General features: G+C 40.6%; 6 protein-coding genes across 7 annotated transcripts; 2 read left to right on the forward strand and 4 right to left on the reverse strand.

Moving 5' to 3' along the window:
- Positions 1-84,455: 84,455 nt before the first annotated feature.
- sorl1 (sortilin-related receptor, L(DLR class) A repeats containing) lies at positions 84,456-155,705 on the reverse strand. The gene is made up of 48 exons (XM_053422492.1): positions 155,346-155,705; positions 140,664-140,780; positions 139,168-139,302; positions 138,035-138,196; positions 137,470-137,537; positions 133,321-133,501; positions 122,056-122,157; positions 121,264-121,433; positions 116,396-116,588; positions 115,795-115,912; positions 112,454-112,527; positions 111,652-111,740; positions 110,967-111,145; positions 108,958-109,144; positions 107,593-107,721; positions 107,191-107,276; positions 106,510-106,682; positions 105,943-106,074; positions 105,413-105,504; positions 104,855-105,101; positions 104,582-104,720; positions 104,240-104,413; positions 104,006-104,119; positions 103,767-103,889; positions 102,949-103,068; positions 102,535-102,660; positions 101,555-101,665; positions 100,293-100,424; positions 99,132-99,263; positions 98,860-98,994; positions 98,598-98,753; positions 98,076-98,243; positions 97,025-97,153; positions 96,344-96,470; positions 96,014-96,183; positions 95,189-95,301; positions 94,544-94,648; positions 94,343-94,409; positions 93,229-93,311; positions 93,043-93,133; positions 92,733-92,923; positions 91,798-91,917; positions 90,198-90,362; positions 89,209-89,383; positions 88,697-88,803; positions 88,239-88,431; positions 87,881-88,093; positions 84,456-86,985 (listed from the first exon to the last, which is right to left on the reverse strand). Exons 1-48 carry the CDS (start codon positions 155,640-155,642, stop codon positions 86,918-86,920), a joined length of 6,678 nt encoding a protein of 2,225 aa, XP_053278467.1. The 5' UTR covers positions 155,643-155,705; the 3' UTR covers positions 84,456-86,917.
- A 6,938-nt stretch (positions 155,706-162,643) lies between these two features.
- LOC128440785 (carotenoid-cleaving dioxygenase, mitochondrial) lies at positions 162,644-183,457 on the reverse strand. The gene is made up of 13 exons (XM_053423619.1): positions 183,399-183,457; positions 167,141-167,274; positions 166,818-167,016; positions 166,224-166,435; positions 165,930-166,090; positions 165,644-165,746; positions 165,376-165,504; positions 164,591-164,751; positions 164,337-164,504; positions 164,091-164,225; positions 163,446-163,628; positions 163,096-163,206; positions 162,644-162,760 (listed from the first exon to the last, which is right to left on the reverse strand). The coding sequence occupies exons 2-13, from the start codon at positions 167,175-167,177 to the stop codon at positions 162,644-162,646; spliced, it is 1,716 nt and encodes a 571-aa protein (XP_053279594.1). The 5' UTR covers positions 167,178-167,274; positions 183,399-183,457.
- Positions 183,458-189,619: 6,162 nt separating this feature from the next.
- Positions 189,620-197,616, reverse strand: sdhdb (succinate dehydrogenase complex, subunit D, integral membrane protein b). The gene is made up of 4 exons (XM_053421949.1): positions 197,520-197,616; positions 196,558-196,668; positions 193,200-193,350; positions 189,620-191,250 (listed from the first exon to the last, which is right to left on the reverse strand). The coding sequence occupies exons 1-4, from the start codon at positions 197,566-197,568 to the stop codon at positions 191,085-191,087; spliced, it is 477 nt and encodes a 158-aa protein (XP_053277924.1). The 5' UTR covers positions 197,569-197,616; the 3' UTR covers positions 189,620-191,084.
- A 2,093-nt stretch (positions 197,617-199,709) lies between these two features.
- timm8b (translocase of inner mitochondrial membrane 8 homolog B (yeast)) lies at positions 199,710-203,539 on the forward strand. Its single transcript, XM_053421950.1, has 2 exons — positions 199,710-199,925; positions 202,804-203,539. The coding sequence occupies exons 1-2, from the start codon at positions 199,824-199,826 to the stop codon at positions 202,969-202,971; spliced, it is 270 nt and encodes an 89-aa protein (XP_053277925.1). The 5' UTR covers positions 199,710-199,823; the 3' UTR covers positions 202,972-203,539.
- Positions 203,540-204,458: 919 nt separating this feature from the next.
- On the reverse strand, positions 204,459-209,831 carry il4i1 (interleukin 4 induced 1). Its single transcript, XM_053421948.1, has 8 exons — positions 209,787-209,831; positions 209,501-209,606; positions 208,537-208,751; positions 207,288-207,400; positions 206,725-206,926; positions 206,359-206,427; positions 206,121-206,257; positions 204,459-205,260 (listed from the first exon to the last, which is right to left on the reverse strand). The coding sequence occupies exons 1-8, from the start codon at positions 209,829-209,831 to the stop codon at positions 204,492-204,494; spliced, it is 1,656 nt and encodes a 551-aa protein (XP_053277923.1). The 3' UTR covers positions 204,459-204,491.
- Positions 209,832-210,612: 781 nt separating this feature from the next.
- Positions 210,613-241,172, forward strand: LOC128439602 (sorting nexin-19). Of its 2 annotated transcripts, XM_053421946.1 has the most exons (14): positions 210,613-210,709; positions 212,634-212,919; positions 213,072-213,266; positions 213,577-214,773; positions 215,757-215,955; positions 216,182-216,282; positions 216,383-216,502; positions 216,709-216,833; positions 217,728-217,821; positions 217,952-218,111; positions 221,067-221,196; positions 235,302-235,486; positions 236,092-236,179; positions 239,555-241,172. In XM_053421946.1, exons 2-14 carry the CDS (start codon positions 212,716-212,718, stop codon positions 239,676-239,678), a joined length of 2,922 nt encoding a protein of 973 aa, XP_053277921.1. In that variant the 5' UTR covers positions 210,613-210,709; positions 212,634-212,715; the 3' UTR covers positions 239,679-241,172. The 2 variants fall into 2 exon arrangements, with proteins under 2 accessions (XP_053277921.1, XP_053277922.1); XM_053421947.1 differs by lacking the exons at positions 221,067-221,196; positions 235,302-235,486; positions 236,092-236,179; positions 239,555-241,172 and adding an exon at positions 218,762-219,281.
- Positions 241,173-288,358: the final 47,186 nt, after the last annotated feature.

Raw genomic sequence — 288,358 nt, forward strand, 5'->3', positions numbered from 1 at the left:
GGCGGCTACCGCAATCCCCTCTGATTATGAGCCTGGTTTTAGGTAAGTCCAGGAGAAGCTGAGTGGCTGACATGCATTCTCCAATTCCCACCTTGCTGGATTGGTAATACAGTGGTGGATATACCAGATATGCCCAAAAAGCATACTTGTCTTCAAGGGAAACTGGTCTGTTGATCACAACAATTGGCAATTTCATTCATCATAATCGCACCATGTCTCTTGTGTGTGTAACAAGCAGAATGTGCTGGCGTTGGGAATCCCCCCTAGGTGCATGATACTATCTTGATAATTGTGTCCTTAAAAGAGCAGTGGAATACTGCACCACTGACTTCACACCAAGTTATTTTACACTATCTGGTAAAACAAATTATTTCTTTAGTTCTAAAGGAAGTGCCTGTGCGATCCTTACAATTCTATGCTAGAGGGTGAGTGATCAACAATTTTTTTAACTTTCGAAAACCAAGAACTTCCCAAGAACCAACGTCACACAGTGATTGGCCAGGTGTCAAGGGAAGAGATTGAATTTCACTCTCAAGCTCTATGTTTTCATTCTCCGCACTTCTGCAACTTTTGTCTAAACCATGAATACCTTTGAGGAGACTGTCCACAAGTTACCCCCATTTCAACAAATCTGATACTATGACTGCCGGTTTTGAGTGTGGCCATTTTGAATAGCGATTAGGTCTGCCTTCAGACATGTTCTGATGACTTTAGGTGCCACAACTAGTATGTCAGAAAGTGATTTTTTTTTTGTTCCATCACATAATCATAACTACTGTATAGTTTGTCTACAGTTTATTGTGCATATATTTCCTTTAGCCAAATATGCCATTTACTGATACTGTAGACATTTTAAAATACAATTAAGAAAAACGTCATTCAGGGTTTTCTCAGCTTTCTTATCTGGTAAAAGACTTGATAATGAATGGAGACTGGAGAGGAAAGGGAAATACAAAAAAAGGAAGGCCATCAAACACTTTCACCAAATACAGTCCTGAGAAGCTATATGGAAACAGGAGGGAATTGCCCCACACATCCAGAATCATATCCATGTGTGGGAAGAGGAATAGATGTTAGTATTTTCCACAGTGAAAACGGTCCTTGGACTTAATCTTGAGCATTTTGTTGGGCGATTTCATGTAAGGATGCCTCCTTAGCTCTAAGGTTCGTATTTGGCTTGCTTTATTCTGGCCCTGATTTAACCCGAGTGACGATCAGACATTTCTCTTTGTGTTTTGTCTCTGGGTCAATGCCAGACTCCCTCGCTGCTGGCTCTGTGGAATTTTTGTCAGCGTACTTGTAGGGCAAATGTCACATTGTATTTTCTGAGGAATGTGAATACCACTGATAGTTGAAGGTATTTTTCTATTTTCTACCAAGAGATGGATTTAAGCTGCTTTATGGGGTGTAGCAGTAAATCTGATTAACTACTACGCCCAGCTTTTGAGCTCATTTTCAGAATGTGCAGTTCATTTCATGGAAAGCTCTAAAGCAGGAAACAAATTTGTCTTAATACAAGAAAATTAACACAAGCACTTGAACTCAAATTCAAGACAAGGTTTTTATCTTGAATTAATTTCAAAGCTCTGCTACAGCAGCAGCAAGCAGACAGTGTCTGGAAATGCATGATGGGTATTGGTGTGTGTGTTGGGGGGGGGGGGGGGGGGACGTCAGAAATCGACTGGCAGAGTAATGAATGGCAGACAGCCAGGTTGTCAGCTCACAGCAGCTGTCCTTCATGGGGGACTGGTACATGAAAACAACAGAAAGAAAGAAGGAGCAAGGGGGGGCGAAAGAGAAGGATGGCAAAATCCTGCAACCAGATCAAATGCATTGGAAAGATAGCTATTTGCTACGTTATGAATAATAATTAAAAGCAAGTTAAAAACCTGTTTTGTCCATTTAATTTAGCTAGATTAATTGGCCTCACATTTATTTGGTTACACGTAGCAGACTATATTTCGGTTAAACTTATAGTGCTATCAATTTTGACATGCAAGGTCATGTTTTCTTCTAGCTTCAACCTACAGGTTGGGTAAGTTGCTACTTTTCAATAAAACATATACTGTAAAACTAAACTAGAACTACTACTTTACTGTAGGGGTATTGAGGAGGGAACTCCAGTTTACTTGGTGGTTATTGAATTGGCTTCAAGTTTACAGCCAACAATGGTTTTAGGAATTTTAATTGCAACCAAATATGCAAAGTGTAAATCGTGTTTCTCCTGACCTCCAGTGGTTGATGTAAATGTGGAAGTCAGGGTGTGGTCGCTGCAGTCTGACATCACTGCTGACTATGTTTATAGGCCTAACCCCCAACAGCCACAGTGGGTGTGGTAGATAAAACAGGACTGTGGGCTTGGTTGGCCAATCACAGTTTAAAAAATACAATTCAAAAATGAAAGCATGTATACATTTTTCTCACTATTTATTGGACTGATGGTGGCTGATAGTGTGATTTAAGAAGATTGTTGCATCATTTTTTTTATCATAACATGATGTACACTATCATTATATAGATTTTTTTTTATGAAATATCAAACATTATCCAGTCGAGTTAGGGTATCTATAGGCAAAAAAAATACACTAATGTCTTAAGTTGTTTCACACTTAAAATGTTGGTTAGCAGAAATATATTTTAAATAGTAGAGTTTTGAAGAGTTTTGATTAAACATTTTTTTGTTTAATTCTTAAGCAAACTCATCTGTGTAGTGATCATATTTGTTTTCTGAACCGATGTGAAAGGTTTCCATTTAGCTTTGGAGATCCTCCAGTTCCTGTTGCTCTCTTGTGTCTAACAGAACATTTCGCCCTAGAAAAACCACTTGAATGTGTTTTACTTACCAAAATGTCTTGAAAAGAGAAAATCAGCTATTTATCATTCAACCTCTCATAGTTAACACAAAGTGCAAAGTTAACTGTTTGAAGACCTTCAAACATACAATGGATATTCAACATCTATATTCTAAATGATTGAAGCTGGATGCATCCAGTGACCGCTATGAACAGGATTGCTGACAACAAGGGAAAGACTTTGTGACGGCGAGGAAAGACAGCTGACTGGAGGAAATAGACCCCACCGGGGCTGGCATGGATTAGCTACCCATACTGGCAGGATCCAATACAAATTGGTATTTGGAGACACCCACTAATGGCTACGAAAGCAACTAAATGAAAAATACCCCCAGAGTCTGCGAGAGTGGAGTGGAAGACACTAACAGTCCACACGGCTAATGACCCTGAAATGGAAATGACTAAGAGGAAGGCAAACACAATTCAAGAAGCTAACACGACAGAATCTGACAAGAAGCTCCAGGTGTGGCTATGTGGCTGGAGGAAAATAACAGTGGCAAAGGGCCTAAAAATACACCAAGGAAAGAAGAAGTGCTTGATCTAAATCCAGCAGGCATCGCACTTTGATCAGTACTTTCTAAGAAGTCAATCAAGTCAGTCGAGTGAATTCCAGCCACTGGACTCTCTTCCTCTGCGTCTGAGGAAGTTAAGCACAGAGGCAGTAGCAGAAGACGGTATAGAGCCCACGCAGCCAGGAAAATCAACAAGGGAGATGAAACCTTTACAAACCAAACCAAAAGTTAATTGGCCTGGAGCTTCAGGAAAAGCTAAATGGGAGGCCGTCAATGCAGACCTAAGAACTATCCGGGAACAGTTGCGACAAAACTTGATAGGATGGGTAACTTCATCTACGGCTACGGAGCTGAACATTTTGGAGTGACACAGAAAAAACGGGTAACATGAACAATGGAAACCAAGTCCAGAAGGCAGCTGGAAATAGAAAGCTTGGTACAAGAGTGGAAGGAGGCAGCTAAAAAAGCAGTGGAAAAAAGCCTCAGAAGAGCAGAAGGAAGGGAATTAACATACTGCAGGAGAATATCAAGAGCAGATTGACAACCTTGAGGCGAGCAGAGCATCTAAGATCAGCTCGGAAAAGAAAAGGACGAGCAACATCTTGTTTCTTTATAGACCCCTTTAAATTTGCGAAAACTCTGCACCACAAAGAAGGGAGGAACCCTGAGGACCTCGAAGCAGGACGTAGACCTGGAAGGAACACACTCTGATCGACAGAGACATGATCCTTTTCAATCTGATATCCCATCCATTGAGCATCCAGAACACCAAATGGATGTGAGCCCCTCCGAAAGAAGTGGCGAACTTAGTGAGGTTGGCAAAAGTGTCATCAGCCCCAGGCCCAAACGGTGTCCCGTACAGGGTTTACTAGAATGCGCCTGATGTTCTTGCTTCTTGTGAATAATGAGAGGGGCATTGGTGAAGCAAACAATATCCAAAGCTTGGCGGTGCTGGTGGAGTACTGATAGCAAAAGAGGAGTCCTCAAACATCAGCCTATGTCCGCCCATCAGTCTCCTCAATGTAGAAGGCAAGAAAGTCTTTAGCGTCACAGCCCAAAAGCTGGCAAGCTATCTGGTGAAAAACCAGCTGGTCGATACACCGGTCCAAAAAGCTAGAACTCAAGGGTTCTCTGGATGTTTAAAAGACACTAGCATGACCCGGCACCAAATCTAATCAGCAAAGAGTGAGGAGCAACAGAATTCGGGGGACCGATTAGCACCGATCAGGGCCTACATGGACGACGTGACAACCCTGACCACAACAGCACCATGCAACTAGGGAATACAAGGGCCAGAATGAGGATCAATCCACCAAAATCCAGAAGCATCTCAATTGGCAGAGATAAGTGATCAGACAATAGGTTCTACATTTATGGAGAACCCATTCCAATGGTGTCCGAGAAACCTATAAAGAGTTTTGGACGATGCTAAGATGCAAACCTCAAAGACTTCGAGCAGGTCTACCAACTGCAGGATGTTAACAGCGGCCTTAAGAACTTCAACCAGTCTATGTTTCCTGGCAAACTAAAGCTCTGGTGCTTACAGTTTGGCCTGTTACCCCGACTGATGCCCCAATATGCTAGGGACATGCACCCAGGTCTGATCAGCCTGTGGTGCGCGTGTCCTGTGATTACAAGACCAAAACACTTGATGATGCTAAGGTACACAACTGAGGTTATGTCCCTAACATCCGCTGGTGGCCACTAACACCTGCTGACATCTACTGGTAGTTGGTAACCTAAATTGTGCAGAAGACCTACGAACGCACAAAGGATATTCAACATCTTGTCCGATATTCTAAATGTGCCACAGTCTGCACTCGTAGGCACTCAATATAGGACGAATTACTTGCATAGCAGAATTACAATAATTATATGAATGTATGAAATTTAGATATTACGATTTTAATGTTATGATTATAAACATTATTATCAGAATCAGAATCGGAATTCTTTTATTTGGCAAGTATGATTGCACATACAGGAAATTGCCTTGGTGTCGTTCGCTGGTGCACTGAACATAAAACAACAATATAAAAACAAAAATATAAAAACAACATATGGAACAAAATATATACAGTACCAGAGTTATGGGCACGTGCGGTGCTAAGGGGCAGAGATTGGTGATAGTGCCAGTAATATATCAAGTATAAATTATGTGCGGGGGGGCAGAGTCAGTGTGATGCAGAGTCAGTGTGATGCAGGGGGCTTGTTTGTTAGCCCCACTGCCATGGGGAAAAAACTGTTCAGATGGCACGAGGTATTATCACATTAGCTAATAAACTTGGGTTTAACTTATAGTTAGATTTTTACTACAAAGCAACTACCACATGCAATGCATGCCCACCAATCAGAAGTCAGAAATATTTGTTTGGTTTGTTCTTTATTTTGTAACATAATACTGATAATATCACAAGATCTTAAAAAAAATATCCATTATTTTATTTAGCAATTGAACTAATTTTTCTAGAATATCGGGCCAATAAATCTGGTTTATCCACACTTTGATCTAATGCTGTTGTCAACTTTATAATAATTTTTTCAAAAACAGCGAGGTCGGTGTTTCATAATTACCAATGCAGTGGTGAAAAACAACATAATTTCTTACCTCCATACTTCCTGAATCCGCACAGCTCCTTTGATTGTCAATAAAAGAAGTAATTGTGATTTAAAATCATCCTTTACTACACATTATACAAAAAGATCCACAGACCGGAGCATTAATGCTACCTGACAGGCATGGCTGAGCACCAAATGAACCCTGGGTAGGGTTTAGTCGAGCTGCACCTATTATTTTCTACATGAATTTGCACGTCCATTGAGAATAAAAGCAATCTTCGAACATTACTATCCCATTAGGTGCTCATATCAATGTTTTACATTAATATCACCTGTATCTGTGGACATAAATGTCTTTAACTGCACATGCCCCATTAAGTATTGCATTTGATTATAACATTTCGATGTATACATATTATCATTGCGTATTTATGAACACTGCATTGAACAATTGCTATGAACATGTGCTTTTCTTCTCTGCTCTTCACAGCAATCTTTGGTTTTGCTCCTTTGCTTTCGCTGAGTTTAACGGCAGCTGGCACACAGTGAGCCATCGCTGCGGCGCTGGCGCTCTGCTGCAGACACACTCTGGTTTTTATTGACCCATGATCGGACAGCACGGACCACAAATGCCCCCTTTCTTCTTATCCCCACTTTGTATTGTCCTTTCATGAAATAGCTGACATGTTTATGTTTATTCTTCCTATCTTATTATTCTGTCATTTATTCCCATTTCCTGGAGGGTGAATAAGATAAAGCTTAAACTATCCCCTAGGGGAAGGGTGAAAAAAAAGATTCAACACAGAAAATAAGGACCTACAGGAAATAATCTGAGAAATCGGGCTAATACCATTATGAAGACGTGTCTATCAGACAAACAGGCAGACCGAAGGGACCGGAGACGGCGGCGGTAATGGCATTCGGCTTTCGGCAGCAGCACCAGCTGTGCCCGATCCAAATGGGCACCAGCAGCGATTCAGGCCAAGCAGGGTCAGATGAGGACACAAACACAGAGGCGGGAGGGGGGAGGGTTGCGGAGGGTGGCGAGGCGTGCGGAGAGATGGAAGGAGGAGGAAGAAAGGCAAGGAACGCAAAACGGGATTGTGAGGAAGGGGGGAGGGATGTCAGAGGAGAAGATAGAACGAGGGAGTGTTTGGTATAACGGAGGAAACAAAAGGACAGCAAGAAAGCAAACAAAAGATTGGGCGTCGCGTTGGACAGATGAATGTGTTTGCCGTTGCAAACCCCGAAAGACGTTTGGGTAAACACTGACATCATGGAGTCAGATTATTTATGTGATTTCAATCCCTCATATTAAATTACTTGTATTACAATGAAATTCAAATACTGAGGGGAAACCATCTGTCGTTATAATTGTATATGTGTTAAACACTCAGCTAATCTGCTTCATCAGGTAACCAGCCCTTCAAGTTGTCACATTCACATTCAAATATTGCAAAATCCAGATTGGTGCTAGTTAGTACGTGACATCACCTTTCTCCAATAGAGCTGTGAATATTGAAACCTGTGAAAAAGACCTGCAAAATCTCTCACGTGAGAAAAATCTGTGCAAGCGTCAACAAACGTCAGCAGAAAAACGTTATGTTCAAATAGAACTTGTAGTGAGAACCTGATTGATGCACCAACTTTAAAATAAAATCAGTCCAGAACCCTCAGGAAGTACGTACACACTGAAGGACCAGAGGATTTACTCCTCATGTCGAGGCTCAGCGCCACTGCAGGAAGCAGTTTGTGTGGAAAGGCTGGTTGAATGGGTACTAGTTGTGAATTGGCAAGTAGTGAGTCTGACAGGAGACCAGAGGTTGCATTCAGGTTGACAGTATGGTAAGGGCAAATCATAGGTGTAGGAAGGGAAAAGGAGTTATGGAATGGTTAGAGTAAGGCATCTAATATATGGGTGGGAGGGACATGGATGTCCCCTCATAATTACATCTCAATAAAATCAAACCCATTGCTTATAGCTGAGCTCTAAATGAACTTTCGTTTACCACAAAGACTTTCATTCTACTTTCTATCTACACTTCCCATCATGTCTGCCTGCAGCTCTGAATTCAATCCTCTTAGCTTTGTCTTTCCCAGTACAACAGAAAGATTCCCAAGACCAGAGCCAAACAAGATCACAGATAAACGTTAAAACCCTTATGAGGAAAACACTGTCAAAGGGGGGACTACACGTCCAAGCCAACAGATACTGATTAGTGGCTTTGCAGAGGGTCTTTTTCTTTTCTTGGAGTCTAATGCCGAAGAATAAATTAGTGAGCATGCCATAAATTAACAACCGTGCAGCACAAGAATGTTAAGAGCTTGGCATCCCAGTGAAGATTATTTAAACAATTGATACGTTGATTCCGTGGGGGTCCCAAGCAGATTCCCCTTCTGCAATTATGATTTACTTCTGTGATCCTCCTTTAAAAGTGTTGGTTGTTTCTCTTCTCAGTAGTAGTAGAATCCTTTCCATACAATGTTTACGGAGCTTGATTTTCAACCCTTTCTACCCTCACTGTAAAAAGTCTTAGTTCTCGTCCCCTCTAGGGGTCCATAACAGACATGCACCATTAAAGATATACAACCTGGAAAATCAATGGTTTCCAAGAGAGCACTTTACTAAAACATCAAACTCTACATGTTGACATGCTGTCATTCTCCTGTTCAACCACATCACAAAGGTTCTACTGGATCCACATCTGGTGACTGAGGAGGTCACTGAAGTTCACTGAACTCACTGTTGTGTTCATGAAACCAGTTTGAGACTTTTACTTAGTGACATGGAGCATTACCCTGCTGGAGGTATCCATTAGATGTTGGTAAACTGAAGCCATAAAGAGATGAGCTGTTACATGTAAACCCTGATTGATGTTAAGGCCCAAATCGAGACAAGAAAACGTTCTCCTCACCATCACATCTCCAGCAGCAGCCAGGACTGTTGACTCAAAGCAGGGTGGCTCCATGGATTCATGTTGTTGATTCCAGATTGTGACTCTTACATCTGCAGCCTCAGCAGAAATCCACATTCACCAAGCCACGTTTTTATATTGTCAAGTGTTGGTCTGTGGCGCTGCAACCTCAAATGTATGTTTTTTGGCTCAGTGGATCATTACTTTTACAATTGTATCCCATTTGTCTCAACGTGAGACTTGTTCTAAAATTCTGAGATGGTTTTCTGCTCATCATAGTGGGAAAGAGCGAGAGAGAGTTATCTGAATTACCACCGATTTCAGTCTGGCCTTTGTATAGCTCCGTCCTTAACAAAGCGCTCTCAATACAAACTTAGAGTGATGCTATGGTGGTCTGATGTTTAATGTGAACATTAACTGTGTCCTGTATCTGTATGATTTTATGAATTGTGCAGCTGCCACCTGATTAGTTGACTGGATAAATGCATGAATAAGCACCTCTACAAGTGTTTCTAATAATCCTGGTTGTATACACTGTGTTTATATGCACTAAATGTAGTAATACAATTTTTGAGGAGGGCCCTCCCCTGTCTGGTTCCAAAAGCGATATCTTACTGTACCTTTGGTAGGTTTACCGCATGTCTCCTCTGGCTGCATCACATTCTGATCTTTTGAGGCTGTTGTGAAGAGCTTGGTCTGTTTGCTTTCTGTATGATGGGAATTTTTTAAAACAGCAGCATGAAACATGAAAGAAAGAATTTCTTGTTCCTTCAAAAACAGACACAAAAGCAGACAATTACCAAATTATATTCTATGAAAATCACTTTGAAATATTTTGCCAGTATACGGAGAAAGATCATCTAAACAAGATCTAGATGCTGAAATATGTGACTGAAACCTGTTTTCTCAGAATTACAGAGGTTTCGATTTTACAGGTTTTTGTGTGCTGGGATTGCACAAATCTTGATTAATGGGATCTGGGCCTTGTATATGGGCCTACAATGGGTTCGGCAACATGAAAATGTTTGAACAATTCCGAAAAAAAAAGAAGAAGCTTGTAGCGCTACTCTCTAACGTTAGAGGAACAGCCAGCATTGGTCGGTTGCGGTGCCGCCATTTTATGTCAAATGGGCTCAGAGGAAGATTAGGAGATACTTTTGTCAGACAGGCCTTGGCTGAATAGAGAGAAAGAAAGGGGCAGAGCAAATGAAACTGGACGATGAAGAGCCATGGGGAGACCGGGTGAAAGAAAAGGGGCTGAAGAGGGAGGGAGAGGAAAGCGATAGAGAGCAGGCCAAATGTGTCTGGGAAAGTTTTGGTGCTGAGGTACATTGTAGGAGACCAGACTGTGTGTCTGGGGGGTCTGAGGTGTGGATTAATGCCAGCGATTGGAGGAGGGCTGCCGCAGTTGTGCGTGACCAGAATATCAGGCAGAGGGAGAAGAGAGAGAAGAGAGGAGAGAAGATGGAAAGAGTACAGACGCTGAATTTTGGAAAGGGGTGATATTGTGTGCCTGAAGACACTTAAAGACAAGCCCCCCATTTTGTATGAAAGAAAAGTGGCAGTAAACTTAAAAAAATGTGGAACTGTTTAAGGTGTTGTTTGGATGAAAAGTTGGACGAGGATTAATCAACTCTTAAAGTAGGAGGACAACATAGGGGACAAGGAGGGCTCAATTAATTCTTCTATAATTCACCTCATTTAAAGTTGTTGGTCTGCTACAGTCACACCAGCTACGGTCCAGCATAGTAAAACCCACGTCTAGGTTCATCAGGTTTGTTTGAGGCCCGGCTGTAATCCATCATCTTTGCAATGACACAAAGCACCTTTAATTTCCTAATAGGAGGCAACGTGAAGGGATTATGGAGACCGAACCCTGACTCATGCCAAAAGCTTCGACAGTGAAATTTAATTAAGGAATATGTTTGTCTTTGACATTCCCTGAAGGAAACTTTAGGACAGTTAGCTTTGTGCTCGAGGCCATGTTGAAACCAGTAAAAGTACCAATACGGCTTTGCCTTTAGCCTCTTTTTTTTGTTGCATGGTATGGTATTCACATATCCATGCTTATTTGTTGGATTAATTTAGAAACTTTGAAGTTTGAAACTGATTAAGGAAAAACATTACCCACGATGAACATACATCATGTTAGCTAGCAGAGCTGCATGTGGTATTTTAAACACACATCAAAAAGTTGAAAATGTTAGTGGTGTCTATCCAAAAGTGTAATCGTTACCTCATTATCCTTTAAAATTTTAAACCGTACGAACTACATTTTCATGCTTCTTTTTCTGGATAAAAAAAAACACAATGGATTTGAAGATTGCTAATTTTAACATACCCTGAGACATTGGCAGCTTATTTGTAGATTTAAAAAAAAAACTGTTCTAGTGTTCAGTTATTTCACGAGCATTGAGATTTATTCTAATTGAACATAGCTGCGACTAAATATTCACATGGTCAAGAATCACTTTCTAACTTGTTTCTAGATATTTGGGGCATATTCTTTAGCCCCTTGCAATATAAGTATAGAACACAGATGCCCTCATGTGCACCCCGTGTAACAGACACAGAGTAGACCAGTAACAACTTGATGGGTTTTCTTAAGCAGTGGCCCACATGGGATTTGCCCTGGTACTCTCAATGGTCAATACAACACCACCATGGTGATTCTCTGTATGGGTGTGTCCCACCGCAACAGCTAATAATCACCAAAACATACTTTCATCCACACATGCATAGGTAGCTACTACATAGTGTGCTTCAATACACAGACACAGGAGGAGTTTTTATCGGAGTGAATGGAGGTGATGCCTTCTGCAAACAGCGGTTTCACTCTACCCAGCGTTTTCACAGGCTTTCTTAGCGAGCACAGTGCGTAGCTGTGTCCCACATGACTGCACCACTAATTGCTTACCCAGCAAACGTTGGATCCCACACTTGCAGAAATGTTGTTATTTTGATCAAACTCAGTAATTTTAAAAGTTAAACAGAACATGTAAGATATTGTTTATAGTTTGGTAAAGGTTTGGACTAGTTAAAATTAGGTCAAGAATGCAGGCTTGGCTTTGGCCTTAGAATATAACTGCAATGGGATCCATAATTACCCAGATGAGTACTGTAGTACATTTTATTTTTGGGCGCTCCACGCCGTTCACGTGAATGCCCAAAATTCCTGGAAAGTGATGTCAGCACACAGCATGCGCCTGTTTACCAAACGAGCCAGACTGTGACGCCCTGTACCAAAGCATACTTTGAGTAAGTCTTACGGAAAACGGGTTAAACCTGCAGCACCGTAGTTTATCTATCACCTTAAATTGAACCTGCCTCTCTATCTCTGAGTGTTTTATTGATTCACTGGGCACACACTTGTGTACGGCCGTATGTGTTAAACCTGAGAGTAAAAAACATGAACCGGCAAGTCCAGCCTTTCTGGTTTTGCCGAATATCAGACACTCTCACGGTGCTATTGCGGGAGCTGGATGTTATCGAAAGGTATCGGTGACCGAGGATGTTTTTCACTGTATTATGTTACAGTGAAATGTGGAGCTGCTCCGGAGCTGTGAAAGGCAGGCATATGGGGAAATGGTCTGTATCTATTCCTCTGCTAAACCAGAGCCAAGTCCCAAACTGACTCCTTCTTTTCTATTCGCAGCTGAGGCTAACTAAAGATTGGTATTTGTTTTGGTGCAGGGAAGCTTTCCAAGAAATGTGTGGGTGTGTGTGTGTGTGTGTGTGTATTTCTGTATATGCACTTTTGTTAGTGTATCCACGAGTGTGTACGTGCAAGCCAGTCAGTCTGCTTCTGGCTGTGTGGGACGCTCTGGGAGACGAGGATACAAGTGCGTGGGTCCAAGTGTTTATGTGTCGGAGTAATGGGGCGTTTTGGGAAGAGAAGGACTCAGTGAGTAGTAGCTCTACCTGAACTGGACTGTCCCTATTGCATTCTGGGGGGTGGGAGGGTGGGGTGGCAGAAGAAGAAGAGGAGGAAGAGGGAGTGTGCAGGGAGTGGGGGTTTGTGGGGGGAGAAGAGAAGGGTAGAGATTCAGGGGTGACAGGAGGACGGCTTCATGGCTGCATTTTCTCTTCGCCGAATTTCCTCACTCCCTTTTCTTTTCTCTGTTTTGCCTGATTCAGCTGAGCGAGGCAAACAGACCAGGAGAGTTTGCAGTTCAAGACTGAAAGAGCGAGAAACTCAAGCCAATTTTTTCCCCTTTTTTTTAAGGCTGGGATTTTGGGTGTCTTACAAACAGATGTTGCTTGTCATTTGCTCGCAGTGCAGGGAAGCAGCTTGTAGAATGCAGAGGTTTGCCTCTCGCTCGTTTCTTTATAGTTATTATTACTAGTAGCGCGCGGTAAAGCGAAATCGTAAAAACACCACAAAAACTAGTCTATTTTTTCTGTTATCATTTACTTTTTTTTCCCTTCTCTTGCCCCAACACCTTCTCTCCCTCTTTCCCTTTGCTTTTTCCTTTTGTCTCCCTCTTTCCCACCCCAGCTGCCTTTCGGGGTGATTCTGTTACTGTAGTTTTTTTTTTTTTTGGGATGGGCCACATTGGACATGACTGCCTGTACTTTCTGCCAAGCACCGTAGGCCCTTGCAGAGTAGAGAAGAGAAACTTTCGGAAGCTATACATAAAGGCGAAAATGGGGTAAGTCACCACGCTACCTATGTGCTCTGAGCTTTGCTTCGTGTTTCCACTTCTCGCCTTTGCTTTTGTGGCTCTTGATATTCAACAGTGTGGTTTGTTGTGTTTGTCCTGTGGCAAAGCGTTTCTGATGTTTACTGTACATTAGCTGCGGTGGAAAGGGCCTCAACTTAACCATACCTGTAGCCGGGGCTCTGTTTACACTGCGTGGTATTATGATGTGCTAACGACATGTCACATCCTCAACTCTCACATCTTCAACCCCATTGAACCCCTCCTTCCTTCTTCTTAAATGTACACACACACACACACATGCATTCACACACACACACTTACTACCGCTGTTGCTGGGTAGATTTGGGCAAATAGGGCGGGTAGTGCTGCTGGGTTTGGCCGCTGGCGCTGTTCAGTGTGGAACTATGCAGGCGGTGGCCTTTAGCTGGTCTAAGCTTTGTCGGTGCTCTCAAAGCCCTCCTCACACACACACATGATGGTTTAGCGGTGGCGGCATTGGCTGGCAGGGTGCTGTGGACCCCGCTGACCTCTTTGTTCAGCCAATCTCAAGGTGTCTTTCAGCGAACTGGCAGAGACCCACTGACATACTTTAAGCAACTTGGCGACAGCTTCAAAGTCAGACGTCTCATTTAAATTCAGGCAGAGGGAAGAGAAGGAGAAAGAGAAGTTCAGATGGAGCCTGGGTGTTGAAATTGGACCTTATTCATCCGAGCACAGCAACAACTCTATTCACGTTAAACAGGAATGTGTTCGAATTTCCTCTGAACTTTTTGTGATTTTAAGATTTGATAGAAATGAGTGTGGATTTGTGGTTTTTATCTATATGAGACCTGTAATGCAAATAAAATTATTGTGGAATTGTTTTAATGTACTATTTGTTAAAAATAAGAGTCTGGTGGTTAAAAGTCTGATGGTTAAAAGTTTGTGAGAATTTGAAAATTTGGATCTGTTCAGGAGTCTCATATATAAAATACTATAAAAGATCATGCCTTGATTCATCACCATTTCAAGTTAATGCAAATAATAATTAGAATAAATGAAGAAAGTTTTGTGAAGAAAGCAGTGTTGACTTTATGCCATTGCTGTTGAATAAGAAAGTTTTTATGAAGGAAAATTCCTACACTCTTCTTTTATGGGGAAAAAAGTTCTGCAATTTAAAAAAAAAACCCATTTTGCATTACTTTTGTACATTTGAGCTCAGTCATGTGCCTCTTAAAAAATGATCATGAATTGTTTCTGTCTGCATCTCACTGAAAGGACTCCTTCACAGTGAGGAAACAGTTATTTGTAGTTGCTGGCAAGACTATAACCTGCATAAAAATAATGAAGTCGAGATATTGTTCAGTGTGTCCTCAGAAACGACACGTGTTGTGCGATCTGTCAAGATGTAAGACTTCAGTCCACGTAATGCAAAATCAAACACATGTAATGATTGTAAAAAATATATTGGTTATTGCTTAAATGTCTACAGTCCATAATCTGTCATTTGCTTTATTAGCAGCCAAGATACTCTTTCCTTTCAACTTGGTAAATTATGGAAGAGTTTGAATGGGAAACTTTTTACAGTTTGTTTAATATTAGGTTCAATAATTGCATTGGATTTTCTGAAATAAGTGGTGATGATATGTGTTGAGCTTTAAATCTGTTTAAATATAACCTAACTTTATCTTTTTTACTGGCATTAGAAATTATCTCTGTGGTCCTTGGTACAACACTCAGTCCGGCTACACACTCAAATACACACGCACGCACACACGCACACACACACACACACACACACTCTCTCCATCACTTTGAGCATAAAAGGTTTTACTGAAATAAGAGGCTTATTTCTCATCATGCTGATGGATATGTGAAGTCATCTGCTCGCAGCCCCGAACCCGTAGATCCGAACTTGTGTTAACTCTCCCCACAAGCTTGTATCTACAGGTCTGTGTCTGTGCAGCCTCAACAGCCTGAGCAGCATCAACACAATACAGCAGCTCCTACCAACTTTAGTGACCACCTCAGATATCTCCAATCAGGACCCTAAACCTGAGAGAAGTTGGGTTTCAGTCTTCCAAGGGTCCTTGACGCTTTCCAAATGTTTTATCTCTAACGTAATCAGAGTTTGATGGATTCAAAATGTGGTTTTATTTAAAAGGGTAAATATACGTATCTCACGGATCTCTTTCAGTCATTTAGATGCAGTTTGGCCACAGTGTTACGGAAGCAGACATTGGCTCAAGTAGAGAATGCAAAAGATGGAATGACAGTTGCAAATGGCCATAACTTCCCACGTGTTAGCCTTTTCCATTGAGGGAGAAAACTTGATTGAAACTTTATCTGGATTAGTCAGACATGTCTAACATGTTGTAATTACTTTGTAGATTGAATTCAAGTTTGCAACAATGAAAATACGTGTTTCTCCCTGTTCTGGTGCAAATGTTTGCTCCCTCGTTCTGTTTTTTATTTGCCAAACTTCTGAGCCATGAAGCCCTGGTGCCCAGTCCCGCTTGCTCCCAGGCTGAGGTAGTAGGTTGTATAGTTGAGAATTACACCGCAGGAGATAACTGTACAACTTCCTAGCTTTCCCTGAGGTATGCATGGCACTCTGCACAACTGGATCGATACAGTGCAATGTGATTGCTGCACAAATCACACCCCGAATACAAGAAAAGAAATCAAGCTGACTGCCTGATACCACACGCTCCACGTGGCTGATGGAGCGGCAGGAGAGTAAAAGCCATGCTTCCAACTTTTGGGTTATAGATGCCAGATTGTGTGTCAATGATGTGTTTTTGTGCATTAAAGGATCAAATTCATCACTGGAACGTTTTGGAGACTGACATAGATATTTTGGGGACTGACATCAAAATATTTAAAGTAATAAATATTACATTAAAATATTACTTTAAAGACGAGGCTTTCAGCTTTTCACCCTTATTTTTCCTACCTCATATTGTTATTATTATTATTGTTGTTTTTATAACTATTATTATTAATGTTATTATTGTTACTGCCATGATCAGTTGTTTTATTATTTTTATTATTTCTTTAATAGTAGACCCTTGAATTAGCCGTAAAACGGTGATAATGACCATTACAGTTAACCATGGTGACGTCTTCAAACAATTTATTTTTTGGATGTAGAATTCATGTTTGATTAGCTGGACTTGAAAAAATATGTGGTATTTTATTTTCCTAATTAAGTATCAGAAAAGCTTTACAATTTATATTAAATAAAATCATTGTATTGTATTACGATGTAGGGTCTATGTAATAAAGGGTGGACAGCTGTAGTTGGTAGATGTCTGATTATTACTTAAGGCCAGGATGCGTCTTTATGTTTATGTTTCAATTTGACATGTAAGATGTGTAGTGTCTTCTGCTTTGGCTGATTTGAGGTCAGAAACATGGGTGTGTGTTCAGTAGGCAGGTAGAGACAGTGTTGTACCGTCGCAGAGCGCTTGGCACTGACGTGAGGGCTTTTGAAAGCATGCTGCGTGTTGGAGGCATCAGTTCCTTTCCATTCTGAGGTGACATTTTATTATTCGCTCAGTGATAACCTCATGAATGGTGACGGCTGTGTGGAAGAAGTCCCTCTGCTTCACTCCTGCTGTTTGTGCAATGACAGTTATAGCAGTTATAAAGAATATCAGACACGAAATGAAAAAACCTCAGTTGAGCCTCAGTCCATTTACAAGCAGCGGAATCAACTGTCACCGCTAACAATTATTGTCAAAATGTTTTCAATCAGGAGACGCACACTGCTGACAAAATATCAGACTGTGGAGAATTGTGACACCCAGTCAGGAATACGTCGAGATCAGCTCACCGAAAAGTCCTCAAAGAAGAGTTTAACATAGGGTTGCTGCTTGTGGGCCGCTACTGCTCCACCCTTCTCTCTACAGCTTTTCAGACTTTCATTTTATCAAAGCAAACCCTTTCCTCCCCTCTACTCTCTGCAGTAATACAACTGTACATGAGACTTCATGATTTGGGCAGAAGAGAAGGGAGCTGCTAACACTCCCAGTGCAGATGCAGTATCTGAGCATTAGCCCTGACAGCGTTTATACCGTATACATCGATGCCGGCCAGTCGTCAGCCTCAACATCCACCAGTATATGTGTTGTGTGTGTGTGTTCAGCTGAGGTAAAAGGTAGCGGAGCAATAGCCTGCCCCCTGTTGGTTGTCTCTGGGAAGTGTCCAGCTGTGGGTTGGCTCTGATTTGGTGACTTTGCAAATGGTGGAAAATGAAACACAGGGATTTCGTAGGACATATGGACATATCCTGAAGTGAGATGCCTGTGTGGCTTTTTGTGAATACACATGCTGTATTTCTAGTGTGTGTGTGTGTGTGTGTGTGTCACGACGCAATAATCCAAACCAGAGCAGAAAGTGAGAGCTTTGTGGGGTTTCATGCGGTCTGTGTTCTCCTCCTTCTCCCTCCTTCTTTTCTTCTTTTTTCTCTCTATCAGATGTAGATACTCTATTGTAAGTAACATTGTTTGTTGTTTTGTTAGCAACAGTCTGCACTGCATACCCAGACTTTTTCACGTCCATTTATGTATTTCCCCACTTTGTTATCTATATTGGTGTGAAATATGAACGTTCAAAGCATGTAGTAATGCTAAATTTAATACTTTTATAAAGTGATCGGTAATGGTTCCTTTTTCCTGCCTCTTCAGTCTTGGATACTTCTTTCACAAAAACATCCTCTTTCTTTTTCTTTTTCTGCCGTAGCAATGATTTCAATGACTCATCCTTCATCTCTGACAAGTTGCCCATCAGTCACTCAGGCCAACGGTGCATCTGCTGCAGCCATCCAGAGGGCGCGTCCTGCTCGCCACCCTGGTCCTGCTGAGTGTACAGACATACAGCGACCACACTGCTCCTTCAGACCCTGCTTGGGCCAGGGTGACAGATCTGGGTCTCCACTTATGTACTGCTTGGCAAGCTGAGGCTGATTCCTGGCCATTACCAGGAGATAGTACTTAAAGAGAGTGAAATGGGATCGATAAATCAATGGCGAAGAGCCATTTAACATAATACAAAGTTTATCTTTAACCTGGTGAAGGAGTTTGGTCTCCTTCAACTAAAATTAATTTATGCATTTAAATCTCATGATCATGAATTCTCTCTTCTAATGTGTTTTCTGTTTGTGCAGAGCTGCTGCACTCACACTGCACCTGTCTCTTCATGTGCATGTGTCTGCATACTATGCACATGTGTGTGTAAGCCTTTGTCTGCCTGCTGCAGACTCTCACCATCAAAGCAGGCTAATATTAGCACCTCGCCGAAGACCGTCTCTAGCTGGACACAAAGCCGGTGATAAATGAGGGTAGCAGTGTTCGTGTGTTTGTGTGTGTGTGTGTGTGTACATATACATGCTTTTCAGGGTTGGGAGTGTAAACGGAGGAGCATGTGTGTAGATCCAGATGCAGGTTTTCTCCAGTAGCCGCAGCTGTATAGAGATAGAAAAACGGCACAATACTCCGTCTGCCAGCAGAAAGGACTGGAGATTAGCCGGGCTGCAGACACAGTTGGTTGATCAGTCAGTCAAGGAGGGAGGGAGCAGAAGAAAAGCAAGAGGGCAGTGTGGTCTCAGAGATTTCTCTTTTTTTCCCTTCTCCCCAGTCTCTCTGGGCTCCGTCGCTGATTTGAGCCTACAGTCGGTTGTACGTCGCCACTCTCCTTCTCTACTCCATCTGTTCCTCCCCCCATCATCTCTCCTCTTTCTCTCTTTCCTCCCTCCCTGACTCTCAGTCTCTCTCTCCCTCTCTCACTCACTCTCTCTGTCTCTCCATACCAAAGCCTGGGGGAGAAGTGGAGATTAAATGTAGCCTCTATAAGCCAAATCACATCATATAGCAATGTTTCTATAGCCCCTTCTCTTTCTGTCTCTCCTCTCTCTGTCTGTCTCTCCTTGTCTTTCTTAAGGGATGGTATGAATGATGGCAGCCCATGTATGTGAGACTTTTGTTTTTGCATGCATGCAGAAGACACAGAGAGAGAGAACACTGGATTTATTTTATTGGTGGAAAGCGGACACTGACAAGGTGGAAAAATCAACGAAAGGAGGACTACTTTCTCTCACTACCCCATACCCCCAAACTCCCTCTCCCTCTCCCTCTCTTTCTCTCTCGCTCTTGCCTGATACAGACGCAAAGAGGGCCTCTGGCTGTAAGCGAATACAGCTGTGAGGCAAATTAATGGATGATATTTCTCTCCCCCTTTCTCCTTTTTTGTTTTTCCTTTCTTTTTTCCCCCTTTTTCTCCTGCCTATCAACAAGGGAAGATAATGAGCCGGGGGGGGGGGGGGGGGGGGGGGGGGGAGTACAGGAACGAGTACTAATATTGGACAGAATAAGGGGGGTGAGAGAAGTGGGGAGAAGAGGGGGAGGTGTTGGGGGGATGTCATGTTTTTTTTTCCTTCCTTCCCTCCATTCTCGCTCTGCATGTGATTGAAAGAGGGAGAAAACAATGTGAGGGAAGAGGGAAAAGACGAGAGAAAGCGGAGCGAGACAAGAGATCAGCAGGCGCATTCGTTTTAACTTGGATTTGTGCATGAGAGAGTGAGAGAGCGTGTGTGTGAGAGAGAAAGTGTGCATGTGACTAAGTGTGTGTGAAAGTGTGTGTGTGTGTGTGTGTGCATTTTTCTTCCTCCCGCCAACCTGCCTCAGACCTGCAGGTTTGGATACAATGTAAGTAGAGGCTAAGGAGAAGGTGCAAGGAAAGGCAAACGAGTTTATGTGTGTGTGTTTGTGTGTGTGTGTGTGTATGTGTGTGTGTGTGTGCGCCCCCCCTCCTCGACACCCTCCCCCCTCCAGTGAGGCAGCATACTGGTATGCTTCTGGCTCTGTGGCCCTGGCTGCCAGCTCCGATTCTGTGGCTCGATGCTGACTCTTTTAATTCAGCCCTCTCTCTCTCTCTCTCTTTCTGCTTTTCCTCCGCTCTCTCTGGATTTCTCTTGGTCGCTCTCTTGCCACCTACCTGTTCTATCCGACCTCTCTGCGTTTCGTTTTCTGGGAAGAGGAATCGTCTCGCTGACTCTCTCTCGCGCGACTCTCCTCCCCAGACTGCTCACTCTCACTCTGTGCTTGTGTGTGTGTGTGTGTGTGTGTGTGTGTAAAGAGAGAGAGGGAGAGAGAGAAGAGATAGAGGAAAAGAGAGCGTGCAAATGGTTCATTACAGCTCGGTCCTACCACCCATCCTCATGCCTTTTTCTTTTCTCTGTCAGTCTCTCTCTTGCCATTTCTTTCGCCCGATTCTGAGCAGCTCGCCAGACGGGTCAGCCTCATCCTTGCATCGTGAGCTTAACTGGAAATCTTGTTGCCGTGCTGTAAGTTAAAATCTGAGCTTTCTGTTTCTCTCTCTGTCTCCTATTTCTTCCTCTCCTGAGCAGGCGGCAGGCTAGAGGAACAACGAGTAAGAGGAACATCCTGGATCCAAAAGGTAGGGTGAGTCGGTACCGATACTCTTCCCCTCAACTCCCCCTTTAAGCTCCCCATCTGTTTCCTAAGCTTTAGACCACCGTGGTAGCACGCCGGAGCCGTAGAGCTTTGTTATCTTGCTTGTCTTTTTCTCTGAGCAGCCTCTCCGGAGGATTCAGAGACGACGCTGCACGGGGATCTGCGCTAGAAAATGATCAAGCAGGCAGGAGTGATTTCATGAACAGTGCACGATGTGACAGTCAGACGGGCACGCAAGTCATTGTGTCGGATGGATTGTTTGACGCTGTGCGGTCCTAGCTTCAGATTTCAATGGTGTAATGGACGCATCCACACAGGGCTTTTGTCTTGTACATCCGCGGCATTGATTAGAAATGATCTGCTGGTTGATTGTCCCTGAGACAGCGGGAGATCTCTGGTTCATACTGTACAGCGGCAGGCTCTGTACCTGATAGCAGGAGGCATTTTTCAAAGTGCGGTATTGTTCAGCTGAGATGGGGGAGGGGGCAAGGGAGAAACAGAAAGAGAGAGTGATACAGAGAGAGAGAGAAAGAGAGTCGGGGGGGGCTGGCCAATGTTGTGTCTGGTTGAGGTTTGCACTTGTATGTTCACAAATATACATGGGGGCAGTGGAGGTTGCAGTGAGCGTGCTCAATAAATGTATGTAATTTCTGAGTGTGTGTTTGATTGATGTGTAGCTGCACGTCTGTTACCGGCAGAGTTCGCTCTGCGTGCGGGAGATCCTCGCTCGCTCTGAGTCCTCGTTTGACTCAAAGACAAGTTCAGCACGCGGACGCTCTCCGGCTCAGGAACATGCCCGGTTGCTTTTAATGCCGCAGCAGAAAACAAAGGGATCAAGAGAGGGATTGATTCAATCGTGTGAGACAGAAGATGTGTCTCTCTCCGTCCCTGAGACCCTAACTTGTGACGTTGTGCGTTCATGTCCACGGGTTAGGCTCTCGGGAGCTGGGAGGGATGCATGGCCAACACTGTCTGCCGCACGTTGCTGATTCGAACAATGGCGATCAGAGGAGGAAGGCCGTGGCGCAGTGAGCTAAGGCGTTCACCGCGCACACTCACCGTGGTACCCCTTCTCAGTGTGGCTCACATGCTGCTGCTACTGCATGTCACCTGGGCCTTTCCTGTGTCCCTCCGTTGCACCGTGCATATGATGGAATTTGGATTAAGCAGATACTGAGGACGGACTGGTCTGCGGGGGCATCTCTGGGGTTGGGAGGATGGGGAGGATGTGGCACGCTGTTTTATGGGTCATGTGACAAAGTTAGGGCAGGATGAGTTGAGGTGTCCAGAAAGATGAGAGAAAGCTATCATCTTTCAGCAAATTGATTGATTGTCTCTAATTATTAGCTATTTCCCTTTGCCTGGACTTTAACATCAATTGTCGGTCAGTCAGTTTTGGCAGCCCTAATGTGATAATGTCTGACTGGTCATATAGAAAGCACTTAATGTGGCCTCATGCTAATTTAGTATTTTTATCCAATTTCACACATGAATATCTTTAATACTACTCTTCAATGGAGACATACTCTGAATGCTGCTTTAAATGACTTCCCACTTCAGAGGAATAAAGTCCTCCGGCTAAAGTAGTGCATACTTTAAAGCATCTATGCTAATTATAACAGCTTCAAGTGGGAATGCTAACTGTATAGCAAAGCCTGTTAGCTGTTAAAGTAACGGCTAAACAGCTGGTTAGCATGTGTAGCTTATTGAGAGATAATGCTAATGCTGAGGTGATGGCCTTAACCTCTTCACACACCACTAAACAGTGTTAAGTAAAGAAGCATCTGTTGGTGAGAGGCTCTTTGTTTCTACCGCAGGCCAGTCTGTCTGTGTGTGTGTGTGTGTGTGTGTGTGTGTGTGTGTGTGTGAGAGTGTGCGCGTGTGTGCGTGTTATTGCACCTTTATGGCTTGAGAGCAGCACAGAGTAATGCTGAGCGTGACGTTAACAGCTCTGTACATTATGTGCTTGACCTCAATGAACCCCCAGCGATGTTAATGCTCACTGACTCGTGCTAACCCAGACGTGAAGGTGGCTGGAGGAACATACTCACAGCGCAGCAGACTGGGACCGACCCGCAGCGCCTGGTTTCCACCCGGGGACACGTCTGCATCCTATGATTCATGTTAATAGTGCTTCCCCCGAATGCGACAATCGGATTGGCGTCGGGCTGCGACCAGAGGGAAGGCACACTTTGTCATCAGTAGTAACAAGCGATCCCACTCACTGACTTTGCTACCATGACCAGCCAAATTGTTATTCAGAGCAGCACATGGTGGCTTGTCAGGGCCCACGTTCGTTTCCGTCTTAGCCCTGGTGTTCTTTTCTCCTCCGACTGGTTGTTGAAGGCTTAGTTTGCCATCTCATCTTCCCATGCTCGTTGCAGGTTGTTCTCTAGAGGCCATCACTCTCCCGAGACCTATTTCCAGCAGCAGCTCTTAAACAGCATGATTCATCGAAATTTGACTGAGCAGCTAATATCAGAGTTTAATGGGGCATGGAGTGAATGTTGATAAATCCGTTTTCCGAGGATGTTTACCTTTATTTAAATTCTTAATAGACTCCAAACACTTGTTGATGTAAGATTTGAACAAATGGATCCAATCTTCAGTCATTAGTCATGTTAGCGGTTAGTGAATGGCCTTTCCCACGTATTTGTGTGAAAGTGTTCTTTGTTACAGGATGTTTGAAGACTGTTAAATACTGAGATTTGTGCGATTGATTGGCCTGAATCCAAAGACTGCTTTGCAGCATGTTCGGTATATTCAACAGAGAATATGGCTGACTTCTCCAATCATTGTAATCGTGGATATTCCTCTATTTCGATCGATACATGACATCATCAGCCTGACGGTTCGGCTTTTTAATTTTGACCTTCTGAAGTTTATTTGAAGCACTCCCTCCCTCTGTGGAATCCGTTCAGCCGACGGTAGCTGGGCATGCTGTGTGCTCTGGCAGGTGTCACCTCTGATGGGGTGGATTCCCTGAGATGTTTCCGTCCTGATGTTAATGAACTAATATGGATTTTAACACCCCCCCTCCCCCAAACCCTTTTCACTGGTAATCTGCTGCTCAAGCAATTTTCTTATGTAATGCCTCCCTGAGCCCTGTCTCTCTCTCTCGCTCTCTCACTCTCTCTCTCTTTCTACCATTACCTCTGCCTCAAAATCGTTTTTTTTTTATTTGTTCGGCTTGGTGAACAAACACTAACCTGGAGCGACTCAGTGTCTGGCCGGTAAGCTCAAAAAGGGCTGCAGGCTTGCTCTCCATTGTTCGGCTGCTCTGCGCACAGTCTGTACAATGTGTCCCCACGGCTGAGGCAGACACCGACGATAGACAGACAGACAGACAGGCTGGTGTTGAATTTTATTTATCTATTTGTTTATTTTTCCCCCCAAAAGGATGTGGGCCAATCGACATGATGCGGATGGTCCGGTTGGGAGGCTGCGTCTGTTAATACATATCTAACTTAAATGGGAATTGATTGGGCGAGGGTTATTTTACCTGACCACTTAACTAAACGTATTACTTCTGCGTTTGTGGTTCTAAATATCAGATATTCCTGTATTGGTTGAATCCAAAGCCAGGAGGGAGCTTTTGATTTGGTGTACTTTTGTTAAGGTTGACTGTTCTCGATGCAGAGGATGTCTCAAACCTGGTCAGCAGAACACTTCAGGTGTAGGGCACAATATGCAGGGTCTCGCCCACGACCACGTCAAGAAAATGTTTGAGGAATAAGCCTGCTCGTTCTAGAAGGAGTCCATAAACTGATCAGGAAAAAAACTAATCAATACATTTAAAAAATAATAATCAAGGTGAGAGATGATAAGACAGCGGGGGGGGGGGGGGGGGCTTCTCTCTGTGAATTGACTGTAACCATTCTGCAGTTGTTTTTTTCTGCCACTCCCTTCAATGCACAGCCTGCTCTCGGCTGCTGGCGGGAGAAGCACTGGCATCAGTAATCAGAGCTGGTCAGTGTATATGTGTGTGCGCTTCCTACAGTGGCTGTCGCGTGTTTGTGTGTGTTAAGCAGTGCCTCACACTGCAGAGGGACTCACTACCCCCTCCTTCCAGTCTGTCGTGTATGAACGAACACGGCGTTGCAGCACCACCCGCCCCCTCACGCTGGCTAATGCCCCCTACCTATAGCTGAGAGAAGCCAGGAGGTCATTTTTTGAATAGTTGCATACCTGTGGCCTATTTACTTGCCACATAGCTGAAATCGCTGAGGCATTTCTCGGTACTGTAGCTTGGCCGATTTGACCAGATTTAGAATTTGGGGCAGCTCCAGTCCTTTCATCATTTTTTCTTGTTGTTTTTTTCACTGTCTGTTTCAGCTGCCAAACTGTTAGCTGTTTCAAGTGCAGTCTGAGCAGTTTTTAATGTGCTGCCGGGGCGGATGAGTCTGTCGTGTGTGTTTGCCCTTCCTGACTGGCTAAAGCCAGTTTAAAGGAGCTCGGGAATTGTGCACCCAGCCACATCACACCAGCAGATTAACCAGACTACACACTAACCTCATTAATCTGAGAGAGACTAATGTCACCAACAATGTGTCAGCAGTCACACACACACATGCACACACACACACGTTTAAAGCTGTTCCTTTTGTCTTTATGGAATAGGAAGCCAGGTATTGATGACTGGAGGCCAAGGCAGAGCCCGTCCGCTCTTCCCCCCCAGCGGGCCTCAGTATCAGTGTGTAAAGATCGGCTGGAAATCCCCTGATGATTCAACATTTAACACTTTACTGCCCCACTAACCCAATAGCTGCAAATGTTTGTGTTGGATTGTTTGAAGGAATGTCTTAAGCATGTTGGCTGCAGTTAGTGTTTTGGATGTATTCACTTTTTTCTTCAGCAGGCTTGAAACCAGGAAGTTGTGCAGATGTGGGCCTGCGAAGACATTTGACTTTTGGTTTCCAAGTTGGATTCTTTTTGTTTTTAGGTCGAGCTGGAAAGGTTTGGATGGACTCTCTGACCTGCTCTCAGTCCTTTGGAAAGTCTTACAACAGCATTAGAATCTTTTTGCAACATTATGGAAATTACTTTTTCATGACCGGCTGACTTTTTCAATAACTTTGTTTCAGTCTTTGGTGAAGAGCTGATACGGTAGCTTATGATGTGTTGATAGATGTGATAGTTATGATAGTTGAAAAACAGAAAATTGATTGGCAACTCTCTTGGTAATCATTTACCCATTAAGTTATTTTATCAAACAGAAATCCCAAAGATTTGCTGATTTCACCAAGGACTATAAATTGAAGTAGATATTAGTTTGGACAGTATAGTTTTTATATTTCATTTAACAACAAAATGTCTAATGGATTAACTCAAATGTATTTTTGTGTTTCTTATTTTTGTTATCCCACTCAAGGAAACGGCAGTGTAGGAGGAGATGTTACGCATTGTGTAGAGTAATATTGTCTCCTCACTTGTGTGTGACTATTTTTGTTCAAACACTTTAACATTATTGCAGCTGAATGTTTTACATCTGCTTATCTCTGTTAGCTTTCTGTCCTTTATCTTTATGTGTATCATTACCGCACATTGAGAGGCACTGGAAACACGAGTCACGTCCATGTGGGTCCAAACATTCTGGGCAAATTAGGTTGACTCAGATTTTTTCTTAAACCTACTTAATTTAATTTAGTTTTACTTACTTTAATTTGTCATGCTATATTTTCTGTGTAGAAGCCACTTAAAATGTGGGTACTATTATTTTTCAATTTCCCTATGTGAGCTCAAAGGGGAGATTGTCTTATTTACTATTAAATTCTATGTATACCAAAAATTATTTCTTTCAATTTTTAAAACCACATTGTTATATCCCTGACCTGTTGTGACCTATGAACAGCCTCAGATCAGGAGAATCACCATCAAATGACTTCTTACAACAGTCTTTGCTCATTTGTGACTTTATTACTGTCTTTTGATTTCAGAGGGTTTACTCTTTTACCTGTGTGAACTGTGACTTCAACATATTGCACAATGTCAGCTAATGTCATATTCCAATAAATTGAATGTGGAGTAAAATGTTTTTCCTGTTTTGTTTTCTAAAATAACCAAACAAACACGACAAGGCATATTAATTATTGCCTTTGTAGGACATTTTGCTAATGACTGGATGAATCGCATTATGACCGAAGATTACACAACTTTTCAATATTTTATAATATGGCAGTGGTGTGAGAGCAGAACAGTGAGAGCAGTGTGAGACAGAGACGTCTAACAGTCGTGTCTAAATAAAGTCCCCCTCCTGTCATTTCCCATGATTCTCAGTTCTTTCCACTGTTGTGCTTATAAATAGAAGCTCTAAATGAATGGTGAGATTTTGCCATTTGACGTGTTTTACATTTGATCTTTGGGGGTATCTTTTATGCCTTTTTAAGAGCTTGAATCTTTTTCAACAAGATTAAATCCTCGGCATGATGTGTGTTTCTGTGGAGCTGCCAAGATGTATTACAACCCCTCCTCTGCTGACAGCATACATCAAGCAGTAAATGGACCTAAATAAAGACATTCAAAACGTCTCCTGACACCCAAGTTCTAAGAAGTCAGTGTGCTTGTAGAAAAGAGTCCATATGATCTGGAATGGGACGTTAGCATTTGTGTTTGGTTATCTGTTAAATGGGTTATAATACCAGAATAATTCATTATTGTCACTTACATTATTAATTAATGTGTGTCATGGTAATTATCTGCATAAATACATTCAATAATTCATTAGTAATGCAATTTTTATTTAAAGTGTGCAAATGTTAATAAACGTCCCCCCCAGTCTGCTTCACGTGTTTCTCCTGTCTTCACACTCGTTTACACAACGGTGCTGTGTGAATGGAGTGTACAGTGCACGTGTGGTTTGTGCTGATTCTGCTCCAGCAGCTTTGTCCTCTTCTCACTTACAGCTCATTAAAACAGGTCAGGACATGTCCGAATGGTCCGAGCACATCAGACAGATATGACACACTGGAGCAGGCCTCACCTGCCCATTCACACATGTACACACATTTTTGTGATGAACAACACATCCCGACCTGGATTTACATCTGTAGCACACTAACGGACAGTCAGATGAAGAAATGCATTTGTTTCATAAAGTGGCCTCAATGCTACAATGTTGAGGTGCTCTGCATAATTCTGTCTAATTTAAATGTCTTCCTTTTGTAATAAATTATTGATTGTTATAATAGCCCTTTGTTGTATTTATTGCAATGCTCAGATTTTATCATACATAACATACTTACTACTTGGTATATTAGTACTAGCAAAATGCTAGTGATAGCATTAGCGATTTCTCAATACTAGTTAAACTTTCCAATATATAATGTTTACATTATGCTGTGTGATAGTATGTTGCATGCTAACACTTAAGCATATGGATGCTAACTCTCATGCAAACACTTTAGCATAAAGTACTGTGTGATGGTGGCATTAAGAATGCACCTTGCTAATTAAAAGGCCCAATGCTAACAATTTAGTGCACACTTCAAGATAATAAACAATGCTAAGATAACATTTTAGCCTACACAGTGTCGGGTGTTAAATGGCTTCTATAACAACTCTTCATAACTGATTTAAGAGATGTGATGGAGGTCGAGGAGGTGCGTGGAAATGGAGTGCGGTGCAACTTGTACCTGTTGGTCGCCCACTTCTTTGTTTCGATGGGGAATGAATGAAAGTCGTCTTGAAGAAGATGCTGCCACAGCCTCGTCCACAGCCATCCTGATGACAGTGCTGTCAACAGTCCAGCAAGAGGAACCCTCTGCCGACCTGAATGCTCTGCAGGCGAACTGTCTGTGCAGGGGCTGAATGATATATGCTCACGTCTCATATACAATCATGCTGGGTGTGTAGCAAAACTCAATTATCTACCGATATAAATTCATGACCCAAGAGAGCACAAGCACATGACAAATCATGACACATTCCTGAAGTTGTTTGGGATGAAATAATGCCATTTATGTGGCATCCCTTTAACCCAGGACCTGCCTCCTTCACCTCACCTATTTCCTAGAATGACTTTTAATAGAGTTCCTGTCAGGACCTGTCACAGGCAGCTTTGGCTTTTACAGTGAATACAGTGATGACAGGGATTTGGACATTAAAAGCTGAAACCGCAAGACGGTTGTAAAGTCAACAAATGGAGTAATTTAAGAAAAGGAGATTTTCTAAATCGACACAGTCATGTCTTCTGTTCAAAACTCAACACGCCCGACTAATTGTATTATAAACCAGCCCCTGCTGCAAAGTAACCTGATGCCCATTGTTGTTTCTCAAATTAATGTTTGTTTTTTTAATTCTCTTTCTCTGAAATCTCTCAAAGAAATATTTTAGTAGTTCATTATATTGGATTTGTGTTTTTTCAAAAACTTGAATTTTCAAGAATTGCGTCCATTTTGATCACAGAGCTTCAACATAAACAAAGAAATTTACTCTGCTGCATGTGATATTGTCAATTATACCAAAATAAAACAAGAATTTATGAAGTATAGTACAAATAAATCTGATATCTTAATCTTAAATATATAGTTCTAAATATATAACTATTAGTTTATTTATATTTTCCTTGTAATCAAAACTTATTTAAATATTACAAGCAATCAAAATACAACAAATAAAATACTTTTATTTGAGTTAAATGTATAAGGGTTAAAGGAAAATAAATAATTGGATGTCACACACACATCTACATTGGTTTTCTCTAAACATACACCTTGGAAAGCCTAATGGTAGATTTACAACCCTCTTTTTGAAATCTCACACTGACACTATTTTTCTTATGAATTTGATTGTATTAAATCTCTTCAAGTTTAAGAATCTTGGACAGCTACAGATGCCACAATCACCAGACATCTCTGAATTTTCAAAATATATATTAAATTAAACAATAAAATGTATTTGTATCTGTCTCATAAGTGGTTCTCCCTCCCTTCTTTTTAATTATGTTTAGTCAATCTGCAACTTTTAGGCCAGCATGTGTACAAAATAAGATGACATTTTATTAATTTGATTGTAATATTTGTTGATGTATTTGTACTATGTGAAATAAATATTGGCTCTATTCTGCTGTGGATATTTTAACCCTTTCTTTGTGAATATACTCAATTGATATATGACAACATTAAAATGAAATCATTGACCACCAGATTCAATAAACAGTAATATATACAGTTGGCATTACTTTTAAATGATGATGTATTATTTTATCTGCTGTTAGGGTTTTATCTCGTATTATACCATTTGCTGCATTTGATTTTAACTGAGATGTTTTGCTTCTTGATTCTGATGTGTTGTCCTCTTTGTAACAGATGTTTTAAAAGGCACTATATTAATTAAGTTATTATGATTATAACATTTCTATTAGTATTTTACAGTGTTCCTGTGGACATAAAATAACTGTCTATCTTTCAAGTAATTTACAAGAGTAAATTAGATTATTCTAACATTAAACAATCATCGTCAAATATTTAACATTTTCAGATAAAGGGAGGTGATGAGGAAAACATACATTAACATCTGATCATGTTAGATTTATATGGTTTTCTCTTCAGTTCAGTTTGCGATAAACTGAGAGTCTACATGCAGTACATTTAATGTGTCACCTTCTTTTAGCATTTTAATTTCCCAATCTCCTCACCTCAACATAACTTCATTAACAGTTATCTTGTGAGTTGACTCCCTGTGTGGTCGTCATGGAACCCTCTGATTATAGATCTGATCAAAAGCAAAGTGGACAAATGAGTATTAGAAACTGCACTGGGCTTAATAGATTGAAATGATGCGTAGTATTTAATTTATTGCGATCGCATTTATGTCTTAGTTATTACCGTGGTTTTTCCATTTTAGTCAGACATGGGTGTTGTGAGCTCATTTCACCAGGTTTTAGATCAAACACCGAGTCGACCGCATGAGTGTTGGAATAGAGATATAAAGGCCGAGAGAACAGTGACAGCACAAAGCTGAATCTCTCGCCCTCTCTTACCCTCCATCTCTCGCTCGCTCTGCCTGTAAATCCATGGTGAAATTTGGCTCTCACACTTTGGAGCTCTCTGCAGCCAGAAGGAGGCCAAAAGCCATCTGAGGACAGCGCTCAGAGGGAGAACGAGGGAGAGACCGAGCGAGGCAGGGAGGCAGCCGGCCGAGAACATGAAGGATGTGATTGATATTATTTTAGACCTTGATTGATTTTCATCTCCGAGATGACACAATTTTTGCGATGATAATTGTTGGGTTTTAAATTAATATTTTTATATTCATATTGATTGGCATTTTATGAAAGAGTGATATTAATATAATGATTCAATTCTACACATAGCACAGTATCTCAAACGTCCGCATGATGTTAAATATTTAAGAACAAAAGGTTATTGTGGGAAAACAAAACAATATAGAGTATGAGTTAAAGCATAAAAACCACAAGATATTTTAAATGGTCTTTGTTATATTTTTGTGGCTTCTAAGACAAAATAAAAAAGGTTCTTGCAAGTAGACAATTTAGATAATTTTATTTTGAAGCGACTATTGCTTCTGTGGAATGTACAACTTCACTGACTCAACCTTGTGCAACTCAAACAGCCCACAAAATTTGTATTCTTCCTCGCCACGTTCTTGATCTTGAGGTTACAAACTTGTCTTTACATGTTTTACTTCTGCAAGATCCAGTGTTTTTCTGTAAATCATTTGTGTTCGCAGTTTGTGTTCCTGTTCCAAAGCAGCTAAGGTTACATTGTTCAAACCCGACTGTCCACTGAACATCATCATCCTCCACGTTTCTGTGCATGTTTAATATTTGAGTTTAAATCAATAACATGCACTAAAGATCAATGCATATTAACCGATACTTCCCCAATCAATCAGAATGTAATTAGCATATACAAATTATATTCTGTATTCTGTCAGTGGATTGGGACAAAGAAGGATACAATACACTTTAAACAGTCTCTACTTAATTCTGATCTGCAATAAACAAAAAAAAGATTAACATTTTTAAATTATGAATTATTTCCCAAGGCTGACTTTAGAATTTAGGAATCGAACAGAGTTGTTTTAATTGCATAAACTCAAAGACCCATGAAATGGAGATTTTTTTTTTGTCAATTGTTCATTTATCTCTTTCCCAAATTCATGTTAAAACACATAATAATTTAAAATCTAAATCTGTATTCTCTGTTAAACCTTTTTAACCATATGATGACTCTTCCTGCACTCAGAGGAGGATACTCATTTTGTGTCCTCACACCAAAAAAACATTTTATCTTCCATTTCTTCCATTTCGTCTGATTCATCAGTTCAATCTGCAGGTTTAGGTGAAGATGGTGGTAAAGAAGAGAGAGCAGGCTTCTCTCGTGGCTCTCAATGTTGAGCTGCGAGTTACTGATAAATCTGTGGGACGCATATTCAGCATTATTGGCTGCTGTACACCTCAAATCATATCCACGACCCTTCCCTGCAAAGCTTCATCTTTCTACACTGAACTAAATAACACTGCAACTGTAAATTTTTGCTCAAATGTATTCAGCTATTTAAAGAAATAAAGATTGTCTTTAACATGAAACCTTAACCCAACCCTAACCCTGCTTTTACTATTGAGTATGCAGTTATGAAAACACTGTAGTATATACTATAATCAGTATATAGAATAATCACAGTTTTTTTATTTGAGCATTTTAATAAAAAATGTATTACTGAATCTCATTCATTGAACTATTCTACTTTGGTTAACTTTGTTTATTCAACTTTGTTAAATATATTTCATTTTTTTGTATTAATGTAAATAACAAAAAATGATTTTCTATTAACCCTTTGCAAAATGATTCGCTGCCAAAATTTAAAAAGAATATGATGCTAACATATCCAAATTACTACTTAGTTCAGATAACACACATTTATGGTTTAATTAAAAGATATTACACAGTGATAAATGTGTACAAGATACGTCAACGTAAAAGTCAGGATGACAATGATTTACTTTGACATGAGTTGCAAATGACAAAACGTATGTTAATCAGATGAGACCTTGAATAATAAGACAGAATTTTGTTTTACTATAATTGGTGGGGAGTAAAAAGCTTTACCCAGAATTATAATTGACATTTGTAAGAAGTAGTAGTTCCTGGTTGGGTAATAAATACATTAGTTGTACCGATAATAATGTCAGAACAACTTGTGGTCTTGTTGGGTTCTGAGTCGTGGCCTCAGCTTTGAAAGGACCTGGAGCTGATAGAACCATGTTATTATCTTGTGAATGTTTCCACTAAACCTTCCAGAGACAATGAGCTCAGCTGGCTCAGTTCCTCATTCTGCTGAAAATCACTCCTGACACAATATGAACATATTTAATCAAAGGACGAAATGAAAACCACGCACGCACACACACACATACACATATCCATTCAGATGAATTTGATTCTATGAGATGATTAATTACACATTTTTCTTTTTCATAAGATCCATTACATGTGTATCAGGCAGCCACAGTGAAAAAATAGGGTGAGTTTTCAACATTGCTCTCAGTGCCCAACACTGACAGAAGTCCTGGCCGGGCTCAGTCCTGCCATTTATCAAGGCACTTATACGCATATCAAGCCAGTTTTATTCCGAGACTTCAGTTGTTACCATTACAGATATAGTTCTCCTTGTCCTCTTTATACCCCGGCATGAGCCACATGGAATTTCATAACTACAGACATGTTTTAACACGCAGTTAATAATTCAGTTTAGCTTTTTTATGTATTAGTACAGTGAAATACTCTAACCAAAGTTGTATGTCTTCGGCCCTGTCCATTTGTGTGTTGTTTGTTTGTTTTATTAGCGGGATTATTTAACAACTACTGAAGAGATTTACACAAAACTTGGTGGAAAGTTGGGACACAAGCCAAGAAATAACCCATTACATTTTGGGATGGAGCCAGGGTTTTTATCTTTTCGTTGAAAATGGCAGGAAACAATTTGTTGACAGTTTTTTTTGTCCTTTGAAAAAGAATCTGGAATATTTAGTGAACTGAAATCTTTGAGTGTCTGCAGTATGGTGCAGCTCCATTGAATTTATGCAGAATGTGGGACCTTGCCAGAGTTCTGAGTGACATTGTAGTTTGTATTACAATTGTGAACATTTGAATAGTTACCGTTTAGTTTGGAACAAGTTTTGTGTTGTTGTCGTTTTACAAATGCAAAAATAAACCCCTGACCCCTATTTTTCTTTCTGTAAAATCATTGGTATTTCACTTTGTCCTCACCCCATGTGAATTCCTTCACAAATGAAAAGCCTTGAGGCCTTTCCTCACACAGTCTCTCCAGATGTAATACCTAGAAAGATGTGTGTCTTGCTTCCCTTCGAGGTTCACTTCAACATTTCTCCTTCTCTCTCTCCCTCTCGCCGCTCTGGCTCTCAAGCAGTTGCAGAGGCTCCTCCGGACATTAAACACAGCTTTCATTTCAGCCAGTTCCCGCTGTAATGAAACTGTAATGATGCCCATTCACCGCTGCTCGCTCTGCCAGAACAAACCCAGTGACCTCGAGGTAGTGCATGGCATACGGGCCCCATCCCTCCAGTTGTGAGTCCAGGGTACTGGAGAGGGACTTCTGGAGCACTGGCTGGATCGGCTCCCAAACACGCTGAGGAGCTGGGCTGAGGGGAGGAGTGGAGGGAGATAGAGAGATAGACAGGATAGGTGGATAATGGAGAAATGGAAAACAAGAGAGAGATTTCCACCTCAACTCAAACATCACCCACCCCCTCATTTGCTTTCAGACACGAACTGAACTCCACAGATAATCTGTATTTTCTCTGGAGGAGGTGCCTGTGTGTATGCAAATCTCCGAGTGAGGCTCCACAGTGTAGAAAACAAATATATTGTGAAAAAGCAGTGTCACATATGTCGAAGACATCGACGAAGATGCAAAGAGAGTTTGTGGTGATGAGAGCAGACACTGCTGTCTGTGTGTTTTTTACGAAAATCACGTGCTCGCCACAGCGGAGTTAAAACGTCACTTCCTGTCTCCACCTCTCGCCTGAATAATGCGGAGGATTTGTTGTTGTTGTCTCCAGCCTGCAACTCCATAGCCAATTCTTCCGATTTTACACGCGGGTCATTAATTTCTCATCCTCTGCTTCCTCCTGTCTTCTCCACATTTCTCAAATCTCTCTCCTCTTTTCTTCTTCAGAAAAAACAGTAAACTCAGTTGAAAATATAGATTATTTAAAGGTTTGTGTGCATGGGCCCAGTATACTTTTATTTCATTGTTGAACTGTGTGTGCAGTGCAAGCAGATACATTATATGAGGGAGAGATATTTTCCATCTCTAGCCTATAGGACAGTAGGTGTGTGATAACTTAGGTGGCATCCTCATCTCTGTGCTTCTATATTCAGAGGATTGGATAGTTGCTGTGTGGACTGTATACTGTACTTTACTTAATTATTTATATTTCATATTTTATAGACTATAGGTGCGGGAAAAAAAGTCTCCTTAACTAAGTTAGCAAGTAGCTGTTAAAACCATTAGTTTCAATAATTTAAATCTATCTATGTCTTCTTCATTTTTTCCACTCCTTTTTCTCCCATTACTTTCAGAGTTGACCCCTCCAGGCCTGCTATTGTTAATAGGTTTTTAACCCGCATTCTGCTTGTGCATGTTGGGCTTTCACAAACTGCAACCACCTCTGTTTATCTTATAGTGACATTCATTACGACTCAAAGTTGTCATGAATGTGGGGAAACCTGGTTGAAAATGAGGAGTATTAATCAGGCTGTGGAAACAGTTGCACAATGTCTTCTGTTGTCCTGCTGATCTCATCAACAATCTTGTGCCATGTCGAAGTGAGAGCCCCTTTTAGTTAATTTAGATAATATTGTATGTATTAGTCCAATATGGTAAATGGTTTGTATTCAAAAAGTACTTTTCAAGTCTTGATGACCACTCAAAGAGCTTTAAAGTACAGTTTATTGTCATTAACCCATTCACACACGTTCATACACTGCATCTATGGGCAGCACTTTTTCTTTTAGGAGCAATTTGCTGCTCAGTATTTTGCCCAGCATGCAGATGGGGGGAAGACTGGGAGTGAATCATTAGAAGATGATCGCTCTACCCCCTCAGCCATAGCAGTGCCCCCAAAACGTAAACAAAACTATTGAACTATCATAGATATGTTTAAAGTATTTGATTCAGTTGATCGTAGTATTCAAGGGAAAGAAATGTATTTATGACCGTCTCTCTGGTAGTTATTTATAAATGGTCTGTATTTATATAGAGCGTTAATCTTGATGAGCGCTCACAGAGCTTAACAGCAGAGTTTTACCATACAACCATCCACACACACATTCATACAGTGCATCAATGTGAAGAACTTTCTCACGGCCATTCAGGGCAATTTGTGGTTCGGTATCTTGCCCAGAGACACGTAGGCACGTGGAACAGAGGAGCCTGGGATTGAACCCAACCCTCTGGTTCTTCTGGCTGGTAGACAACCCGCTCTACCTCCCGAGACACTGCCGTCCACAAAAAAGATCTAGCTTTCATGTATTTCCCATGCGTTTTAATCAGATGACGCCGTTGTTTGTGCCATTGCAAATCTACAGTGTGTTGATACGCTTCAGATCTTCATGAACTCAAATAATCCTTTCAGGTTTTGATAAGACTTTATGTATACGTTTTTCTAGGTCACCTAAGAATATCCAGCTGCCTTTATTAAAACCCTTCATGGTTATGAAACTAAAACTGTCGAGTGTTATAAATACTAAAGTCTCTGGCTGTCCACTTGTTGAATTGGACATTGCACTGTGTGGTGATATTGTACCTTAAAGCCTCACCTATCACTGTGTGCCTTGTCTCATCACAGGCGCTGCTTTTCTCACTTACCATTGCATCTAATACAGAAGGTGGGATGGTCCTCCATAACTAGAAGAAAGGAGCAGGGTCACATGATGTTTATATCTAAGGCTAGACTGCAAAAACTGCCCTGTTACCTCTGCTCTCTGGTTACCATTCGTAAATGGTAAATTATCTGTATTCATATTGTGCTTTTCTGCTCTTGATGACCACTCAAGGTGCTTTCCATTACAGGTTATACCATTCAGCAATTCACATTCCTGAAGTGCATCAATGGGCAGCAACTTCTTTATAAGTTTACAATGTCAGCTCGCAGCTCATGCTGCGAGTTACTGCATGCACCCATTGAAAGTTACATCCTTTTTAATAACACCTTTCACAAGGTCGCGCTTAGGCTATGCATTTACAAATACACATGCAGGTTTTTCAATTTTTTTTTTAAATCTATGTGTTTTTATAAAGATCCAGAAGTATTTAATAAAGCACAATTCTTAACGTCTTGCTCTGAATGTTGAGTATTATTAGTTTTAACCTAAGTAATTTCTCAGTTTCAAGTTACTGAGTATTGTTGCAACAATCAGCACTGGCCTATAAGCCACACAGGGCTCTTGTCATGTGAGGTGAAGAGAGGCAGCTATTTGTTCTTTTTTTTTACCTCAGTTCATTTGACTTCACAGATCTCTGCTCTCAAAGGTAAGCAGGAGGCCTGACCTCCGCCTCTCTCTCTCTCTCTCTCTCTCTCTCTCTTTCTTTCTCTCCTGCTGAAGTCAAATCCCTTCATAATACATGAAGTTGGAGAATAATGGTCTGCTGTTGTCATAGAAACCAGAAAGCAGATCTTTGCACTACTTTGTTTTCTCTCTCTCCTGTCGGTATCTCTCCAAGCTGGAAAATGACGATCAGAACTGAACTCTGTGCCCCCCCACCCCCCTTGCCTTCCCTCTCCTCCCGCTCTCCTTTCTCACCCTTTCACAGCAGTCCTCACCTCCCTCTGTGACTCTTCTCTCCCCCCATTTTTTTTATCTCTTGCTCTCCGTCTTTCCCCTTCCCTCCGCTCTCTGTACTCTACCTCAGCCCCCACGCTGCTTCTCCTCGGAGCTTAATCTCTGCGCGCTGAGCTGCCGACTGCTACGCATGCAGAAAGCAGGGTCACGATGAGTTTATACTTGTGTTTGGGTGTCGTACGTCGCTGTCATATCGGAGGAATTGAGGCTGGGTGGAAATGTATGTGATTATACTGTATGACAATGGGGAACGAAAAAATGTCCCCCTGCTCCCCCTGCTCCCCCCCCCGTCTTACACCCGCATCTCGCCGACCCCCAACCCTTGAGCTGCCGACGCTATTGTGATGTGGATGCTCCTTCTGCTGGTTCCTCCATCCAGAACAGCCTGATCGGGTCCATGTCACTTTTGAGTTTCAGGGGGAACTTTGAGTGTTCTTTCCACCAGCACATAATGTATCATCAAAGCTGGGATTAAATGTTTTTTTTTCTCTTTCCTCTCTTTTTTTAATCTTCCTGCAGCTTTAGCTGCGGGAAGATTTAAGCTTATTAGCTTAAAGAGCAAGGGAAGGGAGTTTTCAACTGATGTATGGCAGACTTCAAAGATGGTTTAATCTGTCAGTACACATGCCCTGTACAGCCTATTTATACTGGGGAGCCATGTTTTTTCCAAATGGCTTCCTCTAGCTACCCGCCACAGCTCAGGGTGTTCTGTTTGTCAGATGGCTAAGATGGCTCTTCCTGCGTATTAACACCACTCCCCTAGCTAACACTTTTTCTTTTTTAACTACTCTGAACGATGAATTACCGTAAGTGCAATGTATGCCATTGTTTTTTAATATGTACTCCATTCATAAATGACACTGGTGTGTGGGAGTGAGAGTGAAGTTCAAAGGCAAAAAGGGAAATGAAGCAGTTTTATTTCACTGCTTTTTATGTGTTCAAGTTTTACTAGAATTTTCTTGGTTTGCTGTCAAAGCACTTTATTATTACTATGAATATTATTATTAATGGATCCCTTCATTCACATCATCAAGGCGGGCTCCATTTCCACATCCTGTATTTACTCCTGATCACCATAAACAGCGAAAGCCTCATGATTGATCACCATTATTATGGATTAAGAATGCATTTACATTCTATCCCTGTTAATACACAGCCCTGATTCCTCTATGCTTAGTAATAGACCTTTAATGATCCCCTTTCATGATAGACTGTCAAATGTTTTAGGATCAGCATGAAGATGTGGGTGCTGTGTTCATTTCAGTTTTGAATTCCAAAAAAGACAGAAAACAACGAGTCCTTAAATAGAAGGATAGACAAAGTTCTGCTCTGTATTTGTTACGTTTAATTCAGTTGTTTCTGTGTTTTTGGCCTTGCTCTTCCAAATAGCACTAAAGACGCTTTTACACTTACCTTGTTCGTTCTGGACCTTCGAACTTTTCAGTTTAGTCCAATATACTGTAAGAGGTGTTAAAGGATCTTCAGACCACATTCTGACCAACGAACCAAAATCTGGTCCGACCAATAGGTTCAGACTTTCAGACCAGTTGTTGGAAGCTGAATTAAAGCAGGAAGCGGTTTAAAGTATAGCAGTCATCACCTCCGATTATATAATGTTTGAACAAATAGGGCATTCATTTCATTTTTATAATATCATAACATTGGCAACAAAATAAATGAAGTGAACAGGTTCATTCATTTTCTCCAGTCAAACATATAGACTACTTTTTTCATTCAAAGAAGTTAGTAATTACGCTCAAGCCAAATAACTGACACACCAGCCATAGTGTTCCAGTCTTACTTTCCTGTTGTACCTTTTTTTACGTGCCTGCTTTGACATCCTGCCTGCTTGGTCTGGATCCCTCACCATCACTCTTTAAGGCACTGGGGAAATGTTAAGCATATATTTTCAATGGCGGCTGGGGAGGATGGCAGGTGAACAAATTGCATGACTATCACTTCATAGGCCGGGATTCTGTATCAGGTTAGGTTTAGGCAACAAAAGCACTTAAGCTAAGGTTAGACAGATACAGTGCGTGTGTGGTATGATACAGTGAAAGTTCCCTCTGACTTTAAAGCCCATTAATGACAGCAGACAACTGGTTGCGGTCTGTTTGACTCATACATCAACTTTGAACAAAGAGCAGTGGAAGTTATCATAGGACCCTGCATGTTGAAAAATTAAACTAGAAGGAAACTCTGGGTTAAAAAATGACATCAAAGGGGTCCTGACTTACTGGGGGGGCGGCACCTTCACCTGCACCATAGAGGATCAACCATCACAGATGAGAGCTGTTTGATGATACACTTCTGATCAAAATCTTAAGACCAGTTAAAAAATTGCATGAATTTGCATTTTGCACTGTTGAATCTTAGGAAGGTTCTAAGTAGAGTTTCAAAATGCAAAAAGAAGAAATGGGAACAAGAGCCCAAAAGTTGTGAGCAGGCAATTTATTGAAAACAACAATTTAACTGAAGTAGGCTGTTCATCAGCTGATCAAAAGTTTAAGACCACAGCTAAAAAAAATCCAAAAACCTCCTAAAAAAGAAATTAAAGTGTCAAAAACTGACTCAGTAATGAGTAGCTCCACCATTATTGTTGATCACTTCAAAAATTTGTTTTGCCATGCTTGATGCAAGTGTTTCCAAAAGGCTAGTGCGAATGTTGCGCCAAGTGGTGAAGATGGCTTCACGAAGGGCATCCACTGTCTGGAACTGAAGTCCATTTTTGTAAACTTCCCTTGCCATCCATCCCCAAATGTTCTCAATTGGATTAAGATCAGGGGAACACGCAGGATGGTCCAAAAGAGTGATGTTATTCTCCTGGAAAAAAGTCTTGGTCAGACGGGCATTGTGAATTGGAGCGTTGTCCTGCTGAAAAACCCAGTCGTTACCACACAGACTAGGCCCTCAGTCATGAGGGATGCCCGCTGCAACATCTCCACATAGCCAGCTGCTGTTTGAAGCCCCTGCACAACCTGGAGCTCCATTGTTCCATTGAAGGAAAAAGCACCCCAGATCATGATGGCGCCCCCTCCACTGTGCCGCGTAGAAAACATCTCAGGTGGCATCTCCTTGTCATGCCAGTAACGTTGGAAGCCATCAGGACCACCAAGGTTACATTTTTTCTCGTCAGAGAATAAAACTTTCTTCCACCTTTGAATGTCCCATGTTTGGTGCTCCCTTGCAAAGTCTAAACGGGCAATTTTGTGGCGTTGAAGGAGACGTGGCCTTTGAAGACGTTTCTTGTTTTTGAAGCCCTTCCTTCGCAGATGCCGTCTGATGGTTATTGGGCTGCAGTCAGCACCAGTAATGGCCTTAATTTGGGACGAGGATCGTCCCGTGTCTTGACGGACAGCCATTCGGATCCTCCGGCTCAGCGCCGGTGAGATTTTTTGGGGTCTACCACTTGATTTTTTTGTTCCGTAACCCTGAGGATCTTTTAGGAAATGCAAAATGACTGTCTTACTGCGTCCAACCTCAGCAGCGATGGCACGTTGTGAGAGGCCTTGTTTATGCAGTTCAACAATCCTACCACGTTCAAAGACGGTGAGCTTTTTTGCCTTTGCCATCAAGAGATCTTCACAGTGTGATTACTTGACAGGAAATGACATGGAATCTAAATTTTTGCACAGATTTTGGCTTTTAAAGGCTGTGGTCTTAAACTTTTGATCAGCTGATGAACAGCCTATTTGAGTTAAATTGTTGTTTTCAATAAATTGCCTGCTAACAACTTTTGGGCTCTTGTTCCCATTTCTTCTTTTTGCATTTTGAAGCTCTACTTAGAACCTTCCTAAGATCCAACAGTGCAAAATGCAAATTCATGCAATTTTTTAACTGGTCTTAAGATTTTGATCAGGAGTGTATATCCTCATGCTTAAAAGGCATGGTCTGAGCTGCCTCAGAAGGACACTCTCAAGACACTCGGGGACTCAGACACTCAGGACAGAGCACACAGAGGCACGAAGGACAGAGCTGCAAAGCTACTCACTTTGGGTCAGTTTGTTCACGTGTGTGGTTTTTAAGTTAATAAAAGCTGTTAAAACCTGAATGGTTTGTCTCTGGCTGCTGTGTTGAGAGCCCCGTGGCATGACATTTTAATATGAAACAGTTATCCTCATATTCATTCCTAATAAACAATTCCAATGGAAGCTGACCCAGGACCCTCATTTTGTGGAGATCTGACCAGAGTCTGTTGAAATGCATGTTGGTTCGAAAGACCATTAAATATGGTTTGAGCGGGGTTAGGTGATGGCAGCAAAAACACTTTGACAGTTAATGATTTTTATTTTGAATATATTAAATCATACTTCTGGGATAGGATGTAATGATGACATGGAATTAAATTGTTCAATGTTGACTCTAGGGATAATAGCTGCTGGGGAAAAGGCTGGAAGGATGGACGACATCAAACATGTTCAGATCTAAAAGAGAGATCGGCATAAAGTGTGAGAGGATAGCCCTCTTCTGTTCTTGACTTTCTATATCAGGTCACCAGGATGAAGGATCTGCAACCTCTGTCAGGATCTCACATCACTTCTAGCACCAACAATAGGCTAAAATGCTTGAAAATAGCCAATACCATTTTGACAACGTAATTGTACCCTACTGAGCTCCCCTGAGAAGAAACCCTTTCACATTTAGACACTGTTGCTTTTTCTCAGGTGCCACCTTCAGTAAATATGTCAGTATCTGCTTCTTATAGTAATGAACTCCTTTGTTTGAGTGACTGTGCACTTACAGTACATTGAGTATGTGTACAATCAGTCTTTCAGAGGTAGAGAAGAATGAGTAATGTTCACTTCACACTGATTGATATGTCATTTATTCAAACAGAAAATGTAGCTTTTAATTAAAGGGCGAGCGACAGTTCCAGTAAACAGGATATTTTTTTAAATAAATAAACTCAATTATAAAATCAAATTCACAGTATTTCTTCTGCTAAATCTCTTTATGAATATTCTGGAGAACAAAATGGAAGTCTTCACTCAGACAGAACTCCTGGAGGCTCCTCTCAGAAGGTTGTGGCAACTTGTGTCAGTTTTACTTATTTAACATGAAGTGTGACATTGCAATTTCATGCGTCTCACTGTGTGTATGTGTCACGTTTGCAAAGACATGAAGGCTCTCGAAATAGAGTTCTGTCTTCATTTGCCTTCATTACCCACCCACCCATCCACCCCCCCCCCCCCCACACACACACACGCACGCACACACACACACACACACACACACACACACACACACACACACACACACACACACACACACACACACACACTGGCACATGTCTTAAATCTATGATTTCTAAATATTAAAGACCTTATTAGTTTTATCATTATTTTTTCTCAAGAAATTACTGTGAAAGAACTAAATAAAAAACAGCATTTTTTTCATGCGAGAACAATGCAATGAGAAAAGTTGCCATGTAGTTAAAACAAGAATGCAGCACTGCCTGAATAGACACTGTACCTAAGAACAATCACATACATTTACATTATTAAAAATCATTTAGCACTATACGGATTGTGTGGTCATGTGTTTTTATGTATCATGTTGGCTCACGCTTTGTTTATGTGTGCAGTAAAACATTGGGCATATTTGGCGTCACTTATTCTCAGTGACCTGGTAACCATTTTGTCCCGTTCAGTGTTGATGTTAAAGTTTCTGAACAGACCGGACCTTTTCTTCCCTCTCACCTCCAACTACTGACTGACTATAACACAGTGATATTAGAGATGAGATAGAGATGACCATGTGCTTAAATTAGCATTCTTCTCTGTCTTAAGACTGTACAGTCCTTTTAAAATGTAGTCTCTTATCAACCACCACCCAATCATTTTGCATGTATCCCTTAGGCTGTGCATTATGTAGCAAACAAGAATAAATGAATAAGTGAATACAAATATGACCACATGCTATTTGTCAGTATAATGGAGGGCAAGGGCTAAAGAAAAATATGCAGTAATAAGCTTTGAAGCTCCATTTAAAAATACATTAAAGACACAAATATTCAGACGAGACAATTCTGGACAGAATTATTTGGCTTTATTATCATTACACTACACTGTACATTTTGTGGCACATTAAGTGGCACAAGCCCCTTGAGGACGATGAAGATACCTTGATGTCTTGGTTTTAATTTGAGTTTCTCCTTCAGTCGGCGTGGACCATAGATCATGATTGCGGTGGCATCTGATCGTGGATTATGATACAAAAAGATTGCTTAGATAGACATATGCCTACTCACTTTATCGCTATTACTGGCAATACTTTGAGACACTTTGATACTTCTCTGTGTTATAAAATGTCTTTTCTCATGAATTATGTAAATATTGTTATTTTGGTGTTGTGATATCTATTGCCTGTCTGTCTGTCAGGTAGTGGGATCCCTCACATGCTACATTCATGGAGGTTTCATTTTTTTTCTCTTACTTAAAGGCCGAGGATGTTGCACCTCTTAAAAGGGATAGTTCACCCAAAAATTTAAATTTTGAGTTCACAAAACACTTTTGGAGTTTCAGGGTTAAACAGCCTTGCGAACAAATCCAATAGGATTGGAGTTACTGGAGGATCACTTCTTCAAACAGAAAAAAATAATTACTGCTCCTGTGGTGTCATCTAAGTGTCCGATGATTTGTGAATTTGGATGATATTTATAAAATTTGATTGAGTCTCGGTCACTCTTTACTGACCATTTGTGTATATTTCTTCTCCTTTCATATTCGTTCAATGGAACCAACTCTACGGATGTTAGCTGTCATCAGGTTTACATTTACAATGAGTGTGTGTTTGTATGTATCTCAGCCTTTTGTTCTTATCCAGACCTTTATTTTATATTTCAGTTTGTTCAGTTCTGTTAGCTGAATTTCTTCTTATCGCTTATATGCAGTGCCTTTAAAATTGAATCAGTATTGGAGTAGCCTCCTGTCAGACTCTAGTAACACATCTAATGAAGCCATTTAACCAGCTCCACTGCAAAGTCTCAGCTCACTGCCTGTCTTGAATACACCAAATAATTATCAACTGAAGGACTTTTAATTAAAGTATGTGTCGGTGTCAGCATTCCAGAATTGGCAACTTTAGTCCACCTCCATTATTCAAATTCTTGTCCGACAGAAGAAGAAATCAGTGTGTACGTTGAGGAACCAGCAGGAGTTCTGAACTTGATGATTTGTTATTGAGGTCTGAAATTAGATTAGTCTCTTAAAGCGAATATGGCATATGTTCCGTAGCTGTGGTCCACATCTCATTCCCCGGAAAACCAGGGGGAGGACTCTGACAAGCAGAGGTGACACACAGTGACTGATGTAAGCAGAACGGTAGCATGTGGTGTCTCAGAAGGTCTGAGGCCACATTTAGCTCATCTCCACATCTGATGGCTGCTCTGCTGGGGTTAGGAGTGCAGACAGAGTGCAATGCATTGTTCAACATGAAATATTTATTATAGTGCCAGAGCTGGTTTAACAGTATTCCCAGATCTCTGAAGCGGCTGAAGTCAGTGGAGTTAGATTTTAAAGTAATTCCATGTGTCTTTGACCATTTTAATTAGCGTTTCAAAAAACTGCAAAGTGAGGTAGTGGTTGCTTTGAATCTCATAAATGTAAAAATATCACAAACTTTCAGTTTTCCTGAATCAAATTATGATTAGATTAATGAAAAGCAACAGTGATAACCTTCAAATAATAAGCTGTTTACTGTATGTTTAATGTTAGGGATGCCCCCTAAAACTTCATGATTGGAATAATAGGTCGTGGACCTATTCGACTGAGATTCTTCAAGTTTGTGTTGGTTTCTCTGTCAGTCAGTGAGCAGCTGCAGTAGGAACTACGCTGCTCTCCAGGTAAAACCCTTCTAGTCCTGTAAGTCGTCCTGTCCACTTTGGGTTGTCTACAGGTAAAGGTAGCTGAGAGAGCAACTTAGTTCAGTATAGTATTTGGCTTTTGTTTGATTTCGAGTGCCGGCACATTTCAAATTTGATCTCAGCGTAGTTAGCTCAGAGAAATATTGGGTTACGAACATACTACTACATTTAAGTTTGAAAATGCATCAACTCAGAACAATGAATAGGCCTGGCATCCACACCACAGCATTTTAAAACAGTTGAAACATAAAAGTATTGGAAAAAATCAAACCCAGTTTTAGTCGGAAAAATGCGTTTTAGTCTGCACAGGCTGAACAGGAAATGTCGTCTGGCTCCTAGCCTTGGCTACCAGTTATATCAGTGTAATATAAATAATCAAATATCAAGTGTTGCAGACCCTGTGTTCTGCATTGATGATAACCATTAACTTGCGTAGGAGACAAGCTGTTAGTTGAGAAATCTGCGACAGTTCTGCAACTTACAAAAAAATACTTCCTGTTTACACCAACATGTGCATGCCCAGTCAACATGAGTGGTCAAGTGATATGTATTTTCAGCCATGTGTAGTAATGACAGGGAATAAAAGTGATTGCGAACATATACAGTTACCTGCATGGCTTCAGAGAAAGAATTTTACCTGATAAAAAAAGATAAAGAAAATTAATGAGAAGGTTACAGGTGGCAAAGATTTTTTTCTTTTTTTCAGTTGTAGCTTGACTACCCTAGTTTACAAAGAGAGAGAGAGAGAGAGAGAGAGAGGCTACTGTGTGTGGCAATTGGCCTGCTTTGATCTCGCTCTCTCTCTTGTCCCGTTTCAAAAGAATCCATTAAGAAAAATGTGTGTGCTGGAGGGGAAGGAAAAAAGGTAGGAGTAGGAAGAAGAAGAGGAGGACGAGGAGGAGGGATGGAGGCATTGAGGGGAGGGGGCTGTGTTGACCACCGAAGTGTGAAGAGTGTGCAACTTCCTCCCACTGTCTTTCATTGCTCTCTAAGACGTCTATTATGTCTGTGGAAAGTGGGAAAATGAGCAGGCTCTCTCTCTCTCTCTCTCTCTCTCTCTCTCTCTCTCTCTCTCTCTCTCTCTTGCTCTCCCTGTGTCTCCCGCCTCAGTTTTCTCACTAAAGGAAGCTGGTTCCCACAGGCTGAACAATACGTTAGCCAAGTGGAGCAGCATTGTCTGATGGGCGGATTGGGTGGAAGCGAAACTATATGACCTTATAGGAACTGTTAATGGTTACAGGGGACGTGGGAGCTCTATAATACGCATGAAGGCACGACCGCAATCGCTTTCTCAAAGCCGCTTTCTACTCAACTCGGGTTAAGCTGACAAAGTTCGTGTCACGTGTTCGTATAAGCACTTTTGATGAAAATATGATTTTTGTTTTACAACAGTTCCTCTTGAATGATTTTACAGAAAGGAAGACCTTGAAGCTGCTTAGTAAAATGAAACATAAAACTAAGATTGTAATTGTGATAAAATAAAATTGTAATGGCAGCTGTGGCCCCCGGAGTTAAAGCAGGTTGTCCACTATCCAGATGGTCGGCGGTTTGATCCCGGTCTTTCTCATTCCACGTGCTTGGACAAGATATGGATACGGGGCGTGATACTGAAGGCTGTGTCTGCAGTGTGTGAGTGATCTGTGCTCGAAAAAGTGCTGAGCTGTGTGACTGAGTGTGTGAATGGAAAACTGTAAAGTGCTTTGTTCTGCTGAAAACAGCTGCTTCTATGATCACATTCTGTGAGTCTCTGAAAGTCTTGTTGTGTGTGCTTTGGAACCTGTAGGTAAACCTTTGTCATATTGTTCTAGAAAGACTCTGGATCATATACCAACCTTCAGAGACCTTCAAAGACTTCACTTTAACAGAGCTTTCTCAAACACACAGAATAGTCCAATAGAAATTCCTATAGCTGTCGTAGCTGACGTAGCTGACGTGTTTACTTAAGTGACTGATGTTCCATTCAGCCTTGAAGCAAGCCAGAGAAGTTGGAGCAAATATGACGATGATTTCTTTCTGCCAGTTTGCAAATAAAATGAGTTATCCGAGTTATCAATAATTGCCATTGTGCCATATATACATTTCATTCGTAGCTGCTATGCAGTTTGCTGTGACAGCTTCATGGACTAATGTGCTTATGTTGATTATTTTAGTTTTCATAGAAGTTCAAATTTTCCATTTTATGTTGTTGGCCACATGTTGATTAAGAGTCATCAATACAAGAGGAAAACCCATGTTGACAAATACTGGAATTTTCCTGTTGCATGTGTGGTCCTGCAGAGAGTGTTTCTAACACTGTGGTTTCTAACACCTCACATCACCAATGGGGGAGCAAGCGCCCCACTCTGTACAAGAATGTATGGGGAGAGTGCTCTCTGAGGTGCCTCCACTGTAGAGTGAACATGATTGAATACCCACACAGCAGAGAAAAGATAACCAAGTTCTGGCTGTCTTAGCCATTGGTAAAACAGCATGAAGTGCCCTTCAGAGTGCATTTACATGTGACAGTCTGGAATGAAGTGCCCTCATGGGTGCCCTGCCAAGTAGCCCCACCAGTGAGAAACCATGATTTAGAACCCTTTAAATGGAGGAGATGTAATGCAGTGCCCTCTGTGTTGCCATAGAGAGCTGTATGTTTGCTCCTCTGGTGAAGAAAAAGTATAAGTGCCGTGTAGGGTGCACCTATGTCTGACGTACTGAAGCACAGAGATGGCTTGTCTTCTCAATGAAGAAAAGAAATACATGATTTAGCACTCTAGTGAAGTGTTCGTCTTCTCTATCATGGTAAAGGATTAAACACGCCACACTCTGGTGCCCTAAAGTTCCCTGTGTGATGAGAGTCGCATCATGATTTTAGGGATTTAAAAGGTATTACACATCTGTATACATACGTTTCTATGATCTACTCTATATCTTCTTGTATGGTTTAATGGCTCAATGGATCCAACAATGCAGCGTAGCCATTTTTTTTAGATAAACATTATCCAAAATTTTGCCTTTCACACATGAGCCAAGTGTAATAGTGAGGGTTTGTGCAGCAGGCAGAGGACGGAACCTATTCATTCCACTGCAGAGATCTTGTGGTTGTATATCACCGTCACCTGGGTTAGCCCTTATCACCAGAAGCTCTCTTGACATCTTCTTGGGTCTCTTCTACATGTAAATGTTTTTACTCTTCTAAACAATTCTTTGTTTGTTTTTCAGTTTTGCATCTGTTCCATGTTCGAAATGTCATCAACGCTCCCTGTGGCTGACTGTAAATCCTGTGGATAATCTCTTGCTGTGTTCTATTATCAGCTCATTCAGACATTATCCAGAGTTTTTACCAGGGGACTTGCTGGAGATACTCCGGAAGAGTCTGGAGCCTTTCACTCGGACACTTGTCTTCTCACACACAACCCCTCCGGAGAATGTCCGGAGATTATCGGGAGTTTATGTATGAAAGCAGCTTAATGAAGTTTTATTCATTGTAAAACACCAAACACTGTATGTTCAGTAGACAGTAGAAGTAATTGATTTTCATATGCCTGACGATATTTTTGGCTATTGTGTCGACATAGTATTGCACACATGTATGTAAATATACCTAGCTAATAAGGTTGATTGAATTCTATGTAAAGAAAGCAAATGTTCTTTTCTCCCTCTCTCTCTCTCTCCCTCAGATCAGGGGGTGGGTCCCGTCAGTTAGAAGCCAGTGGCTGATACATATAGAGGAACAGAGGAGGAGGAAATTACACGTGCTATCAACCGAGTTCAAGAACATTCTTCTTTATCTCTCTCCGCCCCCCCCCCCCCCCCCCCCCGACCTCCTGTGATTCTTTTTCTCTTCTTCTCTTCTTTTTCTCTTCTTCTCTTCTTTTTCTCCAAGCGCTGCTGCACAAACAGCCGTCAGAAAAGGTATGCGTCTCACCATTCACAGCAGCCGACAGGGGGTCCCTCACCTCAAATCAGCCCATGGGATTTACCCCCCCTACACACACACACACACAAATACTTATCCCCTCTACCAGCTTGCCACCCCGCCTACCCCTCGCCTCCACCTAAGACATGCATTGCTCACAACACACAGTGGGATGAGCATGACTTTGAACTTGCGCGCGTTAGAGTGTGTTTGTTTTGACCTTCTGTCCCAGTGCAGGTACTGGTTAGCTTGGACTGTAACATTAAAAACGTATAAATGTTAGAGTGCAATTCTGTCCACATCAGAGCGAGTCCTTTAACAACAATAACAATGAAGAAAACTCCATGTAACAAACACAAGCTCCGAGCTCAGAATGTCTCCCGACCTCTTCACTTTTTGCACTTTTATTGGGTTTTAGATAAAAAGATTTAAAGGGATAAAATCCTAGTCTACATTCAATAACCCTTAACAACTGAGTAAAACATGTTTTTTTTTTTTTTCAAATAATGAAGAAAGAAAACTAAAATCAAACAAAAAATATTAAGTATTTAGATCTTTTGTTGCAGCACTTAAACTGTTATCAGCTGCATCCTGTTTCCTTCAATGGTCCAGTCTGTAGGATTTATGAGGATGTTAATTATAATTAAACGTTTTAACTTGTGATTGATCACCTAAAAATAAGAATGTTTGTGTTTTCTTTAAAATGATCCCTTCACTTATATAATATTCCCCCGTGTTGCATGACCATGTTTCTCTAGCACAGAATGGACAAACCTCACACTGCTATGATGTTTTAATATTTACAATAACATCGCGTTTTGATTATTTCACACTTTAAACTATCTCTGCTCTGTGCTCAGAACTCGATTTCACAACTGATTTGAAGTAGACGTAGTTTAGAAAGACATAAACGTGTGTGTAAGGGCTGACAATTCACCAGTAAATCCAGTATACATCAATTAAGACACTTTCAACTTCAATATAAAATAATAAACAAAATGTGAAATCTGTGCAAATGTATACAAAACTAGATCAAAAGATTAAAATTTGAGAAGAAACTCCATCAAAGGTCATGTGATGCAAAGTTATCGTCCGGATTCCTGCCTTGTTGCAGATGCTTGTCCACTGCTTCCCTGCAGTCTTTAAGACGTCGCGTGCAGCTGAGCACACCTCTCGCTTGATTTAAATCACACTGAAAACCACCCAGTGTAAAACAATGCAAGGGGCTGTGTTGATGGGGGAGTGTTGCTTCAGGTACCAGCCACACTTAAAATATGATCCAGGAAATCCAGCAGAAGTAACAGATACATGAGTTAAGTTCAAGGCTGGTATGAAACCAAACACTCTGCTCAGTGGTTTATTACTATGAGACAGGATTTTACAACCCTGGACAGTTGTAGAATCTTGTTTTATCGTTCAGCTCGACAATCGCCAGGTTAATGGTGGAAATGCAGTGTTCACGTTTCAAACTAATCCACCAGGAATGTGAACTTGCATATAATTGATTGTAGCTTTTCCTACAGTAGATTTGAACAAAGTACACACAGTACACCATAAATGATGCAGCAGCAGTGCACACACACACACACACACACACACACACACACACACACACAGCTGCAGAGGAAGTGCCCTGTGCGTCAGCTAACATCTTTAACATTACCTCCCCACCGTCACTGATCTTCTTCCACTTCTCTTGAATCCAACTCAAGATAAACTTCACCGTCCCCTCACCTACCAGGGTCCGGGGAAGTGGCTGCATTGTACCAGTTGTGTCATCACCCAATTAGAGGCCGACCAATATGGATTTTGGGGGGGCGAAACACTTATACTGATATTAGGGGGTAAAAAATGTCTTCAAAAATCAATTTGAATTTAAAAAAGTGATTCCTGAGAGGTCACTATCCCACTCTTATGACAACGAAATGTAAATTGGGCTTGATAGTTTACAGTTTAACCATGAACTTTATTATAAATAATAAGAAACAAAGAGAAAACTAATACAACCAAACATATATACCATTTCATGCAGAGGTCATACATGTTCACAGAGCCATACTTTTTTGGTACCGGTTTCTCTAAAATAGTAAACAGCGGCAAGAAGAAGGACCCAATGAAATGACTTCATATGTCAATCAATCATAAACTATGTACAAACAATAACAGTGCCGGATAAAAAAAGAAGTTATGTTTTATTGGTCAAAGTAGCTCTAATTCACACCTTCAATATGTTTCAATGACTGGACTTCAAGTTTGATGACTCCTGACTCCACTGTTATTAGCACCTGACCATGTTTTAGGACAAATGTACACTCAAACACAGATAATAATTAAAGCAACACTATATAACCTTAGTTGAGCCACAGCGCCCTCTGCAGCCACACATGGTGATTATTTCTCTTGGGCTCCGTGTCCAAGCGATTAAGTGGTGAAGAAAAATGTAACTCTGTCAAATGTTCAGAGAACTGAAACATACCTTAATGGTGGGTATTGCTCATGATCCCCGGCTTCCTGAACCGGGAGACAAATCTTTCTTGATATTTTTTAAAGTGTCGTCTCTGAATACTGGAGATTTATTTGACCTGGTTTACAGCTTCACTCTCGAGCTTGAACCTGATTCTGCCAATTTCAACTGCGTTGATCAGTCACTTATTCTCACCAGAGTCACAGAGAGCCTGAGCAGACGTTCAGGGTGAACAAATCTGGCTCCTTTTGCAAAGTCATTGTTCCAGCAAACTGAAATACAAACCGCTTATTTTAAGGTAAAATAGTCGAATAGTGGAGCTTTAAGTGATTTTCTTGTAATGACAGGGAACAAGGTAAATAACCAGAGAATGACATACTCCAAACAAATTAATAAAACATAATCATGGGCGATTTACACACAAATTACACACACTCCAATACACACACAGTTCCCTCTGTTCTCCTCTTTGGGAACTTCATCTTCTTCTCCTTCTTCCTTTCTTTTTCCTATTCTTCTTCTTCTTTTTTCTTCTGGGGAGAGTTTCGGGGGGGGGGGCTGGCACTCCTGTGGCCCTGCAGCTGCACTCTGGGTTTCCTCGCCTGTTTTCAAGGGGCAAATAAAACCCTATTATATATTTGAGGGAGGGCCGTATTCAGGCTGCAGACACTCAGATGAAACACAGCCGCAGCCGCACAATCACAGGCCGTGAAGGTATGAATGAACAGCACCCATTAAAAACCTTGCCACCCCCCCTCTCAACCCAGTGGCTTTTTTAACTGAATCTACAGATCGCTGAACTTGCTAAGTTCAGGATGATTTGTGAAATAACTATATCCTGTAACTCATTCTTCTACTGAAAACTTAAGGTTGTTCATGTGCCATGTTGGGGCATGAAGCAAATTATCCTCCATTTGAAAGTTCGACATTGCTTTTTCATCATCACTTAAGAATCAGCCTGAATTTCTTAAAATGGATCACCCATGACCATATCATATTCAATTAGACCCTATTATTAATAATGTGGCAAAAGATATGACTGCTTCTATTTAGAGCATAATTCAAATCTATTGAATAGTGATTGATTCTGATGAACCCTCAGAAATCACAGGTATCAATCAACACCTCCTCTTTTAATCATTTTCTTACCCAAACCTCATCAAATGCAGAGGTGCAGATTCCAACACAGATTTAACAATGTGATGTCGAAACACGTTTCCAAGCAGAAGCAGAATGATTCATGGTAATAATGTGAAGTGAAAATGTCGTTCTTTGTTTTGGCCTCTTGTGACCTGGAAAATGTTGAATGTGGGTCAATATGAAATCAAGATTTCAGGGCGGGCTGCAGCTCTTCTGAAACGTAAATATATTTAAACAGGTCGGGTTCAATCTGAGACTGTCCCCAGAGAACAGCAGCAGTATCAGGAATGTCAGCGGGTGCAGCACACACTCAGCTGCCAGTTCATTAGGTAATACAGCACTACTGCAATTATAATGTTTAGATTGTGTGAGTAACAATATCTCGATTACAGAGTCTTTTTCAGCAGCTGTACAAACTGTGTTCCATGTGGTAAACAAAATGTAAAAATCAAAGCAAATTTTCAAAACATTGACCCTCTGAGAAAATGGGATTTTTTTGATGCGTGAAGCTCTTTGCTTGAATGCAGGGCAATGTGTTGTGTAAACTTGTATTATCGTATTTTGAAGTTACAATCATGAGTGCAGGGTTCACTTTCCTATGTCAGGTCTGTGTGTGTGTCCTCTGAGTCAGTGTCAGAGTTGTGTTGATAACAGTGTTCTCCCACATACAGGCCGCTCCCTGCTGCTGACACACTGCAGCCGCCTGCTCTAGATTGCAGACACGGACTGTTTTTCCTGCAGAGAGACGTTGGGGTTATTTAATGCTCGGATGAACCACGCTGCCTGATACAATCGCTCTGTGTGTGTGGTGTGTGTTTGTTCAGTGTATGTCATGCTATGCCACGAGCAGGGTATTTCCGTCTCAACCGAACCGTAAAAGGCTTTTCATTACAAACTATTTATATCCAATTGTGTGGAACTACATAAACAGTCTTTAAGTGTTTTGTAACTTGTATTTTATCTCTCCCGCACAACTAAATGTTCCTTTTCATCCCACACACTTTGAGATAAGTACAATCACAGGGCACTTATCAGTCACTACAGACACTGAGGAAACCCACAGAGCCTTTATCCAAACAGCCAATTGTCTGCTACACCCATACTACATCTATTACTGAAGGTATTTCCTCGTGTTCACAAAAATAGTGTATATATATATATAGATAGACATATATAGTTATATTCATTTACATTCTATTTTTTCTTATATATTGGAGTGGAATTAAAATCTTATCAAACTAATAATAGCAAGTATTATTGGTCAATATTGCTTCGTGATTACATACTTAGTGATTAAAGGTTCTACAATCAACTTTTCATTTTGAATATATAGATAGCGAATCTATTCGCTATCTATATAGATAGCTATCTATCTATTCTCCTTTATTACACTCACACCTCCCATTCCATCTATCCCTCTCTATGCCTCCACCTTTCTTCACTCAGCTGCCACGCTGAGCCAAGCCAAGCTGCTGCATCCCTCTTTTGCATGATGGCTCATTTTCATGGTGAAGTGGCCTTACACTGTGCAGAGTAGGGAGCCTGGGCCAGTTTATTGGGAGTTGCCAGGGAAAACTAAATCTCTGTGAAGTTCCAACAGAGTACCAAGTCGCGTTTTATTTCAAATGGCCTGAAAAGAACCAGACTTTCACACAGGAGACCACTGTTTGTTTCCATTGTCATACCGATCACATTACTGTTTCTTATATCCATGGCAGTTCCACAGCCCTGTGTTTGTGACCAAGGGGACATAGGTCTTCAAATTATGAGGAATTGTGTTTTTTTTTACATAATCATCTAGTTTTGTTAACCTAAACAAAGAGTGTCTGTTCCACAAAAGTAACATTGATGATGTATGATAATATGGTTGGTTGATTTCAGTGGATCAACAGGAAGCTACCTAACTTCACATCAATGAAGCTATCATCAACGGTTTGATGGCAAGAGAGATTAGAGTCAAGGGAGTCTTGCTCATCTTTGATAGCCTTCAACGGCTCCTTGAGTCCGCGAAAGACCGTTCCCTTCAAATTGAATCTTCCACCTGGATTTTGCAGCAGTGATACCGAGTGCCAGCTACTATACACTGCAGAAGCCACGACAAAAAAAGAGGAACCAGTGTGAAGCACTTCTAATTCCTATATCAGATTGTCAAAAAGAGCAGCAGCGAAGGAGGAATTGACATTGATAGTTTGACAATCTCAGACACCATGGTGTCCTCTCAGGTAAAATATATTTTCTTCATCAGTAGTCTAGTAAATAGTTGCTGGCCAAAGAACAGAGAAAAATGAAGTAATAATAAAGTAGCATAATTACATTTTCCTAGATTTCCAGAGTTTAATTTAGAGCTGGAAACATGAGACCCCTTAACATTTGAGCAACAAGTGAAAATTATGGTAGCAAAAATGCAAGATTGGCTGCCTGACTGGAGTCAGTCTGCTTGGTGTGTCGAGAAGAGATAGAGGAGTTTTCAACTTTAAGAGACTTGACCTGATGGTAAAACAGCTCTACGTATGTGAGGCTCTAAGCTGTCGGTCATGCTGTCTGAGGACTGTGCATTGACACAGTGCAGAGATTTAGGTTGAGCAAAATCAGCAAAATGGATTTTAAAGGTAATGCATGCTGAGCAGGTTTGTGCTTAGGACTGGAGATAAGGGAGAGGTAGGCGGAAGCCAGTAGCAGGGCTTGGAGATGTTGGGCAGCAGGAAGGTAGGCAGGAAGAGATTCAGTCTTGGAAATATAAGGTTAGTGAAAAAGACTAAACATGAGGAAGCAAAGAACTTAAGGAAGAAGGAAAATCTGGTGTATAACTGGGTGTCATCCACATAGCAGTGGACATTTACAGAGTGTTTTCTTCCTTGTGGAAGAATATATAATGAAAATAGAATTGGGCCGAGCAAACAACCTTTAGGAACACTGTGGATAAATTTGGTGTGCGCAGATTTATGCAAATTAATTTGCACAAATTGGAACCGATCTAAGAATGATTTAAACCTGGTAAGGGTGGTTTCTATTAGGCCAAATAACTGTTCTACTCGCTGTTATAAAATGTAATGATCAATAGTGTTGAATGCTGCACTAACATCTATCATAGGAGCAGAATTTCTTTAAGTAATTTTGTAGGTCCAAGTTAGAAATTGTGGGTTTAAACAATGAGAATATTGTGGTCAGCTGATCAAGGGTGATTAGCTGATCAGAAGACATTTCGGTTCTTGATGATGTATTAGTGTCAACTTAGGGCAGGAGATGGTAGATTATATTTATAATTTTTTGTTATTGTTAAAGACGTTCATAAAGATATTGGGTTGGAGCATTCAGCTCAGTTCCATCTGCAGTCCTTGGGCAGTTTCACACTAAATCTAAAACACCGCGAATGAAAAAGAACATTAATTTACAAAACCGTCAAAGTCTCTATGACACAAATAGAATAGTTATATAATCATATCTATGAGTACACACCGACATATACCAGCACATTCATTCAATACTTCGGAAAAATTGCAATTCAACAAATACAAAATCTGAATCGTATCTGTACTTGAATAAACACAAAAATCAGCTTTAAAATATATTAAAGTGTATTACCATGGGCTTTACTGTATAACATATGATTAAATTGCTAAAGGTATACACTTAATCAAAGTTGTTTTCCATATTTTATATTTAGTATAAAAAAAATGCAAGATAGGGAATGTAGGTGGATATAGGTCTGTACATATACTTTCAATGGAAATGCTTGACAAAAAGAAGAAAACATCAGTGAACTCAGTGTTGATTATCATAAAATCATCATCAAATGATGAAAAATGACACACGGGAGAACACACAGGATGCAGGATGCATGAGGGCGCACACACACACACACACACACACACACACACTCACACACATGGGAAGAGCTTAGTGGGGAGAAATAGCCAGTTTTGCCGGCGAGCCGCACTTTGGGAATGATTATGTTATCTATTCAGACAAATCTCCTGGGGGAAATATTGGAAGCCATAAAACTGCCAGTTATCCCCATCTGTGTGTCTGTGTGTGTGTGTGTGTGTGTGTGTGTGTGCGTGTGTGTCTGTGTGTGTGTGTGTGTGTGTGCGCGCGTGCGAGTTCGATGACATTGCTGAGCGCAATGAGCCGATGGCATCTGAAGGCTATTAGCATGGAGAGAATACATTCCGGAACTGGCTGGCCAATACAAACATTTGGCTCGCCATAATGATGTGTGACTAGACTGCTCCGTTGCCATGGAGACCCTCAACAAGCCGGTGTGTCTCTCTCTCTCTCTCTCTCTCTCTCTCTCTCTCTCTCTCTCTCTCTCTCTCTCTCTCTCTCTCTTCATCCTATTTCCTACTAACACTTAATTGGATGATTCTAAGTAGTTAAGCATCAGTGTAGCTGCTTTCAATATCAAAATCATGTCTACTTTGATTTTTCTTTTTAAAGACCACTGCGAGCCAAATATTCTGTTTCAGTGCTAAACTTTGAGGGGGCACAGAGTAAGGAAGTCAAAAATATGGGTGCTCTAGAGGATGTCGCACCATTTAAGCCCTAGGAGACAAACTGTGATTTGGGAATACAGGCTATACGATAAACATTTGATTGGTTGGTATTATTAGGGATTGAAGTGGTAATTTATCCTGGTATTTACCGGGTCTGGTCCTGTAAATGCATCAAATATTTTGAATATATTGAGTATTATCTAACAGGCCACAAGAATGCAGGGCACACTAACAGGATGCGTAGGTATGCATGGGGAATAAAACAATATGATCAATTACCCACCCAATATACTGGTAGATGAATCAATCTGTCAAGCTCTGAAACCCCCAATCAGCATTTCTCAGTGTTCAAGTTCTGCACTAACAGAAAGTGTTGAGTGACGATACGCGAGCTGTTATCAGCAGTGACTCGAGTGCACAGGTTTGCAGTCCTTTTTAAAAGGGAAAACCTGATCTGTATTTAACTTTATACAAATTACAACCATACCAAAAGTTGTATGGTGTGCCAGTGCTGTTCAACTTCTTCTATTAAACATCCTTAAAAATGAGGAATGTTCACAATTATGACACAAAGTTCAGCAACACAAATAACATGTGTATAATTAAGAAGGCTTACTTACTGACTGGTTTGAAAGTTAGTGCCAAGTTCACTTAACTAAGTGTCGGAGGTAGTGTTACCTTGGAAGCTCTGTGAGAAGTCACCATACATCATGAAGCTTCCAGCGGTGTCTGATTAGTGAGGGTTCATGGAGGAATGTTGCGTGTTACCTGGTATGTGATATAATCGACAGCACATGATGTTAGTTGATGCTACAATACCCATGATAAATTGGAATATTTACAGACAACTTCTCATCTTGTGTTCCAAGATGCACAAATGACAATTGCACAGGCTCATTTAAATGCCAGGAAAAATAAACTCTCCAAAAGAACTAATATTATGGCAAAATGAAAACTGACAGGAGATCAGTTTTGTTGACTCAACCAAGTTGACCTTTATGATAAACTTTTTTACAAAGTAAATTAGCTTTTGTAATTCCTCTATTGTTGTGATGTTACTTAATATTGGTCTTGCCGTCAAGCATAACTCAGCGACCTTTGGTAGATGAATCTGACTAGATCAGAATAACCCAGGCCAGGCCAGGCCAGGCCAGGGAAGATTTCACTCCGTCAGGTACATTCCACCCTCTTGGCCAGTCTTGTGTTTATTTCTAAGGAGGGCTCTCTTTCCCAGGTCTCTCTTGGCCTCAGAGCGAAGGCTCTTGGCTGAGGTCCACGTTGCACAAAGGGCCCGGGCATTCCAGCTGTCTGCCTTTAATCCAGTGTGTCAGCTCGTGTTAATGTTGCAGCGTGAAATCTGAGGGTGCAAAGCGGCGTGGAATATCTACAAGGAAAAAACCCACCCTAAGAATTCCTCTGGAAAAGGCCACCGAGAATCGAACCGGCCACACTGCAGTCGGCTGGTGGTAGAGTTAATGAAAGGTGGATACAGCAATGTTGAGGATGATTGAGTGTGTGTGTGTGTGTGTGTGTGTGTGTGTGTGTGTGTGTGTGTGTGTGTGTGTGTGTGTGTGTGTGTGTGTCCATCAGTCTCTGAGCCTGCCAAGCAGGTGGTAGAAAGTAACATTTGGGAGGTATTTTTAAATGGAGCCACCTAACATCCGAGGAGGACGCTGGTCTAAATCAAAAGGAAAAGCGAGGAGAAAGAGGACTCCATGGACTAATGTGAGACTAAATCAGCATTTCCGCTCCTCCTCAGGCCCCCCGCGGCCCACTCTGACACACAATAGAGGAATGACACGCTTCTGTGGACGGTTAATTATCTTAGACACACACACAGCGCACGTGCATGACCGCGGACATTAGGGCAGATGTACATATGCATATTCCACAATGCACACACAAGTTGGTGCACACACACTCTCAGTGAATACACATAATCACTCCACGCCCTGTCTGCCTCACCTCACTCACTGCTGTCCAACTATTGTAAGCTGCATCTACTCAGCTTTAGCGCAGCCCTCCATTCTCCAGCTACTGTAACTCCTGGACAGTTAGTGGCAGCAGGCATGTATAGGGGTCCAATCACCTTTTCTCTGGTTGATTTTATCAGTGACGGGACCTAAGTCTCCTTCTGCTGATCCGCCTCCCACGTGAAGGTGCCACCCAAGACGTCCTGACATTCTGCCAACCTGAGCTCTTCAGAGCCATAAAAGCCGCACACAGATTTGGATTTTATCACTTCATGAAGCAGCTCCACAGAACGACTGCACTCTGATCCGCTGCTTTTGTTTGTTTCTACACAAACCAGATTTTAAATGTAAGGTAATCTTTCTTTCATGAGTAAATGTGTTCATATAGTTAACCTTTATATTAAAGAATACTAACATAAAAATTAGATTTTGCTCTTGGGTAAATGAAAATAAAATGCAAATGCTCTTGCTCACTTGCCTGATTGAGAGGTGACTCATGTTTATGGTATGTTGAACAAATATTTAAGGTTTTGTGCTTCAATCTCCAATGGCAACACAATTCAAAGTGCTTCACGTGGGAGACATACAAAGCCACAGGTATAGAAGAAACGAGGTAATGAAAATTACACCAGTGAGTGATCAATTAAAACATTTAAAACAGCACATAAAATACTGAAACAATAAAATAGACAATAAGAAACGAACTAAATAATATATAAGAAGATAAAACCCATCATAGATTATGTGATATTAGCGCAGGTGCCCCGCGTACAGGGGCTAGAATCTTCCTGCAGAGGCCGCAGGTTCAGACCGGTTCAGACCCGTTCCTTTGCTGCATGTTAAACACTTTCATTCACTCCCCACTTCACATTTGTACTGTCCTCTCAACAAACACTAAATGACCCAAAATGCCTTGAATTCAAATAGATGATATGTTTAAAATCTTACAGAAAATAATTTCTTCTCAAGTGCTGTTTTCAAGAACAGTGAACTTCAATCTCAAGGAGGACTTGAGGAGAAAATGCACAGAATTACACGTTCCATAAATTCAGGCAATCCAAAATCTAGATTTTAACAATTTAAAGGTTGGTTATTTTGGAGACAAGTGAATTTCTGCTTAGACTAAAAATAAAAAGTGGGTTAAGCCAAATCTTACAACATAGAGCTGAGCCTGACAAATTTGGAATGTGCTAAAATGGTCACTGTGCAGATAATAAACCCTTTCAATTTAGGTCAACGTCACTGCTGGCATCCTCCTCAGGGTTTGGGTTGTTCATTTTCATTTGTTGCAGCAACTAAGAATAGGAAGTAAGAATATAAGTCAGTGTCATAATTTCTCATCTCTCTGACAATTTTGTTTTTCTCATGACCCAGATTCAGAATGATATCCTCAGACTCATTCTTTGAATTTCATTATCCATAATGTCCACAGCAAATGAACATCCACGCCACTGTGTATGGAAAAAGACACTTATCATAACTTCCCAAAGAATCATCACGCCTTTGAGTTTTTAGGAGTATCAAAGTATTGTATGTATACACAAAAACGTAGGCTCTATTTTGCATGGTGAAATTGGAGATTATTACCTGCTGTGAAATAACACTTTCCCATGCAGCGATCTGATCAGTCTATGACTCTATGCTGGTGTTACTGTAACAGCAGATGATGGAGGATTTGAAGAAAAATATGAAAAAAGTGAGGTGGAAAAAGCCAGAGTGAAAGTCAAGGAGGAGAATGTAGGTCATTTTTTAGAAATGATAACTTGAACTCTTTCACCGATAACCGATAACAGATTCAACCGATAGCTTAGTGAAGTAATTCCAGAGACAGTTCCACAATGCTGCCATGAGTAATGGAAATTTATAAAGTTCTAATAAATGAGTACAAATAAAACAAACAAATCAAATGTAGCAAAAGTGACACGAGATAATATTCTTTTCGAAATAAGACAAATCTGATATAATGTATAGAAAGTTTGATCATATTACACACTGCAGGTTCATGAACTTCATCATCAAAAATGCCAGCCATGTTTAACTTCAGGCATTCTGCGTTTAGACTCCAACCCCAGAGCATAGGTGGTCCGAGCATGGAGTATAATCAATCTACATTTGTTTGTGTTGTACCTTAGAAAATGAGTATTTCCAAATGTTATTGTCTTTCGTGCACAGATGGAAATGAATGTTGACATATACACAGTTTCATCAAATGAAGACGTACAATGCAATTCCGCACAACACTGAGACCACTTGTTGTCTTTATCCAACAAAACGCTTGGACATTTTATTTCTTCTTCTCCAGGAGCCACAGGGTGATGTTCTCATTATCGCACCAGTGTCATCTTTCTCTGTGTTCATCACACAGCCATCAGACACAGAGAAAGATGCACGCACGTACACACACACACACACACACACACACACACACACACACACACACATGCACTCACTGGTTCACAGCCTATTACCGCTACCTGTTTGTGTGCATGAATCAGCATTGTCATGAACACTTCCTACTTGCTCAACAGGTTGAGTGGTTGGTCATGATGTTGGCATTTCACCAAACAATTGTTTAATTTGAAATGTAACCGTGTAATAAAATGTGTTTGTCCTGTTTTTAGTGAATATCAAATATAAAAATGAATCAAATTTAAGTTTTCTTGTGATTTTGTTTTTTGATTTGCTGATATTAATTTATGTGTAATCCGGTTTTACTGGCATTATTTCCAGAAGATTCTATCAGAAATAGAATCTTATTGCCTATTTCAGATTTTCTTTATTTAATTTCTTCTTTTTCCTGATGTATATGTGATACTGTGTTTTAATGGTAGACTCATTTGGGAACTACAATTGCGATTTCCTATGTTTAATCAAATAATACAGCAGGTATGGTCCAAATCCATTTCATTTGCATTTCTACAGCAAGGTTTATAAATTGTAATGGAATGTTTTAAATTATATAAATAATTATCCTCAGATAGTTGTCTGCAACTGGGTCAAACCACAGTTCTAAATCGCCACCAGATCACAGACGCTGATCTGCATTATGGCAACAACATTCATAGAGTCACTTCCTTTTTGCTTATTTGTCTTTGTGTAAAAGCACAATGTTTAAGGTATTACTTTTATGCTTTATATTGAGCCAAATTACACAGCTTTTATTTTTTCAAAGTATTGAACTTGGGTCTGACGATGGTGTCAATTGCTTAACAGACCCCGGAAAAAGACAACATTAAATTTAAACGAATCAAATGTATATATAAGCCACACGTGAACAGTAATATAGAAAAGTATGTTTTATTTTATGAAAAACAAGCACTATAAAATCTTCATTGCAGATAAACCAGGTAGGATGAACACAAAATGTTTAACTTCACTCTGCGCCTTAGACTGTTTCTAAAAGGCTCTGCACATAACATCAAGTAAACACAAACAATTAAAAGTACAGTATATTGTAGAACTGTTTGAGGAGGATTGTACATCAGATTGAATGAAACTGACTACAGACCATTTACCATTCATGTATTTGTAGTAAGCCATACGCCAAGGTATACATGAGAGTGGAAAATTATGGCATTTGATACAAGATATTCCATCAAATTGGTATTTGCTAATGTTAATACCTTTAATACATATATATAGATACAAGCGATATATTAAATACATACAATACCAATCAAAACTAACCTGTGATGTGACAATGTGAAAGTCAAAAGTTCGACTTGCCGATCTACAGCCCAGCTCCAGATGTTGATCTTCCACCCAGCAAACCACATCTTGCACTGGCACTGGATGTAAACAGTCAGGTGCCTGCTCACCCAATATAGACGTAATCCCTAGATGGACTGGGCTGTATTGAAAAGTCTTTGATTCCCCTTTGACTGATGATGATCTAAAGACCCAAAGCTTTATTTTATCGCTCTGTGAGCTTGTTACTACATTAAGGAGCAGGATGTACTGCGCCTTAAACTTGTGCATTCTTGAGTATTGTGGACAATGACGTCAAAAAGTCTTGATCGGTTATTCACTATTTGACTAGTGATGAAGAAAGATTAGATATAGTATCCTGACCATTTAGCTTAATTATCAGGTTAATGTCACCAAGTTAGTCAAAGTTTCTAAGGTCTTTGTAATCATGAGACCAAAAGGCTTCCTCGCTTCCTCCCTGTGCTTTTGCTCAAATGTGCTTTTTCAGTTGTCTTATCCTTGTCTTTCTTTGGCATGCTCAGCATTCAGTCGACTGGTGACTCCTTTAGGCCACGCGCACATCTCAGATACTTTCACCTTTACTGCTTTATGTAACAAGGTCGGATCTTTTTCATATGAATTTGACCTCAATCCTGAGATCGGAAGTCATCATCCCAGGACAAATACCACGTATTCAGTCCTGTTGGGTAACCCTTCTTTGAAGAGCAACCTGATTTAGTTACTTTCAAGTTCATCCCACCCTGCACCTTTCTGTATCCTTGATGTTGAGAGAACAGTCTCGAATGCCCAGCTCTCTAATCTGTCAGACTGCTATCTGGGCTTCTCATCTACACCCTAGATGTAGAATCCAGTGCAAGCTAACCTGCTACAAACAAAAAAGGAGGAGGAGGCAGAGGGAATGGGAGGGAGATAAAAAGATCCCGATAGGACAAAGCTGGGAGTGGGGAGAAACTGAACACAGTGTCTGTTGTCTGTATGGAGGAAAGGACTTGGCACAAACACTGGCTGGTCTGTAAGAGTATCCTGTGCTTGCTCCCTGCTCCATGCCTGCCTCCTCAATACTGTCTTTGTCCTCCCATGGTGCACAGTGACACTAAGAATCCACACACAGCAACACCTGCCCCCTGTACCGCTTTTACATAGGAGGAGGCAGGACAGAGCGGGACAATGTAGGACAACACAAGATTGGGCAGGATAGGACTTTTTTTCTGTCCTCAACAGAAAACCGTCAGCTTTGATTCTGCTCTTCAGGCATTTATCTTTACAATTTCTTCTCCAATACACCCTTGTGGCCATGGTAAGAAAATAAGTGTTATGTTATGAATTTTCTTTCAGTATGACCACAACATTTCCCTCCCCTGACACAAGTAGAATTATTTGCCCTAAACTTGATGTCCAAGAATTGTAAGATGTGTGCAGGTGTAAAAATGTGTAGTTTATATTAGGCAGAGAAAAGCTGTGAACACATGAGTCTTGTTGATAATAGTGGACCCTCTCTATTCCTAACATTACAACTATATTAGTGGGGGTCACTTTGACAATTCTGAAAGCTGTGTCTTTGTGTCATAAGCTATCTGAGCTTCACATTGTAATTATGATCCATGGCATTGTTCAAAGAGTTAGCTTCAGTTTCTTTTAACCATGATCCCCATGTCACAATGATAGCAAAGAACCTTCAGTTTCATAGCCTTTATTAAACTCATACAGCATATTTATTAACTTGTGGAAGGCGTCAGGAGGGATTCACAGACTCCCACTTGAAATGCGCTGAGTGAGTATGGAGACAGCTTTTTTGCAGATGAAGGGATAAAAAAAGTCCCACTTTTTGACATTAACACACATTTTATTGTAAGACACACATATTACAACAGATACTTGGTATTTTTGAAATGTAGGAAATCACAGCCCAAAAAGTTACTGGATCTTTCAATATTCTATTTGTAAGAATGCACATATTACACAATTCAGCCAAAACACAGAAACACACACTGTGGCCTGTTTAATTCAATGATTTTGAAGAGGTGGTTCCATGGTATTGGGAGCTCACAGAATTCAGCATGGTCAAATATTGACTTCAGAACAAAGCAATAGGCGGATCAGTCTTGTTAACTGGTAGCACTTGTGTGCTATATTTAGTGCAATAATACATATTGGATGAGTTAAAAATAAATATGGATGAAGTCATGGCTGAGAAGATGCAATCAGCATGGCTTATACATTTTGCAGCAAAAGTTGGAGGTGAGTAGGAAATTAGTTTTTTTAATCGATCTCAACCAGGGATATATTGCAGGTTATTAGTACAAGTTAATGCTTTTTGTACGCAGGTGACAGGAAAGTGAAACGTGTGGTCATTAGGCTACTTTTTCTCCTAGTGTCCAATACTATGGAGATGCTGTTCCATATTAATATGACTGTGCTACGTTCAAAAGAGGACACCTTAATGTCAGCTCGCTCTTATTGGCTATTGCGTGTTTCGTTACATTTTCAAATATTGGGGAGCATCAGTACGTTAGGATTATGTCTATGAACCTCTCACACTACAGGATCATTTGGCCAGATAATTGGTTCTGACCTGTCTCAAATTGCGAACGCCCACACTATTGTCGGGAGGGGCAATCCAGACCCCAAATCTACCCAATTATCCTGTAGTGTGGGGCAGAGGCCAAGTTGGAAGCTTAAGGCTCCCACTTCATTTGTCTTGCTTGCTCTCTCTCTGTCTCACACGCACACAAACACACACACACACACACACACACACACACACACACACACACACACATACACACACACACACACACACACACACACACATACAGACAAGCTCCACACACTCATTTGCTCCAGGAGGTTTTGGTTCATTGGTTTGTTTTATGTTAGGTTGGTGTTATTCGTTTATTTTTATTTGTATAATTAACATTATTAACTATAACTGATGATGATACTGTGAGGCGAGTAGACATTCCCAGATTGCACTAAGATCTTTACACCTTGTGGATCACTGGTCGAGTCACTTTGGGAGGAAAACCAGTGTCATAAAAACCGAACACATTTAAAGTCGTTTGGTCTCTTGGTGGCTGATAATTAAGTTTTACTTGATAAAAATGGTGAAAAAATGCAAACATTTTCCTATAAAAATGCAGTACTTTAACAACAATAGTAATAATAAAGAAGAAGGTGATTTAGCTGAAATCATTATCTGTGAGGTTGATGAGACCAATGAGACCGTACCGTGACATAAACACTGAGTATTGGTCAGAGTATTTTAAGGCAGCCAAGAGAAAATGTACTGACACCATCAACACTGGGTTTCAAAAGTCAGCACTAATCTTTAGAGTGTCATCATATTTATTTTCAACACCTGTCAGTCCACAGATAAATGTACTGTGTCTGTTTAATGTTCACAGAAACTGTCATCTGCATTCAGACGTATCGAGTTTCTAAGCTGACGGCCTCATCGCCCGGCTGTCTTCTTATCCCTCGGCAGCCATCTTGTGTCAGCTTCCAGTGTAGGAGCACTGAAGATTTTTATTCAATGGGAAGAAAGTGGTTCTTGCCGTCACAACTGAGGCCTAGAGAAAGAGGGGGGATTGCAGGGGGGCATTGAAATAGAGAGTTAGTGGCAGGCAGCATTTTTCTTTTAGCAACCTGATCTGAGCCAGGAGTGGAGCAGGACGAGATAAAAGGAGAAAGGAGCGTTGTCCGAGCCCAGCTACAGGAAAGGGACGATTAGAACAGAGCTGGGTATCAGGTATGCGGGCTGGCGGTTCCAACCAATCACACGGCTCGTACATTAGGCCAGATGGCAGCTTGACTCCACTGCACTAACCCCCCCCCCCCCCCCAGGAACCCGCCCAACTCACCTCCCACCCCTCCAAATACCTCTCTCTCTCTATCTGTCTCTCTCACCCTCTCTCTGTCCCTCTTGGTGTTGCACTCCTCTCTCTCTTCTCTCTCCTTCTTTCTATCTATCTCTCTCTCTCTCTCTCTCTCTCTCTCTCTCTCTCTCTCTCTCTCTCTCGCTGGATGATGGCTAATCAACAAAGCTTTTTATAACCTATACAAACAAAATTGGTATATTCAAACCATGAATGTGAAATGACTGGTGATTTGGTGAAATCGTTGAAACAGGACAATTTCACCATTAACTTTAAAGCTGTACAAATCACAATTTTTATATAACATCAATAATATTATATTTTTTCTATCAAGCGTCAATGTAAAAGGTGTCACTTAGAACAGACCTGTAGAGAATGTTCACTCAGCAGTTCCCCTCAGCTCAAAGAAGAATAATGATGAACTAACCCCTAACCCTTTTTAGGCCCACAACTGTTCTATGCTCACCGTCAAAGCTCTCATCAATCTCATCAGTTTCCCGCCACAGCAGAAAAGCTCTGATAACCTCAGACGCAGTCAGAAAACATAGTGGAGCCTTTAGGGGCTGCGATGGGAGGGAACATTGGATTTCTGATCATCACAGGGACAAACTTAATTTATGAATGCTAATGTTACTCCATGTCTGCTGGCCCAGTAAACAGGCAACTGTTAGCCATAACAACTTTCCTTCCAGGTGACCGACATGCTGCGGTTACAGCTCACTGCACTGCCCCCAAGTGGTCCAAAAAGAAAACAAAATCAGGTGCATGACATAAGAGACGTTTTCCGAGCACCTTCAAAATACATGTGTATTTTTCAAATTGCTTCTGTCTCACTCATCTCAATTGGTGTGAAGTCATTCAGAATATACATAGCTTCTGAGTGTAATGAGCTTCTGTTTCTCTCATTGTCTCGGTCATTGCTTTGTTTAGCTCTCTGTTTTCTTTCCATCGCTCAAAACCCAGTCAGAACGCTGCAGAGGGAACCGCTTAGCACCCACAGTGTCCCACACACATTCATCTTATGTGACTACATCATGGCCCTGCAGTGTGTTCAGGTAGTTTCAGAATCTTACTGGCAGCAAATTATTCCTCATCTCCCTCTTTCTTATTGGCCCTATTTTCTTACACAGAATCTTGTAGGTGATGGAGAGGGACAGGTATCCTTCACAGGTCAGTTCAAGCTTTAATCCCAGTTTGATTTAAGTATCCAAGTAATTCCTTTATCCTAGAAACAGTAGTTTGATCACGTAGGCTCCATTTAGTTGACTGATGCATTTGAAGTGAGATCCATTTTTCGATCTTCTGAGCACAATCTGGAAAGCTTGATCAATACAATATAGCACAATGCAATTCCAAAGGCAATTTAGCTTAGGGCAAGTAAAAGACAAACATCCACAAAAACAATAAGAAAATAAACCACAATGAAAGAGCTGTTTAATTGCTTTGCGCTAAGATTGCAATTTCTTTAAAAAATAAGAAATGTTTGGATTAATAATCCTGGAAAAAACAAGCAAGTGCAACCGATACATCCCATGAAGCCATTAAAGCTACGGCCCCCAAAACACATGAAAGTGCAACTGCTAGAAGCCGACCTGTCTGTGACTGGCAAGCTAATTCCTGGTTACTGGGTCTGCTTCGGTGTATGTCTGTAGCTCCAGTCATGCACAGTGAGAGCTCAGGCAGGGTGAGCACAGACAGGCAGGTCAGTTAGTGACAGACAGGTACATCAGCCAATCATTTCATTCAGTCTGGATGAAATTATTGGTCGTGTTTGTTTCAGTCCTGAGAGGACTGACAGCTTTCTCCTTATTTTTTTCAGACGATGTGACAAGGATTTGAACAGATAAGAGAAAAAGAGACAAAGAAACTTTTGACCAACCCTGCATTTAATTCACTTCTTGACCTCTCAGTCATATAATTTCATTTTATTCTATCATTCTTGAAATAGTTCACCGCCTTCGGCACTTTGAGGACCTTTGGTTCATGCTGGATCAAAAGTTAACATTAAAAGTTCACTCTTGATCTTGTATAATTTGACAAAAAGTAAAAGTATCAAAAGCTCCAGAACAACTTAGGTTAATTGACATTGTGGTTAAACTGTTTTCGTTATCTGATATTTGCAAGGTCAAGCATGAACGTGCATTCCCAGCTTTTATGCCAATGTTGAAATTTATATCTAGTTACACTGAGGGGCTGATGGCGAAAATCCAGTTAGCTGGAGTCTGCCAGAATGCTGACAAGACAAATGCTATGTAGTATAACATCTGAAGCCAAAGTGATGTCCAGTGGAATTAGTTTTTATCGCTGAGGACACTGTATCACTGAAAAAACTGGCAAACATGGACTTTTGAAAGGGGCATACACAAAATATCCTCCTATATTTCTGCATGTCATAGTTCAAAGAATAACAGAAATATATGTTTTCACATCTGCCTGTCCGACTGTCTTGTGCTCCAGTGATGACATTGGAAGCCGGCAAGGTTTTATGTCTCCCAGGCAGCATTCAGAGGCACCGGCCAGCCTCCACAGACTTCGAGTAAAATGCACTGAGCCAATGAATCGGCAAACAGAAAAACAAAGCGAGGAGAAAGGAGAGTGTAATGAGAAAGGGAGGAGAGAGGATGATGGTGAGGGGATGAGAGCAGGGGAAACAGAGACAAGCACAGCCAGAAATCTACAGTATGGGAAGGGGGAGTGGGTATTAGGGCCAGAGTAGATGGACACCAACAGATGTGTAGTTGGATGTGCACAAATTGGAGACAAATTGTGGCTTGTGCAGAATTGTATGGGATGAGAGTCGAGAGAGGGGGAGACAAGCACATGGAGGCTGAGGAGCAGTGGGGTTGATGGAGGAAGCCTACAGGAGGATATTTAACTGACAATCAGGTATGTGGAGGGCCAGGGGCCTGACAGGGGAGCATTGTAAATGGAGTAAAGGGGAGTCAGAGACAGAGAAGCAGGGAAACGAGGGGACAGTTGGGACAGCACTAGATCTTACTGGGAGATGATGGGGATCCTGCCCAGACAAGCTAAACACTTGTTAAGCACAAGAGGTTGTCAGTAAGGTGGAGCAGCAGGCACGGAGACTGTGTAAAATGAAATGGATGAGGGTTCATCACTGGGGAGAACAATCCTTCATAACACAATGAGACACAATGAGAGCTCGCACGGATGGATCCATTGTTCTGAAGCACAAGTGCCAGGTCATACTACCCTGCAACGAATCCACAGCGAACTTCAGCAGAACAAACGAATCAAAACTCCTGCTGAGAATAATCAGATTTAGGGCTCCACACAGCTTTTGCCCATTGGCAGCGACAGTAGGAATGCAGTCATCACACAATGCAAATGGATTTCACTGAGGTGACGTCAGTAAAACATTTTTTACCAATCCTGGCTTAAATCATCCAATGCAGCACATAATGGGTGATACCTTAGTTTAAACTTTTTTGAAAGATAAAACCTTTATTACAGTGACCTGTTCATGTCCATCGCCAATGGCTTTAAGATTTGCATTGCATTTCTAAGATTCTGCACCTAAAGGCTTGAATTAATATTTTGATGTTAACTAGAGGGACTTCCAGAGAGCGCATTCTACAAACTACATGTAAATTCACTAGATCCAGTCGGCACTATATTGCACAAACACATTTATATAAGTCACCTTAACAATTTGTCAAGATCCATGAATTATTCTCTGAGAAATCATCTAAATTGAACGGGTTCTTTCCTGCCCCTAACCACATCTTTCCACCAAGTTTCATAGAAACCTGACCAGTATTTGTTTGCGTTATTTTGCTGACTGATCGACAAACAATCAAATGTATATGAGAACATGACCCCCTCAGTGGAGGTAACAATGGATCTAATGACTGATAGGAGTCTGCAATTTGATCTTTCCGCATTTTGTGTCTTTCAGCATTTTGTTTTGGTTTGTATGGCCTTAAAATTTCTTTTGTCGACCCTGACTGCTATTGTTACATTGGTGGAGACCAAAACAGAGCTAAAAGGAGCCAAATCATACCATGGTTACAGTGTGCTTATGGTTAACACTTAGCAATGTTTAGGGAAATGTTGTGTTTGTAGTTAAATCTTAATTATAGGAGGAAAACTCATACATCACAGTTGGACTCAACCATATGACCTCTACACTATTACCTCCAGTCTCACTGCTTACCAGTGGTATAATGGAGGGTATGTATAGGTATGAAATGTAATCCCACATATCAGCATAGTGTATGACCAATTCTCAATCGCCTCTGGTGCCTGTAATTCAGGACTGTGCTCTGAGACATTTCTTCAAGGGACTACAAAAGAATGACCTGCCTTACTCTGCCCTTGATTGGTTTGTATTGCCTTTGTTGGTTGTTTATTGTATGAAGAGTGGTGATTGATTAGTTTGGCCAAGAATAAGTATACGCCAGTTATTATTTGACTAAATATATTATATTATTATTTGACTAAATATATTATATTATTATTTGACTAAATATATTATATTATATTATGATATAATATATTATAATGTATAAGGCTACATTGGGTTGGAGTGCACAACAAGTTACACTCTGCTTGTTACACACACAGATGGTCGATTTCTATGTGAGGTGAAACCATTTCCTCTAAGAATGGTTCTCTCTTACTACTTAGTAAATTGGAGGTACCCCTAAAACCTAACCTGTAACCCAACAGTAGCAATCCACCAATGGAAAATGTCATGTGACATCATCATGGAACATCACGTTACCCCAGAATAATTTGCCAGGCTACTGATGAGGCATTTCAGGAGCTTGAGGAGCTTGAGAAGCTTCAGGTGCAATGTTTTCTGTGGGGGAGAGACATTGACATACACAAACTCCTCTATAAGACACAGGAGGAAAAGTTTAAATTGAATAAACTTATAACGACTCCGAAACGTGATTTTTGTGTTCATTCTTCATTTGAAGCATAGGATACACTGCAGAATGACTTTTAGATTAATCAATTAATTTGTTACAGACCGAGAGAAGGACTTTAAGTGGACAGTGTTTTGCTGAAGTTCCCTTAACTTGATTTTTTGTCAAATTTTTATGTATTCCCTGTTTTTGGTTGCTACTTGTTTTAGCCAGATCTCCATTGAAAAACTCATTTGTAATCTCTATAAAAGCTATAGAAAAATTGTCAAAAAATTATTCAAGAAAAGACATCTTGGCTAAAGTAAAATAGTTTTGCTCCTGGAATCAAGCTTTTTTCTATGTCTGCAGTACACAGAGCCAAAAGTGTGCATATTGAGGAGAAAATGAGATACAGCAGGTGCACACAGTATATTTATAAATTCTATTTAGTTTATAATTAAAACATGGCTGGTGTGGTTGGATGGCCTTCCATGTCAAGCTGTTTGTATTTTTCTCCCGTGATTTCAATTCCCTCCCTGTTGGCCTTGGCCTTCACCGATCTCTGCACCCGCTGCAGCTGTGATGTTGTAAAATCCCGCAGAAAAGAAAACCTGGGACAGAACCTGGAGGTTGTGATTTGTTGATTTTCTGAAAAGAAATCTGTAGCCTGTAGGTGCTTCTGTTTATTTTCCCCTTTGGCCTTAATCATCACACAGTGTGAAATTATTTATGGATTACAGGACGAACATGTAGACCCACCGCATCCACTCAGCTTATACTGTATTCATCCTTTCTAAACCCCTCAACCAAATCAGGCCACTTCCTCTCAGCCTTTGTTTGTTTAATTCTGTCTGCAACATCCATCCCACACAGCACAACATCAGACTGATCAATCAACAGGCTGCTCCATACTGCTGTCATTGTCAGCGCCCTCCCAGAGTCAAGGAACACACTGACAACCTCTGTTTGCATCCTTTCTCTGCTTTCTCTGGGCCTTGAACGGGCCATATAGTCGTCTCTTTGTCCTCCCTACCCGTATTGATGGAATCTGAAAGTAAGCAGATTTGCAACGGATATTAACAGTAGGCTCGCAGAACAATGGCACAAGGTTGAGAACAAACGTGCCCTTTATGTCCAGTGGGGACCTTGGTCCAAGAGTGGAGAATAGTGAAATGCATGAGGAGGGGTGTATTCTCACACTGCTGATGGAAATGAGAATGTCTCTCACACTCATCTCCACACTATGCATACTGAACACTTCCTGACTGTCATCATTTCAACTGGACTCGGACCCAGAGCCAGACCTTCTTGCATTCTGACAGAGCGGATAGCAGGGCAACAAACACACAAAGACATATCAGATCCATCCTGCTCGTCCAGACAAGCAGCTGGGGAGTCTGCTCCGTACATCTAGGTTGGCCCATATATCTTCAGCTTCAGTCTTCTTCCTCCCTCACTGCCAATAAGGTTTTACCTCTCCCTCTGTGGCTGCAGCCTTCCATCCCTTTGACAACACCGAGGGGAGTGTGATTGGCTGGAAGCTGCAGGGAGTCTCTTCCGACACACAACTGAGTGTGTACCCTGCAGTAATGCAACACCTTGCTGGGGTCAAAGGAAAGTTGCACTGACATGAATTTATGACTTTCTTCAGTATGTAGTTACCTACGCTGCAAGATCCAATGGAGAATTTCTCTTTGTTAACGTGGTTGGATTCTTTGTCTTTGATAAAGTGGGATTTTGAGTGGGCAGAGGAAAATCTTCTGAAAACAATATTGTATTATAATTATTATATTGTTTATTATAATTATATTATATATAATTATATTATAGACACAAAGTAACACACAATTAAATTCACAATTTTAGATTGGTTTTTGTGAAAGCAGAACAGAAATCAGTCTCCACTCCTGTGTATAAATACAGTCAATAGGAAGTAGGAAGGTGTTGACATGGTGACAATGTTGTTGTTGACAGTTTCAGCAGTTAAAGTGTTTATTTTTATTTTTTCATTGAGTAAAACTCAAGCACAGACATTTATCTGTGTTTTGACAAGAATCAATGGAAACGTTTGTCTATTCACTGTGCGCTGTCTGTGTGTGTGTTTGTGTTTGTGCTGTCAAAATAATGGGGTCAATGTTGCACACAACTAGCTACAACACAAGTGAGCCACAATTTACAGAATGCTACTTATTTTAGTGGAGACTATCTTAATTGTGTATGTGTGTGTGTGTGTGTGTGTGTGTGTGTGTGCGTGTGTGTGTGAGTGTGTTTGTGTGTGGGGGCGTAAGAGCTACAAAAAATCTTTGATTACAGAGATTGACTTGTCATTGTCTAATTGTATAATATAGATATAAATATAATAATATAATATACTATAAATATAATATAGAATATAAAATATGTTACATCATTCACGAAAGAAAGTTGAGCTTCTGTTTTATTAAAGAGAAAATAGAGAACAGAGGATAACTTTGTCAGTCTCAGCTAATTTTAGAAAAGTGTCAGGCAACCAACACCTTAAGCCACTCACACATAATAGAGGAAGAATAGAGGCATCATTATGTTACACAGAAGAAAATATCAGTCGGAAAGGAAGTTAACACAAAACGTCTGTCTTTTGACAAATGAAGCTTTCATTCATACCAGTGCTGCCAATGAGAAAAACATAATCACCGCCAGGTATAAGAAGTTTTTAAATGTCGTCTCTTCACAGTGTCAGTTGGTTAGTCAGTGGCTTTTCATAACCATTGAATCTTGTTGCTAGGAGAGCTGCAACTCCGATCTCTTCGATTGGCCAGAAAGATGTGGATGTTCGTCCAATGAAATCCCCACAGCAATAACACACTGATCAGGCGTCTTCACACTTGTTTGTCCTTTGACTGCAGCTGAAGTGTCCTGAAAAGAAGCTGATGGAAATTTCACTGAACGGTAAATGGTTTGTATTAATAAAGATTTTCTAGTCTTGATGACCGGTCAAAGCGCTTTACAGTACAGTTTGCCATTCACCTATTCACACAAACAGTCATACAGTGCATCTATGAGCAGCACTTTCTTTTTCATGAGGGGCCATTCAGGGTTCAGCATCTTCAGGAAAAGAGGTTAAGGTGGATGTTACACATACATATTTCTTTAAAGCAAATAGTGTATTTGAAGGATAGTAATGATGACCATACCCTGTAGAAAATAATAGATCAGGGGAAAATGTGTTGCGGTATTGAGTAGCATCTTAGGGCCAATGAGAACTATCCTCCATCCTGTCTTTTCAGAATAATCTACCAGCATTATTGCTGCTGGAGGAACTCATGGACTGAACTTTGAGATTCTTGTAACTTGAACTTTTAAAGGCCACATGAAATGACAAATACATGTTGTGCCAGTTTTAATCCGGAGGTTCTGCGTTGACTGTTTGTTTTAACTTTAATCTCCTGTTATGTTCCAAATATGTGACAAAATCCGTGCCTTTTCTCTTCCTGTAAAATGTCAAGGTTTTGATGCTCAGGATTCACACTGCATCATAGAGGGGTCCGCTGCAACTGCAGCCAGCAGACAGATGTGTTTTACACTTTCAGCAGGCAGTGATGCTGTCTCCGTCATCTATAACAGCATCTTCTGCACATTACATGCCTCTTATCAAATCGTCTGTCTCTCTTGAAAAATCCAATATCTGATTTGCAGCAGTTTAGTTGAAAGTGTAACATTTTCTCCTCCATGATAATCTGGGACTCGCCGAGACATCAACACACGGGAGACCTGGCTGAGTGACGTGATGAGATTTGGTGACTGACAGCAGGGGAGAAGAATGCTTACCTTTAAAGTGGAGGAATCCATCAAAAATAAATCTAAGTAAAACTACTGGGCATATTTCTAAATAAAACCTGCCTGTTGGGAATGGACGGTTCACTTGTCCTGTTAAAGCTCTGGAGCTGCTTCAGATTTATGAATTGTCCTAACATGGACACGTGATCCTTTACAGCAGGTATGTACTTGAACCTGGTAATAATGAACTGCCTCTCAGGTAGGAGTGGGGCTGAATGGTTGAGGACTTTGTTAAGAGCAGCACTAGAGGAACCATCATGAAGTCCTTCAAATCAAGTGAGTTCACTATGCTGTTTATCTACTCTTAGAATTCTCGCACATATTCAAACAGTGACAAAAATCATCTTCCAGCTAATATGATACAAGTGCACACGAACGATCTTTTCTGGTACACATACAAATGCTGTTGTAAACTTCGTGGATCATATATACCACTACTGTCGATACAAAGAGCCATAATTGTGACCTGTTATTTATGCAACATATATTGTGTTACGCGCATCATAGAAGTGACTTAATGTAACTCTTCTTTCTCCACCTCTGAAGAGGCAGGTAAGAGGATCAGGGATAAGTTTGGGAGCTGGAGTGTTCAAAGTGACCAATCGAAGGAGGGGAGCATCAGCCATATCGTCCCCGCCTCCAAAGTCTCCAAATGCAACTTGATGAGCGAGAGTCCGTTGGAAGCGAGGGGGGAAGTGTGGGGGGAAGCGAGAGAGGAAGCGAGGGGGGAAGTGCTAATTTGTGCCCGTCTCAGACCTGTGCTTGAAGAAACTTACTATTTCTTTCAACCACATTACAAATTTAGCTTGTCTATGTGTGTAAATGCTCTGAAATTGTGAATTTTAAACAAGAACTCTAAAAAACAGCAACACAACTGCAGGAAATGTACGACAAAATAAGCTGAAGCATGAGGAACACTATGGAACCAAATACTAAAGAACTGAACCAAGCCAACCTGAAGAGATGAACTGACAAGAAGGACTCGAGACTAAATACACAAGAGAAACAGGGATAAATGAATACTGGTCAAACACATCAGGGCAGAGCACACACTCACAGAAGTGGGAAACAGGACAAAGACAGGAAGTAAAACAAGCAGGAGATACACAAAGTAAGAACTACAAAGTAAAACAGCAAATGAGAAGAAGAACGCATATCTCTACCAACACAATATTAAAGATGCCCCTTTGTCCGGGTCTACATCAAAATATATATGAAAAGTATGAAAACACTAATACTGAGTATCTGAAGTATAACAAAGAAAGCGCTGAAATGATATTTGTAGTAAACTACTGCAAAATTATTCTATAATAAGAGTGGTTACGACAGAATTTTGAGAGAACAGACTCATAAGGTTCAGGACAGAGCAGAAAACAAACTCACATTTCTCATGCACACAGCTATGGAAGGCTTGTATTGCCAGCTGAGGGTGACAGCATAAATAAGACCTTATTAAGTAATTGAATAATGCGACAATAATATGGTGGGAGAATAAATCATAGCTAAACATTGATGTTTAATTGGGAAACAGCCATTCAATTGCAAACCAGAGGTCAGGAAACAGGATGTGATGGTGATGATGGTCAGATTAACTAGAGGTTGGAGAGATATTTGCTTCTAGTCATATAATTTTTGAAGATTTCCAATGTGAGATCTAACTTGTGCTATGATCCAACACTGATAGAAGGCATGCATGAAGCAGTAGTTGTTAGCCATGGTGTGGTCTCATGCCATGGGGGGGTTCGATGAAGCTCTCAGCAGTAAAAACTGGGATTTGACTGCAGAGACTGCTCCGCTCTTTTTTAACTTGGATTAACAATGCAAATATAACGTGATATTTATCTTTCATTGGACTGGATCTTAAAATACAGGTATAGATATAATTAAGATGAAACAATAGTTAACTCTGCTTTGACTTTTGTTCGTCTCCAGGGCTACAGCCATGCCGCAATACCCATCAAACTTCTAAGTCTTCTGAATCTTTCCAAAGGGCAAAAAGGCAAACTCACGGATCCCAAGGGGCTCGAGGGGGGAAGACATAATCATTTCTTCAGGCTCTTTCTGCCTCTCGCTTCTGTCTGTGAGTCTGACAAGGTCAGAGCAGCGATCCCTCAAGCAGACGGGGAGAGTCTGAGTTCAGCCCAAAGCACCAGCCCAGCTGTGAGACTGTCAGAGACGCACAATACCAATATTTAACAGTACCAATGTCCTCCAGTATACTGAAATACTGGGGAGTAACAGAGTTATAAAAATCATGGTGTAGTCATATAATTTCAGATACATACCTAGTATATCAGAGCTTTGGCACTAGAGCAAGACAAGACTAAAGGCTTTCTGTCTTTATCATCACATCGTGTCTACTGTGATAAAAACAGCTTTGTTTTTGTGAAATGAAAAGGAACGCATGGTTGTGGCCAACTAATTGCTGCAGTCTGGATTCCCAAGACAACACAGTTGTCAGTATGGAAAGAGCTGGAGCACGATGAAATGTCGTCCGATGACGACGAACGCTGTCACTTCCTCTCATCGGGTTTCAAGACGTTCTTAAATGAAATACTTACATCACCTGGCACCTGGATAGTTATCACTTCACTTCCATCATTCTGCAGATTTCCCCACATACCCAGTTCAGTTAGTTTGCTCCACCTGAAACAGGAAATGTTACCTCCGGTTGTCTTGTTAAAGTCATCATGGCGTTTTTCACTCCCCTGATTATTTGTCAGGCGGCTTCGTGACAGGGACAGAGAATGTGAAATGTAAAGAAGGACAAATTTGGTGAGGACATTAAATCACAGTTTATCACAGTCGAGTGCTCCCCACAATAATTAATAATATGTATTTTTTATGCAGCACAATCACAAAGTACTTCACCTAACAGGTTAAACGCACAACATAAGGTATACACAAATGACTATCCATCCATACATCCATACATACAATCATGCAAACAGACGACCACAAGAAAGTGATTGTGTTACCTGAACTGATGTTAGGGCTCTAGGATGAATGGCTACAAACTCTCTCTCCACCTCCTTACAATCTTCATTTTGACAAAGTTATAGAACAATTTCCAAAGTTTCTGTAGATATCTGAATAAGCTCAAAATCTTAAGGCTATGATAATGCCGTCTTTAAAATCAATGTGTTACATATTTGTCTTTTAAATTCAAGTTTTAAATTCGATCTGGTTCTTGCATGATGATGATGATGATGATGATGATGATGATGATGAAGACTATGTCCTTGATGATGGTTGTTTGTATTACAGTTGGTAAGATGCTGACTAGGTTAGTATACTGTACTACATTATTTATTCAATAATATTTTTTTACTTCTTGTTTATTAATATTTTATTTACAAGGTGTTATTTATATAATTATATTAAAGGATGTCTGCGACTCCTGTTCTTGGTTTCTCTGGTCTACTGTATTCAGGACGCCTCCAACTTCCCTCATTGTATATATGTTTAATGTTATTTTGTGTCATATGTGTTGTACTTCCTTGCTGCAAACACAAATTGCCCTTCTGGGTCAAATAAAGCTCACAGTTGAAGTTAAAAGTTGATATATATCATTCTAATTCCTCCATGTTACATATGCTTTGGGTGGATATAACACATTGTTTTGAATGTTCTACCTCAGATTGGTGAAATGTTTGTCATTTTTTATCATAAAGAAAGTTGTAAAACTACAACTTCAAATTTTCTGTTCTACATCATCACAATTAATTCTTTAACTTTTACTCAGAGGCAAACATCAGACATTAAACATGAGATAAAGGATTATTTGATGTTTATTGGAATCATTAATCAATATCAAACGATTTAAAAATATTTTTAGCGTGATACCATATTTGGCCATTTCGATCATTCTGGCCATATTAACAGCGATGGGATTGTAAGAACTTTGCCTGTATGCTGGTCACTTTAACGGTCTGCATGTGTGTGCTTTGTGTCTTGTCTTTCATTCCCTACAGTGTGTGTTGCTGGCTGGGTGTGGCTACTGGTTCCCTCTGCTCCCACTAACTCACCTGCACAGCTCCTTATCCATCAACTCTTTCAACTACCTCAGTATGAAAGCACCAGCTCAGACACAACTTCTTCACCAGGATGTCAACTTTACTTGTTGTACGTTTGCTATTGAATAGTAATTTTATGGGCGTTACTTATGCAAGTTTTGCCACAGGATCAGTTGTGTTAAAGGTTGAGTGTGTAGAATCTTGTGATATCTAGAGGTAAAGTTGCATGTTGCAGCTGAACTACCCTTGTATTTGTTATTGTTATTTAACTTTTACTATAATTTCAATTTGAATTTAAAACATTATGTTTTGAAAGGTGCTCTGTTTATAAAAGTGAAACGATAAATCTATTATCAGACCTCCAGGAAGACTTCAGGGAAGCTGTTGAATAAGAAAAAGCTTCCATTCTTGCAATTTCACATTTAAGTACATTATTGTAAGTTAAATTTCGACTTGGAAAATTTTTCAGTTAGTAATAATATAGCTTTAGATTGCAGCAAATTACTGTATGCTGCATGTACTGAGATTTGGTTAAATAATGCAAAGGAATATTAGATTTATTGAATTAATTTAAGCCTTATGATTGCCTTAATTAAACTAGCTTAAATCTTATAGGCAGAGTTTTACAATCAGATATTAGTCTGGCAAATGTCCACTGAGAATCTATTCAACTGAGGCAGCAAGGAGCTGATGATAATGACTAAATGCAGCACCGTCATATAAAACCTGATCCTGTCTCCAAAGTCCTTTCAGTCTGAGCCCATGGGAACCAGTGCTCTGTAAAGCCAGCTGCCTGTGAAGGCCTCAGTGAAACACGCTGTTTGTCAGATTGTGAAAGAATTTTGTAACTTTGCTTATCTGGCGATTGGGCAAGCAGTGATTGTTCAGGTGTGATGTTGGCAGCCTTAAAACTTCTCTCTCCATGTTTCTTCATTATTATTTAGACTTCTTTCATTTTCACTTTTTGCATGTTCACGAGATACAGTTTGCAAATGAGTACTAGTATCTCAACATGTGTTGCTCAGTGGAGCTGTTATTGATATTTTCATTACAACAATGTGACTATGTGAAATGCTCACAGTGACGAACCCACAGAGAATCTGCAGCGCCCCCTGGCTTTACGGAGCTGCGTTGCCAGATTCAGCTCACTGTTAAATCGTCCGGGCCACAACTTCACTGCTTTGTTTAACTTCCACAGTTCTCATGGCCTCACTTTTCTAGTTTATTCTTTCTTTCCTTTATTTCACTTCTTTTGGTTTTAGATTACTTAAAATTTTAACAGTTTTAAATTGCTTTTATTATTTTTATTTTTTAAGTACTTTGTAACGTTGTTTTAATTAGTTCAATGTAAGAAAGGTTCATCCATTTATTGATATTATTATTATTATTATTTATTTATTTTTCTTTGGCCAAGCCGATAGATTTTAGAGTTATGAAATGCTGTAAACTAGCTGTAGTAGGTGCTGAGCCACTGTAATAGCTCATCAACATTTTGGAGTGCAGGAGGTGGTGGAGACCAAAAACAGAGTGAGAAGAGTATGTATATTGTTCTAATTCAGGGACACAGCTCCAAATGAATGATTATGTCTCACTGTAACTGCTGGATGTGTAAATAAGTTTGTTTGTGAACAAGTTCATCATATCAGCACAAAAGGTGATAATATGTCAACAATGTTTGCATGCCCCAAAGTGGCAAAAAACGTGAAACTATCCTGGACGTTTTTTGTGTAAATTCTTATGTAGAAACTATTTTTGTTGATAATGTTGTAAAGTGTGCTCCTCCAGTGGAGCTTGATGGTAAACCAATGCTCTGTGGAGTCTGCCTCGACTCTCCTCTCTTTTTCTTTTTCTCCCACAACCTTCACTCCAGTCTTGATCTTGTATTGTCAACCTCCAGTCTACTGAACTTTGACCCTAGGCAATTAGAAACTGTCAAAATGCTCTTGATCACCTCTTGACCTGCAGAGATTGAGACAAGTGCTCTGTTGTTGTGGTGCATTTATGCGTGTGTGCATTTGTGCTTTGGTCTCAACCTTCCTGACCTTTGACTAGTAGCTACACTAGAAAGCAACCAGCAGCTCCCTGATGAGGCTTAACCATACTTTGTGTGTCTTTCGGAGTGTGTGTGTGTGTGTGTGTGTGTGTGTGTGTGTGTGTGTGTGTGTGCTCTTGTATACCTGTCTGTGTGAGGACCAATTTGAGCCTACAACCCACAGATTGAGGACATTTTTGGAAAGTGAGGACATTTTGGCTGGTCCTCACTTTCTGACCCACCTCTATTGGATTGTTTTGGGGTTAAGACTTGGTTTCAGGTTTAGAATTAGGTTAGGGTTAGGGATTTAGTTATTGATAGTTAAGGTTATGGTAAGGTGGCCTTAATAAAATATATTGGATGTGTGTGTGTGTGTGTGTGTTTGTGTGCGTGTGAACTGCACGATACATCTTTATGGACAAGGGTTGGGGTAAACCCTAATCCTAACACACTTTAAAGAAATTTTGGCAGCCTTAAACTTAGAAACCTGATTAAAATAGAACTGACATGATTTTAGATGCTTACTCTGTAACCGAGGGCATTCAAACTTCCTCCAGGTGGTATTATAAACTGCTTACAGTCTTTTAAAATGCACTGAGATTTACTTACAGTTCTAATAAAAGTACAAATCCCTGAGCTGATTCTTGGTTTCCCGATGATATTAGTAGCTCAACCATTCCAGCTGGATCATTTAGGGATTTCAGTGTCTGTTGCTCTGTCAAACAACTACTTATATTTCAATACATATGGATTGCAAATTAATATTGCCCAGAGGACCTCCAGTGGAAGTCTCTCAGGAGACATCTTCATCCTTATCAGATGTGTGAACCACCTCCATCTGGTTCCATTTGACACAAAAGAGCAACGGCTCTGTGGATGTCTAAAGTCCTCACCCTATCTCAATATAGAACGCTTATTTCATCGGCTGATTTCAATCCGTGATCTCGTTCTTTCAGCTACAATGTAAAGCTCATGACCCCAGGCGAAGGTCAGTACATAGTTTGACTGGTAAATCAAAAGCTTCACCTTCCAGCTCAGCTCTCCTGTTCACAATTTGACCATTAAATAAATATCAAGCTGTTGAGGACACCAAAAGTCAGGGGTGGGATTTGCCCTATGGGGATCTTGAATGCCGTTACAACATTTCATGGCAAGAAGAGTCCCTCAACAACTGGTCCAACAGAACTCGAGCTCTCATCATAACCTTGCTCGTCCACGAACCAGAGGGTCTGTGGTTTGAACCCCAGCTTCTCCATTCTGCTTTCTGAAGTGTCCTTGGTGAAGAAACTACATCCTGCAAATAACCTTGATTTAGTGTTCTGTTCCAATTGTGTGTGAGTGATGTGTGATTAAGAAACAGATGTACATGCGCTGTATGACCGTACAGGGCAAAAATATACTGTGGTTATCAAGTCTAAAACTGCAGCATGTAAATACAGATCAATGAAAGAAACATTTTGAAATTAGAGGGTAATGAAGATTTTGAAACAGACAGACATTCAGACATTATTTGACTTGTCAGTTGATTAATTGATTATAATCAAACACTGTCAAACTTTAATTATTCTGACAGCACCAGTCAGCCTCCATACCAAAGGACCTTTCAGGGTCATTATCTAGTAACCTCCTACTGTTACTCCTCATGCATGACTGATCGTGTCTTTTCTCAACTGTATGTTGGAGTTCACATCTGTGAAGTTGTGCTTTCATCATACATGACCCATTCATCCATCCCTTAATAACAAGACAAAACGGTTTATCTCACATCTGTACAAGCTCCTCTCCGGCCCTGCGCAAAATAAGGACAAGACAGAGTTTCATTTCCAGCAACTTTATTTCAGTACAAGTGGTTTTTAAAACACCTCACACTGTTTCTCCAAACATCTCAGTTTTCTTGCAACTTCCGAGAAAAGCAAGCGAGACATTAACATCTTCAGACACGGCCAAGTCCAACTGTCCTCTGTGCCAAACGACATTTTAAAGCAAACTATTTTGACAAGAGTTGACATTAAGACAAGAGGGGAGCAAACCATCACATAATAACAAATGATCGTACTTTGTACATGAGTAAAACCTGACTAAAACCAGACTAAGTGGCAGCTTACAGCAGCCGACACAGAAAGGAGCAGTGATTTGACAAAGACAACCGAATGCCCTGACACCAACCTCTTCCCTAGCCTCCTTAGCCTGTTGTATGGGTCCTGCGTGTGTGTCTGTGTGTGTGTGTATGTGAGACTGTGTAGGCATGCATGTGCACTTGTGTTCCATCACAAATAAAACAATACATTACATAAAAACCAAATGTGTTCTAATAAGGCATTATGTGGCAAAACACAAAGTCAGAAACTCCACAGAGCAAAAAACAGCATCGATGCCAGAGGAATCTGTTTTTAAGGCCAAGGAACAGACCAAATGTGAGAAAGACAGGGTAAAGAGCTGAAAATCAATCCTGGAGGAAACCTTACATGATACAGAACAGACAGCGGATAATGATTTTTTGGGGGGGGGGGGGGGGGATATGGTTCAGGAATATTCTGGGCTTTACCTGAAAAAAGAAAAGATTTGCTTCTCTGGGTTAATGATGTGAGCGCTGAAGGTTGTAAGAGCCAGTCTACAGAGGAACAACAGAACGCCTGTGTCGTCCTCAGCAGAGTGGGTGCTTTACAAAAATTCTATGGAGCCAGGACAAAACCAGGGAGTGGGCATAAACCTCACAGGTGGCGACAGTAGCATTATGAGCTGGGACAGTACCTTGGAAAGTATAGATACAGTATAAAATACATTCATGAAGACATCTCGACAAAAACAACAATAAGAGCACAACACCATCAGTTCCAATGGCTCAAGCTGAGAAGCAAAACATAAAAATCAGTTAATGGACTATAGTGCAGAGTCAGGGGGAGGGGGGGGCAGAACAATGGTGAGGATTCTCAAAAATGTGTTTTGAGATATACATTAATGGACTTACAACAGTGTGATCGTACATACTGAGATAGACAGATCAGCTAACCAAATAATAGAAAGTATGTTTTCTCACACAGGACCTACAATCTAGATTATTTTCTTTTATAGTTCATAAATGTTTTGAGATATCGGTCTCTGAGATTTCTGCCTCAACACCCGTGTAATGTGGGTGAATAGAAAAGAAAGAAGAAAGGCCCGGTCACAACAGCATTGGCCAATTACGGTTAGACATCAATCACTATTTTGTGACACATTAAACGAACAATGAATTGAATGATCGAAAACAGGATATGTCGTCAACGGAAAATTATATAGTTATTTGTATCCCTATAATCTCTAAAAAAGCGTTTTTTACAAAAGACTTGTTTATAAACAGCCTTGAACTGGATTTTATTGACATACTGAAGTTATACCAGTAATGTTCAATTACAACAAATGGAGCCAGAACAGCAGGCTGGAGTGTCAACAAATTTAAGGATTGAACAATTAAAAACATTGTTTCATAAAAAGCTGTTTGGTTAAGAGTTAGCCTATTAGCCATGCAATTTGCTAAGAAGCCTGCCCTCACCATTTTTCAAAGTAAAATCAGGTCTGACTGCACAACAAGGCCCCAGTCACACATGCGCAAATGCATCAGTGGTGAACCTTTGAGTTTATGGCGACTTTTTTGGCAAAAGATAACCGTCTCTAGAGAGAGGTGAACATGTAGCGCGAGAAATCTCAGCGACAGATCTCTTAAAACTGTGGAACTACAACTACATGCTAACAGAGGTATGTGAACACGTATGTAAGTGTATTTCTGCGTGAATCAGCCCTTTCAACCTTTTTCCAAACCTGACCCTTCATAATCACTACTGACAATGACGTGTACCTGCCAGTCCTTCCACCCACAGCTGATCCCGACCTCCTCAGAGGTCCCTGTACCTAATCAACAGTAGATGGACAGTGCTGCCTAAGCCAGTTGGTGATGGTGGTGGTGCTGCGCTGGTGTCCGCTCTGACACAGTTCCCTGAGAACCCCAAACACACTTCCTCTACGACTACAGCTATGGCAAAAATGCTGGGGGCAATAATTTGTGGTCCTGAATGATAACAAAAAAAAAAAGGTTACACATGATATTGTACAGCATCACAAGGAGAGAACATAGTAAAAGCCAATATTTACAAATAGTTAGGATCTTGGCAATGCTGCGAGGGATTCCGTCCCCCTCAAAGCCAGAAGTATTCTCCTATCGTGGGACACTTGTTGCCTCTACATACAGACATAGAACAGTGTGCTGGTGGTGGAAAACAGAGTTAAAAAAAAGGGGATCTATGGGGACACTACAAAGTGCCAATGGTCAATCCGGTCTTGGAGCTGTTTAAATATGTTAACAGGAACAGTTCCCAAACATTGAGATTCAGTAAATGAAGAAACATAATCCACAGTTAACTCATCCGACTCTCACCCTGGGCACCACTGTTACATACACTGCTATATAGTACACACTGTACTAATACCAAACGATGTAACAGTTACTGCTCCGACCGTTTCTATGTGTACATTTTGTATACAGCATATACCATATCTAAATATGTATTTTTTTTTTTCATCTTTAGTGACTCTTAAAATGTTTTTGCATTCTATATTTCAGTATCTGGATGCTTATTTTGGCTTTAAGCAGTGAACCACTCTTATGGATAGTGAGTTTGCATCACAAACAGGGTCTCTTCCCCTCCTCCACAAACTCAAATCCTTCACAGTTTGTTTCAGTGTCCTCCTCCCAGTCTTTTTTGACCCCGAACATACATATATATATTTAGTATTATAAAAAATAAGTTATTGCGCATCCCAAAAAAAGTGCATTGTATATTTGAAAAATATCTCTTTCTTTTGTTAGACTTTTTCCTTTTTTTTCTTCATGGTTCCTGTTATTTGAGGGAGGGGGGAGGAGCGATCGGGGGTGGGGGTGGGGGAAGAGAGAAAGAGAAGAGGCGGAGGGCGGAGAGATAAACAGGTAATGGAGGGATGTCTTGCTACGCGATGACCATGGGAACGTCGTCTGAGAAGCCGCTGATCATGGGGGCATCTTCATCATCATCACCTGGAGAGGAAGAGGAGCGAACAGAGAGGAATGTTTACAACACGTTCGCTGGATGAGTTCAGGCTTTTCATTGACAACCAGGAGAAGGTAAGATCAAGCTACGTAAAACAGATTTGTTCTGTGTCTGATCCCCTCCACACTGTTTCTGTATCAGCATGAAGGGTCACAGTCAAAGTTTTAGGTGTTTCTAAATTGTTCAGCAGAACATTAGGAACTTTTCATGGTGCTTTGTTACACAGACGGACAGGTGATTAGCATCGTAACTCCAAGTCATCATGTGGACTGCTAATTAGAGTCACTCTTATGAAACGACGCAAAGGTAAAAAACAACACTTGCACTCAGTAGAGCACATGACTCCGCCAAGGCCGATGAATCCTACATTTGATTGTTTAGTTCTTATAGTCGAAATATAAAAGGGGAAAAAAAGACCTGAGAATTTAAACCTGAAACATTAATGAAAAGTTTTGTTATTTACTCGTGCAATACTTCAAAATGCGCTAAAATGTATGTTTATGGAAACACAGCATATAAAGGGAGCTTCTGTTATATGTTAAGCTTCTTGAGTCGACCATCTATTCTCTTGTGTATCCAAACAACACATGACGTTCACTTATTAATCTCTCTTTTTGCCGTTTCCTGTGGGTGAAGGGAAACGACATGTGCCTTTTAAAGTCTGGTATGTGATTTCTCTCCAACCCTCAGTGACATTTGTATTTATGTATCTGCCCAGAATCTCCACCTTCTGCACTTGGGAGGCAACCTGAGCAACCAGTAGGAGTTCCCAGTGCAGTGATCAGCCTCCAGTCTAGTGATCAAACACAGATGGGTCCTGGACCCTACCCATCTCTTCTGAGTGTTTTCCTGGATGACCATGTACAAAGTAGAAAGTCTTACCCAGCTCATCCCCTGATGAGAAGATGGCAGAGCCCAAGCGAGAGTTATAGTGGGAGTTGGCAAAGGCTGTGAAATTGTTCTGCAGCCGGCGGTGTCGGAGGTAGAGTGCCACCAAGCTGCCGCCCACTCCGAGCAGCAGCAGGAAGAGGACGGGCACCACCACTGCAGCCATGTCCCCTGAGTGGCCCTCACTGCGGGAGGCGTCACTGGCCCCTGGGCAAGTGGAAAGGAGCATTAATCGAATGAAGTGAAAATCAGGTTCAACGTCATTACACACAGTATTTAACTGTGTAAACTCTTGTTTTCCTTTATGCTACAGCTCACATTACAACATGCTGTCAGTCTGTGGATGCACTACCTGCTGTCAGCTCGTCAAAGAGCAGCAGAGCTGGTTCCCCACACAGCTGACCACTGAGCAGGCAGCGGGCCTGCACAAAGAACGTGTAGTTGTGACCCGCCAGCAGGCTGCTGATGCGGAAGAAGTTCTCTGTGGTGTTTCCCAGGAAGGATGTCTGGTTGGTGATGCTGTCATGTACGTGCACTTCATACCCCTGTGAGGATCACGCCAAGAAAGTCAGAGGAGGATAAAAGGAGCATAAATGCATGGGGCAGAAAATCTGTCCTTATGAAAACACTTCTGTTACAGCTACTGTGCTTGCTGATTAAATCGCAGCACTAACATTTAAAAAAAAAACTTAACATCAAGAACATTATTATTATATATCATTAAGCTGTATTAAACCTATAAGTCCAGCAGGCCTTTAGTAGAGTGTTAGAAGACTGTAAAACAGAAGTTGGTGCTCAGCAGCGTCTCACCCTGCTCTCGTTGAACTCCTTCTCTCTGACAGCCAGGCTCTTCCAGAGGAGGATCACATGGTCTTTCTCTGTCAAAATCTTCAGGGCCTCAGGAGCAGCAAGAGGAACTGCAGCAGAGGAGAACATACTTCTTTAAGCAACAATGGACTCTCACTGAATTGTCTCTGTAAAGTTACTGCTTGTATTTAAGTGTGTTGGGAGCTCATGAAAGAGTACAAAGTATTACAAATACTACAAACTGCCTCATGCTGTGCAATTTGATGTGACATATTTGATGAATGACGTAAAATAATGTAACAGTAAAACACAATACAAAATTAGTAAATATAATTGTGTTCTAGATTGACTAACACAGTGATTGACACTATTGAGTTGATTGACATGGTGGCACAATGGCAAGCTGTATGATAGTTACTGCTCAGAAAGAAAAGACAGGAGAAGCTCTGTGTGTAAGTGCGTGTGCCTGTGTGTGTGCCTGTGTGTGTGTGTGTGTGTTTGTGTGTGTTTGTGACCTGTGCTGAGAGTGAAGCTGGCCTCCTTGCTCATGTTGCGCAGGCGGACAGAGATGCTGTACCGTCCTCCGGGCTCCAGGCCTTTCAGCAGGTACTCCACTGTGTTGTTCGGTGTGGTCACCTTGTAATCGAGCTCCACTTTACGGATCACGTCCCGCACGTGGACTGCATAGGTCTAGAGATACATAAAGAAACACACCCAAACAGAGGTCAAGTTCACTAAAACAGAACAGATTCAGATTTCTGAGAGATGAAATCCATCCAGTCTGACAAATGATTAGATCGTGTTCTGGTGAGCTATGAATGGCTGAGTTGGTATGGGAAGAGGAGGACTGGAGCCTGGTGGAAAACAAACCTGATGGGTTAGGATACTGGATCCATGCCACATAATCAAGGCAGAATTGTGCACAGCATAGTATCCAGTGTCTCTGGCTGAAACAACCCAGGCTGATGTCACAAATGAGCAGGCTAGACAAACACTGAGATGCTGATTCTGGGATGCCAGAACTCGCTGCTAAACCTGCTGGAGGAGTCGTGAAACATATACTGGAAAGTCGGGGGATGTTTTGCCCCAATATCATCATCTTCAGAGCCAGTGAAGCTTCAATAAGAGACCTGGACCATCAAGGAAACCACATGGGAGCAGAGCTTAAACCCTCAAACACCCTGGTGGGTGAGAAACACAGGGGTGGCACTTTAGACTCTAACATCATGTCTTGTGTATCTGAGAACATATTCAATGGAAGCTTACTGTAAGTGAGGTGGAAAGGACATTTTCAAAGATAAAAATAAGCGGATAAACGGGTTCAAGACCTGACAGGTTCTCCTGGAGGATTAAAGACACCCGTCAGTTCAGTGGTGAACATCAGGATCAGATTCTCTGCTGTTGTCTGTTCAACTCTACCAGGTCATGAAACACCCTCCTGATCACATTCCTGATGCTTATTGTCATGTATTTATGGTCACAGTAACATGAGACAGTGTTTTACCAGAGCGGTGTTTGGGGTGTCATAAGGCGGCTGCCACTTCAGCGTGGCCTGCGTTTTGTCTACTCGCACACGATGGAGGTTCCTGGGTGGCAGCCTCTCGTTAGGAATCATCTTCACCACAGAGTACTCGGAGGGAGGACCCAGGAAGGGCGAGATGGAACGCACCTGAGAAGAGACAAGTGAGAGAAACATCCACGGTGAAATAGTACAAGAGGCTAGCTGCTGCTCCCAGTCACCTTTTTAATGACTTCTGCTCCAATAATGAAGATGTGACCTGTTATTACCTGAATATTATATAATTAGTCTATCCTACAATGAAACCGACTTGGACAGAAAGCACCTCACTTAAAATTGACCACTGTATTAAAACGTCTGTAATGTCAATGCTTTTTATTATTATCCTGTTTTAAATTTTCCCATAATGCCTCATTTTATTTCGCCCCTAAACCACATTCCCACATTAACATCACCAGACAAAAATATACGCAAAACAAACAACAATGTGATCCAACAACATTAAGTTGAACTATCATCAGTTAAGTTGATACAACACATATTGATTGATAACGTTAATGATCTAAAGTATTTAAAGGCAGGGTAAGCAGCATTAATTCAAAACACTTGTGTCGATTCTGCCAACATCTCCTCCCAGTGAGCGAGTTGTGTGTTCTGTGTGTGTACATCAGTATCTGACTGTCTGCCTCTTCAAGGGCCAGACACACACACTGTAGGTTGTGTAACTTCAGGGGCTGTATTTGTGTCGAGTTAGTGTTCATGTCTGCGTGGTGGCTAATTCCAACTTGTTGAGATCCATGGTGCACTTCGGCAATGCACGTGGATGAACGTGGGGGAGTGGCGCTTCTGAATGAGCAGTGAAAGGAGGGGGCTATTTGTTTTCAGATGTCCAAAGTTACTCCCCAGACTCAGTAGCTCTACTTTTACTTGGTGTATTCATTCCACACTTTACATTTCTGGGTCATTTTGCAACGTGTTATGAACCGGAGCTGCTGTGTGTCATAACAAATTCAAATGGAAAATACTCTGATGTGATATTGTTTTTTCACACAAAGTTAAAATCTGTCTTCACTAATGTAGTCATGATCAGCTGATCACTTTTCCTTCCACAGCAGACAGGTTGGGGCGGAGCTGCAGATCAGATCATGTTTCCCATCAGCACCTGCATTTGTTGAACCTGACACAAAATAATTTGCCACTTCTGCTCTGACTTTTTTCTTTGTTAGGTGAAAAGACTAAGGATAATTTAGCCCTCCACCCACCCCCCCATTATATCTTTAATCAGACGTCTCTGTTCAGACCCCCTGACTGCTGGAACAAGTTCATGCCAGCCCGAACCCTTCGGTGTAAAAACAGTGTGACTGAGAGATGTGAATGATTTCATGTGAGACTTTTGGGGGATCAGACATCTGCCCCGACGCCTTTGGATTTAGCTTTACTGCACAAAAGTAAAAGCTCCGGTTAAATATTGAAATGGTATCAGCACAAATTAAAAAAAAAAGACCAGGGTGCAGCCTTCCAAACTTTGAGGCAGCAGATGTTTAACTAGATTAAAATAGTCAGTAGAGGATTTCAAAAGACTCACCAGGAAGAGATACTGTTCATCACTGTCCACGGTGACTGTGAGGCTGAGGGAAGTGCTGCGGACCAGGTGAGGACTCCGGTACAAATCCAGGAAGGAGGTGGCATAAAAAACACCATACATCTACACACAACCCAAAAATAAAACAAAGTCACACTACTGCAGATATTTCTCCAAAGGGATATTTTCCTCGTTTTTAGATGAATCTCAGTCCACTGTATATCTTCCTTTTTGAGGCACTGAGTGTTTAAAGTCAAAGTAAAAAGAGTGATTTTTATGTCGAGATTTTGTTTCTGTGACCTACTAACATTGTTTTTAGAAAACTATGGAGAGGTACCTCCGCCAAGGACTTTATGTTTATTTGTCATTTAGAAGGATTACGCAAAAACTACTATACGGACATCTACAAAACTCGAAAGAATACAGTATGTGTCAGGGAAGAACCCATCCAGCATTTTTATTTCATAAATGTGGTTCATATGTGGTCTGTTGGGCCTTGGCAGAGGGAGTGAGTGCACTCGTAGTTTTTTTTCTTATACTTGTATTAATATATTCCCTATTAAATCAAATAATAGTTCCCTATTAAATCAAAACAAAACCCAGAGAAATCAATTTAGCAGAAATGCATAAAAATACTTAAATACTTTTCATTTAATTGTGGAAATTTCCATGTTTTTTCAATTGACATTTTTATCAAGACATTTTATGTCTTCAACAGATTTGTTTCACTAGTTCAGTGTAAATAACTGTCCCTAGAAAGCTAAAGGGTGTGTAGTCACTGAGTATGTAGAACAACATAAAGAGCATGTTGTACATTATATGCGCATGTTCTCGAAATTTTTTACTGTATCACATGTTTATAAAAAAGACAAATAAATAAAAACTAATTTCAAACTCTGATATCGTTCCTTGGTGTGTATCTAAGGTGAGTGCTGTACCTGAGCGGGGGGGCCTTTGAGGGTCCAGGTGCAGTCCACAGCTGTCTGATTGAGAGCCCTGGTTTTGAGGTAGGGTCTCTCTGGCTGCGTGCCGGCGGTCTGATGATGGGACAGGGCAGTGGGACTGTCTCCTATGCTGGTGTGAGCCCACACAGCCACTTCATACATGGTTCCCGCCGTCAGGTTGGCAGCTGGAAACAGGAAACACACAGGGAACGACTGGATTGAGATGATAGTCGGTGTCACTGTGTCACTTGAAATTGAAAGTGCACAAGTATCTGGACAGAGACACACAGCCATTAAACAGTACCTTTGAGAATCCCCTGTCTTACTGTGAAGTTCTTGCTCTCCTTGACGTGTTTGTCAAATTGCCACGACAGAATCACAATGTACTGTTTCACCTTGAAGAAACACAGGGAACCATCAGTTGTGTTCGGACACACAGAGACAGAACACAATCTAACGACCTGAGATGTTAGTTTAAAGAGAGACTCACATCGTACTGTGAGTTCAGGCTGAAGGAAAGACTCATGGAGTCAGGGGTGATGCTGTCAGCGATCACAGAGGGGGGAGGCAGAGCTGCAGCAGGACAAGGTGGAATTAAATGAAAATTAAACCAACATGAGTTTCACATTAAAAGCCTTCCAACAGCTGTATTCTCGTAGCCTCCTCACACAAAGAGTTTTCACCTATTGAGTAAATGGAATTCTTTCTGAGGATGTCTCCAATCACACTTAAGACTAGATTCTTTTTCCAAAAGCATCTCAGCCTTGAAGTTAAAGTTAGGGAGTTTTTGTTTGATTTTTTTGATCAACCAATCACAGCTTTTAAAGAATCCATTATATGTTCAAGGTTGAAGAGTTAAAGAGTTAAATATTTTGTAAGTTCGGACAAATTAACCTAAAGTGCACTTCGGAGTAATTTTTATAAATTAATGAAGGAATGAATGAACGAAGGAAGGACAGAATCTTTGAATAGATTTTCATTCCATTTCTTCCAATGAGCACATTTCTTTTTGTGAGACAAAGTAATGTGAATGAGTTAATGATTGAAAACTTAATGTGACTTAATTTAATCTGAACAGAGAGATGATGATGGCACAACTGTGTAAATTATCATGGGGAATTGACCCCAAAAGCAACTGGGAAGTTTTATTTCCCCCCTGGTTATTATTCACCAAACTTCAGTTTGAGAATTTATGATAACTAATCTTAATATTAATCTAATAAGGTTTTAGAGCACTTTTAATGATCTTGCCATGAACTGTGGAGAATTTATTTAGCCTTGTGGTTTAATCTGACCATTTTAACTGTGGTGGGAGAGGAGTGAAAACATGTGGTCGGCGGTTTGCCCAAGGAAGCTGCCAGCGGTTTTCCAGTTATGTGGTGAGGCTATTTCTGATGAGTTGTGAAAAAATAAACATGTGCTTTTCCCTGAAGGACACACGCTTTGTGCACGGAGATCCAAACCATCAGATTCATCAGCAGTCCCACTATCACAGTTTGAGTTACAAACACTGGTGTACAACCTGACATACCTACCTAACACCAGCAGAGGGGAGCGTTGGACAGATGTTTAAATTGTATTTGTGTGATCGATGGAGGAGTTACCTTTCTTAGGAGTGATGGATTTAACCTCTGTCCAGTTCCCCACACCTCGACTGGTCACTGCTGCCACCTGAGAATCATCAAGTCAGAAACAACCACATCTGTGCATGATAACATCACCACTGTGGAAATCATGGGTTTCTCACTGTTTTATGATAGTAACAAAACAGAGTGTGTGTGTGAGTGTTTGTGTGAGTGACTTACCCTGAACCTGTACAGGTTGTCTGGCTGCAGCTCCTTCACCTCAGTGCTGGTTGTCAGGCATCTCTGTGATGTCCAATCAAGACCTCCACGCTCACTGTATTCAACCTGAATACACACACACACACACACACACACACACACACACACACACACACACACACACACACACACACACACACACACACACACACACACACACACACACACACACACACACACACACACACACACACACACACACACACACACACACAAACACACACACAAAAGAAAACCATACATTAGCTCAAATAGTTTAATACAGACCTTTAGGAACACGATGTAGTCAAAGTTTATTTATACAGCAGATATAAAACAACCACAGTTAACCAGTGCCAAACAAACAAAACAAACAAAACACTATATATATATATAAAAGAATAAATAGAAATTATGAAAAGCATTCATATTAAATACTGCACACTAGCAAATAAAATGAAGGTCTCAACTCGAATTGAAAGCCATTGAGAAGAAGTGAGTGTTAAAGCAATAACTTAAATGTATCAGGGTTTGAGGGTCAGTCAGTCTTGGTGTAAGTGTCGTTAGTTTCAGTAAATATTCGGACTCTAATTGGACATGTAGGTTCTGTAGCGTGAAATGACTTACGATGTATTCCCTGATGAGGCCGTGTCCTTTGTCAGGAGGACTCCAGGAGACCTCCACTGTCCCATCCTCACCGTTATCACAGGACAGCTGCAGGTTCCGGGGAGGATCAGGCACTGAGGCGCACACACACACACACACACACACACACACACACAGACATTCATTATAAATTAAGCATCGATTAGAAGAAGCACACTCAATGGGTTGGATTTGTGTTAAACTACATCAAACTAATGACACCTCATTTTCTGATACCATAATAGTTAACTCCACAGCGCGTCTTCTTATTTCCTGCTCTCAGAAAAACAACAAAGTCAAGAGACCTTAGGAGAGGACATGTTCCCTCTGCAAACCTGACAGAGCCGATTATTTGCTGTCACAGTTACCTGAACAACCCTGTACTTTAGAGAGGGGGATAACAAGTGAACACTTTCTGTTGCTTATTGGTGAGTAGTTCTGGGCTCTCAATTTCAAAATCATAAATGTACAGGTAAAAAGCCGGACTTCTTGGCACAGACAAATAGGGGCTTGAATTACGTTGACAGATTTCTCTATGATTCAAAGGCTGTTTTGTTTATAATCTTCATTTGAAATGTTAATCCACATCCTGTGCTAGAGCTGTGACTTCTTCTGTATTTTTATTTGTTTACTTTATTGAAATAAGGTGAAAAGTGACAGCAATGTCCTGGTTATAGCTAAAAGGTTAAGGTATAGACCAGTACAGATTTCAGCTATGATTTCATAGAGATTAAGTGAAAATACTGAGGTCACTGACTCTTACTGACAGTAAACCAGCCTCCTGCACATCGGTCACGTGATCCTCACCTCCTTCCGGCGTCCGGACTCTGATCACCTCGTTGGTCTTGTGCAGCCGGCTGAGACACTGAGTGAGCACCTTCACGTGGTAGGTGGTGTCTGGCTTCAGCACATTCAGTTTGTAGCTGGTCTTGTTGCTGTGAGTATCCATGATGGTCCACTGCTGCACGCCCACAAGTCTGAAGACAGAAACAAGAGAGGAGAGACATGAAGGGAGTCACACGCCACTGGGCCAGGAGCATTGCTCAGCATTGTGTTCTGGGCAGTGGGAGAAAGCTCCAGACACCTTCAACGGATGAACTTCATCATTATCAAGAGACTGGTGGCAGAGGAGTTCACCTGTAGTAGATGAGGAAGTAGCAGGAATCCAGGGGAAGGTTCTTGGGACGAGACCAGGTCAGTGTGATGGCACCTAAAACGTCTGGTGTCCACTGGAGGTTCTGGACTTTGTAAGCCAGGGTGTCCACTGGTGGTGGTGGTGGTGGTGGTGGTGGGGGGAGAGTTAAATGAGTTTAGTCGCATACAACCCAAGTGCACACTAACAACCAATAGATGGCAGCATTGCACCGCTATTAAACTACAATGTGAGGTGACACATTGGTGACCTGAAAAGCGAATTTACGCAAAAAAAGATTTCATTGAACGTGGAATGTTGGTAAGAACCCAGTATTACCTAGACCATGAAGTTCTAATCCTTTGGTTTGTTCTGTTCAACTTTATCAGAGAATGGATATTTTGACTGTGTTTAATGTGATTGGTGCTTTTATTTTGTAAGAGGAAGAGGCAGTGTTTCAAATATTTATAGTTGTGACATTTATTTTACAGATAAACATTGAAACTGTGCTGAGTACCGCACGTACAACGGACATTATAGTTCTTAATGTACAGCAGCTTTAATGGTGCATGTGTGATGTTTTTAAGTATGTTATCATGAAGAATCTGCATCATCTAACATGTGCAGGGGCTAAGTTTGATAAACGTGGTCATGGTGACAGTCAAGGTGTAGAAGTGGGGACCTACAGGTGCAGTTGTCCTCGTCGCTGTGGTCGGAGCAGTCCAAGAAGCCGTCACACAACTCGCCGTCCAGCACACAGGCTTCACCATCAGAGCAGCGAGTCCCGTTGGCACAGAACAGAGGCCCACGGGTGGCTGAACAAGAGAGAGCATATTGTATTTTTTATTTTTGTTATTGCATTGTCTGCAGTTGAAATACTACACTGTGCAGTTTCAAGAAAAAGTGTGTGACTCCTTAACTACTTGCTTTTTCTTCTCTATTACAGACAAACACAATGTTCTCATGTTTATGAAAAACAAACAGAGGTTATACATTTAAGCTAAATACAAAACAACCAAGCCCGACAGAAGATTAGCCGAGCCTGACCTGAACCGGACAGGCATTCAGTCCGAGCCGGATCAATGCCTGATATTTTCACAGATTTCAGGAATGTGTAGCATAAAAAACTAAGTGTAGCCAACATGACAGAATCTGACCTGAAGCCAAATATAATTTCGAGATTTGTGTCCAATCCAGTGAGGGCTCAGGTCAGGTAGCCAACCTCTCATAGCTTCAGATCAGAGCTGCACTAGGCTCAGGAGAAATGTTTTATTATTCTATTAACAGAACTGCTTCAGCTCAGACATGTTGTTGTCTGAGCCAGATCATATATTTAGTCTGTTGTGAAAGTCTCTACAGAGAGTGTGTGCGGTAGATTTACTCCGGTGTCTATTGCCGTTGATCTGCTGCACTAAACATTCTGTTTTGGTAGAATTTCCACACAAAAAAGAAAAGGAAAAATAATTTGTCCCTGGGTTTGCCAACTCCTGACCATAATATACAGTTTATATGTCAGGTAAACAAGTTGGCACAGCGCTGCAAGTTTCTATTATCATTCAACATTAATAATTTGGTCATTTGTATCCTGCAAAAAAAAAACTAAAGCTGATCTCAAATTATACTCAGGAGATTTAATGGTGTGAATTAGACTCACATTCACCGAATATATATACATCTAAATCCATCCTGCATCCTTATATATAAAACATTTTCTACACCATCACCGGTGAGACTCACGGCAGTGGGCTTCATCAGAGCCGTCCTCGCAGTGGAGCTGTCCATCGCAGCGCTGCCAGTCGGGGATGCAGTGCGGGGTTCGGCGACAAAGGAACTGACCCCGACTGCAACGGCCAGGAGCTGGAGAGGGCTGGGTGGGCACTGGAGCCTGCGTCACACTCCCATTAACTGAAAGAAAAAGTACAGAAGTGAGTTTTAATCAACTTATTGGTTTGTGGGTCTTTATTCAGCTTAATAAAGATATATTGCTAAACTGCATGAATAAACATCCAAAAATAAATACATTTATTATGAAATCACAGAATTATGGCCACTGGAAACTGCTGCTGTTTCCTTTTTAATGAAAGGGCTTTTCTGTTTTCTGTTCATCTGAAGTTCATACTAATAACATATGTGTATTGAATGTTTTCAACATATTTTTAAGCCTGTCCTGGGAGTGGATGTGGTTGGGCGGCTAAAGAACGATAAGGAGCTTCATGTACTGTGAGGGAACCAGTGGATACCGATCAGCAGAGTTGGTACCTGTGGGACATCCGAGCTCGTCGCTGCCATGGGGACAGTCAGCGTAGCCGTCACACACCCAGGTGTTGATGATGCAAGCTCCAGAGTGGACACAGTGGAAGCGGTTGGGGGCGCAGGTAGAGGGACCAGGGGCCACAGTGTGAGGAGTCACACCGCCTGCAAAGGTAGATATTAAAGTTAAATGACGGCCCTTTTCACCATTGACTGAATAAATCTAATTTCTATAAGGGAATTGTTGCTATTAAAAAAGAAGCAGGCTTACCTGTACACTGGGCCTCGTCAGACCAGTCCCCACAGTCGTTTTCCCCATCGCACTTCCACCACGTGGGAATACAGCGTCCGTTTCGACACTCGAACTGGAAATACCTCGAGCAGCCGGGAACCTCAGTGGGAGCAGCTGCAGCACACAGAGCAAATGTTAGCATCAGACAACTACAACTCTCCATTTTAGGACTAATTAGTCAAACTAAATATCATATGCACACAGTGTAATCCGGTGAATTTCTATTTGTGCATAAAGTCTTCCTCCCTCACCACAGTTGGCTTCATCAGAGTAGTCCCCACAGTCGTCCATGCCGTCGCACTTCCACTCCAGGCTCACACACACTCCGTTGGCACACTGAAAGGTGTAGGCGTCACACACTTTGCCAAACTCAGACGATGTGGCTGACAGGAAAGACACAAGCGCAATTCAGATGACTGGTTTAATTTCATTATGTGTAGGTGACAGGATTGGTGCAGCAGCTTCCTAATAACAGGGCTCCGATAAATACAGGTAGAACAGAGCGAGGTAATGATACACAATGACACAGCTGACAACTAGAATGTCACTCAGTAGAAGAAACTCCTCTGCCCAGGCCCAACAGTGCCCTTATGAAACCACGTTTAAATTCACTGGATCTGGATTTTCACTTAGGTCTACCAAAATCAACTCAGTTAATCCTCGAGTCCAAGTGAATATTTGTGTGAAGAAATTCCTTCAAGACGTTCGGGAAATATCGCGTTCACCAAAGCAGGATGCATGTACGAAAGCAAGTTTTTTATTTACTTGCAGACAACCCGAAAACCTAATATAAATAAAATCCTAATTTAATCAACAATATTGTCTACTTTTTCCCTTCACTTATCTTAAACAAGTTATAAACCACATGTCTTATTTTGGTTCCAGTCGGTTTTAAGTGAAGGAAATCAGAGAGAAACATGATCAGATGATCCGATACTGATGAAACATGTTTGGGCCCAAGAAAACAATAAGTTCCAGACAGAGCAGCAGTCCAACTCGTTGAAATGTAAACAGATTTAAACTTTCACGCCCTGCTGATGCACAACATTGACTTAACGAGTCACTGTTCAGGTGCACAGGCGTGTGACCAGCCCAGTGTAAACACATCTCCTTCTCCTGTTAACTGTGTAGTGTCAGTGCTGCTCTTGGCAAACATCGGTTCATGGGCTGCAGATGCAAAGCTTTTGAGAACTGCAGACTTAGATCCTGTCCCTTATTTTAAGTAAATAAACTGGAAAAACTGTGTTTTCTATAAACAGATTCTGTATATCTTACAGCAAGCTGGAAAAGTGAAATCATGTCGCCCTCATGTCTGGATCTGCTTTGTTGAAAAAGTTCTTTCTGGGGTTTTCCAAGAATCATACAGAGCTACAGTGGAGGGCTACAGTACAGACACGTTGAGTGTTCCTCACCACATCCAGCATACTCAGCGTCCTCATCTGATCCATCTTCACAGTGTTTGATCCCATCACAGACCAGAGACTGAAACAGACACTGGGCTCGGTTCTTACATACAAACTCCATGTAGCGAGTACACAGGGGGTCTGTGGGTGAGAGGAAACAAAGCAAAAATGCAAAAATGACTCATGGATCCACAGACAGCAATTGACTGAAGCAGTTTTCACACATGAACAACTTTCACACATGAAGAACGCAGCAGGAGACTCTGCGTTCAGAAGCGTTCACAACAACACAGACATCTCTGGAGCGTTATGGTGAGGGGTGCCGGTCCGCCTGCAGGGAGTGAAAGCAGAGCGTTGCACACACAGGGAATCTCAGCTTGAATTTCAACACTCAGACCCGGAGCACAGTGGCTGGGAAACAGCTCTTCTCACACCCCAACACTTTCTGTAGGACACCCTTTCGAAATAAAAAGCACTGTCACTGGTTTCTGTGACTGAATACATTAATGTGAAATATTTGCTGCAGTGGAAGATGCAAGGCTTCATACTGCGTAGTACTGGTGTTTATTTGAAGACATTTCTTTAAGGAAAAACTGCAGTTACACCAGAAACCACAGAAAATGCTGTAGTTATATTAAAAGTGATCATAAAGAACTTCAGGTGATGGGCAGTAGTCTCTTTCTCTCTCTCTCTCACACACACATTTTCAGTATAAAAACTGTGTAAAAACAGCACTGACAGTAGCAGCTATACTGCAGAACCGAGGCTCATCAGCAGCTGGTGTGAACAACTGACAACAGCAACATCCAGTCGTTCTGCAGCGGCTGTGCCCCGGGCGTCGCGACACCTTTTCTTGTATCAGTACACGTGCAACACTTAAATTGACTGCTACATATTTGAATATGTACCCTATAATTACTATAATTATGTATTCTGACAGCAGTGTATCTCCCATATTAACTTTGTTTACATTTTGCCAAGCTGCCACGATTAAATGGATGCTCACTTATCCATTACCAGTTTCTGATTGCTTAATACCTGTTGATGTATCACTGGATGACTCTTTTTAAAAAGCTTTTAACTGTACGTGCAGTGTTATTGTTGTTGTACCGGACAATAGTCTATGTAAAGAGTGTATAAGACTAACTGAATCTAAATATGTGGGTATTATTTCTATATTAAGGTCTTATAATAGGCTGATTCAAGACATAGAGGAGTGGTATCATTTTTGACATCATGTCTCTCCCTCACCAACAAAAGTAACCTCTCACCACAGTTGTGCTCATCAGCGCCGTCTGGACACTCCTGGATGCCGTTGCAGTGGACGGTCGCTGGCAGGCAGGTGTCATTGGAGCAGAGGAAGCCTTTACACCGAGTTCCATCTGAAACACACAATTTAAATGAAACCTTACCGCCGACAGAGAACCATTGCTCTTCTTGGAGCCGTTTTTTGATGGCTACATCACCTGGGATGAATAATGAATATCAAATTGAAGTCACCCCAAACCTTACACCCTAAATGTCTCATAGGATGTCAACATTAGGCTCTTGAATGTTGATGTCACAGGCAAGAGAGCAGCAAAAAACATTTCTAATCATTTAAGAGATTCTTAGAAGCTCAGCAGATTACACAACCTGGATTCAACACTGGACACAAACAATCGAAAGGTTCAACTCAGTCTTCATATTTCTAAACATTCAGTAGCTGATGGCAATTTGCCATCAGTGACTTGAACAACTATTAAAAAAAAACATAGGTTGCCTTGTTTAAACTCATACAAGTTGCTGTATTCAGGGTAAATTCTGAGGTCAGTGGGAAACATCTAACACAGAGATCACACTGCAGACCTGTTTACTGGGACTGAATGTAAACGCAGAAACTGTATGGTGGCAGCCTCTTAAGCCCAATTCATGCTTCTGCGTTGAATCTATGAAGTACCTCTGGCGTAGCTCACACATAAAGATCAACCCTACTCTATACCCCGATGTGCAACTCCCCAAAATATTTAACTACGTGTCGAAGCAACGCAGACTGAGCTTTTATAGCTTTAAGGTCCAAGAATAATGAGCCTTATTTCGACCAATAGCCCAAATTACATAGTTCTAGAAATACAGGCCAATGTCAATAAATTCAAAAATACATTTTATAAAGAACAACAATAAAACATTTGAAGTGAACATTTAGTACTACTACCATTGACAGGACGACTTGTGTTGAGTATGTGTGAAATTGTGTGTGTTGTCGACTCACCACAATATCGAGGGTCTTCATCTGAGTCGTCCTGACAGTCGTCGTCCCCGTCACACATCCAGCGCTGTGGGATACAGTGACCCGTGTGACACTGGAAGCTACTGGCCTCACATGTATGGTGGCCAACTAGGGACAAACACAGAGAGAGAATAAGGTTGAGGGTGATAACAGGACTAAGATGTTTCACACTATGGTCTAGAATGTAAATAGCATTTCTCTGATCATGCAGTAATGTGAAGCATTTGCACAAGCAGATCTAAAGGCAGTGGATGAGTACCTCAGTAAGTACATAACAATTTGTTTGATTACTTAAACTGTGCTTAGGATATAGGAATCTTCTCGTAATTTGTGTTACACCTGGAACACATTCAGTTTTTCATATTTTTATTAAAGATACATCATGTAGTCAGTAACCTGTGCAGTTGGCCTCGTCGGACCAGTCTCTGCAGTCATTGTCTCCATCACACCTCCACGCCTCACGGATACAAACTCCTCGTGCACACGTGAACTCCCCAGGGCCACACTGGTGAGACTCTGAGAAAAGGACCAACAATACAGTTAGTGCTTGGAAAAATACTGTGTTGTCCTGTGTGCAAAAGAAAAGTAAAATTGATTTATTAGAAGGCCAAAAGATTCTCAAACGGGGCCGTAAGAAAATACAGACCTACAGGGATTCCCCCCAAAAAACAACCACATTTACCGAGTTTAAGTGGTTGACAAATAAAGTAAGTCAACGATTCACAAAAAATATCCACATAACGGTTTGTAAGCAGAATTAATTGCAATATTTCATTACTGTTTTACATCACATTAAGATAAATACAGTGAAAACAAACTATTTTTCTGTGTGGTTCCACAGAGCTCTTTGTTTTGCTGAGTCTTATACACTCAAAGATACAGCTTCTTGAGAAAGCCACCACAGTATTGTGTCCACCTTTATAGTGATCCTAAAACTCAAGGTTAGGCTTCCCTGTGAAAGTCATCTGTTTCACAGGGAAATTACATTTTTACATTTCATATGCGGCTATTTCATGGAATCCGATATTTTATAAATAGTATTTTGTACAAGCGCCGTCTTCCACTTTTGTTTGTTAACATCTACAAAAAAAGACCATGTTAACATTACATATGTAACATTAATGTAACATGTCGGTCGGCACCTCCAGTGCAATGTCCACTGAGTCTATAAACAGCTGCACAGAGAATTGACACCAGCCGGCACGATATCTTACCACAGTGGTCCTCATCACTGTTGTCTCCACAGTCGTCTTCGTGGTCACATTTAAAGGCCAGGGGGATGCAGGATCCTGAGGCCACGCAGCGGAACTGGTTGGATGGGTCACATGTTGTGGTCGCTTAAAGTAGAAGGACACAAACAAAGACAAATCAATATGTTTGGTCCCCTTTTGCCCCAACACAGACCTATTGATTTATCCAAACTGTGAGCAAGGTGATGCTGCTGGATACGTACGACACTCCTGCTCATCACTCATGTCTCCACAGTCATTGTCGCTGTCGCACTTCCAGATGCTGCTGATACAGCGGCCATTGGAGCAGCGGTACTGGTTGGGTAAACAGCTATGCTCTGATTGGAGGAAAAGCAGGATTACATGCACACAACTATTTCATCAGCCAGTTTTCCCTCTGAGACGAAAGCCTCATTTCCAACAGACACAAGATCCTGCAGCACTTGCTTTAGACTCACCAGTCTTGACGCAGGTGTTGTTTTGGAACTGGTAGTTGGGGGGGCACTGGCACTGCAGCTCACCGTTGGGCATGGTGACAGTGGGAGTGCCGTCCGGGCAGACACAGGTGTGCCTGTGGCCGGGCTGAGGCAGACATAGCAGGCTGCAGGGCTGGTCGGCGCAGGCGTTATGACCTGGTGGACATGTTCAAGATAATGTGGATACTAAGAGAGCATTTCTTAAAGTAGATTATTGTGATCTTTACTCTTAGCCATAACTAAGACAGTGTGTGTTCATACATTTATATCTGAAACTGGACGTTTTACTTATTCCTATTTTGACAGTTAAGCTTTGATCCTCACCTCGATGCTTCCCCTTGTAGAAGATCTTGAGGTCCATGACTCCAGTTAGTCTGCCAACTATCAGCTCATTGCTCTTGGAACCAGCTTTCGGAGCTTTGAAAATTCCCATTCTGGACCAGTCGTCCCAGTATAGGTCATTCTAAAACGATCATTCAACACAGAGGGAATAATTAAAGCTATTTCGTTACATTTTTGGTGTAAGATGTAATTCAACTTTGTCTTATCGGAACTGTAAGAAGATTAAAATGGTATTAACGGTTTATACTGGCTTACTTTGAAGACAGCAATGGCATACGGGTGGGGCAGCTCCTCCATGAGGACGCTCCGCTGGCCCCCGGTGAAGTCGGCCCTCTCAATGCGGTCGCTGTACGCTTCGGTCCAATAGAGCCAGTGGTCGTCAGCTGTGATCCCATTGGGCCACCGGACACCCTCCGACACAATGCAGGACACATTGGTTCCATCCATGAAGCTCCGGTAAACACCGGCTGCTCGGTCGCCCCAGTCCGTCCAGAACATCAGACTGTGGGAAGTTGACAGTATGAATTGGACTGGAAGTAATTTAACTTTATCTAAAAGCATTAAATGGACACTTTACCTGTTTGTTTTGTCCAAATTTGTGATAAAGTTTGAAACATGATTTATTTCTTTATTATAATAAATGTTCATTAAAGATTTGATTTAATAGAGTACAGTGACTCTTTCCTTACAAATACAAGAGTCTTGACCTTATCTCCTTCATTAAGAAACAGCAGAAAGGAGAGAATAGTGAAATAGGAGCAGTGAGGCGAAATTAAATTACGCAGTAATAAATGACAAACTGTGTGTGTGTACCTTTCTCCAGGAAGCAGAACCAGAGCACGGGGATGTTCCAGGATAGACGAGTTGAGCAGGGTGTGGCGCAGATCTCCATCAGGATTAGACACCTTCAAACACAACAACAGTGAAGTGTATGTATTTTATTATCATGTTCAGTGTTGGAGCTCAAATAACCTTTGAATGAAGGATAAAATGATCTCATTGAAGAATGTTTGTATCAGGTTATTGGTCAGTCGCTATCGATAATTATTGTGATAAACATTATTTCTTTTAAGTTTAAAGTCAGATTTCTGCTCCTGAGTGAGGGTTGTGGTTTAAACTCTTCTTTATGACAGACTTGTTAAACAACAAAACATTTTCCAGATCTGACATAGAAAACTTACATTATGCATAAACATTAAATGGATATATATTGGACTCTTAAAATACTATTGAAAAAAATAATATTGCGATGATTATTGATATTGTTATACCGCCCATCCTAATTTGTATCAGTGCTGATTGAATACTGTATATTGACAAACACATAAACAACACCTCTATACCTCAATCTTCTGCGCTCCAGCATCAACCCAGTAGAGCAGCCTGCTGATGGGGTCAAAGGTCAGGGCCTCTACGTTCTGCAGGTCTTTCCTCACCACGACCTCCTGACCTGTACTGCCGTTCAGACACAGACGCTGCGGGAGAAAGAGAGAGAGTCAAAGGAACCCTACAAGTGAAACCTTGTGTATAACTACGGAAAATGAGAGATGACTGAGGCGCATTAACGCTCAGCTGTAACAGTCATGTTTATTTCATAAGTGAAAGTATATTCCAGCTGGACAGATTGACATTTGAGCAAAACTGTGTTTGATAAACAAGCTCTTCTCGGGTCTCTGAACTCATATAAACGAGTTTCTCCGGCAAGCCCGCTAGTAAAACCCTGGAGAATGTCTGAATGAGCCAAGAACACAGAAGGAGATCCATCGCATGATTCACCGCGATTGAGTAATGTGTTGACGCCACCTCTAACACAACAGCAGATGCAGAAATGGAAAAACAAAAAAAAATATATATATATATTTCTGTGTTGTTGTGACGACATCCTCTGAAGTTCGTGTCTAAAAACTCACCTGTATGGTGTCCAGTGAGATGTCGGCCCAGTAAAGACAGTTCTTGTCATAGTCAAAGTCCAGAGCCACAGCCTCCCTGAGTCCGGACAGAGGCAGGGCCTGGTCTGTGCCGGTGGCCAGGTCGTACCGGTGGATGGAGTTCCTCACCGCGTACAGGATGAACTCGTTACTCTCTGCAGGAACACAAGAGACAGGAGTGATGAGCACGCACACACACACACACACACACACACACACACACGATAAGTGCTGTGGTTTGTCCAGTACAACGGGAAGAATGTTAAATTTCATTTTTTCAATCAAAATGACATCTTCTCCCACAATATACTTACTTTTGTATATTGTAACTAATGCTATTTGTTTTAGTTATTCGAATTACTATATAGATAAAGGTTTTGTTGCTGACAAATAACAGCACCTTAAATTCAATCACAATTTAAAATGCATTAAACTCTAAAACAGCTGGTATCATACTCTTACTCTGTTCATGTGCAAGAAAAGGACAATATAGAGAAAAATGAAGGATTTAATTATTTCTACATTTTCTTAAGAGAGAGGGAATTCCTCAATGATTCAAATACAATAAATGTATTAGAAAACATCACGGGGGACGTCAAAGGGTGTCAGTCAATGCGAAGAGCTCTGTTTAAAATTGTTAAATCTAATTAAGTGCAGTTTTACCTCCGACAGGACAAGGCAGCATCTCTCCATCCAGCCTCGACTGCACATCTCCTCCATGACAACTGTCTCCTGGAACCTTCCTGTAGCTGCAGCAGCCACAAACATGTTCTTACTTAATAACAGTAATCCAAGGAGAGCGAACGCTTGTTTGCATTAAACAAGTAAAAAGTAATCTACACGACAGAAACAGATACATTTATTTCCTTATTATCAAGATACGGTCAGCAGGTTAGAGGATCGTTTTTTCACTTGTGTATTGAGCTCGGTTTGAAACTGGGATTTAACCTTCTTGATCACCTTGGTGTTACATTGCAATGGTTAATGGTTGAGCAAACATTAAACAGCACAAAAGAAGGAAGCCTGCATCTTCCGCAAGTGTTAAGTCAGATAACTGGAGCTCACCCTTTGCTGCGCCGGTAGGTGGTACCAACAGGACACGGGACCGGAGGAGCGTAGAGGTCACCAAGGAACTCGGGGTCCGGCACACACACCTGCAGAGACAGGTCTTCACTCAGCTTGAAGCCGTAGTCACTGGAAAGAGGAAAATAAGGAGGACGAGAGGAGAGGAGAGGAGAAGTAGAAACTACAGTTAATTTCTGACCTCTGATTGTTGGCGGCGCCTGATGTGCATTTCAAAACAGACTCCACACGAGTTGTGATTGGAGCGAGCAAAATGTGCAGAGTGGGCTTGGGTTGTAATGTATTGGTGTATTTACATTAAATGAGAGTCAGCTATCAGCCAGTCAGTTCCATCTACTTCTAATAAGACAAGGAGTCCCAGACACATTAGAGCTAATGAATATGGATTTTCTTTTTTAGCTCTTATAATCATTTGTGCAAAGTCATTAAAATGTGCTGTGAGAGAATTTGCCTTCCCTTGACATAAAGAGCTGTTTGCCAATTATTACCTCAGGCAATGAGATTGTGTTTTCACGTTTGTTTGTTGTCTGGTTTGTAAACAGGATTACACAAAATCTACAGGAAGGATCTCCACGAAACATGTAGTAAGGATGCAATTTGGGACATAAACCCAATTTTGTATTTTTAAGTGTTTTTTTGACATTTTATGTGTTTTTCCCAGGAAATAATTGAGGGATCTTGATTAAATAAATTAGGGACATTAAGAGGACTGATATCTTTGAATGTGCAACATTTGATTAAAGCATTAGCTTGAATGGAAGACCGTTGGGCCTGGTCCTTGTAAATAAATGTAATAATAATTAGACATATCTATGCAGTCAAATATATGAGAAAATGTATATCTCTATATTTATATATATTGTAACAACAATCCTCTTCACTTGTTACCTGTAAACGAATGGTTCGTGGTCATATAGCTATATGTCAGTATAACTCATAGTTTGCCTTGCACATTGATTTTGAAGTCACAAAAAGTTCTGTGTTGAGTTAAAAAACAAATGTCAGTGAATTTGTCAGCTGGAGACATTTCAAGGATGATCACGATGAATAGTAAACACCTGAGTCTGTGATGTCACAAAATGGGACACGTGAAGTATGCGCTGGAGAGAGACCAGTGTGATTCAGTTCACAATTCATTATGAATATTCATTACGTATATATTTTTACAAAAGTTTTTCTAGATGCTGTCTCATGGCACCTTTGTTGTTTCCTAGTAGTGTCACTGGGAACAACACATATGCAGAGGTTCAACACCTTGCTATCCAACAACACACTACGCAACAACATGTGATTAAAGTGGAATTCAGTGACAAAGATGCATGTGTTGTGCATGTGTGAGTCCCTAACCATTCATAGTCCTGTCGTGTGCACGAGCAGTTAGAGACGGAGACGGGCCGGTCAAACTCTTCTCCGTTAAAGCACGTAGCATGAGGAGCTCGTCTCTTAAACGTGATCTCTCGGCCCAGCAGACACTCGTTACCGTGCTCGTCTGATGGAGACCAGCGCTTGTAGTCGGCCTCTAAACACGGAACACCTGGAGGAAAGAAGAAAGGCTACAGATGTTTGATGTTGACATGGAACTTAAGTTACTTGCTAAAATCTCTGGGGGTCCATTTGTCAAGGAGCCTTCCATTTCTTTCTCCTCCTAACATACCCTGTATAGTAGCCTTAATTATACATTTTACAACTGTGAAAATGTGTATTTATATAATAATATGAATCCATTATACTAGTAGTAACTTATTCTATTAGTAATATATAGTATATTAGGTAGCTTTTATGGTGTGCTTCTACTTCTACTAAGAGTTTTACTTAAAGAGATACTTCACTCTTAAATGTGCTCTTGAGCTGTAAATTATAAAATGATATGTCTGTTCTTGGATGAAACACATTAATGTTGATTTTAAAATCACATCTATGACAAATTAAAATCTACATATATGGGTTGGACATGGCTCATCGTGACACCTACTGTTTCAAACTGTTTTGGATCTTGTAGAGCCAACGCTCACGCAGAATCAACGGTTTGACGTCTCATACGTCATGACATTTAGATATATTTGAAAAGGTTAACCCCCTCTTATCAAAAGTGGGCGGCCAGCAGCGACCACTCGTGAGTTGGAATGTGGAGGGATCCACTTATTTTCAAATCTGTGCTGAAACTAATCCCTGAAACCACAACATGGTCTCAAATTCAACCACTGACTGAGACAGCCACCTGTACCAGCAGGTCTAGCAGCTCGGGACGTTCAGGACTTGACCATCAGGCGAGGAGCATCTACTTCATTCAGCTTTTCTGTTAAAGTGTGTGTGCTGCTGCTGGAGTCATAGCTCATAGCTGAACTTAACCGAAGCTTAATATTTGTAAGTTTTCACAGAATTTCTGCATGATAAAGATTTTCTTTTCATTTTTGGCTGCTGAAGATCACAAAAATAAATTCATAGCCCAACTGCATCTGCAGTGACAAGTGTGATGGACTGGAAAAATCTCAAACAGCTGCAGTGGTCTGATGATCTTAAAGGAGTCCACAATATACTTTTCAGACATTTGTAGACACTTGGTCTACATTAAAAAGGTTGATTCACCCTGAATTCACATACCGACAGGAGGATTTCCTACTGGATCACTGTGCTGATTGGCATGAAATATTTAACGTCTCTGTCATAAGGTCTCTTTAATGTGTGATGTTCTTCAAAATCTATTCAATAAGGCGCTTGTGCCAAAAAAAAAGACTTGACAGCAGTAGCGTGGCATTGGTTTGGCTCTGCACACTCAGAGATTTTTCAAAGCCAAGGTCGGGACTATAGTGTGTAGCATGACAAATCTACTCAACCTACTTAAAAGGGAAGAAACCTCTGAAGAAACATACCAAGGTTATTGCACAGGTCAGAATAACCCATTCATCTGAATCTCATGAGGTCCTGAGACGTAAACAGTTAACACTGACCACCACGTCACAGCAGACGTAGGAAAGAGGGGACTGAGACGGTTGCAGTAGATCTTAGGTCATAAGACACTATGATCTGCCAGTGTCTTTAAGTAATTTGGTGTTTTAAAAGCTCCAAAGAACCAAGTCCATAGGTTGGTTTAAGTCTGGATATTCTAAAGAGAGAGATTACTCTTCAAACCCTGAATTGTGATTGTGTGTTAAACATTCGGCTCTCCCTATTTTTGAGAAGATCTCCAGTTATAATGATGTAGCATTAGTATACTCTACTGGTTACAATGCAATGCAAATCAGTCATGAATTAATATTTTTGCTATTGATGTGAGTTAACCAATCATCTAAGAAAAACACTATATTGTCTACCTTCCTCTCTCTACACGTCAACGTCCGCCTCACTCTGGAACCTACCCAGAACGTCCGAGGTGTTGACCTGGACGATGAGCCAGCTGTGTCTCTGGTTTGCGTAGGAGCCGAAAATGGTGAAGATGGTGCTCTTCTCCCCCGGCTCCGTCAGCAGCTGGTAAACATACACCTCCCGCTCTGAGAACTGAAAGTCGGTCCAAGTCTCCCCTTCGTTGGTGCTGAACCTGGCGGAGAAAAGACTGATATTTAACTCATCCTTTGCATAAACAACAACATCAACCAGTTTTTCTAAACCAAACCCAGTTAGTGATTAGCCAGGGGAAGGAAAACTGAATTATCTCTGCATGTAAACAAAGCAAATGTATTGTGTCACCTGCCTGTGAAGCCTGCAGTGTTACTGTCGGCATAAAGATGTTTTATTACTCTGCTGTTCACTTAAGGTTTATTTTTGTTTGTTCCCTCTACATCAAGCTGCTTCACATTGTTACAATCTGCTCCTGCTTATTTATGAGAACGTCTGCAGGGGCCTGTGCTGCTTTATGTGCTTCACTCTCCAGATTCCTTCAAGTTGTTTGGGGATTTGACGTGGAAACCTTCCAGCCTCTCTTAAGTTTTATGTTTGAAACTGTTGTCTAGCTAAAGCCAACCGAATGGCAGATTCTGCTTCTGAGCTCATATAAGATGGACTTCCTCCCCTGGGAGAATATTAAAACACCTCATTTGGACTTACTTCAGATGTGTGGTGGCGCCTCCTTGTGCGATAGCCATCAGGATACCACCATGGTCACCCCAAGTGTAGAAATGAGGGCCTGCCAGTGCCTGGATTAGAGGAAGCATGGAGAGTTAACTTTCAGACATATTTTGTCATTTAAATACATCAATTATATAATTTTAACTCTTTTCACTGGGTTTTTAAAGGTTTTTCAACTTTTGGACCATAGCATCTTTAATTTAGAGACAATCATCTTTCAAGCAAACTTAAATACTGATCATTTGTAAATGAGACCACTAAAGTGAGTCTACATGAAAATATCAAATTCAGTATAAATAAATTGTAAATCGATTAGAATTGTAGGCTGAGCAAATCAATATTTCCATTCGACCTAATGCATGTCAATTGTGTTCCATTTATACTGGATGTTTAGGGAAGTGGAGAGAAGATTTTTGTAGCTAACACATGAACCATATTAACTTTATAAAGTCAAACGGGTTCCCAGCTTGTTTCCAGCTTTAAAGATTTTTAAAAAAGTTTTGAAAAATAGTTGTGGTAAATGAGAAGTGGTTTTTCTCTCTTGCATGTTTTTGTAATAATCGAACAATAAATGAATCAATCAATTACTCAGAATATTCGACAATTATAAGCAGATTAATTCAATAATTGTAGAGAAATTAAGGCAAGAATGCAGAGAAGTCTCTCATCCTTTCCTACATTTGCAGGCACTCAAGTGAAATTCATTGCAACGTTTCAAAAACGCTCAAACAGACAAGCAAGCTGTGTTTTTCTTGTCATCTGTGTCAGATTTGATACTGACCTCTCTCCAGCGGGCTCCAGCACTGCTCGATACATACACATTAGGTTTGCTGGCCAGGTTCCTGCCCACAGATCCTGCAATCAGAGGAGAAACCGACGTTTCACACACAGGCTTTACAGGGGCTTCCCACTGAATATGACAGACTTGACGCGACCACGGTTGTTGCTTTCACAGTTGGAAAATTTGTAACCCAAGAAGTCAAACCACTGCCTTCACTTCTGTAACTTTTCATGCATGTGGCTGCTTCATGCAGTGTCAAATACTTTCCTCTGCTGAAAACACACGTTTAACAAATCCAACACACAGAAATAGAAAGCAATATTCCAGTTTCTTTGGATTTCAGAAAACTGCTCAGAGTCTACAGCTAAAGTTAATGCGAGTGATGCAGTAATTAAATCAGGCTAAAAATGAACACGGCAGTCTTTCCTTCTGTGAATTTGGGACTTCAACATGAATCAGGTTTGCACTGGTACATACACCACTGCCTCCAGGGTATGAGCATATTACATTCCAAATGCTTTTGCCTTTCTCGTCTAGTTTGGTTAGTTATTCATATGAAAGAATTCCATCTTGAACTTTGTTGAAAACTAATTTGAGCACTGTGTGACGAAGTTCAGCTTCAAGCAGTCTAAGTGGCGACTGACTTTATCAAGTTAAAAACATCTACAGAACAGTGCACTTCATTCGACTAGCTGAAAAGACTCGATAATGCAGTTTGGTTTAATTACACAACTTTCGGTGTCGGATAGCATAAATAGTGAGGCACATTGTTTTACATCAAGTATATCATGTCAGTATGAAAGGTGCACATTAGGAAATACTTCATACATTTACAAGTGCAGACCTGGTTTAACACTCCTGGCACCAGCTGTAATGTTCATTGTTAAGAAAAACAAGTAAAAAGTTTAGATGTTAGGTTTGTTTTTGATATTTTGTAGTTTTATTGAAGTAAGTATAAAAATAGGGGCTTTTATGTTGCGAGCAAAGTGAAAGTGTTCAGAGATGTGACAGATGGTGGAAGCCACTTGTGGGATTTTGTGATATCACCAAAGTAAATACAGTTTATCCCGGAGGGAAAACAAAAATGAGCCTAATCTTTTCTCATTCAAACCAGTGGATGTTGAGAGGTTCTGGTGGACGAATTAATGTTGACCTGCTGGTGAGCCTAGAATTACAAGCAACTCTCTGTAGACCTGCGATAAAATTGCGGGCAGGCATAGATCAGAGCGAGGTTATAAAAACACTCCTCAAGCTTTGAGTGTTTCCAGGAACTCATTTTGGCCACAGTGAGTAACCAGGCAAGAGGTAAACAGAAATCCCCTGCGGAGACGAGGGGACCTGCTGGAAGGACGAGCATCTCAGTACTCCATCAATCAGGCCTTTATATCTGCAGAGTCACCACTTGGAATAAAAGCCATGTGCCTGCTTGGAGTTTGCCAAATGGCAAGACTGAAAGTATGAGGACATATATTTTGTTTATCAGTTGTTTGCCTCCGTCAAGCATTCAATTTCAAGTTTATATTCCTGTCTGTAGCTTAGAAAGACATAAAAAGATCAATTAGATTATACAAAATAATATTTTTTTGTGGTGCTGAAGACAACTGATTTGATTTGACTTTGTAAAGCTATTTTGTTCATGTCTACTGCATTTGTTCAGTGAGAGAAATACAATTCCAGATCCAACCAATTCTAGCTTCATTGATTCTGACAGAACACAAATCAAAACTAGAATGTCACTCAGTAGATCACATAGGAAACCACATTAAAATACACTAGATCCAGATTTTTATTCGGATATGCACCAAATTGCACACACTCTAAACGTGTACGATTATTTTCGTCAAGATCCATGAATTATTCTCTGAGAAATAAAATAAAATTTAGAAAACACACTATTTCACAATGTTGGATCCACAGATGGTCAAAAAACCATGAAAAATACAACACCTCTGACCACAGCTGCCGCTGGCCGCTGGTTATAAACGTAAACACTACTAATACAGCCCTGTTAAAGTGTGATATCATCATCATCATCATCATTAAATTAAGCTTATTGAAGACTACAAAGCAAGGAAGGCAATAAAAAGTTAAATCCTTCTGGCTGTAAATAGATTTCACTCTCTGACATTTCATTAAGAAACAGCAGTTAAAGAGAACAGAGGGTAAAACACGAATTAGGAAAAGACGAAAGAAAAAAAAAAAAAAAAAAAGCCAAGTGATCTTACAGACTTTTTTATGAAAGTTTAATAAAACAACAGGGCGGCTGTTAAGGCAAAGTACCACCCCCGCATGACTCCTAAGCAGCAGCAGTGAAGTTTATAAGACAAAGAAGTGGTGGTGCGCTGTCACAGCTCTTGTGTTTTGTATGATGTGTGTAGGTTTGGGTATTGTCTGTGGCTTTTAAATACAGTATATGGAAAAAATGTTCTCCGATTTTTGAGCCCTCTGTTTTCAAAATGATAAAAAAGTATATTGATTTCACACTAATTACCTCAAACTGACATATTAATCAAGCATGTAGAAGATTGATTAGTGCGGGTTGTGTCTGTACACCTGATTGTATAGTTTGTGTACGTGCGTGCCTGTATTCATGAGTGTGTGTGTGTGACCCGTTGAGTGCCCTCTGGGGGCTGCAGCAGTAATTAGCCCATCTGTTCTGGAGTGATAATGAATCGAATGGAACAAGTGATTGCCACTCATCCTTCCTCCCCTCTCTTTCCCTCTCTCTCCATGCTCTTTATGTACTAAGAATTTAATTAGAGGGAAAGCAGCCTCCCAGACACTGAAGACATCGATGTTGTCTACCAGCTGTGAGGCAGAACTGCAGGGAGAGTCTACTCCATTCTGAGGACCTGTGTCTGCACCATGTTGAAGCGGTTTTCTCGTTCTCTTAGGACACTTCATGTGGACCTACATCTACCCTCAAAACACTGACACGCTAAAGACAAAGTTTCAGTTCTTTAGAAGTGCAACCACATTTCCTGTTGAAAGGGTGTGCAGCCACCACAGAGGAAGCTGTGTAGGTTTCTGTCGCTTGTTTACTGTCAAGGACAAATTTGTTTGTCACCAGAACAAGAGGAAGTTGGTGCATAACCCAAAACAGCAGCTCTATCACAGAGTCACTCCTTCAACAGGCCACACAGCTAAAGTTGCTACATCTGTTTAAACTTAACAGATAAGTAATAGCGAGCATTTTCTTTCTTTCAAAGTATTGCAGAACTGGAAGAATGTGATTAATATATAAAAGGTGGAAAATCCTATAATGGGTTGAACAGCTTAGATTTATAACATTAAGCTGGTTGAAGCACTCTTATCTGTGATGTGGATGCCTTTTGTCCCACCTGTGGCCATGATGACTCCGGGTGCCGAGTCCTTAGATAAAATGGGCATCCTCCTCAGCTGGATGTTGAACAGCTGGCTCCAGCGCTGGGCCAGGTGAAGAGAGCAACCTTTACTGAGCTGAAGGAGAGAAGGATCACATGGTGTTGTTCAGTTTCTACTCTGTGGGAATATAATTCCACTGGGAAATCAGAAGCAGGTCAAGTGCTGTCTACTCAAAGGGGAAGGTAAGGTAAAAAATATTGGTTTGCCAATAAATTGGGCTGATATTGGATTTCAGAGAAGGATCACAATATTTTTAAGTTAGAGCTGTCTACCTCTATGATGACAGAGCTTTCACCTTATCTTTCATACTTCCCCAGAAGGAGGTAGTAAACTCACAATAAGACCTTCATCGTGTTGTCTTCATGAGCAGACAGCAGAATATTGGTGGTCTGACTAGCTTTGGTGATTAAGTTGTGGATATTTGACAGGAGGACAAAATGCTAAATAAAAACCAACCAATAATAATCAGGGCTTTGAGATTTGAGGAATTACGTCTTGTGATGGAAACATTTCGCTCTCTGAGCTTATTATGTTGTTCCGCTAATCACTTCACTGCACCTGACAGTCCACAGTTCCTCCCAGGCTGTCGGCAGCTGGTGGCTGAAGCAGCTCCCACGTCCCTCCCTTGTCGAAAGTGATGACAGATCTCATGTTGTTCTCGCTGACCGAGCCGTTGATGAGCGTGGCGATGAAGACGCCCCGCAGCCCCTCCAGGCGATGCAGGTCGGCAAAAGGCTCATTGGCGAAGTACCTGGAAGACAGAGGGGGCCTATTAAGTCAGGGAGCAACACTTTGTTTGATAAGACAATTGTGTGTCTATGTGCCACAGTGATACATTTACAAATTAAAGGTGGAGTAAGTAATCGTTATCTAATACACTGATACCTTTACCTTCTAGCTGCCTGTGCTGTGTGTGTGCGAAAAAACAAACAAACGGAAAACAAATCTGCCCTAGCTCTGTAAATAGCAAATAAACAAAGTGGCTCAAACCAAAATCTATTTGAGCCTTTTAGCAACAGGGGACAAGGATGTTTTGAATAGGATTTTGGGCCTGCAGATGAGAGACAAGCAGCGGCATTGAGATGAGCGAATGGAAAGAACTGGTTGCAGCATGATGGTGGCGTACACAACACATTTGCAATGTCCGGAGGGAATAATGGCTTAAAGTATAACCAAAGAGGTCAGATACTCAGACATTTTAAAACTAGAATGGAACTCGGTAGAGTGAGTATCGCCGAGGCCCGACAGTCACCTTGAATTCGATCAAGCTGTACCACATTTCACAAACTCACGGAAATGTTCCCTTCATGTGCCATCAAGATATATGAACCATTTCATGGAATAACTATTAATATGTAAAAAATATATTTAACATCTTAAAATGTTATTGAAAGCATTCTGATCGAGATAATGGGTTACTTTCCAAGTTTCGTGGAAATCCCTTCAGTTGTTTTCGTGTTATCTTGCTAACAAAGACAGAGGTGATAAAAAATAGCCACCTGGTCATTGTTAGAAATAAGTGCTGTGATAAGACAAGGGCTAAGAGCTTTGTTAACACAGACAGCGCCTTGGAAAGGTGGAGACTGCATCAATTTGATGTCCCTCTCAACAATCCACTGGCCCACTGTCTGATTGTAAGTACGACTGTGGTGCGACGACCTGAGAGTGGCCATTAAAGGCAGGAAGAAGGTTATGGAAATTGTTCTATTTCTGCTCGACAGGTTGTTGACGGTAGGGGTGCAATGTTTCACAGAGCCAGCAGGTGTGCTGACTCTGGGAAATAGAGCAGTTATGTCCACTCCGCATGTTCGTTTTTCAGCATCAACTGTTGTGAAAGCAAGTGTGGTCACAGTGTCCTGTCATTATCGCTGTTTGCACTTTATCATCTCATGCGGTTGTTGATTGTGCAATATGTGAAGACCTAAAAAAGACATCTTTACTTACACAGTGGGATCATTTGGACTGATGCATAATTCAAAATGTTTTGTCGGGTAACATTATCTTCCTTGGAAGCCACAAGTCTACACGGCTCTCTTCTGTCACTCTAATTTCATAAAACAATTTAAACAACTCGCTCCTTTATACTCCACTGTGCTCCGGATGCTGTGTTTGTGTTTTGTCTGATGCTGTTTTATATTATAACATTTGGGTTTTCTCAGTTTATCTGCTTCCACGCTGCACGGCACTCTTTGCACCCTTGTGTTCTGAAAGATTACTGAAGAGAGGGGTGTCAGGACAATTTTGGAATTCAATGGCTCATCTCAAGGAGACTTTGACATGCAGGACAGAGATACTTGGATTCGAACCACCAACCCTTTGACCCCTGAGAAGATAGAAATGGATTACCTTATTTCATCAGCGTTTTTTTATTTAAATTTACTTTAAGTTTACCCCATCTACATGATGAAAAGCAAACAAAGGTCCACAGTTGATTTTAATGGGAAAAGACACAGGGTTGTATAAACAAAGAAGATTGTTATTGTGAGGCAGCCTGAGCCAATATTGTTTATGCCAAAATAAAACACAGAATCTTCCGGATGTGATTATGAAGAAGTATAAACTAAAAACTATACTCTTCTCTGCAGAGGACTTGTTGGAGTGACCACTGGGTACTCAGTCCCTGCCCTATCCAAAGCCATTCTTACCCAGTAAGCCCTTTGTCAAACATAACCCGGTGTTTCCAAACTTCATCCATTTAACACAAGATTCGGATTTGATTTTGTACGCTTCACCTCAGTCCTATTGCAGAGGTCTACAGAGAGTTCTTGGACTCCCTGGCTTTTTACCTGAACATACAGTGTGAATTGTGGAACCTTTTATACACTGATGTCTTCCTTACTAAACAATGTCTAAATCAGTTGAATTTTGCCACTGTGCCACAATTAAGGGTCTGAATTTTCTTTAAATGAGAGAATTACATTTTTAGAAAATCACACTTAAACAAATTACACAACAGTATGGATATATATAAGTATAAGAAGCGCAAGATAAGAACTTGTCTGATGACTTATGTTCATAAAAGTAACATGATTTTGTACATGAATGTGATGCATGTTCTCCCTGTGTTTTAGTTGGGTTCTCTCAAGCTACTCCACCATCTTCCCGCAATCCAAAGACATTTGCATTGGGGTAAGATTACTGTAGACTCTAAATTGTCTGTATAGATGTTCATTTGAATGGTTGTTTGTCTGTTTATATAGTATTGTAGTGTATGTAAATATGTAATGCAGCCAATAATGAATAAGCACAAATGGTTGTAACGTTAAATACCTCTTTACACACATGAACAGTAGTATTTCTTTCCAGAACGATGCCGACCAAATTTTTAATACGCCTCCACTTGCAACCTCAACAACTTTGGAGTGAGACAAAATATTCCGCAAACTGTGTTTGGGAGTGGAGTGGAAAGCCTTCACTATTAACAGGATCATGTTGTGTTAGCAATCTGAACTGTGAGAGGAACAATCTGCAGAAAATAATGAAGGTGGCCTCCAAAATTATAGCGAAGAGCAGTTATGTAGAGAATATGATAAACTCCTAAGAAATAAAAGCGGACAGAATTATTAAATTTCCATATTGCTGATAATACAGCTTTTAAATTGGTTCTTTCTTCCTTTCCATTACTTTCTTAACCTTCCTAATTGAGGCATGTCTGTCTGTCTCTCTAGCTGCTTTGAGACATGCACTGACCTCCGGAGATCCTCCGGACTTTCTCCATCTTGCCCCAGAGTAAAAGGTTCGCAAAAAGACCAGACGAAGCCGAACACAGCAGGAGATCCTCTGCATGATTCACAGAGAGTGAGTGGGCAGGTTGAAGCAGTTTTTTTATGTTTAAAAATCAAACAAAGTACCTCCAAATGATAAGGAGGAGCAATACACTTAAAGACACCAACGAAGATGTCAAGAGTTTGTGGTGATTAGAAACTATGCCTGTGTTGCTATGCTGTAAATAAAAACACTTGAACTCCGCAGCAAAATGAATACACTACGTCCTGCAACAGCCTGCGTCACCCCTCCTCACCTTAATCCTGGAGGATGTGTTGCTGTTGTGAACCTGTCTGAGCAGAAAGTCTCTGGCTGCGTTCTACACGTGGGAAAAGTAAACTCCCGACCAAATTCTGCGGAGTTCCTCTTGAGATCATGTCTGAATACGGCGTCTGTCTCTGTGTATGTCTGCAATTTGATCATGGGGGTTTAACTGAGGAGCAAAGGACGCGCAATGTTGTAGACAAAAATAAATAAATACAGGAATAAAATATTCAATATCAACCCTATGCAACCATCCGACTGACAGCATGGTTTTCCTCTCACAGTTCAAAGACATGCAGGTTAATTAACCTGGTAGCTACACCTAAGAAGTCTGAATAACATAAATAAAACATCATGTGTCAAGTTGTTTTGAATGTTGATTTCAAGAAGAGTGCAAGCTGGATTAACACATGGCACACAGTCAGCCGAATGCACAATTTAAACAGCCACTTCACTGGCTGAACAAATAAAATGAACAAAATGGATATAACATAGAAGTTATTTGGTTTAAAACTTAATTATCTTCTCATGGTGTACCACATCTCAGCTCTCCTCCTGAAGGGAGCTCTAAGGATTGGACTAGATTGCATGAAAAAACATTAGCCGGGTTACAGAATAGTTGGACAAACTTTGGTTGGAAAGAGAGGAATGCTAGTTTTAAGCCAAGGTTTGTGTGCTGTATAATTGATGATAGACATCTGTGGTTTTCATTTGGAGAACTCTTAGGGAGTGAGAGAGAGGGGAGGAGGGGGAATGCAGTGTTTGTGTGTGGATCAGTGAGTCCAAATAGTGTAAGTAAGGATTTACCCCTCAGCGATAATTACACTTCTTTCCATGCTACCTCCTCTGTGTAGGTGACAGTGAAATATTATGAGATGAGGACTTTCAAAATGTTCATTCTGTGGTCATCTTGTATGTTTACGTCCACACGCACCAAATTTGAAAGGATTTGGTTTAAAGGTAAAGGCTGACAACAAATACATTGGATAAATAAAATGTTCCTTCATACGGCTTCAGGGACATATTTTTGAAAGCATCATTTTTGAATGACCAAAATACACAAACTCAGTCTCCTGATCATGCCTGTTACTTTCGTCAAGATCCATTAATTATTCTCTGAGAAATAAAGAAAAAAATTCTAAACGCCCCATCTTGCAAATTTATAGAAAAAACTCCTGGACCTTCCCCCAGATCCAGATCAAGATTGAAAGTGTACTTCCTGGATCACAAGTTTCATTGTTTTTGCATCTTCTTGCATACAAACCAACGGACAGGGGTGGAGGTTATGTCTGGCAGGCTTCTGACAGAAACAAGCCTGGCAGGTTTTGGATAAATGTGAGATAATTTGTGTGTGTGTGTGTGTGTGTGTGCGTGTGTGTGTGTGTCTGTCTGTGTACCTGATGAGTGTGTTGCTGCCAGAGCCCTCAGGACTGTAATACAGCACATTCTCCAGCGACAGAGAGAAGGACAGGCCCTGTGTGTCTGAGATGTAGAGGTGTGTGACGTTGTTTATGTGGTTCACACACACAAACACTTGGTCCTCAGATGCATCTGCTATGTAGTACTCCTGTTGAAAAGAGAGGGCAAGAGTTAGGGCTTGGGAAGGGGGGGGCATGATGAGGTCACTGACCAACTGTCAGAATACAGATAACCTGATTAGACAAAGTGAAAAGACTGGATGCCTTGTACACTGTCTAGGATATAGGGAAGTCAGTTGTGTAATTTTACAACAGGTTGTAACCCGAGCTGCTCAGGATCAGACAGGAGTTGAGGAACTGTGGATGTAGACACTGACTTTGACTCATCTATTGACTCCAGAATGGTTTCATGGTCATAAACTCGATGATCATTTGTAGGGAACATAATCTTGTCTATCATGTTAACTCCACATAAATCTTTAGATATTGTGCATTTACCTCAAAAATGTATTTTCTTTCTATGACTTCCTTTGCTGACTTTTATCTTGACTTTCATATGTTATCACTGATCATATGATATCAAATGAAAGTGAATCAGTTTCTGATCAATTTAAACTTTAGATAATTTCTTACGGAAAATGTTCCATCATCTGCAGATAATCATTTCTGTCTGCAACAAAAGATTTGGATGCTTGTAGCCCAGCCCAACTTTAACATTTGATGCTTCCATAAATTCTGCGTTATCAGTCAAAATGTAAGAGGGAGACTCACCGTGATTGGATGGCGGGTCATGAACCGGGCAGCTTTCATCGGCTGGCGGTTGTAGGAGACCCAGAGCTGGACAGATGACGGATCGTGGCTGCCAAACAGTTTCTGGAGAGGTAAAGAGACTGCAAGTTCATTCAACTGCTCATCACATGAGTCAAACCATTTAAACATTCTAGAGGCACCCAATCAAGTACAATGCTCTCAACTTCTGCTGTCAGCTCCAACTTGGAATCAGAATACAGCCTGAGGGAAAAGTTTGTAAGTTAGAACACATCCGCTGATTCCTTTCAAGTATTGAAATATGATTTGATCTTTTTTGAGGGGAAATCACCAAGATGTTGATTAACCAGAGTGGGTCTTGTGCTGTCACTTTGATATGAGACACTGCTGTCCTGTGTGAGCTGCTGTCTACAGGGAAGTGAAGCTGTGGACAGAGGAGACTTTTGTCACCTGAACTGTCCTGATGGTGTTTTTCTGTCTGAATCACCCTGTGTGTGTGTGTGTGTGTGTGTGTGTGTGTGTGTGTGTGTGTGTGTGTGTGTGTGTGTGTGTGTGTGTGTGTGTGTGTGTGTGTGTGTGTGTGTGTGTGAGAGAGTCTCATTTCAATTACAAACACATAGGAAACTGGCAGCTGGAAGGAGCAGTGCTCAGATTTTTCATGATTTAGGTTGAGCGAGCTGAGAGGACGACTTGAGCATATTTCCTCAGAATATGTGAGGGAGGGAGGAACAGAGCTACCTTATAATCGGAGTCCTGGGGATATATTCAACATTTCTTTTAGATAAGTGACTCAGACTTTTATTTGAGAGTATGTGAATGTACAGTTACGGGTAAGTGACACACATATCCCATTGTGAAGTGATAAATGTGATGTGCCGCTTTTAAATAATGTTAGAAATTAAGCACACTTACAATAGCTGTCTATCAAAAGTCAAAACTTGCGCAAGTTTCAATCTCAAGTTTTACACATTATTAAAGCATAATTTGTTCTTTAACAAGAGAGGAATGTTTGTAAAGGGCCTTTAGATAATATACATTATGATTTTTGTGCTATACAAAGACAATTGAATTGAAAGGTGACATTCAGGTAACAGGAATATCACAGGGTTGACCTTCAAGAAAAATCAATATTATATAAAATAAGGAATACACAAATTTAAAAGGTTATTTGTAGGGAGAGAAATTCTAAGCAATTTGCTTTTTTTTGGCTCCCTTAAGCAATCATAGCAATGTTATATGTTGCGTTGCATTGTATTGTCCCATCAAAGTTATCTCGAGTAGTTTGTAGATTAAAGAGACTTTATTATTAGTTTTTAGACTTTGTTGGTCTTTGGTCTCTGATATTGTACATTACCACTTTTTGTGTGTGTCATAAGTACATTTTTACCTTCTTATATTTGTGCTCTCATATTGTGTATTCACTATTCCTTTTTCGAATTGTAAATAAATCATGAATATATTTTAATAGATATTCTTTATTGCACACTAACCCCTGAAACACAGTCTTAAGAAATGCACCTTCTAAAACCTAACACCAGTTTAACAAACCCTACACAAACCTTGCGTGTGACATTAGAAAGACAGTGTTTACATCACCACCAACAAAGACTTGAAGTGGTATTATTGGGAGTGTAGGCTTCAGTGGTTCTGGATATCGACCCACACTGTATACAAGTTAGGGTGTATCAGGCTTCGAAGATTTACTTTAAATCTGTCTCTTTTGAGATGTTAAAACGGAATTTAAAATAAATACTTTTGGGCATTTCCTCAAGAAATGTATTTGAATGAAGTGACGGTCTGAAGCAAAAACTCGGTGGTTCCCTTTCCTGATTTCAACATCAGACCAGCCACCACATTCTTAAAAAAGTTGGTTGATCTTGAGCTTCACTGTGTAGTTTTAAAAAACAAAAGCTTTTCTGCCTCATTTCAGCACTGCAAACATGATTCTAACCAGAGGAGGTGGATGAAGACCTCAGGGCAAAATGAAAACTATATATGAACGGTTTTCTCAAACCGTTGAGGAAATTGAAGATTAACGATGCCTGAGAGTGTTTTTTTCCTCCCGATCCTTTATCAACCACAAAGAACAAATCAAGCTCAGAGGACTGTGCACTTCACCGACATCATGTTACATTATTTCTAGGCCATAAATGTTTGAATTCTGGAAATTATTTGCATGATTTCCCATTTTCACTACAGACCTCCAAAGGGGAATTTAACCCTCTAAACTGGCTTGTATTTCTATAACTGTATCATCTATGTTAACACCTACCTGCTCAGAGCCTTTTGTCCAAGCTCTTCAAATTTATAGTTATATCAAGAGAAGAAATACGTCTGCTTTCCTCCCTGTGAATAAACCTGTCCTGAGGCTCCACTCTCTACTCTCAATTGACATATTCTCCACTCTTTCTATTTCAGTCTCATTCCTTGCTCTCCCAGCTATAAATGCAAATGGTAAGGGCAATGTATTATAGAGAGCTGAGCAGCTTCATTATTTTTGCTTTGAATTAGTTTGGACCACCCTGCTCGAGCCTTTAGCAGCAACACACACTCAAGAGGGAGAGGGAGAAACAGGAGGAGAAACAGAAGTAGAGTGAGACAGGGGGTGAGACAAAGACCAGGGGGGCATTCAGAGTCTGGAATTCAAAGAGCTGAGCAGCACATCCACTATACTTACTTTGTCTGGGATGCTAGAATTACATAGATGTGCTATACTTGGAGGAATACAAATGGCCACTTTATATTTTAACAATCACATATCAGCCTTTCAGTGTCACAAATGGGGTTGAGGTTGTGCAGCAATTTATCAAACTAACATTCAGTGACCAGACCTTTGATGGCAGAAGACGCACAGAAACAATACAAGTTTTAGTGGGATCCCCTGATGTGCTCAGCCTGTTTAGACATCACCTGGAAATAACAGAAACTGCCTAATATTTAATTTTTACCATTATAATGGAGCAGTGTGACATTTTAACACGAGATAGAATATCACTACCACTCTGATACTTGTCTGTTTAATACCGATTTAGTGAATCATGTATCCCTCCTTGCAAAAAAAAAACAGACCCTGAGATCTGCTAATCTTAACTACAGCTAAGCAGTGGAAGTTTTAAAAGATGGTTGATAAGATCCGAGTTCAGCAAATCCTGATATTTTTCTGTTTGCAGCCAGGACCAAATTAAAACTGACTAAAGAACCTTATACACATTAAGTAACTCCGGACATTGTGCAGAATATGAATCTAAAGAAGCAACAACCTGTATGGCTTTGGTTGATATTGATGCTGATTCAGAGGGTTATTTAACCCGACAAGAATCAAGGAAGTGCTGAAGTTCATTTCTCTCCTTGATTTTTCTTTTTTAACAAACCGTTTAGTTATTGAAAGTCACAATACCAGCCCTTAGCAACTTTCATTGTACTTTTAAAAATGAAAAGAAATATTGTGCATGTGTGCATGAGCCTTGGAAAGATTTGTGTCTATTCTTGACTGCCTAAGCATCCCCAGAGCACTTCAGCCTCTTCCATCCGCTCTATTGATTTGTCCAGTGTAGTGCCCACATTGACTGTGTGGTGTGATGTGAAAGCAAAACAGAAACTATACTGAGACAATGGAAGAAACCAAGAGAGGTACAATTGGAGGCAAAGAGCACAGGCAGAAAAGTATCTACAGAATGACTAAAGGTCAGAAAATAAAATGTAGGTGGGTAATGTGTATTTTTCCATTTTAGAAATTGAGGAAGCTGTTCTCTTCCTCCAGTCGGTAAACGGTAACTCAGTTAAGGTCTTCGGCTCAGTTTACTTCATGAGTCAAGAGGGAAAGTTGGACAGGAGAATGTCTATGATGTATTTACACATGTAAGTGGCATGGTGATGATATATTTTCCCAGTGAAACCACAGATTGCAGCCTAGTGGCCACTGTAAGTGAGCTACACTGTGATCATGATCTCTCGAAATGATCCTTACTCTAACAGTCAAATCCCTGAGATAAACACAATGCAGGTGGCAAAAAGACACGAAAACAATCATTTGGGAATGAATGTATGAAATATGGAGTAGCTGACACCACACAATCCTAGTATTCATCAGTATAAATCAAAATACAGCCATATTAGCCTGAAAAACAGGAGAAATGCTACTGCAGAACCTTTTCTTGCCTGCGTCAGTTTTACTAAGTGGATATGGTAGATACTGGTGTGTGCTGGGATGAAGGAACACCCCAGAGTAAAAGTATAAGGGAAAGAGTTTTAAAAACCTAAAGATTCTGAAATATAAAATAAATGGATTAGTATGCCACCAGTCAAGTTGTGTCATTGTGTGATTGTTCGTGATCAAATTTTACTTTTACTTAAGGTGTTACAGGGATGTCCTGTTCAGAATAATGGAACAGACCGATGGGTGATCCCAGTGTCACTGAAATGTACGTATTTAATGTAATTCAACAGAAACAACGAGACACCTGGTGCTGTATTCCTAAAGGATGAACAGCGAGTAACATTATCTCACAATAAAACTTTTTCAAATTTGTAAAAGGTCAACACCTGCTGCTAAAGTTAGATTTTCTTCTCTTTACTTCTAAAATGTATTTTTCCCTGTGTGACGTTTTATCAGTTTTCACAAAAACTTTGTTGAAATCCGACCATCAGGGACACCTTGTCTTGCTTGCAACACATTTAAGGATGGGTGCCTCAAATGCACCCCCTAGTCACCTAACGGAGTTCAACAGGGCTCAATACTAGGCCCTTTTCTATTCAGCGTCACTTGCCACCAGACACTTTTTGTCAAAACACACATCAAAGCTTTGCTGACATTTTGGAGTAACTGTCAAGGCCCCTACCTGAAATAATCCGTATCCTTCAACATTCTGTGAAATGAGCCTAAAAATGAGTGATTTCTTGTTTCCACCCAAAGGGAGGTGGCCAAGTGCTCATTGAAGCCTTTATCATCTACTGCAACTCCCACCTCACTGTGTCAGCCAACACGCCACACAGACAGCCAAGTATTCTAGTATTCATTTTGTGTCCAACTTCCCAAAGTTTTTCCACACGACTCTGCTTTTCAGTTCACTACATTGGCTCCATGTTGCTGTTATCCGATACTTCTCTGCACAGACCGACTAAATGTAGCAACTGGGAGACCTTTTCTCAGAGATAGGGCTTTATTTTAATAGACTTGAACTTTCTCTCATGATCATTGCATTGGTTGCATTAGTTGCTGTGGCAAAGGCAAATCAAATATATAAGGCACTGCTTTATCAAAACTGAATAAAGAAATGAGGTTGATCAACAAGTTTTGTTTCCTTTTCGTTGTGGAGGGTTGTACTCATGTTCAGGTCTGTTAAGTCATGTGCTATCGTATAGTACAAATACAGAGGCTGGCAAGGTTACCAAGGTTACTGATTCCTTCAGCTGTCTCCATCCAGCTGACTCATGACTCTCAACTTGCATGTGTTAGCAGTCCCTCACGAGTATGTAGTGGTCCCAACATTCTTATTTATAAAGGAAAATAATAACAATAAATATATCTATACCAATTTTTATGTCTTTATTTGACAGGATAGTGAAGGTTAGACAGGAATCAAGGTCAGGAAGTAGGCGAATAACATGCAGTAACATGCATGCAGGTAGAACCAAGGACCAGCTGCTCAAGGCATGTGCCCATGTGGTGTGCAGCATAACCATGCGGCTACAGGATCGCCCTCACACCCTACATTATGATTTGAGCATGGTGTAAGTTGCTCAAACCAAAATTAAGCAAATGTGTCACCCTTGTTACATTGTTGGGCACTTGTGCTAAATCATACACACATTTTTCCAAGATTTGAATAGACCTGTCTACCTTCACTGTCAAGTGCACCCTGTATATTTCCTTGTAACCTCCAAAGCCACAGAGATAGCTCCAGTCCCACGCTGTAGACAGCAACAGAGAGACATTTGTTAATGACTAGCTGAGAGGAGGAGCGCTTGTTCACCAACACCTCTTACTTAAGGCTGACATTTCATCCTGACAAAAAGGTACCTGCACTCACACAGCAATGATTTGGAAACGTCACGAGTCAAACCTCTGAGGCAAAGTGCTTTGTTTCAACCCCCTGGTGTAGACTGAATCCCATTAGACCTTTATGTACTTTACAGCTTTGGCAATCAGGCTGCCTTTCTGCTCTATCCCAGCCGATATCTCAGGACTCATCTTACATCTTCATGATCCACTGGCTGAATGCACCAGTGACAATGCTGTTATTCAGATTGGCTTGTTATACACTATAATGTCAACACGTCTCATCTTTCATACGATGCAATCCTTCTGCTCAAGAGGATGTCAGGCACCTCTGTAGATGATTTCATGCTAACAATTTTATCATTTTTAAATAAATAGAATAGTGGATGAAAACACTCCCCTACGAGTACTAAATCAAAAAAAAGCAAACCAGTTTGCAGTTAATTATGCAAATTTCTCTCTATTGAGGTCTGGTAAATGGTTACAAATTTCAGACTGAATTGTTAGAGGATAATGTGCCATAAACTGTATAACTTATCTGTTTTTCTCTCCTACCCTTTCTAACTAACAGTGTGAAAAGGTGGGTTGTTGGCTCAGCTCTCAAGTTTTTGGCTTTATATCAAATTTGAACTCTACTCGACCAAATGGTGGACGAATATGCAAATTGACAAGATTCAATCTCCACTTCTTGCTTTTACTCTGTCACAGACCTTTTTTTGCGTAGAAAGATATGTGATTGAAATGGGAAGGAATATATAGTATGACTAACAGATACAGTAACTGGGAATAGCAGGGTTGGGCCTTATCAACAGCCCCATTACATCTATAAAAGCAGTTATCTGCCCCAGGTCTCTCTGATGGGACCAAAGGCTAGGGTCCTTTTGGTCTAATTAGTACTCTATTCCTCAAGATCCCTATTGTTAGATAAAACCCTCCATTTATGGCTCTTTAATTATCATGAGCAGCTCGGCACTGCCAAGAGCCCTTGTGATATTCCATTATTCTAATCCTATTAAAATAGGATTATGCTTGTCATAATTTTTCACTATCACTATTGCTCATGAATGTTGCAAGGCAGCTGGCTAGCTATGCTGCCTAGGCGATGGCTTGTCTTAATCCAAGATAGCTGAAATAGTTGTCAATAGGCACCACAACCCCTCAAGTCAAGGTCTGGAAACAATAACTTCCCTACTCCCAGAAGGCATACAGCCCCAAATACATAGATTCCAAATGAAGGCATCATGAACATGAGACATTTTTTCTTAAATAACTAAATGGCCAACAAGGCTTGAGTGCTGGTTATGTCTAATCAGCCTGAGACAGGAGAACAAAGTGTGGGGGGGCAAATGTGTGAGCGAGAGCCAGTGTGTTGCTCCCTATTTGTTAGTTATAGCTACAGCTCTCCTCTTTTAGTGGATGAAAACAATATGTTATTAGAAGCTTAGGTCAAGAATCTTGATTTCAAACCAACAATTGGGGTTGAATCTGTTTCACTCTCACGTTCTGCAAGACCTCAACAACCTTTGGTCGGATTTTAAGTCAGTCCCACACCTGCCCTGCTGGATTGAGCTGGTTGACTCTGCCAGTGAAGTACATCCTACTCCTGGTGCAGGAAAGGCTCTTGCAGCATTAGCTATATGTGTGACATCTCCTTGTCTAAATAATGGTAGAATATGTAGAAAAAAGATAGCTGCAGTTTCTTCCCTGTTGACAGAGTATGAATGTGAACAAAATTAAACTATACCAAAAAACTAAAAGAACCAATATATGTCACTGTTTAGTCTACATAATCTGCACACACAAAGACAGTACTGGTAATATATACAACTGTCAACACAAGGATCATGCCCAATTAACCAAATATGTAACATTTATCCTTACATTGGGAATGAAGAGAGTAAGACTTTGCAATCAACAGTATAGTTGTGATTTTAATGACAAGGTCAACTAATATCTACCATAAATGTATACATTTCATGCAGCCTTAGCAAACACCCCCTCCCCAATATCAACACTGATAACTGCATGAACTTTGATACTTTTCTTAAATTGGTCAATTTAGCTGTCACTTTGGTCCACATTGGGATTGAGTGAATAACCTACAGTGTTTTAGTTCAGAATGCTGCCAACATTGTACAAATCAGCAGAAAAATGTTTTTGGTAGACTTGAGATAAGCCTAGAAAGAAGAACCTTTATAAGCAATACATTTAATTTTTCTATTGAACTATTACTGCCATACCAGTTACTGGTGTAACACAACAGGAAGCTGTGACAGTTTCAGTCCAACATGTTTTTTTAGGTTGATGAAAGAAAAAGGAAGGAAAAAAAAGACCACAGCACAGAACTACTTCACGTTCTGACTTACTGTAAACGTGAGCCCTCATCAACAACCATCTTTCATCTTTGGGTCCCTGAATGCACCCCTGATATCTGCTAAGTCTACATTACAGTCTCTGAGTTGATCTGGATACTATCATTAATGTTTAGTGCTCCCTGCTGACTTCTTTCAGTACATGGAGCACTGATGAGATGCTTAGTAATGTACATTTAAGAGCAAAGACAAGTGAGAGAAAACCCAGACAAACAAGTCAGACAAGTGTTGGCAGCTTCACTTTGCCCTCTGGTCCTCTGGTCCGATCTCATCATCTGTAGTAGGTCACAGGCTAATTCCAGGCTTGTTCTCTCATCTGCACACTTTGGGATTTAATATAGCACAGAGCTTCTATCTGTCTTGTGATAAGGGAGATTTTGGATAAACTAAGATTTGTATCAAGAGTCAAATTAAATGTTGTCAAAATAATCTGTGAAAAATGTCCAATAGAGAGAAGACCATTTGATAGATATAAATAGTAAGTGGACTTTGCAAGGATTATTTGGTCAAACAATGAACTGAGAGTTTTGCTTCGACACAAACAACAGGTTTGATGATGCAACTCATCACAAAACTACAGTCCCCTAATTTAGAGAAACTAGCACCTAAACTATTTTTGATATTAGTTCAAAATACCAGAAATAGTTGTTGAGAACTATGACACATCTAGCCTGCAGCATAATTGATTCAAGCGATTATTTATCGAAAAGTCTGGTATTACAGTCACGAAACTTTGTTCAGATTATTTCTCATTGTGTAGCAATCCTGATCAGAAATCATCATGGTTGCCTATAACTGGATGAAAATGAGTGGGACACAACAATCTCTGTTCATATCATCTCAATTTTTTTTTTGATTACTGTAATTAAGAACCCAAGTGCATTGTGCCACTTGTGCAAAAATACATTTTAACTGCTGCAGCCTACTTCTACGTGCTGTAATATATTTATACTCTCTTCAAATTGAGTCCATCCATGTCTGCTCTCTAAACATAAGCTCACTGTGTGTGAGTGTGGGCACTTCCTTCTCACATTCACCTGCAATGTGAAATCTGCACTGCTGTGGCACAGCACATTATTTGGCCCCACCGTTCCTGCTCTGTTGGCCTCTTGGTACATTTACAGAGGGTAAATATCATTCTTGCTCTCTCAAAGCAGCAAGTAGTTACATTTCAAAGATAAATAAAGATTCTAATATTAATTTGCTAAGAGCCCTTTATTTGGCCCAGACAGATGTGATCACTATACGCTTTTTCCACTTTATAGTTATGGCAGTAATGACAAACTGAACAGTAATAATAACATCTTACCACATCCTCCACAGGGAATGATTGAGGCTGCTTTATATTGTTCTATATAGTTATATCTACCCTGTGGTACACTGCCTTCTTGTTGTGTTCACTTTAAATTCCATTGCACAGTTCATGCACTTGCAGATGACACAGTTAGATCACGATCTTTCTCAACCCATGTCACTTGCAAACAACAGGCCACATAGCAATAATAGCAGTGACACCTGATATAGATCTCTGATGTCATTACTAATTTGAATCACAACTTCATGAAAGGTTGATGATCGAACAACTGATTTGAATTATGGGACCAGACAAATCCTTCCCTGCTGAACTCTCTTAACAAACAACTGCTTGCTGACGGCCACAGGCTGCTGTCAACCCACTTCAAAGCCAAAATGCAACAAGGAGGAAAGCATTTCTTTCCAGAGCAGCATGTTTAACAAGGGAGGAGGTGAGATCCTAATCATATTCACCCTCGGCTCCATTTGTCAGTTGCCTAAATGAGGCTTCCATTACCCAAACACTGACTAACTACGACAAACATACAGTGTTTCAAGTTGCCTCCAGCCAAATATTGATCTAACATCTGTTACACTCAGCAGAATATGCTGAAGTGTGAAAGTGGTTACTCAGTACAGTGCTTCACTTTGCTGTAATACAATGTCGGCTTTTAAAAATGCATGCAGGTGCACAGTAGGATCAGCAGGAAAGGCCTTGTTTAAGATGCTGCATTACATTTCTCACAACCGGTGCAGCTTAAATAGGGTTTTTAGTGTGAAACGATTCCATCTAACCAACGGAAAACTGCTCTGCAACAATACAGAGAACTAAGGAGTGACAACACAAAGAAAGTATAAAAGAATACCCAGGCCTTTTCTTTTAATTTGCTCCAGCTCCTACCACCAATACTTTCCAGCTTTATCATTTCATTTCCCAGTTCAGTTGTTTTGCTTTTACTCAGAAGTACTGCCAAGGATTCGTGGGCCGGCCTGATCAAAATACTTTCAATCTGTAACAGTGAACGCTGTTCAACCGTGCCAGCTATTCTCAGGGCGACAACACGGACATTTGCAGTTCTTAAACTAAAAACGATTTCTTATGTACAAACACTCTCTTTTCATGTACAATCATTTTGGAGTTTATTTTAGCAGCAGGACCATACTTCCCTTTGCGAATTTATTGATAGTTTAAATGTATATGGTTACTGAGCAGTATGACCTGACTTTCAACTTCATATTCTATGTCATTAAATAAAATTTAGGAAATGTTATTAATGACACTGTAGCCATCTGCCCAACACCTCTGTCTCCAATAATAGCAAGAGCTGCCAGACACTCACAGTAAGAACAGGTATCTGTGTCTATACAATGGTTCCTTACTTGGTAAATCCATCAGATTTTAGATGACAAATCACAAATTATTAGCATCAAGCTCATCAGTAGAATTTTAACCTATAATTAGGATTGTTATAATGTTGAGGTCATATACTTTTATATGCTCAAAACATTCTTTGTAAACATCCTACTAATTTTAATCAAAATTAAATATACTATGCACTTTTCATATATATTTACCAACAAATTACGCCTCTCTCTCTCTCTTACCCGGGTGGTGGTGGCGAACATGTACTTGTCTCGGAGCTGGAAGCTGTCCACCTGCTCCAGGATCACTCTGCGATTCTGTTCACTTTGGAAGAAGTCGGTGCTGCTGAGAATAGTGGAGACTCCCTGGGGCTCGTGTCTCTGGACCAGCACTGTGGTGGAGGGGTCATAGGGTTCCACACCCCTGGGATGGTGGGTGAAGGGAGGAAGAGAAAGGGTAACAGAGGGAGGATGGGAAGTATGTTAGAAGAGGCATTATAAAAGCAAGGGCAGACGAGGGAGGTAAAAGATGTTTGTCTGCCAACTCTTCCTGAAACACAGCCATTTTTGTTTGCATATTTCTATGTAAATCCATTTGCTACCTTCCAAAAACAATATTTTTAGTGGATACTTAATGGAGTACAACTAGGCCTACATAAAAATGTCAACAACCCCGCCTATATCCACGCAAACCACCAAAACTCAACAGGAAATCCTCTTCTGTCCCTCTCTTCATTGGCCAGCACTTTATCTCTCATCACCAAAAAGCTGCTGTGATGTTATCACTTAATTCACGCCTAAATTGATTTTGTGCAGACTATAATCAAGCAGGATTTATTTTATAATTTATACTGCATGCATTGATCTAGCCTTGATGTTCTTTAAACACCTTCACAGACTACTGCCGCTAGTGAGCTACACACTGGGAACACGCTAGTGTCAGTCAGTCACAATAGTACCCTGATCTTCCAAGTTATTCAAAAGAAAATGCCCATTGTAAAATGTACAAGGGTAGCTGGCTGAGCTCAGAGTGAGCAAGGCAGACTGAATGGACAGAACACATTGCTTTTGCATCCAAAACTAAGAAAACAGAGAAGTTGATACATTTTAACTGTTTATATTCTAAAGGGCAGCATCCTGCTGCAACATCTGCTGCAGGTGTGAGTTCAGACATGCAAAAAAAGATCCACTGCCATGCCAATAATCACAGCCTATGCTGAGCATTAAATTAGCAAAGGGAGTTCTTCAGCTGTTTCTTATTCAACTGAGCTACAGTCGGTCATGTGCTCTCTGCACGCTGTTGTCCGGACTTGTCTAAGTTGTGAGAGAATACACATCACTCTCAACCAACATTGTACAACCACAGGTGTTTCACAGTTTCAAAAAAAAACGGCAGAGTGAGACATCTTTTTTTGGGGGGGGATCACGTCACATCAATGTCAGAGGTGGCATTTTCAGTCATTTGACCTGCAGTATTTGGACCAGAAGATAACATATAAAATCAGGTGCTTGAGATTAACGATTAGAAACAGGCTGCTCAACATGTAAATAATCATTCCAGCTTGAACCTTCAAGAACTCCTGACACCACTTTAAATACAGCACCTAAAAGAACTGAATGATTCTGGCCTTCACTGAGCTGTTTCAGAAGTTTTTCACACTGACGAAGTGTCCTTGTCATCTTCTGCTCCAGAAATAGGCAAATTGCAAGAAAACAAATGCCTGCGACTATGAACTGCGACTTGATTATTAAACTGAAAATATCTGTCATTGGTCAACCTTGACAAACAGCATAGTCAAACTATTTATGACTGGGGTTGCTCAAAAGCCACAGCGCAGAGAATCGGACAAGAATGAATGAAGTAGATTTACGGCTTCTTCTGCCTTCCAAATCAGTGTGTTTTCCTCCGGAGTCTTGAGAGGCGAACAGAGAGAGCAGTGTCTTGGCCCGGCCCTGCCTCTGTGGCATTCTCTCAAAGAGCCCTGTTCAGCTGATGGACACTGTCTGGGCGGAGAGTGCTTGGAGAGCTATTCCCAGTCTGTCCCTTCCTTTGAATTCATCTGTGCCCCTTTTTAAACGCCTCTTAAACACCCTTCCGCCTCTTGTCTGTCATTCGTTTAGTGTTTTACTGAAATAGTTTTGTAGGAAATATATCCCCCTCATTACACTGAGCTGCCAAGAGTCAAGTTAATTTGCAGGCCAAAAGTTTGTGACCTCCCATGCACTATTACATAGAAATAAATACAATATTTACATCTAGGTTAATAAAGAATTACTAATTATCCATTCATGATAATCCTAAATGCTTCCACACATTAGTTCTTGGTAACATATTTACCCTTTCAACATTGTTTTCTAATTTTCAATTTTTTTTAATGTGGTTTGCTTCCACCAATCACAGTTGGTGCAATCCACACAAGGTCGATGCTGTGGCCCCAACATCTTGTTGCATATTGGTAGAAGTGCACATCAGCTTACAGTTAAGCATTGAAGACAAGGCACATAGTCATTGTAGCTGCCCTCAGTGGTTACACATAAATTACTTTCATTGCTTTGACATCAACAACCATTCAACCTGTTGATCAGCAGACAGGACCTCCGGCAATGAGGTTAGCTTTTCATCTGAATTTCTCTGTTATTTAGCAAGATTTTGGATAGTAGGATACTATTCTAAATAAATATATTTCTTGAGGGGTTGATACTTATTTAGTAACTGTGCAGTAACAAATATTCCATTCAACTATTTCAGATAATGGCTGTTTTTCCTGCGTCTGATGTGAGAAGTTTTCAGAACATTTACGCGTACATATTTTATAAATTCAAATTTTTTGGTTCACATTTAGCTTTCATTAAATGTCTTCTATTTACTGCAGTTTCAGTCCAGAGTTTGCTGTGAATACAATTTGCTGTGTTGTTTTATATGGCTAACAACACTTCTTCTAATATAAAAAAGGAGTTGGATCCACTCTATTCAAATGATATTCAGGTGCCCAATTCCACAGTCAAATGAAAATGAAGGGGTGTGAAGGTTGGTGTGTCCAGGTAGACTGTGTGTCTGTGTTTTCATTAGTGACAAAAGGTCGTTCACAGAGCAATCAGTCATTTTGTTTCACTGAGAGGAGCAGCAGTGAAGGAGACCTGCAGCTCCATGAGACCACTGACCTGCAGCTCCACTCGCACATGCAGAGACCAGAGGTGGGAGACATTTATTCATCTGAATACTAAATAAACTTATCAACACACATATGAGCAGTGTGATGGGGTGGCCCAGCGCCGTATCCTCATTTTCCCCCGAGCCCTTGTTTTTCTGAGTCTGCAGGACTGTAACGCGACTGCTTTCATTTGAATTTGAAGTAACAGAGGCAGAGTGCTGAAGCATTTGATGGGTAATGGGGAAAGGCAGTCATTGATTTCATTTTCTGTTTGCAGAGGATCTACTTGTAGTCCTATAAGCTATCCTTTGGCTTTTAGCAAATGAGGTTAAATCAGACTATGCAGCTCTATTAAATCTAAAACAATTTTAATTCACTGCGGGGTCAATCTTTTCTCTGGTTCAGAGGCAAATACTAGTGGTCTGTTTATGCTGAGTTCAGATCTCTCCCACAGAGACCCAATCAAACTCAGTCTGACTGCAGCGACTCGTGTTGTGTTTCATTAAACATAAAAAAATGTAAACGTGATTGAAGCTGAAAGATCACTGTCACGCTGTTTGGTGAATATATGCAGCCAATTAAACATTGCATGACTCTATCTGCAATGTGTGACATTTTCAAAAGTACCATTTATTCCCCCATGAACTCCTGGGGCAAAGTGTCGAGAAGGCAATTTGAAGATGTGTCACTGGAAGTTGCTGCGCACCAACTGAATAATGGTTGTAAGGTGGTTGCTCTTCAGGAGCTCATGGAAAGGAGATGTATTAAAACTTTAATTTAGTCTTAGAATTGTGGTTAAAACACAAACCAGCTGTAACCTCACAGCATCTTTGTTGCAACAACTTTGCACACTGCTAAATAATATAGTCACAATAGAGATAATTTTGGAAGTGGTTTATGGAGACGATTTACAATCCATTTCCTCATTTAAATCTTATTATGTGAGGGCATCAAATTAAAAACATCAATTGGTTTCTCTTTACAGCAAATAATGAACCCATTTACTTCCCTGTCCTAAAAGACAGTCAGTCTGTGAGTCATGCAGTCGTGATTACAGGATGCAGATGTTGATTTTTATATGAGCAAAATGTGAGGTTGGATCACAAGCGGTCACTGGGGACACATTCTAATACCAGGTGTGAGCTGGTGAACTGAGAGTTGTCCTCTCGTGATCGCATCACCTGAGATGGATCTAAATACCAGGTCTGAACAGCACCTCTGTGATCAGGGGTTCTCTTACCAAAAGTAGGCCTTCACATGCTCTTGGATCAACACCCATGTCTCCCCAAAGTCGTCCGATTTCCACAGCTGCAGGGGAAGGAAGGGAGAGAGGGTGAAGAAGTGAAAAAGAAGGAGGGGGTGCAATGTAAAAATGTAGGTCAAGCTCATTCCTTTGCTTTGGCTCTTTCACTTTTGACAAGAACACTGGCGAGCCATTTGGCACTTTTGTGCTTGAACTCGACAATGAAACCAAAACAGCTTACATGCTAAAATCTAAGCAACCAATCATCTCTGTTCCTGGTTACCATAGACTCAACACAAAGCCCTTAATCAAACCGTGCTGAAAAATTCAATAGCAGCTCAGGAGGAGCAGAATACAGCTTAAATTCATTGGAACAAGCCAATGAATTAACTTATTCCGACATAAATAAATATAGGTATTTTTCTTTTGCAATTGTGGTTTGTTAATGCAAATGTTGGCTGTCTAGCTGTCTACAAAAATACATTGAAAAGCACAAAGACAGTGGACCTATAAATAATACCAAGATTAGACTTTACCCCATGAAGACAGAAGCTGTCTTTACCTGTTTGTTTGGGTGGGAGCTGTCGTAGGCCAGCACCAGGTTCGATCTTCTGCTGTGGAGCAGCAGGTCTGTTGGTTTGAAGGGCAGGGAGAAGCCCTGGACGCTCTTACAGAAGTCAAACGTGTTCCAGAGGTAGTTGTTGGTGGAGTCTACGAAAAGGTACTGAAGAGGAAGAAAAAAACATACACGTACATGTACAAACACACACACAGACAGACACACAGAGACACACAGACAAGTCATGAGACATTTCAGAAAGAAATAATGCGTGCTGTCATTTCTAGACTCATTTGACAAAAATATTCTATAAAATATAAGATATTCTTACACAAAGAGTGTATTATTCCCCAGTCTCATTACAAAGTTTGATTAGGTAATTGCAGTGGGCTAATCCCACTTCTCTCAGATGGCTTTAATGTGCTGTGTCACTGTATTCCCAGTAACCTCTCAATGATGCATAATCAGGGCACAGGGCAGCTTCACTGAGTAAAGGCAGAATCACCGTAGACCAATGGGAAATTCCAAAAGACGTAGGGTAGCATTACTGTTATTTATGGTCTTTAGAGGGATGCTCCAGTATTTCAGTTTTACTTTACTCATCATGTTGTGGAGCTCACAACAGAAAACACAGATTAGAAAAAGAGAGAGACTTATAGTCCTTGCTATGGGTACCTCTGCAGAGACACTGGATCCTGCATTTCCCACAATGAAACACAAGCAGAATATAAAGGTATTAAAGAATATATAAATATGTAGAAAATATATATAAGCCATAAATTTAACTAAATTTGCTTGAATTGAAGACCTACATTTAGCACTTTCAATAACTCATGCTTGTTTATGTATTTTCAAATACCTTAATACCTTACCTTGGTTTTCATTTCTCTCAAATCCACTTACTTTCAATGAGCCAAGGAAAATATGTTAGGAATTAAAGGCTTTACAAACAGACTTAAATTTGTTTAGATAAAAAGTTAATTCAGTATCATCCCTGTAGGATACTGAAGAAACATCAAATCAGGTGTGTATAGATGGATACTACTTCTGATATGGAGATAAAACATGTAGCCTGTATTTTCTTCTGGCTTTTTTCTTTGGATTGTCGTAGCCACTGGTCCCAGGCTGTGACTTACCCTCCTGTTGTCTGCAGGACTGTGGCAGAACTGGGAGATGACCTGCTTGCTGCCCTCCTTGAACTTGGGCCCTGAGAGCTGGAACTTGTCTGAGACGAGCGTGAAAGTGGTCCCGTAATCATAGGACAAGTACACCTGAAGACAATGGAGACAGGAAGTGATCAGTACCTACACTTTGTCATCTCCCTGATAACACATAGTGTGTGTCTTACAGATGCTTTATCCCTGGTGCTGGCAGTGCTGGTGATGCTATGTCTTAAAACAGAATATCATGATCTGTAAGGTGACCTCGAGTACAATGAAAGGCACAGTAAAAAAATGTATCTGTACATTACCCATGGTTCTACATTTCAGCATATAGATTAGATCTGAACAATTTGTTTTTAGAGCAACATAGTGATTTTAGATAATGAGTAACTAGAATTACAGCCCTGTGGTTTTATGCTTCCGCCATCCAGCGCAGTTTCCAGACTCATATGAGATCACTTTGACTTTGGACCACAGAAATCTAATCAGTGAATCTTTGAGTCAAAGTGAGAGCTGATAAAAATTTGAAGAAATTCCCTAAAGAGACGAAAGTCGTTGACTTGTACAGAACTGAAAAATAAATGTTTCTATTACCTCTTGTGGACAAACAAATACACATTATAGCTCTCTTTGAAAAGTGAAATCATCCCATTCATCTGTGAGTAAACATGCTGAAGCTTTTCCTTAATTTCTGAGGAGACAATTTAATATTTAAATGTCAAATGTTGTCAACATTTTGGCTTTTAAAGATAAAGTTACATCTATATATGTGTGAGACAAGGTCTAATTGAAATATCCTTTGAATTTAAAATAAAAATGATGTCTTTATGGTCTGATAAAATTCAAAGGGAGATCACACATGATCCAGTCCATTGGTTGGATGTTTTGTTTGACACATATTGGCCTTTAAATCCGAAATGGTGTATTTAGTGTTATCCACGTTTGATGACCTAGTATGATTGATCCGTGGTAATCAAACATTTTTTAAATTAGCAGGAAACATGTTTAAAAAACGTTAAACATGGAAAGTAAACCTTTAATAGTTGAAAATGTTTTATCAAACAAAATGACCTGCTTCCAAATAGTTTTGAACTTAGAAAAACACCATAGTGAAACCATTTCAGTGCCTAATTTAAGTTAAGGGAAGTACGCAGCAGCTCAGATGGGGGAGGGAGGAAATAGAGGAGGAAACAGCCGCTCATCATCTAGTCTACTTTTCTGTGAAATGTTCATACAGTGTAGAACAGATGCTCAACAATCATAACATCATCAGCAACAGGAGAAACAAGTTAGAACACTGTGACCAAAATCCCATTCTGCTGCATTTGTTGTTTACTAACATTATGTTATAAAGATAGCTTTAGATCAATGAGAGAGCATGAACTGTACGTGAGGCCGTAGCCATCATATGTGTGAGACATGAGCATGCTAGTTTGAACTTGTTTCTGTTTTTTGCATTGGGTAATTACAGAGCTGGTTCTGGTCCCTGTGGCTCCAGCGCTGTCTCGGGCCAAGGCAACAATGACGTTGCTCTTCTCTCCAGCCCAGTGGACCACCATCTGGTTATGGGAGTCATTCAGGTTGGCCTGCAGGACACAAACAGGTGGAAGTGAATATGCATGTCAGGGAAAAGGCAAGATTGGAAACACTGCACACAACTCTCTTCGAACCAATGTGAGATTAATTTGCTACAAAGAAAACTGACAGTTGTTCTTAAGATGTTATCAAAACCATATGATAATATAATTATAACTATATACATTATATAATTATGAATAAATAGAAAACAAAAAAAACCTAATGTATAGAAGTTTAATTACTAAAATAAACATTTAGTATTTTAAATTTATAAACATAAATGCATTAATACCTTCTACATGATTTATCTGTAAACATAAAAAGCAACAATCATTATAACAAATAATAATATAATTATGAAATTGAAAGTGGTGAAATCATACTGTCATTTTTAACCACTGTTAACCAGACAAAATATTAGCCGAGCTCTACTGCAAAGTTCTGGGAAAAAAGTTATACAAATTGACAAAATAAAGCAGAAAATTTAGGATTTAATGGAATATCTGAAAGAAGAAATAACACCATCTTTCCTTTGCGGATGAGAAAATGTAATAAATAAAAAATAAAACAATTCCACAGATTTAACTGCCAAATATATTTTTGATGTGGTCTAGCTTTTGGAGGAAAATGTCATTCTTTACCTACACTATGTTTATTTTTTCAACAATAAACCACAGTTGCCACTTCATAGCCTCAGCCAGTAAATGCTACACAGGCTCGCTTTAAAGCCGCATTACAGAGACTGAAAGAGAAGAAGAGTCTTTGAATGTCGCGGCTCAATTAAATTTACCTACTATATATGTCTTAAAGGATAATGCTGGTGTTATCTTATATTCACCAATGGAAACACTAGTTTTTTTCCGACGCTTCCAATGTCGTCTAATCCATCTATGGCATTCAGTGCCAAGTCCACTACCTCTAACTGACAATGCAAATCATTTGGCGGCTTTATGGCTCGGGAGTAAGCGCAGGTCATCCACTAGCTGGAAGATCGGTGGGGAGGACACTGAAAAGAGTGAATGATGTGTGATAGAAAAAGCTCTGTGTATAGAAACGTTGTTTGAATGTTTGCGTGAACTGGTGGATGTGACTTGTACTGTAAAGCTCTTTGATTGGTCGATAAGGCTAGAAAAGCGCCACTTAAATGCAGTAAATGCAGTCAATTTACCATTTAAAACATACCACAGACACATAGTTTCCTTTTTTTAAGGTACGGTCATTTTATGAATCAGTTAATGTGATCCATAGCAAATGTGACTCAAACTGGAAGAGATTGTGTGCGTAAGATATCAAAATAAATGTCACCCAGTTCAATAGTGAGGCTCGTAGATGTTTTAATAGTCTGTGGACAACAATGGAGCTCTATGACAAATAGAAAAATGAGCAACACAAACAATACTTGCGGAAGGATCGATTCAATGTTTCAGTCTTTTTATGCTCATTTTATTAGCTGACCATAAAAGATGTAGACAGAAAACGACCAAAACATATAAACATCTGGCTGATCAAGCTCCATCACTATGTGCCTATGCAAGTGGTGACATTTCATGTATATAATTCCATGAACGTATATGGTGGCTAACGCAGCAGCCTGCTCTGACACACACTCTCATCTCCCTCCCATCTCTTCATGGATCAATGAGAAGAAATGGGCTATTTCATCTTTTTCAGTGTCACCGCGTTGCCATCTCATCTCCACACTGCCTTCCTTGCATTATCTTTTATTGATGGTTCTCCGAGAGGCAGGCCTGTAAAAGGACTCTTTTCCTCTCTCCTTTTGGCTTCAAAGCCCTTTTCTGCACTTTCCTACCAGCGGAGTAAACAACAAGTATCTTGGCTACCTCTGTCAGCTGTGATCAGACATGTCCGACCCGATTCTGCTTCGTAACTTCCACTATCACAACAATGATGTGGATGACAGCACTAAAATGTTGGCAATGTGGGGCGTTTGGAAACTGAGTTAAATAAAATATTCATTCTGAGACATTTCAGCCGTTAAGAATAGCTGCTGGTAGATTGGTAAGAACTGCTAGCCCTGTTTTAATAAAACAAGGTTTGGATTTTTCCATTCTGTACCAGTATTGAGGAGTCACCTGAAAAGGAGAAATACACTGATGAAAAGACAGACTCATAAATATATCTATCCGCAGAGTCCTCAAAAATCCCAAACCCAATACAACAACAAAACATAACTGTTGGAAATCATTAAAGGAATAGTTTAACCATAAATGGTAATTCACTCACTATTTCCTCACCACTATGCTGATGTAGGGGTGGGTGAGTTTCAGGGTTAACAGTGTAGCAGCAGATTCCAATACAACTAAAGATATTACGGGTTTATTTTCAGATGTAAAAAAACATAACAAAATATAAAAAAATATAACATGCCTCCATACTGCTTGTGTGGTGTCATCCAAGTGTCCACAAGCCCCGACATTCATATTCGAGTAAAAACTAGGTCATTTACACCAAGTTTTAAAGCATTAATGTCTGCAGATATCTTCCAACAAGGTGCATTCAGGGACCGTCAGAAATGCTAACGTCCACTAGCTTAGCCACTTCTGATGGACTTTTATGGTTGTGTGATGTCATCAAAGTATCTGCAAACCACGACATTCCTATTCGACTCGAAACTAGGTCATTTCCATTCTTCTGTCTGAAGCTAAGCCCCTTATATCTTCAGTTGTATTTGATTCAGCTGCTACCTGGTTGCTACACTGTTCACCCCTGAAACTCCAGAAGTGTTTTGTGGACTCAAACACTTTACCAACCCCTCCAGCAACATGGTGGTGAATAGATAATGAGTGAATTCATATTTTTGTGTGAACTATTGTTTTAAGGGTTAGACTACAGACATTATTACAACTCAACTACAAGAAATATGATAGTGACGATATGAGTGGCTTTTTCCTCTAGCATGGTGTTGAAGACGTTGCCAGAAAACAACAAGCCAGCATCATTGCATGATTTGACTGTATGTTACCAACAAGACACACATTTTACCTTTTCCTACATGACTTCCAACAAAGGAATGACAGATTTGCAGTCATGCAGCCAGCCTCACTGATAAACAACCTGCTCTTGCTTCAGTGATCAGCCCAGTGCTCCGCCTCCTCTGTCTCCCTCAGGCCTGGCTCAGTAAAAGCCAGGGTTGTCTGTCAGGCCAAGGTGTTGAAACAGTAAATCTCTTCATTTTAGGCTTCATTGGCGATGTGACCAAGCGCCAGCTGCCCTGCAGACCATCACGGATGAATCTAAGACAATGATGATGACTGTGGAGGTACTTTCTATTTGCCAGGATGCAGCATATTGCAGCTGCGAGAATCCATTCATTGCAAGTCACTGCTCTGTTCACGAGTAAGTAGTGGCTCAAAATGGAGGCAGAAGAAACAAGGTCCAATCCACATCAGGACCATGATGACCAGGAGCATTTGTGTACCATGAAATCCTTCTGTTTGGGATTTGGTATCAAACTCTTCTGCTACCAAAGTCATGTTGGAAGAAAACAGAAATCTCTGTGTCTGGCTCACATATCGTATGAACCGTACATATTTCCGGCTTCATACATGGCATGTGTGACGTTAATGGCCAAGGAAAGTATAGAGCTTAATTTGTTGTGATTTGGACAAATTATTTGTTCAAAATTAATACACATCAATCGATTGAATAATCAAGCTACCAGCGCTCTGGCAGCTGAGACTCGTCAAAGTATTGACGTAATTGATCACATGTTCACAACAATGGCAACAACAACTGATTCTCCAGTTCAGGGTTCTTTGAACTTAGTGGAGCTTGACTGAACTTTGAATAAACAGGTGAACAGCTCTTTGTGCAGAAGCAGTCTGGCTCAGGGGGAAGAGAGATGGTTAAATTCCTCGCTTGTCCAGTCCTCATGCCAAAGTGTCCTTGAGCGTAACACGGAGCCACAAAACTGCAGCATATGAATGAGATGCATGACTGATCGATCGAGCGCTAGACACAGAGACACTATGTGAATGTGATCCGTCATGTAAAGCACTGAGTGGTCATTAATTCAAGAAGAGCTCTTTATAAACGTAATCTATTGAGGATCCATATCTGTTTGTATCTCACACAATATATCCAACATTCAATCCCATTAACTTACTCTATAAATAAAACCCACAGGTACACTAAATGATTTCAATCCCTGTGCTGTTCCCCATGACCTCCTGCAGAACAAAGACCACAGGATCATGTTTTCTTATATTACCCCTGGCCACATTTTTATGTGAAGTTAATCTTGCGATGTTCATCAACTGATGATAAACTCAAACAAGGCAGGAGAAATGGAAAGACAGAAAAGAAAGAATAGTCGAGACAGCTCTGGCACACTTTCTCACTCACATACATTTCAAAATTGGGGTCTCAGAGTTAGTAAAGAGAGATTCGTTTAGAGGTGAAGCTATTATTTAATTAGGGATATAGATTTGGTTGTAATATATTTAAAACTATAATCAAACCTAACTTACTATAGCTTCCATTTATTTTCATTATTAATCAAAATACCAAAATGTGTGGATAATAATTAATGAGACTGATTTAATCTGACTCATTTTTATGAGACTGAGCTGAGGTCCACGATTTTACCAAGAATTTAGGTTAATTCATCAATAGTTAATAGTTTTAAAAGTTTAGATCTCCAAGAGCAGGATGTCGTCCAACACTGTCATAATCAACAAGATTATTGTCAATAGTTTATTCCAGAGTTTGGAATTACAATACATCCAGGTTACTTAAAAGAGCACTGCACCCGTTCAGCATTGTACTAACACTGTCAGGCTCTTAATGGACTTTTTTTAAAGAAAGAAACCAGATATATCCTTTTTTTTATTCCACATATTGTCTTCCTTTGCAGATCCTGGAGCCTCCAACCAGAACGCACATATCAGCCTATGACAGTCCTGTCAGATATTCTGATATGTTTTGCTAATGTAGCCTAGAGCCTGAAGCAAGGAGGAGGACTTAGCTCCAGAGATCTGGTAAGCCCAACTCTTTGTGAATCCACAGCAGGGACGTGCACAGACAGTTTTGGGGAGCATGGGCTCAATTGAGAAAAAAGGATCTTCTCATACTTAACTATAAAAAAAAAAAAAAAACATTTAAACAGAAAGTTGAATATAGTAGCACATCTAAGACTTACTTATGCATTTCAATACCCTCACACTCACACAATAGTTAAATACTCAACAGTTCACACAGAGACAATGGTCTTCTTCCACAGAGTGCAGAATCGAACTGCTTCCAAAGAGGCAACGAAGTCCCACAAATCCTGAACAGGACCCCGGTCCATCTTAACTACTTGAAACCAGGTAGAGCTCAGAAGGACCCTTTAGGGCCGTTGAGCCTGAGGAGCTCGAGCTATAACCAAGACCAGTGTTACCCTCAGGTACTCACAGCACATTTATGTCAATCATTAAGAGCTGCTGAGGGCAAAGACAACCATTCATTTTCAGGAAATATGCATGAAATAGGTTATTGACGTAAAGAACAGCACAATTTGTTTAACTTAAAGAAACAGATGCAGGATTTAATGTTAATATACTGTACATATACAAAAAAAATTAAAGGATAATATATTGGGCTGGAAGGCCCTACTAACATTGCTAAGGACAAGAGGTTGGAAAGAGAGAGTACATGAATATTATGAAATCTAAAAAGTGACAAAAGATGAAATAGTTGCTGCAGTAAAAACCTTCCACAGTTGCCTATAAGTAGTCATTAGCTTTTAAAGGAACAGGCACTCAAAACAGGTCAATCTGAGAAGGGCTGTTTTAGACAGGGTAAAAAGGGTGCTGTTTTAAATGATCCTCGTGGTATTTGACCAAAATATGTTACACATTTCATTAAGACCCAAAGGAACCATATCAACTTGTGGTAAAATAGGCATTATATGTGCCCTTTAAGGCCTGAGGTCTGTCCCTACCCTGCACTTTACACTAATTTCCCAGAGCATCAATCAACCATGCCATCGGTGCCTTTCAGGCTCTGGATATGGTTTACCAGCATACACATTACTACCTTCAATCACTTTGAATGGCAAACGTTGTCCCTTTCCATGCTAATTTGTGTCAGTCTTTGCTTTTCACTAACAAGCCATTACATGCTGCAGAGAAACTGGCTGCATTCCTCATTTGGGCTTGTATCCAAATAAAAAGCTGCCGGACTCGTCTAGCTATGTGGGTTTCGGTTTGCTTCCCGACAACACTTAAAAAAGCATCTTCATTGGTTATGCATGCCTCAGTAATGTATATTTATTATTTACGGTAGAGTTTAAAGCCCCGTCAAACCATTTTTGAGGTGTTAAATATTCACAAAGCACAATAATTGCCATGGGACGGTGAGTAAAAGGCATGATGCAGGCTTATTGGAATACAGTTGAAAGTTGTTGAAGGAGTGGTTAAATTATTCAGTTTATTTCAAGACTGTTTTTTTGCCATAAAATCATAGTCATCTTCAGCCAGTAGAAATAAGTTATTTAAACCATTCTAGGGCAAGTTTTGTGGTTTCAGGCAAAAAAAATTGATGCATTCAGGTCCCTTGATTTGGCTGACTTTGACCATCAGATCAATGGTTTGTTGGTTTATCTTTGCCGTTTAACTGGCATAACATCCCTGTAAGACAAGAGTCTTGTGTTTAAAGTTAATGGGGGGAGGGGGTGTGGCTACCAGGCTTTACATTGTGATGACTTTCAACAAAGAATCACTTGAGCTCAATGACTGGTTTTAACCCCAAAGTGATTTGGAGACAATTGCATATCAATCAAGGTCAAGCAAATAGCACTTAAGAGTACAGTTTTACCACGCATGATCGTGGAGTGCATCTAGGTGCAGTCTTTTCACTTTCAGACATCACTCATACTCTAATGGCTCAGCCATCAGGGGCAATTTGGGGTTAAGTATCTTGCCCAAGGACACATCGGCATCCGGAATATGGGATCCAACTAGGCTTGCGCAATTGCTAATTTCTAATCATTGCATCTTGCTATTGGAGATTGCTGATAGCCAGGGATCAGTCAACATTTATGAAATGGGTGGGGGGGTAACTCATCGCACGCCAGTGAAATGCTAACATGCAGGAAAGTAGTTGCAAAGCGAAAGGCAACATCTCCTATTTGGGAATATTGTGGGTTTTGCCCAGCAGCCAAAGGTGAGCCTATGGATCCTACACAGCCTATCTGTAAACAATGTATTAGATAGGTGCCAGTGAAGGACATGCAGACCATCAAAGTGTTAGCACAGATGATACTCCACCTCAAACTTTACCAGCCCATGGTATGGGCAGTTTTTGGTAATGGCTCCAAATACAAGCAAGGTAGCTAAATTTGAGGAGCCCATACCACAGCCGATGCAAAATATCTCATGAAGGAGGGATTCTCATCTAAGACAGATTTTTATTCTTTTCTATATTTAATAACAACGTCTCCACCGTTCAAACAAGAGCATCTTTACTGGTGCAACAGTATCACAGTGTAATGATCCGTTTTGTCTTTAATATAACAGTCCAAATTATATATCGTTAATTACTTTTATGAGCACAAGGTAAAATTTGGTTGGGTATTCAAATGGGGATTCGTGGAAAGAAGACAGCAAACTAGTTTGTGATCAAGGATTTAAAATTCACCTGTCTGTGGCTCAGACAGTGCACAAGCTATTCCACCAATATATTTAAATGGGAAGCAGGTTGCAGATTTTACAGATTACCTTGATAACATTGTAGCTCTGATAGTTAGTTATATCACCTTAATATCATCGTTGGAAAAAATCATAAATGTAATCGTTGATAGACGATCAGAAAAAATACTGTAGAGGGAAAAGCTGTGTTCCTGTATTCCTACGTTCATAATACTCTAACTGCTCTCAGGCGATGGTCAGCCCCTTCAATGAATGAGTGATTCAGTTAGATATTGTAAAAGTTCTGAAAAATATTTAGCAAATTCATAATTTGCCTTGTTTGTTATAGCGGAACCGAGCAGCTTCCCTCCCCACCCTCCCCTTTCTTCTCCTCAGCTCTTCATTATTCAACAGCAAGGGGGTGTGAGGGGACATCACGGCCCAGCACAACAATGACATCATCTCTGCAGGACTGGCAGGCAAAGAGGGCTGATCGCGCTCTGACCAGACGCTGCGCACAGTTTGCATGTGTGAGTTAGCCTGTGCCGTTAGCCACCATTGTATTTTATGACGACAGGGACGATTGCACGGTCGAGCCAATGTCCTCACCGACCTCACTGTCCTCCGCACAACGTCAGAGCAGATTTAGGTTTTAGTCAGTGTGAACTAACTGAGACCAAATAAAACTTGAGGACAGAAAAAAACTGGCATATGCTTGGAGGGATGACACTGAATGTTTAAAGGGCTCTAATGCAAGGCTTGTTATTGTGATGAATAGAGGCACTCAATGGTAAATATTATATTCAAGTCCTTCTCTAAAGCTGAATGAGTCGTGGACAGAGGTTGTTTCACATCAGAAGACTGTGCTTGACAAATCCTGAAAGTCACTGCACAAACTCAATAACACAAACTCTGTAAGAGGTGCTGTGTACAACACACACACACAAGGTCAACTTTTGTGCCATTAGCCCAAGTTCAGGGATCACAGAGTGAGCGTGCAGTTTCTGGGAGATTGATGCTGCTGTACACACTCTGCTCCAACTCTGGGTGATGTGGTGTCATTCAGTTGGGAATGACAACCACTCCACCTGCACCTATAAACTGTGACTCACTCACACACAGTCACAGTCTGTGAAGATCTGTGTGCTGCGCTTGGATTTTGTCTCCAACTTCAATCTCAAAGCTTGAGGGAAGGTTTGACAGTGAACTTTGCAACGATCACGATGACACCTTCTATTCTAATATGGATTTCTTTGTCGATAAACCATGTAAAATCAACAATGCTCTTATCACATATCTGCTCCAAATAGTGTCATACACACAAAGAATTATTGCAGACCCTGTTCAGACCTGGTGTTGACATCCATACTGGATGAATTTGGACGGTGCCAAATTCAGGTCTTCTCCTATTCTTCAACACTGGTCACCACTTATTGACTGATACTTTCCCTAAATTGTTAAAATCGTTCCTCCTATTTGCACCCATTCATTCATTCAGTCCCTTCTGACTCCACACGCTCTCTTTCTCGCTTGCAACAACACAAAGTCCCACCCACAGACATTGTCATCGGACACATCTATAAATTCAATCTGGGTAAAAACAACTTAATTTAATTTTTGCGCACACGATTCACAGTCGTGTTAATTTGCACTACGTAGTGAGATCCGACCACAAATGGTCAGACATTCAAGACACATTAAATGCCAGGTGTGAAAAGACGTACCACATGTTGTCCGCTTGTGATCAGATGACAAGGACGGAACAGAGCTACAGACACCCTCAGGTCCCCTTTAGCGGCTTTTTAGCATCTTCCAGCTCAGTGTTCTGCCATTTGATTGTTTTGGTTCAGTGTCACAGCTCTCATCAGGGCTGCTTTGATCCACAGCAAGCAGCCGGTCAGAGAAAACCCTGTAGAATACTACTACATGACCAGGTTGACACAGCAGACAGTTAGAAACCAACTGGTCGACTTAGTCTTGATTCACGTTTGTGCATTAAGTTGCCTATATTGTACACCTTCTCCAAAATGTAAGTACACACTGGGATTACATCAGCTGACATCAACCACCTTCTGATAATTGGACTAGCTCTTCAACATCACCACACTCAGTAACCTATAATGACCTGTGACAAAACATGTTTTTATTAGCCCTTTTTAACCTAGGATAACATTAACCTTTGCTGTATCTAGAACTAAACTGGAGTCTACCTGTGAATCAAAATCTGCTCAAACCAACACACCAGTGAATCCATCAAACAAAAAGGCTGGTTATTGCAAAAACCCTGCACTACACTCAGTTACAATATCAAATAAATAACCCTTAAACATTAACAGCAAACACTGGGCATAAATTGTGAGGCAGGGTAATCCAAACTGAATAGTACAGTACGATTGGCTTAGTTTCTGTGTGTCCTCTTACTGTTTATTTACACTGCACATTAGTGCGAGCACATGGTGATTAAGAGGGGTAATTGTAACACCAGGACACCAGGAATAGCCGTGACACTGTCTCTGAACAACACAAGCAACAGCAGCAGCAGCTGGTGAAACAACAGCAGATCTGAGGATTTAAAGCCATTTGACTTATCATTAGGTAGTTTCTCTCCTGCAGCAAACTGAGCACCACTCTACATTTCTAAACAGGGGAAACACAGCTAATGAAATAAAAAGCTAAGTCATTCAACTCAGCCGAACAGGAAATACTTAAAGCGACATGTTCCACATGATAAAACACCTTCAACATTTATAAACTGACTCACTTCTCAGTATTTAACAAGTACATTAAGAAATAATAATTTGAGTAAATAATGTACGATATAGAAATATGAACTTATCCTAGGACTAGTTTTACTTAATAGTCACAATGACAGCAGTGTCACCCTCTCCTCTCAGGGCCTCTCTTCAGCTAGCTCCTGTTAGCTTGAGCAACAACTGTATCTATTTTGAAGTAAAAGTGAACTTGTGTGCATTCCAACTTCATGCTGTAATGAAAAGATTACATATCAAGAATCGAGATCAGATCAGTCACCTTCTCTTTTTGTACACTTCAATTTGTTGTGGATTTCATTTAAATTTGCATGTACTGCCCATAACTTAATAAGCAATCATGAAAAAGTGGAACATGTTTTCAGGATATTCTTCAAATTAAAAATCACACATTGAAAACTCTCATTTAAAAAGGTATTTAAAACTCAAAGAGTATTTTCCGAGGTAAGTAGCTCTGTTTCACAGCAGTGACATGGAACAGTAAGAAAGGCACAGGTGTAAATAATAAATAATAAAATGACACAAGAGCAATTTCAACTCGACCGATTTCAAAAATCGTGGGAGACCACAGTCATAATAACATATTTAAGATATTTATTTCTTATATTCTTCACGACACATAAACTGAACGATTTTGACAATAATCTGCACACAGTGGCCTCCAGTCGAGAACACCCCTGCGATTGTCAGAACGGCCAAATTGGGTCTGAAATCGGTCCAATTATCCTCTAGTGTGTGGCTGCCTTTAACTGCTTCCGTCTCAGGGTCCTGGGACGGTTTGTGCTGGCTCACTGTGTCACACTGTCATGGATTACTGAGTCACAAATGGACAGCTGTAAATTACAGGTGTGAATGTCCTCAGACGCGTTGAGGATTCATTGGAGATCTGATCACTCTGAACACAGACGTGGACGGGGACGTGTGGTCACATGTGTGAACTGAGGTACTGGGAGCTGTCCACATGTGATCACCAGACTGATGTTAATACCAGGTCCGAACAGGGCTGAGCATAGCCATTGTTTCTGTTTTTAAAAGTACCTAGGTTTTCCGTCTTTCACAACTAAAAATGTCTGTGATTGGCAAGTGAACATGCACTCAGTATGATATCATGCGCATATAATGCACAACAAGGGTAGCTGTGCCTACCTGCCGAGAACTGTATGTCTGTTATCGGACATGACCTTCAGAGAATCTCCGGAGAACTGGGTCTGAGGTTTCCTTTTACACATTAAACTGCGGAGATCAGTTGTTTTGTTAACAGCAAATCAAAACCAGCATCGGCTCTTAGAAACATCGTCAACACCCCCACTTGCTTGTGGTTAATCCTGCGGAGAATCTGCTGCTGTGTTCTCCCATTATCTCCTCTGGACTTTCTGTGGACTTTGTACTTGGGGGTCAGTCAAAGAAAGTCACCAGAAACTCCAGGGTTTCTCACGCGGTTATTGCGTTCACACATAAAGCCCCTGGGAGGGTTAAATCTTAATGGATGTTTTGAGAGGCCACAAATGTGGTGAGAGAGAGAGGGGAAGAGAGAGAGAGGCTACAGCCATTGAAAAAACGTCAACACTTCTTCAAAAACATCTGGTGACCACACTACTCCAGAGTTTTGGAGCCACTAAAGCTGAAAAGTTCGGAAATACTGCTGGAACCGAAATAGTGCGAAAACTCCAAGGACATGTTCTAGTGTAGACTGGCGTTTAAAAACAATGTCGTAGACACTCACAACTGCTTAATGATTCGGCCATGATGTAAACTTTGCTGATTTGTCAGGGTCCTATCACATGACCCTCCTCTGGAATAAAACAACCTGTATTAGTCTCCAATAGTATAGAACGCAACATCGATATTCAATTACAAGCGCTGCTGACCCTTTTGTCTTTGCTAACAGCTGTTGTGCAGTTAAATCATACGTGTAGAAGACAAGCTATTATTGGTGCAAATCCTTCCTGTGCACACCGGAACGTGCATGCTCTGTGAGAGCAAAAAAACGGATCTTTTATATTATGAGAATTGTTAAAACATTTTCAGATCATAATCTCTGTCGTGCCTACCTTGGGGGAAATTTCCTTTAAATTTGATGGCTCAGTCCATTGTAATTTTCACAGATTGTAAATTATTGTACAATTTGTATAGTTTATCTACCCGAGTGTAAACATGTATTGAAAAAGGATTTACTCTTAGCCCACAGTCTGTACATAACTATTCATATTTCAAACATATTCCTGTTTGACATTTGTAAATAACAATCATTCAAACGTATGTTTTACTTATTTATTATTAAGGAAAGTAAACGTTAAGAAAACGGTATGGTTTAAGAATGAACACCACTGTTAAAATGTGTGATGTGGAGAAAAGAAGAAGTTTCATCCTGTTTTGGGATATTTGATACGAGTTAGTAACACTGGTAAATGGCAAAACAGCAATATATAATATTCAATACATGATGAATACAAAGGCGTTCACTCCGATTTTAAACTGTGAAGAGAACGTGTGAGGCCTGTTACTGTGACAACTCTGCCTGTGTGTTTGCAGTGTGTCTTGGAAATAATCCACTGTAAAAAGCACAACTTAAATAAAGATCTTTCGCTGACTCATTTGTTTGTTCATTCGTCCAACGTCTGTCTTGAGAATGGGAAATGCCGCTTTCGCCAGACTTTGTTATTCTCACCGGTGTTTTCTGAAGGAGTCTGTCTGCTGAGGATGTCCACCGTCTGTGCACTCAATGCAGTTCTTATTAGGTTTTGCCAGTTGTTTTTTGCCACTATTTATTAAACAGTCAAGACGTGTCTGGGCTCTTTACCTGGCAGAACACGACCTCTTAGCAGAGCCCATGTGTATTCATATCGTGCACGAGGGGACGGACTGTTACAGACAAACAGGTTTCTTTCTCAGAATTGTTTCAAAGCAGGTGGTTGTCAACGTTACCAACAAACCAAATTGAAAATTGTTTATCATATCTATTTTAGTAGAAGCAACAATGATTATTATAAAATAGCATGCTGGGCTTAAACCAGAAGATAGCTGTTTAACCCGATGAGATCTAAATTCGTTGGCATGTAAAAAGGCAGAGGAATCTGAGTGTGTAGCTACACGCCCTGAGCCCACATGAATATTTACATATGGGTTAATGACAATCTGTTTACCTCTCAAACAAACTACGTTCCTCAATTTCACAGTTTCACTCTGACGCTGGAGTGAAACTAGACGTCAATTTCCTTCCCTTCAGATCTACACTAATCTCATACACGGCCTCTAAGGAGAGTGACTGAAGGGAATCCATTGTAGCAGCAGAGAACTTCCAAAGAAAGTGTTAAAAATTATGTAACTAAGATGTGGGACAGCCAAACACATACAACCTGCCTTTCTGACTTTTGGTCATTCTGTCCATCAAAAACTAAGCATCTCCAAAAGGACAAACTTGTTATGAGAGAAGGAAGCCAGCCATCTGCTCAGAGGTGTGACTCAGTGCATGTTGGAGAGGATTTAGCAGAGCACCCTTTGACACGCCGAGCTTCCATGTCAAGAAAACTGACATCTTCACACAAACTTCTCCTTTTGGTTTCAGCTGTTCGTCCTCTGGAGACAGAGGAGAGAGCATCCTGGTCACCCAGAGCATCAGCACCACTCTCCCCTCGGGGCTCCACTCTACTGAACGCGACTGCTCTATTTCGATAACAAGTCGTTTCGTTTTGTCGTGCACGGGCAGACACACGCACACCTGGAAGCACAGCACCAGGAGCCTGTGCACGACCCCACAGGGTTCCTGGGACCTTCGGCCTCCATCCCCCCCTTCTCATGCTCACCCTGCTGTCTGTGCTCACCTAGGGAACCGCCACAGACAGGTTGCCATCAGGGGGACCTGGTGTGCGAGCTGGCGTTCATTCGATTGCGTGTTTACTGAAGTGTAACGTAGTGCAGCTACACTGGAAACAGCAGGTGAACACACGAGACGCTTTGTCTGCCAGTCGCTGGCTTCGTTGTTGTGAGGCTGGTGGAGACACTTAGGTTTTCCTCTCTCCGCACAACACAGTGACAATGAGGTGCACGAAATGATGGGACTTCAAAACAACAGTGGGGCTTGCGTAATTTTTCTTGAAGACATCTTTGCCAGCTCTAATGCACAACCCCTCGCTCCTGACGTGAACAGCGGTGTCACCGGGATGCTTTACATTACCTGTCCGTACACCTTCGGCATGGCCGGGTCGCCGGGGCTCCGGCGGCTTCGATGCTGCGGGTAGGTACCCGAGTCCGACCCGCCTTCAGAGGTGCCGCGGTCGGCCACGGGCAGCGCTCCGTCTTGGGAATCCGCGCTAGCCTCTATCGTGAAAAAGCCTGTGTTCTGAGGCAGCATGTGGCGCTGCTCCGGGTGGAGACGGAGGGTCGACGAATTTATCCCGGCGAGCCCGAGAACGAGCAGAGACAGCGCACACCGAAGAGACGACTGCATCCTGGCCGCCCGTGCTATCGCCATGTTTGTGTACGTTTGGTGCTGGATTAGCAGAGAGAGCTCCTTCTACAGGCTGCTGCTGCATTCACACACCGTGGGGGAATCAGACAGCACGAGCCTCCCCCTCTCCCGCACACTCTGACAACAGCAGTCCGCATGCCCCCCCGCTCCACACACTCATGTCTTTTATTAAGAGACTCCAGTTCATTGGCACCACACACACACACACTGACTACAAAAGAGAAACAAAACAATGTAAAAACGAGAGGAAAAAGAGACACTTTCGAACGTTGCACACACAGGGACAAAACACAAAGTGTCAACCTAGAAATAAGACGCATGCCAACAAATACAGCTAGGTATCACCAGTCCCAACAACATTAATAGATTATAAGCACTGGAAAGGACAAACAGCTATTTGAAATAAACACACAGCGAATAATTAATGAATCAATCAATTTTTATTTGTGTAGCCCATATTCACAAATCACAATTTGGCTCATAGAGCTTAACAAAGTGCGACATCCTCTGTTCTTAACCCTCAACAAGATTAAGGGAAAACTATCCAAAATCCTATAAGGGGGGGGGGGGGGGTGATAGGATTTTTTACTCAAAATGTCTGATGTCTAAATAGTGTCTACATGTCTAAATGTCTCATAGCCATGAGCAGCAATGACAAATGAAATGGAGGAGTTATTGTTGCTAATGGTGGAGTATGTGAGTGGATGTATTATTATATCAATCAGTCTTGCTGTCATCATAGCCCATGTTCAGCTGCCACCACAATCACGATCCACCACCACTATCCTCACTCAACTCCCAACACGACCGCCAAGCCAACACCCCAATAACAAATTCTAATTCTGGGATTTGTGAATATGCTAAAATGGCCCCACCAGTGTCTTTCCACCCTCACAGCGCCACCTGCAGTTCAGAAGCCTTTTTCAGCTGCTGAGCCCCACCCACAAAATGACAGGATTGGTTTCTTAGGTTTGTGACATCACAGACACTGCCACACTGTCTATATCCGTTTTTTGCCGTTCGTTGACTGCAGTGTTAAGATGGAAATAAAAAACATGGTGCACACTACTTATTTAGCTAAAATATATTTTATTAATCCATTTCTCAGCTGGGATTAGCTCAAGCCCCCCTGTAACCCTCGAGGATAAACTGTATAGATGATGGATGTGTCACCTCTGCCTTTCAAGCTATGACGGGTCGAAATGTAACGTCTGTCATTTGGGGTCATGCTGAGGTTGTGTTTACTCGACACAAGTCTATATTTTCCCTCTCTAATATTGATGAATTTCTTCAGCCTCCTTAATCAACAGTCATCCACATTCACAATCAATATTTGGTTCATCATCAAGTTTTTGCACTTGTAATTTCGTGTTTTTTTTATTTACTCAGCATTTTTTCTTTGGATTATTTGTTATTATGAGTTAAATATACTCTCTTTGGTCCCCCATAAACCAGGTAGCAGTTTTGATCTGCAGTTAATCCGTTAATCCCACCACTGTATTGCCGTCTTCTCAGGTCTAATCCTCCTTAGTATTGGGTAACTGCGCCAGTTCAATGAAATAATAGCCACGAAACATTGAAGATATATTTTTATCTTGTTACGTTTCCCTAAGAAAAAAGGTTTCAAAAATACATCTCTTCATAGTTTACTGAAAGTCTCTTAAGCTGATATCTGTAGATAAACATATCAGCACAACAGAAATGGGCCAAAATTCAATAAAATATCCATAATGTCAATACAATCACTTAAACAAGTATTTCACTCAAACAATGAAATACAGTCAGAGTGTGCGCCTCTTGAACCATGTGCAGAATAAAGTTATACTCTCTGTGTCCATGTAAGCTATATTCCATATTGCTAACGTAAATAACCTCTGACTAAGGTCATGTGACTACTTACAGTACACATGAAGTGAACCTTATTTTAACAGCATCAGATTTTAACGAATATTCCATTAACATTGTATACAAATAACACATCTTTATCTATGGTAACACATAACCTCTGTATAATTTTTAATGCCAGTATGAACTCAAATGCTTATGTAGTAAAATACAAAATGAATTATTTTATGAACCTTGTCTCAGACAGTTACATATTTATTTACTCCCCTAAGACTTGGGGGCTTAATGGCTATGCCAACCCGCAACATTCACTTTGTGCAACCCTCATTAAAAGAGACCGTTTTCAATTGTGTATTAACAATATTAAAAGGTGAGTGTATGTAACTAGTCGTATTGTAATCTAATCAATGAGAGACATGAACTCATCGGTCAGTAGAGATAGTTTACCTGCTCATGTAGAATGGCTGAATTTACGAGAGTCCCTGAATGCAGCACGGACGTTGCTCAGGGCGCGCTCCAGGATCGATAATTAGCTGTGATTGTTTACACTCTAATAATTAATCAAAAGTTGTTGAGGTTAATGCATATATGACATTTAAACTCTGTGACACGGACCTAAGTCTTGTAAGTAGACGTCAGTTACCGTTTGTTTGGTCAGTTCTGTTTGTACTGCGGCAGGTAATTTAGAGGTTAGCATACCTGCTAACTTAGCATTCAACTGTCTCACTTGCTGCTAGCTTTATGTTAGCTAGTTAGCCCGTTTCACAGGGGGAAATACACTCCAATGCTAACCAGCCAACTGAATGTGGGTAAAGTTAGTTTGGTAACAGCTTGTTTATGTATTTAACGCCGTTATAAAGCAGTTTATAAGTTTATTTTGTGTAGTATTATTTACACAAAGTTGTAACACTAAGACACAAACAAACCAAACGTTCATTAATTAATATAGGCAACGGATAAATATGATCTTGATCAACTGCCACATGTGAGTCAATATGCAAGTAACTCTCCACTAGGAAGTGTCTGACCAAGAGGCTGGTACTGAGGAACATAGCCAGGTCACAGTCAGCCAGTGTTTCCATAACAATCAGTAACCAGACATTTGTACACATCCATGCACTATTTACCCCACGTGCACTGTAAATATTCACTGCAGCTTTTCCCACTTGCGCCTTGTATCCTCATAGCTCGCTTCGCTTGTGTTTTTATTAAGCTCATATCCATTGTGTTATATCTGCAATTTTGTGTTTTAGCAATTATTTGTTGTGTGTTAGCTCTTATTGGTTGTTTGCTTGTGTATATGTGTGTTTAGCAGCGTTAGATTCCATCTATGTCCTGGACATATGGAAGAAATGACAGTAAAGTTGATTTTAGACTCTGAGTAACAAGATCAACAAGTTACAAAAGCTGAAGCAGGGCAATAACAACAGGGTGTACTCCACACCATGAGCTGGGCCCCTTGTCTTCTAATGGTTTGTAACAAACTGGTGTTTTGGTAGTCAACAGAGTGAGAGGGATCATCAGATTAAAATGTATGCATTAAAATTACAATAAGAAACATTGTTAGTCAGTGGCACACATGGTTCATATGATGCTGCTTTAAAGTATTACTTTTGACACTAGCAAGTTTTTACAAATATTGTGCTGCATAGGCTTATTGTGTGCCAACTAATGTTTATTATAACACTATTTGGTGTAAGTGAGACACTAACAGATGGTTGTTATGTCTAATTTTGTGTTTTATTTGCAGTAGAATTACAACACAATGAAAGAAACATCACCGGTGGCCGCAAAGCCCATTGCACCAGCATTTAACAAGAGGGCAATAAAAGACAGCAAAGCCCTCCAACAGGCAATATCCCAAGAGGTAAGAGTCTCAGCTGCAAATGCTAATAAAGCATTCAGGAGAGAAAAATGTTTGATTCATGTCAGATTTAATGTCTGCATATGTTGTGGAAGAAAGAAATAATCGCAGCAGTTAATGAGGTACCCATACGTTGATGCTGAATGGGATCCAAAATAAAATTACCCATTGAATTTAATACAAAAATTAAACAGAGAACAATTAATGGATAGAGTAATGCAAGTATTTATACTGCTACTTTTGTGACTGATTATACAGACAGAAATAGATAGATAGATAGATAGATAGATAGATAGATAGATAGATAGATAGATATTGTTTACGTGCAACTAATCTCTTCTTTACAATAGATGGAATTTACACCTGAAAAACGAGACAAATCTCCCCCAAAAAGGAAAAGACATCGCTCTACACGCTCCACTTTAGAGTCAGGAGATTTTTTTGAGGTTACAACTGCAGGTATGTGCAACGTCATTCGGTCACTAATTTCCTTAACAAATGCAAGAAGCATCAAACTGCTCTCTCACTGATACTGACACCAGCAACAGGTCACAGGAAGTTTAAAGGAAGTGATCCACAAACGTATGTTGTCTATGAGAGGTGTGGAACAAGTATAGTGAACTTAAAATTGTTGCTGACATGTGTTGTTGCTCTTCACCGAGCTGATTGGAGTGTTCAGAATCATATTGTCCAGCCATCATATTTGGCCGGGGGGTGTATTTTTGAACTGCCGACCAATGACCACACCTAGTTTTTGTCAACTCACGTGAATAACATATTGACAACAATCTATATAGATCATTTAATGAAGTGGAATGAAATGGCAAATCATTGTCAAGTTAAGATGTTTTTATGAATTTGTCAGCATTTCTCCTTGCAGATGCAGGTAGAGAGATCAGCATGCTGCTATCACAATTTGCTGAGGTGTTACGGTAGGCCATAATCTAACAAGTTAATCTGACTTCCTTCTGTTGTCCACTAATAAACAATAAATATTCATTATGCTTGCTTATGAGCTCTTCATCTGAAAACTGCTGACTGTGAAACATTTAATAAGTGAAGGAAAAAACATAAATATTCTGGTGAGGTGCTGGTTCGTATTTAGTAATAAAGTCAAGGAGAAGAAAGCTGCACAGTAATAACTCAAATTCAATCTTTCTATTTGAAATTCTGTGCTGTAGATAAAGGTCTCAGCACTTCTTGTCGAGGACAGAATGCTGTGGTGAATAAAGTGGAAGTCTAATTCTAACAACTTTGGTGAATTTTTTTTAGATGATTTGTTATTGTGATCACACTGCTTAGTAACATGGGGTCATGTGAATATGGGTGGTAACTCATAGTTTACAAAAGCACCAGCTCACCTGTTTGGTTTGCACCGAGAGGTTGAGTGGGTTGCCACACGTTTTGTTGGCCGCCTTTCGTTGCTTGCTGGGATTATTTTGTTTATAATTTTTGCATGTTAAAAAAATTAATCTATCTTTGCTGTTACCCCCACCATTTTAATTGATTAAGTACTTGGTTTTTTTAACTATTACATTTTCAGTGTAACTCAAACTTATGCCACTGTTTCTGCTTGTTTTTTCTTTTCCAGCAAGAGTGCTGCAGCAGATACTGCACAGATGAAAAAGCTGCAGGGTATTTTGACCGAAGCTCGAAACCTGGAGTCCTATCTGAAAGAGAAGAAGAATCATCTGAGGCACACTCTAGCTCAGATCTCTGATAACCTGCAGGGTTAATCACCGCCTGTTAGCTACATGTTACAAGTCTATTTAACTGAGGAATAGTTTTCTTTTGTGTATAGTTGTGTCCCTTACATGTGCCCTCTGCAGTTCAAATGTTGTATTTATGTCTTATTGAAAACGCTCAAATACACATTCAGTGCTTCATACAGTCTAGCATTACTTTAATAACAAACTAATATACATGTCTTCTGTTTATTGAGTCATGAGTTAAAATAGAAACTCATTTTGAATTGAAATATATTTATTCTCTCTAATCTCAACACAAATGATCTCAATGTCACTATTTATTTATTCTTCACATTAAACTTACTTGTTGTGATGCATAGTATAATGCCATTCTTTTTTATAGAGTACTAAAGTTCAGTATTCACAGTGTGTTTATGACTGTTAATAAAGACGAATGCCTACATTTTTTTGATATGTTGTCATCATTGATAGCGTGATTGAGAGATAGCCCTCTCCACCAAATGCACATTCACCAAATAGAAAAGGAAAAAGGGAACAATGAAAGAACAGAGGCACAAAGTCTCTATTGACATGAGCACTTACTAATTATGGACACTGTGTTCATGTGCAATAGTTGGCCAGCAGAGTGTGCAAGTGAGCCAAAGACCTTGTTGATAGCCTCAAATCGAAATCAACAACTAATTCTAGAGTAAGTGCTTATTTTGGAAAACTTTGATTAAATATTAATTTCTATCATCAAGAAGGAAAGAATGGTTACAAGGATCAGACAAATGCAGAAAAGTTGTTAAAGTGGATATTATTATTGAGGGATTCAACAGACTTATGTTTTAGGAAATGTAAATTGTATTTAAGCCATTCATAGTCCATTCATTACTCCTACATGTGGGCCTTGACCTGACGTGTGTGCTTCCTTATCAGTTTTTTATTCTTACCAAATGAAATGAAAAGAGTCTGGTCATTTTGACCTCATCTTAAACTGTATATTTGCTTGAATTGAAATACCAAGACATATTCCAAGCGTTTAAAGTTATAACGTTTTTTATTACTTTTATTATACATTTTCATTTTATATACACAACTTTTTCAATAATCCCAACGTCTTGCACAATGAAACTCGTACAGATGGTCCAGGATACTGTGGCGTGTCAGGTCTTCAATCAGCCTAATAGGGCACATGTCACTCCACTGCTCATCGATCTCCAATGGATACCCATGGCTGCCAATGTCACTAATGCTTGTCTAAGCTTGTCTAATGAGCAGCATTTTGAAGTTAGTGCTTGAAATACGGTTTTACCGTTCTGAAGCATTACTGCTGTCCCTCTTTTGGAAGTCGCTCTGGATGAGAGCATCAGCCAAAACGGTAAATGTGAAAGTAATGTGACATGAATAGAACAGCTTCAGATAATTGCTGTAATAGTTTTTCATTATACACAAGGAAACTGCACCCATACATCTGTAAATTTGCATGTACTAAGATATAAACAAAGAGTCAAAGGAGAATATTTACATTCTATACAATCAATTGCCATCAATTCCATTCATGTGAGGTTGGAAGAGTATTTAGCCTTTATTTCCTCCCCACATGTCTATGCTGTGGCATTGAATGTTCCATGGAAACCATAGGGAATGTTGACGGGCACCTCAGCTCGGCCCAGCTCCTCAAATGTCCTGGCGTCCAAAACCAGGAGGAATGTGCTATTTTCCTACAAGACAAAGGCAAAAGATCGGTTAAGATTTAATTCAGTTTAAGATTTCCAGAAATCAGCTGTGTGCATTTAAAATGATTTTTCTACTTGACATATTTAAGTACCAGTTTGGGCTTCTGTAAATCGAGAGATACACTGCTTGTAAACATACATATGGTACACTCTCCTTGGTTCTGCCATTGTATATCCCTATCCCACCTCAGATAACTCAGATAGGAACTCAGATTCCATGATTGTACTGAGTCATCATTAAGATGGGAGGAAACAAGGGAGCTTAGTCTAGACCCCTTTATATATCCATGATCCAAAATCTTTCACTCAACCTGACTGACCTTGTTCGGGGTGATGACAACAGACAAGACGACACCATCATCCTCCTCCGTGGCGTCAGGGGAGGGTACGAAGATCGGCTCAGATGGATAAAGACCAGGTTGTTCCCACACCTGTCAGAAAATCATGACTCATCAGTCTTGCAGTTTGGGTGTTAGCACATTTTACTTTTCTTTTACAGGCTTGGAATTTTGAGCCGTCTTATTGATTATTTATCTCCCTTTTATTTTGGTATATTTTATTTGCTGACTTACTACAGTGTAACTCTAACTGTATCATATAGTCCGCATACAGGTAAGAGTATATGCATCACGGCAAGTCTCTTACAGTTGGTAACATCTGAGGGACTCACCTTCATGTGTTTTCCATTGAGGTCCATCTTGATCAGGGAGTCTCCCACGAGGTGTCTGAAGCCGCAGCCGTAGAAGTAGCGGTAGGGATGGGTGTTGTACTTGCCGTAGTTGATCTGTGGGAACTCCATCCCACCATATTGTTCAAGATCGTCCCCGTGGAGGTCCTCGTGGGTACAGAACACCTGCATCAAGAAGTAAAGCAGTGTGGGTACGAGAGCACTAATTTTCAAATTACAGTTGTCAAGATTTTAGGCTTGGCTGGTTCACTGGTTACTGTGGTTGTATTATAAATATAACAAATATTATATGTGCAGTTTGCAGTATTACTACAGCATTTTGTGCATACATAGTGCTGACCATGTTTTCAAATAGTTTGAATATTTGAAACTGTTGAAAGCTTTATGCAGCATACTTGTAGCATATGTGCAAGGCCATAAGGTCGTAAACCTGTAGGTTTATGAGACTGCATATCCTTTGTATAAGTGATACCATTTGATCAACCAACCATCTTAAGCTACTGATTGTTCCTTTGTGTTATCAGTAGGTGTTGGCATCTCTCCCTTTTTTACAACACATCCATCAAAGACACGCTTGACATAGAAATGATAAACTGTGTGTTGATAAGTGTAGATCCTGTAGCCTACCTTTTTCTTGTCAGTTCTTATAGCAGTGGCTGGAGTGTTGGGCCGGTTCAAGTTCTGGTGATAGGGTGTATCATGGTTGACGTTGAGAGGCAGGACGAAACGCCACGGGAACGATCTACCTAAGGTGTTATACACCTGGTGAGGAGATAAGAATCTTTTCAGCAAACCAACTAACAGACCAAAAACTAACCATGAGCACAACACGGAAGCATTGAAGGTACAGTTGGTTGACTGTGGCCTTTTTACCTCATCGAGAGCTTCTCCAGACTTTCGTAGATTCTGGATGTTGTAATTAGAGATGGCCTGTCCGTCATCTGAAGCACACATATCGACGATCAAGAAGCCGTCCTCCTCATATGCGTTGATCTGATGGAAGGTTGACAGCGGCTTGGCCAGATACTTGATGGAGCTCACCTGGAAGAGACAGGTGAAAGCAACCCACTTTTGGTTGATGTACATTACAACAGACTGCATTTTAGAGGGGTGGGTTAGAGACTCACCTTCCCTGTCTTCTTGTCAATCAAGTGGAAAACTGTGTTGAGGGATGGGTCCCAGGAAAAGCCATCACTGATGCTCTTTCCTCTCAGCTTGCCTGTTACAATTGTCATCAGGTTCATCTTGATGGGCTGCTCGATGAACACCACGTAGTTCTCAGACATTGCTGTGATGGATGAAAAAGATTGATATTAGTCTCAACTATTCACAAGGCTGAATGCATGATTCAGAATCAACAGACCAACCCACTGTTGAGAAAATACCTTTCCCTGATACCAGGGCTCTCTCTCTCTATATATCTGTCTCAAAATGGAATCCGAGCTGCACAGTACTCACTGGGATCGTTTAAGAACGCAATTGATTAGTAGATCGAGTAATAAACAATTAAGTTAAGTAAACATTAGTCAATTATCCCCCCCAAAATAAGGAAAATTGGCAGTTTCTCATTGTCCTGCCTATAAATGTGATGATTTTCCTCTTTTCATTTTCATACATCATATAAACTGAGTATCTTTGGGTTTTGGAATTGAAGAAAATAAATCTGCAGATTCATCAATAATGAAACCAATTGCTAGTTGCAGTACCAAGATCATTCTTAGCTAGGCTAGCCAGGGATTGCTGTGACATTAGAAACTGAGCTGACAACCTGTGACTGAATGTTGGATATCTGAAACTCTGAATTTAATCACATTAAACAGGCAGATTTGTAGAATACACAAATAGTGACTCTTGCTCCTTTAAATGAATGGTCAGTCAAAGCTCAAGTAATGAAGACTCTGGTTTTACTCACCGAAGCTGTGGTAGTAGGAGGGATTACTCTTGTCATCAGGGGTAATGCTGCACAACACTGTGGCTCTCTCCAGGGTTTCATCTTCTGTTTCTTTAGTTGGAGGCACCCGGATGATGTTGTAGAGTCCTCCTGTCAACACAGATAAGATATGAAGTTTCTTTCTAAAGGTCTCCAGAGACACGGTAGTATCGTTCTGTCCCCTCGTCTCTCACTGCACAGGTTCCCATAATGCCAGGTGAACACACTGAGTGATGTTTCCTCAAAATACCTTTAGAGGAGTAGGAATTCCCCATGTTGTATGTTGTCCCATCGGGCTCAGTGTGGGGGTGGGCTGTCGCTCCATTCACAGCAATGAATTTGCTCCAGTCCACCTAACAGGAACACATACATGAATGTTAAGATACATCTAATTTAATTTAGATAAGATACTTATATGATATAATGAGTGACAGTAGCCTGCAACCCTGCTATTAACTTTTAAGTTATATTGTCATTGCCTCTGGAAATCATTCATACACAGTCGCGTGGTACAAGTGCGTTAACCTCGGTGTTACCTTTTTGGTTGTGTGTAGTGTCTCAGGATCCACCCTGTGCATGATATTGGTTTCCGTGCTGACATAATAATCTCCTTTGTAGGTCACAAAGCTCACATTGGCATTATCTGATGCCTCTGCAGAAGAGGAGCAAGGGGTCACGGTTAATAACACAGCACAACCTCAACAACAACTCACTGTACAATCATGTATTTCACGTGACTCTATCTATGTGGGAGTAAAATCTCTTCACAGTCTTATTGCATCTAATTGCATCAAAATATTGGTGTTCATGCATCTCAGTGTGAAACTCACTTGGTAACTCAAATCTTGACAGGAAGCGTTGGAAGAAGTTCTTGCAGGGGTCCGGCGTGGTGACCGTCCCAAACTCAGACACCACAATGCGATTGCACTCCTTGTTGGCTTGGTAACTGTCACTGGACAGGAAGCGGCTTCTGTAGGTCACCTGACCGTGAGATATTTTGAACTGGTGCAGTAGAGCCATACCATCAAACCAGTGGTTGAACCTGAGGAGAAGGGAGGGAACAGGAGAAATGAGGCAGCTGTGTGCGGTAGTGGCTGCACTGGATGACAAGTCTAGTGTAATGGAAAACTCCACTGATCAATGTCTTACTACTGTGGAGAATCTGATGCCAGACAGCAGACGTGTCCTGTCTGCTCTCTGTTTTGTTTCCTGTTTATCACATTGTATAAAAATCTTCCTTTTAAACTTCTCCTGGTTGCACTCTGAGCCATGTTGCTGAATGTGTAACCCTCTGCAGAGCTAATAACTCATTATTTTCAAGGCTCTAAATTTCCACGACACAAGGCAATTATATTTATATCTCCCAACATCTCAAATGAGAACTTCTATTCTCACATCCCCCAAATGTATGCATTTGGACTCACTTCTGGTTTCCGATCTCGAATTTCCCAGGCCCATTTCTCAAGAAGCTCCCATTGATCCATTCTGGGATTTTGCCGATGATGTCGGTGTTGATGGGATCAGGGGTTTCCTCAACCGAGCTCACGATCTTCTCAATGCACGGCAGCCCCTGCACGTCTGTGAAGTGGTTGATTTGCTGCCGAGACTTGGATTTCTTGAGCGCTACAGGAGAACATTTTAAGTGCAAACCACAGTCACATTTTCGTCATATACAGCAACGGCACTCTTATCAAATATTTGGTATTAAATTAAGTTGTAAAAGCTGCTGGTACAACCAAATCCTTACCTGGGCTGCTCTTCTGATGATGTGTGATGGAGGTCATGGCTGTAGCTTTCCTGTAGCTGTAGCGCTGCTGTTTCTCCCACACTGGCACTACTGCTTTATATTGCTCTACTTTCTGTCACACCCCCTGTAAACGGCTAGATAAAGCAGACAGTGATTTCATGCTTATGTAAGGGCTTAAAAAATAGTACTTTGCATTCACCAGATAATACAAGTGGTACAGTAACTCATTGAGCGATAATCACCTCATTGAACCGTGAAGTAGAAAAACCACCGCGGCAGTATTTATAGTTCATTTCAAGTAGTTCGTCTGTCCTCATAGTTATCTCCTTGTCATGGTAAATAATGCAGTCAGATATGTGGATATGGGGAAGGCAGATAAGCTAGGACAAGTTGCTTGGAGGGAATCGAACACACCATCTGCTTGTTTTACTTATGCACTTTCTATTTCTGGAATATTTCGTAATTTTTTTCTACTTTTAAATATATATCTTGTCGTGTATTCATTAGACTAAAACATGTTGGTATGTGTGCTTAAAAGATAATGACAGGCTTACATATATCTTGCCAAGATTCATATTCATTCATATGAATGCAAGTTGAATTTTTGGGAGAAAATGTATAAAAGCTAATATGACACACAAGCTTGGTGAAGGGGAGGGATATGGGCAAAAAAATAACTATTTGTTTCTTGGGGCAGAGCCAATCCGCATCTTACAAATGCTCCACTGTCGGATGGAGGATATACATTTTTATGGAATTCTCAGAGAATAATAATTTGATCAAGATTTTTTTTAAATCAAAATTTCAGTAACTGATATCTATGATTGTGTGAAATTTGGTCAGCCGGATTACTGAATGTAAGGTAACTTTTGGCCCAGGTTTTTTTTTTATTATTTGTGCCGTTACAAAAATCGCATAAGCTGATTTATATTATATTCTTTAATAAACAAATTAAGTAGGTCTGAAATATTTCAGAATAATTTTAAATTAGATATTTAATATGCATATCATGACCCATTTAAGTGGTTACAGGCTAGTTCATGTTCAAGAGTTTATCTTCATTACTTGTTAGGACAGACCATCTTACAGGCACAGCTCATTCTTGTTTAACCATATAGCTTTATCAGCTCTTACTTTGTCTTATCTATATCAACACCATGGAACATTATGGGCCTGGTCTCCCAAAGGTTTGCGCGTGTAGGAACGTGTCCTTACTTGATGTCTCTAGTTGTGACTCACAAGAAGGTTAGATCAATTTATATTTCCATAGTCATATGGTCATTCCAGAGGGTTAACACACTTTTTCATGCAACTGAATAGATGAAACAGATGACATCAGATTTTGTAGCAGGACAGACGCTTGGATTTGAGGCAAGTCTGTGCTTGGCCATGTTTGACTCTGTTTTTAGTTGTTGTTCATATGAAATGTTGCTGTTTATCTGGGATAAAGAACACTGCTGGAACACATGTGGTGACACTGCTCGAGGTGATGGACCTTATAGCATCACTGCTTGCTCTTCATGAAAGGACCTACGGCACATTTTCCACTAGGCACAGACAGAATAGCCTTGTTTACATTTGTTTTCTAAGGTTAACATTAACTTCTAAAATAGAATTGTCCCGAGCTATTTTGAGTTGCATGCACACACACATCGTACAGATCCAAATTACAGCAGACTGGGTTTTTTAGGTTATCTTTTAAACTCACCACCATTCTGCAATAACACTCCCTCTACTGTTCTTTGTGTATGTCAAATCGTGAGTTGGCATGGCATTAATTCTTGGTGTGAAACCAATGCTTCAAATAGATAGAATATGCCAGGCAACCAACATGTGCACAAAACTACAACGTTATTAGCGAGTTTATATCTTCCTTGAGTCAAACTTTGTCCAAAGGTATCAAATCCACCTGTCAGCACTTTTAAACTTACTAAATGTTGTAATTTTTGCTAAATCTATAGAAAAATAACAAACAAAGTGGTGAGGTTCAAGGTATAAATGTGTTTTTCCATTTTGAAGGGATATTTGGGATTGTTTCTGTTCCTGGCCAAAAATAGGCAGCTGCAAAATCACAAAATGTTGTTTTTACACCCTTTTGCCAGTTTAGACCCTTCTATCTGTTCTCAGTCTTTATTGTGAACTAATATGAGAATTTATCTTAGCATAGTTCTCATACCAATCATCTCATCTTAGACTCTGCCAGAAACCAGTTAATCGTTTCCCCCAAAATATCAAGCTATCCCTTACATGCACCAGTTTCTATGTCGTCTCAAGTTCACAAACTAAAAGTTCTCTTTCTAAATTTCAATCAATCAAATTGTATTGATATAGGTTATATTCACAAATCACAATTCGTCTCATGTGGCTCAACAATCTATACAGTGATGATACATAAATTCTATACATAATCAGTACATAGCATTGCATCAGTCTCCTTTCCTAATCACTTCGAAATGAAATTTTAGAGTAAGAAAAACCTCAGGGTAAATTCCCAACTCCTGGACCTAGTTTCAGGTAATTTCCCTTGAAAATAAAAACTGAATGTATTTCATTTTTACTCAAGTTGCTTCTGTGTGGCACATCAAGGAAATTCCCATAAAAACAACTCATGCCCTGCAGAAACCCCACCACTGATTATGGATTGGACACAATTAGAGAAGCATAATTGGGACATTTGCAGGATTTTCAGTGTTGAGGCTGTGGCTGATCAGTCCTGGACCTTCACCTCCATAATCTTGTGAATGCTTCTGATTGTATGATAACATTTGCAACAGTCTTTTAGTATTAAAGCACATTTGTTTCTAGCCTTTTCAGTACAGTCAAGCATTGACGTTTTTTTTGTTGGTCATCTCTGCAAAGGATTAGAAAGAAAGAAGAGGAGTTTAAACCCTAACTCCCTAAACCTACATATGCGATATTTACAAAGTATCTATTCTATGAAATATTTGGTACATTATGAGCTCAAAATACAAACGATGCAACAAGAATCAAAGAGTTTCTTGTCTTGAGCAGAAAAAAACTGCTGCTAAGTAGAACAGAAAGCTGGCATCATAGCAACAATCAGCTAATTACTGGTGAATGATAAACCAGGATCCATATTGCAGCACAACATTGTCGTAAAAAGGTATAGTATCTCATCTGTAAACGTGTAATAGTTACTTTGGTCCACTGGGCAAAATGAAGTTATTTCAAAATTCAAATGGTGAGATGCCTACGTTTTTATCTGCCCATTGTTTTGCATTGGCCTGGGCCAACGTCACGTGACTCTCAAATTCCCGTCTGCAAAAAGGAAAACATGGATGACATTCCTGGTATTTTCAGAAAAATGTTATAACCTAGATATAAATATAAATAAAATTTTATAACCTAGTTTGGGCATTAAAATATTACATGCAGCTAAATTGTTCAACCATTTAAGCCCAAGAAAATGTTTTAATGACTATAATAAAATAAAAAATGTGATTAATAATGTTTGACTCTATACCATGTTTATTTACTTTTGTTCCAAGTGTTAGATGAGAAGATGGATAACGGTGTAATGTTTGAACATTACACACATGTTTTATTGTATGTTTTATTTAAACATACATGTTTGAATATACACTCAGTAAATCTCAGTTTTTATCACACTATGTTATTCTATTTATTTTGTATCTATTAATCTACACACAAACAGAAATATTACAACGTTATGCGCATTATATCATGAACTTATTCTGGACATCCCAGTTTTTTTTCCCTTCAATATGGCAGCCAATACTCTGCCATAGAAATTAAATTTAAAAATGATAGTTTGTTGTTTAAATGGGGTCAAAAAATTCCTCTGCAAGTAACAGCTATGTACCTTTCATTCATCTTGCAATGGCTTTGTGACAAAGGTTCAATATGGTCATTTTGTTTCTCTCCAGTTACTTATAAACTTTATTGGTTTATGGCTATGTGGTTTCTTTCAAAGGCGATTATCTCCAATACAGTCATTTCTATTTCTGATTAAACCCATTGATAATAAAGCTAAAATTTCTAAAGAGTCTTATAAATGAAATAAGTTGTAGGTAAATGCTATACGTTAAACGAATCCCACTTTTGCTTGCACCTCCATACAGTTGCAATCAGAAATATTCAACCCCCCAAAGATTTTAAGGATTTATCAATTAAAGTTGACAGATTCTTGCTCTTTGAGCAAGATTCTGCTTCGGATGACTTCTTTATGAGTTGAGTGATACAGAAAATCAACACGGAAAATGCATGATGTATTATTTGTGTGTAGCAGTATATTTTGTTAAGATAGCCATGTCACAATTATTCAACCCCTATATAATATTTTTGTTTTTAAAGCTGTCTGACAGTTTTTTTTGTCCTAAAGTTGAGTTGAAACATTATTAAGCCTTTGGGAACTCTATACTGATCGTTCATTTGCTTCAGCTGTGATGCATATATAAATCCCACCCATGAAGGTATTCAAGGTGAGTTGCAATCATGGGAAAGACAAAGGAGCTCCACAAAAGCTGAGAGAGGAGATTATTTCATCACACCTGAAAGGCCTTGGGTAGAAGAAGATTTCCCCCAAAAGTTATATTCCAAGAGACACAATTGGGAACATTATAAGGAAGTTTAAAACTGATGGAGCAGCTTCAAACCTGCCTGACCATGGAAGAAAGTCCAACATTTCATCAAGGACCCTCAGCAACTTAGTCAGAACAACTCAGATAAACCCCTGTGTGACTGCAAGACAGCTACAGGATGACCTGATGAAGGCTGGTACAAGTGCGTAAGTGGCAACTATAAGACATGCACTGAATAAAAAAGGACTTCATGGCCGGCTTCAAGACACACTCAGCTCTTGACCACAAGGAACATCAAAAGTTGACTAGAATATGCAGGAGGAATTTGGATAAGACTACTGAGTTTTGGGTGACAGTTCTATGGACTGATGAAACCAAACTGGAACTGTTTGGACGTATGGACCAGCGGTATGTCTGGCGTGTGAAAGGCCAGCCTTATGACCAGAAGAATACCATCCCCACAGTCCAGCATGGAGGTTGGTCAAAGATGATGTTGGGCTGTTTTTCTGCGGCAGGAACTAGCAATCTTTATTGTGTACATGGCATCATGGATTCCCAGAAATACCAGGCCGTTTTAAAGAGGAATGTGAAGCCTTCTGTTGACAAATTAAACCTTGGTGATCATTGGACTTTCCAGCAAGACAATGATCCAAAGCAAAACCTACAAGTCCACCAAAGCTTGGTTGAGAAAAAGATCCTGGAACGTCCTGGAGTGGCATTCACAGTCACCAGATTCAAATTTGATTGAAAATCTTGGGGGATTTAAAGAAGGCAGTTGCAGCATGGAAGCCATCAAACATCACTGATCTAGAGGCTTTTGCACTTGAAAAATGGGCAAAGATTCCAATCGAGAGGTGTAAGAAGCTTGTCCGCACTTACCAAAAACATTTTTTAGAAGTTATAAAAGCTAGAGGATGCGCCACAAAGTACTGAAGCTGGGGGGTTGAACAATACTGAACATGCACATGTGTTGAAAGAGTTACATTTTTCATTTGAACTTCAAAGTTAAGTCAAATTCTGTTGTCAAAATAACTAAAATACGCATCAATAAATATCTTTTGTTGTTTGATGAGGTTTTTTTGTCATTTATTGTCATTATCTGTCATCCACATCACTATAATGTCTATTGAGGTGAGGGGGTTGAATATTTCTGATTGCAACTGTATGTACTGCACAGACAGATATGAGAGTCATCTCATGTGTTGAACTTTTGGTGAGAAATAGTTTTAAAAATAGAAAAAGTCGGAAATCCCACTATCAGTTTTATCATCAGCTTAAAGTGCTTTTGATAAATCATGAAGCAGTGCTTCATGGACAGCTGATTCATCCTCATGGCTATTTTGTTGTTGCCACAGACAAGGAAAGCAGAAACTAGAGGGAAAGGCCCGGCCACTCTTGCTGCAGTGCTTTGGAAAACCCAACATAGAAGCTCTATGGTGGAAAAAATGCTGGAGGCAAAGTCCTTAACAAAACATCTGTTCACAGGGAATTTAGGTTCACTGGGCTCCAACTTTGGAACCCATGATTGGAAATTCTTGAGGGACTACACCACAAACAGACCTGAAAGGGTTAACCAGTATATTCTAAACATGTTTTATCTTCAACCTGCTCAAACTTTTGAATTCAGAGTTGGATTAGGTGTTGTGCCACTATGTGTGACCGCCATGAAGTTTAGGTAATCCAGTGCTACAGGCATCCATTCACCACAAGGGTACAATGGCTCGATGACACACTGTCGCTCGTGTTTGTGAGCAGCCTGATGGTGAGTTGGGGGTGTCAAGGGCTGGTGCTGTGAGAAAAACATTTGAGGTCTACCTTCTTGTTTAAAAAGTAAGTGTTGATGCTGTGGTGAGGCATAAGAAGGTCAATACCAATATTTGTGTTATGGCTTTATCATGTGATCAGAAATCTGACCCTATAAACAGCTGCTGAACATATACACTCTGTTGACAGCACAGCACTTTTATATTTATTACATATACAAATATATACCTTTGTTATTCCATATGAATGTCGATTATTATGAAACAATACCTATATAGGTGAAACCAAAATCCACCTTAGTTCATGCTGTTGTTTTCATGTACATATCTGTTTGTATGTGCATTTCTTTTGGGGAGTTTTATTTTGCTAAGTCAGATTTTCCTTCTTGTGACGTCATTTCCTGTCGATTTCTCTCGGTTCCCGCCTTGCTGCTGAGGAGAGGTAAGGACAGGCTGCTCGTTCCAATAGTTCAAGCGTGGTCAAAACGAACTGAGGTGAAAAGAGGCTCACACACATATTACTTTGTAGAGGTCACCGAACTGCTCATTGTTTACACAATGTGTGTTGGTCTCTATTATATCGTTTACTGCACTTGTTCTAACATGCTAGGTAGCTTTCTGAAGCTATAGGCTAGCCGAGCACACATGGTTTTTCATGCAGTTCATTTTACCGATAAAGATGTGTATGGAGACCTGGTCATGTGACACCTTGTGTTTCACACAGGTATGTGAGCTCCCCTCATGTTAGTTTGTCATGTAAATTGGATATATGTTAATAATTTAGATTTTTACACTTCTTTTCTAACAATATATTTTATACACACCGTATCTTTAAAATCATCTTTGCGTTTCAACATAAATCCATAAAACCTTTCGGCTAGGGAGTTGGAAAATAGATGTAAAGGGATATTCTGAAGACTGCGATGTTGCTGCACTGGAAACCTAGTGTTTTACACAGAAAATAAAACAAGAGAGCAGATGCACTGGTTTATTCACCGCAAGTCACAACGCAGCGTTTGTAGTGGCAGCCAGACACGCTACATATACTATTTTTAAATTTATTATATTGTATGCTTTACCTGCATATAAATATGTACATTTATTTTATATCTCCATACATTTGCACAAATACAAAATACATTATCTTGCTTCCTTGTCCAAACACTTTTCTCTACCCATATTATTCGCAATTAGCAAACAAAATTGTTCAGGAATCACTCAAGGACCATGGATAGGAATATGAGCCCAGTCAAAGACAAATGTGCTGTCTGATCCGTAGCTTCATCAAAAATTACTAAAAACCCACAGTTAGCACGTTAAACATTTAACCCATCAAAAGCCAGGACTGCCTGCAGTCCCAATTGGTCCCAGTAAAGCCCCAAGCTGCAATGTAGATGTAAAACTGCCTGACAAATCGAGCATGACAGGAATATTTCACAAATGTTCCAACAAGGACATTTAGCACAGGGGCAGAGGCTCTTGGCTGCTCCTGATCCCACCCGTCTGTACAACAGAGCCGTATTCTGTCCCCATCCACCAGAGGGAGCCTCATCATGCAGGTCAAGAGAGCAGGTTGGAGCCCGAAAGGGTTCGAAATATGACACGATTAAAATCACACGGTTTATTAATAATTTCATAAAAATGCTCAGCCCCAGATCCTCCTGTTCTCAGCTGGGGTGTATTAAAATAAAACCAGCCCCTGAATCACTTCCCCTGCTGTGGTTTGAAAATATGTAACCCTCAGGTGATCATCACTGTGAACCAGCTGCCGGTGGGTCTCTGAGGTTTGTTCACGAATTCAAACAACAACGTAACTGTCTGACTTTAGTCAAACGAGATAGAAAAACCATAAAGCCAATCAGTGAAAATTCAAGAGGTTGTATACAGTATGGTGAACTCATGCTGACAGATTACACTGTTATCACAGGGTTACAGGTGTGTTTTTCTTTTCGGACATTTTGGTTGTAAAATGCCTCCTTTCCACAGAGTTATCTCTCAATTTAGATCAAGGATATTGTCATCAAGAGTAGTTGTTTTATCTTTTGGTTTTCTGAACAAAAACACAGAGGTGTATGTTATAGATCTCATGGTGCGCAGGGACACAGAAGCATCTATGACGCAACCGGGGGTCATTGGTTCTTTAAGCATCAGACAGCAGTGCCCACTATCCATGACCACACCGCAGGGCGCTGATTCACTGAAGGCCAGACCTCGCTGAAACCCTGTGGCTTCATGAAGCAACACTTGATGAAAAGCAACTTCCTCTGTCAGTACCTGCATAAACTATATATGACCCCTTGACTTTTCGTTGACAGTCCTTATGGGGCTTCTTATCTCACACTGCTGAAGTCAGACAGAGGTAAACCCCTTTTAGACAAGGCGTTATAATATGTCATTGATAAGATAGTCTTCACCCTGAACTCAAGAGCTGATATTACTTCCACTGGTGCAACGTCATCATCTCTTAATGCAAACACTGGGAGTTTGATTAGCATACTAACATGAAGACATATATTTTTCCTTATTTTCGTGTTTGTGCCAGTGTGAAGGTGTAAAAGATGTACCGGTGGTTTCATTAAAAAGTGCTCTGTCCTCAGAAGAATCTCAAAACATCCTGCTAGGAAGTTTGATCTTTCTCTGTCTCCTTCACCTTCAAATAAAAACATCGGTGCACACGTCGTCTGCCCTAACTTCATTCAGTTATTTTCTGAGGCTCAGGGTCACAGCCTCCTCAGCTCTTGCAGGGAAACGGTCACAGATAGAACGGGAGCCGTGCTACTCATGGATGTTTGCATCAGGCCTCACTACCCATGAGATGAGGTAATGTGCTCCATGTGAAACCCCAAAGCATTCCAATGCTCTAGTCTTAAAGGGGACATATTATGCCCATTTCACCACATTTGATATGGTTCCTTGGGGTCTTAATGAAATGTCTGTAACATTTTTTGGTAAAAATACCACAAGGATAATTTAAAACAGCACCTTTTTACTCTGTCTAAAACAGACCTCCTCAGATCGACCTGTTTTGAGGGCCCCGCCCCCCTCTCAGCCCGCCCCCATCTTACCCCACCCCCTTTCACCCCTCTCATCCCTCCCCCCTCTCATGGAGGTGTAGGACATAACGTTTTTACCTCCATTAATTAGCCTGTGTGTTTGAATGTGTTCTCACTACAGAATGCATTCAACATCTAAAGGGGAGATTATGGGCCTTTATGTCCAAGAGGAATAGAGCAGTAAGTTTTTTTTTTTTTATGCACGAGATATCAGTCATTTCTGCAATACAAATATGACTGAGGAATAAAATACATAAATTACTCTTCCCTCTGTATTACTTTGCTAACTGCTCATCTTACACGTGTCAATTGTTAACATGTTACATATCAAACATTAAAAGCACACAACTGTTTCTATAAACTTTTATTGTCAGAAAGATTGCTAGAAAGAATGCCACAGAGCTTTTTAAAAATAGTTATTAAATGTACTGGCTAGGACAGAGGTAATAAATACAAAAAATACCAAGTATAATGAAAACATTGATTACAAAAATACAATTTGTGCCATCAGTAGCCATACTGTAAACAAAGGAACACTTTATATTTGTGTGTCACCTTTATTCTCTAAATACAATGTGAACTTTGCTCAGCTGTTACAGGGATTTGGCGTACAGAAGCTTTGTGAGCTGGTGTTGAGGCCACCTGGGCCGGAGAATCAGGGTGGTCCTGCCCTCCTGCTCAGTGCTCCAGATAACCAGAGTGTTCCCTGATGCTCAGGGAAGTTATACAGGGTTCAGACCGGCCCTTGATTGAAACTCGACACATAGCTGGCTATAACTTCCTGCTTGTCAGGTTTCTCATACTTAGCAGAGAGGTCCTCAGGTTTTGAGATCTTCAGCACCTCATTCACATATGGGGCCGGGTCCTGAAAAACCTCGTGAAAGATGAGGTCCAACAGGTTATCCACGTAATCTGTAATACAAATTGAGGGGAAAAGTTGGACATTTTGCACTTTTTGTATTTATCATTTTCTTTTTATAATTATTTTATTCTATTTATCGTGAAGACGATAAATAAATGGTCTTTAAATCGTGAAGACCATTTAAAGACAGCAGTTAATCGATATGTTATTTATGTTTCACATACTGTTTGTACATTGTTTGGCTTTTAAATAGCCTGTGAGAATCACGGAAGGTTGCATCTGCTTTCACCGGCTTTGCTGTGGACTCGCCCCTTCTTATATATTACATCTGTCCCCTGCCGACACAGGACAAACCTCAAACAGCTCCAGGAGGCAGTTTTCATAGACAATATATGTGGGTGTCTTATGAACAGGGTTGGAAGATTCCATTCTATTAGAACGACAAAGATTTCACCAAAAGGCTGCAACAGCTAAAAAAGTGTAGGATGGTAATCCATCTGATTATTGAAATGTTTAGATTAAATATTGAGTCACTCACGTCACATCTGCTGACTCAGTCAAGACTGTGATTGAGTCATCAGGATCATAGGTAGCATCCTGTGGCTCTCCGAAGTCCATACTTGAACAACTTGGGTTGTCCTGTCCCTCCTCCAAGCGAGGTCTCTTACAGCTGAGGTCCCAACACCGACATCAGTGCAGCACAGTTTTCTGTGTGCCTATGATTAAACAGACACAGTATCCATGGAGTCACAACAATTGAGATGCTGTTACAACTTTAACACGGAGACACAATCAATGACATGAAGAAGTAACTGAGGGTAAACCAACCTGTACTTTTGTAGTGAGGTCGCAGTGTTTTCATAGAAAGCTGCGTTCCATGTGTGCGCATCTTTGGTGGGTCCGTCTGGCATGCTACGTGATGTAGCCTAGCACCGTGAACAGATGTGCTTGCCTGAACACCAAAAGCAGCAATGTTATTCATGTTTGTACTACTGTCATGCATACAAGGATACAAGGGCACATTTCCCCAACTAGGGCTGGTAATGAATAATCGTTCTAGTCCCGCACATTATGACAACAACATACTCCGGTATCTTGAACGAGCGGCCGTAGCAGCAGCTGTAGCTGGAAGTTAGGTTCGTGAGTGTTGTGCTCTCCACGCTCTTTCCCTCCGTCCGCTCGCGTGTCCTCCCTGGTGTACTGTGCCGCCGATTTTTTCCCACGGCAGCACTGGGCTGGAAGTTAGCTACAGCGCCAGTAGCAACCTTAGCAGCTACTGACGGCCGGCGGCCGCGGCAGCTACTGGCGGCCGGCGCAGCTACGGACGGCCGGCGCCCCGTAGCAGCTGCTTACGGCCGGCTGCCATAGCTAACTTCCAGCTACAGCAGCTACTAGGCACACACCAGCGGAGGGGGGGAAAGCGCGTGGAGAGCACAACACTCATGAACCTGCCGTGCGAACACCGTTCACCGTGGACTCCGACGCCGTCTTCTCGCTAAGACTCGCCAGCCGTCCTCGATTAATTGTTCAATAACGTTATTAGCAGTCGAACATGAAAACTCCTGTAAAGTCTCTCCCTATCCCCCACCACTACATACTAGCCCCCCACCCCCTCACACACGGCACAACATGCTAACGGCACTAGCCTCCACACAAAATGTCTAAAAGAAGCAAATACCATAATTATTTAAAAAAAATACTTACATTTCCCTCGTCTTCAGTATTGCGATGGAAAGATGGCACTGACCCCTCTTTCAATAACAACCTTTTAGAGAATCCAGCGTTATATTGGCCCAGGTTGATAAAACAGTCCGATTCAAAGTGGTGGCAGGAACGTTGCCATCATATATGAACTCAATCCATCTCAATCTTGTGTCTTCTGAAGCTGGAGTCACATGAAGACATTTGTGCTGATTTGTGCAGCCGACCACTGAGCATCTCGGTTGTCGAAATTGATTCATGCTGCTGTTAGCTTATCCAAGTGTTTCCAAGGCCAAGGCTTGCAAGAATGAAATGGCGGACACCGGTGGACCGAGCTTCTATAAAGTGGGAGGGTCCATCTAGGGGTGGGTCGAGTGGTAGTGGGGGAGTGCATAGAGCTATGGGGGAATGTACTAAATGGGCATTTTTCGACTATGACGTCTATTTCGGGGGAAATTCCATTGGACGCACTTTAGCACATAGTTTCTGAAATAGAGGAACCACAACAAATCGCGGGAGTGATTTTTTTCCAGAGTTTTTGGGATGGTAGACATGCCAGATACCCAAACTAATGTGTAGAAGCACTACAAAAGTGGAATTTTCATAATATGTCCCCTTTAACACTGTGGAGTCTAACGTCTGACCGTTAATGCCACTTTCTCAACCAAATATCTTGTGTTCATCGTTTCCATTCCATAGACGTGAAGATATGAGGAGACAAACAGTTGATGTTAATTAAAGAACGCTGTGTTATTATAAAATAGTAGTTGTTGTCAGTAATGAGTAGCAACAAGCTGCTCTAAGTCCAGGCTGATTTGAGCGAATCCGAAGAAAAATGTTAAACATATTAACCAATACTTAGAGTTTTACTACATTACATACATGTCCATTAGCCTGATTGTTCAAAAATGTAGCCTGATGTAGTTTAACAGGAATTTGTCTTCTTTATTTGTTTTTTAAACTTTAGGGACTACAATGGGCAACTATAGAAACACAGAGAGGAACTTGAGCACTAAGAAAAATAATACAAATATACGCACACGTCTATTGTACTTAAGTATTTGTGCCATTACAATACAGGCATTTATTTGTTCTAGCTCAGGAGAATTAAAAAAAGTTAAAGGAAGGTGTGGAGCCCACTGTGTTATTTACTTCAGTGTATTTCAGCCCTCTGGTGGCGGACTGCAGCACTGTCAGAGCCAAAACTGAATTTATAGTTTCTTATAAATGCTTTTCTTTATTTTGTAGTTGTCTCCATTTCACTGTCTTTTCCCCTTTTTGTTCTGTTTTATATTTGCACAGCATATTGCAACTCTATTTTTTTATGATATATATATTAAAGTGCAGTATAAATAAAGTTATTTTTATTGAAACAGAATTAATAAGGGCAAAGGGGTGGATACTTAAAAATACACATGACATTCAAATTAACAATATGGAGTCATTAGTGAATCATTAATGCTGTGAAGGTCTCACTATCGCGGACGCTAGCTATCCAACCAGCTTAAAGCTCTCAATTAAACTCCACGGCTGAAATGTCAATTTTCGCGAACTTTTTTGAGTTGGTGAAACTGTCAAAGCAATACAGACTAACAGATTACAATGCGGCTCAAAGAGCTACTTCAATTGCATCACACGGCGGCTCTCAGAGTGTCTTACGGCGGCTCGTGTATATTAAATGACACGGCGCTACACGCTAGCTTAGCCGCTCGGGAGAAGTGCCGTTTAAAACATAAAACTGTGTGGCAAAATAACCCTCTGGTTGTAAGGACACAATTCGTAGACAACAATACTTACAGACGATGCGTTAGCCCGCAGAAGAATAACACAACTTGTGTAGAGCTGACGTCTATAAATAATCGCAGATAAACTAACTCTGAAATGCTTCCGGGCGAATCACACCTTGACCCCTGGCAATGTTATATCCCTGAACTGCCCCGATGGGGCGCTGTTGCATAGCTAAACAAAATAAACATTTGCCATTTTTTAATCACATGTCAAAAAACATTAGAGAAACATAAGAAGTGAGAGAATAGGCAGATGTAAAAAAAAAAAAAAGGACATGTTTTCCCTTGAGGGGAAATGAAGGAAGAGACAGTTTCACTTTCATTATACATGATGAGGAATCGTGGGTTCGTCTCCCACTCTCAGTACAAACCACACACACACACACACACACACACACACACACACACAAAGAGTCGCAGGAAACACTACCCCCAACGAGTGTCACAGGTCTCTCACATCTATTTTCATAGACCACGAGAAAGAATCATTAAATAGTATGTTTGCATTTCACAGACACGCCCACACACTGTATAACTTTGGTTTGAAGGCTCTTTGGCAGAAGTGTTGATTTGTCTCTCTATGTGAAGGTGAGTGTGAAGGTGAACGTGCAGAGGACTGACAGAAGCTCATCAGTTTGCATCTTTACAGGTAAGTTCCAGTTGTTTTGTCTACTCATCATTAACACAGCACTGCTGCATCAAATCCATGTTATTACACCAACGTCTCTCTTCACGTCGAAACTCTTCTGCTAGCTAATGCTGTCCAGTGTGTGAAGCCTCAGGAAGGACCTTGTTGCCTGTTTGATATTAAATGTGATCTGATGTTTTTACTGAACCCAAACATCCACAGTCAGAACTGCTGGACAAAATAAGTAGTGAACCATTATTGGATTTAAACTCATCAAACCTGCCTTAGCAGCCAAAACACAAAACAAGCTCTTATGGCTTAAGATAAGGGGCACTCAACGGAATTTTCGATCTCACTAAGTAGGTTACGTTTTCACGCCTGTCTTTGGTGGGGGTTGATTTGACGTTTGTAAACAAGATTACACAAACTGAATGGATTTCCACCAGACCTAGTGGAAGGATCCACAAATTGAGGTGTGGATGTGTGGGCAGATCCAAAATAGTTTTTTTTTTAATTCTTACATTTCAACCGTTTTCCCAGCGATGGGGAAAAACCTGTTTTCAAATGACTCAGCAGCAGTCACAGGTTTTATAAGCTCTGATCAGCAGCGATGGCAAAATGACACCAGGGGAAAACCTGAGAGGCAAGCTCTTTTGCAATGCTGCAGTTTATGTCTCTGACTGGCACTCTTGTTCTTCGCCCACTTGCTCAAATTTATTTGAACTTAAATCCTGAGCTAAAAGCAAAATGGACAAGTGAGGAAACCACAGAATATATGGCCCCTCTTGTCCATGTGGGGGCCAATAAGACTCTGCCAACTTTTCTGTGTAAAACCTATTTTTTCACTGGGACATTGTCCCAGACATGAATACTGACTCACAAGCTTTGGCTATGGTTCTAAATGTGCATATCTTTACTTATGTACTTTCTTATTGATCTATTGCAAACATCAGCTTTGTTCAAATCTCAATAAAACTGGATTGTAATTGTATCCAAAATTCCCTCATGAAATCTCCATCTCTTGATTGATGTCAAATAATAAACTGCTATAATGTTGTTGTCCTATAATAATCTTTCTTTCTTTTTTTATACTCTACTGACATCTAACTACATCTAAGGGAGGGTGTAGGTTGTAACATCTCAGAACCGTCTTCCACTACATCTCTACTCGGTCCATGTCTGAGCTCTGACTGCATCAAGTCTATCTGTAGTGACAATATATGACACACCCACCCTGAGAGAAAATTTACCTCAATTCCGGTTTGCACAACATGTTATTTCAAGAATTTAAAAAGTTTGCATCACTCGATACTAGCTGTGGATATGTTGTTTTTCACCAGGTCCATGATGGCTGCCAATGACTGCTCCCCTATTACATTTTATGGTACATGCAATGACGCCTTCTACTTTGATGGTAAAAGCGATTTCATACTTTTTATTCTTTTTCAGGTGGTGAATAAGATATTATTATTGCATTTATTTATAAAATATTGAATTCTTTGTTATATTTATTAAGACTTTCACCTTATTCCTGTTGTTTTTTAATGCTGTTATATAATATATTCCAAAATCTAATCAGCTGTTTACTTCTCTGTTTAAAGATGCTGAAGATGGTAAGATGCCTCACTCTCATAATTCCCCACTTAGCCTTCATTTGTAGTAGAAAATAAATGCGAGCTAGCACGTGTCTATGATGTCATGTTTTTTCTCTAAAAAAAACAGTTTTGGATGGAGACGGTTTCACAGATTCTGGTGAGAGCCACACATACAACCTCCGGTGCAAGGACAACAAAATCCTGCTTCTTAATGCTACAGACCAGTTTCAACTAGAGCACCTACGGACACAGGAGCATTGTCGACCCGGTAAAATGCAGCCACATGAGGCAAAACACTTTCACTTACACAAGCAACTGAAGATGTGTGATCAGCTCTGAGGCAGAAAACAGTCAGCAACGTATCCAGAGAGAAAAGGCGATTGCTAACATAATGGTATTAACCAAGACTCGAAAAAAGCTATTGCATATTGTGAGGCAACTGTTTGTCTGTGCACCCATGTGCTGCTCGGAAAGTCCAACTTCTCCAGTTTTGCACAATGTGTTAGAGTTAAGCCGTGACAAAGAGCATACAGTAGACCCTGTTATATATTATAGATAAGTAGCATGAAATTCCTACTTATTGCCACAAAAAATATTAGCACTATAATCTATTATTAATCTTGATCTATTTAACTACCACCCAATCAGGATTAGACCAAAACAGGCATGTGACACATGCAGCTAGGAGTCATATATTTGTACATGCTATACATCTTGTACTAATTTTCATGACTTACATGTGTTACAGTGTTAGCAGTGAAATAACTGTTGGTTACATTAGTATCTAGAATCTTTCTCAGTAGAGCCCTGGACCTCCGCAATGGCCCGACAGTCACCATAATTTAGAGCAGGCCAGGTACAGTTCTCAGCTCCACATTGGTGCTAGTTACATGTTTCATACATTGGCTGACATGTATTGAGCCTCATATAAACCCACTTGGTCTAGATTTTTATTTGGATCTATGTGAAATTACACACACTGCATCAATAACAACCCCAGGAATGGTTTTCATTCAGATTCACACAGAATTGTCATTGATAAAACACTTTGCCATTTTGAAGAAAGTGCAGTGAAAAAGTCCTGGATCCACCGCCTGACCTACACCACATCCCTCCACCAACTTTGACCGGAATCCACCTATCTTTGTGTAATCCTGCTAAGTGACACGCAGACGCAGACAAAAACATGAACTCCTAGTTAGTGGTAAAAATAATAGCTCAACAACCTGCACCTGCAGCTGTGGGCTGTGGTCGGAGAGCCGTGGTTTTAATGGCAGAAATTGGTTTCATGGTTTTAGCCTCCGTTTCAGAATCATTACTTCTAGTTTATGTTGATGCTGGAACAACGCTGTGCACGTTATCTAAGTTAGTGGTTAATTGGTAGCATTGTGTACCAGCCACTGGGGAACTACACTGAAACGTAGAGTTCAGAGTTTCTTATTAAAGTTAGCTGTAGTGCTTCAGCTCTTGTGAGTATATCATCCTGTAAGTTCGAGGGTGTTTGCCTTTCAAGTGTCTGACAGTAGTTGTTACATTTAAGTTGTGCCAGAGAAAGTCATCTGAGGATACTTCTTCTCGTCCTCGTCCTCGTCACTCAATATGATGAAGATGTAACAAGTGATGTTTCCACGTTTTTTCTTAAAAATCGCTCACAGTATTAGCCTTCCATTTAGGGCTGCTCGATTATGGAAAAACCATAATCACGATTATTTTGGGAAATATTGAAATCACGATTATTCAAATGATTATGTGCCCTTATTCTGAAGTCGATGCTTTATTCTTTAAATAACTGGAGCGTGCGCAATAAAGTTAATCACTTCCGGTTCAGGTAAACACCGATGACAGCTGCTTGTCTTATTCCTCCGTGAAACCAGGATATCGGTGCCCGGTTATTCAAAGCCATAATGATGGCAACCCTAACACTCGCTGACCGGCGCGGAGACATGCGGGTCCGGCCCCCTTCACTTTATGGCTGCTTGAGAGTGAGAGCCAGTCAGCTGAGCCGCTGAATGCTTTGGATGAAGGACTGAATGGCGCCTCCGCGTCTCTTTCAAAAAAAATGCCGAAAAATCGTTTCAACTCGATTATAGTAGTTTGGAGATCATTTGACCCCATAATCGTAATCACGATTAAATTTCGATTAATCGAGCAGCCCTACTTCCATTGTCATTGGACTGATTATGACAGTCAGAGACCTCCGTCTGGCTCCCACTGCCCCTCCCCCATCGTCCTGTGCACGAGCACAAATACCCAATATTATCGCTTACCCCACCTTTAGCTCCTTAACACATAGCTAGTTTGTGATTTTCTATAATCCTTCAATATTCACTAACATATTATTCTCTCTCTCCCCCCCCCCCCCCCCCCCCCCCTTTAAGAGTGCAAATTCAACATCCGCACATATGATGATTCTTCCGAGGAGGTAGGCCCGGGGGTACCAGTCATGCTGTACGCCAACAAAAATGGCAAGAAGTTGGTGGCGTGCTGCAAGGAGAACAATGAAATCTGTACTGAGGCAATGGTGAGGATGACACAGAGTGTATTTACAGTGTGTGATGTGATGTGTGAAATGAAGGCCCTCTCTGCCTTCACTAGGCCTGGAATTGAATTTGCTGAGAAGTAGGGAGTGGCCACCTGCAGAGTGGTTCTGCTGCCATTGCAAACACAGAGGACCTGCCAAGTCATAAACATGCAATGAATTATGGGAAATGAATTATCAGTTTTATGTGTAATATATATCACTCATAGTAAACTGTTTTAACCTTTTGTGTTACGGTTCATGCTGTGCTACTTAGATTCGCTTTTTCTTTTATCCGGTTTGCCACTAATGTTATTTTTTTCTACAGGTTCTCCCAATCGAAATTATGGATAATGCACACAAGGCCTTGTTCTACCTGACACAGCTCACAGCTAACAAGTTCATGTTCGAGTCCACTGTGTACCGTTCTAAATTCCTGGGATTCACCTGTGTCGACGGGAATCCCTCTCTGAAAAAACTAGTCCTGCGTAGTAAAGGTCCCGATGGCGTTGACGAGTCCTCTGAGGCTACTTTAAATGAATGTACTGAATGATTTCAAAAAGTTCTCATAAAAAGCACACCTTGTTTTGTATCATTAAAAATAAATTGCTTCGTGAAAAAAACTGCTGTCCTGCTTGTGCATAAAGCTTTTTCTCTCTTTGTGGAGCTTCCCAGCAAAGGACTGATCCATTGTCGTTTTCCTCGATAAAAAGATGCATGTAGCGCAGGCACGTGCACAGACATTTTGGGGGGCAGGTGCTCAAACCCCCAAAAAAGGGCACCCATCGCCAAAATTATTTATAAAATTATAAATAATAATAATGAATAAATAAATAATGGCTCCTCTGGACCAGGTAGGGTTACTGATTCTCCCTCATTTGTTTTAATAGTTGATGGCCTGATCCAAGATAAAATAGAGCTGCTACCCTGAGCTGCTTGCTGCAGTTCCCTGACCTTCTGCTTTTGGAGTCTCTCTTTTCTTGTCATTATGCTGCAAATTTTGTAAATGAGATAAATCAATGTTGTGCATAATAATCAAGAGTGACTTACATAATCTCTATAAAGCTGACAACACAGTACACACACCTTTTTTTGTTTTACGGTTTTCTGACAGAGTTGAAGCATAAGCAGCATTTCACTAATAATATACCACAATATACCTCACCAGACTGTCATGTAGCTCAACTTAAGACCTACCTTTCATTTCAATAATTACTTTTCATTTCAAAAAAATATATTTTTTACTTTATTTTAAATGAAACAAAACTAGTGAACTTGTCTAATTTGTTGAACAGTTAAACTGCCTTTAAAATTCTCTTCCTGCCTGTCTTGTCTGTCTGTCTGTCTGTCTGTCTGTCTGTCTGTCTCTCTCTGCCTGTCTGTCTGTCTGTCTTTCTTTCTGCCTGTCTCTCTGCCTGCCTGTATGTGTCTGTCTGTCTGTCTGTCTGTCTGTCTGTCTGTCTGTGTCTCTCTGCCTGCCTGTCTGTCTGTCTGTCTGTCTGTTTGTCTCTCTCTGCCTGTCTGTCTGTCTGTCTGTCTGTCTGTCTCTCTGCCTGCCTGTCTGTCTGTCGGTCTGTCTGTCTATCTGTCTCTGCCTGCCTGTCTGTCTGTCGGTCAGTCTGCCTGTCTCTCTGCCGGCCTGTCTGTCTGTCTGTCTGTCTGTGTCTCTCTGCCTGCCTGTCTGTCTGTCTGTCTGACTGCCTGTCTCTCTGCCGGCCTGTCTGTCTGCCTGCCTGTCTGTCTGACTGCCTGTCTCTCTGCCGGCCTGTCTGTCTGTCTGTCTGTCTGTGTCTCTCTGCCTGCCTGTCTGTCTGTCTCTGTCTGTCTGTCTGTCTGTCTGTCTGTCTGTCTGTCTGTCTGCCTGTCTCTCTGCCGGCCTGTCTGTCTGTCTGCCTGCCTGTCTGTCTGTCTGTCTGGCTGCCTGTCTCTCTGCCTGCCTGTCTGTCTGTCTGCCTGCCTGTCTGTCTGTCTGCCTGCCTGTCTGTCTGTCTGCCTGTCTGTCTCTCTGCCGGCCTGTCTGTCTGTCTGTCTGTCTGTCTGTCTGTCTGTCTGTCTGTATCTCTCTCCCTCTCTCTCTTCATTAAACATGACAAACGTCAGTAAACAGCTGGACAAGGCTTTGAAATCACGGATTTCGTGAGTTTATTGTTTGTTTATTTTTTAGGAAACGTCGGACCAGTTGCGACATAATTTTTTTCAGCCGTGCTAAAGTTGTGGTTAATTTATCACCAAACAACGTCGGAGAATTGACGAAACACCGGCATTACCTGTTTGTCTGATGCTGTGGGTCAGAGGAGAAGTGGCTGCATGAGCACTGAGTGGAGGAGCAAATTCTGACAAGAAGTCAAATAAATGCCCGTCACATATCAAAACACATTTTGGGGGAATTGATGACAGAGAGAGTCATTTTCATTCTTAAATATTGATGAATGAAGAAAGAATTGGACTCCAGCAGAAGGGGCACTTTTCTCATCCAGGGCAAAAGGGCAGGTGCTTGAGCAACACTAGGGATCTATCTGTGCACGTGCCTGATGTAAAAGGATAGTTCACCGAAAAATGGAAATTCACTCATCTACTCACCACAGTGCCAATGGAGAGGGGGGTGAAGTGTTTGAATCCACAAGACCTTTTGGAGGTTCAGGGGTAAACAGCGTTGCAGACAGATCCAATACAATTGAAGTAAATGGTGACCACTTCTTCAAACGTAAAAAAAACCTAACTGTATCCATACTGCTCCTGTGGTGTCATCCAGGTGTCCAGAAGCCCCGACGTTCAAATTTGACCTGACAGGTCATTTACACCATGTTTTTTGCCTTAATGTCCTCTGGCTCTGGAGGACATCAAAGGACATTTAGGCTAAAAACTTGGTGTAATTGAGGTCGTTTCAAGCGGAATTTGAATGTTGGGGACACTTGGATGAAACAGCAAAGAGAGACACACTGTGGGTACATCTTACCAGTCAGCAGAGTTCAGCTGCTCTGTGGTTGTGTATCATTGGGAATACAGAAACTTTTTTTTAGAAATTGAATTTTAATTTAGCTTACCCTTAAGCATATGAAAATACATGTCTTTAATAACATTAAATAAATAACAAATTATGAAATAAGTAATCTGAGGAATTTACTGTGTATGATAAAGATATGAAGTACCAGTATATGAATCTCCTTTAGAGGAAATGTTACTTCAGCATTCATAGACACTGTTTTATCATAATTATTTTACTTAATTATACATGATTGTTGTTTATTTTTTTCCGACTGGTACTTTTAATTTGTTTTATTCATAACAACAGTGGCGCTCAGTACAGTGCACTCCTTCAAGGCCCAATAGTCTGCTTATGAAGCCACATCTCTACAACTGGATATTTATTTGGATCTGCACACGATCAGAAATATCAGTCCCCTGGACATGTCAAGCTTAATGAATTATTCTCTGAGTAGTAAAATGATGAAAATTACCCAATGTCACAATGATAAGAGATTCTTGGATCCGAACCAAAATGTAAAGAGTTCTTTTCCCTGACCCTTAATACATCTTTTTACCAGGATTCATGGAAATCCGTTGCGTTGTTTTGGAGAAGTCTTGCTTACAAACCAACAAACACATGGACAGGGGTGGAGGTGACTGATTAAGTATCGATTGTGGTTACATTAAACACACCCTCAGAAGCATCTTTGGCTTCAGTTCATCTGTCTTGATATTGAACCGACCAATAGTAAAGGTGATGCAGCCAAGCTAACTTTTCCTTCTCATTGCTCCGTTTCATTTTTGCCTTTACATCTGGTATCACAGCAGTTGCATACAGGCTACCTTCACTAAGCCTCTTTGTCTCCTCACCTCGGTGGCACTTTGTTTCTGAAACAAACAGCTAATCAGAAATGATTGTTGCTTTAGTTGTTCTTTAATGTCATCCCACATCAATGTGTAAAAGTGAAGATGTGCCTTTCCCACATACATACATACTTCTGTGAAAGAGTGTAGATTTCTGCTCAGTGATAATATGTCACAAGTATGAAACCATGAAGACAAGTTTATTCCACTGAAGCAGGAGCAGTGCACTCGTCTCACAATTTTGTGCGTATAATCTGACAGGACATCAACTGAACAGATATGACAAATTGACGATGGAGGCAAACAGACCAACACCAAACTCGTTAGCGCTCATAAACATTTACTGCATGAACATTGTGACAAAGGAGTGAATCTGTGAACCCGACCTGTAACCCTGCTCAGTCCAGCCACACAAAAAGAACTGCTGGTAATAGCTGCATGCAAGGACTAGCAATTATATGCTGAGTAAATGTCCCCAGATTACATTGACATTTTGCCCTATTAGCCTAAAGGGTGTAAATAATTTGCAAGCGGTGAAAATAAAGGTTTGTCTCCCCCCCATTGGAAGTTAGCTGACTCACACAGTGGAATGAGTTTGTAGTTCATACATTAAATACAACAGAAGTCAATATGTTACAGACGTATTCATATGACTGACACCGTTAAGGTCTTGAGTGATACTTGGTTGGCAGAGGACGGCATTTTGCAGCTGTTAAACTCAGACCCTGCTGTGGCTTGTGCACTGTTTGCTGACGAGTGTTCTCTCCTGCCGGAGATGCACAGGTCGGCTGAGAGTTGCTGGATGGCTTAGATTTGAAATCGAGCCTCCCTTACCATTAATGAACCTTCACAAACCGGCCATGACAAGCAAATCCACTCAACTCTGCACAAAACAGTCTCGGCCCACTCGGCTGAGGAACATTTCTCACTTTAAAGCTGCAAACAGCGTTTGCTTCTGTCAGACAAGATACAGGAGTACACTCTGAACTGTGCTGTGATGATGAGGCTGTAGCAACAACAGACACATTGACCTTATGAATCGTTTATAAATGGTAGGAGAGGGGGGGTGTGGAGGGTGAAGTCCCTCACAAACAAAGGTTCAATGTGTAAGTGCTGCACTGTTATTCCTGAAGCGTTTACTCATGGTGTTTGAAAGAAAGTACATTTAAGACGTCAGCGACAAAAAGGACCCAAGCCTGGATAAAAATACCCGATTGAAATGAGAAGCTAATTATATGCATGTCCCTGGTAAATATAACATCTGCAGATCAAGATACTGGATTTCTTGTATTTGGGAATATTGGGTCTTGACATTTAATAACCGGACATGTTGCTTAGTGAGAACACAGCTTCAATTTAGTCGACACTGAACAAAAAGAGAAGCTCATCATGCAAGGAAAGATCATGGATTTCTGTTGCCCAATTATAACCCAGACTTAGCTGTGCAAGAACTTGACAAAAAGACAGAGCCCGAACTGATAGACATGAATTGCAATTAAACACATGTCAATCACTGTCTAAATGGTCAACATAATATATATTTATAAGAATTTACATAGAACACCTTGAATTTTTTTTTTACAAATCGGCCAGTACAGGATTGCTCCCGTCCCGGCCTCTGGTTCCTCGCAAGTCCACAGTCATTCATTTGCTCCAGAGCAGGGCGATGGCTTTGCAGATGCCGACGTCGTTGTAGTTGAAGTAGCAGAGGCCGGCGAAGGTGACGGTGGACAGGAGGAAGAGGCCTGCGTTGGCGGCCTTGATCTTCGCGTCCCCGTGAACGTAGTCTGTCAACACCTGCCCCAGGCCCCTAGGAGACAAACACAATGTGCAGGAATTGAAAGAGGAATTCAAAATTTAGAGCTGTTCACAATGTTTTTCAGCCATGTCCTCCGCTTCAGCTGGGTGTTAGAAACCCCCTCTTGTACCCATGAGCCTCAGCTGCAACTGCTTCAGAGGAGAAGCCAGTCACAGAGCAGGTTCTAAATGCTTCATTATTGCCATTGATGCAGAATCGTAAACGTAGTAAAACTTAAATAAAGTTAGTTTTATGAACATTGTTTATAAACTGTTTTATTTATCTTTTTATTGTTGAATTGTTTGCCTCTTCTATGTCAGTGGTTGCGACATGGATCAAACCTAAAAGTCAAAGTAAACATCAAAAATCGTATTTGTTCGGACTTGATTTTCAGTCAAAAGTGACCAACTTCTGTGCCAAAGTTTTGCCACCATTGGGCAAATAAGATGTTGCTGATTTTTTAATTAAAATAAGTACAATCCCTGAAATTAGAAAAACATAAAAAATAGGGCCTCTAACAGCCTTAATCCTGCTCATGTCGGTTAATTTGCTTCTTACTCTCCGCATGTTCCTCCTCACTCCCCTGTGCTCACTTTACACGTTAACTATAAACACAAACAAAGATCAGAAGTTTCTAAGACACGTGCAGTAAGTGTACCACCAGGACCTAGTCGATTATTGAGTGCTCAATTCCACATAATATACTATGACTTCATGTCTTCTACTGAGGCCACATTCACCAGTTTGCCCCTGACTTCAAACATTCCTCAGTGCCATAAAATCCTATTAGCCACAGACACTGCTTATCCTCAGTCCCAGATGAAAACAGGAAGTTCTACAACCTTTGCTTTCTTTGACTCCAAATGACATTGGAGTCTTGATCTTATCTGTTATTGTCAAAGAGGTCAAAGCTTGACCCTTGCAGACACCAAGCCGCCCCTGAGAGACTTGGCTAAAGGAGACTTATCACTGGTAATGCCTGGTCTGTGGCCTTAACCTGCCATGCTGATTGCACTCTAACTGCTGGGGGAGCACATCGCTGTGACACTAAGCTAAAGCCACCTTCTCTAGTCTGCTAACAGACGAAACTAGCCACGGCTGAATTAATAGCCGCAGGCAGCTACGTTGAGACAGATGGAAAAAAAAAGAAACTGGAAAAAAGTTAGCCTTGTGTCCGTTAAACCTTAGTACCGGGTCGAGACCTCTGGGAAAAGGGGTTTTTGAAGGCTTCAAAGGACTCTGACTCTACCTCAATGCTCTTGATCTGTTAAATCACAATGTGTGGATGTTAAGATCACAGAGGTGACTGCACTTCCCTGAGGGACCTCATGTGATGAAGGAATTCAACCTCCATGTTGGCTTTTTCCCAGGAAAGGTGAGGTCTGTGCGTGTCACTCAGAGTCACTGCTCGTCTTAGAGGCTGAAGTCTGTGGCAACGCTCCATTTATTTATTAAGCGATTCTAAAATTCCCTCTTTGAATAGGAGCTATTTAGGTCTGAGCCCAGGGTTTTGAGTGAAAGCATAAATGTCCTGGTCTCATACTGAAAGATCAAGTTTTTAACAGTGGTAACATCTGAGCAGGTATTCTCCTGCCGCGGTCTCACTGAACACACCAGACTAAACCTGCATCCCGTGCACATACTGTCTGTGAATTAAAACCAGTACACTCTGCTATGCTCCAGTCTGAGAGAGATTCAAGAGATTATTTTTTTTAATGTGCTTCCCTAAAATTTAACATCATCTTCAAGAAGGTCAAATTTATGTATCTTAGTATCTGACTGAAAATAACGATCCCTATCGCTGTGGGATTAACTGGTCTGACTTTCCTAACCACTAACCAACCAGCAGAGAAAACATGTCTGCTGTGTATTTACCATGTAAAGAGGAAGTGAATCTATGTCATTAGAAGTGAAGATATGGCACCATTAGAGAGGGTCTGACACCTTCATAAGTATCTTACCAGTGGCCGTGCAGTGTCAGGGCAGCCGCCAGGGAATAGTCAATGACAGGACCAGGGCTAAAATAGGCCACGGGTCCCATGGCCAGCAGCAGGATGCTCAGCGCTCGCTCCGCTGTCCAGTGCATGGAGGCGGCTTTGGAGCCGGCGCCGGCTGAGGAGCAAGAGAAACAGCAAAGTGTCAGCATCCACAATCATTTGCCTGGTAAAAACCATACACTGTGTATAAAGATGGACAACAGTACTGCTTCCCAAAAATGAAGCCAATGCATCTCCATCGCCACCTGGTGGCAGGCTGCAATATATATTCTAAACTGTTCCTCTTCCATTTTACTGAATGGGACATGAACCCAACTAAAAAAGTATAGTATATAGCAAACATGTTTCTCTCAAAGATGGTTTCAAACTTTTAGATAGATCTTATTAAACTGATGCAGGTCCAAGTGAATCCTTTTTCAGATCTGTTTGGTTTTAATTAGTTATTTGATGCTATAAAAAGGACAACGTTGTGACTGACAGGGGAGATGGACTCCTGCTAGCTGGGCACGTGTTTCAGCGGGGCCTCACTACTTGGGCTTTATTTACGGATGGAGGGAGGAAGAGGAGACACGTTCTCCATGTTTACAGTCTGAGTAAAATCAGTTAAAAAGACACAATAAAAAGAACAAATGAATCACATAAACACACACCCACACACCTGTGTATAGATGTTAAACATAGCCCTTTATTGAAACCACTCTTTTTGTCCATGTCCTAATATATTGGAACTTGACAGGTGTTTCCTGTTGCCCATGTGTTCCCGTTTCGATGGATTGTAACCATAAAATAGCTCGTAGTGTCTGCTCTTGGGTTTCACCTGTCAATACTATGTTTGCTGGATAAAGCAGAAAGATCATTTTAAGAAGAGAAGAGAGGAAAATCTATCAGAGCCATTGCATAGAGTGAAAATAGCTAATACGAGAAAAACTGAGAAGAACTCTGACTACAGAGCAAGAGACACTGAACAGGTCGGCAAAGGAAAACTCACATAGTGAGAGATGTCAATAAAAAAGCTACAATAATACCTGGTTTATACCAAAATGATCGGGTATGCGCAGGTTGTTAAACGTAGGTAAACCTGTCTAAAAAAAAGGCAATTAACTCTGTTGCCAGTAGAGGAGTTTGCCTTTTCGTTACTTTTCCACCGGTGCGACATGATCGATGTCACAAGCAACAACAAAAACCTTAAGACGCATTAATCAACACCTTCTGAACTGGAGCGTGATTGGACGAGACTTTAGAAGGAAAACAAACATGGCGGAGGACCAATATTGTGAGTTTTGTTTTGCAGCAAAAAAGAAAAATCTGGATGAAGGTGCGTTTTATTGTTTTTTAGTCGCAGCTGTACAAGTTCACAACATCCGGTTAGTGATGCTCTCTTTGGCTTTTGATGGTTTCTGTTGGACTGATTATCGTACAAGTCGTCACGATTCTCCTCTTATGTGTAGCAGCCGACCAAAATGTCTTCTGTGTGACCAACTTTTGGTGTTTGACAGATAAAGCTGACGGTAACTAACCTAACAGTGGGTCACAGTGGTGAGGTCTGCTGACCCAACATGAACCCTGGTGTCGAAATACTGACACCACTGTAGCATCTGGTGTGCTAAATGTGGAGCACGACCACACAGGGCTGTGGGCCAGCTGCTTTCCCGTCAGACACAAAAACTGGGTTCCCTGCAAACGGAGAGGTACCTACACACACGCAACATGTTACCTTTTTTATACTGAGCTCTTTTACTGTATTTGAATTCGCTTGATTTTAAATGTCCTCTCTTTTTTGTATATTCTCTATGGCATTGCTCTTATTGCATTGCTGAGCTGACCTGTCCTCCTTCTGTCCAACACTTGTTGATCCTGTATAAACTAACATCAAGAAAGGTACAAAGATGATCCTCTTAGATATGAATCCGACAGCCTTACCCATTCATTGTTGTAGGACTGTTCGATATGGCCAAAAATTATATCAGGATAAAAATGTCCACACCAGCCAATATTGATATGTATCTCGATAAATGTCACATTATTATTTCTTGTAAGTTTAAAATCAGAATTTTGCTCTGGAGTGAGGGTGTGGTTTTAGACTCTTCTTCATGAACAGAGAAGGAACAGCTCTTGACGTTGATCTAAAATGTGTAAAACCTCCTCACTTTCTGTTCCTGTTTCAAATTCCATGTAAAATAGGAAAATAGAAAAAATGCTCTGCTTTTTTCAGTATTAATATAGATTCAAGATTCAAGAGTTTATTATCAAATCCACAACAATAACATTAAGCAGTCGCTGGCAATGACATGCTTGAGTCACAGGCTCTCTTCTAGCAATGCTCAAGTAATTACAATAGAGAAAAACTAAATTTGAATAAAATTGTATAAAATAGAATATCAAAAATTTAAAATAGAAAATAAAATATATAGATCTAAATATATATATTTATACAGCTCTAGAAAAAACTAAAGTGCAATTATGTGCAATAGTGCAAATAGGCACCATTTGGGAATTTTTCTCTTATAATATGTAAAAGAATTCGGAAACATTTTTGTTTATACTTCTGTTTGACTTTCATATAAGTCATTCCTGGTTTCCACCAAACCCCATACATATAACATTTCATTTTATATTTAGTATTTATGTTGTATAATATAAATTAAACTCAACTGTGTCTACATAATGTATAAGCATTATATTGCCCTTATCTATGTACGTTATCTATTGATAAAAATTATATTTAAACAATTATTAATATTGTTTTACTGCCCGGTCCAGGCGCTACTACTGTAAATTCTGTACAACCAGAGAACAGAGTGGACAAATCTCTATCACATACGTTACACAATGCATTGTGCCATGATACCAGTGGGAGCTAAGTTACAACACGCTGCAGTGATAACGGAGTTCAGGTCAGTCGGAGGTGAACCTGTGTTGTGCTGCTGATTCATCTCTGGGATTATACAGAGGCTGCTGTGAGCCACGCCTTCCGTTTGCTAAGTACTGAGTCTAAAAGACTCAGTTTTTAACCTGCACATTTTTTTCTGAATTGATCGATCAATTTTCCAGTCTAGAACCCGACGGCGACGGGCCAATACATTTATTTTCTAGAGCCTATTGTTGCCAAACAGCCTGAACCTCGTTCAACTCAATTTAACATGAGGTAAGATAGCCAAGTCTCTCTTTTGAGAAATGACTATCGATTAGCGCTTTTGCATTTTTCCATGAAAATGTACTCAAACAATTGATACATTTGACTGACTATGAATAAGTTTAACTGACTGATTGTTGCTACACCAATGTTTGTATGTATGTATACTGCCTGTATGTGGACACTGACCATATAGAGCCTGGGACGCATGGATCCTCGCTGTCAGCAGGTGGGGCTGCTCCTGGTATTTATGAGGTACAACCAGCGGCCGGGACAACAGAGTGCTTTGGTACAACAGAGCTGAGGAGAAAGGACAACAGGTCACATTTACAGCTAACATGGAATCAGCTGTATTCAGCTCACACTTAACCACATTTAATACGTATAAAGTAAGTTATTTAAATCATGTCTCGACACACCAGAGATTATTTACATATCCAACTGTGGTCTGTGATTGAAATCCTTCTGAATGAAATGCAACAATACATACAAACTATTCACCTTTCTCCCCCCTCACCCCCGGCATATTTATTATTCAACACTATTTATAATAACTACAATAATAATAACCTTTATTTCATTCTTTACAAGTTCAAATGAAAAATGAAGGGCAAACAACATTATTAGGATGAATTTCATGAATTCAACATTTAGAAAGAAAACATATTTTGTGTTTTGGAGAACTGTATTAAGCCAGTTAGGATCTGAATCACAGAGTGGGAACGATGACTTGCATGTTCATGGTCCACGTTCAGCTTTTTAAGAATGAAGTTCCATGTTTCAGGATGGTTCCCTCACAGCTTCCGTCAATACGTGTGTGAGAAGTTGTAATTCACAAACGCTGTGCGCAGTGATTAGCGCACAGCACGAACGTCACAGTGAGTTCAGCTGCCTCTGACTGAGCGTCACTGTCTAAACATGAACTATAAAACCCTGTATGACACGAGATGAGAGGTTTAGTGACTCGAGGTGGTTTTCACTCATAACCCCACTACAGGCGACTTGATCTTGTTCGCTACAGTCGTGAACGTGGGAGGTCTCGAACACAGCCGAGGTTCCACACGTCCTCTCAGTCAAAACGCACAGTTTCACTGGAGTCAGCGCGCACACTGAGAAACACTCAAACACCGGGAACACACAGAAGAACTCACGTCTAACTCCTCTGCGACACACAGAACTCAACCTGACGATCGCCGCCATGATGATACTCCAACCAAGGTCACCACGGTTACCCGGATGTAGTTGACGTGTCGTCAGCGGAACAAAGATGTTGAGTGTGAGAGGAGATCAGAGCAGCTACAGAACTACAACTACTACTAATACTACTAATACTGCTGATACTACTACTACTACTAATAATAATAATAATAACATTAACAACAATATTAATAATAACAATAATAATATAAATAATTATTATTATAAAACATAGTTACAAGGTGCTGCACAAATAGAAAAATACAACTAAAAATTGATAAAAAAATGACTAAAACACAAAGAAAAACAAGGTGCTTTAATAAATAAAAGTGCAAAGATAGCAAATCATAGAAAAGCCATGCCATACTTAGCAAAGCAATAAAACAAAAAATAATAAAGTACAAACGTAATGCAAACAAACAAAAATATATATATATATATTTGAAGTAACATAAGAACACGTTAAAATGACATTTAAAAGAGAAGTAAACAGCAAATAAATACAACAAATTTTCTGCAATTTTTGGTAAGGATAATTGTATATTCTATATAATATATAATAATAATCCTTACAATTTCAATAGGGCCTAAATGTCTGTCAGTGCCTGTCACTGCTCGGGCCCTAACAGATTAAATTAATCCTGCACAGTCCGCTTCTGCAGCGGAGGTAAATAAAATAAAAAAATTTAATAAAAAACAAAAAAAATGTATGATAACAAAAACAAAAATTTTTTGCATGAAAAAAAATTACTACAACCAGAATTGCTCAAACCTTGAATGTACCAACTATAAAATACGATTTCAAAAATGTCAAGGACTGCAAAGCAGCACTGAGCGGGACCGAGCATTTTGAAGCGGAGATAACTTCTCTTAAACGTTAAACATCTTTGTTAGTGTCACTTCTGGCGTCACATTAAAACGCTGAGTTATAAAGTACATGGATGGGTCAGATGAGCGCGGGCATGAGCGCGGGCCCGCGCAGCAATGCATGCCGGTCCTGCTTGCTCTGACGTCATTTAAACCTTCCCAAGATGACCTCAGATGACCGAGGCGGCTGTACTTTTGCTAAACCTTGATGGTTTTCATTACATCGTAAATGTGTCGCAGTTGTAATCAAGTGTGTAAATAATACACACAACCCCAGCTTTCCTGTTTTATTATTTTACCTTTGTACAGCTATGAACACTGAGTTGGTCCTAATTGTTGAATCAGACATGAATGTGCAGCCGACAGTCTGCATATTCAATCAGCAGAGAGAACCACAGCTTATTGGCTGCAATCCAGCCAGCTCCATGTTGTTTTAATTCATGTGTATATACTTGGCGTTAACAGCGCAAATTGATTTTACAAAAACAGCCATGTTCCTTTATACTGAAACATATATAAATAGAGATATTAAACTAAATCCAAAAATTGGTCTAATAATTTATTTTCTTTCACAAAGCTGTCTTCAGATTGACACTAGACAACCTCATGGTGTCACTCAGACACAATCCGGACATTCTGATGGAAAGTTACAAAATGAAAGCTGTATAAAATATCATAATGTGAATTCAAGCAAAACTTCCTGTTTCCCCAGTCCTGTTTTACTTTAGATTGACCAACTCACAAATACACCTTTCAAATACTAAGTATCCTAACTAATTATCAATATCACCAGTAAAGAGGAGAGCTTTATACAGTGTACATATGTAATTCATGTATTCCAAAGTAGTGAGAGTGGTTTTATAATTGAATCACATAACATTGATTAGTAAATTGGGTTTTATCATGTTAAAATAAAAATTCATATAAATGGCTTGTGGGATTATTGTATTTATTGATATTGACTGTTTGTATTGAACTTCATCATCAGTCCGCATTGCAAATAAAGACTTAGTAGTTGTGTATGTATATTTGTTCGGAGTACAAATACAGATATTCTGCTCCAGACTAGAACCAACGTTGCCATGTCATATTTCCTTCCAACACCATGAGACATGTGATCTTTTCTTTACTTTACAGTAATATCAGTTGGTGGAGAGTGTCAGTGCTCCCTGCTGCCGCCTGCTTTTCATCCATTGACCAGAGGGGCGCAGTTCGTGTTCATGTTCATTTAGACAGCCGCTCCATATGCTTTGTAGATCAGTGCTTTTCACCCACAAGCCATTGCGGCCGGCTCCGACCCGCAGGAATCGAAGGTCACCTCGGTCCACCACGTTTTCTCCAGGAGCCCTGTACCGTCCTTCTGCTGCCTAGCTACGCATCGTAACGACGCCATGGACAGTTTCGATAATTTCCACTCGTCGGAGAAGGCGGAAGCGTCGGAGCTGCAGCGGATGATCGCTGTGGAGCAGCAGAAAGCTCAGTTCCAGGCCCAGGTTGGTTTGATAACTGGACTCACCTGAAACCACGAACCGGTCCTGTAGCCTCCATGTCCGCAACACGTGAGATCACACACCGGTGCTGATCTCAGAGCTGACAGCCTCTCTCCTGCGGTGGAACTGTTGAGACAATATAAGTTACTCTAGCTGTTTTTGATGATATAACACCCTCATGGCCGGTGACAGGGTACGTTCTGTACCCGGGCTTTGGTGGAGCTGGACTAGTGAGGGTTAGAAAACAGTCCGTTTCAGTTACTTTTACTTTAATCAGGTCCGGTGCTGACAAACATTCAGCACCGGACAGCGCCCGTGCAGCCCCCATTCATACACAAACACATCCAAAAGCACAGTGTATAGATATAAAGGACTATCACAATATTAGAAATTAAATCAAGAATATCCAAAGTGCAGCCACAATGACAACTGTGTGCAACATCACAGTACCTTGGGGGGTATTTACAAGTATCTTTAGCCAACAAGGATAACTTTGCACTGCATTGGTTAGAATATTACAGAATAAATGTCTGTCACAACTTCAGATGCAGGCCCAAGCCCCTTTAATTTAAGGACCAAGCATGGCACAGTGTAAATACATGGCTCATGGTTTGTTTGTTACTGCATTAAGAATGTTTTAGATGTTTAGAGATAAATTACAGAGAGAGGCTTGAGTGTGTGAACTCAGTGATGGCAGATTACAGTGTCTTCTAACTCAGGCCAGCAAAACAATATATTGTGTAAGTGAGCGAGAGACAATTGGAGAGCGAGGGAATGATGGGAGACACAAGTAGACTGGCACAAATAATATTTATAAACAATATACAATAGTGCACTGAATATATAAATTCAAGCACTTTCAAAGGACATGATTGGTGTTTAAATCGACTGTGGTGTCCTGTCATTTTAGTTTGTTATTTTCAGTCGTCTGTGTGTTTTCTATTTCCTGTTTTATTTTGTAGCCTTGCTCTCACTGTCTTGTTTCAGCTTCTCGGTGTCTCACTTCCTGTCTGTGATTGTGATCTCCAATCCTCATGTGTTTCACCTGGTGTAATTGCCCCGGCCTTCCTGCTGTGTATTTAAGCCTCTGTTTCCCTTTGTCTGGTGTCGGGTTGTACTCGTTGTTTTCTCCACACGTCGTGAGAGATGGTTTGTTTGTTCCTGCTGTTTCGTCCAGCTTCTCCTGCTTCCTCGTTCCTTGTTCTCCGTGCGCCTTGTCGCCAGTGTAACTTTTGTTAGTATTCCTGTTTTGTTTTTGTCTTATTTAAGACCTTTTTGTATATTAAATCCCCTTTTGTTATAACCTCTGCATCCTGGGTCCATCTCCTCCTTCAAACCGTAACATCGACACCAATATTCTGATATTAACCTGATTAAGACAAAAGTCTGAATAAGACACTGTCATGTTAACACCATTTACCTTGACAAGAATAAGGTCATACTTTGAATAAGCTGTAATCAAAATGAGGCAAATGGAGTATTCTGACCTTAGTCACGTTATGTAGGCAATGTATGCATCTTAATTGCATCATAACGTCCTATTGGAGTTTTCACAGCATTTTGCAACATCGACATACAGCAATCACCAACTGCTTTGTGACACCTTGGGTTTGATTATAAACAAGTTGTTGGACATACTGTTGTCATGATTCATATCAGACTATGCTCTGTAGCATCTAAATTATCATAGTAGAAATAGAAAATACAGAGGCTGTTTTTTTTTAGCCTCAGTATTTGCATGCAGAGATATTTGGAAGACATCATTACATCCCACAGCTGCACTGGCATCAATCAATGTGCCAACTTAACTGGGATTTGGCCAGTGTGTCCCATTACATGTGTAACAAATATCAAGTTGATATTATCAACTGTTCAGAAACACCTGCAGGTTTGCAGCTGACTTAGCTTTGACTCTGTCGTCACAATCTCACAGCCAATGATCAGAATGCCGGTTCACTAAAAACTAAAACTAAAAAACACATGTATTACCAAGGTCGTCAGTGAGGGGGACCAGCACATAAGGAAAAGACACAATGGAGAGACAAAGACCCCCTCCAGTGAAGATAAAGTTCTCAAACTTATGTTATCTTACATTGGCAAAACATTGTTTGCTGATTGATAACATAGTACAGGCTTATGTTGTCGGGAGTGACGTATAAATTAATACATTACCATTCTAATACAAGAAACTTGTAGGTATTCCTTTAAAAAAATTGTTTAAGTTTTAAACAATTTACTTTCTGCGGTTATACTTGATGGATTGCTCATTGCGTCGGCCAGCTGTGACGACGACACTGCTGGTTTCCCTTTTCTACTCGGACCAGAGGTGCAGAGCCTCAGTGCAGTTTTCTCTTTAGATATTACCTCTCAAGAAATATTCAACACGGCTGGAAAAAAGTGAAGAAGAGGAGGAAACGGAAACAGAAGAGTTATGGCACAGGTTTCTTTCCTCCATGAGAGAAAGGAACTTCTTCAATCAATGCCAATTTGAAAAGGTTGTTTGTGAGCCATCAAATGCAAGGATGGGAACATTTCTAGGAACAGTGATGGCTTTTTAGGGGTTTAAAGACTAACGACAAACACCTCTACTCATTATCTTATTCGCAAATCCTTAGTAACTGGATTTTTAGAACTAAAGTAAAAGAATGTTTGGTTTTGTTCCACCTTAATTTAAACCTAAACTTTTTTTTTTTTTTTTTACTTAATTACCTATGATTTCTTTCTTCTTTTTTTATATCCATCCTCAGTCTATCTTTGGATCCTGTCAGTAACCACCTACTGATAATCCAACTAAAATGTCTTTCTGTGATCTGTCCATCCCCATGAATCATTATTCCCATACTTCTGTTAATCTGCTATATTCTACTCCTCTCGATTCCAGGTGCACAGTTTCACTGACATCTGCTGGGATAAGTGTGTGGAGAGTCCGGGCTCGAAGCTGGACCACAGGACGGAGACGTGCCTGGTGAGCTGCGTGGAGCGATTCATCGACACCACCCTGACCATAACCAACCGCTTCACACAGATGGTGCAGAAGGGCGCTCATTAATGATGGACCCCAGACGCCAACAGGACTATATTAAGACTGAAATAAAGTTTTCCCAACACAGTGATGGAAGATAATGTGAAGAGGACATGTTTTTTTTCTTTGAACTTACTGTTTAGAATGATGGGGCTTGCAGGGTCCACAAAGAGTCATGTAAAGTGACCTTAGTGAACTGACACTGTGATCCTTAGTCTACTTAAAAAACAGGGGATGAGCAGCTTTCCCTAGGCAGAGTTCATTCACCAGCATGTGTTTGGAATATCTGGTTTCCGTGACTTCTTTTTATTTGTCTGTTTTAGTGTCGCACCAGTGACAAAATCATGTAACTGAGCAAAATGAGTGAAGATGATAATTTATTGAAGCATGGCCACACGGATATCAAGGACAGCTTTGATTAATAACAGACTCATATCATATATTTATTTGAAACGACTGAAAGCTCCCAATCAAGGTCAATGTCATAGTCAAATTTATTTGAAAAACATTATCCTCTGCGCAAGTAAATGTATCCTGACACAATAAAAATGAAAATAAATATACCATAATAAAGTAGAAGAAATAATCCTCATGACATCAGTCTGTTTGTCTCTTTGTTTGAAAACGTACTGATTGGCCAAAGGGGTGGGGGGCAATATTATGAATGGATGTACACACACACACATATATATTGGCCTTGTCAGTTATTGTTAAAAATGAATCTTTCTGTTAAAGCTGGCAAAGACTACATGTACAGTAGTGGCACCTGCCAAACGACCCATGTCTGTTCATGGTGTTATTTCCCTCGACCTGCGACAGACAATAATATTTTAATATGAATGTATAAGTATATTCATGTATCAGCACTAAACCACTTCACATGGGCCCTGGGAGAACTCCCCTACAAAATGCTAGTCTGGGGCCTAATGTTGGTCTAATAGGTGCTCTAGTTATATCAATATACTTTAGGAGGATGTTTTTCATTTATACTTGAGTACATTGTTTTCTTTTGTAACACCTTTGTCAGACCTGAAACACAAATAACATTTAAACCAATTACTTAATTCAGACATTTTATTTTCTTCTGCCTATCAGTAAATGTAAATACCTGAAATATAAACCAGCTGAACTGAAATTATAACAATAATAATGATAATAATATAATAATAAAATACAGAATTGAAAGTCTTGATAGGGGCTGGTGTAGAGAGAGTGAGTCATCAGGAACTCCTTTCAAAACAACACACAATTATCTTCTGATGCTGCTCTTCACCATCTTCCAAGTATCAGGCATTGAAATGACCGATTGGTCGATCAACATGAAATGATCGATCTTGACAGCTAATGAATCGTTCAAGTCCCAGATGACATCAAATTAACTGCTTTTCTTTTTCTAATAGTTCAGTTAACTCAATATATATATTTTTGTATGGGTGTTGGATGAAATACAAACAGGATTCCCAGGTTCCAGAAAATGATGTTTTTCATTTCTCTGAATGTGAGTGAATGTGTTCGAACATATGTAAAAAGAAAAGTCAGAAACAAAGCTACAGTGTAAAGCTGTTAATATTTTTCGCTGCCCTGAGTGCAGACTTCATGGCAGTTTCAATCCACCCGTGAGGCAACGCAGTGTGTTCTCCTGCAAAGTGCACCCGTCCCTCACTCTGGAACAATTGCCCGGCGTATTGCCCCTGCTGGTAGGGCATATACAGGGCAAAGGCTCCCAGACTGTAAGGATCCAGGCCCCATTTCTTTACCAGCCCCCCTGTCCACAGGTTCCTAATTCCTTCTCCGTGCATCTTAACCAAGTCCTCCAGGACCACTGCCATCACCTCCTCCTCACTCATCCCTTGGAAGAGGGTGGAGTCGTCGGCGCAGGTGTAAGATGCCAGGAGGGCCCCTGCGTCTGTGCCCTGGAAGCTGTGGCTGGGGTAGTAGATGAAGCGCGCGGGACGGTCTGTGATGCTCTTCCCCCCTCTGATGCCCTCGTTCTCCCAGAAGCGCTCCCTGAAGCTGAGCACCACCTTGGTGGAGCTGGTGTAATGAATCGAGCGCAGGGCCTCCATCTTGTCCCAGGAGAGAGGCGGCTGGAAGTCAATGAAGAGGGTGGCCTTGGCTGTGGCCGTAACTAGGACGTAGTCCACTGTCAGGTTGGTTAGAGAGCCTGAATTACCCTGGTCCTGATAGGTCACGGTTACATTGCTGCCGCTTGTTTGGTTGATCAGCTTGACCTTGGAGTTGAGAAGGACTGTGGAATTTAACATCTGGTGGAAAGCCCTGGGGAGATGGTCGAAGCCATCAGTCACTTCAAAGTACCTGGAACAAAGACACACCTTTAAAAGCGTAATCACAATACATCATTCAAATTTCACTTATCGAGAGTTTCATTGAATAAACCCTTCAAATTCTCTCTGTCTTCCGGAAAGTTACATATCTAGATGATTTTTTCAGTGAATAATATCTCTTCCTGGCCTGAAAATGGCCTGTATGTAACACTGCATCTTTGCCTCCTTGAATAAGCCTCATATCTAAGATGCAAATGAGTCCAGCCTGGTGCAGCTCTGACTCTTCTCAAACAAACCTAACTAGTGTACACTACACAATAACAAGCGGAGTAATTCAGACAGACATTGACTCATGAAAAGTCAACATACACGTCAAATAACTTATATATAACTTTTTTCTGTCTGTGTAGGTCGTTCGTATATCACCTGTGTGTTCATTTTTCTGCTTAGTTCATTTTTGACTATTTTACTTTTTGCCTCACCCCTGCATACATCTGGTCCCTTGTTTTTCTACAAAATCTCTTTAACTGGATAATCTCTTCATGAACATCCTCCTTGAGGTTCTTCTTGTGACTTGGTTTCCCCCTGTCGTTACGGCCCCAGCCTCCAGGTTGATGAGGTAGATTCGTTCTTTGCAGTTCCATGGTGGAAATACTCAGCCATGGTGTTGACTGCATATTTTGCCCATGATATATCTTGTATTTTACAAGCGACACCATATGGACATGTTTAGAAAGTTAACATTAAATGTGGCTTAAGGCTACAGGCAGGAGAGTTTTGGTTATCATAGCTTGTTGAATTGAAAAATATGCTGTGCACAATATGCAAAATGATGCACTCCATGTGTGTTGCCAGACGCATAGTAAAACGGATCGATTGAATGTTTCTCACTCAGTGTTGTCGTTGATGTCTGCCTGTATGTACAGCGTCTCCAGCAGCGATGAGTGGAAGAGGCTGTTTTCATTCAGGATGTCCCCGATCATCCTCATGGCACCACGGCTCACTTTGGCCTCCTTCACCAGATAGTCCTGTCAGCAGTCGAATGGAAAAGGTTTTTCAGGTGGTGAACGCTTTCATTCAAATTCAAACTATGGCCTGTGGGACAATTTCAAAATCCACAAACTCTTACCATCACTGTGTAGGAATCATATTTAGCCAGCATGGCACTGCAGCCAGAGCTCTTTAGGTCATCCCTCACCTGTGCACATTCAAAGAAAGAAGGTATTGAAGTCAGTCTTTATCAGTCAGACTTTATTTATATAACACTTTTCATTGCAAAAAAACAATATAAAAATGTGTTTTGCCTAATGTCTGTTTTGAACTATTTTGATTCTCTTCTATTTGTACTTTAGTTTAATGAGATGAGCTGTTTTTGTTTGTTTATGTGGCTGTTGTTTGGTTGTTGTGTTTATGTAATGTGTCAATGATACTGTTGGTGATTATTCTAACAAACCTGCAAACATTATGAATTATTCTGAGAGGAAAGTAAACCAACCTTCCACAGTGCCTCACTGAAGATTTGAGCGGCTGACTTCCCCCTCTCGCTTTCGCTCAGGCTATAGTTCAGCAAGCCAGGGTTACTTTTCACATCATGGGTTTTCTGTAGCACTCCATTTATCAGATAGTAGGTGTTGATGTCGTCTTGGATGAAGCGGTTGAGGGAAATCGATAATTTGGAGACAAAGGAGAGCAGGATCCTGTGGGATATATACTGATTATGTAAAGCTTTTATATGTAAGACTTTTTAATTTGAGCTAAAATGACCAGTGCTAACAGCAGCAATGTCCACTTTTTGAGTCAGTGTATAGCGGTGATACCAATTAATCACAGATGAAGTCCTGTTTCTTTCCAGAAACGCACAAGATTCCTAGCGGTCGCTGCTCGGGCCTAATGTTGATATTTGATTGGAATGATATTTAATATTCTTACTGCAGCATGTTAAGCTTTGTCCTTGCAGTCAATTACTTTAACGGAATAGTTTAAAATTACTGAATGAATTAGTTGTGAATACCCTAGTGGTAACTGTACTCAAGTATTGTACTTGAGTGACACACTCACTTATGAAAGTTGGGGATCCTCATTGCACCTAATTCTGCATACCAGCCCTCTCTTCTGTTCCTGAAGGTCTCCACACGTCCTCCGATACGGTCACTCGCTTCTATTATGGTCACCTTGTTGTCCATGGGGACACAGGATCATCATGTTAATTACACGTCTACACAGCATACAATCATTTCAAGGATTCACGGAATTAATGGGCATTAAAATACAACCTGTGCATTTCCAGAGAAAGAAATATCCTGATGTTCTCCAATAAAAATGCACCAGACAAACTAGAATGGTGTTCAGAGCGCATACCTCTGCCAAGTCCCAGCATTCGTCATTTGAAATGTCATTTTAACCGAGGGATTGGTTTCATTCATTTGCTTGTCAATGGTGTTAAATGGTCAAGCTAAGTAAAAGTAGTCAAAATGGATTATATTCCACATTTTTGTAATGCACTATTTATATCTTAATTGATTTAATTTGTGTATTTCCACTGCATGAAGGAGTCATTGGACAACTGGATTGTAAGTTATCAGAGAAACAAGTTGAGCAAATGTTAGCAGCAGATTGGCCTTTCTGGGCGTCCCGAGTCCAGCATAGAACACTTCATAAATGTAGATTTTCAATGTGAAACTGTTATTTAGTGTTTTTACTAGAATTAACCTCTGGCTATGTTTGTTTTAAAGCAAGGGAGACCTCTGCGGACAACTTGGCCTATCTTAAAAACTTCCTAAATCATTAACACTGAGTAGATTCTAAACGGCCTGAATAGTCTGCATTTATATAAACTTTTTTTCTAGTCTTGATGACAACTCAAAATGCTTTAAAGTAGAGGCTGTTACCATTCACCCATTCATTCATACAGTGCCCCCATTTGCAGCACTTTTTCTGTGTATCTTGGCCAAGGACACTTATGCAGATGTGGAAGACTGGGATCAAACCGTCGACCTTCTGGTTAAAGGACGACTGCTCTACCCGCTCATCCAAAGCCACCGTAACAGGCCACAAAAGGTAAGAACAAAACAAGCAACAGGTAAGAACAGGTAAGAAAAGATAAGAGTGAAACAAGAAGACAGTTAAAGTTTAAACGCAAGCATGCACACACGCAAGCACACAAACAGACACACACACCCACACACACACACACACACACACACACACACACACACACAAACACAGATAGATCAAGAAGTTGACTCAAGGTTTGATTTCAATGTTTTCCAGTTTGGGTCATTCTTTCATCACCATAAACACATTTTACCTGATGGCCAGCATCTTCTAAATACTTTGCAGCTGTGAGTCCTGCAATGCCGCCACCGATGATTGCCACATGACGGGATGTCTTCGTGGTGGGGAGACCTTTGTTCACGATGTCGAGAAGCTCACTGTAGTCTCCGTCTGCGAGGCAGTCGTTCAGAGGGTCTCCAGTGATCCCACTCACAGCAATCACCACAACCCCCACTAGAACCAGAGGAACTGACGGAGACAGAAAGTACCAATTCATCAAGGGGGATTAATTCAAAGCATCACGAGGTGAATATGGAGAAGTGAGGGGCTATTCAGACTTCTGACCACTCAAACTGAAATCTGCTCAGCTGACAAACGTGGTCATGTCTCTCGCCTCTAACTACAACCCATGACAAATGACTGTCTTCACATAAATGTTGTGGTCTTAATGCATTTTGCAATAATTCACTTATACTGTAATGCTAATTTAGATTTTTCACTTGGACTCAAAAGAGACATTTCCTAATTTATGAAATTCCAATAGCTGCATTGGGTTTTTAGACAGATATGCCAAAGTGCTTGCTCTTTGTTGGCACTGTTAGGTTTCTCTATACCTTTAAGGTCTTGACCTTATTATGTTATGATCTGGCACTTAAATTTGAACCTAACTGAATACCATTTATTAATTCATTCTTCTTTTTTTTCCGAGCACTCTGTATAGGTGCTGTACATATAAAGTTATTATAATAATACTTGTTAGTATTATTTCAATACATTAAAATGATTGCCTGATTTGACAAGAAAAGCAGGCAAAATAAAAGAGCAGCAAAAAACTGTTAATGAATAAATACAAAAAATGTATACAATCAGCTATGCAGTTATGAATTATTGCACAAAAGTAAACTGAACACATTGAAATTTTTTTACTAAAGACATTGCAGTATTGCACCAATTGTAAATATTAAATGAATGGTGTGTCTTAACATTGGAATACTCACAGAATTTACACAGTGCCATGGGAGGGATCATCTTGAGGATGGAACTCCAACGTCTAGACTTGTTCCCTGAGCTGCTGCTCCTGACACCATAAGAGGGAAATGACACCTACCAAAGACACAGAATTGAATAAGTTATGTGGATGATTAACTAGTAAAACTTGAATATCCACCTGATCTAAATAAACTCTGAATATCCACCTGATCTACATTAAATTAGATTTGAAACGAGCAGCAAATGCAGGAGTGAATGACAAATGAGATTTCACTCAGGCCACATTCCACTCACCTTTATCAATGGTAAATTCTCGTACGTCATCATAAACCTCTGCATGACTGAGGAGAAATGAGCAAGTCCTTGATAAAGCTTCACTTCTAATGCTGCGTCCCCCCTATATGAAAGCAACCTGCAAAACCTGGACGCGTGGTATGTGTGAAATTGCACACAATGTCATCTTAATGAGGGGACTGTGTGGCTCCTCGAGACCTGAGTCTGGAAATATTTTCCCACACCGGCTCCAGAGTCAATCATACTGAACAAATCAGATTAGTGAGCTTCTACTAGTCATCTGCATACCTCGTTTCCTCCATCTTCATTCATTTCAATATCTGACCTGAAAGCCAGTGGTATCGAAAAAAATGCCTCGTTCAAATTTAAAGCTGCAATACACCCCAGGAATCGTTTTACACTCTACAGCAGTAAATTTTTTCAGATGTTTTAATTTAATGTCATATCATCTGTAATGCCATAACAAAGCAGTTCCACTACCCCCCCCCCCCCCCCCCCCCCGTCTGGGTCCAACAGGTAAAAGCACAGCTTTCAGGTGCACCCCCACACACACACAAACACAAGGACTTCAAAATTATTTGTAACCGATTGAGAGTTTTGGAGAATAATATTCAGAGCAAGTTATTAAAGATAATTTAGCCGACTTTCCCTTTGATTTTCTCAGAAATACATGCATGTATATATATAATATTACATTCCATTTTAAATGTTCGTGTGAAATGCAGCTCGAAGGACCTGTACCGTAAACCCGCAAATAGGCGCGCATTGTTTTTTCAAGCTGCCTTTGGCGTGACCGCGGTACTCGGACCACGTGAGCGCGCCGTGCCGACGCTCGAAGGTACGTCACGATACCGGAAGTAAACAAAGCGGACCGCAGTGTTCGACGTCCCCCCCCACCCCCCGTGCTGTGACAGCTCGTGCAGGTGAAACTCAGTTCTCTTGTTTTTGGTCTTCTCGTTGAAATGTGTCTGTGTGTGAAGCGTCCTCACGTTGCACCCTGTAGAGTCACAGTGCTGCTGTTAGCTATCGAGTCATATTCTAATGCGACCAGGCTTAGTCCACAAACTACACAATTTAAGGTTGTTATGCGCTTTGGCTGATTATAACAAAACACGTGACATTATCACAGACTTCTGACGAGTCGACAGCGTCTTGTCTTCACTTCGGGAATATACTTGACAGGGAAAGAAACTATTATGTCTATAATATTTCGAATGCGCCTTTGACATCTAGTCCCTACCCTCGTCTAATAAACCTCATGTAAAGGAGTAGGTCTTACACTCAATAGCACATTGAAGTGGACATTGTGTTGTCCGGTTTGGAGTAACCTGTTTGCCATATGTGAAGAGGTTGTTTTTAACAGCCTCAGTAAACAACATGAGGTTTAACAGCGGATGTTTGTCATGTAACAACTTCACATTTCCCTGCCGGGTTTTGTGCAGAGCAAACAAGTTTGTGTGCAGCTAACGTTAGCTCATCACCTCCCCAAGCTGTTTGAACTCGTTATCACGGATAAAGACAAATGTGACAAATGTGATTGAACTGAACACTGGCTGAGGTTAGTAAAACCAGTGAACACTGGTCAGACATCGTGATACCGACGTTAGCTGCTAGCATAAACATGCTCGCAGCTTTATGAAGGGAAATGAACCGGAGGTCGCTTGTATTTAATGCTGTTATTTACACCTTTTTCTATAGTGACATGTCAACATCTCTGCCACAGGCAGTGACATGAAGCAGCCATAACTCCAGTTATATAGATTATCATACTTCAGTCGTTAAATGAGATGGTTACAGATCTGGTAAATTATTACATTACATATTACTTTACATGTCATTGAATTGACGCGTTTATCCAAAGTGACTTGCAATAAGTGCATTCAACCATGAGGGTACAAATCCAGAACAGCAAGAATCATGTTAGTACAATTAGTCAAGTAGTACCGGATGATCACTGATCACAGGGTCGATGACTCTGTTTATACCACTGATTAACATGCGTGATCCAAGGGACCCCTTAGGATTGAATTTCTCTTCCCCGCTCCATTAAATCTAAAGGGCTGAATGAGCAGGACGCAAACTTTAACTTTAACAGATAGATGACGAAGACCTGCATTAATACCAGAGGCTCTCACCTGGGATTCACACACAGAGGACCTCAGTAGAGGAGCTTATATGCAACCTGATCAGACAGACCACTACAATCCCCGCTCTACATGCAAATAAACATGCCCATCCCCCTGTTGGCAAAGATGAAGTTTATTTAAAAAAAAGAAATAAGACGTGCTTTGTTTGAACTGACCTTGACCCTACTGAGCGAACACACTGGGACAAAAAGAAGAAGGAAGAAATAACTTCATGTATAGCGTTTGTTGAATTAACAAGAAGGCTCAAATAATTAAGTTCTAGTCATAGACAGCGTTTCACAAAGTTCAGAAAGTTTCTCTTTACTCAACAACTTTAGCACAAACTACGGTTGCTTAAAGAGAGCACAAACACGTCAGTAGCATCACAGAGAAACAAATGGTGATCAGACAGCATTTGTACTTAGAGCAAATCATGTATGTACGATCGTTCAAAGTGTCACCAGTAGCCACCTCAACTCCTTCTCACCTCTGTTGAGAGTTTCACATGAGTGACACCTTTTTGTTTTTCTCAACTGATCTGCATCCAAAGAAACAAAGAAACACACAGACTCACTCTCGCAGGCACGCATGCACACACACAAATATACACACACAAAACAAAACAAATAGTTTGAATGTATGTCAAGGGTTTTTCAGACTGTCTCAATACCAGGACAGAGCACGATCTAATCTGTATGCATAATTGCTTTTATTTTTCAAGGTGTGATGTGGCTCTGGCATGTATAATCTCCATATCCCTTCCTGACGGTGTCGACCCAGACAGTCAGGCCGTGGAGGGTGCCATGGCTGAGGTGATGGGACAGAGGAGCTTGCTGGGCTTTGGTGTGGTGTTGGCATGGCTGGTTCTGTTCCACCTGCTGGTCAACATCTGGCTACTTTGTTTGTTCACCAGCCTGTTGGTGGTGCTCGGTGGCTGGCTTGGCTCGCAGGCAGTCCTCGATTCCAACAGTGTGGTTCATCTGGAGAGGTTTATCACACTGGAGCAGGTAACTTTGGAACTCACTTTTCTGGTGTTTTGCTTTGTCACCATTTAAATGGTTATACATGAGATACATTTAACCGTAAGACTCTTTTGGGAAATAGGCATTATGTACTTCCTGTATCACGTCAATCTCATTATGCCTTTGCCAAATGTCAGGTTCCACCCTCCGTGGAGGCTGATCAACACTTGGACCAAGAGATCCACAACACAGTGAGGAAAATCATCAGGGACTTTGTCACCTCCTGGTACTGCACAGTGTCCTCTGAGACTGGTTTTGAGACAGAAGTCAAAGAGGCCATGATCTGTATGGCCATGGAACTGAAAACACGTGCTAGACATGTCGACAGGAAGGTACGTTAATGTAAATCCCTCTGTGTTGGCAGCTTTTGCATTCTTTGTATGCCATACGGCCTGTAATAGCCCTTTAAACAATAAGTTTACATTTACAGTTGCTTCAGACCCCTTCACTTGTTACACACTGTATTCTGTCGTAGATTAATTTGTAAATGAACATAATTGCCATTACTGCAATATTGACACTCTTAATGATAGAAACAGAATTAATAGAAACCACATTTACTCACGGAAGACCCTAATTTTAATTTAATTTCTAAACAACTGGACTTCAGAGGGGCAAGATAAACTTTTCAAATTATTGCAGGAGCTGACCCAGAGGATCCTCGATCTGTTTGGCTGCCACCTGCAGGACTACATCAGGGCGAAGGAGCTGGTGACCGAGCAGCAGATGACCATGAGTTGTGAGAGCGAGCGGTTGTGGAAAGCCTATTCCAGTCTTACCACACCTCATCTTGCCATGACCAGTGACAAAGCGGAGCTAAACTACACCAGAGGATTTGTAGATTTGTTATTGCATGTTCTGGTGCCATTGCCGCACTTGGAGTCCCATACTGGACGGTTTGTGGTTGGAGAGCTCATCACCTGCAATGTCTTTCTCCCTCTTATTGCCAAACTGTCTGACCCTGACTGGTTAAACATCCTTATAATTGAAATATTTGGGAGGTCCAGCAAACCCCAGGAATGCATTGCGACAGAGCCGATGACCCCATCACCACCAACAGATGAATCTAATCTCCCTGCATTACAAGATATTGCACAGGTTTCTCAAAGGAATACTGAAACTCCCCAAGCAGGAGCACAGACTGACATTTTCCCTGAGGCAGAGATGGCTGAGCTTGCTGCCTATGACGTCTTCGACTCAGGGGAGGTGGACTGTCCACAGAATAACACTGAAGAAGAAGAAAGTCCTCCACCCTTTCTAGAGCATTTCATGAGAGGAAGCAAGTCAAACCCATTTTACCAGGAAAATGACTCGGACCTTGATTCTCCTTTGGCTGAATATAAACAGAGTCCCACCGATTCACTGGTCATGATAGGCCAAGAGGAGGCTCTGGATGACAGATGCAAAGAGTTTACCACATCTGTTGAAAATAACATTGGTGTGGACTTGGAGGATGTTTGTCCCTGTCCATTGGAGGGCTCCTGCCAAAGCATACGGGTGAATTCAGAAAATCCAAATGGCTATGGCCCCTCATCAGTTGGGGCCTCACAGGGGACTCCAAGTGTCAGCAGCCTCCAGGACCTGGAAAGGGAGGCCAGTTCTCCACCAGTAAACCCAACCAGGGAGCTTCTCCTGAGCGTAGAACAGACTGGGTTGGGTAACCCTAATGAACTAGTCAGTCCCTCGCAGGTCACTTCTCCCATGCCATCATTCAGTTTCCAGCCCCTCAGTAGCCCAGATGGACCAGTCATCATTCAGAACCTCCGCATCACTGGTACCATCACAGCTAAGGAACACAGAGGCACTGGCTCTCACCCCTACACATTATACACGATCAAAGTAAGAGGTGTCCACTTCCTCTGTTCACCAATCATTATTTTGTTCAATTGTGATCCTGTACTTTTCCAGGCTGATAAAGGGCTCAAATATGATAATCCAAAGGGAAAGACAAGTTTCAAAGAAGAGTTACAAATGAAAAATAGTGGAGCTTTTTACTACTAACAGCACTTTGTCGCAATGTTATTTTAAATGGATTAACCCCATTTTCCTTGTGTCATTCATGCATATGCACGGGCTTGTGCACGTAAACACAAAAACATAAATGACGTTCTACTAATTGAAAGTTGTTGGCAGATATGCACCAGCAAATATACCAATGTACCAACAAAGAGAAGAAGACAATTGGAAATTTGGTTTGCCACAGCCCAACGTGATGTATTTATATTGCTCGTCTTATTTCATCATTGTCCAAGAGGTTTACTTTTCATTCGTAAATGATCATGAAAAGTCTCAACTTCAGAGTTGAAGCAAGTTTGACTTGAGTGCTTAGACACACCTCACTTCAATTGATCAACATCAGCTCAAGGAAGCTGACGAAGTGCCAAATGGAAATAAGAAGCAATAATATGAAGAAAAGTGGCCTCTATTTCTATCTTCTAATTAATGCCTTATAGTGATTTTAAATTAAAAAACAATAAAACAACACTCAGTACAACATTGGACTAGACAGTCTATACATACTTACAACTCACATTCACCCAATCGTTGCAATGACAACAAGATAAAGATAAAGAGCCTAAGGCTAAGGATTAAGGAAAGAGGGTCTATGTGCAACACCTCACCAAATATTTTTTCCAAATCTTGCAAAACTGAACTGCATTATTTTTAAAACTTAATTGTATTGAACATTGGTATAATAGCATTAGGCCTTAAGACATTTTACAAGCTGTGCCAAAAACTGCAATCTGTTGCACACAATATAAATTCTTACAGGAATCAACAGAATATGTTAAGCTTTACCATTGTTTGTGTTGGTTTTTCAGTATGAGACAGCAATGGGTTTTGAGAGCCCAGGAAGCCTCCAGTCCGGCTCTGATGATGCCGAAGTCGTACAGACAACTTTGGAGAATCCCTCTCGCATTCAGCCAGTAGCCTATCACATGGTCAACAGACGATACAGCGAGTTCCTCAACCTGCAAACACGGCTGGAAGAGAAAACTGACCTAAGAAAACTCAGCAAAGGTAGGGGGAGGGAAGTCTGTCCTTTTGTCTATTTTATGTATGAAATCAAAGGTGAGAAATCTCTTGTGGATCCGAGGAGCCACCAATGTGCACTGTGGCCAAGTTATCTTTTGTCTGGTCTGGAGAAATCCATCCACCTGGATTTGCACTTTTTCCTTGGACATTGTTTAGACGTTTGATTTGCTACTCGAGCCAACAACCGTAATTTTATCTTACTGTGCTGTAGGTGTAAAAGGTCCAAGGAAAATATTTCCAGACATGCCATTTGGGAACATGGACAGTGAGAAGATTGAGGCCCGGAAAGGACTGCTAGAAACCTTTTTGAAGGTTGGTGGGTTGATATTTTATCACTTAAAGAATTAAGAATTTGTATATATATGCACATTTTACAATTTGGATGGCTTTTGATATCTGTTCTCTTTTTCAGCAACTCTGTGCCATCCCTGAAATAGCCAACAGTGAGGAGATGCAGGAGTTTCTGGCTCTCAATACAGACGCCAGGATTGCCTTTGTCAAGAAACCTTTCATTGTGTCACGCATAGACAAGGTTTGATACTGAATATTTCACTGTGGTACAGCTGAATAATAATTAAGTTGACTTCACAGTAAGAATATTGTATATGCTTAGTAATAACTATAATCAGACCATGATGCAACAATGTAAAGACATGATAAAAACTTGTTTGATGGTCTAAGCCTCTGCTGGGGTCATAATGGATTTAAATACAGCACGTGTGTGTTTTTTGTGTGTAGATTATGGTGAATGCCATCGTGGACACCCTGAAGACAGCCTTTCCTCGTTCAGAGCCTCAAAGCCCCACAGAGGATAACGAAGCAGAGGTGGATGGTTGGAAAATAAGTTTGGACAAGAAGAGCAAGTAATACAAATAACAAATTATAGCAAACCTTTTTTTATAAAGCACTTTTCAAAACACAAATACAAGGGGCTTCACAATTAAAAAATGAATGCAAACAATAGTTTAGTAGAAGTATATTTAATAGAATTTAGTTGTCAAAGGTCACTGTCCCCAAATAAACGTGGTTTTTTGGCCATAGTTATGTCAAAATGTCCCTTAAATACCCATCAAGACAAAATGGTTACATAATATATTCAAAGGTTCAGAGGCCAACTTCACTATTACATCATTATCGAAAAAAACTTTTCACAATGTGAGCACTATGACCAAAGAGGAGGTTGTGAACATATTTCTTTCAAATTGATTGGTCGGCTGAGGCAAACAACCACAAGGAGGTAATTCTAATCATTCTGAATGGTCGGGACATTTCTATGCATTTTGCTACTTTGATGTGTCTAATAATTCTATAGCATTCATTAAATGCCTTAGTAAGATTGTTCCAAAATAAGGGGCCCCAACTTTAAAAGCCCGGTCACCTCTGGTCTTGTGGTCCAGAAAAATCCTGCCTAATGAAGCACTCTACTTTGTAGGGGAGCAGCAACTGAGCAATATGATTAGGAGCCAGCCCATGTAGGGCTTTAAATGTAATCAAGAGACTATTTTCAAATCAACTCCAACTGGTAACCCTTGAAAAGGGGTTGAACATGGGTGAAATTATGAAATGTTATGGAAAATATGACATGTTGCATTGCCAGAATTGTCTTACTACACAAAAACATGGTCTTACAGTAGAGGCGTATATGAACCCGCTTTTTGTTGAACTTAAAAAAAGAGAACATTCATAGCAGAGAACAACAGGATTATGGGAAATATTGATTTTTGTCTTTGTGGTGATTTTTTTTTTTTTACTCTCAGGTCTCGTCTGAAGTTCAGTAGTAAAAACAGTCCCTCTATGAACGGCTCTGACATAAGACCCCCAGTTTTGTTCAGTTGGGGGCAAACCAGCACAGTAAGTGTCTTACATTTGAACGACTGATATTTCGTCATTAGTTGAAATCTACAGTAACAAAATTTTACTCAGTTCTGTTGTATTTTGTTTGCTGGTTGACCTGATAATTTAATTTTCTGTTCCCTCAAAGGTTTTCAGTGGGATGTCCTTGGGAGATTTGCAAGCCTTTATCACTGAACAAGAAAAACTGTGCATCAGAGTTGAGTCGGAGAGGGAGCAGAGCCCGGTGAGCAGAGAATTCAGAGGCTATCTGGATGACAGCTTGAGAGGAAAGCAGAGTCAGGAGCCTGGTAAGAGCACACGGTCTAGATACCTGAAATGGGAAACACTGGCCTTGTGTAAAGGTCAGTCAGGTTGATAGTTGGTACATTTCCAAGAGTGACTGTTGGTCATTTTAAAAGGTATCAGAGGACTCACTTCAAAGAACACCGGTTTAAAAGTAAAACCCTTATCATCACAGGTCTTCACACCCAACTGCCACCATATGAAGCCGAGTTACTGCTTTTACTCTGCTGCATCTACTGACTGAGGACAGGTTCTGAGACTTGAACTGTTGATGGCGTCCGTCTAGACTGCTATAGGACCTGTCATAACAGTGTTGGCACCAGATGTTAAGCGTTTATTACAAAGAGAGCTGCTACAGCTAGATTGATGATCCTGAATATTTTAATCAATATTGAAATTTAATCGAAATCCCAAATTTGTCTAGAGCCTTAAATGATAGGGCCAGCAATTTTCTGTATTCTTCATATTGTCATCAAATATTTAAAACAGTCTTATCCTTTAACCTCCAGGCCTCTTGTCATTATCTGTGCAATCATCATGTCTGCTTGTCTGCGTCACTCTGGCTTGTCTGCTTTCGTTTTCCTTCGTGTCGGACCAGCACACTGACTCACTCCCTGTTGTGTCTTCCTTCTTTCCTGTCTGCTTCACTCACCAGTTTCCATCCACCATCTGATCACAATTACAGCAGCGCCCTCTGATCGAATCCAGCTTGTGTTTTGCAGTCACTCATCAGACTCACCAGACCAGGTTATATATTTTGGCAACCTTTGGCATGCTGCTGTAGCTGAACAGACAAAAGATCAGGAATTGACTTGATGCGACAGACCTGATTTTTTTGTTTTTTGTTCTTTCCAAACCAAAAAGTTTCCACAAACAGTGACATGGGTCAGCCTGCACCTGAACCCAGTTTGGACTCTGCTCGGCTTTGGCAAACAGCCATCTTTATTGATGGAAACTATATGTGTTGAATAATGTTTTACATTTTAGCATTATATAACTTGACTCATTGGAGGGGAAGACAGCTGCACCATATGAAACTGGGACTAAGTGGAGGAGAGAAGTGAAAGTGAACATTTCTCCTTTTGTTATATTCTAGGTTCATGCTAAAATGTTTTAAATAAATTTGTGACCAGTTTAATTTTCTCAACCTCCCATTATGACAACAGGATTTATTAAAAAGGAAGAACTTTAATATCACATTGTTGTATGCATCCATCTGGGGATTTGTTTTTTTTCTACGATTCTGTCTGCAGATCCTCTCAAACTCCGTCAGGTTGGATGGGGGCTGTCGATTTTCAGGTCTCTCTCGAGATATTTAACTGGGTTCAAGTTCGAGCTAAGCCACTGCTGCATTGTCACGGCTGTGATCTTACAGGGTCACAGTCCCGTTGGACAGTGAACTGTCAGCCCAGTCTGAGGTCCTGAACACTCTGGACTCAGTTTCTATGAAGGATGTCTTTGTACTTTGCTCTGATCAGCCCTGCCTAAAACCGGACTAGTCTCCTATTCAAAAACAACCCCACAGCATGATGCTGCCGCCACCATTCTGTGGTGTGCTTGCTTTCCTCCAGACATGACACCAAACAGTTTAATCCTCGTTCATCCAACCAGAGATTGAGTACCTTAAGTAGGTATCATTTGGGACCCATGTCTTCGCCCCAACTCTACCCCTTAGCTGTCTTGACCTCTGAGATTATCTCCCTTGTTGCATCAGGCATGACACCGCTCCATCTTTGTCTGTCACTCATTCACATCGTATGGAAACGATCTTTGCATTTAGTTGACACTGGAATAAGACCTTTTCTGTTTAATTGAATCCCAAATGCATTTCTTCCTTGTTCAGGCATCTGGCCATTGTCTCCCTCACTCTTTTTCCAGACAGACCGAGTGAATGAAGGTTGAATGAAGTGTCTGTACTGAACAGATGCTGCAATGTTCCACAACCAATATAACCACAGTGTGTTAACATTACACTGAATTTTAAGCAACCCAATACCTACATTCAACCCCTGCTGAATTACTGATACTAAATCAATGGCCTTTCTTTTTCAAATATATGTTGTTTGAATTTCCCTCCCCATTTATCGAAACATGGGTAAACAAACGCATTGTAAAAAAGACTTGCAGCTGTAATGCGCTACACACGCACCCAGTGCAGATAAGGCTTCACATTTTCACATGCATGTAGGCCGTTGTAAGAAGGCCGAAAACCCCCCACACAGGAACACATATATAAAACAAATAAAAATGATTTTTTAAATAGTATTGATTTTTTTCAATATTCCAATTATAGTCAACGAAATTCTTTCCAACACTTGTTATTCTCAAAATTTGCCAGCTCAAACACCAAAATAGAAAATTGTATACTGGTTCAAGTTTCAACATGGTTTAAGTTGAGTCACATGATCCAAGAAGAAATAATGTAGTAAAATGTAGAAAGTACCCTTGAAAATGCAATGTCTAAACTCATCACTCCGAATAGGAAATTTAAATGAAATAAAGAATCCAAGTCACATCATAGATGGATGGTTTCCAAAGTACACTATTTCAGTGCTATTAACTCAGTAGTATAGCATTTGTAATTATATGGAATATTATATTCAGTAACTGTATCACCTTCTTCGGAATCTAAAATTCTAAAGATTTCTAATCATGTAATTTATATCAATAATTAAGAAAATTGCCTTGAATTTATTACAATCAGGCGATCCGGTTCACAATAATAATCACCTACCTCTAGCAGTTTCTCCTTGTCTGCCACATGAGGGCAGTATTAATGAATGCATGTAGTGCTGATGTGACAACTGAACCAGACTGTTTATCAGATGCACACTGAAGAAAAGATAACATCATTTTGGAATCTGTCTGTCAGTCTATCTAACACAGAAATTAATTTATGAGTCTGCATAGTAAAAACAGAGTGTTGTGTTTTTCTTGTGTCTTGTATGTCGTGGGCACAGCCTCTGAGATGGCGCTGGCTGAGGTGGCTCTGAACATCCTGTGTCTGCTGATGAAAGAGCAGTGGAGCTGGCTGTGCAGTGAAAACATTCAGAGGACCATCAGGCTGCTGTTTGGGACCTTTATTAACAGGTGACATGCCACATTCATTTGAAATACACAAGTTCAGTCATATGTCTAATAGCAGATGTCAAATGCATCCACAATCAGTTAATCCATGATCGTGCATCTTTCATTCAAACATATGTCGGCACATTTGGGTATTGACTTTTGCTGGTGTTTGTCCTACACACATGAACAAGGCAGCAGGAGATTCTCACAACAACACAGAAATCTCCGGAGTGTTCAGGTGATGGGTGGTCCATCAGGCAGAGGCAGTATGTAATGTAATAATTCTGCTGTGAAGATCACATGATTCTTTTCACAATGCATTGACACCGGTATCGTCTTATTTTCCTGTTCATCCAGGAACATAAATATGAATTCAGCAGGTTTACATTAAGATCAGTTCTTCATGTGAGTGAAAGAGCAGAGGAACATAAAATGATCCTTCATTAATTGTAATAGAGGTAAAAGTTTTAAATAATAGTGATATTGATCTGAAGTCATATCGCACAGCCCTAAGCCGTAGTATTGAGGTCCTGCTGATACACTTGCTTGACCAATCAGGAGTCAGTTAGTTAGTCATGAAGTTACACATCAAATGAGTAATAAACCAAGCTTGCTGGAAAGATTAAAACGTACAAGCATCAGTGTGATAAGATCTACCTCAAATGACAGAGACCCCCTTTGAGAATATATAATTTATTGCATAATTTTTCTTTTTAGTATAGCCCATGTCCCATTTACTAAAATGGAAGAGGCAGGATTAATGGTTAATGTCTTCCATCGTTACATACACACTGACAACAGGAAAGGGTTTGTCCTCTGAGCTCAGGTTTTACATAATTTTCTCAAAGATGTTTGTTTTTCTTTCATTTGTCATCCATCTGTACCTTCCTCTGCACCAATACTCTTTGGCTTTGCTGAGCAGGGCACAATAATGTATAGTACTGTGAGTTATCTCAGTTAAAGCCATCCTGCCAATTTCTGCTGTATTTCTGGGTGCAATGACTGCAATCTAAATAAAGTAGCGAAGATATTTCTCTTTCCAGCCATGTAATGCTGAGTCTTTCCCAGGGTTTGTGATCAGTGATGATTTAAGAGAGATGAACCACATACAGATCCCTGGGAAGAAAACTCCATAACAGCAAAGATGGTGGTTGTATGACAGATACTCCTCCTCATTAATATCGGTCGAATTGGAAACATATCGAACTAATGGTGTTCTTGGACTGATGCAGGTCAATCCTTGCACATTTGTTGTAGAAGTATTATCTGTGGTAAAATTTTGTTATAGATTTGATTCATTACATGCAACTCATATTTTCCGGTGATCATTGAAAGAGCAGTTGTGACTCTCCCCATAAAATTGGAGCTTGACATTGTTGGCCTGAAATAATTGCAGCCAAGTGGCGACACTTAACAAAACGACTTAGGTATAATCTTGCTGGTGCTGCCATGCTAATCAGACTCCCAAATCTTTCTACGCTAACTAGGTCCTTCCAATTTGTATTGTTGTTCATAAAAACTGTGACAATTATTGATGTTGTTTATTGCCCTGTCCTAGCTATTATCACAGATGATGTTGATGCAATAAATCTGTCTCCCTCTTGTGGCCAAGGCTGCAGGCTGCTGAAAATCAAAAGTCACCTCAATCCATGGAACTGCCAAACATAACAATGATGATTATAATATGATATTGTAATATAACAGAGAGAAAACCTCACTGAGATTTGCACGACCATCTTTCCTCCTGACTGATGCTGCCATAAAGCAAAGCATTTGTTATCTCCCCCCTAACGTTGATTGCCTCTGAATGACTCTGTCCTCTCAAAGAGCTTTTGCTGGCTTTTTCTCATGCAACAAAAAATCCAATGGAAACTTCTGCATAGGAGAAATTTGTATCCTCAGCCAGGTCAGGACATGAAGACATATGCTTCTTTGCGGTGATTCCACAGAGAGTGAGAGCTGTTAATGAGCCATGGGGACTTATATACAGGCTTATGTACTATTTGGATTGTCAAAAGAGTTGATATTTGAAAGAGACCCTGATTCCTTGCAGAGGTCTATGTCTTAAAAAATATGTGGCATCACTTGCCATGCAGTTATTAATACAGAAACAAAACAGAAACATAATCAGTAAAGAAAAATGCCCACTATCTGATAAGGCAAGCTTGCAGTCACTTTTTGCAAAGTATGGAAGGCTTTTCACTTCTGCATTTGAAGTTTATGTGCACATGCATGCCTGCACTATTTGGCCCTTAAAAGAATGCCTGACATAAACAGTGAGGTACATATCTCGTGCTGCCAGTAAACTGAACATGTAGACAATGTTCTCAGGTTCTACTGTTCGTGCTGTGACCTCACGTTCCCTGGGGTGTCAGTATCAGAATATAATTGCTTCACATTGATGCCGGGCCCCTCTATTTTAAGAAGTTCCACCAGCCAAGCATGAACGACCTTGTATTTTAGTTTAGCCTCATCTATATTAGGCAGAAGTCTGTCAACATGACAGTGACAGCTCTCAGTGTGGCAGGTATCTCCTCTCATCAACTGATTTATCTGTGCAGAAGAGACTAGATGCTTTGAATTGCTTGTAATAGAAACACCACATGTTCTGTTAATTTATAATTTTTTATAGAAGAGTTGAAACAAATGCAAAGTGATAGATAGACCACTTTTGTAGAGCGGGTAAGCCTATAACCTGAAGGTTCGATCCCAGCCTATTCCGCGTGCTGAAGTGTCCTTGGGCAAGATTCTGAACCCAAATTGCCCCTGACATTCGCTTTGAAAATGTGCTGCCAATAGATGCACTGTATGATTTGTATAATGAGTGTGTGAATGGCAAAAAATGTTACTGTAAAGTGCTTTGAGTGGTCATCTAGACCAAGAAAAGCGATTTATAAATACAGACCACGTACAATTTACAAAAAACATCATAAATAAAAACAAAACAAATGAACAATAAAACTTTCCCGGCATGGAGTTACATAAAAGCAAAATGAAAAATCAAGCTGGAATACCTAAAAAAAGAAAAAAATACACAAGAGCCCAATTTAAAAACCTCTCTTGAAATGGAAAAAGGGATTAAAGAATGATGTGAATAATTGTTCAAAATGTTACCATATGTCAGGGTGCTTTAATGTGTCCTGGCCACAACCTTTGGGTTTTAGCCAATCTTAAATGATGTTTACCAGAACAATGCTTGGGAATATCTGAATGCACTCCATCAAATTAAGAAACACAAAAGACAAAATATGTTGCTATTTTATATTTTTCCATTTGTAGCTAATCCTGAAAGCTACCAGTTAAGCTACAGGGCAGAAGTGTTGGTGGCTCCAGCATCATGGTGCAGACTCGCTTATGTTTCTTGAAGACTTTTCACCTCCCATCCAAGAGGCTTCTTCAGTTCTCTAACTGCAAGGGATGATAAGACACTTTGAGATGTTGGGATGAAGAAGAAAGTAGCATGGCACTCAGTAGAGTATCTTCAAAACTAACCTTCTATAGATAAAACCTACGTGCTGGATATAACTGAGGAGCTCAGTGGAGGAAGTTGTTTTGCTTCCACTCTGTCCTTTTTGTTATAAAAAGCCAAAAACCTCATTGTGCATTACTGCTCACAACTGTTTTTTGAAATTAGAAGTGGATCTTTTTTCAGTTTTGGTCCATTTTTCTCATTTATAGCTATATATCCACACAATCTCTTGGTGAGCTTTTTTTTGTACTGGGACTGAAAAGATTTGACAAATATTGTGACAGGTTTTATATAATCTGACAGCTGTTAGCTGGAGGGAAATGAAAGCTGAAGGCAGCAAAAAAAAAATGTATCCAGGCCAGTCCACTGCTTCAGTCGATGCACATATCCAAGAATCTAATTTAGAGCTCAAAGTGAACAAAGCAGGTGTGTGCTTCTGTCTGAGAGAAGAAACCGGGATCCAATGTTCGGTGGCCAAATCTTATGTGTTTTAGGGACAGATCTGGCTGGAAATGCCGGCTCTCTGCTCATATAAATGAGGTCCAAGGTGAAGCTGTCGTTTGGGAGATGTCTGATTTTTATGGACTGGAAAGTGGGACAAGATCAGTATAGTTTTTTTCTCTTAGACATTCTGGATGGAAAATCCGACTGGAGCCAGATTGTTGTCAGTTTCTAGATGAACTGTGTCTAGATGAAGCAGAGTATAGCCACTTTGTGACAACCTCACAAGCATGTCTAAGGATACTTAAAATGAGTAGAAATGCCTTATTTCACGATGTTAAAAAAAGTCTTGATTTGATGCCATAAATATAAAATTGTCTTGATTTAGCTTGAGCACCTGTCCTACCATCAGTCTTGTTCTGTTTTTTCCTTGTTGGTCTGAAGGGCTTTCCACTGGATCACCTCTGCTCTGCCAGTCTGTAGCTGCACCTGTCATTCTATGACATGATCCTTTATTTTTACTCCCTTAAATCGCATATTAACACTTCCATAAACAATTCAGTTCACAGCTTGATGAGGTGGCGGTGAGGTGAGGATGAAGGGGAGCATGGAGGCTTTAAAGCTTGTCAACAGTTGTCATAGAGAAAGCGCTCACTCTCCGTTTTTTTTTGCTCTCCCTGCCTCTGCTCCAGCTACACTGTTAATTAATACCCAGGCATCTCCATCTGAAATCCAGTGGGTTGCTTGGGTTTCACTGGCGGTGAACAACAAGTAGTTTGGCTGCAGGGAAAGTGGTTTCTTTCTCACTGCTGCACAGTTTAGCCAATGACCACATTATGGCATTTGGAGAGAAGTCAGAAGATGTGGTCTGAACTCAAATATAAACCAAACACAACATTATACTGGCTTTTATAAGTAGTATATTTTAATCTATGATTTATTACATGAGTCCACTGGCACAGTATATCGTAATCAGTTTTTTCTTCTCTGAGTCGACAGCTAGCTGAACGGTGAACGGGCTGTGGTGTAAGGTTTGACCATGTCCAGGATCTAGACCCGATCCGTTCGCAGCACGGTACGCAAGTACTAACGGATGCGGGCAGCCACTGGTAACCAGTGAAGGGAGCGAAGTAGTGTGAGTGAATTTAGGTTAAAGACCAGTTGAGCTGCTGCATTCTGAATGAGCTGCAGAGGTCGGATGGCACCCACAGTAGTCTAGGCGTGAGATGACCAGAGCCTGGACTAGAACCTGCACCATCTTCTGAGTGACTAGGGGGCAGGCTCTCCTGATGTTTTGCAGCATGAATCTACAGGAACGTGTTGTTGCAGTAATGTGGGCAGTAATCATCTTCTACCACAGTTTCATTGCATGTCTGTTGAATATAACTTAAAGCAACTTTAAATGTGGTTTTAAAACATTAAATGTCAAAAATGAAAGGTGCACTTTAATACCAATATTTTGAATAAGAATAGCAATACATTTAATTTTTATAGCACTTCTAAAAGGTATTCAAAGGTGCTGAACATGGCTAAAACAGTGACAATAAAAACAATAACAGTAATAGATTATACATTTTATATTATTTATTATTATTTGTTGTTTTGTCTTTATTTATAGAGACACATTGAAGAGTCCAAAACAGGGTGAGAAAGACATGTAGTAAACTGTGGTTGATTATTTTCTATTGTTGAAGCGTTGTAGTTGCATAGAGCCATTGCATTGATATTTTGAGCTTTCATCAATAAGCATAACGGCAGTTATTTGTTGGATGTATGGTTGCAGCACAGTGCATCACCATGCAGACACATCTTATGGCTCCAGCTAGCTGCTGGTGTGTTGTCAACTGGGTCATTTGCCAGTTTGTCATTTCTCTGGTGTTGGCTTGACACCTTGTTCTCCAGAGAGAGAAGAATATTTGGTTCAGGCACTGTGGTCTAAAATTACTCAATGGACGAATATATGTAGCTAAAATAGCCATCTGTGTCTGGCTGTGAATACAAGACCGTTTTAGTATAGTTGTGACTTCATTTGTGAGAATTTATGCTTGTGGACATGGTGTTTCATTTGTAGCTCTGCCTGACTTAACAAGTGTCAGAGATCATTTTTCGTCTAGTCTTAAAATAACAGAAGACCTCATGCCTTGTTGCAGTGTGAAGACCTATGGATTCTCAGTGAGAGCGATGTGGGGAATCCAGGGACTAACTCTTCTCAATGATTGGACCCGAAACAGCGGTCTCTCTTCGACCAGGGATAAAACATCTGGTTGTTTTTCTCTGTGAGGAGCTGATAACAGAGTCTTGTTTTCTTGCTGCTCTGGTGCAATGTGCTCCTAATGCCAGACATGAGATGCAAACAGAAGAACCCGCATGGAAGCTCCAAGCTTCTTCTGTCAGCAGGAATTCCCTCTGAGGCTGAGTGTGCCGGTGGTCAGATGGCAGGGCCATACGTGATAGATTTGGTATTGGATGGAAAAGATCCTTGTTACATAATGGTGCAAGCTACCAGCCTGTGTTGGGAGGGGGAGGTGTGGTATCCTCAGACAGGCTGTTCCTGTGATGAGGCAGATTCAGCCAGCTTGTATCTCACGCTGTGTTTCAGCCTTTTTTCCTTTTATTTCTCTGAAGACATTTCTGAACTATAGATATTGACTTATTTTACAGGCTGACAGTATTCTGCAGTTTTGTTCGAATGCCTACAGACCTCCCTAATTTTGTCTAGGGGACATCATAGATCAATGACCTGGGTTACTTCCTGTGGAGCTTATGAAACACACTTCCAGCCTCTGTCCATTTATCCTTATTTAGTGTTGTAAAGTTATAGTGACATGGAAATCCTCCCCTGGCCAGACATGAAAGGTAATATCGGTCATTATTGTCTCCACATTTGATAAAGTTAGTTGCAGGACTATGTTTCAGTGCTGAAGCATTGCTGGGATGTTTGCAGTGGACTTGATACATAATAAACACTGTGTCTTAAATAAGGCCCTTTGGCCCCTTTACATCTCTGGGGTGTGTTTTCAACCCTCACCTGAGCTGGGGCTCTGAGATGTGGCTCCTAAGTCATGGTTCATCTTCTGTCTCCAGAGACATACTTGTGTAAGTATGTCTGTTGAAAACTGTCTGTAGGCTTATTTTAGCTCAAACGTGACCTGGTTATACTTGTCTGTGTTCTCCATAAATGGTCACTAAAACAAACCCCAGTGGAGTCTAACACAGACATAGTTTCAGGCCAGCTCAGCTGATTTATATTCAATTGAGTTTTCTTGCATCACACATTACTGATTTCCTGCCAAGTATTTGAAGCATCCCCCCTTTATCTTGATTGCTGCTGATTGTAGGAGCTGAGCCCAACAGTTGTTAATTTAATCAGTTGATTTAAACCCTTGAGCACTTGTGAATGTAACTGGTCTTTATCTTACAACTTTGAATAAATATGCCTGATCGTGGAAAAACCTCCATAGTGTCTTCCAGAGGTTTCTAAGGACACATGGAACTAATGGAGGCCTTGTAAATGAAGGGTGTTATGACTAAATGTCAAACTTAAAATTCCCTTTTGCTAATTTGGTATATACATCCTGGAAGTATATTTGTGTAATTATTGGGTCAAACCATTTCTCAGCATACTAGAAAAAAGCGGATGTGGTTTATCGATAAAAATATGCAACAGCATTCAAAGGAAACAGACCTTGCAAATAAATCATAATGTATGTGAGGCATGTGAAGCAGATGTCACTCAACCTTGCGAGGAGACTATAATGTTACCAGATGGTATATAGGTGTTTTCTGGATGGGTACGGTCTCTACTTCTGCAGTGGCTTTGAGGAAAAGGAAACAAACTGATCACATTTGCTTATCCCAGATTTCTGAAAGTTTTATGATAAATATAAATGTAAACCAGAATGTTGATAATTTAATTTACTCATACTGTCTGTGATCAGGAATACTGGACATGTACAGTACTTTATTCATTCATCTCAAATGGACCAATGCAGAATAACCAGCAAACACTAGGTAGACCCTTTCCTAAGGCAGAATGGCTCAGTGGGTAAAAAAGTCATCAAATCATTGTAGTTTATATTTTTTCATTGTGACTTTTAATATATATAAATGTATATACATGTGTAAAAACTACCATAAATATGTTGTAACTTTGACATGTCCGTGATATGTATTCTATGTCGAACTCTCAGAGATCTCTTCCTGAGCTCATATTGGGCTGGCACTGCCTACTCTCTACCCCTGCTGCTTGTGTACCTTTGGAAACTCAAAATGCAATGCTTGAGGGGATTTTCCTCTCAGGATTATAGTGTGTCACCTGCACTGTAAACGTCTCTTTCCTGGCAAGCCCAGCAGAGGAGCTGGGGTAATCACTAGCAGGGAGAAGAGCTGGCTTTGTCCCTGTGCTCTTTCGTGAGAGCCCGCATGTTTTTCTCTTGGGCGGCCTCGGGTCAGCGACAGTCACCTACTGCACAACACTTTTCTTTATGATTATTGCCTACTTAAAAAGGGCCAGGAATGAGGACACACAATTCTGCATGAAGTTTGAAAAGTCATCAGGCTCACATACCAGATTGGTGACAAATCCCAACATTTGTATCAGTGTGACTTTAAAACAGTTACACACCAGAGAGCAGAACTTTGGTTAAACGCTCTCCTCTTGCATGAAAGATGTCGTTGACAGTAGAGCTGTTTGTTTTCATGGTAGCAATAATGCTGCACCGTGTTAGACTCAACCAGACCACAATCTCTCATATAGAATTACTTGGCATTTGTCAGCTCTAATTGGTTGAAAGCAAATAGCTGTGTGTGTGTGTGCGCGCATGTTTGAACCATCTCAGGGTTGCTCAGTTTGGGTATTAATGTGACATGCATGGAGCCAAGATGTCATTAATGTTGATCTCTGTGTCGGCCACATGTGATTGAATTGGTGCTGAGGGTTATTATAACGCCACGTGTCTGTGTTGACCAGCCACGGGGAAACAAGACACCGAAAGTGTCCCAGTAAAAGCAGGCCCTGGGCAAACACTCAAACATAACACAGAGAGACAGAGCTGACCTCAGACAGCAGGACAGACGGCTGTAAAACAGCATCAGTTACTGTTCATATCTGTGGTGTTCAGATCTATCCATCCATTATCGATATACTATTATATTCTTCTGACTCACTTTGCACACGTTGAAGGAGGTGGAGTCTGCTGTTACCTGCCTGCTCTGATTGAATCATTGGACCAGTTCCCCTCTCATTATTGATTACTTAAAAAAATTACAAATAAAGATTGTAACACAGTACATTTAAAAAAATGAGGGGGAGTACAAAGTACTGATATTTGTATATTTATGTAGTGGAGTAAGAGTGAAAAGTACCTAAAAATAAATCTACTTCAGATACAAGTGCAGTAACAAAGTATATGTAGCCTACTTTGTTAAATCCCACCACTGCTAACTGACGTTTTGGTTCTGATTTAACGATTAGTGCTCCTATGGAAATACATGTGAGTGTTTTTCTTAACTTATGAAGCGTCTGGGTCTAGCACATGATAATCAGATTGTTGTATATAAACAGATGTAGTGTTAATCTTAGCAGTCTCGTCTGTCTATAACTGTGATGGCTCTGAGTTGAGGGTTGGCTGTGAACATGGGACAATTAGCACTTCATCACATTGACTGACCTCTTATTTTATCTCTGCTCCTCTGTCTGAACACAGCTGCTTTAAGTGAATGCCTGGCTCAGACTTTTACTTGAAATGGCGAAATGTCTGTGGGGGTGAGACTGTCCTTTAACAGCCCTCCACCACATTTGGATAGGATTTAATTCTGGAAAAGGGAAGGCATAACTTTTTTTGTATTGTGTATGCTGATTATAGATTTTAATTATTTTATGACTACATGTGTCTCTCTATTATGTTTTATTTACAGAGGCAGATATCTAGCGGTTTTCTGGTATATTCAAATGCCGTTAAAACAGACGTGGGTCAAGTGATATATTCTTTTACCAACCACATTGTGTCATTTGTAGATTGATTGATTGATTGATTGCGGATGCTGTTGCTCTGAAATCATGAGGGGGATGGGAAAATGATCTCACCCAACCCCCTGGAATATAAATCCTAACCAAATGAGGCTATAGGGGAGACTTGCTAACTTGAGTATTTACGACACTGTGTTATTGTGTAAAATGTGCTGTTAAAACACTGACATCAGTGTATATATATATATATATATAGTCTATCATCCACACATGTGAACAGTAATAAAGCAGATTCAGTTTCATGTTAGGAAATACTTTGACTATAAAATCTCAATTGTAGATAAACCAGGTAGGATGAACACATATTCAAACCTCACTCTGCAACATAGACTGTTTTTAAAACGCTGCATCCAGCACACAAACAATAAAACATGACAGTATATTGTAGAACTGTTGGAGGAGGATTCACTAATGACAAGGACTAATTCTGTGGTAGCTCCAGAGCATCAACACAGGACAAGAGAACAGGCAGACAGGCACTAGTTTTATTAATTTGGTTGATATTAGAAAATTGGTGTGCATGTGTCTATTGCTGCTCGTATTTTGAGAGGTCTTTTTTTATAGATGTTTTCATATTGTTTGTCCTTGTTTGATAGTGGTAGTAGAGGCATACAGCACATTTGGGTTGAGTAATGATGCGTGGGTCCTGGTCTGGGCGTCTGTTTTTGTGTTTTTTGACATCAGCTTAATTTTTGCAGTTAACAGCTTAATTGGTGTTTACTACACAGCAGGATGTGACAGAGTGAATGAAGTAGAATCTGTTGAGTCGCCTCCTCTGACTTCACCTCCCAAGATAACACTTATCAACTTAATTGCCTCTCATTAGCTTTATATCCATCCACTCATTACTGTGACGTCAATATGAGGCATTTTGTGTTTGTTTTTGAGATAAGCAGCTAGTGATGTTGTTGTTCCTGTTGCCTAGATATAGTTGCAAAAGAAGAGGTTTCAGCGAGATGACGTGATTGAAAGAGTGCCACTTAAACCTCAAAGAAAACATGATGACACATGTGTTTCATTTATAACTGTGATACAGTCTCATGGCTTTACACAGATCTGATGTTTTGTCTCTTCATTGAAACCAGTGGAAAAAGCGTTTAACTGCTTCATGTTCACATTTTAAAATTTTTGCTGTTTCCTCTCAGGTGTTACAGAACGTGATGTGTGGACTAGTTTCACTCTGTGCTCTCATGAATTTGAATTTTGACAGTTTATTTCAAATGAATACACAGGTTTTTATTATGATTAGCGACAAAACTACTTACCACATCCAAATTCTTTCAAATCTCATTGACTCTAAAAATCATACCAAAGGATCAGAAGGGAGCAAATTTTGGTGGGAAATATTTTCATGGAAAAATGTCCCATTGATCAGCTAAAACTTTAGGCGACCTAATAATCACTTACTGCAAAATGTTGGATAAATGATTTAATTTTGCATCTGATCGTGTTTTTGAATTGAAGTTTGCCTCAGGTCAACATCAAATTCCAACTATATTCTCTTATTTACAATGATGCTGCAGCTATTGTGCAAATTCGCTGCAGCTCCCCAAGCCTGTAAAAACTAAACACATACCTTTGTTAGAGGGCCCCCCCTTCAGCCAAGTATTTCACAGTAGTTAAACAAATATTATATAGAAACCAATTACTTTTTAATGGTGTGTTTACTACAGCTCTTAATTACTACCTCAGGTTTTCTGTCTGGACTTAAGGTCGAAGCCCAGCGACAACATTATATTTAGTTTTCAAGTAGTTTACGAAAGTGAAGGAACTGGAATGAATGTAATGAAACCCAAGGTGCCATCATTCAATGATACCACAGAAATTATGTATTTACAGTTTTGACCGAATAAATACATAAACGATAACAAACATAAATATGTTACACCAACAGAACATTATGAAAACATTTATGTTTCAGTTATTGTTGTAATGTACTGCATGACACTATATTACACACATACACAAACACACACTGCTGAAATTGCTAACATTTCCCATTACAGACTCTGAGTGTAGAATTTTCTCTGGAGAAGATGAAAGAGGTTAGATGATAATGGTTAAACTGGTTGGAACTGACAGAAAGGCTGCAGTAACTGATAACCACTCTTACCACTGTGGTAAACCGAATCGTTTCTCTGAATGAACAACACGTCCAACCTTGAGGTGGATGTTCTACTACAGCAGAGACCAGGTCAGGTTCCAGTCCTGTCAGCAAAGAACAGATAAAACCATGTAGCCAACCTGCCTTGTGTCAACAGTCCAGGCAGCTGGCGGTGTGATGGTGTCAGGAATGTTTTCTTGACTCACTTTTGGCCTTAATATCAGTCAATCATGGTTTGAATGTCACAGTCTGATGATTGTGACTGACCTTGTTCATCTCTTTATAGCAGCAGTTAACCATCTTCTAAGGGATACTTCCTTCAGGATAGAACACAATGTAACAAAGTAAAAGTCTCCAAAAGGTGTCGTGAACAGGACAGTGAGTTCAGTGAACCTCAGTGACCTCCACAGTCACCAGATGTGGTAGAACAGCAGTTTGGCAGCATAACTGTGCAGCTAGCAAATCTGCAGAGATGATGTGAGGAAAGTTTCCAACATCTTGTGGAATCAGAGACATGAAGAACTGAGGCAACGAGATGAACTACCCAGTGTCAGTGTGGTGTTTCTAATAAAATGCTCAGTGAGCATGTTGCATGTGTTGTGTCTTAAACTTTGTCCTAAACTTTACAGAATCTACTGTCCAGTGTGTATTTATTTATTTTAGCCCTGTGTGAAACCGATGGATGGATACTGCATTAAAGTAACAAGTCTCAGTTATAATTTTAGGGGGTTAACGTCAATATCGGAAAAAAAACTATTTGCGCAGCAGTGCCCTTCACATCAACAGCCTGCTGATGTCTGCTTTAAAAAAACAACTGTTCCCTGAAGTGAAGGTTGTGACATCTTCATATAAACCAGTATGGTCGCAAACTCATTTTGTTTGCTGTCACATAGAAAGACAAAACAGCAAATCCTCTCAACTACCACTATTCAGAAGTTGTGGCATTTTTTTTTATTGAGAAATGTTTTTTATGGGATCTTGACTTAATCTTAAAACTTGAAGAATCAAAATCACTTTTAGTAATGGTGTTTTTTCACACCAATCTAGAGGAGCCAATTTATAATTTGGCTTCTCTTGCACTCATATAAAATACCATGAAAATAAGCACAAACGTTGAAGCCAGAAATGGCAGCTGGCACAACTTTATCATCCAAAGCTTCTCTGAGAGCAGCTCAGCAAATTGGTGAATGGCCAGAACAAGCTAATGAAATAACTTTATTAGGGCCCACATGAAGTGAGCAAACATTTAGCAGAACATTAAGCCCTGGGGGAGGTCCTTGGTTTTCTGAAGTTTTAAACAATGTTGCATCCCAGCATCTGCATGGTATTAAACATTCCAGGGTGTCTGCAAGTCTTGGAATCTCACAGGATCTGAAATGATGCTAGGCCTTGATGGAATTGAACACCATTATTCTGCATGTAAATAGTAGCTGTGTCGTCTTTAAGACAACTACCAATTGTCACCTTCACAGGCTTGACCCATACAATGCTTGAGCTAAACTGACGTTATTTTTAGCTTTGGCTGTGTTACCACTCCTCCTATGGTAAATCTTGGTTGGGGGAAAAGGTCAGGTCGGTCAGAACCGAAGGGTTGAATTTACTCATCACACGACCCTAAATCCAACAGTCATGTGTTATATCTACGGGGAATGGGCTCAGTTTTAGATTGCTTCCAGACTGTGCTATAGGCTGCACTCCTCTGCTGAGCCCTGCCTTTCAAATCCGTGTGGGAATCCAGTGAGGCACGGGTTACCTCTGAAAGGATTGTCTGGTCTGAGGACAAGATCAGTCAGTACTTGTCAGGTTAGGCCTGATGAAAAGGTCACAGCTCACTGAACTTGCAGACGGTCTTGTGGGACCTTAAAGTCAGCAGGTTAATCAGCTGTTGCCGAGGTCATGAGACACTAGACACACTTATTTGCAGACAGAAGTGTTCCAGCCCACCCAGATTCCAAATCCCCACATATTTGGGTGATGGCAAAAAACAAAGGTCTCCAAACTTGAGTAACAGAAAGAATATAGTCTACCTTATTCTAAACGTTGGTTCTAACTCGATATCACTGTCATTTCTTTGTGAATTGCAGGTGGCTAGATGTGAGCGTAGCCAACCTGACATCCACAGAGTTCTGGGTGTTCTACCTGCAGGTCATACAGGAGGCAGTATGGCCTGGTGGAGCTCTGCCTACGACCCTTCAACTTGAACGCAGCCAGCAGGAGAAGGAGAGCACCAGACAACAAGCCCTACACTGTCTGATGAGACTCTTACCAGGTACATTGACACACAGACAAGCACTGACAAGATGAGGTCAATAGTAACTACAGGAAATAGTGACGTGGCCAATTAAAGAAGACTGTGCTGTGATTTCACTTGTAAAATTTGCAGTATTTACAGGCTGATAGCTAACAAAATTTGCAGGACAAAATATGTCGTCCTTTTAAACTAAACAACTATTATTTACATACAACAATAAATAAAATCTAAAATAAATCCTCATAAAATTCGTCTATGTATTACAAAAAAGTATCCCTATCAGACGTTACATACAACGTACATTGTCATATATATGTGAAATATTATCCTCAGAGTAATGGTTGCAGTGTATACCACCTAAATTTACATAGCTTAAAACTGGCTGTTGACCTGTTGCATGTCATACCCTCTGTTTCTCTCTCTCTTTACATTTCTATCAAATCAAGCCACAACCACCAACACATATCAGGGCAAGCCTCCAATGTCCAGCATGGGTTGGGCTGTGTTGTACTGTATGCTGTTCACACACACGCACACACACTTACAAACGTATGCAAACACACACACACACACAGCCAGTTACATAACTTTAGATCATTCTCCATATTATTGTGTTTTTACAGATCTGGTCTCAGACATGTTGGGACAAGACAAGTGCAAACTGAGCTGGCAGATGGCACTGGACTCTCTTCAAGACCCCTACATTAACAGGTGAATATACTGTATAATTGTGATGGTCCCTCCCTTTTTGAAACATAGCCCAGATGGTGATGGTTGATGGTGAGAAGTGTTGATGGTGCTGTTCAGTTTTTTTCCCTCTGCGTTGTGTTTGATGTCACAAATGCATCAGGAACTGAGAAGCTCTCTCACCTGGCTAGTGCTGCACTTTGCATTATACAAAGCAAAAAAAAAAGAGCTGTCGCACGTTGTTCCAAAGATGTAAAAACCAAGTATTGAAACGTCTGTTTACGTGTAAACGCTTAGAAGTTCAATGCGCATCATAACATAGCGCTGAAAAAGTGCCTCGTCAGCATCTAGACTGCCAGAATAAAGGGCATCATGTTTTCATCAGACCCTGTCAGAGCCAAACCCAATGACACGCATCTACTGCAGAGTCATTTGACCCGGGAGAGAGTAGCGGTTGTATCCATTCTCATTGCAGGCATAAGACAGATGTTATTGGGGGGTTTTGAACACTAGAAAAGTGGCTTATGTTAACATGCTGGAGTTAGCAAGACACCACTGTGCCCAACTACAGTCTCACAGAGCTACTAGCATGGCTGCAAACTCTGATTTGACATTGTGAAAGTCTCTAGAGGCAAATTGTTGCAGTTTTCTTTTCATGAAATCATCCTAGAGCATGTATAGGATATTTAAATTGTCATTTTTGTAAATAATGTATGGCATGTCAGTAAGAACATCTCCGCCGTTGCAACACACCTTGTTCCTCTGGCCTCTCTGCTCCAATCTGAGACAGAGAGAAGTGTGATTCTGTTGGAGAGACCACCTCTAGTAACAAGAATGACACCACAGCAATCGCCCACCTCACAGGTCATGTCCCCTCTGATGTCAAAACTGTGCTGGATGATCCTCTTGCATGTGGCTGCGTGCTCTGTGCACTCAGATGCAGCCACATTGTTTGATGATGGAGGAGCTGGCTTGCATTACCAAGCAGATGCATCTAATTAAGCGGCCTGGGAGAGTCTGAGCTCACTCCAGAGACAGAAACACACTCGGCATCATACGGCGAAGACTCGTTTGTCCACTAAACAACAGGCTGTTGTCTGAACTGTTGTTTAGTCTCTATCTCTTCACTAAACAACAGTTTAAGGGTCTGAAATGATTCACAGATGGAAACAAACCATACGTTGTTTCCTTCGATCATGATGCTAGACGAGAAGCCTTCACTTTTCCAATGTTTAGTTTTTAGAAAAATGGTTGATTTGTGAAGGTCACTGGATAGCCACTGGTTTCAAACTTGTTTCAGTTAATAATGATATCCTTTCAAGGGTTTCCCCCAGAAAACCTGCTAAGCCTGGTGGTAGGGCCGCTAGAGAAGCCGACCGGCGGCCGACCGTGTTTTTGTAAAAAAAAAAATGTTAAAAGTTGACAGGAATTTTGAAATTATGACAATTGTTATTGTAAGACATTTATTAACAATACTTATTAATATTACATAATACAGTTTACAAACACAAAAAATAATAAATAAAATAAAAATAAATATAATCAATTCGTTTTCAAGTAAAATCTAAGTGAATCTAAAAAAACAAGCCATTTGTGGTCACATTTAAAAGTAAAATAAATTAACATAAATAAAAAAGTGCAAACATGGCCAAGGGGGAACAGGGAACTCAGGGCCTGAAGAGGTATGCTGTGTGACCTCTTTTACTTCTTGCAAGTGATCCGTCTCGGCTTCTGAAAGAACTCCTCCAGAGCCTTACTGTAGTCAAGATCAGCCACAGAGGGACCATTTATTTTTATATGGAGGCAGGCAGTTAGGCTTTTCCCCCGCAGCCTGTTCCTGAGGTCTTTGGGTTAAACTTTGGGTTAAATCCGCTACTTCGATGTTTCCCATCGCGGCTCGCAGCAGGCTGCTCCAACGCGCTAACATCCGACGTGCTAATATCCGACATGTTAACATCCGACGCGCTAACATCCGACCTAACTAGACTCCGGAAAAAGAAAGAGTCCAAGGTTTTTTGACCCTTTCTCCGTGACATGTCATGAAAGTTGTTGCGAAAGTTGTTGCGTGTTAGAGACAGGTCGTGGTTTTGGAGGTTCAGGTGATGGAAAATACACCTGACCTCTTACCTTATGGGTTCACATATAGACCATAAGATGTCGCCATTGCGGTTTCAACCGTATCACCAGATGCGGTTAAAAGCGCAATGCCGTCTTTGGTATCATGTTTCTGGTGCATAACATTTTTATTTTTTTTTATAAATAAACAAGCGACGCTTAGCCTGGCGGGGGGGGGAGAAAAGCCTGGCGGCCCGCCATGCCTATAAAGCACTGGGGGAAACCCTGCTTTCTAATCATGGAAAATGTCAGTAGTCAGCGGTTTTGTCTCAGTTCTGTGCGAGCGCCTCCTGACCTTCCTTTAGCTCCAACATGCACAGGGAGCACATTGGATACACGTAGACAGATACAGAATATGTCTTTTCTTTATCACATTCAGGTGACTTTGTTACTTCTAGTGTTGAACATCAGGATAAGAGTAGGAAAATCTCAGGGGCGGTGGAACAAATTATGTTGCAGTAAATCATTATTTAGGCCAATTTTCACGCAGTGTCTGAGTTTGTCGCCCTCTGTTACCACTCTGCTCTGCTTCGTCATCATTTCAGTGATATGTTTGCAATACAATTGCTTCATCAAAGGTCAGCTTTTCACCCAATTTTCCAATATGAGCCTTTTAGAGTGTGAGTGTTACTGTTCTCGAATCACCTTAATTGGGTGGATGTGGACTCAAAGATGAACTGATACGAATTAGGAGGTTAAAGGTGATTGTGACTTCTTTTGGTCCTAACTCAAGAATTCACACGCCAAATATGCTAAAGTACTCCTAATACCCTTCATCAGATTCCTTTAAAGTCTTCATTATATACCTCATGATTCTGGAAAGAAAATGTATGTATACTAAATATGCAATGGTGGGTCAAGGCTTCTAGTTTGATTTACACCCTGAAGGTAAAACATATAGACCATATTTTGTCCTGATTAGATTATATATATTGGTAGCTGTTGTTTGGTACTTTTTTGAGTTATAAAATACCTGGCTGTGTTTATATTATTGTAAGTAATCGGCACCTGATGATAAATTTATCAACTCAGGATGCGCATAGTACAGTTTGGTTATTTTTATAACCTAGAGGCTAAGCAACATATAACGATGTAAACAAATCTGATCCATGTTTTGTTCAGCTCCAGCCAGAAATAACTTAAACTTCCTTCTTTACTTACAGAAAGACTGTGACACACAAATTCAAATTTGTTTTTCAATTTACATCAGCCACTTTATCAGAGTATATCCTGACCAGGTCTAATTCAGATGAAAAGAGTAATGTGCCGCTCCTGTTCTCTTAGACACCTGGTCTACTGTATATTTGACCTTCTGCTGGAGTTCCTGGTTCCTGAAATACCTGAGGAGGACTTCCAGAGGAGGCTGCTGCAGACCCTCTCTAAAAACCCTGAGAAGCTGCTGGCATGAGACGACGACCCACAAGAACACCTGCAAACCCAGCTTTTATTTTTCATCATGCCAACTCGTCATTCAGCTCAGATGAGATGCTGCAAAGCAGCGTGACGTCGAGGATGCTCCTGTCCTGCTAACGTTCTGCGATCACAGTGTGAGTGAATATTTCTGCTCAGACCGAATATCCTCTGTCCCCACTTTAATCTCCCGAGGTCAGTCTGCCCTGTCTCTAATTATGTATTGATGTACGGCCATGAGTCTCCTGAGCACATTGTCCTGTATACGAAGACACATGTTTGAGGAAGCATTAATTACACGAGAGCACCTGGTTTGTGTTTGATCGAATGTGTCTGACGTGCGATCCAAACATGTGGCAAAGCACTGTCCGTTGTCTACGTCCAGCTTTGACTAAACTCACTGCAGATGGTTTTTACACTCTGTCCTCATCCCCTCCCAAAGGCTCTGGGAACAAGTCCTCGCACCTCTTTCTGTCATCTAGTGAAGCAGGATTTATCGCCCCAAGATTTAGCTGTTGACGACAGTTCCATTCGTAAGTGAACTGCTGGCTCTGTATAAACACAATCGTGACTCTGACACAAAATTCTTCCTCGTGAGGGGAGCATAGGTCTCTCGCAGTGATTTTAAACCCGCAACTATCCGAATGTAGGAAAAGTACATGTGAGTTGTAATGAAGCGTTGGCCATAATGCATTTTACTGGCTTTCCAGGTAGGTTCTTTTAATAAGTTCCACGGTGCAGTTAATGTCTAAATAATAAGAGAGCCGAGCCTAACAAAAGAAGGTATATGAAGGACGTCTGCTGTTGGCAGAGCTCCAGTCAATAACTTTTTTGTAGGCTAATGTAAAACAGTGGGCTGGCAGGCTGGTTAACCACAGGCCTTTAAGCGTTGGTAAATTACATGGAAGCATATTCTCTTGTGCAATGAAGAAAAAACCAACATAAATTGTTTATGAAAAACGTTGGGTCACCATGTGCCACCAGAACCGCTTCAGTGAGTCTCTGAACTCTACTTGAAGGAAGAGTTACATTCTTCCCAAAGATATTTCCTCATTTGGTGTTTTGATGACGGTGGTGGAGGGAGCTGTCAAACATACTGGTCCAGAATCTACTATTGGTGTTTGACTGGGTTGAAATTTGGTGACTCTGAAGGCCACCGCTCACAAAATTGTTATACTCTGATACATAGGCTGTCTATAAAGATAGACGATGAAGTGAAGCCAAAAATATATAATATAATATAATATATATAGATATGAGCAGTGGTAGTGGGGTCCTGTCAATTTCCATGCTCGACTAATCACGAGTCAGTCTCAATTGTTAATTTACATATCACCTAGTTATTAATCATCAATTAACGAATATAAACCAAACTTGTCAGAAACATGAGTCAGTGTAATAAGAACCACTTCAAATGACAGAATCCATTTTTGAGAAAACCTTATTGGACTTACTTTGACCTTTTAGTTTGATCCATGTCCACTGGGGGGGAGGGGGGGGGGGGGGGGGAATTGAGATGCTTCGGCTTCACTTCCTCAGGGCAGTCATGTCGTCCATTTTTTGAAATACTGTCAATGCCCAGACTATTCAGTGATGTGTTGTCATCCTGTTGTGCTGTTCTTTAAAATAACAGCGTCTAATCATTGGTACTAACTCACTTATTCGTACGCATTCTGTTGATTTTCAAAATAAAGGTAGGGTATGAATGAGATGTGAGACTGTCAGCAGATAATCATGATCATAGATTCGAAATAAAGATAGATGACATGTTTTCATTCCCCCCAATTGGCCTAAATAAAATCCTGGAAATCCACTTAACAAGCCCCAGATCTGTTTGAGGCCGATATGAGCCCAAACCCTCGTCCTTCAGTCTCCTTAGAAACCATCTGAAGAGGGTTTTAGTGGCGTCACCACACAATCTGCAGTCACTACAGTCAAATTTGTGAAAATTGCCTTATTATCTTATTGCCTTATTTGTGGTCAGTGCCACTTGGATAGAGAATGAACAGAAAACGTTTTAACCTTAAAATTGTCACAAACACACACACACACACACACACACACACACAAATGATGTAGTACAGAGTACATCAACATTTTCAGCCAACATTCTTTTTGTTCCAAAATGTTAAGACAGTTATGTCGTGTGAAATGTTTCATTCTGTCTTTTGTGGTGATAAACAAGGCCATATTTCAATGTTACGATCATTCCACTGTTTTTGCACTTATACCCGCATCCTCGTCTTAAATTCCTTTGTTTCTTTCCATTGTGTTTACTTGTGATTCAGTGTATTTATTAACCTATTTATGTGTTTGAAATATGACATGTCTTATTCTGAATTCCAACCATAAAAGAAGGAGTGCGGTGCTGATGGAGAGGGGCCCCCTGCAGTATTGTGAAGTGCTTTTTACCCCCTGGGTTTTGCCTTACAGGGGGATTGATGGAAGTTTGGTTTGGTGGGTCCTGCAGGTGTGACCCTGATAAGCAGCCCCTTGTAGCTCCCTATGGTGAACCTGTTTACTGTTCTTTTTATTGTGAGCAACTGCTGAACGATGAAGCATTACAGTTGTTGTATGTTACAAATGTTGTATGTTACAGTTTTTGTATGTTACAGTTGTTGTATGTTACAGAATGTTAGGAGGGTCTTACATTTGCTTTCTCATTCTGTCTGATGAAGGAATTCCATGTATGTTGTTATGATCATACTGCAAAGTGCCACAGAACATGATCACATTGCTTCTTACAAGGGGCACAGAGACAGAAACTTACCATTTTGGTGTATCACTGCTCTAACAAAATCCTTTAATATTATAAGATCACATGTTTCCTCTTATCTTGATTTTTCATCAGAGTGGTCATATAAATCTGCACAAAAGAATCTGAAATTAGCTCACAGCAATATTAGAAAAAAAAACATCCTGCCTGTTGGCTACTGTGTGCTGAATAGACTGGATATTTGAATCATAACAATGTGGAACAACTTATGTTATAACAATAAATGTCTGTATAATATTAGAACCGGGAACTTTTTGTTTTTTTTGTTTGTGTAAAGCCAACTGTTTTGTCATGCGATCCTTTCATATGTAGAAATAACCAGAATGTTGAGCTACAACGGCAAAATAAATAATTGTTAAAAGGATCATGTTAAAGCAACGTCATCATAAACCCAAGTAAAATAGATCAGTATTTGTCATGTGGTGTCTGCTGTACTTTCCTGCTTCAATCAGTAGATGGTAGCTGTTTCACTCCTAATTGAAAAATGCACAGTGCTGTTTGCTATTAGAACTTCACATTTTATATTGAATGTTACATAGAACAGCAACTCTCCACAAGTTTATGTTGAAGTCTTTCATAGTAATGTATGATAAGGATGAAACTGTTATTTCCTTCTCCTCTGCACTGGTGTTCACGTTTGCGTCTTGTTGTCTATCAGACTTTTGAACATGTGGTTGTGTTAATATTAACCAATTGTGTCACAGTCTTTTAAAATGCTTGCTAGTGGTTCCTGAATCTACCAACACAATAAAGTTACCAAACATGATTTATGAAGACATCCAACTGTTGCTCGCACTCGTTGTGTTCTTGGCCTGAGGCGGTTTTACATTTTACAGCAGGCTGGTGAGTAGCTGGCTTATTTTTTATGAGATTTAATTTATGTATCCCATGCCTGGTTTCTCACAGTGCTGAGGTTCATCACAAATGTCTGTATTCCATATAATCTCTCTTTGCTGTGCTCAGGCAGCCCACCACTCATTTGCTGTAGCCAGCAGACTCATGTCCAACACCAACAAGGAGATTGTGGATACAAACCTCTAAACAAGCCTTAATAAAGATCAGAGCCATTTCTTGGAAGAGTTTGTGTCCAGCTCCACTTCTCTAACAACAAAGGAGGGTTTGGATGAGGTGGGAGGTGGGAGGCCATTGCAGGGCTGCTTTGCATTACTCCTCAGAAATTTGATTTACAGATAAAACTGTAAAGAACTCTTTGGATAAGTTGAGAAACCGAGGAATACTGATGAAGACATGAGGGTGTTTGTTGAAAATGTTCACTGAATAAATGTATTTTGTCAGTCAGATATGATATTTATGTCCTCATCTGACTTCTGACTCTCCTGAAGTCTATGACCCTGGGGCTCAGGCCTGGACAAGTGCTTCACAGTTTCAATTTCAATATCCTGAAGTTAGTTTTTTTGACTTTAATTGATTTAGATTTTATTTTGAAAACTTAAATTGATGTATTTTCCTGTGATGTATCACTGCCAGGCAACACATATCAGACCGTGGTGTGACCTGGATTGGAAGCCACTGACAGTCTGTACTCCAGGTTCACCTGCAGAGATAAGTTTGGTTCTTTCAGAGGTCTGTTAAGAAACCGACACAATCTTCAGACCTAAGGCATTATGCTTTTACTTTGAAGACAAATTGCTAAAGTCAAAGTGATTCTAAGAATGTTGTTGCCATGACGGAGATCAGCATATGTAAAACCAGTGAACATCTCTATCAGTCCGATAAGGTGAAATAATGTCACACCAAATTCGGCTGTACACTTTCTAGGGCAATTAACAACACACATTTTTCATCAGTTGAATGGTTTGTGAGATTTGTGTTCAAAATACAGACAGACAGACGTTTGTGCAATTAGTAGGTATGTGTATCATTATGTTGAGCACTTCAGAAATGAACTTGATAGAACACTCTCCACTTTGAGTCCATATACTCACTTGTTCATGAGCTTTCAGCCGTGTTGCATCATCTAGGGATTAATGTACAGTTCTATGTTCTGTGTGCAGTCTCCTGAGGATTAAAGCTATAGTAAAAGATACATGTCACCTCCCTTTATAAATATCTTGTTGGGGCCCCATGCAGTGTAAAAGAAAAAAATTAATTGGTTTCCATCCAGTACAGTATACACAGCAGAACGTGGAGAGAAGCTTCATGGCACTGCCTTGAGATCCAGAAACTCACCAGTTAGAATGGTGTCAAACCAGAGTCGCCCTCGATCGCTCTGGGGCTCTAAGTAGTAAATAGGGACCCTGCTTTCTGACCCCTGAGCAGAAATGGGCCCCTGCATACTAACTCGGTCCTCATGGAGTCTGTAAGGACTGAGGGCCAGTCAGCTGTATTGGGTGGAGCAGTAACAGCTGTATGAGTGTTGCTGGTTGTACATGTCTGGTTGTGCTAGTCCTCGCTGAGGCTGTTGTAAGTGCTAAAGACATCTGTGCTGCTGCTGGCTGAGACTGGATGGGGATGGAGGATGAATGGACGATCCGCTCTTCCCCCTGAGCCACAGCCACCCCTCAATTTGCCTGACTATCCAGCTAAGGAAATTAACAACACTTATTAGCACCATTAGGCCCATTCAAACAAACTGGCTGCACTATATTTCCTGTAGCACATTGTTAGTAGCCAGAAACACTCAATCAATGATTCTGAAGCACGACACCAAAATTGTAAGGAGCCTCAGGATATCACTGAAGTGTCTGTGGGCGCATTAGAGCGTTGGTAAAGTGAGCGATACCCAGGAAAGAAAAAGGCCCCGCGCTCGAGTTCGTGTCAAAACCAGCCAGAGTCAAAACAACGTCTGTAAGAAAAACAGCTAGTGCTGCGAATAGTTGTTGATCAATTCCTCGGTCTGTAAAAGAAAAATCCTAAACCAGAGAGAATGTGCAACACAACCTACTCCAGCCTCAGATCAAGTCTTGTTTGGTGAGAGGAACCATTAAAGATTTGGAAAAAACTAAGTTAATCGCATATGAATGTTCTGTGGACTGAATAATAAATAGTTTCAGCCACATTTAAACGTCCGAGACAGTGAACTCTTTCATTTTCTTTGAGGATTTTCACAACTCTTTTGAATATATGTGAGAGTCATCACATGTGGGATGGAGGGTTTGGATTGGACACAAACTTGTGCTTTACTATTCCTTTATTTATTCATTTTCTCTGGATGACATCATCTTTGTTGTGATGACCAGACATTTGCAGCCGTGCCAACTGTGTAACTTATTGTCGCTGAATACACACTCGGATTTACTGCTGTGGTGAGATCACCAGCTCCAGAACAGTTTGGGAACTGATCTCACTTTGAGATGAGATCGTTCCGTCAGATTCAAACACCGATTATTTCTTATCGTGTGTGATACAGTTTGTTTACTTGGCAGCAGAGTTGAAAAAGCAGCCAAACATGTAATTGCACAAATTCCCTCAGTCTACCACAACCGACAAAAGTTATGCGTCATTAGAGGACGTCCATCTTGTTCCAGACCACAGAGCTAATTGTCTGTATCATCAGCGTGCGGTCCTGAGTGGCAGCATGAAGCCACCGCAGTTAATGGATTAGAAGCGTGGTTTCACATCAGCATCAGTCTGCAGCACGGGCAGATTTACATGCTAACCGCTTATTACAGATTATGTAATCTCCTCTCATCACAGCCCAGTCTGCGCTTGTTTTGTAGAGGCTCACTCCCCTTGTCGTTCTCTGTCTGACTCTTTGTTTCTTTTTTTTCTTTTCTTTCTTACGTAATAAAACACAGACGCACACACACACACACACACACACATACAGAAACACATAGAAACACATAAACACATGGGCGAGCAGCTCTGAGGACATACATGTTGGAGCTGATGGCCCTTTAAAGGACCAAACCTGAGACTGAACCCCCACAGGTACTTTTACTGACCTTCAGCTCTGTCTACTTCAGGAAGCATGAGTAGCAATTTCTCAAATAAAATTAAATACAAAAGATCTATGAGGCCACTCCGGGATGATTTGAGCAGTTCTGTTGTCAGCCTCATCGTGGCTGTAACATCCTGGAACAAATAAATGTATGAAAAATCATCTCAGGACACTGTGACCAGCATGGAAAAGAATCAAACTACTCAACAGAGTGAGGTCTGCTTTAGAAAAACAATCTGTCCAAGCTCATGAAAAAAGTTCTTCAAAACTCCCTCACCCCCCCACAAACACACACAGAGAGAGATTCACAATATTTGCATATAAACAATAACCTTTTGTGCTTTTTGCCAAAGTTATGGGCTTATACTTTTCTCTTCTAAGGTGAGGAGTTCCTTTTCTCCTGCATGAGAAGTTTGCTCCTTTAACAAAACGTGCAACACGTGATGTTAAACTGACTGAATCTGGAAGTGTTGATCTCCCCTGATAGTCACTGGAGTTTTACAATCTGGCTGAGAACAACATGCATATTTTAAATGACACTATCCAGGAAGAATTTATTGTCTATCAATGTTACCGTGCTCCACCTCAGCGCCTTCTAGTGTGTCATAAATAAAGTAAGAACTATTTGTGTCACACTGTACAAATAGAATTCAGAGTGAAAATGCTTCAAAGCTTGAAATGACTTAAAAAACAGTAAAAGAAAAAGAAAACACAGTTCAATATGGAAAACGATACAATCTGAGGAGATTCAATCATTTCAAATTAATAATCATTGACTGCATCTTCATCAACATCAAACACATCTAGATGCTGATGAATATGATTGAAAGTAAGTTCATCTGTTTTCAAACGGCAGCTTCTTGATCAAACAGCACAGACTGCTTCACGATTCAGAACAAAATGGAGACATAATATATCAGCACCAAGAAATAAATAGGAGACAGTTGAAAATGAAAACTATAATAAATTAAATTAATCAAATGCAAGTCAAGTAGCACTTTAACCATCTTAGGTGCAAGGGGAGACAGATCCAAGGTGAATTAGAGCACTGCTATTTGACTGTTGTAACATCCAGAGCACTTTTAATTACATTCATAACTGACTTTACACTTAGTCTTATGAACCATACCAAACCTAAGGAGTTTACATTGTTTCTGGGAAGGAGCGAGACGTGTGGCTCCTTCACCTCCAGATGGCAACATAATCAAGCTGTGGACCTTTCGTCCATTTTTTGTGTGACCATAGGGGGGCGCTACAGGGCAAAGTAACGGGGACGCACCTGTTACTGCTGAGAACAGGAGGCAGTGGAGGTGAGGATGTAGCAGAGGCAGCTCAGGGGTTGTCTGTGGGTTGACTATGTATCTTCTATTATTAATTACCATGACCATCATCAGAAATAAATGAGTGTGATCTCTGAAAGGGTATTTACTGTCAGCAGCGAGTTAAAGGAAATGCATCAGTTTAAATGGGATGACAGTGAGGCTGCGAATGAGGAAAATGAATGATGGCCTCATGGAGGAGGGGGTTGAGAAAAGCACCAACAGTGAGAGAGGGGTTGATTCCCAGACCAGCCTTTTGTTTTGGTGGTTACCAGCTCTCCACCTCACTGTCGCAATGCAGCCAAACCACAGTCTGAGCAACACCCAGAGCTGGGTTGGTAACCAGAATCCTCATCTGCTTAATTTGTTTCCCCGCCTGTGTGAATGGCTCATGCTGTATTCGTATGTGTGTGAAACTGGGGAAATCCTCCTCCAGTGGTGAAACGGCAGCAAAAACGTCTTTAAACTGTGAATTTAATAAAGCTGCTCCTGCTGCACTCACTCGCTAAGACAATGAAGTGATGAGGAGTGAAACAGGTGGGGAACAATGGCCCCCCCGTCAGTGTAAATCATTTGTGAAACAGCCAAACATATGAGCACATCAACCCTACTTCTACAGAATTTTCTTCCCACATTTTCAATACACCTGTGGGGGGTTTTCTTGGCATCTAAAAAAACTGCTGAATTCATAAAAAATTCCAGTAACCGTAAAGCTGCCGAGCACAAGAAGCCAGATGAGAAAATCAGCATCACTCCCACCTCCCCTTGACCATCCTCCTCTAATATGTAACCAGAGTTGGGACCCCATAAAACCTGGAGTCTCCTTCAAACTACATATGTACTGCTATAGGAAGGAAGTATGGAAACTTAGTTAAGAAACTTTCATTAGAGTCACTGCCCAGTTACAAACTGTTCATCTGGACTGGAATGAGTTTGCAATATGTTAACTGGCAACGTTATTTCATAGAATAAACTCTTGCAATACTATATCCACCTGTAGGAGGTAAAGAGGAAGGAATTTGTTTTTTTATTCTTGTTTTTAGGGATCTCAACATAAATCTGACAGTCAGTCATTTGGCAACTTTTGTCACGCAGTAACCAAAGTCAATGAAATGTACTGAATACTCAACAGATTGCCATGTTTTTCTATCTATTTTCACTAAATATTTTAAAGCGATATTTGGGTTTAAATTCAAATTTAATATTACTAATATCTCTTATATATTTCAAGAGAAAAAGTGAATGTGACAAAGTTAAGAAATATTGTTGCTGTCTTTACAAGTTGTGAGATAGGGGGTCAAATTTTCCCAGAAAATGATTCATTGTTCTTGATGAAAAAAATCACACTCATTTAGTGACCTGATGTCTATGAGTGTGTTAAATTATCTGAAGCTTGATTAAATTTCATGACTGTCGAGCTGTGGTAGACGTGGAAGACGTACTTGCTACAGAGTTTCATTCTAGTTATAATAGTATTTATTAGTTTGTACAAGGTTGCCGTTAGGTTGCCATGTGGTCTGTCATCTTCACATCTATCCCAGTTGTGTACAGATGATTGAGTTTAGATTTGAAGCCACGCTGAGACAGGGAGACTTGTACCAAAGCCACCCAGCCTTGTCTTGGCTGCTTCAGGTCGCTGCTGTAATGAAAGGAGGTGTGAATCTCCCATCAATTGTTATGCAGTGATTCTTAAAATTGTGACCTTCAGATATATTATTTGCAAATTCATTAATTGTATTTTTATGTTTCAGTAAAGAAGCTTCTCTGCCTCAGTAGTCTGGAGAAAAACGTATAATGCTTCTTTTTTCTGGGTTTCTTTGTTTATACTGGAGGTCAACCTGAAGCTTCTCAGACTATCTTTGCCGGCAGAAAAGATAATCTGCTGTTCTCTTTGATACACTGCTGGATGACCAAAGGTTTGAACCCTGTGTGACCACTCACATCTGAACCAGGCTAATTGCAGGTGTATGTTTACATACAGTCCAATCGGGGAGATTGAATGGAGAATTAGCAGCAAGTCTATCTCATGGAAACCCTCATGCACTATACTTGGTAAGAGAAAAGATTTTGTCTACATATGTAAATTATGTTTTTATATATTTTACATAGACAAAATGTTGATAAAATATTAGGTATTCTTTTTGTCTATATTGCCTAAACCCTAGATTTATTTAAAAATGGAATTTTTAATTTGCATTGTTCTATATACATTTTACATGTGAATGTTAATTTTTTTATTGATGAGCCAACAAGTAATGTCAATGCTGTGTCTTGTCGGGTCAAACCTCGGAAGAATTGCCAGCTAACTCTCCTATGAGGCTTTTTATCTGCACAACTGTTCTGTTTTGGGTCACTCTCACCACTCCCAAAGCAGGCAGCTGTTGTGTGTGAGTGAAAAGCTTCTACAGGCCCAGTTCCAAATTCCAGACACAGGAATTTAGTTAGTTTGCTGAATATATGGATTTCCCTCAGGAGGTGGTGGAGACCAAAACAGAGCTAAATGAAAGAGATCATTGGTCTTGTAGTTGCACTAATCTCTGTTAAGGTTTTAGCATACACAGTGTTATTTTGACATGCACATCTCATCCTGTTGTACCTGTGTCTTGTTGTGGTTGTTTTGGGGGAGCAGGAGCAGGCAGAGGTGTCTTAGCCCCGCCTTCTATCACTGCTCTAAAGGCATTTTATGAATCTGACCCTTAAGACAACACTGAGGGGATAAACTTTGATATACTATATTAGAGGGGGCATATTTTAATACCAAATACATACGAGAATTTTTTGTGTGTAAAATAAATAATAAACATTTATATATCAATGAAATGTATTGGATATCAAAAATTAAAAAAAATCCACTGAACTTTTCGCTTAAAACTTCTGCTGTGAGATGAGAATTCCACTGACTCCATTTTAGAAGATCAAAAATCGTAGAAAACTTGATGGGATCCGACTATGTCAGCTACAGAGAGGGGGATATTGGGTTGATCCGGCTGTTCAACAGTAACAACCTGCACTGATGCTTAGTAAGCTGCTTAGGACCCACAACTTAGTTATAATCCTTTACTGACATGCCTTTAGTTTGCTTACTTTTGGTTGAAAATATATTTTCTACGATCACTGCTAATTGAATTTTTACACTCTTAGTTCTAGCTTCTATGTTTTAATAATCCAAATGGTTAGATTAATGATCATTTGCATCTACAAGATAATCAATCAAATAAGAACAGCTCTACAGTGATTCTATGCTATGGTGATCAGGTTGGCTCTTTTTTGGCCTAGATATATATTATCTTTCTGTATCTATTTGCCTTTCTTTCTTTGTCTCCCTCTTGTCTGGGTTCTGATCGTTCAAAAACCCCATAGGGCAGAACCGGTCCTTCGAACAATAGCTGAGTGGTCAAAGTGCTCAAGAGAAAATGTTGTTTCTCGTTGAAAAACTCCAGGACAGCTACAACATGTAGAGCAGATACATTGACAAACATCAGTAGCCGCTCAGATTCTCCTCTTCAACGCTCTAGTATCTATTTTTGCCAGATCATCATCATGATGCAGCAAGTGGATGCAGACGTTAAGATGCACTCAGGAGGAGTCTTCGACAGAGACATCTAATCAGAAAACCAGCTCTGATGGCCCTCGAGTGCAGCTCATAGACTTTAAATGATTTGAGAAACAGACCTTACCACTCCATCTCCTCAGCCTGCTCTTCAGACTTTGCTTCTTTTGTTTCATCCTGTCTTGCACGTTGGTGGAACCTCTCCATACGAGGCCGGCTCCACCACAGCCTTGCAGTTGGATGCACTGCTTTATGAAATGCTGGGCGGATACAGGCCGTTTAACACCAACAAACTCCAAATACAATGACAGCAAACTGTCCCAAGGTGAGCCCCGCTGGTATCAACAGAGTAGCTGTGTTTTGGTACTAACAGTGAGCAATGATATTGTTCCTTTCATGTTACAATAGATCACAGGAGATTTTTTCCTCTGTCCTTTCTCATCTCAGGCTGTCAGAATCTGTTGAACTTGTATTTGGCTGTAAACCCTGATGACTGCGCCCACTGGAGCAGAGAGCAGCAGTGCCCCTGGTTCAGGTGATCCCACCACCACCACACACCTCCCACCAATACCTTACAGAAATACCACAAGAATTTCACATGCGAAATATGTATCATTCTCTGTGGTCATAGCAAATTTCTGCTCCTCTATGGCCAATTTTAATCATAATCCAGGGCCCACTGCATTTCTCAATGTAAATGTTCTCTCTCAGTCAGATCATTCAGACACATACCTCCCAAAACTCTAGCGCAGATGATAATGATGCCTGAACAGGGAAAACAAGTAGATGTGAATTATTGACATTTAAACATGACACTTTATGTAAATCAACCATTCTCAGAATATCTGATGTGATTAATGTTTCTGCAAAGTAATTTGTTTGGAATAAACAGAGAATAATGAGTAAGGAGCAGTAAACCAATCTACAGAGGACAGTGATTAATTCTTGTCTGCCTTGAATTTCAGTTCATATGTCACAAAGTAGCAAGTTTAGGTATAAAGCCTCAGTGGGTTGTTGTCTCTCTTAAGTATTTTATTATTATTCATATTTATTCTAACCATATGTCCTTCAAAGACCCAGATTTTCCTCTACAGCTGTCAAAGAGGAAAAGGAAAAGAGGATCAATCTATATCATCCATCAGTCCATTAACTGCTTATTATCTGATCCCCACCATTAGTTTTAGGGTCCTGCTCATTTACAAATGGCCATTGTAAATCCATTTGCCTTCTTTTCCTCATATCTCCAGCTGTGTGACCTAAAGGCAAGATGGGAGCAACACACACAGAGGTCTGAAGACATGAGCAACATTCGTGACCTTTAAGTATCAATAAATCACTGTAGAGTAGTTCTGAGACATTTGTATAATGAATTTATGGCTCAATAGCCTTCTCCTAAGAGTAGTCATAAATCTGAACCAGTTCACTTACTGGAACAAAACAACATGGCCACCTCAATTACGCCATCCTCATATTCTTCAAGACAATTCCCTAAAACTTGTTGCATCCGTCCCTTCTCTCCATGATAGAGTCATTCTGGACAATTCGTGCTAAATGTTAATTTATATGGAGCAACATTTCCTGACTTCCTGAAACGTCATGTCCTTCTTCAACCAAGCTCCTTCCAAAGCTTTCAGTGAATACTATGGTGGAAGATTGTTTGGCTGTCTGAGACGGAAACCCCCCACACTGAGTCTCCTTCAGCTTGGTCACCAAGACATCCTCTCAGACCACCCTATCTGACCCATCCTCACCTTAACCCCTATTTATTTATTTTGGCAATGAAGTGTTTTTAAGCTGGTAATGAAATATAGGAACAGATGAGCGAGTTGAATGACGATCATCTGGGTGGTGGGAGGAGGGAGAATATAGATAACGCCCAGCCAGCAGCACACACTGTAGGGAAATAGATGCAGATCTGGTGGTGCTTGGTGGGCTGAAGGGTAGAAAGTTTAAATGATGCAGCAGTTGTTGAGAAAATTTGTCTCAGGTGAGTCGGCGGGAAACCAGTCCAAAGGCCATGCATAGCCAGGTAAACACACACACACACACACACACACACACACACACACACACACACACACACACACACACACAAAGAGGAGAAACTACACATATGAGGGGAAGGGAAAACATAGGAAACATGAAAAAGTGGCAAGAGAGGATTGGGGGCCTGATATGTAATGCAACTACAGGATGATCTATCATTCAAGACTCATACCTGTGGTGAGCCTCAACAGTGGAAACTAAGAGATGTGGCTCTGCCACTCTGCTCAAAAATATTTTTTTGTGATGAAAAACATCTTCTGTATCAGACAAAGATCTTTGCAGCCATCTTGTTGCGACATGCCCAAGGAGCAAAGAGCAGTTCTCTGTCAGCCAAAGCACAAAACTAGATTAAAGACAATGTTTCACTTGAATGGCTGGGACGGTGATTGAATGATGGGTTGAGGAATGAAGTGCATGCTCTAGGTTTTACAAATGAAAACATCATATTCTTGTTGCTGCAGTTAAAGCCACTGGTGCACAGAACGAGTGGAACTCATTAACAAGGCTCAATCTCACAGTGTCGGCTTGTTTCATGGCAGAGAGCAGATGCTGATGAAAACTTGCTTCCAACATCACGTTCCGTGGTGAAGAATAGAAGCCTTAAGCGAACGAGGGCACGACACAAAGTTTTGTTTGCAACAAGAAGAGACAGGGGCTGTGAAGGAATGGACTCCACGCTGAGGAACAATGCCACTGGTGTCTTTAAGTGTTCAGTCATCCAAGTCATGTGATATCTCACAGAAGTTTAAGTATGAGTACTCGCTGTTTGGGCTTGAAGACATTTCATTACTCATCTGCAAAGCTCTGGCAGGTCTGCTGAAAGGTAGGAACTCTGGAGAGACCACACAGCCACTTAGGGACATATCTCATGACAAGACTCATCAGTACACACTTCACCTCAAGGAATACATTTTTGGGGTAAATGGACTGACAGAAGTGAGCAGCACAGGATTTACTGCACACCTATGTCCAGGGAGGGGGAGGATTTTGAGATCAACCATCAACTTCCAAGTGTCAGTTTCACACTGATTTACACTCTTCCCATAGAACTCTCGTGTAACATGTTGCACAAGCGTAACTCGACCGCAGAAGGTAAAACAATAGGTGGCACCCTGATTTCATGTTTTGCCTTGAGAATGTGATATCTCAGCAAAACCTCTCAGGAATGTTTTCAAATTTGGCACACATGTTCACTCGGATTTATGGATTAACTGCTACCATTTGGTGGTCAACGACTGATGACATATGACTGTAGAGTCTTAACTGCTTTCACACCTGCACTGAACTCCGGATAATCTCCTGAAATTATCCGGAGGGGCTTTATGTGAGAACACATATGTCTGTGAGAGGCTGTGGCATTCGCCTGAGTTGAGTGAGCCCATGTGAGAATACGTAGATCCTCCAGGAGGTTTTTGCAAAAACTGAAAAGAAGACAAAAATCTCATTATTAAAATTAAAAAATTCATAGTCACTCATGCGAGCAGGGACACAGAGTAACCAGTAGTCCTAACTGGAGGGAATTTGGATGGAAGATTAAAAAGAGATACTTCAGAACTCCACTTATAACATCTAAATGGAGCAATACCTCAGCACAATGTTGGAGGGGTTGTGGCAAGGTGGAAGACCAGTCCACACACATATATTTTGGGAATGTCCAAAGTTATCAGAATACTGGCAAAAAATACAAAGGAAAATAAAAACACGTTTATTTATAAACATACCGTTAGAACCATCACACTTTATATTAGGGATATTGCCTGATAACCTTGAAGAAAATAGACAACCAAAACTTCTGAGAGCCCTTCTTCTAATAGCAAATAAAGTAATAACAGCCTCCTGGCTGAAGCCACAGCTCCCAACAATAACCAAATGGAGGGATAGAATTCAAGATATGTACAGGATGGAACACTTGACTTCTCTATTACAACTGAAAACAGAGGCATTCATAAACAACTGATCCCCCATTGCTCTACACTTCCATTTGATATGATAAGCAGCATATATAGATATATTTCTTTTCATTTCTCTTTGTTTCTCCTTTTAAGGAATGAACATTTGCAGGCCATCCTCTTTCAGAATACTGTCTTAATGTAATGTCATGTGTGATGTACTGTGTTAGTGGACAATGTTAATGTGTAACTCAATTCTGATATGCCTGGATCCTGATGGCTTGGGCCCAAGACATCCATGGACAGTTAACCCCACTAGCCTAAGACTTGTACCCGTGGCACCTAAATTCATGTTAAAAAGGATTGGATGTGATGTACTGTATGACTGCATTTGTTAAAAGGAAAAAAAAGAAGTAAAAAAATTCATAGTCGCATAAGACACTTGGACTCGTGCAAAAGACATGAACTTGGAAAATCTTTTGGTGATAAGGGCCAAGGCAAGTGTTGATGTTTTTTAAACAAAAACACATGACCTTGCAGCAAAATGTTCTGCCTCCGCTTGCTGAACCTTCCCTCCCCTGAATGCTACAGAGATTTCTGTGTTTCGGTGATCACGTCTGAGTTGAGAATCTATGTGTGGACATTCTCCGGAGTTCATCTCTCAAAACGACCTTAGTGTTAGTGTTGTGTAAAGACATTTTAAGAGATATTACAGAGATGGTTAACAAGAGCACTTTTAGACATAAGGGAACATCATGGCTGTCAAAATTTCCAAGTTTGTCTAACTTTGAATTACCCCAAGGATTCTGACGTGAACGCTTTTTTCCTACTCGCAATATTTTCTCATTATAACATGAATGCAGTGTATTTCCCCATATATGTCTGTTGGCCTGCTGTGAAGTAAAGTAAATCGATGCAGCCTATAGAAGAACTTTTGTCTCAGTCGTCATGACACTTTTAACCTCAAAGCATATCACGGACATCCCAATTGGACTGTCAGTGATAGATATTGTTCTTCATGTGGCACCTACGAGAAGCAGCAGCTGATACTGAGCACAGGAAACAGATGCAGATCTCACACGTCATCCTGGCTAAATGTTCCAGTGAAACCTCAGTGGGCAGTTTTCTGTGGGAAAGTTACAAAACTGATCAGTTTACAGACATATTACACACACTGTATCTTGCCAAAAGTTCACCCTAATCACCGTGGAGATATTATATTGTTTTCATTCGGTTGCCAGTGATTTGATTAAAAGAACATGTTTATGTTACCATTAATGGAGGGGGTGTTCCTGAGCCGCAGCTTGTTTCTTGTTCTCGAACAAGAAAAAAGAAAGAGGCAATGGGGGAGGGACTAAAAAGAGGCCTTGCTATGGTGGGAGAAGAATATGTGAAAAGTGGAGGAACAACAATGAGCAGGAGTTTTTCAGAGAAAAACATCCACTGAATCATTCCTCCTCACATCCCCATAGCTGAGCTGAAGGTTAAGTTAACAAGTACTTGTATGTTTAGGCAACCAGCAAAGGCCCAGTCTTATCAGTAGAGTCATCAATTTTCCTCTTCATCATCTTACCTTTTTTATTCTTCAAGGAATATCAGAGCCTAATATATCTAGTAATAATATCTAGAAAGAATTAGCCACATTTATTTGTGTCTACCACTGTGGCCATTGTTGCATAGCAAGGTAATGTTATTGTGGCAATCGACATTGACACTGAGGTCTCACCACAACAGCCAGTAAACAAACCAGTTTCAACATCTTTATTAAATTAACCAGAAAACATAAACTAACAAACCCTTAAAGTCAAAGTACCAGCAGTGTCTGCTGGCGACTAGCTTCCCAGCTCAGTCTCTGTGATCAGTCCTCTGCGTTCTCCATTCTCTCTGACAGCTCCGCTGCAGCCTTTTAAACCTGAGGATCAATCGACTAACAGCTCTCAACCTGTACTGATCGATCCTGGTACAGCTGAAGTTGCTCTCTCTCTTCAGCATCCGTAGCCTCATCCCTCCAGGCACCCATCCGTCCAGGCATCCATCCATCCATTTTCTGCCACTTTTCTGGATGCATGGCAGCAGGTTCAGAATGGTTCTCTAGATGTCCCTAGTCCCCCCTGCCATACTTTCCAGTTCCTCTTCAGGGACCCCAGAGAGTTCTGATGTGTACCCATGAGCCTCTCTTCAATCTCTTCAGAGTACACTGGGTTCGTGTTTGGGAAACTGCCAATGGAAGCTGCCCAGAAGGCTCCCTGATTAGTTGCCCAAATCCCCTCAACTGGTTAAGTGAATGGGCAGCATCTCTAGCTCCCTCCAGATGTTCAAGCTTTTGAAGTTGTTTATTATAATGAGTCTAGTCACTCAACAGAGGAAACTCATTCTAACTCAAGTCCAAATTTATGACCATATGTGAGGGTTGGAACGTAGATCAACTGCTATATCGAAAGCTTTGCCTTCTGGCCCTTCCTACGCTCCAACTACCTGTCTTAAATTTGTCAACGACAACATTAAATTGTGTCTTGTGTGGTATTTAATTCCACAGGCTACAATTATTTTACCAAACGCTTTCATCCGGCTAGTTCCAGCCTGCAGTGTTTAACATTGTCCTTTTTACATGACAATCTCCAAAGATTACAGTGATGAAATAGAAGATCAGAACACCCATTAGATCCTACAGCAGCCTATGTCAGAAACCAACCGGATTGCTAAATACAGTGTTAATATTCTTTTTTGTTTACATCTATGAGAACTCTGGCAACATAGTTGGTCCAGGGTTGAAGAAACACAGACATAGAAAGAATTTGGGAATAATGATACGTGGGGGTTTAATGCGGCTTCTTTGCAAAGTGTGTGAGATATGGGATTTTATTCCAAATAGCAAATTGTATTTAATTGTTTAGTTTATGAAAGCCACACATGTGTGTATATAATATCCCACAGTTCACTCTGCATGTCAGGACAAAACCAGGCCATGAAGTTTAAGGAACTCTCTTTGATTATAACACGGTTCAGATCAGGGCGTAGGAAATCATCTCTTAAGCTTGTTTTCCGGAGCATAGTGGTCTCAATAAACATGAAATGGAAGAAGTTTCGATTCCACCAGGACTCTCCTCGCGTTGGTCGTCAAGCAAAACTGAGTAATGACGATGATCCCAAACACCCTGCAAAAGAGTTAGTAAAGAAGAAAGAAGTTAAAACAATCTCCTGGCCAAAGTAAGTCTGCTGAATTAATTCTAATAGAACCCCTTTGGAGTATTTAAGAGCAAAAGGTAGATAAATAAAAAGTACTCCAGAAAAGAGCAGCTAAAAAGATTATATGTTCAAATTGACGGAAATTGTGGTGAAAAACAACTGGTATCATCCACACCAACGAAGACAGAAACCATTTTCAAAAATAGGAAGACATTCACAATATAAGAAAGCAACATTTGCTAACGGTGCATGTACAGATTTGACTAACCCTATGTAGCTTCACTTTAATATTTCATTATATTTATTAATTTTTTAAATCAATTGGCCAAAGCTCATTCTTCTCGTCAAACATAATTAGGTTTTTAAAAGAGACGATCCACTGAGGTCGGAGAGGTTTCTCAGCCCAGAAACCAGCATGTAATTTGTCATCCAATCACCACCACCACTAATGTTCACCCTCTGAGATCCTTGGCCTTCCTCAAGAGACACTGTGGTTTGGTGGTTTCCTCAATGTCTTTAATCTGAAACTCAACAGATGGCTGTCGAAACAGCTTCAGACCAAAACCACTTCTCCAGAGTGGTTTCCAGGAGTGACACATGAGTAGAATAATAACACGCTCTCCATGTCACCCGTGCTGTAGGATACTTGGTCAATATTCTTTTAATTGCCATCCCACTATCCCAACCCTCTCTGGTTAATGTTAATAGTTTGCCCAAAAAAAGGAAATAAAACCCTCAAGATCCACTTACAATTTTTTCAGAGGATTAAAAAGCTGATGGTTCCCAGACCCAGGCTCTTTAAAATGCTGGATTGGCCCAAATGTAACAAGGTTTTTTCAAGGAATTAATGAAAAAGTTGGCCCCATATTATGTTTAAGCACTTAATGGTGCTAGGCTAAATTGTTTTATTTCCAACACCATTTGTTTTGTGTCTTTTACGGTTAGGCTAGGGACCAACTGAAACCTACAAACTGAAAGCACACAAGATTGTTTTCCCCAATTTCAACAGATCTTTAATTTACAGTGATCAACATCCAAACAGTGACAGGAGTTCTGGTGGTAAACTAATATCATAAACTCTGCAGCTGTTGACACAGACGACACCCAGAAGCTCGTTGCTATTTATGCTTTGATTTCCCACTGAAAAGGCCAAAAATGAGATTGCTCAACATGCTTCTTCTTCCTTTTAGTTACTGGTGCAGCAAAAACATCAGTTGGCGATGTCACTTGCAAATATGAAACATGTTTAAAATAACCTCCAGCTATTGGAACTAGAGATTGATGAGAATTCATACCTTTCACCCACTACATGGTTTTATTGAGACTACGCTCAGACTGGAACAGCCCTGGTTAACCTTGGTAGTGCGCCCCTCTGCTTTGGTTAGTCCTAATGATGCTTGGATATGTACAAGGGTGGTATTTTGGTGTGTGTTGAAATGACTACCGACGTCTTTGCTGCAGAAAAGAACTAAACCATCTGTCCAGCCACAGACTGAAATACGAGAAAAACCTCAGGAAAAGAAGTCAGTAAGTGGATCATGAGTTATGGTTTTTTATAGCAAACCACAGCATGAATAATACTCTTACTATAGTAGTATTTCTCATCTTCCTGTATGCATTAATATTCTTGATTGTATATAATCTAATCTGATTATCTGATTAATATATATATATAATTAGATAAAACTGTAATTTCTGAACTGTTTTATTGCATAAATCTTTCAGGATGTGTATTGTTAGCAAAGCTTCCTACAAAAAACAGTGAAATATGATGCGATGCTCAGGTTAATCAAAAAGCTCTCCGGGGAGTTACAACAGCACAGACTTCAGTTTAGAGCCTGGAGTTTTGGATGCTGATGGATGAGGAGCATCTTTTTCAGAGAGCAGCTGAAATCTCTCTATTCTACCTGGACACAAGCCAAATGGATGAAAAGCAAATGTTCCCACTGAGAGAAGAGAGGAGGAGAGTTTTTCCTCTCGCAAAATTCCTCTAAGAGAGCAGGGAATTAGTTAATCAGCTGCACCTGTTGCAGACCCTGGGACTGCTTGGTGGGAAAACACACACACGCACACACAGGCTCGCGCGCACGCACGCACACAAACACACACAGGCACACACGCACACACAGCTCGGCATTTTCACACACACATATCCACACACCCACATGCATGTAAAACTCCCCACACACACACACAGGCATGTAAAACCACACATGCCCAGACACACACACACACACACACGTAGGCATTTGCACACTCACATACATGTTAAACCACACACACAAACACACGCATGCACAAACTCACACACAGACACACAGAGAAGGCATTTGCACACATACACATAGAAATCCCACACCCACATGCATTTAAAACCAAACGCACACACACAAATACACGCACACACTCACATGCATGTTAAACACACACACACACACACACACACGGCTCCAGAGGTTGGTGGGAACATGCCTGTGTGATTGGTCAGCCTCTCTGGAGGTAGCTAAGGTCAGAAGCGAGTGTTATGCAGTGTTGTGATCACTGCTGTCACATCTCACCAGTAACAGAGGGACTTTCCAGCGCAGCGAGCTCCAACACAAAATGGTTTATGCATTCATGATGTCATCCTTCAGTGTGTCACAGCACATTTGGAAAACGTTAGCACTTTAAACCGCTCTGCAGCCCAGTTCCAGCACAGGCGTCACAGAGCTCAAGTGCACATTACAATCGCCCTCTTCGTACTATTACATTAATTAATAGAGATAATTGTAATAATGTTAATTATAATATGACGATCTTAATAGTAGCTTGAAAGTTCTCTGCTCTGACCCGAACCACAGCTTTGTTTAATGATCTGCTTGGGCTCCAGCCACATGACAACAGGCCAGAGGAGGAAGAGAGCAGGCATATGATTTTGATGATAACGTCTCCAAACAGTTGTGCGTTTGTTCATGCTCAGACTGAGGGGCTAATGTGGGCCAGCACTTTCCTGGCCCCTATTAATCCGATTATCTGATTGGTCATTGTAGTATTTCTCTCATGAGATTAACATTCCTCTTCTGTTTGACTTGATTGTCACCATTGATTCTGGTCAATAACATCAGGGAAATAGCTGAGAAGTTTCTCACATTGACAATGAAATGTCCACGGCTAGGAGAGGTGATTCTGTTGTCAGCGTTTGGCCCCATAAGACGAGCTATTTCCAGAGCCCTCTTGCTGTGTATACAGTGTGAACATAAGCATTATGCAATCCCGTCTGTTTATGTCAAATCAGTATTTCATATTAGTCAGTGTAGATTGTTGTAACAAGCCTGAAGCCATAGATCTGGATTACTTTACGCCACACTGACCATGCCCTTCACATATCAAATGCAGCTAAATCTCTTAAGCTACAGGAAAAATACAGGAACCTTCTCGTATCCGTCCATGTGGTCCTCCAACGACAGCGTGCATCCACCCACTAGGAGGTGCTAGCTAGAAGATATGCTAACGTAGAAGGTCTGCTCCAGCTCAGGTCCCGCACTCAGCTCCCGACGCACTGGAAACAATTATGACGTCATTGACTTCAGTATAGAAAAGCTTTTAAATGTCATGTAAGCACTGCATCTATATTTGGAGTGCCAGGGGCCTGTCGGTATTAATGAGGATGATGTTGTTACAGCGTTAAGCAAAAATGTGGTGAATAACAAGCGGACTCAGGCCATGTGTGCCTTGCTCAGAACATGCAGGTCGAGAACGAGACTAACATGCAGAGAGAGAGAGGGAAAGAGAGAGAGAGAGAGGTAAAAGAAGGGGATTTTGGGTGCTTTGGGTGTGGCGGTTGGATGATGGTGATGATGGAGCATTAAACTCAGTGAGGCGTTTCAGCTATTAGTGTTGGCCAGTGTGCTGTGTGGTTACTAACCAATGTTGTGGGTCTGGCCCGTGTCCCTCACTCGCTCCACTCTCACTCTGTCAGACACGCACACACACACAGTCACATATGTGATACACACATGGCACTTGCACAAAATCAAGGGTGAAAAAAAACAGAGGGTGTCCCCAGTTCATCCATTAAAGTAAATGGGCCACACTGATTGGAGTAAATGAATGTCAAGTGTATGTACAGTAAATGTTATGTTGTAAATACTTTTGAGGAAATGCTTTTTATTAGTCGTCCATAGGAAAATGAAATCCTTCAATATGTCACTTCATTTGTCCAGTTAATGATGCAGACGGATATGGAGACCCAATAATTTGGCTATGAATGCCTCTAAATTCAATTAGAGTTTTGGGCAATAAAAAAAGAAATAGTCCTACATTTCTGTGAATTATTGATTTGTTCCTTCGAGAGTTAGTTTTTTCCCCCTCATGGGACAGTTCAACAAGCTGTACAGCATCAATACCTCTCTTACCTTGTAAAGGTAATACGGTGAAGTTGTGTATTCATTAGACACAGGGCAATGCGTCAGTCGTGTTTTCAGTTACACTCATTCTGTCCAATATTTGCTCTTTTTTGCTTTGTGTCAGTTTCCACCAACTCCTGAGAAATGCATCTGTTCTCTTCGGCTTCTGGAGGCACCCACTTTGCTCACCAGTAGGTAGATAGAAGTTTTGAATTTCACACATATACAACTAATCTACTAAAACTAATATGTTTTGAGGGAAACATAACTGGAACAAGCTGTTCCCTCTAAAGTGATGAGGATAAGTTGTTCATTTATATATGCAGCCACAACGTAATTGGGAAAACAATTTAGTCATAAATGGAAGTAATTTATAGGACCCGGTTGATGATTGATACAACAAAAACAAAACAAAATTTATAGGCTAAAGTTAAAAGCTTTTTGTAAAGTTTAGCAGAGCAGCAATTTTTCAAGTTTTCAAAAAAACCTATACACATTACTTTTGACTCAATGTTATTTAAAAAATATTGATTAATGCAGCTTCAGCTAAACACCATGCAATAGTGATTGATTTCCCTTCATTATGAGCATTAGTTGTAGTTCTTAATTAAGAAAATTACAGTAACAGGCACAAACTGAATACACCGGTAACCCCCCCCCCACACACACACACACACAAACACACAAACAGACACACACACCCATCTGCACCTGGCTGTGAGTGACAGCTGGGCGGTGGGTGACTCTTTGTGGGTGACAGTAGTGACCTCAGACTGGGTGACGTTGCGGCAGCGGCAGCTAGCTGATGCTGCCAGATGTGCCGGCTGCGGCAGGTTTTTACAGCTGTGCAGGGCTAAAGGCATGGACAATATCCAGTAACAACCTGTTCTGTTGCTATGATCCCTGGAGACTCGTGGCCGTGTGAAAATAAATTCTTACAAGAGCTGGAGTCAAGGGAAGCAACTGTTACACTGTGTGCTACACTTTATTACCTGGAACAGTCAAGAGGTTGTGGTGTGTTCAGCTTTTGCAAATATTGTAATTTGAATCTTTTAGAGGATAATATATATTTGTCATTGCAATTCAAAACTAAGTCCAATCTGAATGTATAAATATTTTAAATGAAGTTTTTCTGCCAAACCATTCCCATCAAGCATATGTGTTGTTTGGGGTTTATATATTAGTGTGAACACTGATTACCAGTATTTGAGTGTGATCTTTATCTTTGGCTGAACGCTTTGCTTTGTTATATTTCATGGGACAAATAACAAAGCAGTCCCACACAATGTTCCCTCTACACTGATTGTTGATAAAACATTTGCTCTTTATTCGATTCAGGGTGTGTGAATGGAATCTAGTTGAGCTGATTGTAATGTAAATACTTCCCACGATGGTTCATTCCCAGAGTGAATATTCCGGCAATTAGGAGCTCTTTTGTTTCAGGCGTTTCAAGTGGGCTCTCCTACTTAAGTATAAGTGTGTATGTGAATGTGTTGTAGTATGGCTCTGATTTGTGATGTGTTTTTAATAGAGGGGGGTGCGAAAAGGTTAATGTTTCTTGTGCTACATCATGTGGATGAGATACGGACCACGCAGTTCACTCGTATTTGGACAGCTGTCTTAATTTAGACTCCTCTCTCTCTCTCTCTCTCTCTCTCTCTCTCTCTCTCTCTCTCTCTCTCTCTCTCTCTCTCTCTATGACATCACATGATCAATTATGTAGTGCTCTGTACATTGTTGTGCATGTTCACTTCATGTCATAGTAACTCTATCAGTAAAGGGATAATGGTGGAACAGCAAACTCCATTCACCCTTTGATAAATGTATTACCCATTGATAAAGGTATAAGTTATAACTTATGAAGCCCTTAATATAGTATACCTTATTCAACGGTGTTAGGATAGAGCAGCGCTCTAATGGGTAATGTTTTATCTCTGTTTTATAAACCATTAATGATTGATTTGTAAGCGTTTTTTAATTTGTAAGCGTGACCACGTTTAAAAAAGTCCTTGGCTTGTGTATTTCTTCCTTCTGCATAATCTGCTTTGTCTTTTTATTTAGCTCTTTAATTCTTCCGTTTAACAGCTTAGTCCCTGGAAAACAGCCAAAGACCCAACAGACCCAAATCCATTTATTTGAAGAAAAAAACAAACAGCTGCCCACTTGATGGATTGTTTCCCTCTATAAATGGCATAAAACCATGTAAAACCAGTTAACTTATTCTTAGCTTGGATCCCTGCATTACGACAGATGGAAATTAAGCCTTGATGAGAGTCACAGTGGTCCGACCACAAGCAGCAACAAGAGTAGTCATCAGCCACTAACTAAGAGGAAAGCTGTTTGATGAGCACACCAGGGCATAATAAGTTTTTGACCAGATGATGGTGTTAAAGTCAAAATGTCCAATGTACCTTTAAGTCTCACGATCAGAGAAGCCACATGATCAGAAATACCTTGTGTTCCAGTTACGATATAATGATGAGTTAGTGAACCAGGTGTAGTGAGGTATGTGAGTATGTGAGTAATTAATGACAAGCTAATGGAAACTCCAGTACCAGTGACCGTAGTAGATCTACATGCACAGCATTGATTCATTCAGACCCTCCAGACACGGCTGACCACTTGTGATCAGAACTCTGAGGTCGAATGTTAGGTCTGAACAGGTTTTCGACTTTTGCTCAACACTCTCCATATTACATCCACCAAAACACAAAGAGCCAATCTGTTATACAGTGGAACCATCTGCATAGTCAAAAGAACAGCAAAGTAAGAGCTTGACTGTCTGGACACTGGGCAGCACAGTGGTTAGCGCTGTCACAGCAAGACGCTTGTGGTTTTGAACCTATTGGACGACCAGGGTTTTTCTGTGTGGAATTAATGTTCTCCAGCTTTCTCTCACAGTCCGAAGTCATGCAGCTTAGATTTATCGAATACTGTTAATTGCCCATATGTGTAAATGTTAGGATGACTGGTGGTTTGTCTCTGTATGTCCTCCCTGAGATCGACTGGTGACCTGTCTAGGGTGTAACGTATTGTTGTTGCGTAAAAAAACAGCTCGCTCTAGGAGGAAATTGTTTTTTCACAGAATTGTAATTGAGAATTCAGTGTAGTTGAGTGGGGAAATCATTTCTAGGAGAATGTGCCTGAAAAGTTGCTTTGCCTCTTGCTCATTCTCTATGGAAAAAAAGAGAAAACATCAGTGGACTGGATCACAGTCCTTTATAACAGCAGATAATCTGAATAATAAAACTGAGAATGACTATGTGCACTCTTATATTGCACATATACAATATGACCAGAGTATATGACTTATGATGAATTTTCATGACCAATTGGTTGGATGCATAATGGTCTGTATAACCTTACATACATGTAGAACGTACACTGAGTTGTGTTGTAATGTGTTCTTGTTCTTTCTGTCAATCGCATGTAAAGGGCTAATATGTCCCAGATGACATAAGAATATTAATGTCTCCCCCGGGGACATGTTAGCCTCCAAATTAGCATCACTGAAAAAACATTTACACAATGTTTCATAAGGTATCTAGTGACGAGAGGATTTCAGTCACACTTCGAGTCAAGGTGGGCTCTTAAGATGGGACTCTTGTTACAAAACAACAACATACCAGATGGATGAAGTCGACTCGAGGAAAAAAAAACTGTGGTTCTTTGTTTTTTTATACATTTCAAAGAGAGAACATGAGCTCATTTCACGTTCTCCCTCCACACACTGTAATATATTGTTTTACCATTAGACCTATTACAAATATAAACAGACTATTTGAGGGTATGGTGAGTGTGTAGCTAAATGCTGTTCTTCCATTTTGTCACCTCTGTAATGTTATGCCGCGGTGAGATATTGGAATTGTCCAGAATAGAATCTGTGTTTATTCACTACAGATGTTAAAACAGCATCGAGAAAACCAGAAAACCAAATGCGGGGTATAATTCCTTCCTCCTCCCCAGTTTAAATTTAGAGACATGTTCATTAGTCCACAGGAGGAATTTTACTAGGACAAAGACATTTCAGCTGCAACCACAAGTAGCTTGCGTACAGTCATCTTTAAATAGCCTCAATATGGCCAATGCACAAAGATTTAGCCATTATTCGTATCTATTTTTTTCGTAGGCATGTTCCTAATGGTGTGTGAGAAGTAGCAGTAAGTTGCATGAGATCGCACGCAGCACAAATAATATATGTCATGTGACAGGGTCAGTCAGCTGCATTTGGTTTTAACTGCAGGCTTTGATAGAGAGCAAGAGAAACCACCTTAGAGTTGACAGGTGAGATTTGTATACTGTATTTAAGAAAAAGTAATGAACACTAAAGTTGTAAAAGGAACTCATGTTTGTTGTACAATTACATTTAACGGTCGGTAATCAGGCAGTTTATATCCTTGCAGTCCTGCTATACCGACAGCAAATTGTAGAGATTGAGACATTTTACACTTGTAAAGAAAGATATTACTTCAAAGCAAAAATGTTAGTGAAAATCTGTCAGTCCAAAGTGTCCTTATACAATACATATAAACATTTAGTTATATAACACCATCATGAATTTAAGATGATAAAGATAAGTCTATTTAAGCCTTGTAAGCAGGTTCTTTACGGTACATTAAATGCAGAGCCTACACCGTAGCCCGCACAAGTGGCTATCAGTCACTACTGTGGTTTTTTGGGCCCCACACGTATCCAGTAAGAGACAATAAGGTTTACATTCCTGGCTAAAGTGTTACATATTGTTAGCAAGTGTATCAGAAAAGCTTTTTATCGTCAATATGACTAACAAGCCATTTGCCCTGGTTAAATATGACAGGGCAGTTATACAACAGAGGGCTGACACAGTATAAACAGGATGTGATGAGACCTAACAGGAGCTCAGCAGGCAGCAGACTAAACAAGTTGAGGCCCATGTTGCCTCATCAGGGTGGTTCGCCCTTTAGGCAAACGACAGGGGGCCCAGTGTGCTATGTAGCATTTTAATGTATTCGGTTTTCGACATGCACTCAGGTAACCCTGTCGATTTGACCACTTACATGACCGTTACTGTGTTGTCTGAAACTACATGGCCTCGTGAACACAACTTTACCCACCAAAATATACAACGTGGTGATTTGACTAAAATAGATACGAGATACATTTATTTATCCCAAACACATGCACAGACACACTCATGCAATTGAGGGAAATTTGTCCTCTGCTTTTAACCCATCTGGTGCAGGACACACAGAGCAGCAGGCAGCCATGTACGGCGCCCGGGGAGCAGATGTTGGGGGAGTAAGGTGCCTTGCTCAGGGGCACTAGACAGGGTAGGGAGAATCCTCTTGGATTTTTTTGTGTGTTGTCCATCCAGGTTCGTATTTGTTGTTATTCCGTCCAGGTATGTTTTTTGTTGTTATTCCGTTGAGTCGAACCAGAGACCTTCCAGTCTGAGTTCTTCCTAATTTTCTGCCCATGGTCCACGTTTTTCTGCCACCAGTCCTGCGCCTCTCTGTCTCAATCTGTCCTAATGTGGTAATAGTTAATTTAATACAATGTAATAAGCATTGTTCTAACAAGTGTAAAATGGCCCTAATAGTGGAAAACAAACCTATTAATTTATCCCAGATAGAGAGGCTTCCTCCATTGATGTAGTAATGGATTAAAGTTGCACTTTGTTTTGTTTTCTACTTTGTAGGTTTTTGTTCATTCCAAAATAAAATGATGACCATTATGTGAAGGCAGCACTGATATTTACATGTATTTAACAGTCTAGAGCTTTTCTTCTCTGGTCAGCCTCTTTCAGAAATGGATGTTAATTCTGAATAACTCAAAATAGGGAAACAACCTTTTAGCCATTTGAACACTTGGCTCTTGGAATGGCTTTAGTCAAATTGGATAAGATCAAATATATTCAGAAGAATTGGCATGAAATATACAAACATTCTTTCTTCCCAAAGAATAAATCCCAATAATACCTATAACTCTATGTCTTCTTCTCTTGTGTCACTATCTTTAAATGTCCCTTGCTCATACACTTTGATGTATGACAACACTGCCAAAGTTTAATTAATTAAGTTAATATTTCTTGTCGGATAGGTTCAAGATACAAAGTAGGAGACACAAAACACAAAATTTAAACAACTCCAAAGCGACACAATTGATCTGTAAAATAACCACAAAGAGATGGTGGGGGGTTATGTCTGTGCTCAGGGGCCCGTGTCCCATAATCCATCCCTGCTAAGGTGTTCAGATGTCTGAGACAAATGTAGGCCTTTGTTGCTGGGGGCCAAGGCTGAGTGACAGCTAGCTTACATTATCCTTCTCAGGAATAGTAAACCTATGGAGGAGGTCAGACGGGGAAACCTCATCAGGCTCTGCATAATTTCTGGTTTTGTGTCCCCGCCTGCTGTTGAGAGGAAATGTGATAGACCTTGAAAGCACTCACAGAGAGAAGGGACACATAGATTCAAGCAATCTGTGAAACCTCAGAGATAATGTAACATGAAATGACTTATTTCACAGTCGGCTGCAACAGGCTGGTGGCTCTGATGTATTGGCATGGGATGAACAAAATAACTGAAAAAAAGAGAGAAAGGTACTTTCCTTCAGTATGACCGGGCACCAGATAGTTTTTCCTTGAAGGCTGTGTGTATGTGGGCAGGTGAGTGCATGTGTGTATGTGAACGGCTCGAGTCCTGCACGTATTACATTTCCCACAGCCTCCAACACCCCCATCTTCACAGCCAGACAGCATCTGTCACCAGTCGTTGCCTTATTCTCTGCCAGGGCTGCAGTCATGGTGGTTTACCCTGGTGCCCAGATACAACGGAGAGAAACAGTGCTGTCACGACTGAGCAGCGGCGTTCCATAAAGAGAACGAGGCAAGTAGGGCCTGACCAGTTCAACGTAAATACGGACCAGTTAGAACAGAGGTGAAGAACCTTTGTCCTCATCAGTGTACATTTCAACATTCTTAAAGGGTCATATTAAATTAATGAACCCATATAAAACTAACATCACTAATGGAAAGGATGGAACTGCTGTTAGATATGATGATGATGATGATCATGATGATCTCAGCTCAAGCCTGTCCTCATCTTTGGTAGTGCCATGCAGGACAGTAAATCCTCCCTCATAAAAACTCAGCGGTGATGTAGATGTATATTCCCATGTGGCCAAAAATGATTTTTCTTTGTTGGTTCATTATTGGATCATCTGGAAAATCTTCTGCTAATGACTGCAGTCAGTAGGACAGGACTCAGGGTTTGTATCTTGTGTCTTGGTTTGGTTTAAGTGTTTGGAGGCAGTGAAACTAGATAAAAACACACCGACACAGACCTATCATCGTTTACATTGTGAATGTGTTGCCAAAGAGTTCTTGAGGAGTCATGTTTCTGTCCACATGTTTCTACTGTGAGTTCAATATCCTTTGCCTGTCTGCTGGACAGGTGTGTACAACTAGCATTTTCACTTATATAACTTCCTGCTGCTGCTGGAGACGATGATTACAGGGATGAGACTAAAACAAAAGAAGAATTTGTGGACTGCCAAAACCAAAGCAATGAGCTGAAAGAGGCTGCGTGAGTCTCAGCAACAGCAGAGGCAGGACGGAAACTGGCTCATGGTATCAAAACTTCACCCAGTGACATTTAACTGACATGTTAGATTTGTTTCTAGTGACACAGTATTGCATTGACAACCACGCTTCTGTTGCTCCTCTACAAACAATATTTTGTTGTAATGTCAGATGCTCTACATCATTGTCTAAAAGTAATTTAAGTATTTTTGTGCTTTACTGACTAACTACATGTTTACAATCATGTGGGCAAACTCATTACCTACACCAAGGAAGTTGTTTTCAATTTGTTTGTTATTAAGCAGGATTAAACAAAATTTACAGAACATATTACACAAAACTTTGTGGAATAACTTTTAGGGGACAGGGTTATTGCAGGGATTTCTTATCTGGTGACCTTTTTCCTGTACCAAGACAGATCCTTCAAAAAATGTCATATCCCCCCAAAAAATGTCTTCTGTTCGGTGTACTGCACACCTCTGGAATGTTACTGAGACAGAAAAAAACGGCACATAACTCCTGGAGCATGTCTTCGTGCCAAAACAAAATAGTCATTAGTTAGCCTTGTCCTGGGGCACAGCTAGATACGGCTCTGACTGTGAATTCTTCAATGCAAACACATTACTGTGCTCTGGATGTATTAGGCCTGGGTGTCAACGATGTTTGGACAATGAGAGGAAATAATTCACATCTGACAGAAGGTAAAGAAAATAATGTATTTTGGCTTACACTAAATAGTTTACACAAACAGAGTCAACAGTTGGACTTCATGTGCTTTACTTTGAACAGTGTCACATACATACAGTACGTGCCTGGACCCATTCTCACACACCTACACTTCATTTCCTCTGCGTTTGTCCACTCTAGTAGCTCAGTGTTTGCAACATGCTATGAGACCTGATATAATAACTTGTAGAGTTGCAAACAGCAGGGGAAGTGTGATGAGAAGAAACTGACACTTCCTGAGGTTTCAGCACAGTGACATGTGGAACAGCTGCAGCAGCCTGATGTGGATTCTTCTGTCTCTGCAGGGTGGTTCGATAAAATTAAACTCGTGTTGAATTGGATTTTATTGTTAGAAACTGGATTCTTCCTGTTGCTGTAACACACTAAGCTCTACAGTTTCCTGCTGTTGTCAGAGTTTTTTTTCTCGTTTCTGCAGGAGCTTTTGGACATTATCATAGAACAATGTATTTATGTAAACACAAATATACATACAAGCGTCATGAGCTGTTATATTAACACACTTAACACAATAACAGGCACACAGCCGGAGACTGAAATCTGATCATCAACAAATAGTATCGGCCTTGACAGGAAGCGGCTGCTCTAGGGCTCTGCCAGTGCTCGATGAATGATGAAACACCTCCACACTTCACTGCTGCCCTTTCACTTAACTCTACTGTTGTTCTCCGCGGGAGGACAGACGCATTAAGGAGAGCATCCACACCCGGCAGAGAGATGTTCTGCCATCTTGACCCCATCCCACTGAACTGTCTTCAGTCCACTGCTCTTAATCTGCTTCAATCCCTGACTGCTACCACCAACACTCATCCACACTTGGCTGCTCTCAGGTCAGCCAGAGACTCTCACAAACTCAAACAAAACCCACGTGATTTTGAAAACACAAGCACACTTTATTCTGCCATTGTTGCCTCTGAATGATTTTTTTGTGACGACTTTACAACAGAGTAACATGCAATGCCCAATTGGGGAAAAAAAGACACAGAGACACAGGCAATTGTGCTTGTAAGCAATTCTGATTTGAGTTATATAATAATATAATTCAGCTCACAAAACTTTTAGTAGGGGGTAAAGGGGTTTGTCCACTAACCAGAAGGTTGGCGGTTCGATCCCTGTCATTCCTATTCTCTCTAAATTGCCCCTGATGGCTGTGTCGGCAGTGTATGATTAATGTATGATAGACAAGTGCAGTGCAGATGTGCTGAATGAGTGTGTGTGTGAACAGGTGAATGGCAAAGCTGTACTGTAAATAACTTTTAATGGTCATCAAGTCTACAAAAGTTATGTATAAATACAGACCATTTACCATTTAGTTAAACATTTTGGTCTGTTAACATAAACTGTTACAAAAAAAAGAACAAGTTATTATCTCAATATGTCTCAACAATAATCAGAAGAACAGAGCACATCAACGTGGAATGACTTCCAGCACAGACATGAGATCAATTAACAGAAAAACTAATTTCTTCAGACATCTGGTCCCCTGCAAGTTGATCAGTGTGTGAATCACTTCTGAAGGTCTGGACCACATGCCACCGCAAATCAGGAGAGAAAACACTTTCAATTGACTTGGTGGATGTGAAATCCTAATCTGATTCACACACGCCACATCATACAGTGTGCGGTTGACTTTCTAATCCTCAGTTATGCAATAACGGTTCCAATGACTCATTCTGCTGGCAGGAGGTTATATTAGGGGCTTTTTTGGGGGAATGGGCGTCATCTCACTAGCTCATAGTGTAAGTGATTAAATAACCCAGTTTACCCATAGGCATAGATTTACCTTCTAATATATGTTTATAGGTTGCTGTGTGCTTCAATGAATCCTTTTAACTACAACTGTAAAACCAAACATCTCCCATCTGAATTAGAACAGTCATGTTATTTAGACCGATCTGATATCACATCCTGCATAAACCACTGGGTACAGTGTAATCGTAGACCTATGGTTAATATGCATGTGTGCTTTTGCTTTTCAATGTTTACATGTGTGAAATGTAGATACAGAACATGCATGAAAATGTTTGTATGCACATGAACTCTTCTGTATATTGTTTAATACGAGCATATACTACCTCATTTCTCCCACATATAGAGGAATGTCCAGTGCCTGGCATGGAACCATTGTAGTATCATCTAGTGCAGCTGTGGAAGTCTATGCCAATGGCTCTGCTACCCATCAGTCATGGAGTTGTCATAAGCCAACAGCTGACTGTGCAATACACATCGCCATGGAGCTCATTCGGGAATATGCACACACATTAGAAACCCGACAAATGATGTCATTGTATTTGATGGAACATAACAGCAGAGCTGGCGTGGCTGCATAGAAACAGAAATTCCATCCCAGCCAACACTTCTGCTGCTTATTCCCTTGCTGGAACAGTACAGAATATATATATATATATATAACATAAAAAAAACACACATGTATATATAAATATATATTTTTATATATGTATAGATGGATGGCTATATACACCAAAATATTTCATTTCAACCAGTTAGCTAAATAAAATTGTGTTTTTTGAAAACGGTGTAATAAAGTTGCAGTGTGTAGAATTTAGTGACATAAAGTGGTGAACTTTAATGTTGCAGCTGAATACCCCTCACCTCACCCTCCCCTTCCAAACATGAAGGAAAACCTGTGGTAACCTTCAGAGAAAGTGAGGACCTTTCAGCCGGTCCTAACTTTGTGTCCCCCCCTTTATTGGACTGTTTTGGGGGTAAGACTTGGTTTTTGGGTTAGAATTAGGTTTGGGTTAGGTTAAGGGTTAGACACGCATCCGTTTCAAAACATTAGTACTTGTGTACCGTGCTGCGAATGGATCGGGCCCAGTTGACATCCAGGACATGGTCAAACCTTACACCCCAGCCCGTTCACCCGCTCTGCTTCGGCCAATCGGCTCGTTGCTCCCTCACTGCGAGCTAAACACTCAACAAAATCACGACTGTTTGCTGTCCTGGCTCCTAATTGGTGGAATGAGCTCTCCAATGACATCAGGACAGCAGAAGGTCTACACATCTTCCACCGCAAACTAAAAACACATCTCTTCCGACTATACCTTGAATAAAAAAAAACTTTAAACAAAAACTTTAGTTGCACTTAAATTGCAATTACTTTTATGACTTTGTTTTTTTTGGTTTTGTATTTATATAGCGCTTTTCTAGTCTTGATGACGACTCAAAGCGCTTTACAGTACAGTTTTTTTTACATTCACCCATTCATTCATACAGTGCATCTATTCGCAGCACTTTGTTATTCTATCGGGGGCCATTCAGGGTTCAGCATCTTGCCCAAGGACACTTCGGCATGCAGATGGGTCAGACTGGGGATCGAACTGAGGACGACCCCTCTACCCCTCAGCCACAGCCGCACTTTGTAGCTTGACCTTCTTGAAGAAATTGTACTTTCTTGATTCTTGTTGTTCTGGGTTTGTACCCTCGTGGTTGAATGCACTTATTGTAAGTCGCTTTGGATAAAAGCGTCGGCTAAATGAAATATAATGTAATGTAATTTAGTTTGGATGGTTAGGGTTAGGATAAGGGGCCGGGGAATGCATTATGCCAATGATTGTCCTCACTAAAATATCTGTACAAACGTGTGTGTGTGTGTGTTAGTGTGTATATGTGTGTGTGACTGATTGCAAACAAAATAACTAACAAAGCATGTACAGATTTTCACCAAACGTGGACAACCCCAAAAGGTTATGCCTCTAGCCACTGGCTCTCGGCAGCACATAAAAAGAGGACAACATTTATAAGCACACTTCTTATGTCTGTGAATATAACTCAATATCTGTAATATATGCATACATCTGTAAATATATTATCTGCCATGAAGTCAAAGACTGAGAGTAGGATCCACAAGCTCTTAAATTCATAATATCTTCCATATAACATCAGCTACAATCCAATAGATTCAGACCAGTTTAGGCAAGTGTAATTCTTATCACTTGTTTCTCTATCGTATTGTTTGGCCTGGACGTGTCTGTTGCTTGACAAGCGCACAGGAAATGTAAAAGCATAGCAGTGCACGCTGGCAACTTGCACGCTGAGTGAACTCCAATTAAACAAGGTCTGTTCACCACATGAGAATCTTTACAGGGGTGGTAACTCAGTTGCATCACACACACACACGCCCACGCACGCACTGTCGTTCCAGTCATTCCACCCTGATGAGCACATCTTGATAAACACTTTGGCGACACTCGAAGGGAAAGGTCAGTGAGACGTCACTTGGAATCTGCTAAATGATTTTTTCAGATCCAGAACAGTGAGGATTCGTGACGACCAGCTCATCTCTTGGCTCTGAGGACAGTGTCAACGCACCCTGCTGGCGGGATAGAGTGACGTCAGTGTTTTCCACATACTGGCTCTTCGGTGCACGGGCCTCGCCTCAATTACACCACCACAAAATGCGTCATAGAAGAGGATGAAGAAAGATTCCACCTGTCTTACCCACAGCACGTCTCCCACATGTCCCTCCAGGACATCATCCCTCACCCTCAACCTATCATTTGGGGAGAGGATAGTTGCAGGTTTTCAAAGTGACAAAGTGAGGTATTGGGATTTTGAAGGTACCCTCCTACACAGGTGATAAACAGACTTGCCAGTACATTACGTCTGTTACTGCCATACCTCCCATTTATCCTTTTCTCTTTAACAAAGAAACATGTGTGTTCTGCATGTGTGTGAGTTCCTGGCTTCCATTCCCTTTACACTCAACAGGCTGGCCTTTGCGTTTAAATAAAAAAATAAAGGCAGTAACAGATAGATATACTGTAGAAAGCATCAAATTATTGGGATTTGAATGCGACTACATGGCACCCAGTTCCTTTTACTTTTGCCTCAAACAGACTTTTGTCCCTTTTACATGAAAAAAACTACAACAATAGATATATCAGGATTATTTATTATACTGTATATAACATCATTTACTATTGTATTTGTGATGTATGATTAAAAAAAATGCATTAATAAGTAAATTTAGGTTACATCGTACCATATATATATATATATATATATATAGATAGATAGATAGATAGAGAGATATATATCTATCTATACATATGACACATGTTGCAGTTAGCATATATGCCTCCTATAGCAGGATAAAGGCTCACCTTCATCACTTACCTCACCTGCAATGTAACAGCATGGGATAAATGCAGTAAACACAATTATTGTGGTTCTGCTTGTTATCAAAGCCAACTGAGAACAACACACGTTGGACTTCACTCTGAACTACAACCATGGTTTATGTTAAACTGACTGTCTCAACAAGAGTAAAGTGACTCTAAAAAGCAACTTGACAGCAGGCAGAGTTTCACTGCCTTGTGTAGCTTAAAGTCCAGAGTCTGTTTTATATCTAAAGCCTGTGATGGGTGTGGTCAGATGTGCAGCAAGATGAGATGTTAAAAGTGAGACAGGTTGGCCTATGTTGGAAAAACTGTGGAGAAGAGTTAGCAGATCATTTCCATATATTCTGGAGCTGCCTAGCAACCATACTGGCAAAGGGCAGCCAAGTTAAGGTTGGAGATGCATTTGATCAATCTATTTGAGCAACTTTGTAGATGTAGGTGACCAACAGTTCACATTTGGTTATATTTCTATTTCCTCCAAATGAGGTTTAACAAAAGTTGTGAAATGGTTGTACTACACAAAATCGTTGCCTATAGTTATAACCTGGCATGTATGGTCAATGTGCAATGTTTAGTAAAGGTCCTGCACCCGTAAGACTTATAGGATGTATCTTCCGCTTCACATCTCCTTTTTGTATTGTTGTAAAACATGGTAGGCTTATGGCATTTCTGTCATCCAAGTTGTTATACGTTAGCTTCTTGTCATTCAGTGTTACTCATAAGTTCAAGGTTATGGTATCATACCTTATTTCTGATGTTTAATTTGTGGCTCCACATATCTAAAAACTGTGGGATTAGGTTTTTGGTTGGTTGGTCAGAGTAAGGATCTCCTCCAAATACATTCATGGTCGGGCCTTTCAATCATATAAACCACAACACAGACATGGCTAGACGCCACGGGTTACATATAGCTATATTTTTAGTTACTTCTGACAAACTATACCCTCGCTGCAAGATTTTTTAAGTTCTACACAAACAACACTGACGTCCTATAGTATTTTGGACTATAAGCATGTTAGTATACACATCCAGTGGAAAGAACACTAGCCCATTCATGTTGAGTCATGGTTAACGCCATCTGACAAATTTTGAAGATCCCACATTGATCCTCCTTTTGACTCTGATTTTGTCTCCTCCACTCCTGGGGGGTGCTTTAGTGTTTACGAGGGCTGTTCAGCTGATAACAGCTGTTTGCCTCTGCTGGTAATGAGGTTTATGAGCGTTGCTACATGATGATGAGAAAAACAGCAGAGTGGGATGATCATTTGAGCATGCCCCATTTTCTGAATGTATGCTTTTCAACAGACACATCACAAACAAAACAAATTTAGCTGATGCTTTTATTCAAAGCACCTTCAAATAAGTGCATTAAACCATGAGGGTACTCAAAACACCAAGAATCGTGTAAGTACATTAGCTTTAAAAAAGCCAAACTACAAAGTGCTACATGTCAGTGCCATATAAGTGCAACTTGACTTAAAATCAAGGTGTAGTCGAAAGAGATGACGTTTTTAGCCTGCGGCAGAAGATGTGTCGACTTTCCGCTTTCCCTATGTCATTTAGGAGATCAGTCTATCATTTGGGAGCCAGGACAGCAAACAGTTGTGATTTTGTGGAGTGGCTAGCTGTCCCTTGAAGTGAGGCGTCGAAAAGCCGATTGGCCGATTGGCTGTTGCAGAGCGGAGACACAAATATATCCCCTGGAACTGCTTCACTGACAGACTAGGCCTCTTCATGTCAGAGGGGCTTTTAGTCATTTGCAACCATTATGAGTTGTCTGTCTATCAGTTCACAGCTCGTTTACCGTTGATTGGCGGCTTGAAACCACGACTTCGACTATCTTTCTCACTGTTCTTCTGTCTTCAGTTTTGTTCCTTGGCTCCGTGAGATGAAGCCCTTTGAGAACAGAAAACATATGAACAATATTTTATACAATAGTCATTATCACAAAAAGGAAAACTCAATGCAGACAAACTCAATGAACCTCCAATCATCTCTGTACAGCCGGAGTTTGCCTTTCAGTTATGGACAACACAGCAGGAGATTCTCTTTGTCAGACTTATTCACAACAACAGGAAAATCTCAAGTGCTTTCAGGTGAGGGGTGGCCTCTGGGTAAAGCATGCAGGAGGTAGGATATTATGTATATATATATACAGTATATATATATATATATATATATATATTACTCTGTGTAAATCACGTCTAAGTCTACAGCACATTAACACCGGTTTCAGACTTCAATACCAAAAGTTTTTGTATTTAACTTTCTTTCTAAGTTGACAAATTCAATTGTGTCATTTGGTGTATGAAACCGGCTCATCCTGAGATATTCAGTTTTCTGTCGCCTGTCAGAAATATCATCATCACTACCTCTCACTCACCGTGAATACTCTGGAAAATCTACTGTGTTCTCACATTCCTTTAGGGGTCTCCAGAGAATGTCCACAGCATTTGAAACTGACTTTTCTGTCCTTACATACACCCCCCTGAAATCATGTCTGAAACCAGCTTATAAGAAGGGCAAATTGACTTGTAAATACAACATACAAATACAAAATAGATTTTAGCTTTACTTAAACTATATTTTGTTGGATTCATTTTTTTTTTTATTTGAGTTGTTAGAAAAATGTGTATTATTCCGTAATCAAAATGTAACATTGGACTCAGGAATGCGGATATGCAGGTTAAACACACAAGTGAACAAATTTGCTTAGCTCATTAAAGTGGAACGCATGACCCAATTAAACACACCTCCGCACATAAAAGCACACACAATGGCCGACTATTGTGGGACTTTATCTCCCTAGGTAGACTCAGAATGGCTCTGACAAGATGCATAAAGAATGCAGGAATCAGTCAGAGCAGTGCCACAAGTGAGCTCTCATTCTTCAGGTTTACGGTGCGGTTGTAGAGCAGTCTACCTCAGGTCCGTAAGGGGCAGGTGTTGGCTGTTAAACCCGACTGCTAAGCTCCCCCCTGCTGTTTACTGGCTCAGCAGGCCAGGCCAGGCGTGAGCCCTGCTCCACTCCTACATCAGTTCTCAGCTCTACGACAGGTAATTTCTACCAGCTGCTGTCATTCATGCATACATGGGCACCTGAGTTCATCGGACAGCCATGCATTAACATTAACATGCTGAGACATCACACACACACACACACACACATACACACAAACACAGACACACACACACACACACACACACACACACACACACACACACACACACACACACACACACACACACACACACACACACACACACACACACACACACACACACACACACACTATGCCCTCTTGGATACTGTCCAGGCACAAAGAGCTCCTTCTAGTCTGGGCAGCATTTCAAGGAAGTCACACTCAGACACTATTCGTTGGAGATTTATAAGGAGCAATATAATTGACTTACTTAATTTAACACAGTGTGAATGGGCATTTCTTACTCACTCTGTAAAAGGTAGCTCCAGCTGGATTGGTTGGCAGCTCCGTCCCTGGTGTCAGTGTCTATGTAGAGCAGATCTACGGAGAATTACAACATGTTGCCATTATTTCTTCAGGACTAAACAAAGTTTCACATTACATGCAATAAAACCAAAATGACTTTTCATGGATCTAACAGAATTATAAAGTTATTATAAGACATATATATATGATTTATAAGACTGAATTATAAGAATCTACTATTATCAGACAAAAGATAATGACCATTCTGCTGCACTTCACTTTTTACAGTATTTACCAACATTTGTTGATTCTGTCTTTTACAGTTTTGGACAGCTGAGTAAGTAGACATGGTGTTCTTCCTGGTAGACTGTTGATATCTAACAGTTACACAGCAACATTACCATTCATGTTTCTGGCCACCTGATGAATGTAGCTGTAATATTCACTCTCTGTTATCTCTGTTTTCAGACTCCAACAAACGCCTCAGGAAACATCTCTTTCCAGCAACTACATTCTTCACTGTTTGCTGTAACTGTGTGTGCTGTTTGCTGCGAGGCAGGTAGTGTACTGTGGGTTCTTAGATCCAGATGCTGTTTTTATACACATGAGTGGACCAACAGTCATCTTTTTTGGTCAAAACAGACCAACAAGTTGACAAATGAATGAGCTGAAAATGTAATATAGATGAAGGGAGGACACATTTAAGCCATTTCTTGTTAACTGTGAAATCTGTAGCTTTGAGCAAAGCTACCCATCCTTCAATTTATCAGGAAAAAAGCATTAAAGCACATTGTGTTCTTCAAAAAGCATAGAAAATAAAGTGTCTAAAAAATTCATGTTTAGTATCGTTAGTAAATGACTATTTTATTAAATAAATAGTGAGAACTGACAGGTCAGGTGCCAATTGGTTAAACCCTAACCCTAACCCAGGTGTTAAAATAAGGCAGTGTTTGAAGGACAATAACTCTTCTCAAGTTAGTTTTCATCTGCTCAGCAGGGCTCAATATTGTGTCAATTAAACTCTCCCCCTTAAACAAATGTAACAGCTTTAAGAGGACTCACCAAAAAGTCATAAAAAAGGGCTTGAATTGCAGAGATCCACTGAGAAGTCCAAAGGTTGGGTGCAGTCAGACAGTGCAGTACTCTTGCACAAATTTGGGAAATGAATTACAGACAAGGCTATAGAATTGAATGAACATCCAACTTTCACTCGAAAATGTTTGCGATGAAGTTTGTATCATATTTTAGCTTGCAACAGAAGGAAATGATTGGGTGGGATAAATTGGAGCAGACACAGAAGTAGATGACGATTCGGTCTTAAAATGAGAAACAAGGATGAAACAGCATGTGCAGCAGTATGAGCGTTTTCCTAGAAACGGGTGAGGAAGAGATTGAAAAACAGCCAAACAGCTACACGGTCTTACTTACTTTGCCATTTTCATTGCTAGTTTTCGAGTATACAACAGGGAAATCATTTCCTTTAAACCAAATTGACCAAAGATGCATCCCCCTTGATAAACTGTCAATTCTGACAACTCCTCTCTGCCCTGCCCAATCCCTTATGATAGAGTGTGTGCAGATGGAGGGTTTGTCTGTGCAGGTGAGCATCCTGTAGTTAGTGTTGCTTACTCAATATGGATCTGCAGTGTATTTCCAAAAGTTTAAACCCCGTGCTGTGACATTTGCTTTGGAGGAGGGGGCATCCCCTCTGTAAGTATTAACAAATCACCTACTAGATGTACAAAAGTTGAACATTGGCTAATATTTAGTATCATGGTTGCTAGTAGCATCATTTCTACACGTCCCTCCAGCAGCAGCACTGCTAACTCAAGAAAACTGGGGTCATTGCACATCATTTAATATTTGCACAACAAATGGAAAACTACGGTACTTTCAGCAATTCTAAATATACATTGACAGTTATCAGTTTTGCTGATTCATGTGTCTTGTGAATGTACCGTGTGCAAGGTCCAAAGGTTAACAAACTAAATAAGGAGAAAATGAACTACTAAGTGTAGCCTATAAAGATAACTAAGATGTGTGGGGCGACATTTAAATCAGCTGCAGGTGTTACAGCCGTACTTGTACCACAGTGACGACCAGCTACCCTCGTGTTTGGATAAGTTAACTCAGACTTGCTGCACCCAGCTGGGAAACAATGTTAGAAAGCAGCAAACATGGTTGTGTGAGGGTGTTTGTTATGTTTTACTGATGCTGTTGAAATAAACTTGGAGACATACAATGTTAATTTCTTGTTATTTCTTGCCTTGTTCAGTGGGTGTATCACGACTCTGACAACTATCATAGAAATAGACAATGAATCCAGATATATATTTACCGAGGCCATGTCATGATCACCGCTGTAAATAAATGGGTGTGTTGACAACACGGAATCAGCAAAACATAGAACATGAAACATAGAGTTAAAGTCACATCGAGTTTATTTAGGAGGGGCGTGTACAAAGAATTCTTACAAACAATAAAAACATCAAGTTTAGTACCACAAAAACTATGTGGCTACAACATGATATTGTGTAAGGAGCACTCACACAGTATAAACACATACAACTGAACTGAGCAATAAAAAGACAACATCCGGTCTATTTTGAGTGAATTGTAAAACATCAGTAATGAAAGACTCATTTTATACAGTAGTTCCACCCAACAGCGTATTAACCCCCCCCAAACTGACTTTAATGAATTCATTGGTTTCAAGCTTACTCCTCGGCTTCCAGGAACCAGGATGGCGTGTAACTTTGATGAGTGATTTGGACATTCAGTGCATTTCCACTTTGTGTATCTTTAAAATTATTTTGATTATGAGGCATTACTCAAAATCCGCTTGCAGAACATACAAATATATTTTTCCATCAAGTGGCTGTGGTTTGATTTCACAAAATCAGATTAGGTGGGCCAATTGTGGGACTCAGAATAAAACAGGCTTATCACAGTTTAAGCTAGCCAAAGTCAGGTCTCACCAGTTTAATCAATCAATGCTTATTGTTGAGCCTTATTCATGCCCCTCTGTGTTTACACTGCTTTAAAGATTAAAAAGATTGCATGTGCACATTGTCCACACATAAAGTAGAGCTGAGCATTCCAGCATCTTTAAGTCACTACGATGGCCTGCTAGTCTTTTCAGACAGAGTCAGGGATGTCAAGTTAGAAACACCAACCAGAGTGTGGAGATCACTTTGATGTGTTTAATAAAGAAAATAGATTAAATGTCTATGTCAAATTCATCTGGGGCTAAAGGCAAAACTATTAACTCAGACAGATGTTGAAATTAATGAATAGCTCCAATAGACCTGCTGTGAAGCAACTGATCCTGACCACAGGGGGATTATGAATTAGGCAACTACTCTGGTACCTGTTCTAATCACACCTGTTTGAAAGGACTATTCTCTTGTCCTGTGTTGATGCTCTGGAAATACTTCAGAGTTATTCCTTGTCATTAGTGAGTCTTCCTCAAGCAGTTCTTCAATATAGTTTCACTTTTTATCGTTTCTCTGTTAGACTTTGTGTGACGAGCTTTCAATAGATGTGGCGTTTGGTTCTGTGATACAGTGACAGTGATATGAATTGGGCTCATTTTACCTGGTTTATCTGCATTGGAGATATGTACTGTTAATGTGTGTGTTTAATACATAACTGTGTTTAATTGACGGTTTTACTGAACTACCGGTATTTTTTTTCACACATTTCCAGTCGGCTACTTTAGAGGTCTGTTGGGCAGGTGACACAATGTTCAGACCCAAGTTCAAAACTTTTTAAAATAAAAGCTTTGTATGCCTTTAGTTGACAAAATGCTAGAGAGGAGGTGACTCTAAGCATGTTGTAGCCATGACTGCGCACCTCTGAATATCGGTGCACATGGTCAAATGAAATCAATCAAACTGCCAAAAAAGTTTTGGCCTGTGGGCTTCACTTCTTTGGGCCCAAATGCAAAGTGTGAAGCTTAAGATGAAAGCCGTGAATTCAAACACATATGTACCTGGCAGAGGGAATGCAAGCTTTGCAAGAGGCTGACGTTTGTCAGATGATAGTTTCATAATAGGAGCATATTTCTCTAACTCTGATCCTACAGTGATGTTGTCAAAACAGTCTCCTCTGATTTCAAGACCTGTCCCTGCTCCAGACTACAACATGTAAGGGTGTGAAAGGTATGAGACAAGCATGATACTTTATCTTTCTGGGCAGATTTAATTAGAAATCGCGTAAAAGTATGCAGGTGATCCATCAGAGGCTGTCGAGGCTGGGCCTCCTCTTCTCTCCCTCTCCTCCCCTCACGGTAACACATTGTACACATGGAATCTGAGAATGATGAATGGAGCTGGAAACTGTGAGGCAGTCAAACACCCCTGTCACGCCCACGCCTCTTAATCTCAGCTCCTTCCAGCATCCTCACAGCCCTGCTTTCTATCGCTCTACTGCGACAGAGAGATTAAATTGACTTTGTCTTAAATAAACTTTGGTTTTTGTGTTTTGCTTATATTTTGATGTGCATAGCAACAAATCGACAAAGACCAAGTGCACTGGTCATTACTTTTATCAAGACAGTGGGAGCATGCCTGAATTAAAGATATAGTGATTAGAGAGTGAAACATTTGAGTCTGTGCTATATGTATTTCCCTTGAATGGCCATTGTGACTATAGATACTACATTTCTGGTCACTATGGAAGAGATTACATATGGACAAATGCACACGTATTTCATCCCCTCAAATGAAATTCCTGTTTTGCATAAACCAATCACTTAACCATACAGAGACCTGACTTACTCCTTTCACGTAGATTTTGTGAAGTGAAAAAGTGAAAATCTCCAAGTCTATAAAGTTGTTTTCTGGTTTGGCCTGTGGGCTTATGTCCCATGTCTGGCATCAACTAGAGCTGTCTGAAAATTAATTAACCATTTGTATTCTGGTTTCGCAACTGGTTCAAACTGTTTCCAGAAAATAGCCATTTGCCGTGTGACTTAACCAAAGCTTTCCGCTTTAACTTAGTGCTATGCTTATCAAAGATGCGAAAATAACTACCTGGTGTAAGCATATAACTTTGAAAGTGTTACAAACATGGTAGTGGATGACAAAGTTAAGCTTGAAAAAAATTCCTGCCTATGAAAGACATCATTGGTTCAGGATTAATCTGATGCAGAGAGGATATCTGGGGCATCTGACTTGATGTACACATGTTTACAGTTGCACTAGTTTCTTCCCTCACACAAGCCAAACATTTCTCAACACAAAACTCAAACACTTTTTGTTAGTGTTTTAGGTCCAGACGGCATATTGGCCGATCTCTATAAACAGCTATCTGCATATGAATGCAGATCAATTAAAGAGCCCTAAAGTGATGCATTTTTTGTTCCTCCTCTTTTTCTCTCCACACGGCCTGTCTACTTGGGGGCAATCATCAGCGACTGCTTCAATGTGATTGGTCAAACTAGAAACAGAAACCAGAAGGCTCCCTCCATAAGTTATTGTCTCTCTTTGACAGATTCTGCATATTCACATCTGTTTATAAGGATTTCTTCTTCTGCAACCTAAAGGTGACTCATTCCTGCTCGGTGACGATACCTCTTCTGGCCTATTCCTTGTTCTTATGTGTTATAAATGGCGAAGCAGACTAAATGTGCAACAACGTTGAAGTGGCTATGTAAAAGTACATTAAAATATACCACAATTATTCACATCTCGAAGTAGCAAACATCTTCCCTCCACTAAAACCCCACTCATTGTCCAGATAATTCATTATTTTAGATCTCACATTAGATTAAAAGTCTATAACAACACAGGGCTTTTAGACAGCCTTGACTATAATAGTGTTACAGCAGCATCCCCAGGACCTCTTCCAACAGGGCTTGAAAGATTGCTCATGTCACTGCAGCGTAAGAGCGGCCTGATGAACGGCTCCCATGTGGCCTTCATGGAGGTATTTCCACATTACAGTCAATGTAGTGGATGGATTAAAGGCTAGAAGCTGTCAATGAGGGGGCCTGCTGATGGATGTCCAACTCCAGCTCCAACTGGAAATGTAAATGGATTAGCCATTTTACAGGTCTGAAGTCAATAATGATTAGTGATGTGTGTCGTAGTTATTGTTTCTTAAACATATGGTTTTAAAACAACGGCTCTGGTGAGATGAGTCAGTAGAGTGTAACTACTCATTACTAGATGACACAAACCTGTTTGACTTTTATACTTTAGTGATCATAGCCGACAGGATTATATACTGCATGTCTTTAGAGTTGAGCTTTAGAACTGAATATTAAATATATATATATATATATATATATAAAACATATACAAATTATACAATTCATGCACCAACAGATGTCAATCAAACTGTAACTTCAGAATGCTCCTACAAATTAAACACCAGAAAAAGGCGGAGAGATGTTTTGAAGGTTGAGTAGTCTATCTCTTAATGTCCAAGATCTTTCTGGAGTTATGTGCAGCCTACAAGGAATCTGAGCATAACAGGATCTGCCTCCTCAACCAGTGCCATCATTTCAGATTTGCAGTCCAAGCAAAATACATTTCTTCATTAGTCAGGGCAGAGTAGGCATGGAGAAACACAGCCAAAACAACAAACACAATAATCTGACACTATCTAATCTATGTTTGATAAAAACAAATAAAGAATCTTAAAATATTTTGTCACACAGGTCTCAAGTGAGTTTCTAACACTGTTTCCTTTTATTTCATGGAGGCAGTATCTATACGATTATACTCGATTTGGATCATATTCATTTCTGGTCACTTTAACACTGATGTCCTAGCTGTGCGTGTCTGGTCTCATATTGTATGTAGTAGGGGAACTGAGTGCACACAAAGTGTTATTGTCAATGTTATTAAATACATGTCTTATAAACTCATGAGTGAATGTGATGGGACATTTTGTATTTAGATAAGTTTAATGTAAGAATGACAAGTGTATATATATAGAATGTAATATCCTAAGAAGTTTTCTGCAGTTAGACTGGTGAAATTCTGTGCTGATGTGTATTGGCTGGAGACTCCTGAGCCTGCTGCTGAAACAAAAGGGTTTTCACAGCAGGGGCTATCTTAAGGCTGAATTATAGTCCTGCGACTGCAACCGCGGAAGGCCACGCAGCTGCATCGACGGACTCGTTTTGGTTTATACTTCTCTAACGTGCTGCGCGTGTTGCAACGCAATTCACCGCCAGAACCCTAGGCGGAGTAACGTTTTTTTTCAAAGACAAAACACACAAAGAAGAGACGTCTTCTTCTTCGTCGACTGTTTATTTACACCACCACTCCGGCTCCTAATAGCCTATTTCTGGCGGACAAATCGGCCAGTCAGTGACGGGTTATACAAGTGGTCATACTTTCGGATCTCTTCTGCAAAGTGCTCTTCTATTTGGTCCATATTCGTTCTTCTAAATCTTCCGTGATTTCCGCGTATTGTGGGGCATGAAACCGGAAGCTAGACTCCGGACGGGATGTAGTAAGCAGACCAATCACAAGCCTTGCGGGCTGCGTGAGGCTTGCGTCGCTTTGTCGTGTAGTTAGAAAAATTGGCGGACGCACGCAAGCCCGCAGAGGGCACGAAAGGGGCGTGTTGCGTGTCTTGCGTGCATGCGTGCGTGCGTGCGTGCAACCCGACTATAATTCGGCCTTTACTGTCTGCAACAGGGTGACCATAGGTGTTTAAACGGCGCAGACGAGGGGGTCTGAGACAACGGGGGTTTCACTGAGGGAAACAGGTTTGAGTCTCAGCAGAGGCCTGATATTAAAGTGTAGTGAGACTTCGAAGGGGTCCTCATTCAGATTGAAGGTGACCAAATCTATTTTTTTCTTTCAAGATTTAGTCATTTCAAGGTTATAGATGTTGGTTTCAAGACACTTTTCGGTTAATTAGTATTCGGTCAGTAATTTTTGACCGGCACAAATATACATTTTGGTCAGGCGGTCCAGTCCTTTGGTCCAGACTGAAATGTCCCAACAAGTATTGTTTGTATTACCATTCATTCATGGTCCACAGAGGAGGGAGCCTCTGACTTATCATCGACCATGCATCCATGAAGTTGAAACAGATATTCAAGGTGCACAGACAAGTAATCCTACAGACTTTGGTGATAGCTGACTTTCAATCGAACGCCATCAACAGCCAAACTTTTTCATTGTCAGGTTGGTGGTTCAATCCCCGGCTCCTTCAGTCCACATTCTGAAGTGTCCTTGGGCAAAATACTGACCCCCTCTAATGGCTGTGCCGGCAGTGTGTGTGTGTGTGCGTGTGTGTGTGTGTTGGTTAGAAGAAGTGCAGCATAGTGTTGCGCTGTGTTAATGTGTCCGTAAAGCGTGGTTGACTAGAAAAGTGCTATATAAAATCTATCTACCGATTTGTAATCATCGGACCTCTCCGCTTGGGCCACCATGAGTTTGACATTGTGAATTGTGTTGACATCCATGTAAAATGAACGATCTCTTTCATTGGTTGTTTTCCTCGAGCACCATCTTCAGGTCAGAGTACATGCTCAATATTTTCAGGACAGATCAACCAGTCATACTAGAGATATAACGCTTACAGCCCTGTTTTACCAAAATGCACAATTTTGGGCAGTAGCACCTACTGCAGATCAACAGAAAAGCTCACAAAAAATGTCCACACATCACTTGGTATATGTGTGTGTCAAAATATCCAAATATCCACCTTTGCTGATGAGCACGGCTTCATTCGGTTGCCTGCATTTTTCAACTGAGTT

Source organism: Pleuronectes platessa, chromosome 5 (assembly GCF_947347685.1).
Source record: "Pleuronectes platessa chromosome 5, fPlePla1.1, whole genome shotgun sequence".
Lineage (NCBI taxonomy): Eukaryota > Metazoa > Chordata > Actinopteri > Pleuronectiformes > Pleuronectidae > Pleuronectes > Pleuronectes platessa.

Coding starts and splice junctions, on each gene's coding strand:
- LOC128439602 (XM_053421946.1), top strand. CDS start 212,716: ATGGCTGAGGTGATGGGACAGAGGAGCTTGCTGGGCTTTGGTGTGGTG. Junction 212,920..213,071: donor GGTTTATCACACTGGAGCAG/GTAACTTTGGAA, acceptor GCCAAATGTCAG/GTTCCACCCTCCGTGGAGGC. Junction 215,956..216,181: donor CCTAAGAAAACTCAGCAAAG/GTAGGGGGAGGG, acceptor ACTGTGCTGTAG/GTGTAAAAGGTCCAAGGAAA.
- timm8b (XM_053421950.1), top strand. CDS start 199,824: ATGGACAGTTTCGATAATTTCCACTCGTCGGAGAAGGCGGAAGCGTCG. Junction 199,926..202,803: donor AAGCTCAGTTCCAGGCCCAG/GTTGGTTTGATA, acceptor TCTCGATTCCAG/GTGCACAGTTTCACTGACAT.
- LOC128440785 (XM_053423619.1), bottom strand. CDS start 167,177: ATGACCTCCATCACACATCATCAGAAGAGCAGCCCAG. Junction 165,505..165,643: donor GAATTCCTACTCCTCTAAAG/GTATTTTGAGGA, acceptor CTGTGTTGACAG/GAGGACTCTACAACATCATC. Junction 163,629..164,090: donor TAAGAACTGACAAGAAAAAG/GTAGGCTACAGG, acceptor TTCTTGATGCAG/GTGTTCTGTACCCACGAGGA.
- sdhdb (XM_053421949.1), bottom strand. CDS start 197,568: ATGGCGGCGATCGTCAGGTTGAGTTCTGTGTGTCGCAGAGGAGTTAGA. Junction 196,669..197,519: donor GTGTCGCAGAGGAGTTAGAC/GTGAGTTCTTCT, acceptor CTTTCTCCTCAG/CTCTGTTGTACCAAAGCACT. Junction 191,251..193,199: donor CTGACACTGCACGGCCACTG/GTAAGATACTTA, acceptor TTTGTCTCCTAG/GGGCCTGGGGCAGGTGTTGA.
- il4i1 (XM_053421948.1), bottom strand. CDS start 209,831: ATGCAGAGGTTTATGATGACGTACGAGAATTTACCATTGATAAAG. Junction 208,752..209,500: donor CATGGCACTGTGTAAATTCT/GTGAGTATTCCA, acceptor TGTCTCCGTCAG/TTCCTCTGGTTCTAGTGGGG. Junction 206,258..206,358: donor ATGATTCCTACACAGTGATG/GTAAGAGTTTGT, acceptor GACTGCTGACAG/GACTATCTGGTGAAGGAGGC.
- sorl1 (XM_053422492.1), bottom strand. CDS start 155,642: ATGGCGATAGCACGGGCGGCCAGGATGCAGTCGTCTCTTCGGTGTGCG. Junction 140,781..155,345: donor TGCCGAAGGTGTACGGACAG/GTAATGTAAAGC, acceptor TGTGTCCTGCAG/GCCAACCTGAATGACTCCCA. Junction 139,303..140,663: donor CAGGGACCAGAACCAGCTCT/GTAATTACCCAA, acceptor CATTGTCTTCAG/GTGTACTTGTCCTATGATTA.